The sequence below is a fragment of the Opisthocomus hoazin genome, chromosome Z (assembly GCF_030867145.1).
Source record: "Opisthocomus hoazin isolate bOpiHoa1 chromosome Z, bOpiHoa1.hap1, whole genome shotgun sequence".
In the NCBI taxonomy this organism is placed as follows: domain Eukaryota; kingdom Metazoa; phylum Chordata; class Aves; order Opisthocomiformes; family Opisthocomidae; genus Opisthocomus; species Opisthocomus hoazin.
In genome coordinates, this window is record NC_134454.1 from 48,322,325 (window position 1) to 48,610,682 (window position 288,358).

The 288,358-nt window shown below is 42.9% G+C and overlaps 2 protein-coding genes and 1 long non-coding RNA gene across 6 annotated transcripts; 1 reads left to right on the forward strand and 2 right to left on the reverse strand.

Moving 5' to 3' along the window:
• Nucleotides 1-2,093: 2,093 nt before the first annotated feature.
• CTSL (cathepsin L) lies at nucleotides 2,094-7,338 on the reverse strand. Its single transcript, XM_075410788.1, has 8 exons — nucleotides 7,250-7,338; nucleotides 6,798-6,933; nucleotides 6,329-6,451; nucleotides 6,094-6,249; nucleotides 5,522-5,746; nucleotides 3,794-3,962; nucleotides 3,332-3,449; nucleotides 2,094-2,508 (listed from the first exon to the last, which is right to left on the reverse strand). Exons 2-8 carry the CDS (start codon nucleotides 6,921-6,923, stop codon nucleotides 2,409-2,411), a joined length of 1,017 nt encoding a protein of 338 aa, XP_075266903.1. The 5' UTR covers nucleotides 6,924-6,933; nucleotides 7,250-7,338; the 3' UTR covers nucleotides 2,094-2,408.
• Nucleotides 7,339-11,017: 3,679 nt separating this feature from the next.
• Nucleotides 11,018-11,972, forward strand: LOC142358916 (uncharacterized). The gene is made up of 3 exons (XR_012761946.1): nucleotides 11,018-11,452; nucleotides 11,612-11,794; nucleotides 11,878-11,972. It is a non-coding gene; the product is annotated as an uncharacterized LOC142358916 (long non-coding RNA).
• A 22,660-nt stretch (nucleotides 11,973-34,632) lies between these two features.
• Nucleotides 34,633-134,526, reverse strand: DAPK1 (death associated protein kinase 1). Of its 4 annotated transcripts, none has more exons than XM_075410897.1 (26): nucleotides 134,476-134,526; nucleotides 133,471-133,627; nucleotides 94,209-94,430; nucleotides 74,891-75,029; nucleotides 72,863-72,992; nucleotides 72,538-72,586; nucleotides 72,367-72,393; nucleotides 71,786-71,938; nucleotides 71,594-71,639; nucleotides 69,896-69,985; nucleotides 68,514-68,606; nucleotides 66,813-66,932; nucleotides 65,290-65,388; nucleotides 64,384-64,482; nucleotides 63,114-63,212; nucleotides 61,410-61,607; nucleotides 60,184-60,381; nucleotides 56,688-56,786; nucleotides 51,329-51,406; nucleotides 47,773-47,995; nucleotides 45,194-45,382; nucleotides 43,187-43,384; nucleotides 40,726-40,864; nucleotides 39,290-39,410; nucleotides 37,619-37,807; nucleotides 34,633-37,007 (listed from the first exon to the last, which is right to left on the reverse strand). In XM_075410897.1, the coding sequence occupies exons 2-26, from the start codon at nucleotides 133,530-133,532 to the stop codon at nucleotides 35,775-35,777; spliced, it is 4,293 nt and encodes a 1,430-aa protein (XP_075267012.1). In that variant the 5' UTR covers nucleotides 133,533-133,627; nucleotides 134,476-134,526; the 3' UTR covers nucleotides 34,633-35,774. The 4 variants fall into 4 exon arrangements, with proteins under 4 accessions (XP_075267012.1, XP_075267011.1, XP_009934742.2 ...); XM_075410896.1 differs by lacking the exon at nucleotides 134,476-134,526 and adding an exon at nucleotides 133,898-133,955; XM_009936440.2 differs by lacking the exon at nucleotides 134,476-134,526 and having other exon boundaries at nucleotides 133,471-133,649.
• Between the last annotated feature and the right edge of the window lie 153,832 nt (nucleotides 134,527-288,358).

A 288,358-nucleotide genomic window follows, 5' to 3' on the forward strand; every position in this document is an offset into this window, starting at 1 on the left:
CACCTGCATTTGCTGTATCTTCAGAAAGGAACAACTCTGAAGAGAGACGCCACTTTCCCCAGCAGGACATATACCATTATGGAATCATTTGCTACTTTATAATAGTACTTCTAAAGTGAATGAAAGAAGAAAAAGAGAGCGCCACTGCAGTGGAATCACAGAACCAGATTTTATGTAATACTTGAAAGGTAACAGGTTTTACATTCTACCAGCATGCCTAACAGCAAATTAAACAAAATGTTAATGTTTACAGTGTCATGTATGGCAACTCTGGGTGAAGCTGTTACTTAAGAAAAACTGTGTAAATACTGCATTATCTGCATGATCTGACTAACCCTGTCCCGTTCTTGATTATTCCACTCAGAAGAGAGGATGTTGAGCCAGAGCAGTTAGCAAGTTTTAAAGCATACAAATAGCTGTATTATCACATTTTATTTCCAAAAAAGTCAGAGGCTGACGCCTCTTTTGTGAGCTACATTCCCATTCACGTGCACATGCTTTGGAAAGTTATTTCCTTTCCACTTCCCATCTGTTCATAAAAAACACCTTGTTTTTCCAGCAACTTTTATTAACCCTAGTTCTGGGGCAGCAACAATGAACAGCAACTCCCTGCACAGGGAGCTTACGCAGTCACTTCCCTGGCAGCATTTTGATCTTACCTCCCACTTTGAATGTACAGGCCATTGCCATTTCCTTCTGAACATGAGCTTTTTGAGCACCACCAGTTGAGCTCCATATAAATTTCCTCCATAGTTCCTGCCAAGCAGTGTGGATGCTCTCCATAACAGGCTTAGCTAGTCAGCTTAACAGCTAAATTCTAACTGGTATTTCTGCTCTGCAGCTTGTTCAAGTAGCCATTGGGACGAGTGAGACTTTTTTAAAAGTTTGTAAGGAGATTCAGGTTGAAGGAATTCATCTATAAGCAGCACACGGACAGACTCACAACTGAACAGCTGTTACATTTTAATTATTTGAGATACCTCATCTTGCTTTTCTTTCAAAAAGTATTTATGAAATGCAAGCTTAAGACTTGCTTTATCTGCAACAAGGAAATTCAGCTTCAGTAACTTTTAGTCCAAGTGCTCCCTTATGTGCATGGCTTTCAGACTCAGGAAAGATACTGTGCACAAAAACCTGCGGGTCCATGAAGTCTGAACTGGTGCGAGTTAAGCTGCAGAACTAGTCTCCTGCCCCTCCAGCCCAAATGCAAGACAGGATGAGTCAGCACCCAAAAACCAAAGCAAGTCTTCCCCCCCTACCCCTTTTTGGCATTACCGATCTATCCTCCTCTGCAGCAACTACTTGTACCCAAAACACATCTGAGCAGCAGTGTAACAGCTATTAATCATGTTTGTGCAGCACAGATACCCACAGAAGAGTCCTCTCACAAGAGGAGGTACAGGGCCCAGGCTAACTCACCACATCAAGTATCCAGGGATTAAGAGTGGCCCAGCTTCATTTTCCACAGAAACAGCATTCCTGTGTTCCTCCCCAGCCAGAGCAGGCACAGGGGGAGGACAGTGTTAAGTGTACTACACAGCCCATGAAACAAGCTTTCTTTTCAAACAGCTCAGGTGCTTTAGGTGCTCCTGCTATATCCTACAATACTCAAAAGGAGACAACAGCTCCAGCTATAGCTCTAGCTACACAAGTGTGGTACTGTGAGGTGGCACAGGAAAACACTAAGTGGAGTTAAGATGAGATCAGATGCTGCATACAGGTCCTGAAAACACTGAAGATCTTTGTTATGAAGTACAAAGAACCAGAGATGGTATAGTCTCTGGGTCACAGGACTAAGCCAGAATTCACTTGCAGACATTCTGGGGAGCAAGCAGTTTCAAAGAACAAGGGTCATATTTTCAGTCACTTCTGCTTCAGTTGATAAATACATTTTTCCACTTCCCACATTAAAATAAGTGGTGTCACAGATACTACAGTCCATTTTGTAACAGCTGTTAGCCCTTCCCAGGTAGGGCTGCATTTCAGTAACTGACAAAGCGGTATGCATACAGGCATCCTAAAACGTACTACTAACCAAAGCCTAGTTGATAAAAGTCCCCAGTGGAAAAAAAAAAACAGACTAAAAAGCCAAGTCATCTGTACACATTGGAATTTAAGTGTTTATTTAAAATGTAAACATTTGGGCACATTGCAATTTAAAAAAGGAAAAAATACAAAGAAGAATCTATTAGATTAAGCAGTCAAATGCTGGCAATATTACAAGCTGTTTACATATGAACATTTACATTAATTTAAAAGAAGTGGCATGACACCAACATGTAAAACATACTTCAAAAGTTTACAAAAAAATCAAGCTGACTTTTAGGATACAGGTCTACCACATGTGTGAACATGGGTTTGGTCATCAGCTTAAATCCCCTCTTGCACTGAAATGTTCAGTCTTCAAACTATACAAGTGGATAGCTAGCAGCTGTTGCTATTCCACAGTGGTTCTTCCTGTCCTTGGCCATGTAGATATATCCTTTGTCACCCCACTTCTCACCCCAGCTGAAAACAGAAGTAAAGGATTTGTTTTCCTATTCAGAACAGACTTATTTACCCTCTTCCCCCCCCCCAACCCCTCCCTGCCATTTAAGTATTTAAATTGAAAAGTGCTGCCTTCCACATTTGTGTATAAAAATCAAGATAGCTGCAGCCATACGAAAGTGCTTTCCAGCAATTAAATGCACATTACAGAAGAGGCACCCCAAGCTCACAGAAATAAAGGGTGCAACCATCCTCTCACTAGGTGGGGACCTCAATGTGCAATCCTGGATTACAGGTTCCTGAAGCTCAGACACTGCTCCCAAACAACTTTAAGCGAGTACCAAGCCTGCAAGCAGTATTTGAGGGTGGCACCCCTGAGAACCAGCAAGCTCATGTGATGTGCCCTTTGGCATTAATTTATTGTTTTCATTCCAACCTAGGAGGTAACTCCATCTTTAAAGTTCAAGCATTACCCTATTTCACACAAGTAAGCAGTGCTCTGCTTCCAAAGAATATGATTACACATCCACAACCTGTTTTTCTCCTGCTCCCCGCTGCCTTACCACTTTCACATCTACTAACTTTGTGGGCTATTCCACTACTGAGTACCCTTGAATTAACTGAAAATGCTGAAGGATGGAGTTTGCTCTTTGGGCCTACTTTATCAGGCTGCCAGCAGCAGCTGTCAAGTTCAACTTTTGCCATACAACACGATCTGAGAAGTCTCCAGATTTTCCACATGCAGATTTTAATTACTGTTGCCTCTCCACCCCGTAGTCAAAGCAACAAACTTCCTTGCCTTCTCCCCCATCCCTAAAAGGCACAAGGCACAGAGAGATCTTACCTGTTCTTAACAATCCAGTATTTCTTCCCATCTACATCTTCCCCCTCAAAGCCATAACCTACAACCAGAACACCATGGTCCAGGTCTTCACTGCTGCAGTCTGGTTCATAGTAGATACCTGCGGAGGCAGTAAGCTCACATGTGAACAAGCTCATCTGCAGGAAACCCCTCTCCCTCACCAGAAGCTTTATGTATTTCAAATTAAGTGTTGCATAGCTTCTTGACAGTCAGAGAAAGGAGTCTTAAGTGAAGCGTACCATGGCAGAAACTGAGGGGCAAGTACACACACATGCAAATGAAGTACATAGTATGGAGAACCTGGACTAGAATTAAAAGGTCTTCTGACTATGTCCTGTGTCACAAGACCATAGCTGGTTTCTTTGTACCTATTAAACTGCAGGGTAATGAATACTCAGTATTCATAAAGAGTTCTCTGCATACAAGTTGCTAACAAATCCCCACCTGACTGATAGAACTGGAATGAAGAGTGTCCTGCATCAATAGCAACAGACACTGGACCCACAGCTGCTACTGCTTTCATGAGAGCTCTTTCATGTCCTTGAGGGATGTCAACAAAGCCAGTGTCATTAGCAGCATTGTACTCTGCCTTGTAGCGACAGTCTTCATCATCCTAAATAAAGAAAGCCCCAGTTATTACATAGGTCTCCACTTAACACACCAGTGAGCACAGGAGCTACCAGACATTCTGTGACTGCATTGAAAACAAGGGACTGAAGAGGATCCAATTCTTCAGCAGTGCTTTGAAAAAAGAGCAGAGAGACAACACAGAAGCTGCTTTTGAGTTTCTCAAATGTACAGAAAAAGCAAAGGACAGTAGGGCCCAAAAGGAAAGTCTTACTGGGATGCAAAGGGCCATCACATCCTAGAACCCTGCCTTCTTTGGTGGGCACAACCAATCTCTTCCCAGGGAGGAATGAAGCCCAGAATGCAATAATGGGGAATGGAAGACAGCCATGCATTCATTAATCACAAAGCAATCCAGAAACTGCTCATTGAGCAAACTTAAAATGCATAATTTTAGTCCGTCATAGTTTGAGAAAAACTGTACAGAATGATTTGGAAGTTAGTCACTGGTATTATATGACCTTACATAGAGCATTCAGGTATTTTGTGCTTTTCCACATGCATCTCTTTTTAACAATGAAGCCTGAACTGCTGGCCCCACAGGCATTTACCTCGGGAGAGAGGCCTAGTTTGGAAGTCAGGCCACATAAAATTGAAACAGACTGAAGTAAGTACATCCCTCCCTCACCTGTGTGGCAAGATTAGTACTCAAGTTGCCTACTCGCAACTCCAGGAACACAGAGTATCCCTCAGTTGCTTACTTTTTGTACTCAGCAAGTTAGGCACTTCCTATAACCAACTGGGATCTCTGGAAGAGCCAAGATTAGGAAAAAAATTGAGGTTACAGGTATGCAGGCGAACAGGAACCCAAATCCAAAGGCTTCTATGTTGCTCACAAGTGGCATTGCTATTGCACATTCAGTCAAAATAAGCTGCAAGGAAAGATACTCTACAGTGAGCAAAATTCCAAGTGGTGAAAAGCCCAAGCCGTTGGTTCTCAAGTGATACCACAACTTACTACTGCTCTTTTTTTGTCCTCTCATGTCTGTAACTTTTGGCAGATCACTACATGGATTTTAGAAGTCTGCCCATTACCTGCATTTATGCACATTTAGTCCAGAAATAGTCCTTAAGGCATTGCCAACAAACTGTTATTAAAAACCAAATCACACTAGTTGCGAGGATTAGCTGGTCTATGGGTAGCAACACCGCAACAGCTCAGCTATGGGAAGCTGAATTGCACCCCTACGACTCAGTAGCACTGTTGACTAAGCAGCACTGTTGACAAGGGCTGGGTCCTGGTTTCGTGTGTCAATCAAGATAAGGCATGACGTCTGACTGGAAGGCAGCAATGAGGAGGAGGAATAAAAACATTTGCTCTAGTTTTTCCAACTGGTCTGGACATTGACCTCAAAGACCAGTGCAGTATTCAACTCCTACTGGGGCTAGCAGTCACTCTAGTTTTCTTAGCAAAGATGCAACACGAAAAACAGATGTACCAATTGCTACATAAACATTTCCTTTCTAGGTATCAGTTTCCCAACATGCAGTTTGTCCACACGGAAGACCTGACACCTGCAATACAAGTTCAGCTACTACACTCACCTTTGCAGTGTACGGGTAGGATTCCTCCGAATCAATTCCTCCATTGTCCTGCACATACTGGAAAGCCTGGTCCATGAGACCACCATTGCAGCCTTGATTCCCTTCAGGGCGAGAGCAGTCCACCAGGTTCTGTTCACTCAGCGAAACAAGTCTGCCAGTTTTTCTGAAGTGCTGCCCTTCAAGAGCTCCCGTTGTACTGAAAGCCCAGCAAGAGCCACACTGACCCTGAAGCAAGAAAAGAAATCGCGAGTCACAAATCCAGACAGATGAGGCAATAATAGTTCCCCTGCCACCAATATGAACATGAAAAATGCCAGGAGACCAGCTGCAGCTTCACACTCCTAGCATGTACAAGTGAAGATACTACAGGCTCTTCAGTTCTTAGACATTTAGTACTGAAATCCTAAAAATCCCCAAAGGAGTACAGCACTTTTACCAAAATAGCATTTTATTTAGTAAGTTTGCACTGGATTTGTTTAGTGAAGCCTAGAGTGGTTTTCGTGTATGGAAGCAGACATAGCATTCAGGAAACCGGACCTATAACTGGTTAAAAATCCACCATCAGAGAATACCTGGTCTTTAACTGGGGTTACATATCCCTTCTGTCTCCAGTCCACTGATCGTGGCGCCTCCAGGAAGCTGGGCTCAAGGAACTGGGATCCTCGGTATTTCCTTTCTGACTTCTTGTGCGCATAGCCATTCATCAGTTGTCTGAACTCCTCAGTCGTCTGAATAAAATTCGAGACATGCAGTCACCATCTCTTACACCGCTGTTTAGAACTGCACATTTCACGCCTCTATACGTACCATGTCACCAAACTGATTCATTCCCAGCTTGTAGCTGTGTTTTCCTAACGTGTGATCCAGGTTATGGAGTTCAATCATCTTCAGATTTTTCTCCCACACCACTCTCCTCCAGCCTTCCTCTCTCTGAGGGGCCAGAAAACAACACGCTTGGAGGAGGCAGTTCAAACAAAGTTCACTTGCGCGATAACGTGTCTTGTTATGGCTCGTACAGTCGGGCAAACGTGGACTGCTCCAGGGGGAAGACTGAACGCTGTTTCAAGGGACGGGTCACCCGCCACCCCCGTAAGGAAAAGCAGGGGTGCAGTGCACCCGGCACAAACGCAGGAGAGGGACACAGGCGGGGGGGGGGGTGGTGGTGGATATCCCTGCCAGGCGCAGCCCGGAGCCCGCCTCAGCACCAGGCAGACATGACTCAGCTGGCAGGGCCCGGCCGGGCCGGGCAGGGCGCGGACCCCCCCGGGGCGCTCACCTCGTGGTAGTCCTTGTTGTGCCACGACTTCCACAGCTGCCAGTGGCCGTCCAGGTCCGGGTCTGCCCTCGGAGCGCCGCGGGCCAGTCCCAGGCAGAGGTAGAGCGCGGTCACACGCAGGATCATGCTGGCGGATCTGCGGGGGGCGGCGGCGGTCAGGCCGGGCCAGGATAGGCCCGCACAGCTCATCCCCCCCGCTCCTCCGCCAGCCCACCGCAGGGGAGGAGAGCGGACCGCGCCCCCAGCGGAGCCCCGCAGGGAGGCTGACTGCCCCCGCCGCCGGGCCCTTCCCGCAGGCCCCGCACCGAACGGGGCCCTCCGCCGCGGCTGTAAACCAGCTCGGGCGGCGGGGCCGGAATGGCGGCCCCCTTCCCGGCGGGAGCCGCCGCGCCGCACGGCAAGGAGAGAGCCGAGGCCCGCCCGCCGCACAGCCCCCACCTGGCCCCTCTCACCTCTCCCGGTCCCGCCGACTCCCCGGCCCAGGCACGCTCGCCCCCCGCCGCCGCTCTTATAGCCGCCGCGGCCCTGCCCGCCCCGCCGCGGCGATTGGCGCCCGCGAAGGGCCTCGCCCCGCCGGGCCGCACCTCCCGCCGGGGCCCAGGCCGCGGACGGAGGCCTCGCCGGGGCGGGGGCCCAGCGGGGCGGTCCCCCTGTCCGGGAGCTGCTGACGACGGCGTGGGGTCGCGGCGGGGGCATCCCGCAGGGCCGCAGCCGCTGCGCCGGGCGGTGTGGGTCAGTTTTGTGGCCCCGTGGTATCTGAGAACTGCTTTTCCCTGCCTCTGGACCCCAGCCTGGTGGGAGCCGGGTGTCTTAGCGCCGGTGTGGCCGGCGTTTTTGTGCGTGGCGTCCGCTAACATCTACCGAGAAACACCGTTTGGGACACCGAGAGCGGCAGCACGGGCGAGGTGCCGAAAGACGGACACATGGACGTGGCCTGCGCCGCACCAGGGGTCGACAGGCTGTGGTTTTCAACAGGGAGCGTGGCCTTGGTAGAGCGGTAACCGCAGGAGCCACGCCAGGTTCCCCCTCAAGCTCCTGCAAAGCCAACGTCGCTGGCGGCTTTAGCTTGCAGACCCGAAAGTGAATATTTAGAGTGAAAAACAGGGTTTGTAGACTGTTGCACAACAGCGAAAAGGAAGAAATCATATGATGCATGCTTCTGCCTTTTTTTGATGTCTTAAGACGTTAAAACGAGCAATACGTGTTTCCTTACCCAGATTATCCCGGGAGCAGTCTTCTACCCCAAGGTAGCCCCGTGGAGCCAGATACAGAAAGAAAAGTTGGAGGGGTTGTCTCGTCTGTTGGAAGTACCTGTGCAAATCTCCTGCCACTGAACTGGTGTACCGATTCCACAAAAAAAACGTGTAAATACACCCAAAAATGATGCTTCTTGATTAGTCAGTAATTGCAAGCAAGCCTTGTAAAACCTGTCAGAAAAGAAGGTATTTTAAAGCTGAACTACTTACTGAAGTGAAAGCTTGCGTACGAAGACTGAAGACTGATCTGGCAGGATGATTTATACGTCTGCAGCCATGCCACTTTGAGCAGGAATGTAAAACATGAAAATGATTTCTTCAAAATACGACTGCAGCAAATGCACGCTGGCTGCATTACAATTTTTAGGAATTACTTGCTCATCATTTTAATATTTACTTGCTTTGCAAAGCTCTGTTATCAAATTTCTAGGGCTCTTTGTGGCTGAAATTTCTAAAAGTTCTTGTTTTGCCTTAAACTGTTACATGGCCAGTGGCCGACTGACTGTGCAGACACCACAGAAAAGTCTCCTGGAAGGAAGAAAAAGAGTGTGACATACACTGCCACAATTAGTGTTGCATGCTTGCACAAATTAGAATAGTTAATAGTGTATGTAGGTTCAAAAAATTAAGCTGGATATCCTTGTGCTTTCTGTTCAACCATTTGAATTTCCAGCTGTCAAAAAACAGTTTCAACAGGAAAATAACCTATTCCCTTATCTGCAAAGCAAAATGAAAATGCATGCACTAAGACTACGTGTTTGTCTCTTTCCAGCACAAAGCTTTTCACTACCTAACCAAGTCACATGTAAATACCTCATGAGTTAGATGAACTTCATACAGTTTGACTAACTTGTAGGTAGGGTTTTTTGTGGAGTTTTTTTGAGGTGTGCAGTATTTGAAAAGTTTTTACTTAACAGCTTTTTGCTGATACTTTCTGTCTAGCAGAGCTGCTCAGTCCTATTCATGTTAGCTTTGTTTCTGCAATTGTATCTGATATCAGCTGAGCACTGTAAGGCTACAATTAAGTTCTTAATGAACTATGGGCGAAGACTTCTTTTCTAAAAGGGCAAGATATTTAGCTGGCATGATGGGAGATAAGGTCAAAATTACAGAAGGTCTTGCACCATAAATCACATGTCTGCTGCTCTGTAATGTGCCCTGAGATGCACCAAGACGAACCAGTGCTTTTCCAGATGGTATGATGTCCTGTCTCCTTGGGGAAGTTACCATGTTGTCAGTTAGCATGTGATACCACTGTGCTACCTCTTCCTGTGAATTCTCTTGGTGCATGCACACACACACATATGCCAAATACCATTTTTATGAAGAAGGTAAGTTCACACTACAGGTTTATTTGACTACCGTACATAGGGAAATGTTAACTGAGAATTTGTAGAAATTCTTGAAGGAGACGGGAAGACTTTCACCTTTGGCACGTTGACTTGTGGCTTGTACTGAGTCATAACTGTTGTTTGGACATACCAGTTCCTGCGATATTTTGCGAAGGAAGCCTGAGAGCCCAGGTGCAGAAACATAAGCATATGCTAGAGAAATCAGCTGTGGTCAGAACATGGTCGTCACAAGAGTTCCATTTAGAAACCTGTGATAGGAAGCTGGACTAGGACTACCTCCAACATCGGGATGAACATTTCACCTCCGAGAGTTGCATTACATTGTCATCAGTGGGAAGACTGCCAGCCATGCTGCAGAGACTCTGCATGACTTCAGTCAAGGAAAAAACGCCATACTGCACAGCTGCTAGATATTGCACAGCTGCTAGACACTCCTCTGTCCTGGCACTGCTCCTGCTGCTTTGGTCTGTGCACTATGATGGATTCACAGCCTAAACAGACAAGCCCAGCATGCTGGTGGTCTGCTGAAGTGAACAGAGGATCAGTGGCAGCAGTTAGAGGTAATAACTGGGCAGATACTGTTGGAAGTCATTTTCCATCAAACTGTGCAATCTTGTGATGCCCTGCTGCAGTCGCACCAGCCACAGCAGTCTTTGCACTGTTGAAAACATCTCTGCCGGGACTAGCAACTGCCTGGGGGTCGTGTGTGCAAAAAAATTCCTTCCAGGTTAGCAGCGAGACGGGGTAAAATCAAGAGCTCCTTCAGTTCTGTTGCTCAAAAGCTCAACTGAGGACATGCCATCTACTGCAGAGGAGATCTAGGTAGCCCTGCTAATAACAGTAGTCACAGTCCTTTCTGCAATAACCTGAAGATCAAAACTTTGAAGGAAAAAGACCCTTGTCCATTGATTTACATTTCTCCTTTTAGAGGGTAACTTTCAAAACTGCTTTGAAAAAAACAGCTTTTGAGGAACTCTATATATGCAGAACTTCAACTGTTTTGCCAAAGGCATGCCACTCTTGTAAGACGCAGGAACAACATCTTCTAGTAACAGGTCATGTTCCCATTACAACAGCCAAAAGATTGCCAACCGCCATGTAGCTATCTGGCCCTGCAAGTTTGTGCATTTCTCAGTAGTTCCAAGACCTTGCGCAGCGGTGGTGTGTTGCCTCTGCAGCTGGAGGGGTGAACTCAGCGTTGATCTGCATTGATCAGCGTTGACCTGCAGTCTCATCAATATGACTCAGCTGCCCCTGCACATCTCTGGAACCACTCTGTGTATTGGAACTTGTTTTCTACTTGTAAATCCTTATTCTTCTTTGTTCTCCTGGTACAGATGCACAGAGGAAAGGTTCAGCCTGTATCTGCCAGAAAAAGATCCAGAAATCAGAAAAGCAAAGCCCATTTGTAATGGTTGTTGACTTACAAAGCTACTACAGGCTGGCAATGTGTGAAAAACATCTGTGCAATGTAAACAGAGTAAGCTATGTCACGCTCAACAGTGACTAGAGTGTGGCACAAGCAACTCCCACAGACCAGCTATCTCAAGGTAACTCATGTGCTGTGATCATTCCTGAAGTAAAAACAAGTGGTTTTTTGGATGCCATTTCTCCAGACAGCAAGGAACGACATTTTATTTAAGCAAATGTTGATTTCTGCATCGCTATGAAGACTACGTTCAGGATCTTTATTCCTGGAACACAAAAAGCTGAGCTGTCTTACTTAAAAGGTTATGATGCTGAACATGTTTATTTATACCATGTTGAAGGCCTCTGACTTAAATCTACCTATTCTATTCTTTATCTATTCTATCATTTTTTACCTACACAATGACTTAAGAATGGACTTCTACAGCAGCATAGTCTTAGTCAAGGTGTATCTTAAACTGTTCTTCTCAAATGCAGATTACTGTATTTCATTGGAAGCTTTCACTGACCAACTTTTATTAGATGCGACAAAGAAACAAACCCAAAACCAACCAACCAAATTCCAGTCAAATATGTACTTCTGTTCAGCCAAACATTGATCCAGTTTAGAAAAGCACAGGTATGTTTCAGAGACCACTGTGCTGTTTTTACATGCCAGAGTATGGTTTATGCGTAAGAAATGCCAGGGTCACGTTTGCATGTAGGAAGATGAAACTTTAAAAAAATAGGTCAACTTTCTTTACAGGAAAACTACTCATGTTTGTCTTCTATTTTACAGTAAAGATTCTTCTCACGGAAAAAAAGCACAGCAAATTTCCAACACCAGAGTGACTGTTTCTGAAAGCTAGCAGGATGTGAGAAGACAATTATAGAATGGATATCCCTATGCCATCTTAAGAAATGCTGCTCACTTTAATACTTCTTTTTAGTGCCAGTTTCAGAAGAGTTTTAGGAACTGCAGGTATTTTTTGCCTTGCTTGATTTGAACATGGCTGGTAAAAAGGCTACCAAAAAAGTATGAGCAGTTTCTCTTCTGTTTTGCAGCTCCATGGAAAGTAACCAGCCTTCCTCCCCTACCTAGGCATTCCTCACCAAAGATCTGAGGTGGCTCTCGAGTTTATAATGTCCCTCTGGCATTAACGACATTTGTAAGTACTCACTTAAGAATCTTTGTTTTGGATTCTCCCTAGTAAAAAATCAGACTCAAACTGTGCTTCAGCTGGAGCACCCATAGTGAAGTTAGTTGCATCATTATTAGGTTAGAAAAGGAAGCAGCATCTGCTTCGAGGGAACATAAATAGGGTTCTGAGAGTTTTCTGAAGACCTGGGAGATGGCTGGGGGGCAGTGACACAACTCTTCTGAAACACCTCTTTGTTTTCAGCAGTCTTGTGATCTCCCAGAACCATCAGTTCCTTACTCAAGTTCCAGATAAGAAACTGCATTCCAGCTTCTCTGCTGGCCCACAAGGCGAAGGCGACTTCGTTTGCTTCTCAGTGTCTTACCTGGTCACAGGAGCTGTGGAATGATGCAAGGGATTACCTGCCTTGCAAGAAAGGCCGGGGGGGGGGGGGGGGGGGGGCGGTCCTAGAATCACCACTACTTCAGGGTTAGGGTTTCTCAAAAGCAATATTATCTTCCTACGAGGTTTTCTGACAAAGTTATTTTTGTATGCGTGAAAAAAGTGAGTTGTTTTGATTTCTTTTTTCTTTTACCTTAACTTGTATTTTTTTAGAGAGGCTAAATACTGAGTCGTACCTGAAGTCATTTTTGAAGCTTTGACCATGGTGTAACTCACGTACTTAAAATGTCAAACCACAGTTTGATTGATTCCTTATTCTTTACTCGGTGTCTTCTCCTGATTTCTGGTGGATAGTAGTTTCTGAGTTTCGGGACTTGTGATTTTAAAAGCTAACCTGGGGAAATAGTGGGAGGATGTGGGGAAGTATCATATTGAATTGCTGATGTAGAAGTTCACAGGTACAGAGTAATTTCCAGGTTATATTGATGTTTCTTTAAAATTTAAAGGACACTGGTGTTTTTTGCACTCATACTAAAAAGATTTTTTTTCAGTTTTTACACAAAAGTAGTTACTATTTCCGGATCCTCTTAATTTAAAGTTTTATTCTAACAAGTTGGAAGTTCAAAATCCTGTCTGTATTGTAATGTTCCTCTGACCAAGGCCGATTTTTTGCTGCCCATCTCTACTCTAGACATCACAGTGAAGGCATTTTAACAGAATTCAGAGTAGGCTTTGGGGAGTATTTCGTATACTATTTAATATTTGAAATCACATTTTGATTTAAACAAACAACCATCCGCCATTTCTGTTTTGAAACGGAAGCAGTAATAAAGTTCAGAGAACTATAAATGTTTAAGTGCTTGAGTGCAATATTTGTGCTTCTGTTATAAACAGTTGCAGAGCATGAAAGAAATATCTGTTTGTCTGTCTCCTGTTATTCTTTGAGCAGTGGTGTCTAAAGGGCAAGCTGACATGCTGGAAAGCATTTCCCATGATAAGGTTAAAGACCGCGAGTGATGTGAGGAATTATTTTTAAACTTAAAAGTTACAGGCTGGGCTTCATTAACAGATCATGTGAGGGAAGTTTAAACAAAAGCTGCTTGCAAAAGGGGAGAGAGGCAATTGAAACAATCAAATACTGGTTTAAAGTTTGTTTTCCTGAAAATCAGGTAAGAGGAAGAAGAGACCGGTGCACAGGCTTTTTGGGTAAGAGCAGTGGTGAGTCACAGCTGCTATTATTCCTGCTTCACCAAGGGGAATACTGAGGCAAAAAGAAGCAGTACCACGCTGTTGTGGCCACTGAAATCAAATGAATGACCTGTGGATAGATCTCTGTAGGCTCTTCAGTACAGAGGTTAGCGATGGTAAATCATAATGCATCTTTTTTCCCTCTTCTGCTAATCGAAAGAAATGCAAAGGTTAGCTCGTTTTGGTATAGATCAGTGCAACATGCATTGCCTTGCCTGTCTCTGAGAGCCAGTTGAAGCATACTCAGCCCATTGAACACCAGGACGCTGGTGATTACTGTCAGATTTACATAATTGTTTCAAGTAATTTAATGACTGTTTAATCACTGTGGCAGACACACACTACACCAAGTCTTTTATAGGACCTTTCTGGCCACCAAGGACCTGCTTGATTGGAATCTTCTCACCATCAGTGGAGCAGAGTTTCTTTTGATGTCTCCCTCTTTGATCACCCTCAACCCATGGAGCACCCTCTATGTACACCCTCCACCTTCAGGACAGGACAGCAAAGGAAAAGGACTTCTGCACTGGTTCCTCATAGGCCACTGAAAGTGAGTACGCGCAAGGGGACATTCATCTGGGTGTGAGATGAAGCTGGCTTAGTGAGCGGGCAGTGCGAAACAAGATATTTTAGGGAACTGTTTCTCATGGCAGCGGTGTCTTGATGACTCCATGACAAACACACACACAGCGCGGCAGCTGCAGAGCTGCGAGCTGAGTGCTGCTTCTCTGGCTTGTCTCATGAGCAGCTACAAGCTTGTGCAATTTCCTCTTGCTCCACATGGGAACATCCATAGGGATTTTGCTAGACCTTACCCTTAGGCTTGCAGAAGAGCACAGTGTGTGACTGACACCACATTCATGCAATCGCTTCTCATCCCCATCACCAGAGTCTTCCTCTGCTCTTACAGCAGGCGATCTCCTGGTGTGTGGCCATGCCGTGCTAGAGAAGCAGGCTGGCGTGGGGTGATCACTGTGATGCCTGTGGTAGCATACAGATGTGGCCCAGCTGCCTGTTATTTGGGCCTGCTCAGGTCTGAGCCTCACCGTTCACACCATTTACTTGCAGATTCCTCCCTCCCTGAGCAGTATCGCTGCAAGTCAGAGACTCAGGTATCAGCCAAGTAAGCTATTTTACACCCCAGCTTGCAACCAACTCCTTACCTACAATGCCCATGATTTAATGCAAAAAATCTGACCTTTGCCTGTGGCTGGAGAGGCGGTGATGAAACCCCTTTGCCCAGGGGCTGTCCCGATGCTGCGTGCCTGGGTTGCCTTCTGCTCCCCTGCCCCGTGACAGCGGTCCCAAACGCCTCCCATTAGCATGCAGGGCAGACAGCCAAGCACACACAGCAAATCCAAACAGAGCGGTGGTGGCTGTTTCCTCTCCCTCAGCTCACTTTTTTTTTAAGGATTTTCTGTATGATTGAACAAACAGCTGTTCAATACACAGGCTGTGTTTGAGGGAGGACAGTTTGGACTCCTTTTGGCTTTCTTTAGTTGGTGAAGGCTGGGGCAGCCGTGCTGGGGGAGGACAGGAGCCACAGGCTGACGTGTCCCTCCTCTGTGCCGTGGGAATGAGTTTGCCCGAGTGAACACAGGCTGCTGCAGCTGCCATCTCTGCTGACAGAGGTTTTCCTTGCTGCGGGTTTCAATGCAAATTCGCACAGGCACTCAGTCCTGACACTGGGATCTAGAACTGGGTACACTCACAGTCTGGCTGCAAAGGGTTAATCTCCACATACTTTTATGGAGACAGACAGAAAGTAAGAAAGGGAGAAAGGAAGAAACATGCAAAAGATTCAACACAGTAGCAGTCTAGAGTTTGCCTATAAAACCTTACTTTGTGACTCTTTTAACTATATGTACAGTGGCAAATATCAACGTAAATATTGTAATATTTTTCTAATTACTCTTTTTTCCGAGCAAGAAGGGTATTTTTGGAAGTGGTTTTGGGTTGGGCTTTTTTTTTTTGCATTACCAATAATTGTTTCATGAAATAATACATTCGTAACTCAAATACAACATCACACACATTATTTTGTGTATTGTTCAGTGGGCTGAATTTGTACTGTCCTAAACCATTCATGGAAGGTACATGGAAATGACTAGAAAAAAGGGTAAACTGTTAATGGAAAAACATGTTTTAGTGTTCTTCTGCATTTAGTGTACTGCAGTCATTTAATTTAAAATGTTGCTTCACAGTAGTATTAAAAATTTCTCCCCTTAAAGCAGTAGCTGAAACTAAAACTACAGAATTCTCTGATCAAACACCAGGTTAGACTTGCTTGAACTGGCTAGAAAGATTTCTGATTCCACACAGAAAGCTGTTTTCCCTTCTACTTTATGGCTCACCGAAAGGCAAGCCAAGCAGAAGTGCCAAAATCCGACTGAGACTTGCCCATATTTCTTTCTGTATTTGGCTGCGTTTAAAAACTACATATAAAACATTGCTCATTGCCTGGTATTGAAGTCTTCAGTTGCCTGGTTTGTCTGAAAGGGGTGGAAAACCTTAAATCAACTTCTAAAGAGCTATCAAACAAAGGCTGGTTAGGTACAGATTTTCTTTCAAAAATAGTTCAGCAAACTCAGACTCAGATAAGTGACTGGCTTTCCATGTTTGCTTTTAAACAGCAACGGATATGCACATGTTTTTAAATGATACCAGAATGGCTAGCACGGATATGTCTGCACATCTTAGCTATGGCCGTAACATGCCCTTTTCACCCGGACTCAGGGAGAATTCTGTGCCTTGCAGATGATCCCGTGCAAACCCAGCGCCGCCGCGGTTGTTTGCTCCTCCTGCGGTAACCTCTGCGGGGTTGAAGTCCACTTCCTCGGCTGCGGGCCCCTCTGCCGCCAGTGGTCTTTCTCTTAACCTTTCCTCATGTGACAAAGCTTGCGTGCTGAGGGCTCTTCATGCAGAGTGAAAATGAAGACAAACAAAGGACAGAGTTGCCAGAAGCAACTGATATGTGGCTTAAGTAGAATATGTGGGATTTCTTAACATTTTCCCCTGGCTTTTTCTCTTCCACCCATCAGGTCAGTTCATAGTCCTTTATAGTGCTCTTTTATGCCTCACCTTCTTCAAAACAAAAAAGAGCAAAAGTAAGCTCTTCGTCCCTCCTGCCGCCAACCTTTATCAGCAAGACCATTCACTCTGTAAAATTCAGTTTCTTTAAGTGTCAGCCTTACCTTATCATTATGCATTGAGAAGCAGAGGGCAGCAGCCACCCTAGATAGTGTGTTAATGGACATTGTATGTTTTCAGCTAAATCCTGATTGAAGATAATCAGAATGAAATAAAAAGGACATAATAAAATACCTCACTGTAATGATATCACTTCTGCATGCAATGCTTTGCATTGATTGAATGCCTTCCTCTTCCATGACGGTTAACTAACAGTGCTTTGTTAATTAAACCCTGTGAGACAGTGAGGGATCAATCCTGAAAATAATTTGGGACTGGTGTCTCTATAAAACCTCCACGCAGCTGTCAGGGTGCTTTCCTACATATTTTCCTAGCTAAAGCCTGGCTGCAGAGACAAATTCCTCAGGCTGACAGATCAGCATATGTGTTGCTGCAGGGTTGTCTAAACTTTAGGGGCAGAAGATGAAAAACAATTCTGAAGCTGATTTTTCTTTGTTTTTTTCTTATTGTTTAAGGTAAAATGTTAATACACTCTTTGAAAAAGGCCCAGAACCATTTCTTTCACTGGAAAGAGTACAAGAATTCATCAACTGGGTTTGTAATTCATCAGCTCAGATGTAATGTTGCATCCTGAGTTCACTACAGGCCTGGAGGAGAAAACAGCAGGCTGGAAATATCATGGTCAGGTGGGGTCTTGGCTGAGTTGTTGCTGTTCTGGTCCTCAAGCAGAGGAGTTGAGGACAATGCTGGTTACTTGTTCTCACAGTACTACAGCAAAGGTACATTCACAGAAACCTGGCTGCAGTGTGCAGCGTGTTTTTTTTCTGATAAGACTGCAGATAGTGGGGCTGTGGGTGGCTGTTTATGAATGCTGAGTAGGTGAGATATAACAGAAGAGAACAGTTTTATCCTCAAGTCCCTGGACAACCTTCTCCTCACCTTCAGCTATGGATTTGCAGTTGTGTACCTGTGGAATTGCCTGTTGTTTCCCCCCATGTTCCTCCCTCCCACCGGCTCTAGGAACAGCCAGGGTACCTCACATTTCTCAAACAGCTTTCTGAAGTTACTAACCCCAGTGTTTTTCTCACTGAATTGCTGAGTGTATCACGGAGCAGGGTCTTCTTGTAACAGAGAGTGCAAGCAGAAATTCTGCACAACTAGTTTTTTCCATTTTCCTGTTTTGGAAAGACAAGAAAATACTCAGTTTCATGTGCATCATACCGAAGCGTGCAGCGCCTTATCCTGTGTCGTTATGTAGGCCGAGCTCAAAGAGCAGCAGTAAGAGTTTCGCTAGGTAGGCATGGCAGAAAAAATGGTGAGATTCATGCGTGTCCTTTCCTGCTCCCTTTGTCAGAACATCAGTACCTTCTGGGTTTTCCCCCCCTAGGAATGTGACACTGAGGGCATCACAACATCTGTGTGTCTGTTTCCCTCCTCCTGTATCTTTTAAGAACATTGGCCATTGTGAGTCAGGCATGACAGGGAGGAGAAGTCGCCAACTTGCCTAGAAGGCAGCAGTTTGGTGGGAGAGAAGAAAACCAAACCGGAGACTCCTCTGCCAGGGGAAGGCCAAGCAGATGGCAGCTGCCCCACGACCATGCTTGGCAGCTGCCGGTGCTCCCTGTCTGAGCAATGCTGCTGCAGACTATCTGTGGCACAGCTCTCTTGCTCAGTGGGGATGGGAAGAGATACGAGAGGAGAGGAGGAACAGGAGACAAATGACAGATCCAATGATAATGAGAGTTCATCACTTCTGCCCTTCCACCACTTTTTTTTTGCCATGCATGCTGCCCAGCTGCCTCACTTCTCTCATTTATTTGCAGAATATCCTACAGCTACCTCTGTGTCCCTGCTGAAGACGTACAGATTCCTGAAACGATGAGTCATAGTTGTGAAGAGCAAGAGGCAGCACATTCCTACCTGCACTTCTGTGAAGAAACTGAAGTGTGTTGCAGTAAAAGGGCAGTGCATTATCCTTGGCTAGGAAGATCAAGCCTTTGCACCGAAAGCAGGAAGACAGCAGACAAAGGAGGAGGCAAGGGCAGGATGAGTTTTGCTTTTCCTTTTGACTGTTTTTGATTACGTGAAGTCGTCTGGGGTAAGCGAAATCACTATAAAGATTGAACACCCTGTAGCTGCCAAGTATGATGTAACAATGTACTTCTCATCAGTAGCAGAAACGAACAATGATAATAAACATCAATAACTTTTCTAAGCAAACATCTTAGAAAAGCAATTAGACTGAAAGGATCAGAACTTAAAGCTCAGCATATTGCGTGAGGAGTCCATTATTTAACACAAATTTTAAAAATAGAATACTTTCCTGTTTCTATAGATGCCACTTCTAAAACACTTGGCAGGAGCCTCCAGCCATCTCAGTTCTGATGACAGTGAAAAACTGTGGCCTGTAATATTTTCCACAGAGGTGATTTCATATAATTCTGTGAATTCATTCACATGAATGAACTACACACACAATTCAATGTTTGCACTGCCAAGCCCTGAACACCTAAGCTGTCTGCTTCAGTGGGATGGCATAACTCTTTTTGCTCAGGGAACAGCTGATAATACTAAGTCTTTTGTCCACTTGCAATGCAGTGCCTCTATTTTTTTCTTCAGCACTGCAGCACTAAATTTCATGAAGACTGTAAAATGAAAAATAATTATAGGGTACACATACACAGTCTTACTGAAGAAAGTGTGTTTTGAACAGTGTATAATTTAAGATGGTATTTCTTGGAGGACTAAATGGAGAGTATACCTGACATTTTTGTTGTGCAAACACCTGATGAGAAATTAGCAACTTTTTAAGAGCTGTGTAAGTAAATAGTATGGTATGGAGGCCAAATAGAACTGGTGCGAAGAAATTTTCTCCTTGCCCCAAAGCTGCTGTGAAACTCATGCAGCAGTTTTTGCAGGTGTTATGCTATGCAATGCAGAGTGTAAGGATCATTACTGTTTTGTTCCAACCTGTGCAAATGTTACAGCAATATTTCATAGTTATATACATCCAGTATCCAAAGAGTCCAAACTGAGGGCTTGAATATCATGAATCAATGTTGGTAGTGTTGCTGTTTGTGCACAATATGTTTCATGCTAGAGGGATGCTTCTCATTCTCTTCCAAACCCTACTGGTTTTCTTCCCTCAGAGGTTATTTGCACTTGCATGTGAGGAGGAGAAGGCGCTGAGCATCATGAGCTGAGCATTTTCTTTAGGCAGAGTTCATGAAGCAACGCCACTCACAGATGAGATTAGCAGTCATTCACATTGCTTGTACATGGGAACTGGCGGGGTGAGGGCAGAAGATCAGAGCTCCTGTTTTACATAGTCCGTGTTACAGCCTTTGTTTCACTTGTCTTTTAGCCTTGTTTTATATGCTTGCTTTGTCTTCGTCAGGCTGGAAGAGATATGTTTTCTTCCCTCCCTCCTTTTACTAAAAAAGCCATCCCCTGTGCTGTAAACATCCCTGCAAACCCCTACTTTCCTTCTTCTCAAGTTGTTTCCACTGACAGAAAACCCCAGTTACCTGTCTACATCGAGAGGGTAACTGAAAGGACAGCATGAAGCTGAAAATGTGGAGGTGTGAAGGACATTCTCTTCTCTACAGGGCCTTCTTCAGCATGGACCCTAAGCAAAACAAGGTGAATTCACATCCACTAATGTGGATGGACGTGGCACCCAGAGCACTGGACAAAGAAAGGCATAATGCTTTCCCTGTGAAAGATGAAACAACTCCCAGACTTGTTTTGCTGCTGCAGAAGCAGCTTGTGCCCAGATACTTCCCATCCAGCCAAGCACTTACGGAGACATTCAGGTGTGTTGAGCAGAGGCCCTGCTAGCATGGTGACTTCGAACATGTGTGTCCACACATGACTTACTGGGCTAGCAGCTGTAGCAATTAAACAAGTTTTGCCAGTAGCTTGGGTCGACATAGTCTTTTTCCCATTAAATAGGTCACAACATTGTTTTTTGATTTGTGCTCTTGTTGACTGGATTCTTACCCCGGCTGACAGGTAGCCTGGAGGCACAACGTTGCGAAGGGGCAGTGGGATGGCTGTAGGTCCTCTGATGAGAGGTACATCCCTCCTGTTTGGGCACAGAGCTACTGCTGCGATGCCCTCTGTACCTCTCCAGGAGCACCTGGACAGATGGACGTGAGGTAAGGGAGGGAGGAGATGGGGTCAGGGCACCTTGTGCTCTGTATTTTGGTGGTTGTGCAATGCAGCGTCCCCCAGGCAGGGACTCGAGCCAATGCAGCGGTGCACTGGAGTGTCTCCCTGCACCAGACACCTCCCCTTATTTTACCAGAATGCGTTGCACCGAGGCTGTGCAGGAAATCGGATGAAATAGGTATGTGGTTATGTTGCAAAAAAACCTGACTATGTGAAATCACATTTGTTTATCTTACAGCAGGGTCAGATGAGAGACCCCTCACCTCCTTTCACAGGTGAATTGAACAGATTGTGCCTCCAAGAGTGTTGGGGGGGGGCAGGCGGGGGAGCTGTGAAACGAGACCATCTCTCTCACCTCCCAACGGCAAGTGTGCTGACAGGCGTCGAGGAAGGATTGTAAAACAGCCAAACAAAGCAGGAATGTTGCAATGGTCATTTTGAAATAAACCTGTTTGTGACAGGCAGTGACTGTGGCCATATTTATGGCATGATTCATACCAAAGGGCAGCACCTGCAGTTTTACCTGGATGACTTTTGGGATAGAAGCAGCAGCAAATACTGTTCTGATGTTTGAGAATGAGAAAGCAAGCATAACGCTGCTCTTGGCTCTGGGACTGCATTAATTCAGAGCAGGGGTCGTGCAAGAGGTGGCTGGAGCATCCTTCCACTACAAGGTGGAGCTTGCTTGTACCTGACTCACAATAAACAGGGGGTTCGCACAGTTGCATGTATCTCCATATTCACCTGCAGCCTCTCTTCTCTTTTATGTGGTTATGGCAATTCCAAGGAACTCTCAGCTGGCATGTATCGTATCACATCAGAGCTCCTCGAGGATGCCCTTACACCACCTCCCACCCCTCCTTGATGGCAAGTCTGAACTTTCTTATCTGTGTCTATGCTAGATTGCCGGCGACAGCGTCTGCCTCGGTGTCTGTAGGCTCCCAGCAGCCTCCTTAGAGCAGTCCTTCCAGAGAGACACACATGTTATTCTCTCACCACTACTGATAAGCAAACTGCTACAGCCAAGAAAAGGTCAGAGATGGTCACTGCTGTGTGTGTGTGGTTGTTGATGCCATCAGAAGGCAGCTTGGGTATCTGCTTTTAGAAACTCATCAAATTCCAGTGGGCACCTGGGGGAGCTGCACGTGATAACACTGGAAAAAATAGCTCTTCTCCGGGAATCAAAAAGTCAGGCTCACGTTTCTTTACAGAAGCACAGTGCAGAGGTTTTAGAATATGGGACCGCGCTCCCACTCCTGCCCTAAGACCATTGCTAAGTATCTAGTTAGTGAAAATGCCTGCTGTACTGCCTATCTTACCAGGGGAAAATGAGATCAGGAAAGGAAGTGTCCACGATTATTTCTGCCAAGAAGACCTTTGCTTCCATCAAAATCTTCAACGTAAGGACTTCTCAGTTCAGTCCTCAAGGGTAGTCAGTGTTTTTTCCTACAAGTGCTTAAAATACTTGAAAGTGCAGTGAAAAATCTTTATACAGGCTGGTTGGATGACTCCTCTGCTTCACACTACACGTTCTTTTGTTGGTTTTTCCATGTACTCAACCACTGGAGCTAGTTTTGAACAGTTTAAACAAAACACCCTTAAACACTTAGGAGGAAAAAAAAAGGAAAAGACAAAAGCAGTTTGTTCAAATAGACAAATGCCTATCAAAAAGCCTGGGAAGAACTGCTTCCTGTGGGGCACCTCCTCGCTGACATTTTGCCCTTCTCACCTGTCTTTAGTTTTTCACTGGAAGGAATTTTTGTTTCTTTTCCATTTCAGACAAGGAAGATGGCTTTCTATCTTCTGAGTCAATGCAAACATATTTCAGATACTAGCCAGTGCATTTTTTTTTACCGCTGGAAAGGTAAATGTTGTACCTCTGCACTTTGGAAGCACACCTCGGATGTGTGAAAGCCAGTGTTACCCATGCCTGAAGCAATGACTGATTCCCTGCCTGTCCTAAACCTAACAGCTTTTCATCACAGCACAGCCCAGTCCTCGCTACTTGTTTGTTTTGATGGGTCCTTACGTTTGCTTTGTACGTGAAGAGGAAAACAATTCACAAATACAGATTCCCAAAGTCCTGTTAAATCAATGGGGCTTTCCATACGTAGTAAATACAAGACAAAACCTACAGGTAAATAGAATTACAAATAGCTTTCTGTACTCCCTTTTATTACATATACGAGACACAGACACTCCAGAGGTTGTACAAAAGGATGTCCTCTTCCATTCACATGCAGCGTGACCTTCTCAATCTGTGAATCTTCCCCATCAGCTGAACCCAATGCAGGAGACATCACTGGGCAGGGACAGCCGGGAGGAGCCTGCATTGTTGATACACCTGCAGCTGATGCTGTTACCCAAGAAACACCCTCTTCCCTGAAGGCAGGGCCGAGGGGTGAAAGGAGAGATGCTGTAACTTCTTTAGTGACAAAATGTGGACCACTCAGAGAAAAGCTCACCCTAATCTACGCTTACGGTTTAGCTGTGATACTGTTCACAGCCTGGTATCCACTTGAAATACCTGGGAAATCCACCGTCCAGAAGCAATACCCTGATCCTCAGTCATACCTGACCTGGTGTCGGGGACCAGGCTGTCCTCTGCTGTAGCTCTTGGGGTGGTGCCTTCCTGGGACGGCCGGTCCTGCAGCACGGCCCCTGCGGGCAGCCAGGGCCATTGGTCATCCACAGCACGGCAATGCCTGCTGCTTTGGGCGTGCAGCATGAACAGGTTTTATGAACACTGGTCTTCAGAAGCAGGATCGCAGAGCATCCTTTAAATTCATTGCGGGTTGTTAAAATACTAGGGAAAGTGCTTTCCGATTCACTTACAGAATTGGCATGATTTGTTGGTTTGTTATTTTAATGCTTTCCCAGGCAGAATGATCTAGACTCAGGTCTTGAACTGACCAGTAATATTTGGTGTGCAAGAAATGGAAGATTGAGCCTTGCTTTGTAAAAGTATTTTGTTTTTAATTTAATTTGCTTATTGTGTTAGGTTTTTACACTGCATTTACAGCAGCTGCTACATATCTGTAAAATCAGGGGTTTTTCCCCTTCTTTTCTAACTGAAAGGAAAGCAACAAATCCAAATACCAATAGACCAAAAATATCTGCTGGGTATAATGAAAGGGATGAAAGGGGTCAGATGACACACAGATGAGCTTTACTCAGAAACGTTTAATGGCAAGTAGCACTGTGTTTCTTCTTCAAGTCCTGTGTCTTTCCATCCCCACCCCCAGCTAGCCTCTCTCCTCCCAGTGTCTGTTTTGTTGTGGCATGTAATGCCCGGGTCCTGCTGAGTCAGGGTCGTATGGCCCACATCTGCAGCTCTGCAACAGTGCCGTGGGACCACACCATGCCCTGTGCAGCTCTAAGGAGTTTAGCAAAAGCAGTGGTCATCTGGAGGCACAACGCTCCTGCGGCACGAAGGCTTCAACCAGTTTTAGAAACATTCCCTGTGCGGAGCCACAGCCCAGCCTTTGCAGGCAGGGCACCGCTTTTATCTGCTCGCACACCGCAGAGGGATGAGTCAAGGACGGACTCTTCGACTTCAGCAGTGCCACAGGAATCCCGTGGTGCAGGCAGGAGCACAGCAAACTCCCTGCTCCATGCCTCGCTGCTAACCTTGCCTTCGTCACCAGATGGACCAGAATTAGCTGTACCCAGAGAGAACTTGAGGAGAGAAGGGAAGGGCTGCGGCTGTCAGTCTCCAGTGGCTAACAGGAGTAAGCCAAATCACAGTTCCTAGTACCTCAAGGATGGCCATGAGCCAGGAGAACTCAATCCCACAGTGGTGCATTTGCTGTGCTGCCCTCTCTTCCGCAGCAGAGCAGATGTAACCGGTGCTCAGGGCTGGCTTTCCTGGTGGAACACCCCCCGGTGTGTACTATCTCACATTCTCCAGTGTTCCTGGCTTTGGGATAGTTGCTGATTCTCTAGAAGGGGCTAGAGGACTGTTTTAGTTTACTGCAATCTTTTTTAAGTGTCTTTTCTGCCAAGGGTCACTGACATCTGGACAGAGTTTTGTCAGAGCTTGTGGAAATGCTTTCAACTAAAACAAATATTGAAGTCAGACCTTTACAGGGTTTGAAACTATTTGTGGGTGTGGTTTCCCAAGCAGCTTAGGCTGATTTGAACCAGCATTACTGCTGAAGCAGTCTGGCCCTTCTCCCTCCTGTGACTTCTCATTCCTGCACTAAGCTGTAGCAGCAAGCTCCTCGGGCTGCAGACAAAGCCTCCAAAACAAAGCGATAGCTTCCTGCTGGATCAGTGAGCTGAACCAGCTGAGCATGCAGCCACACAGGTAATGGTGTGAGCCTAGAAGACAGCAAAGCAAGGGTGGAGCGGATGGAACTTCCCCTTTCAGTGCAACACAGCTTTAGATTAGCTTCATATACTTGGGGAAAATGGACCGTCAAACCTCACAGTGTTGAGACTTGTGCGCTGACCTGAGATACGGCAGAACTTGGTTGAAGTCTCTTCTGTGTCAAGCTGAGCAGTGACTCAGATCAGCCAGCATCAAATTCACCTACCCTTACATATACAAAGTCTCTGTTTATCTCTCTCCATTGTTGCAAACATATTCTGGATTAAAGATAAAAGGAAGAATAAGCAAAATGCCAGAAGCACAGAAGCTGCTGCAACAGGTACCTAACCCCCGTCAGCTGCCCTGAGCATAGTTACAAACACACATGCACGCACACCACCTGCCCTGCAAACAAGAGACGTCAGCCTTGGATGGATTTGCTGATCAGTTGCCAGCAGTCTCCTGACCAGAATATATGGACTAAGGTTTTGAACAGTGGCTATCAGCCAGAAGAGCACCTGCTCCACTCTCTCTGCCCCAAACACGTAGTTACATTAGCTGCTGCGTGCTTAGTTTTGTTTACTGTTTCCCACTAACCTCTGCCGTGCTTCTTTTCCAAGAAAGCTTAGATAAAGCTGAACACGGCACTTACTAAGCTGGCAGAATTGGACTCCCTCACGCAATTTATGCAAAGCGGCTCTACCAGAACTGGACGTACGGGGCTCTCCAGGAACCCATACCAGCAGACATGCTTGTTTTAGAAAGCGTAGTTAATCTTATTTCCCAGGTCCCTTGTTTACCAGGTCTATGTGTGCACTGGGGCCTCCCTCTCCTGAGTCCCTGGCTGCATCATGGGGAGTAATGCAGAGGATTTGTCACTGCCTCCTGTTGCCATTTAGAACCGTTTCTGCTCCCTACAGAAATCAGCATAGATGTTTCGCAAGTATGTGAATGCCATGAATATGTTTTCTAGTCTGTGTATTTCAACACTTGATTGTTCTATTCCCACTCTCCAAAGTGTTTTATTTGCTTGGCTCCTTGGAACTGACAGATAGGCTTCAGGTAGCAGAGGTTAGGAGGAGCATCTGGCTTCCTTGATTTCAATTTGTCCCTGAAATCTGGTGCCCCAATGGACTGTAAGTCAGAAGGAAGGATTATAGCTATTTGTGATATAGCAAAGCCAGATAGCTTGTGAAATTCATTCTTTGTGCAATAATACCAGCCTTTTTTTGACCCTAGTTTCAGTCCTCGGCATCTGAACAGGGCATCTTTGATCAACAGCTACTAGTATGTAACATTCCCAACCGTTCGGCAAGCTCAAGAAGCCACTGATTTCACACATTTCGTTATTTTTCACATTCCCATTCTACTTTCATCACCAGTCCCCTTTTGTATAGTTAATAGAATCCTAGAATCGTAGAACCATTAAGGTTGGAAAAGACCTCTAAGATCATCAGGTCCAACCGTCAACCCAGCAACACCATGTCCTGAAGTGCCATATCTACACGTTTTTTGAACACCTGTAGAAATAGCTTGAGATGACAGGGAACATTGGATGAAGTCTTTCTCTCACTTGTGGCTCACACTGCCATGGGGGGGTCCAGGACAGTCCCTTGGCCGTGTCAACTACTGCATCGCTGCCCATCAGGAATAAGATGGTGTCACTCCTGCATAATACTATGAAACATGAGGACACAACATGTCAAGAGTCTGAACTTGTCTCTACCATAATACTGCGGCTGCGGCTGTAAACAGTTTTTTCTGTGACATGATTTGGACAATGTCTCTCATCAACAGTTGGACTGATTCAAACACCAACAAGAGGAAGGACATCCTCATAATTAAGCATGTGTCAGATGAAAACTAAGTGGCAGAAGCAGGTTAATAACCTAGCACCACACCTTGCCTGATGGCAACAGAGCACGTCAAGAAGTCGCTGTTGTTGGCAGTGCTAATGGAGGCCTTGTCTTGAATTACAGAAATCTGCACCTGCATGGTATGTCTCCAGCTGGGGTTTGTAAGTGGTGGAAAGCACCCTAAAGCACCGATAGTGATCCAGAGACACATGTGATCATCATATTTGTGAGAAGATGTACGTATCTGCTGGTTATTCCATTCGCAAACAGTGGTCCACTGTGGAGAGTCTTCTGCTGGGCAAAGGCAGGAAACATCTCTGCCAAGTAGAGGACAGAGATGTCAGGTTCTCACTTGGCGTGAGAGACAGTGCACTTGGACAATGTTTCCAATGAGCAGTTCCAGCCCAATTTCTTAATAGCCATATTACAGAATATAGCCCAAATCACGTAGACTACAATCTTTCTAGTCTTCATGACATTTCCTAGATTTGAAAAAGACAAGTGACTTTACTTGGCATATTTTTTTTTTTTTTAAACTGGAAGCTGCAGAAAGACAATAAAAACAGCTTGTTGTTGTAAGTGAAATGACCTTACTTGCACCTGATCTTACGGCTTCTCAAAATCATCATTAGCACTGTTTGCACACTTTACTCTTTGAGGCTCAGCTCAACTGGATAAACATGTGGCGTGGGCAGATATCAGGAGTAAAAGCATAAGCAGAGAAACGTAAGCCCTTGGGTAGGACTGAGACCAGGTCTGCAGGTCAGTTCCTCCAAGCTACAAATGTGAATCTTGGCTTCAGCTTATGCAAAATGCGGCTCTGGGCTTGGTGGATATTAAGAATAAGGTTGCAGTGGCAATAGTGGTCCTTGTAGGTCTGACCACCTGCAGAAGGAACCACCATGCTTCATGCCCACTGCGTATGCATGGATCTGCAAGACTCTAAATACCTGTTTAGAAAGGGTAGTCTTCATCCATTGCTGGCCATTATATAGAGGCACACATAAGTCCTGACCCTGCTGTGGTCGCTGCTATGTAGATGCGTAACAAGCAGTTGTGGCTCCAGATTGATAGTGGATTAAAGGAGGTTCTTCTATCAGGTTTTGAAACGAATTCTTCTAATGACAGAAACAATTTGCATATTACTTCACTCACTGGTCAAAGTAACAGTCGGCAGAGTAACAGTTGGCAGCAGTCTCTATTAGTAGCTCATATTAGTAGAAAATTGCTGCTGAAGGTTGTGTTTCTCCTTTGGGGAAAACTTTTCTTTTAGAGATTTCATTGAAACCATATCCTAGAAACAATATGGAGCAGAGATGGAGATGATCAACACTTGCTGAAAACAAGTGGTTTCCAGCACTTGTGTAGAAACTGGCTTCACTTCTGGGAATGAAAAAGTGGAGCCCAATGAGCACTGAAGGAGGCAGGAATGTTCCCCTTACTGCTTCATGCAGTGGTACTGGGCTTTATACAAAGATGCACAGATGTCAAACCTGAGTTCAGTGAGATCGCTTGGTCCGTACGAAGCCCATTCCTGAGCTCACCGGTGGAATGTGAAAGATGCTTCAATCCATCACACCAAAAACCAAAGCATAAAACAGCCGCCCCTCTGTTCTCTTCGACGGGAGTGGCGTTTTGCATTTGCAGCTAAAGCTACAGGAAACCCAGAGAGCGCACACCCATGCTGCAGTGCTGAATTGTTCTGGAGTCAAGAGCGTGGCGGGACAGGCAGTCAGCCCCCGGGACCGTTGTGTTTATCAGCCACCAGGGCCATTCGCTTTGACCTGCGCTGCTCCTCCCTGCCACGGCCGACCCACCTGGTGCAGCCGACGGCATTTCGCACGGGTGACGCAGCACTCTTTCCTGCGGTGAGCAATTTGAAGCAGAAAGGCGGGTCCGGTAGGGGAGTTGTGAAACTACTGCACTAGCATGGAAGACTGGAACATGCAAATAACTGAAAAATCTTACTGGAGAAGAACACACTGAACAAGCCAGAATTTCTCCCTGACATGCTTTTCTTTGGTGGCTGTGGGAGTTCCTGCAGAGCTTTCGTAGCCATGATAGTAAGAAATGGGTAACTGCACGGTGCTAAGTGACAGCTAGGGAAGTGGTTCTTCCCGTAACACTCCCCAACCCTCCGCTGGAAGATACTGTCCCTGTTTTGTTAAGTACAAACAAACACTGGGCCTTGGAGAATGAATGGCAAATGGAGAGGTCACCTGGTGGCTTTGTGTTCATTCTTTGCAGCCGTCCTGTGCACCCAAACTGACACCAGCAGATCAGGTTTCTTTTCATATTTTCCTGAGAAGGCAGCAACAACCGCTTTGCAGAGCACTTCTCAGCCGGGTGGTATCACCTGGGATAAAAAGGTCCTCTTCCCAGTAGCACTTCCAGGCTCTGGGCTTTGATTCAGCTCTTGAATCATACATCGTATCTGTGTCAATCCACCCGTTCAAACATTCACACAGCTCCTTTCTGAACCTCTGTAAGCAGACTGATACTGCAGGTCACTGCCTCAAGCGTCCTCCGAAACCTCTGCTGGCACTTGACTGCCAGGTCTAACAGCTGCAAGCGGTATTTCCTTCTGACTGAGCAACCAAGGAAATTTTGCCCATCCTATGTAATGCTGGTTTGGTCACGGTGACTCACGCCCTTCCACGATTTCCAGGCTAATTGCTACAATGTTCTCCAGCTGCCAACACAGTCCCTTGGGGTCTGTTGAAAACTTTGATTCCAAGTGTTCTAGTCGTAAAGGATGGTGGTTTAACTGCTTGTGTACAACTGAATCAAAGTATCTAATCCTAGCCATCAAAGCCTTTAATGGGTGGAAACGCCTCCAGAATAATCTCTTTCCTGCTTCTGCAGATACGTACTTTAGGAATGATGCAATAATCTACACTACAGGCTCAGGAAGGTAGGATCTCCATGTGTCTTGCAACTCACCTGGGCTTGGGACTGGCCTTCCCGTGCACTGACACCTTGCCTTCAGCACACAATTCGAGACCTGTGCCCTCTGTTTTCCACAGCAGTAAAAGCTTCGGTTTAGCAGTAGTTGATTCCACCCAGCACTCTACAGAACAATTCTTTGTTCACATTTGCAACCAATAGCGAGAACTAAAAAGAAGATGCCAATGCTACAAAGTTGTAGTACTTTGTAGATAAATTTAGCGACAGTAAGATCTGCTGATGTTATCCCAGTGTTCCCAGTAGACGACCCCTCTCTCTGCACTCCCTTTGCTCAGCTGATTCACTCTGCTACATACGTTTTGGCTCGTAAGCGGTCCCGTGTAGGGGACGTGCAAGTGAGAGTGATTCATCTCCAGGGGGAAATGGACGACAGCGATCAAAGCAGACTTCTTTGTGGCCAGGCTAAAGTAACAGATTTTGCAACGCAACGAGCAGCTCTCTAAAAGTGAAGCAGAAAGTGAATCAGTCACACACACGCAATCTTTTAACAGCATCAGCAGTGTAACCCCCCGTAATGCCAGAGCCGTCCCTTCTCTCCAATGTTCCTCTGAGAACAGCTGTGAAAAGCACGACTTCATCCTCCCCTCCCCGTGGAACACGTGTGGGTGTCTCACCCAGCTCGTACTCACTCATGCAAATTCCACCCCCTTTGTCCGGTAACCCTCCCACCCCAGCCTCAGCTGCTGAGATGCAGCAGAATCCTGACTGTACTTCCAACACACACAGCCCAAAGATTCTCGAGGACAGGTGCACTCTACTGCGACCATGCCTGGGTCCACAGGGAAGATGCCTCTCCGAGTTGCACTCTTTGGATCCTGTGCAGACATGAGAGAGTGCATATTCCCAAACCTGGACACAGAGCCACTAGAAATGCCTGAAGTACTGCAGAAGGCACTACAATGTTTCAGCAGGAGGAGCAAGCATGGGCCCAGGCTGTCAACACCCCTTTGCCAGCAAGCCGCCATGAGCAAGATGCGGCGTGCCTAAGCATTTACTTCTGGTTGAAGTCAAGACCCCTTATCAACCTGCACAGGATTCTTCCTAGTCTTCCTCTCTGCCTAGGAGACGTGGGTGCCTATTGGTTGCATAGGTGTCCTACGCTTAGTAACAGCAGGACCCAGGGTTTGGGCAAGACAGTCCAGGTTTGCCTTGTCTCAAGGCAAGACCGTGGTCTTTAAGGTACATCCAACTGACTCAGCAACATGGTTGCACGCTGAAGAACGATCTTTAAATATGCATGTTTTGGATTTGGACCTCACCCAGGTTAGTCTAGCTGGTGCAGAAATGCTAGGTCAGTTTGGTCAATGCAAACCCGGACCAAGTCCACTGAGATCCTCACCTGGCTTTGAGGCAGCAACAGCTGCTGGGCCCTCTGTGCCAGTAAAGCTTGTTATGATAAATGGTGCAGCCACACAGAGGAATACCATCAGTCCTATCTACAGCTCACCTGACTTTGGGAGACCCAAACACTTCTACCTGCAAGTCTGAGGGGCTTGTCTGTGACCCTTTTGGAAACCAAGTACCTCAGGCATTGTTAAAAAATTATTTTCTTCCTCTTTTCTACCTGCCACATTGCCTTCCAAGTCAGACAAAGAATGAAAAGATATGGGACTGAATCTGTGGTCCTGTTTAAGGTTTTTTGTGACCCGCTGGACTGAATTTAACAAACAAAAAGTCAAATAGAAATAAATTTTAATGTTGTACATAGTGCTTTCAGGCCACCTTCAAAAAAGATACTGCACCGCTCCATCTCTTCTGACCTAAAGTGAGGTTTCAGCCAGCAGCACACTTCATTTGCTTTGTGTGGAGTTACAGCTTGGGCATTACTCCTCTGTTTCACTGGCAAAGCTGGAAGAGCGACTCAAGTCGAGGCACCGGTTTTAAATGACACTGCAACACAGCATCTGTAGAATACAAAGGTTGCAATGAACTGACAGGTAACTTCTCCTTGGAGAGGACAATGCAGCCAGCAGCAGTTTAGGACCTGGAACTGGCTCCAGCACAGCCACCTCTAATGTCTTCACCACTGCCGTCTCTAGATGCCTGACCATTTAGGAATCTGTGCGCTCTGGCTCCTTTCTGAGCCTCCCGGCTCTGTCAGTCTTAACGCTTGGGAGCTGCTAAAGCCCTGCAGTTTCATAAGTCTTTCTCAATCACTTGAATCACAAGGATCCTAAAACCTGTGTCTGCCTCCAGTTTAAGTCCTCTTAAGGCGAGACAAATCACATGTATCCACCTCCACCCAAGGTCACCTCTGGATGCCCTTCTTGTCCCACCCTCAAAGTCATTCGCATGTAGCCGCTGATCTCTTGTGGCTTTCCAAACTCACCAGTTGGGTCAGCAGCAAAACTCCCAGAGAGTAACACCAGTAAAACCTAATACAAATAGCAATACGAAGCACTTTCCTACTGCATGCATGCTGCTGCACGCCAGGGAGAAAAGACTCTACCTGGAAAAATGATTTGCAGCAAAATGCTTGCTTCCTCCCTTCTTCTTCAGAAAATTTCTTCAGAATTTGAGTCCAGATATCAGTAACATCCATTTCTAAACTGCAAGATTATCTGTCGTGCATCTTGGCCTTGAGCAATTCTGTTGCAAGCTCAAACAGTTTCTCTACATTACGGTTTCTGAAGACAGGAAATGAACATTGGGGCTAATATGCTTTATCCTCAAAATTGTGTTTCAGAAGCTCTGTTCTGAAGCTATGAAGAAGAGCAAGGAAGACACTCTCCTAACGGTTAGTATCCAGCTTCACTTCTTTCACCTGTGGGGGCTGAGCTTAGCATGCTCCCTGTACAAACTATATATAATTTACATTTAGGGCTAAATTTTTTTGATCTTGCAAAGACTTGCATTTCTTCCTTTTCTGGAGTGAGTCAGGCAGGATCAGCGCATTTTAAACGCAGTTCTAAAAACTGTGGAACGAAGCTCTGCTCCTAGTTGCATTCACAAAACAAAACAGCAAATCAATAGAAGTGAAGCAACTGAAGGGGTGCCCACTTGTATCACTTTGATAACCTTTTTTTGTCAAAATTGCCATTTAGTTCAACATTTCTTTTTTTTAATGTCAGTGGCTCATGATTTATAGGAAAGCAATCCAAAGCTACCCTATGACTGTGATTCACTTTCCTGAACCTATTACCATGAAAACTGTAAATGATGCAATAGGCTGTAACTGCCATTCAAAGATCCATCACAGCATCCGCTGAGTAATTTATACTCCCAGGGTTGCATTTTACAGTAAATGGAAGCAGAGAATTGTCAGGAACATGCTGTTGGGGAGGAAAAAAAAAAAAAAGACTCAGGAACATGCTGTTGGGGAGGAAAAAAAAAAAAGAGACGATGACTACTGCATCGATGTTGGTAAGTCGACCACTCATCTTGAGTGTGCACAAAGCATCCAGGGAGGCAGGTAGGGGAAGAGCTACCTGGTATCTCAAAATCTTGCCACTCCACCACAAGCAGTACGGCGGCGAATTGCATCCCAAACTAACAGACACCACTGGCAGTCCCGCACAGCAGAAGCACCTCACAATAATCTGTGGTCTCACAGGACTTGTGATACCAAGTCTCGCTCCTCTGCAGGCACACAGACTCGGTGAAGGTGACTCCCATGTCTGATGCCTGAGGAACAGGCCTAAAGAAACTAGCTAGAAAACCAGAGCATCTTACGAGATGAGAAAGACCAGAATATGACAGAAGTGCTGAACATGTCCACAGCTGGAAGGTGAAGCGTGGTGGTGGCCATGAAGGAACACAGAGGGAAACATGGGCTGCGGGAAGCTGGGGTCTTCCCTGAGCAACTCTGAGCTGCGATGGGCGATGCTGAACTCGGTTTGTCAGCGGCAGGGCAGTACCAGAGCACAGATGCCGCAGGGTAGGGCTGCTCTTTAACCATGCTTCTCACTGGGGACTAGACTTTTAAAAAATATTTAACACATGAGCCCAGCGATGCCCGGGGAAGGATTTGAGGAAGCAAGGGTAAAATCTGCAAGGGAAGGCAGTAGGAAACGGCAGCTAGCATTTTAAGAGGAGTCTGTTTAATTCCTTTGCAGCACACTCAGGGAGGAGGTACTGTGCAGAGCTGCCTGCACAGAGTGCCGTATAGAGACCGTGCAGCTGTTGGTGAGTGATGCTGGGAGTTTAAAACAGCAGCAGCACGAGGATCCCTAATGTAAAGGACCATTACCGCAGCACAGGCTCTAACGCAGTGTTCCTCCCCTTTGCAACAGAGCATAATCTGAAGGATTCCCGACAACAGACTCGCATCTGCTGTTTCGGTTCTCATTGTAAAAAAACAGAAAGGAAAAGCTACGTAGCAAACCGCTTTGGCTTGCCACTCGTCAAAACGAATGCAAATCCCTCTGCTGCAGAGGGACCACCTCTGCAGTAAACAAACAAATATTCCTCCAGCGTACTGAGAAATCCCCCTGAAGCGAAACAGGACGTTCCCAGAACTGCAGAAGCCAGGCACTGCCCCTCCAGGATCACGACGGTAAGGAAAAGAGAAGTTTCGGTCCCTTTCAGCTACAGAACATGAACGACAAGGATGCAACAAGCAACGGTTTATTTGTAGAAAAATCCTTTAAAATTTTACTACATTGTAAGATTAAGGAAAAAATAGTATTAATATATGTACATACAATATATATAAACAAACACACATCGCACCATTAAAATTACATGCTTTTTAGAACAGAGAATGGGTAATATTCCCTCATATCAATTTAAAAGTTATCACTGCAAGAAACCTTGCTTCCTTTTTGTTTTTATCCCCATCAAAGTTTTCAAGTACAGGAAGTAAGTAATGCAGGATCTAATAGTAGAAAACCTTTGTTATACACAAATTACAACTGACAGCTATACAATATTATTCTGCAGTATCCAACACTTGTGTTTTTTGAACTCTATAATGATATGAACTTTTACCTGAGGTGCATGGAAATAATGAAGCATGATAATTGGCAAGTTTAAGAGATTTTCACATTATGATTTGACTGTAATTGAAGTTGATTAGGTATCACACATCTATACCCATAGTACCGGCACAAGAATGCTCTGTGTGAGTCATCAGCAATGTCTTAGAAGTGCAGGAAGAATTAAAAGGCAAGCACCACTTGCAATGATAAGCATGCAGACAATTTAAGTGAAACAGAGGTAGCATGTTCTTGTAACTCCAGCAGGGTCATTCAAATCAACTGCACCCTCCCTTCTGCAAAAGGCACTCGCTTTTTCAGCTATAAACAATGTGGTTTTAAATTCAGTCAGATTGACCACAAATGGTGGATTTCTCTCCTTACGAATATAAAAACATGTTTAGCAGAGGACACATTTAGAAGGAAAAAAAATGGGTGTAAGAAATACACATTTCAGGTAATGTGTGCTATTCGTCTCCCCTTACCTTTTCTGGGGAGAACTGAAGTATTTTACAAAACAGTTGCAGTACATAATCCAAAAGTTAAAATGGCAGTATTAAGCAGCACATTATGTATCAGGAATAATTTTAAAACACCAGAAATACACCAGCCTTTTTTATAGATAAAGAGCAACAATTCACAGTTAGAAGTAGAAAGTTTAAGCACAAAAAGGTGGTTCTGGAGAAGGACACAGATCCTTTGATGTGAAACCTCAAAAACGAAAACGCACAGAAACTCTTGCACTATATCTTTTACCCTTTCAGCAGTTTGAAAAGATGTCCATGCAAAACACCTGCTCCTACCGTGACACTACAGAGCTAATCGAGTTATACGATGTGCCACTGTTGCAACTGGAAGCGTACGCCTCTTGACCATTAGCATCTAAATTAATTTTGAATACAGAAGATGCCTTCAGTAAAAAGTCTGCTGCATCTCTGCGACCTAATTCCCTCAGCTTAGACATTAGGATACCTACAGTGCTCTCAGGAGCATTACTCCACTCCTGCAGAAGGGCATGGACTGGGCTTGAGAGAAAGTCATTTTGTGTTCCATTATTTGTATTGTACTTTGCGACAAGGTCAGGGAGGCCCAGGTTCATGGCCAGAAGGCACCAGTCTTTGCCCATAGGATCAGGTGGATCCAAAAGTCGACTTAGTTTTCTCCTGGTAAGCAGATTCAGATCAGAAACATGAATATCCATTCCTAGGCTCCCCTGGGAGTAGACATCAAGACACCCAAAACACAGGATACTGCTAAAGCTCTCTTTATATCCCCCCATAGTGTTAGTTAGTGATGTCTCCTTTTGACTCTGCGCACGGAAAAAGTCCCTAGGCTGGTAGACCATTACTGGTTCATGATGCTCCCTCAGCTGCTGAGGGCTAAGGTAGTACTTCCCGGTCAGAAGGCCTGGTAAGGTTGTGGCCATTAAGTTATCAATGGTGCTGCATACAGAATCCAGAAGTAAACAGCATTTGATCTTCTCTGTTTCCAGTCCTCTAACTTGAACCTCTATACCCTGACCATGGTTGACTAGCAGCACTAAAAGCTCAGCTCCACGATTCATAATCTTTGATCCGTTTACCCACAGACGTATATCAGCATCTCCCTCTGTGCTTTGCTGATGAATCCACCTGCAGAGATTCACCTGAACTTTATGAAAAATTCCACAAGGAAATGGGGTAAGATGTTCCACAGGAACGATTCTAACACCACCATAAATCAGCACCTCATCCTCCTCGTCTGTCCAAGACCTGTGGAGATTGTCAGTCTTTATGAGAGCAGGAATATCCACCATTACTCCACTGCTAAGGTCCCTTGCACAAATATCCATGGCATCCAAAATCTGTATCAGTTCTTCCACATCACTATCTGTCACCAGACGCTGGATGTCCTCTATAGTGTACCGGCCTCTATAGTGATGGAGGGCTTTTGGGTTCTCCACTGACAGGATTTTTCCAAGGACATTTGAACAGAGCCAGCGAGGATCCAGAAGCACAACATCTTGGACAGTTTCACTCTGCATAATGTTAATCTGTTTATAAACATGAAAGTTAGTATTTGCATCTTTGAAGTACAAGATAGCCCAATGTTCTCTCCTTCCTAACCTACTGACCCAATCATCTAACTAACACTGCTGACAGAGAAAAACAAACAGCGCATTTTAATTTCTTGCAAGTATTCAGAAAAAAGAGCAGATCTTGTTCTTGATTTCCACTAGTAATGAAGCCGTTAGAGCCCAACAGCTGTAAAGCCTAGCTATGCTCTGCAAGCTATTTATGCAAAGGTGTTATCCTATGATTCAATTTCTAATGGACACACACAAATTTCTCATATGCAGCGAACACATTAGGGACTACCTCATTTAAGACGATAGCATAGTTCTCCTTTCTGGGTATTTTATATGCTTATAATTATAGCAATAAACCGTAACTCTTCCTGTCTCAAACAATAATGTTGAATTAAATAGAAACCACAAGACAGTAACGGTAACAAAAAGCATTACTAACCAGTCTCTACTTCTTGTGATGTCTTAAGAAGGAGAAAAAAACAACTACAGACATTTGCTTAAATCCCATTAAGCAATATTCTACCAGAACTGTATCTTGCTAATAAAGACATACAAATTTAGATAGAACCACTTACTTCTCCTATGCTATGCAACTGCTGTGCAATATGCCGCAGGTCATCTTCACTTGCTAGGGGATTCAGCTGTTCCTGTACATCGTATACAAACTGCTGCAAGGACATCAGCTGGTTGGGTCCATTCACTTTTCTCCACGAGGGCAGCGTGGAGATTATTTTTTCACACAGATGAGTCATAGGTGGGCAACTCTTACAAAGGCACAGAAAACATCCATTTGTAATTCTACTCTGCTGAGAATAACAGTACTGTTGTTGTTGGGTTTTTTTGTTTTAATGCAGGTTACAAGGTCTACTGTGTTCATGACTTACACTCACATCTAACGAGTTCCCTTTGTGATGGACCCTTACTCTTCCATCTGGCATTCACTTGCCATAAGATCTAACTTTTCTTACTAAAGTGAATTCCAGAAACAACTTTTTGCTGAAATAAGCGAACTTTCCAAACATCACCATGATTACAAAGGGACTCCTGACATGTAGAACAAAGTTTGGTTTGTATAGTCCTGCCTTGTCAAATGCGGTGACCACATGAAAAAGTGACTTCAAGATGTATCAATGGCCTTCATGTGTCTAGAAGTTAATCTTTATCTCAGTAACTGTCAACATTTAATTAAAATCTGTACTCATCAATATCTATACAGGACCAATTTACTTCAACAGGTGAGACAGGAGAGTACCAGATAAGAAGTAAAGATGGTACTTCTATCTTCATCCTACACTCTCAAGCCACAGCACTCATTTCTTATGCAGCAAAGCCCTTCAGATTTTCAGCCAGTGACCATGGCTATGATAAAGTTTTCTCAGAGAAGAAAAGCTTTTTAAATCAGGAGACCACTGGGAATGTAAAATAGGCTAAAACCAAGCATTTTCTTTGACCTACAGCATGAACTCAGCAATACATTCACTTTTAATTCATTTTTAAAAAAAGTACCTATCAGAAGTAGCTGCAGAAAGTCTTGTTGGTGTGTCACACAAGTAAGAGGGCCTTTGGAATGAAGAATTTTAAATCCATTTAGCACAGGCTACATAACAACTTGACTTGGTCACCCTCAGTATGGAAGTCTCTGTGGATTCATGGTGATGACATCAAACCACAGCTATTTTACCTTTAGTCTCATATACATATACCTACATGCATACATACAACTCTGAGCACATATTTTTCAGTAAAAAAAATGTGGTAAAAAGTTATCGCATATTCAGTTCACACATCTATATTGGGAATCATCTTTCTAACAGTTAAGGAAACTTCTATTCTGGTGTTTTTTTCAATGAAAAACTTGTTTGCCTGAAATACATACTGTTTCTCTGCAATACTATGCTGATAAAAATGATTAAAAGCAAACAAACAAAAGGAAGGGTCAATGTTGGAATCCAATCACTCTCAATTCAAAATACGAAACTACAATTTCAACAGAAATTCTCAGATTGTTTCCTTTCAAAAGAGATCATTTTGGTGACCTCTACAAAACACCTGCAATTTTGACAATGCTGACTGAATCTTTGATGTCAGGAGTATGTTTATCCCCAGGTCTGTCACGCATGCTGCCAAAAAGCTGAAACAGCCCTCGTTTCTTTAAGTTTCATAATGGAAGTACTAAATGCAGTAAATTATTACATAAGATTTTCACATTTTGGCTGGCCCAACCCAGATCATTAGACATTACTCACAGAAATTATCTGGCTTCTTGTTTCTTGCAAGTGACTTCGGAGGAGCTTCATATCTTTAGATCCAGATGCTCCAGCATCCAAGACAAATAACTTGTCCGAAATTTGCAGATCATTTCCAAATCTAAAAGGGAAAAGGTGAGCAATTATTTACTTAGTCCAAAGTCCAGTTTTATTTCTTAATCCATTTGTAGTTCAGTCTTAAATTACACAAGACTTATTTTTCGTCAAGGAATGATGAAAAAAGTTAAGTACTGATTATGTGAAGATATTTTGTAAGCACAAGACAGTATAGCTGCTCTCCAATTTTCTTGAAAATAAACAAAGATATTGAGAGAAAATTGTTGTCTTTCCTAAGGAAGGTGTCTGAAGATGCATAAGAAAATTACAACTGCATCACAGGACTTACAATTACAAACTCCAATGTTTTACTAGAGAAGGGACATCAGGAATTAATTCTTTTTAAGGTCTTTTTGTTGTTTTCTTTCTTCTAATTTTAAATAGTTCAGTTGTCATGCTATTGACACCAGCTCTCTTTCTCACTTCCTTTTGACTTTTCAACTGCACATACTTGTTTTCCTAGCTCTGGACTGATTTGCATTTAAAAGGATTCCAACACCAAAGATTATGAACAGGTATTTTCTGTTGATTTCAATTGATTAAGATAACTGCCCTGCTGCTGTTGTGCTGGAATTCCTACATCTGTTTCTTGTACAGCCCAGACAAATGTCTATACTGACAGGTATGGATGGTTCCTCGTACCACTTGATACCCACTTACATGCTTACTGTGAATATAAACTACTGTTACTTTACACCACAGTACATTCATGAAAAATTCCCTATTTCCATGTACAATTAGCATGCTCTCCAAACATTTGCTGAAGAAGGCTAGAAGTTTCCCTGTCTTCTTATCTCTTGGATGACCTTGTCACCTGTGTGCCAACAATGTCCAGCTCTTCACAAACTGTGTAGAAAGTACCTCTAGGCTTGGTTTAAGTTTTTTCCTATCCATCCTAAATCAATTCAGAACAAAGGATGGCTCTCGTGTAAGGCTCCTTCTCTTGCACACAGAGGTTGCAGCTGAGAACTGCCCATTCTGAGACTCGTGCAAAACCTGAGCACGAAGCTGTCAGACTGAATGGCTGATACAGGCCTTTGAATACATTCCAGTGTTCACAGGGTGGCACTTCCTGAGCCTCAACACATTTTTGCACCACTTGGCTCATTTTAGATCACTTAAGGCAGCTTGCTCACTGGCAATACTGGTAAATGTTTCAATTTTTTGCACAATATAAGCTTCCTGAACATACTCAAAATACCATAGTAACATAAAGCTTACACCACATAAAAAACTTTTACGTATTTCTATGCATTTTAGTATATCTTCTTTCCAACTGACATGTTTAAACACTACATATAACTACACTCTCCGCTCACCTGTTCCTGATTTCTTTCAACAATGACAAGTCTTTGTCATACCAAAACTCTCCCCCAGCAGGCCGAGGAAGATTCACTATGTCAGCATGTGTGGCGACCAAAACAACACGCAGGGGACTTTTCAGCTTCCCACCAAATGCTAGAAGAGAAACAAGAGTGCCCGCTCACTATGAAACATGCCTTTCCGAGCTGGGACAGCAGCAATACATTTTACGTTCTTCGTACCAATCACTTCCGCCGTGGAGTTACCAACAGCTATACTGCACTCATACCACTGGTGCTTTGGCTGTTGTCTGCCTAAAGCATTATCTATTCAATGTTCAATGTGAATAGCTAGACTCTTTGAGTAACATCAGATATGTTGATATGACACAAATTTATTGTTTCAACAAAAACATTAATCAGTAACACTAATGATATACATCTATTAACTACAAACTCTAATAGTGTGAGGAAAAACAATTAAAAATAACTGCTTCTTGAAAGGGTTTCTCATCATCTTTGGATGGTCCTTAATACTACATGTGCAGAGTAGAGTATTATAAGTAGAACACAAAATGTCTACAACATTCATACATTGGTATGAATGCTATTTTGCAGTACTTACACAAACAATGACCTCTCACTTAAATGAGAGTTAAGTAGGAAAGCCTGGCAGAAACCATGGAAAAGAATGAGAAAGAAAGAAAGAAAGATACAAATGGCATGAATGAGGTGACAGTACAGAACATACAGTTTTCAATCTTTTCTCAAACTAATCTTCCAGAAAAGAGCAGACATCATTAGACTATTTTTAAAAAAGATATTACACCCAATCTTGCTGTTCTAGTCTGACAAAACTTCACACGGAAGAAATATGCTTACATCACGGCTCAGCTTTCATCACCTAAGAGCTACAGAATCTTGATTCATTCATAAAAAGCCACATTTTCCCAAATCTCTGCATCACACTTCAAGATCAGTATTTTGTAATTGTAAATCTTCTTTTGTTTGTTTGTTTTTTTTGCGGCAGCTGAAGGACTTAATCAAAGTAACTGGAAAGTAATTTCGAAAGTTTAACTTCTCTGCTAACATCAGTTACTATGCATTACTTCAGAGATTTGTAATAGTACAAAAATGCATGGGTATCCAAACTGAGCTGACCAGTATAAGCGCTGATTTAAGCAAAGTATCTAAATAATGCCTGTAATTAGATCAGCAAGACAAAATGACTAACTCAAATTCTACCTTGGTCAAACCAAGAACTAGGTTTCCTCACGACACTGAGGAGCCACGAAAAGCTTTCAGCAATTGCAAATTGCCTGTATTTTCAGCTTTGATATTTTTCCACAAATTTCAGAGTTTTTACTTCCAGAAGTAATTTCAGTCAGTTAGATCCAAATGCTCATTTTGCTAACCTTGTGATTTCACCTAAAATGCAAAATGAAATAAATGCAGATGACTGAACTGAAAACTGATGATCTGCTTGGCTCATCATTATCTAGCTGAGGTAATGCACACAGAATCAAGCAGAAAATGAAAAGAGAGGGGAAATACTCTTTGCACTACGTAAGTATTTGATATGTTTGTCTGGTGAGTCCCTATCAATGTTACAAATGTCCACAAACGCTGAGGTAGATCTGCTGCCTGGAATAACATTTTGGTTCATCGAACCAAGACACATGTCAGAGCTTGGTTCGTCCATGGAGCTGTCACAGTCTGCAGACCAACACTCAGCTACAAACACGAACAAGTTATATGGTATATATACCTATATCTACAAAATTTTTGAGGAAAAAAAAAGAGTAGTTATGTAAGTTTATTTGTTTGTCTGCCAAGTAACTTTCAGTTTGTTAGAAAGCTTGAATATAAAATAAGTAAACTTCAAATGTGTGCAAAGTCTAAGAATACGTGAAGTAAAATTTAGAAATATTGGTTTCTGTATACCCTAATGCACCAAAGGTTAACATATTTCAGATCCAAATACAACTCTCATTAAACATGTTAAAGTGGCACGTACTGAGGGCTATGCCATTCCACAGTGTCATTCTGTCCTGTTCTCACTGACAAGACCAATTTATGCTGGAAACACTGTTAATTGGGGTTAGATATATGCAGAATTTAAGCAATACATCTAAAACTGGGTTTAAATGGCTCCAACCCTCTGAAAAACTTTTCCACACAGCTTATCTAATGCAAAACTTCACTGCCCATTTAGAGATATAAATCCCAGTGCCACAAGAGGCTGCACTGAACCTCATGATACTTTTTAGTTGGACTAAGTGGCATATAAAACTCTTTCGGCTTGTTCCACAGGTAAAATTCCCTTATTCTAAGAAACCTTGTGTAAAGTTTGTTTGAATACATGGGGATTAAGGCACATAACAGCACTATATACGGAGGATGTACAAAGCTGCGGAGAAACACAAGCCACTTTATATTACAGTCCCCTAATATTTCATTTGCAGGCAGACAAGCATACCTATTGGCTCCTCAACTGGGACTAACGATTTCAGGAAACTGAGCCAAAAGGTCACTTGGTTTAACTGGATTTCATAAGGCTCCTCAAGACTAAAAAGCACTATGTGAATTGCGGTGGGATCATTTGCAGCAAAATAATCGTAAGAGCAGAAATACACAGGATTCCCAGAGAATTCCCAGGTGCTGAAATCACCGACTCCTGAAAAACAAACAGATGAAGAGATCACACTTTGTCAGTAAGCACGAAGCATCTTTCCACCATGGAAAAACAAACAAAAGAGTTAATCTGATTTAAACTTTCATGACGATAAACTGTATGCATGTGAGAAAGCAAGGCTGCAAATGCAATCATGAACAAATGGAACGGGGTTTCGGTCAGTCTCAGAGGCTGAGAATTTGGGTCCTCACAACCTGTTCCTCTTTCATGTTCACTTCTCTAGGACATTCAGCTGGATGCCACGTGGAAGCACCTGTGTGATACATGCGTGCAGCCTTACGCATTACACTGGCCTTTGCCTTGCACAACAGCAACGGATCTTGTAATTCCCTTGAAAAACAAGAATAACTGCTCCCATTCTTTTCCTGCTCCCCCCAAAAAGCTCAACACTTTTATCAGTTTTTCTTCTTAACATGCCACAGCTGGTATTAAAAACATTTGAAGGACATTCTCAAAGAAGCCACTTTGCTTTACAGAACTGTACTATTCACATCACGTTGTTAGGTCAGGACTGAAGGATCACTATATTAAGGATCCCAGCAGCACCGTGCTTCTTTTTGCCATCTCCTTTCACTTCAGGTGAGAAAAGTATTAGCGTGCTGCACTGTATGGCACTTCCCACACTCACCATCTGATTAGGGTGAAGCCTGCCGCACTCGTACTACCTCTATTTAAGTAAACGCTGATTAAGATGCACCTCAAACTTCTAGAAGAAAAGAAGCTAGACATCTCAAATCTGGTGTTATGAGTACAGCTATTCAGAGTTCATCCACCTGCACACTTCTCTTCTACATCAAGGCAGCCCAGGTCAAAAAGAGAAATCCGTTCTGAGAGTCTGTTGCACAATTGTATCTCACTGCACAATTTGACTTGGTTTCAAATTACTCTGAAAGAGGAAATCCACCTGGACAAAGAACAAGCTTTAGCTCTCGGCATCTAGGACAAACATTCTGTCCTGCATGTGTTAGTGTGCATATACTGCATTCATAAATAGGTTTCTCTCTCCAAAATAAAATATTGACTAATACTACCTCAGCCTGAAAATTGCAGCTGCTAAGGTGTGCAAAACATTTTTATTACTAAGAAGAGATCCTATCAGGGGAGATCTTACCACTTATAGAATGATTAGTATAGCTGGTGGTGTACGTGCACCATTTGTATGGTCGTCACAGTCAAAAGCCATATATGTACTTATAACAACTTCTCTAACTGACCCCTCTTACTGCCAGCTGGTTTCAGCTGCAGAGCAGTTAGCTTCCTTCAAAAAAAAAAAAAATCAGAAGCTCTGCTCACCATGTTTGGTGAGCTCCAGGACTCACCAAACATGCTGCAGCCCTATCATGGGACACGAATAGCAAGTCCTTCACACAGGTGAGAACCACTTATATGGTGAGGACTCTTGGGTCTATGGGACCAGATTAAATCTGATAAAATCCCCAAACAACACACAGTATAGGTGAAGGAGCCCTTACAATAACAGCTGGTCTGCCAGCCCACTCCTATTATACCACGTCTCTCTTTCCTCCTGTGCCACTTACCACAAAAACATCTATATGTCATACTATAAGGATCTGACACATGACCACTATGTGTATTACAGGTACATAACCTTGTGCAGAATTACTTCCCCAGTGTCTTCCCAGAACCCACCAGCACTGGGTTTTCCACCACACTCATTACTATACCAAGCCAGGTGGTTTTTTTTTTTTTTCATTTGTATTTTTAAAAACAAGCAACATGGCATTAACCATCCCGCAGCATTCCGACACACCAGCCCAGGGCTCTGCTTACCATGCAAGCAGGCATTCTGAATGTCAATGGCCTTGGTGGACTGGTCATCCGCAGAGAAGTGAGAGTGATGAGCAGGTGAAACGAAAGCTTCTAATACCCCTTTGGTCAGGCCTGGTTCAAACATCATACTACGGCTTCTCACGCTGACGTTCTCACAACCAGGATAAAGATTCGTAATACTTACTGAAACTGGGTCAGGGAAAGGAAAATAAGATTACAAACCATGTGAAAATCACCACCAGATCACTTCAAAATAAGTATGCAAGGCATAAAAGCTGATTAAAAGAACCAAACTGCTCTTCAAAGAAAAGAGATGACTACCAAGCTGTGAGTGTACACAACTACATCCTTATTCTGAATGTCGAGGAGGAAAATCTTAGAATGATCCCATACAGCGCTTACTGCCCTTTAGCAGATATATGGTGGGAAATATAGAAAAAACCTGAATGATTTGGGAATGAAAGGTTTTAACAATTGAAGCTCTTCTAGGTGGCAAAGATATAGTGCTTTTTTAGCTAAGAGCTGCAATTTCATGGCATGGGCTATGTTTATTGTCATGGAAATGCTACATATTCATATAGTTGATTCCTGTCAGTAAGGACAAAAATACCACTGTGTAACAACTGTTTCTGGGGAGGTGGGGGAGAAAAGCAGGCCCTTAACCAAAATTATTTTATTGATAAGCAATTTATTTAGTTGATACTTAATTCAGATTGCCTGAGTAAACAAGAAATGAAAGTGCTTTTTAATTCCCTTGCACCATCTAGTGGAGAAAGTAAAGATTTCTTTCCTCCACCAGATGCTCACTTCTAGTATTTGGGTTTTAACATAGAAAGAAACGACCTGTCAGCTGTAAAACTAGACTTTCATGTTCGATCTTCTACTGTTATATTTAAATCTTTAGGCTCTTGTATAAAAATACATGGGGAATTCACATACTTATTTTTACAGAATGTAAACAAACCTAAGCACGTGATCAAGTATAGACCAAACTGTGTTAGTTTAAACATTTATCTAATTTTGTAACTTAACCCATAACTTTATTTACATATTACATAATGATTTTAATACAAAAAGAAGAACTGAAACAAGCAAAAACCAAAAATCCAAACATTAAAACAATGCCACAGCAGCTTTGTTTGCATATCATTGCACAACTTTCTGGTTTTATATCTAGGTAAGCTATTTTTGAGTGCATGCTTCAAATTCACCATTATTTCTATACTGATTTGCCAATGTGACTGGCAGTCTTGTGTGATTTTATGATGGTGTGAGCATATAACACCTATCCTCTGGTTCTGGTACCATCCAACATAAAACATCTGTCTGCAGTCAACATCATCTTGCACTGCCTCCAGAAGTGATATTCCTTAAGCGACTTCTCTCCCCTTGTACAACACAGTAAATTAAGATAAATCAATCAAGAACTTCTGATTGATTAATTTAACAAATTTCTTTACTGTGTTGTCACAGATGTGAGCCCCCTGCATTAAGTAAACAGCAAATGCAGTAGCAACCCCTGTGCCAGGTATCTTGTCTTGTTAAACCACTCTGTGAGTACCTTACAGCTTTCTCATCTGACTAGAAGGCAGAGATGAAATCTGCTACTAGCCCTGTTCTAACATTACTCAAAAATGATGAATGAAACCTAAACCTGCAAGTATTATACAAAGGTTTTTAAAGAAAAAGGCAAACTTGACCCCATCTAAAACTTCAGAAGTAAGACTACTTCTAAACGTCAATCTAAATCCGAGCTCCTCAGAGTGCCTGCTTAGCTCGATAACATTGTGCAGCCTCTCAGTGCTAGAAAAGGGACCCAGAGACAAACAGTTCATTACTCTTTCCATTGTCCTTCTGCCGCCACGGTAGGTTCTTCCAAAGCTGGGCACATGCTGAAGCGCAAACCTGGCTACTTCCTCCACATCCTGCAGCTCTTCCCATTCCATACAGGCCAAGTGGTGCTAGATGAGCAGTTTCCCTATTATTTGCACACATTTACTCCATTTTAGAAAACCTCCATTTTTACTTTGTTTGGAGACAATTTTAGACACCTTTAATGGGGCTAATCCACTCCTGTACCTTATGGAAAAGCACTCCAAGGCATCAGAGGCAGTTCTGAATCCTCTGTTGTTACTTAAAGATCACATAAAGATGCAGCAACTGTTTCAATTTTGTAGAGAGTTTATTGAAGCTGCTCAAACAAAAAGGCTGACCAAACATAATCCCCAAAGTCATGACCACGGAATCTGGACAAGACACTGGTGTTCATAGCCTAGGACTTTTTGTGAAAAATAAACATCAGTGTACACAAGTCCTGCGCTCCACTCTCCAAGTTCACTCATGTAGCATGTGAGTAAACAAAACCTCAACTACCCCCACACCCTCCACACCTGCTGCTCCTCTTTGCTCTTACTTCAGGCACAAGCCTGCGTACGGAGAAGTCAACACCCTCTTCGCTTTGCTTTGGTTTCTTATCCTGTCCTGTCTTTTGCAGTGCAGCCAACAACTCTTCTTTAGGAGATACATCGACTAAGAGGAAAATGTTTTCTCATCCAAATGTTGTATCTTTGAAGCCATACCTGAAGGTTTGGAAGACAAAGGAGATGGGGGGAATCTGGCTGAGTTTGTGGACGAGAGCCTAGGCCTACGTCTTCGGAAAAAGCTTCGTATGAGGCCGCACTTGAGAGACTCTATGAGGGTTGTTTTCCCCGTGCCAGAGTGTCCAAACAGCTTCAGTTTGATCCGGGGCTGCGGATTCTGTGTGTGCCGCAGCTGCTGGATAAAAAGCCCCCGGTGTGTATCCTAAAATTCAACATAAAGAAGAAATTATAATGTGCGGCACGGAACTTCTGTCTCCCAATAAAAAAACAAATCGCAAGGTTTAGATAACACTTTCTTGCCAGGCTGGTGCTCATCTGGATCAGTTCCTCCATCTGCTTCATCAGGGAAGTGACCAGTTACTGCCAGAAGGGCAGGGACAGGTAGACAAGGCACAGCTGGCTTCTTGCTCTCAAGCGACACTTTCAAGTCTTCACAAAAATCACACATGATGTCAGGCTCAGCATCAGTGAATGAGATCATTTTGACCTCTGATGGAGCGGGCAAAGGAGGAAAAACTAGCCTCTTTCCGTACCCATTCTCCTTACCTGTCAAGTCTCAGTGGCATAACCAATATCCATCATCTCACACAGTACACATGCAGCATTGAAGAATTTTGCAGTGACAGCTACCAACTGACCAATATGAAAAATCAATGTGCATTTCCCCTCTTCTTTACACAACTTTTCCTGTACTTCTCATATTTGGGAGAATTATCCTATTCTGGCTCCCTTGTCTACCCTGCCCAATTTTCTGTTTATATCCGCTTCAGTTCTTAGCACGGTAAATATTGCTTTTCCTAGACCACCCTTATCTCTCCTTTCCTATCACACACTCATTCTTCTTTACCTTAAAGGACCTCCTGCATACTGCTCACTTTCTGTTTTCCCACCCCTCTACTGCAACTGTACACCCTCCACGCTGGCTTCGTTCTTTACTCCCAGGCCTAAACAGATCAGTCTCCCTACTTAAATTCTCCTCTCACAGTCTGCCCTCTGTGCATTCACTGTCTCTTCCACAGCTGCAATCTCCTCCTCCTACACAGGCGTTCCTCAAACCCAATCACACCTCCTACAGAAGAGATTTCCACTTTGAGCTCCCCCATTACCCCTCTGTATCTTGTCTTGTAGTATCTGAAGGATACTCCTTCTGTTCCTGCCGAAGACAGAGTCTGGAACGAACAAATCCAATCTGTCTTTTCTCCTTGCTCAGCAAGAGGCAATCAGACACGTACGCCCTATTTCCCATGCAAGCTGGGCTTGAAAAGTCAACTCAACAAGGGTATGCAGTGCAGGGCAGCAAACTGTCCATAGAAAGACTTGTTTTAAGGAAACACGGAGATAGCAGAAAGGCGGAAGGGCAAAGGAACCAGCTTCGTACTCCCTTCCTGCATTGCCCCATCTGGAGCTGAGAGAGTGGCTCTGTTGTTCTGCATTTGTGCCGAGTTTAACATGTAGGATGAGTCATTAAATGAGCACATACAGCCCCCCAAAATTATAAGCATGCAGCAATTAAGGTGAGAAATTTGACAGAAATAGTAGTGCATATAATTTAGTTCCTTCCTCACTAACAGGCATTTATTAAATAAGTTAGTCACAATGCAAATACTGCACTCCCTCACAGCTAATACTGAATCCTCTGCAAGAACCACTACAACAGTAGGTTCTTCATGTGCTTGCTGTCAGGGACAAAACCCCCCACAGGCACTGAAAAAAAACCAGGCATCGGGTATGCACTCTGCTAGATGATATGGACCATTTTGAGTAGTACTAGAATATTTTCAGTGGTTTGATGTAGTTTATTAATTTCAATTAATCAGATTCTCTGTTGTAAAGTATACTGATAACTGTGAATGTAACCAATGTAACATGTAGGGGATGTTATCACTTCAGGTGGTCAGAATCATTGCACAACCAAAACAAGTCTTGGTTCTTTGTGAGTAATTGGGACAGGACGGTTGCAAGATAAGGGACTGCTGAATAATCCCTTTAGGCAGCTGGGCCTTGGGAGAACAGGTATACAAACTACAGAGATAAGGAGGCTGCAGGATAACCTGAAGACCCCACCGATCACCAAGAGACACCAAACAAACATGCGTGACGGACATTACCGTATACTAATGAGTTCTCGGTAAAACTATGAGAAGCATTTCTTGCAAACGTAATGAATGTGTACATTAACATAGCATAAATACCTATAAGTGTGTCCTTTCGGTGCACACGTTTGGAGGAGAGATCCCCTGTGTGCCCAGCGCCATAATAAAGAATACCTGCTTAACAGTCTGCCGACTATTGAGTTTTCCGCTCCGGCTTTTCACGGCCATCAATACTCTGATGAAGTATATAATTATCATACATTTTCCCCATATATACAAGCAGGCCTTCAACAATTAAGTAGACTTTGATATCAAGAAGAGAGTTACAGCTACGTAATCGATGGCCTTGCTGGACTTGTCAAATGCAAGATGAAAGACAAACTCGGACTGAAGTGTCTCTCGACTGAGGTGCCAAGAGCCAAGGGCTAACAAAGGGAGTAATTAACTGGTGCTTATCTTATCAGACAGAAGTAACGGGGGGCTAGCCCATCACTGTAAACCCAGTGATCTGTGGGGTGCAGCGGAGGCCGCACAGCCAGAGATTGCTTTGGATAAAGCACAGATGGCCCTTGGAAGCGCATACCAAGATGCCCGCTCTGAAGGCATCAGCTCAAACTGCTGAGTCCTGCTTCTGATGACACGACATTCCATGCCAAGAGCCAATCGATAAACAATAACTGACTTAGTCCCACCTCGCAAAAAGATTTCCAAACATATAAAAACTGGCACCTGAAAACTCTCTTTGGGAGGAGGAGCCAAGCGAGAACTTCACCTGATGGACGGGTCGACTTGCCTGAACCTCTCTCCCCCCCCAAGAAGGGACGCCTTTTTGGTAAGAGTTGCGCCTCTGACCTTGTCAGATGTATCCCCGGGAACACATTGTTAACTAAAGCGCTAAACTACTACCTTGAGCTCGACTTTTGTAGACAGAGCATTTATCAACGGCAATCCTGACTCTGTGATACCTGTCGCTTGAACAGATGACCTATTGTTTCAACTTTGCAAAACTGTTTCAGTGAAAGTCCTTGGAAGGGCTCTGGCAGGCAAGTTGGATCTGAGAAGTGGCTACACACTTAACCCTTTAGACATGAACCTTTGACCAAGTCTGGGACTAGGAGTGGATCCAGCCGCACCTAGACTCTCCTCTGAGAGAGAGTTTAGAACGCAAGGGGGTCTGCTCTGAACCTCGTGACTCAAGGGGAGGGCTCTCCTTTTGCCGCTTATCAGACTCCCCTTACCCCCACTTTAATGCAACACCGTTTCAAATGAAAAATGAAGTAGAAAAAAAAAAAAGACACCATACCAGTAAGAATTTTTGCAACAGCTTGTTAGAATGGCTTTGATGAATATCTTATTGTGTGTTTCCCCATGGTCAAACTTTTCTCGGTATCTTTACAACAGGAAAATGTCAGTTAAAAATCATGCATTCCCAAATGCCCAACCTTTTTAAGTCTTGCAAGCAGACTGGCTACATGTTCATGCTGCTCTGCTCTGGCGAGATCTTCTGCTGTTTTCCCATCCTGTTAAAACACAAATCATTAGCAGCAGTTACATCTTTTTGCTCACACTAAAAAAATCATGTGCAGCATAGCTCAGCTGCTCAAGGCAGTAACAAAATTGCTGTCAGATGCAAATGAATTAAGGAGAAGGAAAAAAAAACAACAAAGAAACAACCAGTAACAATCACCCTCCACCAGAATTCCTGGGGTTTTTTTAATTGTCAAAAAAAAAAAAAAGGTACACTGCAGAACAACTGCATTTCTTTTATAAATCAGCATCTGGATGCCACTGTAACAAGACACTTTGAATTCACAGCCTGAGAGCAAAGTCGTTTCTCCCTGTCTGAATTTCTCTTCTCACCAATTAAGAGGATGTAGATTTTACATACTGAACAGATCTAAAAGTTTTAACAGTTCACAAAGAGGGGACACATCAGCATATTCAGTCACATGAATAGCATGTGACTTTTGTTTACTAATGGATAAAGAATGACAGTGGCATACTGGTCACGGGAGGTTGCCAGAATGCAAGAACATTGTAAGGGATGTGGTTTAAATTGCATTAGCAAATTTAAAAGAAGGAGCAAAGCTGCCTTTAGCATTCTGCTCTTGTCATTTAATTACCCGTGTTTCACAGGTCAGTAGTTTAATATTAAATAGGCTGAAAGAAAAATTGCTCTCTTTCACTCTTACAACTACATTAATACTATTGTGGTGTTTTAGATTTTGGTTACAGGTAACTAATTTATGAGCATTCTCCTTCTTTCACTCTCTCAGATAAGAGCTTTCAATTATTAAGCAGTAGTACTGGAAAACTAAGATTTCTTTCTTTGGTTTCTATCTTTGCTTCTACCAGCTTTTCAGGTGAAACCTGCATTGTCTTACATAGTTCCTGAGGTTACTGTAATTATTACCCCTACATATGAAACAAATACTTTTGACAACTGACTGTCCAGCTACAGAATCCAATTTCAGGTTTCCATGTTATGTACTGCAGAACTTCAGATAATTCAGGGAGAACAGGAACAGAACATCAGCAAGAAACTGACAGAATTGTAGCTGATGGTGTGAACTGACTAATTTTGAACCAACACCTCACCCTTAAGTTCCTTCCACAGTTGATATGTAATTGCAACTTTATTAAAGAAACATCTGAATGTACTTTAAAAAACTAATTTTCCTGACAGAAGAGGTATCAAAGGGGAAAAATCTCTTTGTCTGTGCTGACCTCACTCTGCCAATCCCAGTTAACCCCGAATGCCTGCTGTATGAGAAGAGTGGTTTAGTGGCTGGGCAGCCAGCCTGCCATCAGGAGAACTGCTTCAATACTACTAGTGCTTCCCAAGTTTCCAGTCTTGGGCACGTCCAGGGGAATCCATAACCTTCAAATAAAGGGGAAGCCTTGATCCCCTGCCTGAGAATCCCTGTGGTAACAGGATGCGGACTTCACCAACCTAAAGTGTGAATTTTGTCTGGATCCTCAAATCTTTGGTCTCCTCTTAAATCTGAAGCAGGACTGCCACAGCCTGGTCCTGCACTCTTCCAGGGCGCAGTATGTTCCTGTTGCAACATGAGGCTGGAGATGGCCTGGCAAACTCCAGCAGCAAGCACGTATGCAGCGACAGATCCCTGCATGGGCACTGTCCCTTTGAATCAGAGCAGGTCCCACCGCTCTCAATGGATACTCCACAAATGCTGTGGCACGGCCTGGGTAACACGACGCCCTTACTTGCTGTGTCTCATTGCTCCATGGGGGTTTGCTCTGGCTTCAAGCCTGGTTTTGGCTGAACAGCTACACTCCGACATACCATTCATTTAGTTCAGTCACAGCTATTCGGGCACAAACACAAGGGAAATAACCATCTGGAGAGAATTTGGCACAGAGTGTGGATAGCATTGGTTCAGCCAGAGCCGGATCAGTAAGCATGGTTATAATGGGATGAAGGTGACCGCTCCCAAAGCTGGGGAAATGGCAACAGGAATGGTTCAAATTCCTAAAAGTCTACCCAGATGTGTGTACAGAGCAAATCTACTTGTAACAGTGGGATGGCACTGTCATGACCCAGACCTCCCTCCCCACTTCCTAACAGGTTCCTGAGCTCAGCCAGTTGTCTGATACAGCTGTCCAATCTTGGTTCAGATGTTGTGAAGGAAGGAGACCTGAAAACAAGTCTCATCAGGGGCTGTAGCACTACCTTTTGCTCAGGCATTGGTCTTAGGCTGAGGCTTTTGCGCTTGAGCAACAAACACTACAGCTGTGTGTGGCCATGTATGCCACTGACCCGGGCCCTGACTTTCAGGTTTGACCTTGAACCTGTTTCTTCACTATGGACTTGCCCGGTGGTCACTAGACCCTTTGTTGACCATGGTCACAAAGCCCAATTCCTGACGCTGACTTAACCTCAGACCTGCCTCACTGTTACAGATTTGTCTGGCGACCTGGACTCTTGGCTGAAGCTGGTTGCCATCACTGGACCTGCTCTGGTTGCCTTGCTTGGGTACTGTGGGACTGAATCCTTGTTGAGGAGGACACTGTCCCTGCTTGCCTTGGTGTTTACTCTTGGGTCCCTGCCTGCCTTGGTGTTTACTCTTGGCTCCTAACTCCTTTTCCCTTATGGAGCAATACTGGCCTTAGCAAGGGCATTGCCTGACAAGCATAATTTGTGAAGTCCATGGTCATCAGACCACACAGTAAACATGGCAGATAGAAAGGCTTGTACAGTAAGCGAAGGATATCCCAGAGCATTGGCAACAAGCACCAAGTGCAGCAGAAAGAACTCTTGGTCAAATTTACCCCAAAAAAGCATTTCAAGATGTTTACATTGACAGATGCTAGCAGTTCAGTTCACATGTGTGTTGAAAATTTAGACTCAGATCTGGAAGCTCAATTTATTGATTGAGGTAACAGGTGGAAAAAGCATTTGCTTCAATGAAAAAGAAATTAACAGAACAAAGTTCCCTTTTTTGTCCAAAACTGTGAGGAAGATGAGGCTGCTTAATTCTCTGGATGTCTACTGCAGGATGAACTGTAGAGCACAACAAGAATTATAAAATACATACACAAGCAAAACAGCAAATGGGTTTCAGCAAGTTATTTTCCTATTTAAGCTTTCTTGAAAAGTAGAGGGTATCTACACACTGGAACAACAATGTGTAAGCAAAGCTGGCATGTGGAAAGGGCTTGGTTACAGGATCCATGAAAGCATATTTCACACCTGATAATACTTCATCGCAATTGCTGGCTGGCTCCTTTGTTGCAAATCAGACCACTGCGCCTGCAAGAGCTGGTCCTAAGTTTAACTGGTCATTTGCAAGCATCATCATTCAAAGTTTTTAAGCAATCTGACAATTTTACTCTTGGTACAATTTTAGAAACTTTCATAACAAGAAATCAAGAACATGGTGCCAGCTAGCATGTGAGCACAACAGAATTTTGGGGGGAATATTCAAGCACTGGGAATGGTTGTATACTCCAAGAGCATAAAGTTTCCTAAGGTCACATAAGAACATTCATGCAATCGAATTAAAAATCAAACTAGTCCTAAAATGGGCTTTAGTCCTGGGAGGAGGCAGGGAAATCATACTGCAGCCCAGTTACTTAACAGTGGTGAGAAAGTTACCTCTTTAGAAATGGCATTGTAAGAGAAGAAAAAGGTAATTAATTCTACTGCACTGGATCAGAAAGAGCTGTTAATAAGATTTTTCAGAACAGTTTAACATCCACCTAGCAAACTAATTCAAAGCTGAAATGCTATTAAAATCACCACATGCAATTCCTCCCTTCCTCTCCTCCTTCTCCCTTCTCTCTGCCACAACACTGCTGGAATAATGGATAGTTATGTATATTCACTCTGCTTCTCCTGCCAGATTTAGTCTCAGCACGATTTACTTTGTCATCTCCTTCAAACTGATCTAAACTAAAGAGATAAAAAGTACTTTTATCTTGGAAGGACAGGGTCCACATAGGCAATTTTACCAGCTCAGCTGTCACGACATGAATAAAGTGATACAGCTCAAGAATTCCCCCATCCCCCTTTTGTTATATCTTACCTCTACAGCATGTAGTAGTGAAAGTATCGACACATAACGGGACATACCAAAAAAAAAGGGGGGGCGGGGACAAAACCAGGTGACAAACAAAAATCTGTAGAACACCCCACAAAGTCCATTGCATGCACATTTCATTGCCATAGATTAATAGGGGATATGGCAATCTACAATCTAGTAGTCTTCAAAAAGTCATTTTTAGATGCTAAATCTGTTCAAGCCGCAATTCCAAGTTCACTGGTTTTAATGACCGCTTTTTGAAGGCTTACTCCTGCCACGAGATACATGGTCAGAGGAAAAAACCACAGTGCTAAATGTACAGGAAAACAATAAAACCACTTGTACTTTCTACCAAATCGGTAAAGCAAATGGAATAGAACTTTTCCCCTTTTTCCGTCCATTTCAGCTGTCTCAGGGACACTTTGTAAGCAGAAGAAATTTGAAAAACACAGACTCAACTAAAATCTAATCACAACATGATTTCAACATACAGAGCAATGGTTATTTCTGAGCACAATGCATTGGTTAGGGCGAGCAGCAATGTAAACTCATCAAACGCATCTGAACATATAACATGTTAGTTTGTTCAAAACACAGCTAAAGGTTTATATGATGACTATAATGTATCATGTGCATATGACGTGTACATTACCAAGGACACTTGATTCCTGCTGTGGATATGTCAGCTAGGAGGAAGTTTCTCATCTTAGTGAGAATGAAAAATACCTTCAGTGCTGCTAACTGGAAGCAGTGGTGCTGACTGATTTGATGTATAAATGATTTGTTTTACAAGGATACTTGCATGCTAGTTCACTCATCCATGTACCCACACATCTCCCACCATGAAAATAAAACTTTTTAATCCCCTGAAAGCATGAAAAATACTTAGGATATATACATTTGAACAGTTACAGTACATGATGTGAAATGATGTACATCTTAATGACAGTGGCCCACTGCACTTACAGAAAACACAATATTGCAAATAATTCTTGGGTGAAGAAATTCTTAGGTGTAGATGAAGTGGTAGCTGTACTGTACCTTAATCAGTTTCAAATTTAGTTGTAAGAAGGGAACAAATGGAAAACACAGAATGCTTGTCAAGCTGCGGACATACAACAGCCTAACACTTTTTTTTAATTTTGAAGTGTAATTATATTAGACCATTGCCCTCCTCCCCACCCCCCTGAAGAGATGCATTTGTTTCATACTATCACACATAAAAAGAAGCATAACAGTATCTCTCAATACTTACAGAGGTTAAAGCCTCTACGTTGGCACCAGTTAGACACAGGAACCTGACAACATCAAGAATGCCATTGTTTGCTGCCAGATGTAAAGGTGTTCTTCCATACTAACATGGGCAAAAAAGTGTCATTATGTTAGTCAAAGAACTTCACTATAAACTATATGACTAATAATCAATCATATTGTACAATTATACATACTGATACACAGCAAAGGTCTTGCAGAAACCAGAAGAAGTACTTCTGATTGCAGCTTAAGCACAACTGCTTAAAGCTCAATTACCAAAAAAGGCTAGATTGACTACTTAAAAGATGGGAAACCATTTTATAGCTAAATTCCCCACAACTGTGGAGGAATCCTTTAGAGTTTTTTGGCTATATTTGAGAATGTTTTTCTAATTCCCAGTAAATTTAATGGCATTTTGCTTAATCAAATATGAACCAGTTAAGCAACACTAAGTACTTGACCTTTAAAGCACTTGATTCCATTTCTCTCTAAGAATTACTGAAGATTACGTATCTGCAGCTTCCCCACTTCCACCCAAAGGAACAAAAGGGATGAATGCAAGAAGTCAGCCTGAAGGAATTTGTGCTTTCAGCAACAGAGGGAAAGTGCTGTAAGTATCGCTTCCCCAATTTTTCCTTTTCCCCCAGAATCTCCCCACTGACAGCAAGTCCTCATGACATCCACTTCTGGTCTCCTGTGTTCAGACCTACTGTTATAAATATCACTACCATATATTCTCTGCTTGAAGCTCCTCATGCTATTACTTCACATATTTTCATGCTTTCAGTACTGTCCTCTCTGTTTCAACCCTACATTCAGAAACAAACTCACAAAATGACTTCATAACAGAGTATCTGAAAGTAAAGTTAACTTCCTGACCACTGAGAAGACACCTGGTGCCTCAAAACCTTACACCTCAACTCAAACAGCATCCTGGCTTGTATCAGGAATGGTGTGGCCAGCAGGAGAAGGGAGGTGATCGTCCCCCTGTACTCGGCACTGGTGAGGCCACACCTCGAATACTGTGTTCAGTTTTGGGCCCCTCACTACAAGAAGGACACTGAGCTGCTGGAGCACGTCCAAAGAAGGGCAACAAAGCTGGTGAAGGGTCTGGAAGACAAGTCCTGTGAGGAGTGGCTGAGGGAACTGAGGTTGTTTATCCTGGAGAAAGAAGGCTGAGGGGGGACCTCATTGCTCTCTACAGCTACCAGAGAGGAGGCTGTGGCGAGGTGGTGTTGGTCTCTTCTCCCAAGAACAAGCAATGGGATGAGAGGAAACAGCCTCAAGTTGTGCCAGGGGAGGTTTAGACTGGATATTAGGAAAAATTTCTTCACTGAAAGGGTTATCAAGCATTGGAACAGGCTGCCCAGGGAAGACGTTGAGTCACCATTGAGTTATTTAAATGCTGTGTAGATGTGGTGCTTAGGGAAATCATTTAATAGTGGACTTGGCAGTGTTAGGTTAATGGTTGGACTCGACAATCTTAAAGGTCTTTTCCAACCCAAATGATTCTGTGATTCGGTGATTCTAAATAAATGCACATGATGTTCAACTGCACATAGCCCATGGAAGAAACAAATGGTGCCTTCAATCCATACTACGTACAGTGTGGGAAAAGGCAAGATGTGAGGACCAAGGATAAACAGTTGTTATGTTAATGCACTCCCTTTACAGGGCTTGCTGCTGGAGAGGATCAGTAGAAATAAAGATTCTTTATTTGATAAGACCCAAACTCACCCCTTCAAAAATAAACAGCACTCTAAAAATCACTCCAGTATACATGACTCCCAAAAGAATAACAGGACACAAATTTCAACCACAGCTTTTGCAGCCATGATCCCACCCCCCACTGAACACTTGAAGACTGATTATTTTTTTCACAGCATGCTTGCAACCAGGCCATTGACCCCACCTCAGCATTCTCCATTTGGAGAACTGGTGCTAATCCAGTCTTGTGCTGTATTAACCTGCCTTCTCCAAAATGTGTTCTTAGCTGTGGATCTGAATTTAATTGCCTAGTCAATCAGGTTTAAGCTCAGCGACAGGACTGGGGAGCTTATTACTGTAAGTTTTTTCACTTGGCAGCTGATGATTTTAATTATTAAAACCAAAAGTGATTGTACTGGACAACTCTCAAGCCAAAAGCTCCCCAGCTTTCTTTAGCTGGCTACTACAGAAAAGGTCAGTGCTTCGGTAATAAATGGAAGGGTTAGCTACCAAAATGTTGTTGCCAGAACATGCGCTTTTCCAGAAAAACAAAGAAGCTACAACACCTGAACCAACAAATTGTGGATAGCAACATACAGACTCCTATGAATAACTTTTAAACTTTGTAGCATATAAAAATTAAATAGAGCAGAGAAAGACTCCCAGAACTAAATATCAAGCCCTAAGCCTCCTAGCCCGTCAGCAGAGTCCAATGGCTGACCTTAACCTATTCAAACTAAGCAAAGTTTCCTGACACACCTTAGTTTTCTCTTAAAGATCACTAGAGGGAAAGTCAGAATGTTAAACCTGTAACGCATTACATACAGTTATCCCATTCACTGCAGCACCAGCACAACAGAAGAAGCAAACAAGGCACTAGTATCTCAAAGTTTAGGGACAGGCTATTAAACATTCCATTTGGAAAGTGCTTACAACAATTATGGACAGTTCACTTTTTTAGCTGGTAGCAAGTCAGTGATATGCACTGGAATCAACAGTTTCAGGGTTATAATGTTTACTAAGCATTTCTGCAATTGTCACGTGTTATTGATCATTGTTTTACCAAGAAAGTTCCCCAAAAGCACCTTACACAGACTCTTGACTTCAACTGTTGAAAATAATTTTACATTTAAAACTTTAATTCTGAGATTTCCTGTACCCTGCCAGTGATGTTTTATTTAATAGACAAATTAAAGCTATTGTATTCTAAGGTAAATGTTTGTTTAGGATTTATTTTAATAAATCATGCAGAAAAACATAAACCAGCCAACGTGACACTGTTTTTATAACTGGGAATAGAATCTGCAGTTGAGTTAAATCCCTTGTTAGATGACAGTGCAGATGTTTTTGTGTAATTTGGAAGAATTCAAAGCAGATTTTTCATAAAAATGCATCAGTCTTCAATTCTGTATATGAATTACTGTTATTAAATCACATCAAATCAAGGCTAGCAGCAATGCATTTCATCTGTTCTCCAGCACCCAGATGCAATCTGCGCAAAGCAAAGCTATACAACTATGCTGGCATATACTACAACACTAGAGCTGAGTAGCAAAATACACAGTGATAATCCATTTGGACTCTTTCTCATGGATCTTTAATCATCTATTCAGCTGGAACAAATTTAGGTAAATTTGTAAGGTGAGTCATTTAATGCTTTGCATTTGGCCACTTTAAGAGATAAAAAAATAAAAGGAAAAACATTTTTCATATCAGAGAACTGGAAAAGGTCATCTAATGCAATAGGTGAGCTATTAAACAAAGCAGTTCAGAACCTGCATTCCATTTACCTTATTAGTGACATCCAAATTACAACTTGCTTCACAGAGTGCCATCACAATAGGAACGTTTCCATCTTTGCAGGCCACATGTAAAGGAGTGTTGCCATGTCTGTCTTGGAAATCTACAAAACATCCTTGACTGATGAGAGTTTTAACTACTTCTGTTTGACATCTTCTCACAGCAAGGTGTAGGGCTATATGACCATCCTGAAATCAGAAGACAGCTTTTAACTGAGATTTAACAATCGCAGCATTTTGCAGAGTCACAATCATTTCATGTAATTGGGTGTATCTCCTTGCATCAAGAATCACAATGTTTTTTATTGTTACTTTGGAGGTGGAGGCAGGGGAATGCACAGTATCTGCCAGAACAAATCAGCTACGCAATGAAAACAAATTTCCATGAAGTCACTGGGCTTTGCAGTGGAATGGATGAAACGCAAATACACATTCTCTACTGACGACTTCCCTAGTAGGTGGGAGAGTGACCAACTGTAACAACCAGTTGCATATTGTAAACCATTCCGGTGTTTACTGACAGAAGTTAGTGATGCAAAAGTCATGCAATCTGCTTAGTGATCAGTAAACTTCAGCGAAAGAGCTTTTCTGTGGAACAACTTAAAGAGACAATGTGACTGGAAAATACAACTTATTTCTTTTACAAGTGAAAGCATTTTTATGAACTTGCTTTAATAACTATTCAGTAACTACAAGCAATAGAGGTAGATAAAACAACAAGTACACCAAAAGTACAAACAATGAAATGCAAAATTTATTTCTTGGGATTACACCATGAAAGGCAAAAAATGATTCTGAATCAAACAGAGCTGTATTTTTAAATAGTCAGAATTTACCTTACTGGAAATAGCTGTGATTTATCCAACCCATAGGAACCAAAAGCAAACAGTAAATCTGCCTTTTTTTCTCTGAAATTAATAGTTTGTTGCCAATTAGAGAACCCAATGTTTCTGCCATTTTTCATAGAGTGTTACTCATAAGGTGGTAATTGATAACGTGATAACGAATCAGCAAAAACCCAACCGTGGAAAAATAATCATCAGGCAACTTTAAAGACTACTGCAGTCATCAACAGTCTTCATATGAACTGCTCAGAAAACCCACGTCATGGAAACGATGCTGGCTTGCAGCATTCAGACAAAGCAACTCAGAAATACGGCTCTGTGACACCTATGATCTCTGGATGTAATTCCTGACCAAGAGCAACTCAGACTAACCTTGTCTGTTGCATCAAGGTCAGCCCCGTGTTCCACCAAGCATTCCACAATATCATGGTAACCCCGAGCAGACGCTGTCAGGAGTGGAGTCTCCCCTTCTTTGTTTCTAATGTTCACATTGCAACCTGCTTCACAGAGTGCTTTGGCAACAGAGTAGTAGCCATGCCAAGCAGCACAATGCAGTGGGGTCTCTTCTTCCTATCAACACGGAAAATAAAAAAAAAAAAAGAGTTGAACCAAATACCAGGAGGAACAATTCCCCAGCTTAACTCAGAAAGACAGGAAGATGACATGGAAAAAAAAAAAAGTCTACTAAGTAAGCCCTATAGAAAGATGTAATTTCTAACGCTGACATTCTCCAAGCAAGAATAACTCCTGCTGACATACCAAGTGATAACAGTAATGCACTAGATTTTCATCATTGCCTGAAATCTGAGAGTCCATATTTCTCACTATAAAACATATATTGACAAAATATTGACAACAACTTGCATACCAGCAATCTTAAGTTTAGATGTTTCCATGCTCCTGAAGCTAACTATCTTGGTTCTCTCACTTGAAAACTGATCCTCATTCATAAGCAACTTCTACATCCTGTGTGTTGAGGGACTAATTCAGTGTTTAAAACAGAACACTCACCAAGGAGATGCAAATCCCATTAGACCTGCAGTTTGAGACAGATCACTCTGCTTACCATGTTCAAAAAGCACATCCTAATGATTTAGGAGTGTAGGCAGTAACTTTGGTACTTAAAAACCGGAGTCCTTTAAATGCACATCACGACAAGCCCTAGAAACTGCAGGCATTTTTAGTTCACTTGCGACTGAAGTTCTAATTTGCTTTTTGCTTCAAAATATTCACCTTGAATCTCCTTGTACTTTGTAACAATTACATGGAACTTCATTAAGAAACTAAAATGTTTTACAAAAACACTCTGTTGAAAGTAGTCCACTGAAAAGCAGGGAGGATTAAAACCCACCAAAAAAGCCACTCCATCAAATTCTAAGAAAGAGGATATCCTTTCTTCTCCTAGCAAATACCAATGAGGAGACAATCAATGCTGATAACATTAGAGGACTTGGACTGTATCCAAGGTTTCTGTTAAAATCTGAGGAAAAAGAAATAGTCAAACAGCACATCCTGTGGGGTCCCTTGGCCTGCTTCTGCTTAAACAACATAAAGGTAGTCCTAGAGGACGCAGCACTTAGGAAGGCTTGTGGAACTCCCCCACACAGGTAAATCTGGGTCAAATTGATGTTTTTTTCTATTAAGCCTTTTCTTTCCTGCTTTCTCACAAGAGTTCAGAGCTCTAAAGAAGCCCTTCTGAGCTGTCCTCTCATTTTCAAAAATGAGTGTTTGACACTTCAGAAAACTCCTATGATGGCTAAAACCAAGCTGTAGTCAAGGCAAAAACTAGTAAATACTTTAGCTGAACTCACAGAGCACACAGCACCACCAATACCTTTGTGACGTCGTTTCTCCATCTTTAAGCTTTCATTTTCGAGAGAACCTGTGTTTTATAACAGTAGTCGGTGCATGCACTGTTTTTGCATAGCCTTCATCTATTAGGAGGTACTGAAACCTCCATAATTCTGTTGTTTTTTTCAAATGCAAACATGCCAGAGGCTGCAAGGCAAGACTAAGAGTTCTGACCACTCATACTAAAGCCTTATTTGGTAAAATAAAACAGTGTCCACAACTCACCTTGTCTTGAAAGTTTGGATTGGATCCAATGCTACAGAGAAACTGAACCACATCCACATGCCCATACCGAGATGCGACGTGGAGAGCGGTCTCCCCAGACTGCAATTACAGAAGAATGTGCCAGAGTAATTTCATGTCACCCCTAGATACACGCTGCCGCGTACAGCCTGAACGCCTATCTGCTGCATGGGGTACTTCTGCCTCCCCATAACCCAGCGGCATGGCAGCTGTCAGCAGAGATCTTCTGCTGACAAACTGTAGCTGTACGTGACAGATACATCACCACCGCCTGACAGGTTACTTCTTCAAAGGCCTTCCTTTCTCAGAACTTATTTGCCTACTTAGTTTGTTCCAGGTCACAGCCACAATGGCATTTCTGAGCAATACAGGGAGGCAGCTGCATGCGCAACTGGTGTTGAAACAGATGTTCTATTTCTATCCATACTATTTCAACATGCCCCCTGCCCCCCCACCCTGTATATACAAATGTAAGGAGTTGGCCTAATGCCTTGGTATATCCTGGTGTATTTTGGTCACTACATGTAATTACTTTCAACCTTTTGTTGAAATTACACGAAAAAGAAATGGTAATTTTATTAAGAGAGTAAATTCTTTCATAGTGGCCCTGCCAGGAGTCAGACACCAATTTTGCCAACGTGGCTTGCCTTGTGCTAGTTCGCTCAACAAAGCAAACTGTGTTTCACAAGTATAATCGCCTCCATAATGGAGCTTTGGCTAGTATAAAAATGTCACTATGCTATAAGATTTTAACACCAACTAGTTTCTAGAGGAAATGTTGCTCAAGTAACACTGCTGGAGACAAGGTAAGTGCTCATCAGCTATAAATTGTTAGGCTTCATTATACTCAATAATAGTCAAATTTACTTGTCAGACAAAAGATATTTTCAATCAAGAGGAATGAAAAACCGAATCACGATTTTACCCTGAGTTCCAATGAGAAAGCTAGTCTTCAAGTGAAAATTAATTTAGGTTTGTACTTCCCCACCTACCCACTATGTACTCACCACATTTAATATGCACGCTTGGTTAACATTTCTCAGGAAAATCATCAGTACATCCAACTACATTAAAGCTGTGTTATCACAGCCCTATATGTCAGCTTATAAAGCCATACTTAAAAATCCAGTCACATTCTTGGAATTACAGCACAGCTGAAAATCATTCCAATTCAAAGACCTCTCCCTTTGCTCAGATGAAGTTATAAAAAAAGGATTCTCTGCACGAAAAACAAGAATAATTTTTATCTTACCTTATCCTTAACATCCAAAGGACATTTATTATCACTGAGAAACTTAAGCGTTTCTACATGACCATGTCGAGAAGCCCAATAGATTGCATTAGATCCAGCCTGTCAAAAGTATTTTATTATAGATGTTATCAAGTAATTTAGAACCGTAATTCTACATTTTCAGCTGAGGTATACATGCACTTAGATGTAGACAGATACACTGAACAGCTATTCAAGCTTACATGAACATATTAACTTTTTAAAAAACAAAATTCAAATGGGTCCAACAACCCCGTAAACCAACAATGACAACAAAAACCCCTCTGTGCAAGGATGATTAACAGGATCATTAGCTGTTCGCAAGGATAATCCTGTTCCCCCTTGTAAGGGAGTTCTTTGGAAACAACAGTCATGAGATAAAAACCTTTCTGCTGCTTACTTTACCATCTAGTAGATAGAGAAGCATATAATCCTTCAAGTTTGCTTAAAATGAATGCCGATCACTACAATACATTTTGCAAAAAACACCTTGTTGCAAAGCATACCATCCATCACATGCGAGCTTTAGTTTCGATATTCTCCATGGCTAAAATGGGCATTAATTGTTCAAAATTAAACAAAGTTTAACGTTCTGTCTTGGGGCAATCATTAATCTGAACTAATTGAGGCAATTAGTTAGCACGAACTACATTTTAAGATTAGTATCATTCAAACTACTTCAGCTAGTAAGTGATCAAAATCCGAGGATATGCACTACTAATAATAACATTATTAAAGATTTGCTTTTATCTTTTTGCTGTGGAAGAAAGAAAACGGGCTCTAGAGCCCAGATTTTTTCATTTCCAATACAACTTGTTCTGAACTGCTTATCCTCTGCTAACTGTACTGAAAAACTTATGCAAAACAGTGACAAAGCAGAACCCTTACCTTATCTTGAACATCAATACGTGATCCACGCTTTAAAAGCAACTGAAGCATCTGAATGTTTCCACAGCCAGCAGCAATCAGTAGTGGAGGTGTTCCATGCTAACAATGAAATACAAACAAGAATGATTTATTTGATTTCTGAAGGATCAAGTAAAGAGAGCGGAATAGAAGGCAGGTACTGAATGGCATCTGTGGATTTCCAGTTTAAAATTTAGTCTCCAGTGAATACTATATAGAAAATAATTTGTCTCTTTGTAAAAAAAAAAAATTATTGCATAGCAGTCTTCTATATCTTTGGGATGAATTCACATTTACTAAACAATACACCACACATTAAAGGCATGCTTTTCAAATCAGGAATATAAATGTTAAGCTCTCGTTAGCCCAACTTGGCAAGGACATTCGCCTTTGCAACTTCTTTCTATCTACATTTTACGCCAGATTACCTAAGGTATTTTCAGTGGTGCCCAGTGACAGGACAAGGGGCAATGGGCACAAACTGAGGCACAGGAAGTTCCATCTGAACATGAGGAAGAACTTCTTCCCTCTGAGGGGGACGGAGCACTGGAACAGGTTGCCCAGGGAGGTTGTGGAGTCTCCTTCTCTATTCAAGACCTGCCTGGACAAGGTCCTGTGCAGCCTGCTGTAGGTGACCCTGCTTCGGCAGGAGGGCTGGACTAGATGACCCACAGAGGTCCCTTCCAACCCCTACCATTCTGTGATTCTGTGATTCTGTGATTTACCACACCACATCGAAGACACAAGCCACCATATGGGAAAGTTAAACGGGACTGCACGATTAGAACGAAAAATACAGTGACTTCTTGAAAGGTTCAAGAACCCATCACAGTAAAATAACAGATGCTTTACTTTTATAGCGCTCATCATGAATATTTCTTGAAGTACTTTACAATCAAAGTCAGTATAACCATTAAAGCAAGTGAAGTTTGGAGCAGAGATAATTTATCCAAGGTTAAACAGAGGGGCCAGCAACAGAACTTTGGTCTCTTGGTCTCAGTTCCAACACTCTCGTTAGTACACCAGCAGTGCACTGAAATATTGTAGTAGGCAAGTCATTTCATTCCTGAAACTGAAAGACACCATCTAACATTATGTTCACATAACCAGTTTCTGCAGTGTGGGATTCTTGCTTCTAACAGCGCTTTGCAAAGTCAGTGTTGGCAGTCTAGTTATTCCTATACATTTTGCCGACTTCATCTGCCGCACTGCAAACAAAAACAAAGGCTGATATATGATATACCACAGCTTTTGACAACAGATATGATTAATACTTTTTCAAAGGCCTAGGCAAAAAAACCCATTTTGGGCTGCATTTTCAGGTGGTTTGAGAAGACTGAACAAAGAAGACATTAAAACTTCTCCTAAAGAAAAGCAGAATTATTTCACATCCACTTGTCTCTTCTGTTTCACTCCAGGTGTTACTTTTTTATTTTCCACCACGTTGCTCTATTCAACAGGGTGATAGCTAGTCCCCCACACACCTCAAATCAGACCCACACTACCTTGTTGGGCTGATTGACATCGTAATTTGTCAGAGATCCCAGAAGGTGCTGTAATCCAGGAACATTGTCATCATTGATGGCATGAATAATAGCTTTCATCACAAAAGAATCTTCCTCATCCTTGTAATTAAATGAGAAAGAAGAAAAAATGTTAGCTTCAAGGAAAAAAATCCCTATCTCAACAGCTGCCAAGAGACATCTAAAAAAATTTAAAAAGTAAAATTTTCAAAGCCTTTTAGAGTGCTTCAGCTGCAAGTTGTAATCCTTTGTGAAGCATATGGCTAACATATACGCAACTTTATTTGAAAACCCACACCAAACACCCCCACACTTTTGCTAGTACAATATGCTTCCCTTTTCTTCACAGATGAACCTGTTACTCACTGAGATTCCAAACAAGTTTATTTTATTAGGTGTATTTTCTTTTTACCCCTAGGACGTTCAATAGATGCAATACTTGCATGAGATGAAACTAATTCCATGCATATATGTGAACATCAAAAAAACGAAGAGGTACACAAATACAAACCGGAGTATCAAGTTTCATGCCATCCAGGAATACGACACAGGAGAGGTACTTTGGACCAAGCTTTCATCTATTCAAATGGACCATTTAAAAATCTAGAACGTAAGTAATGAGCCTAGATACTTTTGCAGGTGTAACTTTATTTTTCTCCCACGCACTAAAATGTCAAAGGACCAAAATTCACTGAGCCCAATATTTGGATCACTCTTACCTCCTCTCTCCTGAGGTTTCTGATTGTTTAGAACACTAACATTAGGCTACAATCCTTCCTACTGCAACACAGGTGTGAAATGCTGATCCAGTGTTAAAAGGCATACTGATAGCTGAGGTGGGGGAGGCAGGGAAAGGAGGGCAAGACCAAGAGAACAAAGAGCATGAAAGAAGAAAGAGGAGGAAAAGTGGAAACAAGAGTATGGAGTTGCACAGGATGGAGGCAGCGAAAATAATATGGATAAAAAGTGCTTTGCAGAATTTCTGAAGTTTGATCCTGTTAATGCACAGAAAAGATGCGGTTACCCAGCTCTAAACATTAACATACATGCTTTGCTGATCACAGGGAATTTGTGAAGCGTGTATTAAAGCCTGGAGAGTAAGCTAAGTAAGAATGCTTTTGGATTTACAAGCATTTGTAATCACAAAGCATACAGCAATTCCTCCTGACTACTTAAATCTAGCAGACCTATGTAACACCACAAACTGAATACCGTCCAACTCTGAAATTTCCTCCTTAAATAACTGCTTACTGTGATACTGCTGTCTAGTATTCATTGGATGTAACAGGGTCTCAATGAGTTTGAATAATCTGTTAAAAAATTGCAATATTATCTCACTCTACACAGCACCATGAAAAATTCAGATGCAACTTTTTCACACTGTAATTGCTACAGTACAAAAAATCCTCCTGAATCAAACATCAAAACCAAGACAGACGACTTTCTCGTACTAGCCATCAGCCTCACCATGGTAATTAATAAATTAAATTTCAAGGTTTGTGTCATGTGGAAGTTCAGAATACAGTAACTGACCTCTGTAGCCTTAAAATCTATTTCTTCCTTCTTAAGACATTAATTAATTATGCACATTTTCAATAGCCCAATATTTCTGCTAGAATAATTTCAGAAAATATGAAGTTTTAGATATAGCAAAGCATTCTAGGCATCTAAGTACACACTTACCAGAGTATCGTCACTCCTAGCAACACTCATGCTACTTCTGGACAAGAAAGATCTTGATAATCTTTGGCACAAGGATATCAAGCGCACTGATTGCTTTTTAAAAATAAGAAGAAAAAAGCTATATGTAAAAAAAATCAAAACAGAATACTTGTGATAAGATGCTACTGCAGACATTTTAAAGGAATACTGTCGTATTAGCAAAACAAACTGGAGTTTGACTTCAACTCCCTCCATCTCCTCTGTATGTTGCATTTGAACCTTCCATTTCTTTTGAGATTTATAATCCAAACAGGCTATTCATAGACACTAAGCAAAGCTACACAGTATTTTTGGATTGCTACTATTTCAACAAGCTGTTCAAAAACAAAGCAAAACAGATTTGTATTACATCATCTTGTTCACATTGAAAACATTTAGAGGTACATATGTTAAAGTATGTACACACAGAAAACCTAAACTGAATGTAAATTAGCTGACAGCATTCCTTTAAACACCATATTACAAAACAGTTCAAGGTATTCCTAGACCCACTATTTCCTTCTAGAGCAGCAGACTAGTACTAAAATTTTATAAATACCATCGATGTTCACCTAACACAGACACTAAACTGCAGCAAAAAAATCATACTGCATAGCTGGATATCCTGCACCTTTGGTCCATAGCTTAGCAAAATCATCCTATTTCTTGGCCTCTGTGACAAGGAAAAAAACTCCTTTTCTAATACTAGTGATCTCTGTTGTCTCATGTTTCATCTCTCCTCATGATAAACGGATTTCTCACACAACAGTAGTGCCCCAGCTTAGCATCAGTGTGAATTCCCTAATGCGCATGCATTAGGAGGAGGGATAACTGCCTTGATGAACGGCTCCTTGCACAGATCAATGCTTTCACCTAATACCTTGCCCCACTTCTGGAAAGACTAAGTGATGCCAACCTTCTAAACAGGTTGTCAGTCTCAGTCCAAAAATCCTTTTCAAAAAGAGACTGTTTTTTCCTTCATAGTCTGTTGCGTATTGGTGTAACTACTGGGATAATTAACTCTGTGAGGCCTGCTTAAGGGATGTTTGATCTACTGGGAATACTGTCACAAAAACCTGTACCTACACATGAGAAGTGCCTTTTCCCTGAAAACATTACCAAGACAGATGCTGACAGCATATAGCTAGATGCGTAAATCCAACAATCCACACACAAGCATCTGTATGTAGATCATTAACAAAGAAGTCTTCTTCCATACCACCATACCTAATTTATTCCAAATGTCAGAGGAATTGGTTTCTTCTTCCTTCTCCACTCTTAAAGCCACTGATGTTTCCCTGGAACAGGTAATGCTACTGCATTTGTATGTCACCAACATTCTGAAGATCTATTGAATGACTTACTTTCCATTTTCGTCGTGCTGCAAACTTTTTGAATTTCTCCATATTCACTGCAGATGCTTTTCTACTAAGTGCTTGCTGGGTGTCTTTAGGCTATGCGCAAAAGGAAAATACAGCCATTGTAAAATATCCCACAATCACAACCAGAACTTTCATAAAGTGCCTTCCAGTTTGTAAGACTCTGTCCTTCAGTGATGACTTCCACTTACATTATAATAATACTGTAACCATACTGTAACAATAAAGTAATTGTAAGCACATAATTTTAAAATCCATAGCCTAGAGGGGCAGGCAGATGTAATTTCTTGAGAAAATGCCGTAAAGGAAATCCAAACCTATGAATATTTCATGCAATACTAAAATTTATTCTTTCCTTTTAAATAAAAAAAGCCATCAGCCAACAGACCACTCAGCTTCATCCTTCACCTTCCTCTGTGACGGAGGCATTGGATATCCTCTCCTAGATAAATCTCCTCTTCTGGGAAGATTTCCTGGCTGATTTTAAATGCAGTCAAACTTTGTTCCAGTTTCAGTATACTCAGCTGGATGCTGCTGGGACCCAGAAAAATCACATCCCACCTACCTGTGCGGCAAGCTCTAAGGCTGCACCCTTTGAACTTTCTCATAAGCTACTACTAGGCACCAGTTACCAGCGCTTATCACACACAAAATTTTGCATTATATGATCCCATACCTGAAGTCATTTTTATGGAGAAATGCAGGTAAAGGTAGTGATGGGAAGGGGTAAAAGAGGATACGACCAGTGGCATGGGGGGAGAATGCCTGGAAAGATGAGATACAAAGGAACACAACAGGGTACAAAACAACACATCTTGTTGTAGGAGTACCTGAGAGAGAAACCTGGACAATGCTTGCTTCACCAGTTTACAAGATTCTTTCAACATGTTCCAACTGTTTAAGACTACCCCACCAAAGAGTCAGCAAAGCACAGTCAAATCTATAGTTTGGCAGATTGGTGTAGAAATGTCTGCCCTAGGATGCTGAACTGTGCACTGGAGTAGCGGTGCTACAGATATTATTCTGCTGTTTCTCTGGCAAGTGGAATGGGGTCAGATACCCACTGTACATCCCCAAGACCTGGGAAATCAATGGCATCAAAGAGGTCTACTACTCACAATCAGAATGTGATACAGAACTGAAAAAGTTAGGTGGCAGGTATTACTACACACATTAAGAAGACTGATAGGTCCTGTTTCCTCCCTCTCAACCTAACAGCATCACAAGGATCCAAACCAAACACTGTGGAACACTGAAAGGAAAAGTGGACCATCGCCCCACATCAACTGCTTTCTTTGGTCTAGAGAGGAAGAACAGAAGAGAGCTGATCCTTTTTTTCCCAATCTAAATAAGGAGATTAGAAGATAAAAAATGTGAGAGGAGATAGGACTGGATTCAGAGAATGTATCTTTGTCAATGCAGTTCTCCCTGAAGATTATCTTCTCTGTCTGAGCATGGTTTTAATCTCAATAGTGGGCTACGTCCTATTGCTAACTTACATATAGAGGATATGTTAATGAAGTTCACATTCTGCACATATTAGTTTTCACACAGACAGTTTTCCAAAACAGCCAGTTGTATTAAATTATTATGCAATATTCCTTCTTAAAGAATTCGAAAAAAGAAAGCATAAAATGAAGAATGATTAAAATCAGGACAACAGAGAATGAACTACATACTAACCTTGATCCAAGGATGCAGCAAACTATCTTGAATAGTCATTCTCTTCCTTTAACAGAATAAAAGACAGAACTTTTTCAGTTAGTAAAAAATACGTACTGCTATATGTTTATGAAACATATATATTTATATCATATAATTTGAAATACCAGAGACATAGGCTGCAACAATGAATACACAAGAGAAATAACTCACTTTGGATCTTTGACTAGAAGTCTTCGTATAAAATCTTTAGCCAGGGCACTGGTATTACTGAAGAACTCTTCTTCAAATTCATAATTCACAGCAGACACATTTGCTAACGTTTCCTGCTTGGTTTCTCCAAGAAATGGTGATGCACCACTTAGACTGCGAGAAAGACAGAACATTCCTCTCATTACATGTTATAAGATTGCTGCTTCAACCCTCTGAGACCAAGTAACATCAGAAATGTGAACATTTTTCTTTCCTGCTTTAAGACTGCGAACATACTTTCAGGAAGATGTGATCTAGCAGGGCAAATAACTCCACTACAATTTCAGAGAATATTGATTAACATAAAGCTGCTGTGGAAAATCACCTACAGACTTGAAGACAGCTTCCCATGCTATCTCAATGCTGATTAATGGCCATTCTTTAAATAATTATACTATTGCTTTTACAGTCATTCAACTTGAATCATGATGCGCAATCAAAATGTTTTAACTTGTATAGGCACCACCAAAACCCCATCAGAATAGAATCAGAATTAAAACCCCCAGCATTCACAAGAACCATCCATATATTTTGGTACTTACAGAATGTAAGTTATTACACCAATGCTCCTGGAGTGAAGGGGGGGGGGGGAAGAATGAGAGAGAGGGGAGAGAAACAGATGAAGGGAGAGAGAGGAGAGGAGAGAAAAAAAAAAGGTTAGAATCTAAGAATAATTGTGAGAGATTTATTTCAATTAAGATCCAATAACTTACCACATATCTGCTTCAAGACCAAGAGGCTCATAATTTACTATTTCAGGAGCTAAAGGAGAAAGCAAGAAGATCAGTACCTTGTCAAAGAAAGATCTATGTCACTCTGAGCCTATATATGTCAGAGATCATAAGTTAAGATGCCCACAGACAAAAACACCTTAACGCAAGTCTAAGTTGGAACTGAATGCTACAAAACTCTTCTTTAAATTTCAAAGTGTCATGAATTACACACAAATTACCTGTAACTCAGCAAAACCAAGCTAAGCCACATATACTGTTTCACAGACTGAGAAAGAATAGCTTGAAGAAACAACAGTTTTCTCACCAACAAACTCTGGTGTTCCGAAGATATTTTTGAATTCATTTCCAAAGTCGATTTTGTGCGCTAAACCAAAGTCGATAATCTTGATTCGAGGCTTTGGTACATTCCTGTCCAACAACATTATGTTTTCAGGCTTTGAGAAGGAGGAAGGGGAGAGAGAGAGAGTTTATACACAGGTACAAAATGTCTCACACATACCAGCGTTCTTCAGTACTGAACACTTCTCTTTACCTCCTTCAGCTTCTTGAATCGTGTCTTCAGTAGAAAAATCCCATCTTTTCCTATTATGAGCTAACATATGCTAAAATTAACTACAGTAAATTAGGATTTCATGTCGATGACAGAGTGCTGTGATTTCCACAGAGCCAGGATTTTACTTCTTGTAGATAAAACAATTGCAATTTTCATGTGGACTGACCCTAAGTGAAACACTCTATCTTCAGTAAAGACCACAGCCTCTGTGCTACGGTCTCTTGATCAGCGCAAGAAACAAAGTCCTATAAACTAGTATTTGGGCTTGATTAACATTACTTCCTGAAAGAGGTTTCTTTCACACTGCACAAGCAATCAGGTAGTTGTATCTTGCTGCCTTTGGATCTCCAGGAGAAACTTTAGGAGTGGTCCAGCTCCCAGATCTTCAGGCTCAACATTAAAAAAGGATTATGCACAGGTTCTCCCGTCTTTTCTAGCTATATTTTAAAATACAGACTTTGGATTATTTTACAACAAAGATTTGCAAAAACAGGACAAAGTTGGAAGATAAAATGTCAAGATTATTATCATCAAAGGAGCCTGCTTCTGCACTCCATCACTTTGAGTAGCACACAGAACCAGCTACTTTGTCTCCATATCCTGTCATGTCCATAAGGTGACATCCTCTGAAGAGTTCCTAGGGCAACATCCATTCTGCTCACATTGTTTAGGACTTCTGGAGTCACGAAGGACAGCTCTTCATCATCACCCTTCTTATACACCTCTTCTCCAGTTACAGAGGCTGAGATGTGCAAATGTGATTTTCTTCCTTCCCTTCCTACATTTCTATTGCATACTTTTATTGTTCTGCATACTTTCATTCTCGCTGTATACTTTAATTCACGTATTCTTGGTATCCAATGTAAGGATGTTTTGTTTTATTACAAGCACATTGGCAAAAATTTACATTTCATACCGTAAGAAATGTCTTAACAGATTCACAATTCTCTTCTCTTGCTGTCACACAAAGACCAAATATATTACTGTTGGTAATGAGGATGAGACTCGAAAAGGTATGCTTAGCCTCAAAAGCATTCCCTTCCCTACCTCATCCCCATAACACAGAATCCCTTTCAGAACTGCACTGCAACATAATAATTACGCCTCCTTTTCCTATTATAGTCATAGCTGCCGACTTCAGCAGACTTCAGGGAATGTTCACCTGCCTACCTCTGAAAAAAAACTTGAGGAAAACATTTTGAAATCGGAACATTAAAAAAGCAATAATTCAGTTTGGATACAAAAGCTCTCTTTTCATTACAAAAAGGATGCAGTTAACGCTTTTTCTAAAAACAAACAAAAAAGCCCCAAAAGCAAAAAAAGAAGTTATCTGCTTTTTCTGCTCCACAAGAATCTTTGTACTTACCTCTGTACTGTTTCAATTCAGTACCAATGAATAACATCCATGTGAACACAAAAAGTGTGTAACAGAAAAAAAAAAAGTTGAAAAAAGGCATCCTGTTCACAATGTTTCACCCAGATCCCACTCGCACTCCATAAAATCATAATCATAATTTTTATTTTAAGATTGCTTTCTAAGAGTGGTTTGATTTTGTTGGAAGCTGCCATTTTCCATGAATAATCTTACATTAAAAACAGATGGGAACTATTTACGGTTCAGTAATTTCTTTTAAAAGGCTGAGCTTTCCCCTGTCTACATCAGCTAGCAAAACAAAACTTCGGCCAGGATGTGCACGATGGCAGATTTGTGGCTGGTGTTACAAAGGACTTTAACAGATGGTGCTTACAGTTACCAAAATTTTTATCTGCTCAACGCACCTTAAGATCAAAGTGGGCAATCTGCAGAGAGTGGAGATACTGAACACCATTAAGTATCTGTTTGAGAAATTCTGTGGCTTCCTCCTCCGTGAGAGATTCTTTCTCAGCTAAGAAGTCGAAGAGCTCTCCACCTGCAACACTTGGAGAGCAGAAGCAGAGTTACTGACGAGCTTGCTTTAACCAACGGGTTCCTTAAAGTGTCCATAGCTATTCTCAGACCAGCCTTGAAAAGGATCCAGATGCTTTAAATGTTGTCAATACCAAAAAACAAGATGAAAATTATTTAATTCAATACCCAAAATACTAACTATCCCTCCTCCCCCTGAAAAGAATACAGTAAAAAGAGAGTTATTTTCAAACAAAAAAAGGTTTAAGAAAACAAACAAACATGGGTGGCTGTACTAAATTTAAATGAAGTAAAACCCACCTACTCTCTGTATGCACATTTAAAAGAATAAAATTAAATGTGAAGTAAGTATTCTCAAAACATACTAGTGTAATGGGATGTCTAGAAAATAAAATATGAATTGGCTCATACTACCAGTAAAACACCAGATTTCCACCCCTTCCACCGAAAACCACAAAATTTAAAGCTTACTTTGAAATAGTTACTGGTAGCTGTCCTACTATTCAGTTCCTAAACTCCTCAAAGCACTCAACTCTTTGAAAATATATGCTTTGAAATAGTGCATTACATTCAGCACATACGTGGTATTTGTACTGAGGTATTTGAACATTACCATACCTTTCCTACAAGCAAAAGCCACTACTGCCCTTAAGACTATTTCCAGCAAGTGTTTTAGCTGCACACACAGAAAGAAGAGACGTAAGAAGTGAGGATGGTACATAAGCACATCTAGACTTTCGTATTTGAGGGAGAGGAATAAACTGAAGATGGCCCTTTTCTCAGCTCAGTCAGCAGGCTGGTAGGAGTGATGATAACTGTCAACAGCAGAAGAGATACTGAAGTGACTAGCAAGCATGAACTACAACTATTCTTATGAAACAACCGATTTCTTTTCAGTTTAAGGACATACACTGAGATGACTGTCCACTGTGGCAAACTCTTTCTCCTGTTTACAAAAGCAGCATTATTACCTAGAAATGTCTTATGAGATTGCAATGATGGTCACATCACACCCTGTATTTTGATTTCTATTGGTATTAAAAAAAATTCAGAAAGTACGCCCTAACTTATGTTGCCTTTCTGTAGGGAAAAAAAATAATCTGTTCACAATTTAAAGTTCTGATTATGAAAAAAAAAAGGGATTAACATATAACAACAGCTAAAGCTTCTGGGCAAATTTCTGGAAATACATTTGACTTCTTTATAATGCCTACTTTTCAAGAGACTTAATCTGCATTAGCGTAATGCAAACTGCATGAAAAGTGTATTTTAATGAGTTCTTGGAGCTTTCACTGAGCTGCCTAGATGATAATGAGAGTATTGTTTTGGGTATTATTTGTGTTGTAGTATTTTCTTCCGTGAAAGCAATTATCAAAACCAAGTGTCATTAAATATAAGAATTATAGACTGGCTGGAAGAGAGGCTGTTTTAATAAATTTTTTCTTGTTGTTGTAGTGACATGAAATTCCTAAAAATTAAACACAGCTCATTATTTTACAGAGGCCGGTCAGAAACATCTTACAAACAGATACACATGCATAACCTCTCATTCTTTGCCTCTGGCTGGAAAAATAGTGAAAGGCAGGCTTTCAGGCTAAGGCCTGCACCTCTGCAGCACTTTGTGATGACAAACAGAAAACTGGACGGTGACACCACGCCGGCATTTCCCTTCGTTTCCTACTACTGGGCTAAGGGACTTGTTTCCACGTGTTTCCAAGGGGATGCTCACCGCAGCTGCCAGGAGGCTGCTGATCGGAGCACAGCCACGCCATGGGGAGCAACCGACTCGCCGCAGGCACCTCGCCAGCCGGGGCAGCGGCCGCAGCCCAGTCCAGCACCCTCAGGCACCCAGTGCTGCGAGGCACCGGGCTCGCCGTCACGCCGCCCCATGAGCCCGCTGAGCCAGACCCCCAGCTGAGCGAGAGGCTGGAAGACTGCACCGAATGGCCGGTTGTCTGGTCCGCTTCTCACTTGGAACAGTGAAAGCACCTGCTGATGCTCAGGGCGTTCCTCACCCGCCACAAATGCAACAGAAGTGCTCAGAGCACGCGTCTCCAGCAACGCCAGCTGGCCACATCGTGCTGCCCGCTCTGCAGTCTGAAACGGACTGTGACAGTGTCACACAGGTACAGGCATGTTTTACAGCTGTTACAGCTTGCTTTTATTCACATGGGCATTTTAAAGACATGCAGCCTCTGTGAAACTTACTACTCATCTAAGAACAGCAGCATTGATTATAACCTTTCCCTTTAGACCCAAAAGAAAGACTCAATTCCACAGGTTTACTTATTTTCGAGATACCTAACAAAGAAACCTAACTCTGTTTGAGTAAAATGGAAAGAGCCTCTTCATCTTCAGCTTCCTCTTAATCTGCAATCATTTTGTTTTGTGCAATTTCATATCCTCAAAGTTCAGACCACATGAAATTACAACTCTGATGTACATGCATTTTTATGCATCTCAAAGACATCACATCTGTGAATAGTTAATTGCACGAGATCACACACGGCTCTTCTCTAGCATTGCTGTGTACTGTCCCCTGTCTTTGCCACAAGGTAGTTGTAGTGGCATTTCTTTCACTATTATATCATAGGCTTTACAACAGCGTGAAATTTAAAAAAAAACAAAACTAAAAAATGTATTTCATAGGTAATGTACCTGGTGCTTGCAAATCTTGAAACTGAAGTCCAGAGAAGCTAACAGGCTTAATTTTTTTTTTAATATGGAAGTTAATCAGCAGAAGTGGTATGTTTTGCGAAAGTGTTGTGTGCTTCTTTTGATGCCTAAGTACTGTCACCCTACCTGACTTGCCGGCCCTTGCTTAAGGAGCGGGTGAGTGAGGAGGGTCTGCATATAATGCTTTCAAAGCTCGGCTCCGGAAGCAGCCGTACCTCTGGCCTGTGGGATTTCAGCATGCCCCTTCACGTTAGGCACCTCACCCTTAATGCCTAGGGCAAGATCCTATGTGGGTTCACCTCAGCAAATGGGCCATGGCAACTTCTCCTCTTGGTAACTCCTCAGCCACGTGCGGCGAGCTCAGTGCCCCAGGCTCTCCCCTCGGCCATTGCACAAGGCATGAGAGAAAGTGTTTTCTAGTGGAGATGAGATGACCCAGACGCTCAGAAAGCCCAGCATCTTGGAAGGGTCCCTCTGCTCACAGGGGCCCTTCCCATGCGTGAAGGGCATTGACCCACGTTCCCATGGGAGCACGCTAACGCACGCTGTGTTTCCTGCCTTCTTCCTCAAGCTCGTCAGAAGACTGCTTATTCCCTTACCTTCCTGCTGACTCTGACAGGTCTGATCCTAAGCTGTGCCACCACAGGTGTACAGAAAACCATGGTATCACTGCAAGGCAGTTACTTCAAGCAAGTCATAGAGGGTTAATACAGGTCCACACTCAACACACTTTCCAATTTTCACTTCCACGATTAATTCACTGGATTATAGTGCCTCCATGTCTACCAGCAGTCTGCTTTCACAAATTTCATAACCAGATAAGTTACCTAGAATTACTAGATGATCTTGACTGGACTTCCAGGTATCATAGATCAAGAAACGAATTAGAACACGGCAGTAAACACATGGGCTACGTGAGCTACTGCAGTCTTCACAAACCTAAAATGCTGTGGGTTCAAGTCTAGCCCTGTGCCTCAGGAGGATGACACAGCTCCACAGTAAATAAACACCATGCATTTTACCACCCCATGGTCACCTTCAGAGGTGGAGCCAGAAGCCAAGCAGAAAGCCCCACTCCACCAGTGTACCTGTGTACATCCCACCTCATGCACAGAGGCAGTCTCAATCTGCAGGGGCAGCCAACTCTATACATCAGCTCCTACACCTGATCTTTTTGAATGTCAGCTTCTCCCAAGAAGTTCCACCTCCATTACAATCCCCCAGACTTGTTTCTACATCAGCTTTGGGGCTCCTGGTGCACAAACACCCTGTTGAAATGTGGCTGAAGCCAGACCACTGCGTGGGTTTCCAGAGCCATGCAGACTCCCTCCCAGCCTGCCTCTAGGGCTCTGTGGAGGGGCCCACACAGCCAGCATCGAATGGACAGCTGCCAATCACCAGCTGGATCAAGAATGCTTCCTGAAGAGAGCAGAGGCAAGAGGTTTACCGAGCACCAGCATTCCCTCCCATAGAGCACTTTGGAGTACCTGTACCCAGCATCCTCTGGAAGCGCAGAGCTTCTCTCCTTTCCATTTCTCCATTTGCTGGTAGGAATTACCAGAGGGCTTTCTAAGCAGCTCAGCTGTGCTGTAATGCAATGCTGAACTCCAAAGTGCTGGCAAGTAACCGATGGGCAACCACCTATACCCCTTCAGATTAACAGAGGAACTTGATTATGGTCAAGTCACAGCCAAATTCCTTTAGGGCTGCAAAGCCTCTATGCCCACCTTCACATACCGTTTTCCTTTAAAGCATTAATTATTTAACGTTCCTGTACAAAACCTGCCTGTTTACCTTTAAACTAAGTAACAATTTTGCAGTCATAATAGGTTGTTCAAATCTTTTGCTCAATAAAACAAGAATTTGTGATTGATGGAGGTCACAGTTTAATTCTAAAGGTTGTATTACTGACCATGTTATAAGACAGAAAACCAAAAGGGCTAAGTAAATATATTTTCACTGTTATAACATTACTACATTTTATCTTGTTTCTGAGCAGCTGAGCACATGTCTTTAGTACTATTTTGTATAAACATTTTCACTAAGAGCAAAGCTGGTGTGTATTTCTTCCCTGATATTTCTACATAGAAGTGCTAGCTCTCCCAAACTAATGCAAGTGAAATGAAGCTTGGGGTCAACTGCATTCTTTCTCATAAAATGCAATAGTGGTAAAAGCATTTCCCAGCCTTCCTGAAGGAAGGCTGACAGATGCGTTTGCAACTGACATCTCCTCCCGGGAAAGAAAATACATCACACCTGTGGAGAAAGGATTTCCAAATAGTGCTTCTGCAAGTTGCAATGCTTTCTTAACTATGAAACCGAACCGATCACAAGATCTCAGAGGAAGTCATTACGGGAACTTAGAACTAATTAACCTTCAAAGTCAGTGTGGTCTCCTCGTAATGACTCAGTCACACGCCAGTTTGATCACATTGCTCATATTGCAGATAATTAATGATTATCTAAGGATTTCTGAGGAAGTTAAAAAAATCACAAACAAACCCCAAAACCTATGCTTAAACCTCAAAAAAGTCTGAACAAACTTAACCTAGTCAGTTGAATCTTATGAGGTTTAATTTACCTTGTTTAGATTTCAAAACAACATAAACTAGTAAAGTTAAAGAATTCCAGAACCAATTTACTCCCTTTTTTCAAAGCAAATTCCATTTGATAAATTACCTGTAATCCTCTCTAATCCAAAAATGTCTTCTGTCAACTTGCAGAAGAAATGTTTTCCCTAAGGATTCTGTGGTCGTATTTCTCTTGTATGACTCCTTGCATTATTTCAAAACAGAATTTGTCAGCCCAAGACTAGACTGAAATATTGCTACTTCTGTTATCTTTCAGAGTAAGGGGCATTATATCCACTTAATTTCACAGACTTTACGAATAGTGCAGTCACCAGTCCACTCCTCAGAAGTACAAAGTACCAAACATTTCGCAAGAGCAGAACAGGACTGCTAGCTCGTTTTGTTATCTACCTGCTGAACAACACTGTACTTAGCTTTTTATCTAGCTACTAGCAAAACCAAGGCATGTTGCTGCATCCCTATGCCTTGTCACTTTAATTTGTCCATCCTCTATCAGAGACACCAACTGTCATGAAATCCTCTCTTTAGTGTGCCCAAATTCTTCAATTATGTTGAACAAGAAGCATTGGCTTCAGCACGGCCAGCCACAACACAGGCACCAAAACCTTGACTAAGATTTAAGCAGTTGTCCTGGTTTTGGTTAAAACAGAACCAACTCTTTTTTAGTGAATCTTTCTTTCAGCTAAGTTCTTCGAAGTACCTGCATTTTTCTGAAGCTTGCTGCATATTTTACAGACACTGTCTGCTCCAAAGCTGGTAATGCCTAATGTTTACAGTTACACTGAGCTAATGGTAGGAATGGAATGCAGGAAAAGGCCTGTGTTTATAATTAACACTATAGCAGCCAAGGTCACCGACAGCTCTCTTGGGTCCTGCAAGTGAGGAGTCGTAAAGCGTCTTTCTTGCAGGGAGGGGTGGACAGGACAGGTGACCCGACATTGACCAGCGAGGCGTTCCATGCCATGCACGTCATACCCAGTTTAAAGCTGGGGGATCATGAGGGTGTCACTCTCTTCATCGAAGGCCAGCTTCTGAAGAGGACTCTGCTCATTCTCCTGCCTGTGACCCTGATCCTGATTCCAGTCTGTGCATCCCTGAGTCCAGTTCCTGCCTGCTGCCGAGGCCAGTCTGGGACTGCCTGGTGCTGCCCGGCAGCTGCTGGCGGAATGCCAGTGCCTGGCACCCACCTCCGGGAAACTCAGTATCGGTTGTGTACATTTTGCCTTATTTCTCATAAATAAATTTTTATTAGTAAAACTTTTTATATTCAATTTATAAGTCTCTCCCTTTTCCTCCTTTTTCCTTCCTCTGGTGGGAGGGTGGGGGTTAACAGAGAGCATCTGCCACTCAGTTTACTGACGCCCTGCTTTAACTCATGACAGCAGTGAAATCCCACTACAAGGGAGACCTGAACACTCCTGTGAATCTTTCCTGCAACCAAACACAGCTGGTATCGAGGCTTCCATCATTGAAGTTCCCTAAGTGCCCAGAGTCTGGATAACGGACACGGTTACCGACACTTCGGCCCAGCGCAGTGCCTTCGTAATTTGCTCCCACCTCAGACATTCAAATTTAATGTCTGAAGAGCATTCAGGTTCAACATGCAAGAACGCCATACATTTTGCTCAGGGACTGCAGAGCCCAGCAGCCAAGTGCTCTCCCTTCCAAGATGGGCTTGGCGTGTTGCAGAGTCACACTGGCTCCAGATCCTTTCTTTTCAGCCCTGTCAAACCTTCATTCTTACCAGTCTATAAGTCCTCTGCACATCTACCTGTGGGCCTACAATTCAGGATTCTTACAACTTACAGGTAAAATCAACAAACACCTCTGAACTATTTCTATCAAAAGACAACTAAAAAGTAAAGGAACTTTGTGCAGACTTTGAACTTCTCTGGAAGCCAAGCTATTCTAAACGTAACAAGTTAAATTAACTCTCCATTACAATAAAAGGGGAATTTAAAGAGTTCATTGTTATTTGCTCTTACACACTCTTCAATGAGCAACCCACGACATCATCAGAATTTTTACACATGGATCTATCATCCTCTCCTTCCTCTGTTCTGTTTTGGTTAACACCATGAAGGTACCAGTAAGGCGGCAACTCTTTCTGAGACAATGGGATGCACAGGACTAAACTTTAAAGAAAGTATACAGAAACTAACTTTAAAAAAAAGCATAAACACTAGTGAATAAGGCACAGTGACTTGTAAGTTAACGTCATTCCTCTCTTTCTGAGCTAAGACTTTCAAAGCTTTCTTCTTCCCCTTTTCTGAATTTTAAAAACAGATCCATCACTCAGAACTACGCTACAAGAACTAACAGCCTTAAATTAGGATTTCTCATTCAGAAATGAAGGTATGTTTTTTTGCAGAGAAAAGTATGAATACTTAACTTCATCCATAGCTTCCCAGTGAAAAGAGCTAGTTATTGCTCTCAAGCTATTTTAAAAGGCTAGACTATCTGTTACTTTTGAGCATTCTTAAGGAACTACTACACAAATGTACTGGACTTATGTGGCAAGTTTTTGGTAGCTGGACGGGGCTATGGGGGTGGCTTCTGTGAGAAGCTGCCGGAAGCGTCCCCTGTGTCTGACAGAGCCAATGCCACCCAGCTCCAAGATGGACTTGCTGCTGGCCAAGGCCGAGTCCATCAATGACAGTAGTAGTGCCTCTGTGATAACGTATTTAAGAAGGGGGAAAAAAACTCTGAGCAACAACAGACGGAGAGAGGAGTGAGACAATGTGAGAGAAACAGCCCTGCAGACACCAGGGTGAGTGAAGAAGGAGGGGGAGGAGGTGCTCCAGGCGTCAGAAAAGAGATTCCCCTCCAGCCAGAGGAGACCATGGTGAGGCAGGCTGTCCCCCTGCAGTCCATGGAGGCCCACAGTGGAGCAGATCTCCACCTTCAGCCTGTGCAGGACTCCACGCTGGAGCAGGTGGATGCCTGAAGGAGGCTGTGACCCCATGGGGAGCCCAAGCTGGAGCAGGCTCCTTGCAGGACCTGCGGACCCATGGAGAGAGGAGCCCACACCGGAGCAGGTCTGCTGGCAGGGCTTGTGACCCCGTGGGTGACACATGCTGGAGCAGTCTGTTCCTGAAGTACTATACCCCGTGGCAGGGACCCACGCTGGGGCAGGTCATGAAGAGCTGCAGGCCGTGGGAAGGACTCACGTTGGAGAAGTTCATAGAGGACTGTCTTCCATGGGACGACTCCACGCTGGAGGAGGGGCAGAGTGTGAGGAGTCCTCCCCTGAGGAGGTAGGAGTGGCAGAGACAACGTGTGATGAACTGACTGCAATCCCCATTCCCTGTCCCCCAGCGGTGGTGGGTAGGTGTGTCTAAGATTCACTTTTATTCCTCGTTATGCTACTTTGATTTGATTGGTAACAAACTAAACTAACATTCCCCAAGTTGAGTCTGTTTTGCCCATGACAGTAACTGTTCAGTGATCTCTCCCTGTCCTTGTCTTGACCTACACACCTTTTGTTGTATTTTCTCTCCCCTATCCAGATGAGGAGCGGGGTGACAGAGGGGCTTTGGTGATCACCTGGCGTCCAGCCAGGGTCAACCCATCACAATAATTCAGGATAAGATTACTTATTCTTTGCAGTCACACCCAGAAATCATAACCAAGGCTCTACAAAGCACCACACACCTATTTTGTAGGTCTACAGTCTAAACGAAGACAAGTGGAAGGAAACACGAAATGGAACGAACAGAGATTATGCATCCAAGGTTACCAGCAGGCCAGCAAAAGGGCAACCAAGTAGGTGCAAAACGTGCTTGAGAAAAGAAAATAATTGTCACTGTGCAACAGAGGCATCTCGGTTTTCTAGTCTGTGAAGTCTGATAAAATGATGGCTTCAGCAGAGCTTACTGGTAATAGCTTAGTATTGCTAGCATAAAACAGAGACTAGGTGCTGTAGCTGGACAGAGAAACGTATTATAAAATTCTAATTTAATAATTTGTGTGATATGAGAATAAAGAACTATTACAGCTTTAATTTAGATGAGGAAGATACAGTGTCTTCCAGTTCATATGCAATGTGCATAGCATTCTTTGCAAGACGATGAAACAGTCCACAAAGTGGACATTTCAGAGGTTATCTGCAAATCAAGGAGACACTTGCCACTAAGTAAGACCCAGAAATATGAAAATATGCACAATTTTTCTAAATATACCAGAAGCGTGTAATAAAGTAAGGCTCTTTAAGGACATCTCCTGCTTGTGTGTGACTGCTGAATCTTTTCAGGAAGCATTTAATTTTTAAAAGGTTCAGAAATTAAACATTTTCTAAATTTCTCTTTGTAGGTCAGTTTCGTGACATAAGGTAGTTGAGACAAAAACCTCCAAACACCCATGTGGATAAAGCTTTTGATACCTAGCTCTGTTTCATATTCCGTGTTGTGAGGACCTTGCCACTGCAATAATTAATAAACTGCCCACACAATTCTGCATACAAATCGCCATTTTGAATACTCTGCTGGCTGACGTAGTATTTGCTGTGAGGGAATGAAGCGAAAACTTCTACAGTCAGTCACTCACCTTTGAGAAACAGCCAGCTGATAATTCAGAAAAATGTTTTGGAGGCTGCATGCAATACTGCAAACCTCTTGCTGAACTAGGACATAAAAATCAATAGTGAACAGCCAACAGATGCTGTTGCCCTGAGACCGTGCACATTAACATCTACTGGCAGCCATCAGAAGGGCATCCTCATCACTGCTCACATTATTACACCTGCTTACTAATACGAAATCACTCTTCCTTCTGGGTTTTTGTTTTGTTATGAGTTTCTCACACATAGCTGGAATGTTGATTTTTGGTCTCTCTCTAAATTCTAGAAAAATTAAGTTACACAAAATCCTGTCTGTATGTAGTATACTGTTTCATCTTGTAGACATAAGCGAACACAAGTCCCAAGAAAAATGCGATGTTCTAATCAAAAGGGAAAATGGTCACTTAGGATGGATTCTGAGGACAGGGAAACAGGTTATTTAATGAGCTTTTGGCTTTATTTCTGTTTGAGATTGTTCTGCAAGAACAGAGAACATTGGGGGAGTAGGTCCCCAGGCAAAATGTGAATATTGGAAAATTAGAAGAAGGGGATTATGTACTTAGGTGTCTAAGCATACGACTAAAACAACAATCTTTTGCCTTTTCAATAGCTTCACATACTATCACAGTGATTTTGAGAATTACAAAACTTTACAGTAATTAGCATATTCATTTTACAAAGGGATCGCTAACATGTGATCTTTTCCTCTTCAACTCTGTAACTAAGTAAATGCGTTACCTTTGTGATACCCCAAACAGCAGTTCTCTGACTTGAAAGACTGTCCTGGGTTTGGCCAGGACAGGGTTAATTTTCACCGGACTCCAGGAAGGGGCACAGCCGGCGGGTGGGGGCTGACCCCACCTGGCCAAACAGAGCCCGGTATTCCATACCATGTGACGTCACGCTGGGTTCCGGTGGGGGGGGCAGCGCAGGGAAAAGGGACTCGCGGCTTGGGGGGACGCGGCGCCGGTGCTGTCTGGGTCCTGCGGTTCGTTGTTGTGTTTTCTCCTTATTTGTATCGTTGTTGTTCCTGTTTCCCTCTGTTTGCTGTTTCTGTTAAACTGCCCTTATCCCGACCCACCAGTTTCTGCCTGTTTTCTTTCCATTCTCCTCCGCACGCCGGCGGGGGGAGGGGCGGCCTCGTGGCGCTTTTGTTGCCGGCGGCAGCCGAAACCAAAACATTAAATTGGCGCCCAAGTGTGGGGCAGGGATAACGGCAGGGCTGAGCAGCCGGTGTTAAAACTGTTTTCTTAGTTTTTGTTAAATTTTGTTGTAGGCATTTTTTTTTTTTATGTGTTACTGAAATAGTCGCCCGTAAAAATGTTTCTGTCTTTGATCAGATGGCTGTGGTTTTTGAATCCGTACTTGCTGTACTTGTTCCCTGTGGTGCTATTCATCGTCACGGGGAAAAGGATCAGGATTATGATTTTACTGTACTGTACGATATCGACTTATGACATGATAACGTCAATGTACATGAAATTAGGCTTGTATTTGCATGCGGCACTGCGGTCATTTCCGTACCTCGGACCTTATGTCTTAGAATTTGTTAATAATCAAACTCAGTCTGTGGGGAAAACCGAAGGGGATACCTTCCCCCACTCTTTCGCCCCCCCTCTCTCCCTCAGGCTGGTCCTAACGGCTTTTGAGAATTTCGAGTACCCGTGGGAGGCTCAGGGCAGCACTCTCCTTTTGTTCTGCCTCCTGAACGGGTTCTGGGTTTTGTTTAGGGTTAGGCAAGTCGTTAAGAACATCCTGCAGAGACCTGCCCCGGGGCCGGATAGCTGTGAGTGGCTGGGTGTGTGGGACAGCATGGGCAGGTGTCTAGAGCAGTGGGCACCTGCGGTGTGTTTTAAACTCACCCGTGAACAAATACAGAATCCAGACAATCTGGTAAAATATCTGAAAAATTGTGCTGCCACCCTGGGAACTCCAGAGAGACACAGATCACCACAATGTGCTGGGGTCTGGCCAATGCCTACCGAGCCTTGTTCAACCTGATTCAGTGCCCTAAAGGGGAAAGGGGGGGAAGCGAAGCGGCAGGCGCTGCAACTGGCGCTGCCCCCCCAGCCGGCCCTGCAGCCCCTCCAGCCCAGCAGGCAGTCACAGCCCCCCAGACTGGCACCGCCACTGCCACAGCTGCAGGGTCTGCCTCGGTTTCCCTGGCAGGCACAGCAGCTGCTCCAGCCCCAGCTCCAGCTGCAGGCATCACGGCTGAGCCCAATGACCAACCTGTGCCGGTAGCAGTCGCCCCTGTAAAACTAAAGACGCAAAGAGAGCAGATCGCTCCGGGAGGGATGACCATGAGCCAGGGTCATCGCGGGAGATACAGACAGAGATCATCACCCGGTCCCTGTCCCTGAGTGAGCTGCGAGACATGCGGAAAGATTTCAGCCGCCACCCAGGAGAGCACGTTGCCACCTGGCTGCTGCAGTGCTGGGATAACGGGGCCAGCAGCTTGGAGTTAGAGGGCAAGGAAGCTAAGCAGCTGGGATCTCTGGCCAGGGACGGGGGCATTGACAAGGCCATTGGGAAAAAGGAACAAGTCCTCAGCCTCTGGAGGAGACTTCTCTCAGGGGTGAGGGAGAGGTACCCCTTCAGTGACGATTTTGTATGCTATCCTGGCAAGTGGACCAATATGGAAAAGGGTATTCAGTACCTGAGGGAATTAGCTGTGCGGGAGCTGGTTTATAATGAACCAGACGATGACCAGTTACCCACAGACCCAGATGAACTCCAGTGCACAACATCTATGTGGAGGAAGTTTGTGCGGAGCGCACCCTCCTCATATGCCAACTCACTGGCAGTTGTAAACTGGAAGGGTAAGGAGGCACCAACAGTGGATGAGGTGGCTGTCAGACTCCGCCAATATGAGGAAAGTCTCTCTTCCTCCCTTGTCTCAGCTGTGGAGAAACTGGCCCGGGAGGTGTGGCAAATCAAAGAGAACATGTCCTACTCCCCACCTGTGCGGGCCCGCATCTCAGCTATTAGGGGCAAGTGTTTCTCTGCTCAGGAGAGGGAATACAGAGGCTATACACCCCGGGGCACCCTGTGGTTTTACCTGCGTGACCACGGAGAGGACATGAGGAAGTGGGATGGAAAACCCACCTCAAGTCTAGAGGCACGAGTGCGTGAGCTGCGAGGTAAAACAATCACAAAAGGGGATTCTGTTAGGAAAAATGCTGCTCCAGTTTCCAGAAGCCAGCTCTCCAGACCAGGTAGACAGTTTGACCTTGATTCTGATCCTCTGGAGGGGACCTCCAAGTCATTCTTACAGCAGGTGAGCAGCAAATTTTCTGACCAGGATTAGAGGGGCCCTGCCTCCAGCCAGGTGGAGGAAAGGGACAACTGTGTTTATTGGATGATGTGGATTCGGTGGCCTGGCACGTCAGATCCACAAGAGTATCAAGCTCTAGTGGACACTGGTGCACAGTGTACTTTAATGCCATCAGAGTTCGAAGGGTCAGAGTCCATTTGCATTTCGGGAGTGACAGGGGGGTCCCAAGAGCTGAGTGTGCTGGAGGCTGAAGTGAGCCTCACTGGGCAGGAGTGGCAGAAGCACCCCATTGTAACTGGTCCCGAGGCTCCGTGCATCCTTGGGATAGACTATCTTAGGAGAGGCTATTTCAAGGACCCAAAGGGGTATCGGTGGGCTTTTGGCATAGCTGCTGTGGAGACGGAAGAAACTAAACAGCTGTCCATTTTGCCTGGTCTCTCAGAGGATCCTTCCGTTGTGGGGTTGCTGAGGGTTGAAGAACAACAGGTGCCAATCGCGACCACAACGGTGCACCGGCAACAGTATCGTACCAACCGAGACTCCCTTCTCCCCATTCATCAGCTGATCCACCAGCTGGAGAGTCAAGGAGTGATCAGCAAAACTCGCTCACCCTTTAATAGTCCCATATGGCCAGTGAGAAAATCTACTGGAGAGTGGAGACTGACAATAGACTACTGTGGCCTGAATGAAGTCACACCACAGCTGAGTGCTGCCGTGCCAGACATGCTAGAACTTCAGTATCAGCTGGAGTCAAAGGCAGCCAAGTGGTATGCTACAATTGACATGGCTAATGCATTCTTCTCCATCCCTTTGGAAGCAGAGTGCAGGCCACAGTTTGCTTTCACCTGGAGGGGCATCCAGTACACCTGGAATCGACTGCCCCAGGGGTGGAAACACAGTCCCACCATTTGCCATGGACTAATCCAGACTGCACTGGAAAAGGGTGAAGCCCCAGAACATCTGCAGTACATCGATGACATCATTATACGGGGCGACACAGCAGAGGAGGTTTTTGAGAAAGGGGAGAAAATAGCTCAGGTCCTTCTGAAAGCCGGTTTCGCCATTAAGCGAAGTAAAGTCAAGGGACCTGCACAAGAGATCCAGTTTTTGGGAATAAAATGGCAGGATGGGCGCCGTCAAATCCCGATGGATGTCATCAACAAAATAGCAGCTATGTCTCCACCAACCAGCAAAAAGGAAGCACAGGCCTTCCTGGGTGTTGTGGGTTTTTGGAGGATGCACATCCCAAATTGCAGCCAGATTGTGAGTCCTCTGTACCATGTGACCCGGAAGAAGAATGATTTTGAATGGGGCCCTGAGCAACGACAGGCATTTGAACAGATTAAACGGGAGATAGTTCATGCCGTAGCCCTTGGTCCAGTCCGGTCAGGGCAAGATGTTAAAAACGTGCTCTACACCGCAGCCGGGGAGAATGGCCCAACCTGGAGTCTCTGGCAGAAAGCACCAGGGGGGACTCGAGGTCGACCCCTGGGGTTCTGGAGCCGGGGATACAAAGCATCCGAGGCCCGCTATACTCCCACTGAAAAAGAGATTCTGGCAGCGTATGAAGGCGTTCGAGCTGCTTCAGAAGTGGTCGGCACTGAAGCACAGCTCCTCCTAGCTCCACGATTGCCGGTCCTGGGCTGGATGTTCAAAGAGAGGGTCCCCTCTACGCATCATGCCACCAATGCTACGTGGAGTAAGTGGGTCGCTCTGATCACCCAGCGCGCCCGAATGGGAAACCCCAGTCGCCCAGGAATTCTGGAGGTAATCATGGACTGGCCAGAAGGCAAAGATTTTGGAGCATCACCAGAGGAGGAGGTGACACGTGCTGAAGAGGCCCCACTGTATAACCAGCTGCCAGAAGATAAGAAACAGTATGCCCTGTTCACAGATGGGTCCTGTCGCATTGTGGGGAAGCAGCGGAGGTGGAAGGCTGCTGTATGGAGCCCTACACGACAAGTCGCGGAAACTGCCGAGGGAGAAGGTGAGTCCAGCCAGTTTGCAGAGGTGAAAGCCATCCAGCTGGCTTTAGACATTGCCAGTCGAGAGAAGTGGCCAGTGCTCTATCTTTACACCGACTCTTGGATGGTGGCCAGTGCCTTGTGGGGGTGGCTGCAGCAATGGAAGAAGAACAACTGGCAGCGCAGAGGCAAACCTATCTGGGCTGCCCCATTTGGCAAGATATTGCTGCCCAGCTGGAGCAGTTGGTTGTAAAAGTCCGTCACGTGGATGCCCACGTCCCTAACAGTCGGGCCACTGAAGAACATCAAAACAACCACCAGGTAGATCTGGCTGCTAAGATTGAAGTGGCTCAGGTGGATCTGGACTGGCAACATAAGGGTGAACTGTTTATAGCTCGGTGGGCCCATGACACCTCGGGCCACCAAGGAAGAGATGCGACATACAGATGGGCTCGTGACCGAGGGGTGGACTTGACCATGGACACTATTGCACAGGTTATCCATGAATGTGAGACATGCGCTGCAATCAAGCAAGCCAAGTGGGTAAAGCCTCAGTGGTATGGAGGACGATGGCTAAAATATAAATACGGGGAGGCTTGGCAGATTGACTACATCACACTGCCACAAACCCGCCAAGGCAAGCGCTATGTGCTCACAATGGTGGAGGCCACCACTGGATGGCTGGAAACCTACCCTGTGCCCCATGCCACCGCCCGGAATACCATCCTGGGCCTGGAAAAACAAGTCCTGTGGCGACATGGCACTCCCGAAAGAATTGAGTCGGACAACGGGACTCACTTTCGCAACAGCCTCGTAGACACCTGGGCCAAAGAACACGGTATCGAGTGGGTGTATCATATCCCCTACCATGCACCAGCCTCGGGAAAGATCGAACGTTACAATGGGCTGCTAAAAACCACTTTGAGGGCAATGGGGGGTGGGACTTTCAAAAATTGGGATACCCATTTAGCAAAGGCCACCTGGTTGGTTAACACCAGAGGGTCCACCAACCGGGCTGGTCCTGCCCAGTCAAAACCTCAGGATAAAGTCCCTGTAGTGCACATGCGGAACATGTTAGGGAAGACAGTTTGGGTTAGTCCTGCCTCGGGCAAAGGCAAGCCCGTCCAGGGGATTGCTTTTGCTCAAGGACCTGGGTGTACCTGGTGGGTAATGCGGAAGGATGGGGAAGTCCGATGTGTACCTCATGGGGATTTAATTTTGGGTGAGAATAGTCCATAAATAAATTGTATAAAGTTAATTGTTAAATAACCCTGTCACTGTCTGTTATCACTGTTATAATTGTTATGTGTTGTACCAGTAGTATCGTAGTAAGAATCATCCAGATTAAAGAAGGATGGACTTTTTCAATGAAAACCTAGCAGAGCACAGCGATGATGGAACTGGACCTGGTTTTCAACAACTGGCATCCAGCAACTTCATCAAGATCAACATCTCCTGCAGACTGTGGGCACGGGCCGCACCAGATACATCAGCTGTGAGCTCCGGATGCAGCAAGTGACCACCCACCACCACACATCACCTCCCCTGCCACGGAAGACCATTACGACAGATGGAGCCTGAAGTCATGGATTAAATGAACTCAACGGACACTTTAGAGTGATGATCCATAGACTAAGGGAATGATATCTGGAGACAGGAGAAGTGGTGGTGATCAACTGGACAATGGGGGACCTGTGCATGACGTAGATGGTATGGAATAAGGGGTGGATAATGTCCTGGGTTTGGCCAGGACAGGGTTAATTTTCACCGGACTCCAGGAAGGGGCACAGCCGGCGGGTGGGGGCTGACCCCACCTGGCCAAACAGAGCCCGGTATTCCATACCCTGTGCCGTCACGCTGGGTTCCGGTGGGGGGGGCAGTGCAGCGGAAGGGACTCGCGGCTTGGGGGGACGCGACGCCGGTGCTGTCTGGGTCCTGCGGTTCGTTGTTGTGTTTTCTCCTTATTTGTATCGTTGTTGTTCCTGTTTTCCCTCTGTTTGCTGTTCTGTTAAACTGCCCTTATCCCGACCCACCAGTTTCTGCCTCTTTCTTTCCATTCTCCTCCGCACGTCGGCGGGGGGAAGGGCGGCCGCGTGGTGCTTTTGTTGCCGGCGGCAGCCGAAACCAAAACAAAGACTCACATAGCAGTCTGAAAAAATGGAAAAAAGAAAGTCTTCTACTGAAACTATATGGGGATTGCTAACTAGGCAAAACAGTTAGCTAAACTGCAATGCAAAGTTTGCTGAGCTTCACACTATCAAGCTTACAAAATATTACCACACATTGTCAGAAGTAATATCTGCTTCCATTCATTGAACATTAGTGGGGGTACACACAGACACAGACAGGAATCTTGCTGCGAAAAGAGCTCCTATCCCATGTGGAAAGGGGAGGAGGGCAGAACGGCCCCATTCCTCCTACCACTGTCCATGATTACCAAGTCTTCCTCAGAGCTTTCCAGTCCAGACATTGGCCTGATTTCATATGGAAAGATTACAGAGCAGAAAGCAAGCAGTACACTGACAGTAAGGTTATAGACAGGAAGAATGTGAGAGCTGATATCAAGTGGTGAGAAGAAGAAACATCACAATAATTTGGCTGTGTATTCACGACACATTTCATAGAATCACAGAATGGTTTCAGTAGAAAGATGTCCCATGGGCAGGGACACCTTCCAGCAGACCAAGTTGCTCAAAGCCCCACCCAACCTGGCCTTGAACACTTCCAGGGAGGGGGAATCCACAGCTTCTCTGGGCAACCTGTGCCAGTGCCTCACCACCATCATGGTGAAGAATTTCTTCCTAATACCTAAGCTAAATCTACCCTCTTTCATTTTAAAGCCATTAACTCTTGTCCTATCACTACATTTAAAGAGTTCTGAGCAAAAACCACAAGTAGCAGATATTCTGACAGGAATATAAGGAAGTTTTACTTCATACAAAATGCTAATTTAGCTTAAAAGCTAAAAAAACCCCGACTCGCTTAAATGATCCAAAGTTGACAAACTAGTGCAAGGGTATAATTCTGGAATTGAAAAACCAGCCCAGACTACAGCAAGTATTACAGTAAACAATCACATGCTGGACCAGAAGCGTAGAAACATGTTCTAACATAACAAAGCAGCACCATGCATGTATATACCATAGAAAAGCTGAAACTCCAACAGATACCTCCTGGTTCTCTTTTTAAATCTATGCTATAAATCTACATGTATGTTACTGAAAGTATGCAATACTGACGTATTCTTACAAGGTAAGTGGAAATGCCACTTACCAAAGCTAGTAAACAAGAAGACATAACCTACATAAGAACAATCACATGAACAGCCAAGGAAGAGACACAAGTGCTGCCCAAGGTTCTGGTACCAAATCATCTGCTTGCCTGAAATACTTATTCTAAAGCACATTTAACTGATACAGAGCAAGTACGGCAATAACACAGAGTCAGGCATGCAAACAACGTAAAGACGTCCACGTCCCACCAGCAGACACTGCCAAACTGTAACGGGTGAGTAATGCTTGACTTCTGAACTTGCAATTATTGAGGAACTTGAAGCCAGACTTGAAACAATGCAGAAGTATTCTCCACCAACACATTTACCTCAATCCATTAGCAATAACCTAGGGTGAAAAATGGGAACTAGAACAAGGATACGAAAGTTCAGTTTACATTTCAACAGGACAGAACTGGGATATGTGGTTTAAAAAAAAAGAGAAAAAGTATTCAGTAATGTTACTTTACTTTATACCAACATCAACACAGTAAAATTTGCTAAAATAACCTGCACTTAGAATCTCTGTTTCCCTCTGCTCTTATCTTCAAATCAGTTTGTTTAGCTCCAGGCTATTCTTCCAGATCCATAACATCAACAATGATAAAAGTAATAAGCAGAAAAAGTTCCTAAAAATGCCGGATTTTTTTGTTAACCTCTGTAGTGCATTTACAGTGAAAAATGTGTGTAGAAATCAAGAACCTACAACTCTGACTTAAAAACAGAGAATTCTCTGGCTATTACCGATCTTCTCTTGGGGTGGTAAGGAACATCCATTAAATCACTGCATTTCTCAGAGAAAGTGTCCAAACAAACAAACAAATATTCCTACCTAGGTCTCTAAAGCTACTTACAGTTCCAGAATAAGAATGACATCTGTTTTGTTCTCATAAACATCATGCAGTGCGATCACATTAGGATGTCGAATCTCTTTTAGTATGCCGACTTCTCGCTCGATATCTTCCCGGCTCACTCCGCGTCGGCTGGATTTTGTTCTCCGTTTCTTAATGAATTTTGCTGCAAACTGCTGACCAGTGCTTTTCTCACGGCATTTTTTCACTACAGCAAACTGCCCGCTAAGAACAAAAAAAGAGTGAAAGAATGAAGATAAGTGTTTGGTTCAAGGAAGTTTAGAATTAAAGCAAGCCGCTATTTACTGCTGTGGCGGAAAACAGCCGTACCTCCAAATTACCAACTTGACTAAAGTACATTACTGCTTTTTCTGCAATGTAGAATAATAACTGAAAAAAAAGAAACAACTAACCGTAGAGGAGGCAGAAAAGGTAAGTTAAGATACCACTTTTACACCGCACAAACATACATACATACACATTTCAGCATATCCATAAGTAAAAGATAACCCCCGTGTAGACCATTGGGATTTTTGACGAATATGTGCATCAGAGATTACTGAGGAAAAATAATCGTTTCTGCATTTCTCCTTCCACATGCATGTTGAGGATATTTTTTTTTGTTCTGCAAGAGAGACAGTCCTTAGTTTCTGCCAATCTATATGATCTGTCAATATTCACTTTATTCTATCCTCCAGGTATTTTTTTTAAAGCTTTTAAAACTATACTGGGATTCAGGACATTGTTTTGTTTTTAAATTTCAAAAGCACTGACTAAATACAGTAATAGCAAGAATTAGTTATTGTATCATCTTGTTAAGTAAGGAGAGTTTGATGGCGAGAAAAGTACCGAGGTACTGAGGAACAAAAACATGTGATTGTGTTATGAACCAGAAGAAACTCTAGGAAGCTCTGCCTCCAGCACGTTATCACGGACGTATAAGCCTGTCGCTGCTAGATGTAGACAATGATTCAGATCAGAAACGTAAAGGAATCTAATGTTGAGTTAAAGCAAGAACAGGATTCCAAATACTGCTGAGTTTTCCTTTTACGTTTTCTTAATCTCTTGGATTCTCTAGCAATTCTGTTCTTGGTTTATTTCACGGTACGAAGAATTCATAGAATTACAGAATGACACCAGTGAGCAAATCTTCTCAGGTTAGCCTACCCTTTTAACTGAAGAAGTGGTGTCCCCTGAAAAAGACTTCGAACAGTGATTAAATCAAAGCTGAGCCTAGTAGGCTTAACCCATCATACACAGCAATGTAACATGTAGGCATGGATAACTCCACTCAGTATCTGGAAGAGGAGCTAACCTGCATTAGTGGTTAATTAATTATAACTGACAGAGAGATCTCTAGAAAGGTGCATCACTCGCAAAACGGGCATAACATAATGACAAAGTACCAAGCATGAATCATTCAAAGCTACAGATCTCACTCACGAACTTAATGTAAAATACTACTTTTATTATTGGAGAATGAACATGTACCGAACATGCCAACAAAGTAATCAAATAATTAAAGAATGCATGACAGAGAAAATAGAAGATGACAACTGACCAGCAACAAGAAACAAAGATAATATGATAATAAGATGTTGTAAGGGAAAAGCACACTCATGATTTTTGAATTTAGAGGGCTGATCAGCTGGGAATACTTTATGCAGCTGGGTCACCCCTACCACCATTACTATGCTGACCCACACAGAACCCCAAGTGACAAATTGTCTTGAACTGGGACATGCAGTTGGGCAAGGTTAAATGACTGTCACCTGCAGAAGGCAGGGCAGAGACAGATCCTCTCCTGTGAACTCCCAGAAAAGGACTGTAGAGTAGCCACGACCAGCTGGGAAGACTTTGAATGCAGCCATGGGCAGTGAGAGAAGTAAACGCCAAGAGCCACAGTCAACAGTCTTTCAAGTTTTGAGATTTGGTTTTATTTCAATGTTAGGATCACTACTCAAGTTTCATTCTTCATTATTTCATGAAATCAGTTTACAAACTTGTGTGATGACTTCATGTTGCATGAAAAATTGCACAAAAAAAATCCTTGCCCTAAATGCTCCCCCCCAGTTCTGCACAAAGTTGTCCAGGGCCAGGCTCACCAGACAGGGTCCAACATGTTCTTACTACAAACCGCAGACAGCAGCGCTCCAGACCACACCATATCCTCTTGTCCCGTACACATAGGCTGGAAGACCTGCTTCACTTGCCTTAACTCCGTCAGCTACTGCTACCTGAGGTGCTCTGGGACACCTAAGACATTCACATGGGACTGGCAGACAAGGCACAGGACCTCTGCAAGACCTGTGTCATCCTGAACTTGCAGCAGAGGGCTGGACAAGGTACGAGATGGTACATGAAGCCTCCCTGCTTCGGTCAGGTCAACGCCACAACAACTCTTCCTGCAACAGCGGCTCGGGGTTTGATCTCCAAGGCCTGAGCAGTTTTGCACTGTTGGACAGCCAGCCAGAGCAAAGCACGCACTCAGGTGTTTGCACCACTGCAAAGAAGTGCAAACAGAGTCTTCTGGTCCTTGCTTATGGAGGTGGGGGGGAAAGCAGCAATCCTCTCACACTCTCCCCCACAAGATGCACATCTCCACAGAGACACTCAGCTTTATTTAAAAAGCCGTCAGCTTTTCAGAAAGTTCACAGTTCCAGAGAAACTGCAAAGCTGGGCAGTAGACAGACATAGGCATCACCACAACTCTGAACAGATACTCAAGCTCACAGACCAGAAATAAGTAAAAAGCCACTGCTTGCCTTTTGGCCACCTCGCTGGCTTTCAGGCTAGAAGCCTAACTGCCTGATACAGAAAGAAAAATATTTCTGCTTATGATTCATCCATAGGCTTGAATGCTACATGGCTGACCACTTTCTTATTGATGCTCACCTCTTAAGTTTGGCAAAAGCTACTGCTTCATTAAAAAAAAAAAAAAAAGAAAAACAAACAACAAAACGCCCCCCACAATGCAAACCAAACAAAACCAAAAACAACAATAAAACCCTAAAGACTAAAAAACAAAATTGCTGCTAACATGAACTCTGAGAGGCTGGGATTGAAAAGTGACTCTGAAGTACATGGACATAAAATATTTCTTGACATCCATGAAGACTTAATTATAACAGTTGATTGGGATTAAGAGTTATCTATGCTTCACTGACAAAGCATGTATCATTGACTTTTGGAAAAATCTGGTATTTGAATTTCCAGTCTTTAGCCCATGATATAATTTTTCCTTTAGCGCTTCTTCACTGAAGAGAGTAATGCATTTTAGGGTTCCTTCTAAACAAAGAACATTCTGCAAGTGTTTTTAAACATGCACTGGCTATGGACCTGTAAGCTAAAGATAGATGATGTTTCCACAGTATTACTCGTATTTGAACCACACCATTGCCCAAAGCCACTTCATGCTTCCAATGCCTTTAAGGCTAAGGCTGTGGAATCTTCTTTTGGCAATGGGTCAGCTATGATGTTACAGCATGAGGCTGACCTACTGAAACAAAGGGGACCAGGTAAGACACGTAGATCTCCTCTCTCCTCCTCCTCTGAGGTATATAGCTTTATTTTTTCAGTCTTTTACTTTTTTCTCCAGTTACAACCACCTGTTTGAAGGATGTCATGATCTACCATAATTCAATGTAAAGTGTTATCGGAAGACCAATACAGTGTTTAACACCACCTGACTTTATAGATTAGTACCATCCATGGTTTATGAGGATGTCAGGCTCCAGAAATCTTTGACATTGCTCACGAGCACAACAAAGTTATCAACTAACCAGTATCTAGAGTAAGTGCCAGTTATGCACCAAGTAATCTTATTATTGTTGTTTTGGTATTCAGTAGCTAACACCACAATTAGTTGCTTGTTATTAAACATTGCACTTACAGATCACACTTAAGCTGCAATCAATGGGGCTACTTCATGCCTGGGATCACTAAGCCACACCATTTTACAGCTATCTCTAAATCCCATTTTAAAAGCAGAGGAGTAGTGTAAATCAAAGCGTATTTATTGGGCTTTAACCTGTAAAACTGCAATGACAAGCTGTCATAAGTCAGCTCTGTATGGGCTAACACATCTAGATCCAGTAATATTCTCCCATAGATCCCACATTTTCAGATCCAGCATTCATTCATGCAGTGCCTTCAAAGCCAGAAAAGCCCTTCAGTTTAAGTTCCCTCACTTTTGAAGCTTTGATTTAAAATGGGTGGGGTCAAAAAATGATTGCCATTTTAGGAGAGAATTGCACTGAAAAAAAAAAGTAGTAAATTACAAACTCACGCTTCATAAAGTATCTGGCATATTTTTTTTTTCCACATGGCAGAAACAGGTTAAACAGCGAAGCAGGATGACAACTTGATGTGAGAACAAATACTTCTGTTAATAACAGTAATTTATTTTGCAATCTTGTAATTCTTACTCAACCAGCAGTTAATTACTATCCTAAATCCACTCTTTTCGGGACACTTGGCATGATTATCTCCACATTCAGTGATTTTTCAGATCTGTTTCAGAACAAGTACTTATCCCATTACCTTATCATTTGCTTTCTCCATCTTTTTTACATCACAAGACGACACATGTTGCCCTCTACAATACACTCACACATATATACATATATGCAAAAGTTGTGCAGAAAGGTGATGGAATCACCAATAAAGCACCTATACTCCACCCTTTATTGGTCCTGCCTTAGCGGTATCACAACACTACCACTTATTAGCATCAATTATGGACAGTTTTAACTACAGAGACGGACATTTTAGAATCAAAGGGAAAAAGCAAAAAAGTCCTTTCATTTTCTCCAGAAGGATGATCACAGTGATTAGAGGTGGCAGACACCCTGTATTCTTCCCCACTCATAGCCTTCTCCACCAGCCCTTCCAAGCCAGCTCCTTCTGCGAGGACTGAAACTCTTGCTCCAAGAACCCTCTGAAAGAGGTCCAAGCTGGACACACAGATACTCAAGTAACCCCCAGGGACCAATTTTCTCATATTTATTGCCACATTAGGGCAACCACAGGGGAATTCTCCATGCCATCTTCCGAGGACAGCATTCAAAAGACAACAGGAGCAGAGGACAGGAATAAGTAAAAGGCATTAGGCTGACATCAGAGTAATAAGATGTCTGGACATGCTTCTGTCACTTCAGCACTTTTCGTTCTATTTTAAAAATTTGGTATTCACTACTCAACTCTGAAAATGCAATCTATTAAGATCCAGCTGTTTTTACTACTTCTTTGCTTTCCTTTTTAAAATTATGCTAATCCAACAGAGCGAGACTTACAAAATGTTATTAGATTAACCCTTGAAAGAAACTGCAAGTCAACCATAAAGCCATTAGTTCTCCCCAATATGACAGTTACTAGCAGGCTGTGGACACCTCCGCCTTTCCTTAGACATTGGCAGCAGGGAAGGCTGACTGAGCAGGTGATTTCCATCCCCAGCAGCGTGTCAGGGTCAGTCAGCTCTATCAGTCACCACTGCCACCCAGGTACTGCTGTCTGTCTTCAAGGGCACCTGAGCTGCTCCTGCTAATAAGGTTAACTCTCACAAAACTCTCCAGTGAGGCAGCAGTACCTAAATGAGTCTTCTCCAATGGAAAGAAAGACTTCTCCACACACTGTGAAGGGTTATAGCTACACGAAGTCCCTCTCCACCTTCTTAAACAAGCAAAACGTTTGCAGTTCAGGTGCAATGACAAAATAGAAGCAACCTCTCCCCCCTGCTTCCTCTCTCCCTCTTCATGGTCTTGCAAAAGATGGTAAACTTTATGAGGCACTTAAGAGCCTCTCTTGCGTGTATAATGCTTACAGTACCGCACCTGAGAGTCACTAGCACAAAGCGTTACCCCACTGAGAAGGTAACCTATTATCACCATCAGCAGGGTGGGGTAAGCCACGGTTAGCAGGTTAACAGAGCACTCCCAGCAGATGTGACTGGGAAGCGGTATCGTGCCATGTGCACCATGCTCAAAAGACAACCTGTTTCATGAACAGCAGCTTTGGCACTAGCTACCAGCATTACACCTGCAAGGAAAAATCTTCACTGATCTCAGCAGATAAAGAAACAGGGATACTCTAAAACAAGGTATCTTGCCAGGTAAGAGTTTCTCTAAGGGTACATGGCACATCTTTTCTTCCGCCCCCAGAGGGCAAGTTCAGGAATACAAGGGCCCTTTCTTCAAGTCACGTTTTTAATTTTGCAGCCAACCAAAGAGTACAGCCACATAGAGAATGAATGCAGCACTGACTGATAAGCTCATAACATATTTGCTTAGGCTCTGGAAGTCAGAAATACCTGTACAGCGCTCACAATTTTTGTGCTCCTTCCCTTGCCCTGCAATGTTTAGTTCTCTAGCACAGATGCTGAGAGAATGCCAAAGGCCTTCTTTAGCTGCAAGCCCTCTTGACTACTGTAGAGCTCTGAAAAGAAACGGCAAACAACACGGAGCTGAGAACATCGCAGGGCAGCTGCATCTGAAGGCTATGCAGGTGGATGATAAGGCTATTTATCTATCTCTTTCTCTTTTTTTTTTTTAACAGCTCTTGCAAAACAGTTTTCAAGGTAAGTAACAAGTTTACTCTTTCAAGTGCTGACACAGACACACACCTCTCAGTTGATGGTTGAGCTGTTTGCTTTGCCTCCCTGGCAGAGAAATACATTTTTGCCGTCCATAGTGAGTCTTAAGTGGCAGCACTCAAACTACTTCACCACTATGTAACATGAAGGAACAGCACCTAATTAGTCAGTAGCAGAAAGAGAAACAAGCACCTGAAGCCTGTGGATCACTGTAAGCATGTTTCAGCTGCACACAAACACTCCTTATAGCAAAGGGCACACTGGCCATAGCACAATGTAAGTAGTAACTTTGGCAGACACATGAAAAAAGCAGAACTAAAGAAAAGAGAGGAAAGAGGAGTTAAATGTGGTAACAGCATTTAAGCTAAACTACTCCTCAAGTGCTATATGAGTGACTGAGCAGGAGAATAAACCAGCTGAAATCTGGTGATGCACCACAGAGACCACTGCTAGGACTGACCTGTTCCAACTACTAATATAGAAAAGCAAATAGAAGGACTTCATTAAACTTCTCCATGAAACTAAATTACAGTAGAGTGTTGCAAGTACAAATGCAGAATAGTAACACACATTATCCACTTGTGCAGTACGTTTCCAGTGTGCACAGTGTTTAAATCAAGTTTTAATTCATACCCATCAGTAAAATGCATGCTGATACGCTTTCCTAAGAAATATTTTGGAAAAGCAGCAAAGCAAAAAAGAGCAAGGACAGCAAGGAAAGGGAAGCAGAGGGGAAAATCAGACAGATCTACAAAGCAAAGACACACAAATGTACTGACAACTGGTATTTCCTAAATTCTGCGTTCCTTGTTATGCACAGATGTGTTTACACACTTACAAACTCTGTGTCTCTTAAATTACTTTTCCTAATTTCTACTTAAGAGTATCTTTCATTGTCATATTACCAAGTTTCATAAGTACCCTGATCCCATTATAGTGACTCAATGTATGTGACGATAAAATAGTTTATCTTTCAGTATGAATACATCAAATATTTTACTTCAAGCTATTTTACCAAAACATCCAAATCATAAAAAGGACTTCTTCCCTTATGCAATATTTTAAGAAAAAAAAAAAAGCCACCTTTCAAATGATCTGTATTACTACTTCATGAAATATTTTCAATTAGAAAAAACATTGCATTATCAGATACCAATTTCGTCTGTCTAAATCAGCTGAAACCTCTGGTGTGCTACCTACTCAAATACAGTTTGAACTTATTAATGAAATTAACAGAAAGAAAAACACTCTGATGGTATCTACAACAGATGCTATCACAAGATGAAGCAGTCAGAATTTGAGGTTTCAAACACTGTAAGCAGAAGGTGGGCTAAGTTAACTTCTTAAGCATATCCATAGACTAAACCACCTAACATAACTTTATATAACTGAAGTCAGGTTGCAGGATGGACCAGAAAGTGAAGAATCACAGAAGCAAGGAATTTGTCCAATATGTTATTTTCTCCAGCATTTTTGTAAGCTCGTGTCTCCTCTTTTTGCGATTCGGTTATTCTAACAGCAACTCATCATGCATTTCAGCTACGCGTTTATCTCCTGCAGAAATCTTTTTGTGCTGTCAGCCTCAGCACATTATGCTGATGAAGCTGGAGGTCTTTGTTGCTCTGCTGCTTTCTGCAATTTCACTAGGCTGCTAATGGACTTCTCTAGATGTTTACTAAGCTTACAGAAAAGTGATTTTTTAGTCTCTTCATTGTTTTCTTAGAAACGCAGAGGAGCCACTAGTCCTAAGGGAGGACATAGCAACAGCATGACAAAGAACTTCGTCGGTGACAGAGCACAAGAAAGATGCCACATGCCAAAAAAAGAACATTATTCTTTATTTTTATTTCTTATGTGCTTTCTATTGCTCCGAGTAGTGAATGAAAAGTGTTAGAAGAACAATTACATGGGATGGTGGACTAAGAGAGAGAGATGGAAACAGAGAAGACTAGTCCTTCTTTGTCTGTGTACATGTGTGCATGTGTATCCAGTACTGAATGGAAGACTATGCTACCAAGTGTCTTCATGATACCAGTCTATCACCGTATTACACCACTTCCCAGGCCACGCATTAGAAAAGGCAAGTGATCACGGGTGTGACTGGCATTGCCAAGGCTCACTGTACAGACTGCTACCCATGCACAGGCGCGGTCAAGACGGCATCTCACTGAACACAGCTCCCCAGAACAGTAATTACTGTTAAGCACAAGTAGATTAATCAGATGGCTCTGGCTCGCTCAGAGAAAAGGGGATGAAGAAAGAGAGCTAGATTTGAAATATTTTTAGTGTAATGCACCCACATGTTGAAAGTAAGACCAAGCACACCTGCCCATGGCCCTTCCCCAACACACTCACCTAACGGAAAGGGGCTAATCTGCCTGGGATTTTCTCATTCTACTCAAACTACGACACAGTATTTCCAACATGGTTAATGCAAAACAAGTTAAACTGATGGAGCGTGCATGCATGCATACACCTGTGCATATATCTGCTGAGCTGAAAAGCACTTATTAACTAGTACAATCCATCACCCAGAGAGGATGGAAAGTGGATTCCAAGTATCAGCAACCTGACAGCAAACTTTGACTCCAGATGACTTAAAAATTGTTCGCATCTAGAAACAAGAAGTTTAGAAAAAGTATAATCTCATGATGATTAGGCTTAATTTTGTGAAGTGGAACAAAGGCTGAGTTAAAAGAAAAAAGTTCCAGCTCTTTTACTCCTGCTCACATGCAATACATGTAAATGCTTTCACCCACTCTCTGTGTACATGTAAATATGTCAGTATCTCTCTATACATCATGACAAGAGCACTGTAAAAACAGGATACAAAAATAAAATATGAATGCAGGACATTTTGTTTGTAGTTTATTTTATACACACTACACCGTCAACAGATATTTGATATAGTCTATCTTTGTAAGCAGTAACTGAGTTACTGTCTTTGAAAAGGGTTTTAGTTAGAAACATAGCACCTTGAAAAAGAAATTAAGAGAGTCAAAGCCTGCAATATTTGCATCCTGCTGATGTACTTTGCCTGAAGGCTAATGCACAGCCCTTGCCAAGTATGGCTGCTATGTAACCAAATGAGAGTGCAGTCCTCTTTTATCCAAGGAGAGTGCCTTCATATTTTTTCTTTTAAGGATCGCTTTGTTTCAAGTCAGGGCCCTAAGCTGAACAGGATTTCAGCATGCAAAATGTGTTCTGACCAAGTAACACCAGATCTCCCCATGAAGACGCACATACATCTGCTCTGCACGATTCCCGACTGTTGGCATACAACCTCGCAGTGGGAAGAAGAGTGGAAGGAATTACGAAAAGCAGAGTTAGTGAGGTTTTATCGTGTGATTCAATGTGAAAAGAGTTGTGAAAACAGTTATGAAAACACTTGAAAAAAATAGCAGGGCAGGTTCTGTTTGAAACAGAGGCCTTTTGTACTTTCTTTATGTAGTCTACCTCCTTGATACTTAATTAGATGTGACTGAACTACGGTTTACTTCACCATTGTAAAGGTATGTTTAAGTAGGTACTTGAGTCATGACGTATCACACACTACAGTATAGGAAAAAGTAAATGGTGTTCAAGAACATTTTAATTACCCCAAAAAAAGGCAAAGACATTAATTTACAACCACACATTAAAACAGAAAGGTGTATAGCAAATTTAATATAAAAAAATCACATGAAGGACACCACCTCTGAAGACTTCATCTGTACTGAACACAAACACGTCTCTATTTAAAGATACCACTGGTCTTGGTTCAAACTATTGAGGAAGAAGAACACGGGAGCTGCAACGAAGAACGGAAAGCTCTGTACAAACCAAATATGAGCCTTTTGTATATACAATACTTCAACAAATATTTATTATCTAAATTGAATGGCCACACAAAGCACGTAATTGTGAGACACAGCCAAGGTTTAACCAGGCTTTTCATGATTGTTTAAAAATATTAAATAACAAAGTTTACCTAGGACTTTAAATAAGAGTTAACATCCGTAAACTCACATTGGCAGATAACAACTCAATAGTATAAAAGAGATCTCAAAAGTCCTTCAAAAGCGACCTGCTCAGAAGAAAATGCTTTGCATGAAAGATGCATCTTGAAGCCTCTGCACGGCCCATAACCTTAACCTTTGAAGCTAAGTTACATGTTTCTATACACTACATCATTGAAAGTCAGCTTAACATTTTTATTGATTTTTCATCTTTTTTTAGGGAAATTAAAATTTCCTACAGCTCAATTTCCCTCAGTTCAGATAACTGTAAAATTAATTTAAGTTCTGTTTTCTCAGGTTGTCTTCATAATTCTTACAGCATTGAAAATAACTCTTGTAATTTTTCTCTCTCATGGCCAACAGAAGAGGGATTTATGCAATTCAGATGCAAAATAAGTGGAAAAAAACCACATATGAAATTATTACTTTATGATTGAGACATGACACAGAACAATCTCATACAAGATGTTATGTATATGTGTAAGACATAATACTGATGGATATTCTAGAAGATCTAAGCATTCACACAGAAGTCTTCAAACTATTTCTCTGGGTAGTATTTCTCTTTTCAGCACCAATACGATGGAATCATTTTGCTAAGCACTTGAAGATTCCTGGAAATAGCTCCCATCTGTTTAACATAATACTGCATCTGCTTTCCAGTGAAGACCTTTGAATAAAATGTTTTGTTGCTTCAAACAATCAGCTGCAACCATCTCATGAGTTTACTCCACCTCCTTATTACAAATAGCGGCAGGAGCAACAAAACTGACAAGTCCAAGATTTCAGAGAGGCTGGAGCAGAGCACCTCCTGCTACTTGCCCTCCTTTCCTTTCCTTCACCCCACCACGAATTGATCTCCTGGTTACAATACACCTGATTAACAAGACTTGCTGTCCCCAGGAGGCACACTGTGGCAACGTTATGAGACACTGTGCAACACGCACCACTCGTTTTGCTGTACTGCTAGTAGTCTTTCCTGGCCAAAGTTTTGCAATACAAATGAAACGGCACTTGCTGGCCTTTTGTCTTTTTTGAAGCACTAATTTTTGAATAAGCTGTTTGGTTTCATAGGCTGTTTATCTCTGGTGTTCACCACCTTCAGTCCTCTTCGCTGTGCTCTTTTAACACAGTTGAAAGGTTTCCTCCTCATTGTTTTCACAACTGTCAGATCACTATATTTATTTCCCTTGCTAAGCCCTCTTAATTCCAGATTTCTATGATCTACACCCTCGCCTCCAACCTCAGCACTATTGAGTCCACCTCTCCTGTACCTTGCTAGATCTAGGCATTCAAACCATGGTGTCCATAACTTGGAAAACAAATTTCTCCTCACTCTTTCCAAGTCTGCTCTATTCTTTATTGCTTTTCCCTGTGCTTACACGTTCACCTGACTCCAGTGGGATGGACAGGTAATCAGGTCTCTTCCCGAAGCACAGCTGAAGAAATAAACCAGTACTCCCCACAAAGCCTTTCCTAGGAGAGACGCCCTTTACAAATCACCCTCCTGCTGCATACACTCTGTCCTAGGCACAACATCTGCTTTCCTTCCAACTCGCCTAGCTTACCTTCACAAAAAAATGGCAAACCACATCAAATAAACATACCTGGCATAAAAAAAAACCATCAACCCTGACAATTATGCTTGCTTTCTGGATTAAACAGAGCGCTGCAGCCTAACTGTGGCATTCGCATTTTCCCAGCACCTTTAACACTCAGTAGAGCTTATTTATTATGTAGAGAGAAATAGTTAGTCAGAACCTATTAAGTTCTCAACTATGGAACAGCTCACCGGAAACAGGTGAACTCATAGCATGTTCAAGTTAAAACAGTTTTAAACAAATTCTTTACTATAATCTAAATAAAGGAATAAACAGTAAACAGTAAGTTAATAATTTAAAGCTTCTACACACCTCATACTAAAAAAAAAATACAATTCTACTACTTATAAACTTATTTACTCTCTTTTATTTAGATAGCTGAATAACACTTGTAACAAGTGTTTTAAGGCATAAACAAAAAATGAAAACATATACGCATGAAGTCTAAATTTAACTTAACAGCTAAGTGGCAGATGGCACATCATGTGGTTACTCATCAATCTGTAGCATTGGCAAAAAGATTAATCTACAAATCCTGCCGCCTAACCCGCATCCACATACAAAGTATCTGCCTTCTTCCCCCGAACCCTCACTGTATTCTCCCTTCCTCCCCATCTCACACACACACACAAAATTTCTCTTCCTTAGGCAATGGTATTTCAGTAGGAAATTCTTGGACATTTACCTATCCATTTGCTTTTGGGCCCAGACCAGTCCCATTTTTAAGTCCTGCCCCATTTAAAGTACAAACCGTCTGAAGTTCCTGTAATTGCCAAGATGTTTCACTTCCAGGAATTCCGTTGCGTATGAAGTCTCAGGTCCCCTTTCTAATTCCAATCCACTATTCTTTCAAAGATGTAAACACAATTTCTACTGGTTTGCTTTAGGTTTTTTTACCTTCTTTCTCTCCCATTCCCAATTATTCTAAGCATTGGAATCACCAGTCTCACCACAACTGAACTAAATGGACTAATTATCCAAAATCATAGGAAATTACTTGTTCTTTGGCTGTAATGCATATAGCTCTGATTTACAGCATCTGTATAATTTTTACAAAGTTACTCCAAAGACAGAAAGGGCTGGGGCATTCATATGCTCTCCAATCTGAGTGCATAGTACAGATTCAACAGCTGGAGGGAGGGGTGGGAGAAGACAGTGACAAGCTTTTACTTTATTTTTTTTTTTAAACCATTTCCACCCTAACTGCTGTAACTCTAACATAACACATACTCTCTAACCCCATTCCTTCCAGGCAAAACAGAGCCCGTGACCTAGCAACTCAATCTATGCTTTTTTATGTTGAAATATAAAGACGTTGAAACATTCTGAACTGAAGACTGCTGCTCTTTGTTACTCTGGCATTTGTTTTAACATGGAAAATATTTCGGTTCAGAACACTGTGCTACAACAACCACAGTGTACTTGTGAAAGTAATGGGTGAAAACCACTAGTGCCAGAGCCAGTTGGTTTGCTCCCTGCATTAAAAACACGGTGTTCTCTTCCCTTGGTAGGATTTGAAAGTGCTGTTGTGCAGTACTAGAGAGGCAGCAAATTTGGAGCACGACCGCTGGATAATTGCATGAGCTCAGGTTAAGCGTGCATTTTATTCACATGAGTGCTCCTTGCAGAACAAGAATGAGCTTTCCAGTTAGACTTCCAAATGGAATTTGCAAGAAGGGGAAAACGTCAAATCTTTGGAGGGCTGATTGGCTAACTTCTCCATAACCTAAAAATGAGAAACAACATCAGATCACTGAAAATCAAAAAGTTTGTATCAAACTAATAACAAGAATAGGTGCATCATCATTTTATTAATCTATTGGCTCTTTTTAACTGAAATAAAATCATAACACCACCACTATCCTTTGCAATTGCATCCATTTGTGTTCCAGATTCTTAATGATATCCACTTCCTCTCAAAAACCATCTTATTTTCCTCACACTGCTTTTAACATGCTTTCTGCCTACAAGCACTTACTTTGACTCATCATGAAAAAGATACCAATATGCATTCAGTTAAGAAAGAGCATTAAAAGCTTCATTTTCCAGTGTTAGTGCTTTAGTGCTGCTACAAAGAATGCCATAAACATTTTGGGTTTTTTTTTTTTAACACTTCTAGTCAGTTGAGTTGATGATCTTTTGAAGAAGAAAAATGGATTCAGTGATTTCTAGAGATGTCATCTTGTTCTAGGCTTATACTTCATATAAACCAGCTCATTGTTAAAAGTGCATTTTTCCAAACGCTCTAAATCTGTATTTTACTGAACGTAGTTAGAAAAATTACTGTGCCTTAAGAAAGATCAGGGATGATGTAGTGATCCAGACTTAAGGATCTCTTGAGACAGCAGCACTCTGCAACACCCAGAACTTACCTGAATTCCATGATCTGGCATTCAAACTTTCATACTTCCACTACTAATCGAGCCTAATTCAGGGGCAAGTTCCTCGAGTGGCAAGTGGTGCCTTATTTTCACTCCAAGCTGTACTTGAGATGAAAGATTAATTTACTGCATAACTCATAAGCTTAAACTTGCTAGAGAAAGCAACTTGCTTATGCACAGCAGGATTGGGGCTACACTGCAAGGCAGCATGTGTGCAGGCAGCCGTCTGTCCGTCCGTCCGAAGCAGCAGCTGTCTCTGCAATCCTCTGTGGGCATGGAATGCCTCCTCTACTCCAGCTGCACTTCTGCAAGTGGATGCTGTGTGCAGAAACTCTCTTCTATAAGCTTTGACCTAACAACACCTTGAAGCCTTTCTTAAACAGTAAGTATTTCAAAGCAGCCCAAAATCCCCAGGCATACTTCAATGACCTTTATGAAAGCTATGAAAACCATTACACATCGAAGGAAACATGCTCAATGAATATCAGTGAGAATAAATACAACTAAAAAAAAAGAAGAAAAAAAAAAAGAGTTGGAAGTCTCTATCAGCATTACTAAAAGGAGTTATTTCCTAAAAATCAGCTTTTGTGCCAAAACATAAAGCCTTTTTCTAAGTTCATTTCTGACTAACAGGATGCCAGGAGATTTGTCATTCAAAACAGTTATGTATTTATAACCACTAACGTCGAATCAGGAAAGTTTCACTTTCTACAGTAATTCAGCCAGTCTACAAAAGATTCACACACATCAATTCCAGCTTTCAGCGCTGCAGCTCTTTCTACTCAGATTAAGAGTCAGACATCAGAATAAAAATGCAGTCACATGGACATCAGTGTAACAGTCTCTGCAAGCTGCAACTGAAACCTCTCTTGCAAGGGCTGAGAGCAAAGAAGTGCACAAGCTATAGGAAACATTTTAGAAATTATGGTCTTAATCAAGGGGCACTTCTGTACACTTTTGCACTGCTGAACTGAAAATTGCCATCCATAATCTGGTCATGTGCCCCTCCACCCTCTTGCTTTATATATTCTGGATATGCAATACTACACCAGAGACGAAATAAGTGGGATAACTTGGGGACACTTGGTTAAGGAATGCACCATGTCTCAACACAGTTCCAAAATAAAGCAACGATTTTTGACCTCACAGATGACTTTGTAAATGGACCTTTAAGAAGAATCTTCTCCCAGAAAGCTTGTATTCTCCAGTTAGAGCTGGAAAATGAGAGGGTAGTACCCCTACAGAGAGTGGTATCCGAGTCCACCCCTCAGCCGTACTCTGCTCCAGAGAGTTAAGAACGAGCAAGCAGCAGATTTGTGATTCTTCCCCATTGCTACTACCAGCAGCGTGCTCTCTAGATTCAGTTCCTCATCTTCCTTCTACTCAGGACCTCCCTGCATCCCAAATGAAGTTGAGCAGGGGCCTGGAAAAAAGCAGAACCAGTCACCCAGCGGCATTTCACTTTCTTTGCACATCGCTTCCCCCTCCGCCCTTTGAGTGTTATTTTACTGCACCCCCTTTGCTGTCCTGACTTCCTCAAAGATAACATTAAGAAATTCAGTTCCTACAAGCGTTAACTCCTTATGTAATAGATTTCAGATGCTTAGTGAGGAATACTCTTGACATGTTGGAAGGGTACAGAAGGCTTTTGGTTGATTTTCACTCTGCATCGCAGCTTTCTTCGGAATGTTTTGGTCAGGTATTCCTGCATTAGACGGTATTCTAACAAAAAAAAAAAGTTGTCCACAAGTGACAGCCTGCCTTACGGAAGATATGTTTGTTCTAGTTACTATGTATTTTTGCACATGAAAATAAATGAGACACAATCCTGAAGCAATTCACTCTGCAAGCCACAGCCTACTTTGATCTTTGATTTTCTAGACACATACTTCTCAAGTGAAGACTTCAAATATTAAACAGCACTATTTCCTGAAATTTTCTTGTACCTATTGCCTTCTTGACAAAGGTGTGCTCCTCAAGGGAACAGACAAAAATGACTCCAGCTCCAGTAGTGCAAGCAAAGCTGTAACTAATTTTTGATGCATTTTTTGTTACCAGTCCAGTTCACAGCAGCATTCTGGCCTCAAGAACACAAATTCCATTTACGCATTTCCATCTTTTTTCTGTCATAAAGAAGCATTCATCTGCATGAGTTGCATCTAGTTGAAACATTACCTGGAGCGAGGTTTCTCTTAGCGGGGCCTGCTATTGTTTCTCTCACAGAAGTGTGCATCTCTAATGAAACCTGTTATGCTGGACAACCATGTGTCTCTCGACAGCTTTCCGCCCTCACCCCCTGTGCCAGCAGAACAGCAAGCAGCCTGCCTTTCCTACCGCCAGCCACCAGCTTTTCAGCTCAACACAAATTGTCTCGGGGAGGCCAGCACAATGTGCTCTCCCCCTGTGTGTCATGCTTCATTTTGTTCTTTTTCATGTTAAGAGTGTCAGACAAAGAAAAATCGCTCTGATGGGGGGTTTCTCTTGGCTCTTTACACAGGCAAAACACGTCAGTGAGGAATGACAAGAGAGCAAGAGATCAGCGTGGTAGTGCATTTGCCACAACTGACCTTGCAGAATAGTTTGAAGAACAACAGATTTTAACTGTCCCTTTGCATTCTGGGGAAAGAGGTCTTAAGACAGACTTATTGTACATGGTGAGCAAACCTGTGCTGCCAGAAGCAAGGTCTGGCAAGCATTATTTTCTTGTCGCGAGACTTGTCATAGAGGTCTCGCGCCCAGCCAGAGCAGGCAGCCGCGGCTGCTCCTTAGGAGGCCAGCACTCGAAGGCAGCCACGGACAGCCCGGCGTTTCACAGGATGGCTCCCTCCCGACTCATGGCATCTCAGTAACCTGACTCTAAGCCACTTCGTGCTTCTGCTCCTCAGCTGCTCAGCGTGCAAAACTCTCCCTTCCAAATCGGAGCCCAGCTATCCCTCAGAGGCCAGGTGCTCCTCCCACATCCATAGCGAGATGGATGGTGGGAGGTGCTCCTCCCACATGCCTCACAGCATCCTCATGGCCAAACGCCAGCAACACGCCAGAAGGAAAATGAGTTTTAGAGAAGAAAAAACACATACACCCAAAAAAAAGGGTTGCCAGAAGGGGAAAAAGCCCTAGGTCACCAAAAAAAGAAAGCTCCCTTCCTATTCCCTAGAGTGACACCAGTGAAATTTCTCTAGCAGTTAACGAGTTTTCACAGGTGTTACTCCAAGTGCAACTGTGGGCCTGCCTAACTGGCAGAAACACCACTGAAGTGATAGCGTGTTGGTGGCGACAGAGAAAGAGAGCAGAGCTCAGCTGCCACAGCACATCGTAACTGCTGCGGGGTTGGCAGTCAAAAATCAGCTTGTAGGCTTGACATGGAAATCTGTTAAATGGAATAGGGAATCCCCAAACACCTTCCTGTCTAAAAACCATACAATCACACCCAAAGAGCCAGAAAAGCTTCTGAATTACTTTTCATTATCTTAGCAACAACAGAGACGTCAGTAAGCCTTAGCTCTTTTATAACACCTCTTTTATAACACCTCTTAGGCTCAAACTCACTGCCATTTCTCAATACACTCACAACTTAAGATATTTATTGCTGTTTTTGAAAGCTTTTTCAAAGCATGGAAAAAGAAAAAAAAAAACCCTTTCAGTATCAGAGAAAGTTTATCTCAAGCTCCGTTTCAAAGAACATTAGAGTAAACAAGCTGAAGGAGTGTGGGCTCAGGCGCCCACCAGGCAGGGAACAGGGTGAGCACAGGCTCTGCTGCTAGCAGCCAGATCTGACCTCAGTCAGTGATGCAGATGTGGACTGTCTCCATAGTGAGCACGAACTCCTCCCAACCACCGTTCCTCACAAATCCACACCCTTTTGGAAGACATAGCAGTTGCACCGGAAAAAGAAAGTTACCACGCAGCTGTCAACAACGCTGCACGCAACCATTTCACCACGGTGCAGAAAGAAGACGGTTTATCAGAGATGGGAACGTGACGATAAGAGGAAACTAGATGACAGAACGGCTTGAAGCGGCACCCACATGAAAGACAACGTAATCTCTGCTGAGTGGGCTGCAGAGGCCACTGCTAGATCTACCTAAGCACAAACACAGCCTTCTGATGACCGCAAATACAGTGGGTACTGGAATTACAGTGAGCACAAGGGACACTGCTCTCCTCCAAAGACGTTGCAGAAAACCCATAACCACGTGGAAAACAGACTGCCACCAAGAAACAGTCACTCTTTTTCCGGCCTCACATGATTTTTCATGCTGTAATGCCACACAACTAGCAGAAGAAATAACCTTCAGCCAACTTCTCCAGGGTAGCATTAAAAAGGCCAACATTGGAAATCTAAAAATGAAAGCAGGGAAGGTAGAAGCTTTTTTGAATTCTAAAGCTCTGCTCCAAAGTTAGAGCCTATGTAGGCTACACGTTAAACAGACATCTTAAGTAAATCAGAAGAGAATGTAAAATTAGTATAAAAAGCAGCACTACTAAGAACAACAACAGGAGACTTGTCTATGCAATTTACTATCAATTTACAATTTTCTCCACTCAGTCTGCCCCAAACAGTATTTTTTTGTAATCCAGTTTAATTTTCACATTAATATCATACACTTTACACGTGGCTGTTGGGCTGGATGGCTAGTACAGTGGCAATTCCGCAGCACACGGAGCTGCAGAGAGGGTCTCTCAACATGTTCCTCCTCTGTCTCAAAGTGAAGCTGCTTCAGAAATGTCTGTGGACACCTTACCTACCTTCCCACACGCCCCACTACTTGCTCCTGTTGTCACAGCTCTTCAACTGATCTCACAAAATCAAAATATACTTCTAACCATTAACGCTCAACAGTCCAGTTTAAAGATACTTTAAAAAGTAAGTGTTCGCACAAGTCGTGTAGGAAAGTGCTACCGCACACCCTACAATGAAATGGCAAGGAGCTGAAATTCTTCAAGCCAGCATTGCCCTGTACCCTGCAACTAGACTTGGAAACACAGTACTCTAGAAGAGGCAGGAGAGACCTTAGAAAAGTAGACACACTAGAACATGAATAGATCAGAGACTTCCTCCAACTTCTTTTACATCACTTTTTTTTTTGAGTAAGAAAAGGTTGTTTGCAAATACTTACAGATTTCTTGTTTTCTACCCCCTTAAGTTTTCGTTCATGACAGCAAAATCTCTCACCCAAGTCTTCTGCTTGGCCAGCCATATCCCAATCATTAACATCAGCCAGAGAAGTCAGAGAACTATTCCGCAACTGGTATATGACAGCCTTTTCTTTTTTCTTTTTCCTTTTTTTGCTTCTCAGCAACTAGTAGTTACTCAGCATAGTTTTCTGAAATTTCAGTTCCTTTCAGATGCTCCACCAAAGACAAAGATGAGGTTATTTGTCACAAGATATGATGTGACTAAGGAGAGATATACTAGGACTCACGTGGGGTTCAGTCTAAAGCTCCAGTACTTTCCACCACAGTGCTCAGTGTCTTCCAAACACAGAAAATTAATTACTGTCAGGTTAAGAAACAAAGCTGAAATATATTATAGCTAGTTCACTACATTTGGGACACTACTTTGGAAACATCGAATTTTTTTTTTGTCAAATTTACAGTTACAGAGATGGATTACCTAAATGACATACAAGTTCACTCTTTTGAATTAATACAGACAAAAAAAGCAAAACAGGTCAAAAAATTTTCCCTGTAGATGATTTCCCACCTGAATTACAAAGTTGAGCAGACAGAATTGAGAAGATGACACTTCATTACACTAACTTTGGAGCAGCAGCACCAAACCACGTTTGTTAAAAAGCGCAAAGTTAACGCCAAACAATTTCAGCACTGCTGGCAAACTGCACCCAAATTGCACAGAAACCAAACAAACGGGTCACATTGCACAGTTGTGGAGGCCACTTTAAAGTGAGCAAAACAGTCAAATCCTGCAGTTGCCTCTGTAACCTAAAATCTAGTAGAAACGCACATTACAACAAATATACTCCATTACTACGTGGTCTTCTCATCCCAGAACAGTACTGGTGTGCAGTTTGGACACTGGAGATTTTCAGCAGGAAGGTTTGTACGGAAAACAGTAAGGTTGTATGCAGGACATACATGCAGCTCTGCTGAGAGGGACCTGGGTGTGTTGGTGGACGACAGGTTGACCATGAGCCAGCAGTGTGCCCTGGCTGCCAAGAACGCCAATGGCATCCTGAAATGCATCAGGAGGAGTGTGGCCAGCAGGACGAGGGAGGTCCTCCTCCCCCTCTACTCTGCCCTAGTGAGGCCCCATCTGGAGGACTGTGTCCATTTCTGAGCTCCCCAGTTCAAGAAAGATGAGGAGCTACTGGAGAGAGTCCAGCGGAGGGCTACGAGGATGATGAGGGGACTGGAGCATCTCTCCTGAGAGGAGATGCTGAGGGAGCTGGGCTTGTTCAGCCTGAAGAAGAGAAGGCTGAGAGGGGACCTAATATATACTTACAAATATCTCAGAGGTGGCTGTCAGGAAGATGGGGCCAAACTTTTCAGTGGTGCCCAGTGACAGGACAAGGGGCAATGGGCACAAACTGAAGCACAGGAAGTTCCGTCTGAACATGAGGAAGAACTTCTTCCCTCTGAGGGTGACGGAGCACTGGAACAGGCTGCCCAGGGAGGTGGTGGAGTCTCCTTCTCTGGAGATATTCAAGACCCGCCTGGACAAGGTCCTTTGCAGCCTTCTGTAGGCGACCCTGCTTCGGCAGAGGGGGTTGGATGAGATGACCCACAGAAGTCTCTTCCAACCCCTACCATTCTGTGATTCTGTGACCACCTTTGGTATCTCCAGAGAAAGAAAGTGATTAATTCAACTGTTGCTTCATTACAAGCAGATAAAAAGGCCATGTTATAGCTCCATCTCTGAAACAGTTCTTCATTCAGGTTCAGAGTAACCCCCTCCAAGCTAAAATACAAAAGCCTGCACATCCTAAACACCTAAAAAGAGAGCTTAAAAGCAATGCAGCTACTACAAATGACAAGCAATAGACAATAAACTGACCTTTAGAGTCCTCTCAAAAGCACCTGAGGGTGAAAAACATTAAGACATATATACTAATCTTTTTCTCAAGATCTTACTACCCTATGTAAAAACAAAGTTACAATTTTCAGAATAAAAACTCTAAATGGCTACAGAGAAGTGAAACTTCCCATCAACAGTTACATACGGATAAGCAAGATAAATATTAATAATTAGCAATGTTAATTAAAATGGATGCACGAAATCACTCTAAGATGTCTTCTAGTACCAACGATCCCAGCTTCACTGTTGTTTTATGACTGCTTTTTAAGCCGAAGTAACAGTATTCCAGTAACTTTTGGTCAAAACAGCTATGACTGCATAAAAAAACTCTGCAAAAATGAACTGACAAGCATTCACCATGTATCAAGGTAAGCTTGTTACCACACAAGACAACTTTCTGAGGCAGATGAGCTGGTCAGGATACTGGACAAAGATAGGCTAAGCATCATTCCCGAATGAGGGAGATGCTGTCAGACTAAAATTGAAGATGTTGTCATCCTTTCATGACGACAAACATCCTGAAAAACCCCAACTTCTAGGTGTTTATGAAGTGACTAAGGACAGCACGGTGCATTTAGACACTCAGAGATGAAGTCAAGGAGAAAATCCAGCTGGCAGCAGGAAGCAAATATAGTGTTGAGATTGCATAGCTGGTGAAGTGCAAAGGACAAAAAGCAAATGTAAACAAAGATAACACTCAAGACACAGACCAGAATGTAGTGACGTGTTGTTTCTGATAGCATATAGAAACAACTGAACCTTGATACAACAAGGAAGAAAGAGAAGGGAGAAGAAAGGGTAGAAAACAAATGATTTAAACAAAGCTACACATATAATAAACAAGCTGTCAAATGTACTTAACAACCTGGTCTGAGCTTTACAAAGATTAATCAGCCTCTCTCTGCGCAACCTTGAAACATGGGGAAGCTACTGAAAAGATAAGGTGAGCAGCACTACTCTGACATTTTTGTTAGAGTAAGCGCCCTGGTTCCACATTGCGGAAGCACAGAGCCGTTACAGATACCTCCTGTAAAACCACAGTAAACCTCCTCTCCCTCCAGCGTAAGGCTACATGATGCATTTGATAAACGTGCACCATCTACGACCTCCATGCAGGTACCTGCCACCCAAACACATGCATCCACATTTCACAACCACCAACCGGGTCATATTAACCATATCCACAAAGCTCACCCCTTTCCCTAAAGGATGGGTTCAATTCTCAGTTCAAGAAGCATCACATGACATTATCTTGCGTTTTTCAGTGTTTCAACTCTATCTGTAGCTGAGAAACTGTTCCTGTAAGATACCTTTTTTTCTCCACATCAGCGGAGTTTGTCATTCTTGAGAATGTACGAAAAACCACCACTACATAAACACTATAAAAGATAACATTACTTAGTAGGAATAAGAAAGATGTGTTCAAATGAGACAGCTTAAAAGGCTTCTAAAATTTCATAGTCCCCCAAAATGAGCAAAAGAATTGGGTGAGGGAACAGAACTTTATTATTAAGCCATTTTATGCAACTTACTGAACACAGGACCACTCAAAACATGCCAATTACAACGCAGTCTGTGTGTGTGGTAAAAAGGGAAGAAAAAACAAGCACAGAAACCCAAATACCATACATCCTGTATGACCCCACAAACAGGCACACAGCCTTTTTCCTCTTCCCCTCCACCCTTGTTTTTAAGAAAACAGCAAGTAAGCTCCCTCACAAATATATTCTTATTTGCCTTTACCTCTCATCACCTACAAAAGACCTACCACAGGAGGACTTGGGGCTGTACGGTCAAGGACCTTGGGCTGTAAAACTTTACAGTATAAGTTACAGACCCACAGAACTGCATAAAAAGAATAGTATTAATTTGAAAAGACACCCGTGACAACACATAGCGTAGAATACACACATGACATTTGAAGGGCAGTCACCTTTTTGTTCCTGACTTTTTTCTTAAAGAAGTTATGAAAAAAGACAGAAAAACGGGGTAACTATTACCGGAACACACAAACAAAAAATTCAGTGTAGTTTGCATTCTAATTTTCAACGGAAAGTGACAATCAGAAGGGCTCTCCCACCTCAGTGTATTGTCCCTTCAAAACACAGGGGCATGATGACACCACAAAGGGTACTATCGAAGTGCTACAACAGACCAGCTTTGAATTCAGCAGGAGTTGCAAAATGATAGAGAAGTTTCCTACAACAGCACAATCAGTCCTCCCGGAAAAGAGAAAAACTAGGAGCTCAGAACTAATTTATTTAGCTAGTAAATCCAATAGCAGCTAGGAAACACTGATGCTTTTCCCTCGAACCTGACTTTTCAGACCATTAACTTCAATAATCCTTAAAAAGTTTACACTTGACACTGAAGGTCTTTCTTATTTGCAAGTGGATTTTCCTATCACAAGGCTACTCCATAGGCTAGAAAAACTCCTACACCCTCACTTAATTTGGGCCTTATTTTAGTACAGGTAGACATACATAAGGAAGTCAGATATAATTTCCATCTGCCTCCCAAAGGAGCCAGAGAAAACGTTTCTTCATTTGACTCTCATTTATGTTACTATTATGCAGAGTTTAAACCAGAAGTGCATTATAAGAGAGTTTTCCCAGCGCAGCCCCATGTTCATCACCGTAACAAAGGGTGGCAGGAAACGCAGGTTTCAACAGATGGAGGACGCACTCTGCAGCAGCCTACAGCTTCAGGTTTTTGAGAGGTGGCCATGACGAGCTAGACAGAAAGCACCATATTGAAAAGAAGGCTGAAGGTTTGCAGCGAGGTGCAGAAAAGGAAGGCACTGCAGGCTCCTGGGGTGCGAGCACACAGGCAAGAACCAGCTCCGCTCCCTCTCTTCCCACCACTTTTGCTTGCTGCTGCGCGTTGAAGGTTTTCAGAACAAGGAGGCTAACAGCTATCATCGCATCTTCTGCACTACTTGTCTTCCGGTCTCTTATTATTTGTTTCCAAATCACCAGAGCGTTTAAAATTTACGGTATGCCTGCACGCCAGCCTTCAAAGGAACAACATGCAGAAACACACACACAGGTACTTTTCATTTGGATGGAAAAAGAAAGTACAGATTCATGATTCAATCAGGCGCAGATTCAAGAGTTTCTGTCTCTTTCTTAAATGCCACGCAGCATGAAGGATAAGGGTTTTCAAGAAGAAAAGGTGGCACTGACAATGGTATTTCAGACAATGGAAGAAAAAGAAAGGAGAGATCCTGCAGCTGCGAAATCCTCCACAGACAGCGCCAGCACACAGCCCTCCCTCCCATCAATGCGGTTGTCTTCTTTCAAAGGAGCACATGACTTTAAAGAAGTTATGACCACAGGGTGAGCAGACAATATACAGGATTTCTCCATGATCATACTCTACTAAGCAATTAGGTCAAACCGTGCTCTTGAAAATTAGTTTCGTGAAGCTGAAGGTCAAGGAATGAAAGCATGTGGGAGAGGAGATGAGGCAGAAAAGGAGTAGAAAAAATTATTTCAACTCTACACGTACAAAGCACTTCCAAAAACCCTTGCCAGAAAGAGGAGCTGCACTGTTGCTAGAACTTTATAGTATATGAAAGGAACATTCTTGGCACTGAAAAACTGGCATCTGCGTACAAACAGAAAAAGTGTTGTTCCAAATTACAAGCTGTACACAGAAACAAAAAGGAACTCCTCTACATCAATGTGCTCACCAGTGCTGTCTTGTTCATTCTAAATTACACTTTTGTCAACGGATTGATGTGGCTTAATACTCAGGTAAATAAGCAGATTTGTGTTGCTGTTAACCAGAACAAAGAGACATTAAATGCTTTTATGGAGTTCTGTAATTCTGTTTTTTAAAAACAGATTCTCTTGCATGAGGAGGAATTCTGATGTCAGATTTTTTTTTCTATTCACATTTGGGTTTTGGAATGCAAATTTGAATGAAGTACTCTGGGTCTACGTTGGCAGCAGATGTTCAGAAAAGAAAGCATGCTAAAAAAGTTGGAAGCATTACTGAAGGTTTGATGATTCTGTCCTCCTGGAAACCCACAAATTACTGCAAATACAAACCAAAGGCATACTAACAACGTTACAGATTGCTATAAGAAGTTCACTGAATTATTTAAGCCTGAAAATAGCCAAACAAAGACTACATTCTCTTTCCTGCTTTTTGTAGTGTTTTGAATGGTTAGAATAGGTGGGCGAGACGCAAACACCAGACAGGCACAGACAAAACCCTCCCTGCTTCCTGTATGTATATAAACAATTCAGCTCTTGTCTTCAAGTTTCATATTATCTATCCAACATTCACTTCTACAGCCTGGGTAACACCAGACACGAGTGCTTGTCACTGTGCCAGTAGACGAGGCAAAAAATGCAAGTTATCAACATCACTGAAACTTTATACAAGAGGCCAAGCAATGGCCAGACACCATTCTTCTTTCCTTCTCTCTGATCCAGTTATTGCCTAGTCAGGAATAGCAGCTACAACATTATCAAGAAACAAAAAGAAAAATCATGTTGTTGGCTCTTCCTTTGTCAGCAAAAGTGTAATATCTAAACACTATGACCTGCTCTCTTTAGGAGCTGTGAAACTTCTCACTGCTCAAGAGATACACAATTTTTCACAGTTCCTTGCTGAGAATTCATTTTACCATATGATTACTTTTTACTTTTAATCTTCATCTAATATAAATTCAATACGATTTGGCCTGAGAGCACAGGTATTATACATACAGTTTGAAAACTTCAGAGTTAATTTTTGAACAGTCTTCTCCATAATACGTTCAATCCCTTTTTTCTTAATTTTTAATATTAATATGAGACTAAGCCCATGAGCTCTTAACTTCCTAGTATACAGACGACAGCAATGCTAAACCATACTTTCACATTTTCACTGTCTCTCTCATTTGTACTCTACAGCTCACAAATCACAAGCACAGTGTCAGATTGACCGAATCTCGGTATTCTGTGGTCCTCTTTCAACAAACACTTCCAAGTCACTGACCTTTGACACATACGTGACAACACTGCAACAAAAGGGAAAAAGTATTGATCTATTCTAGAGGATTTTGGAGCTGGTCTTTTGTCAATATGCAGTGGGGGAAAAAAGTACCTGACACCTAAGTTAGTGAAATTATCTTGCACAACAAATACAAGGAGATGTATACAACCAGTACGAAAACGAACTCACCCTAAGCACACATCTATCATTCTGGTAAAACCTTGAGATGGTAAAAACAAAAAAAAAGTGAAAATGTGAGAAGATCCCATGCCTCAGGTCTCTTAACACAAGCACTTACACCTAAGTGATTGTGAAACTACAGAATGCGAAGAGCTACCTATTATCTTATTTGCCCAAGCAAGGACTCATGAAAATGTTTCAGACAGAAGTCCGCTCACAGATACGGTGTTTTAAAACACCAATGTGAAGTCCATGCCAAGATGTAGTGGTATTTAATGTAAAAGCTGGGGGAATATGTTTGGCTGTCAAACTTCCAAGGCAGCTGGATGTCAGCCATTGCCTATCAATGATGCTTGGGCTGGAGCTCGCTGAAACCCATTTGGCCTGAATACATGTGCATCTGCTAAAGCCTTTTCAGAAACCACAGTATAGTATGAAAAGCAGAACACTCACACTTGTAAACAGTTCATGTAATAACTACATCTACGATGGACAGGAAAAAGCCAGAAAGAAGGTGGGATAATGCAGAGAAATACACAGATTTTCAAGCAGAGTGCTACCCTTACTGCCATTTACAGTATTAAAAAGGCACTTGCACATACACAGACTTAACGGATCAATGCCTAAGCACATGCCCATGTATATAAAGAACACAATATACCATGCCAGTACTTAACGACAGAGTTTGAGTCTTAATTATTCTATTATTCTTTTCCCCTCCATTTGGACTTTTATTGAAATTTGAAAACCAGCTCAGCAACTAACATTATATCATAAGTTAGTCTTGCTAAATGTTAAAAGATATGTGACGTGCATTTGACTCAGAACTGAACTTAAAAGCTGAGTCATCACTTGCTCAGAAACTCTTAAACCAGGAGCCTGGGCTGAATACTAAAACATATGAGCTGAACAAATATTTGATTTTGGCGATGCTAAAGACTGATGTTGCTGCTATTTCATAAATAATAGGTTTTGAGTTTCCTGCTTCTCTTCTGCAGCAATGGGTTCTGCAGCACACCTGAGGTGGGAGTTTGTTCTTCACCTTGTGGAGGAAGACTCTGGTGATAGCGCTTATCAGATCTTGGTCATCCACTCTTTCACCACAATGAGCAGCTTCCCTTTATTTCACCTTTTCAGAACTGCCTTGTTTTATAGCATATGACCCGTGATCTTAATGAGCAGCAACAATGTGCCTCTAGGCAGTATTTTTATGCAGATTTTGACTCTGGAAGATATCTATGTTGAATGGCTGCAAATAAAAATGCACAAATGCATGACATTGGCAGCACAGCTGCACCTGTTAGATACACTAAACAATGCTATGTAAGAAAATGTCGCTTTTTCAGTATCTTTGAAAAATCATTTGATATGATGATAAGGCATGGATCATTCACCAAATGCTAGAAAAAGGGTAAAATCTAATCACTGAAAGCAGAAGTGAGGATGGACTGCAAATCCCCAAACAGGTGTCAAGTCAGCTTTCCCAAGAAACAACAGAGTTAAAGGTGTGGAATGGATTTCAACACATTTCACTGCTTCCCATCAGGTACTAAGGATCACTGTAAAATCCTCAGGTATCTTACTAATCTTTCAATACCAGAGCACAAACAAGAAACATACAATCTCCAGCTTATACTCCAACAGAAGATGACAGAGTAACTTTTCATGTGGGAAAATTTCTGAGTTTTCTCTTCCAATTATTAATTTGATGTCAGCTAAATACTTAAGAAACTCACCAAACAATACAACCTATAAACGTATCATTTAAGCCAAAAAATTAAGGGCAGTGATGAAAATCCTGCTTTTCCCTGACTGAAGACAGCTTTTTAGGAAGACATGGCATTACAAACAAAGCAGTTTGTCACAGACACAAATCTCATACCAAGTGCCTTAGTAACTGTCCATATACATTATGGTTTTATGAGCTGCTATTTAGAGCCAAATAATTGTCTGCTTCCCCAGCTCTTCAGCCTTTGTTCGCAACTACTCACTCTCACAGACAAGCTCGGCCACTTAGGAATTCAGAACATTTTAAAAAAATATTCCAAGTTGCCCCCTCTGACCTCCACGCAAAGCAGGGTTTGTCTAGCTACCCTACGGCTGCTGCCACGGGGACACATACCCAGGCTGTGCAGTCACCGGCCTTGTTGTCCAGGGTTAATCAGCAGTCAGGTTCTGCTTCCCAGCTCAGACCAGCTCTTCCCAGTGGCCCAAGCCGGCCACACATGCATGGCACCGATGCCGAGCACGCGGGGTCCACGCTGCCTGTCAGCATGTTGAGCACACATCCGTCACAGCCAGAGGATTCCCCATCCCTCTGACCACGCATTCCTATGCCATGCCAGCGGCTGGTGCGGATAGTTGTCCGACGTGGCCATGGTGACCCAGTTCAGAGAGCTCAATCCGTGATCTGCTCCCACTTGCAGGCTGCACTCGGAACAGTGCCAGTGCCAGGACGGGAGACACCGGAGGAGAACGCAGGACAGTCAGTGAGGAGCAGGATCGCCCGCTCGCTGGCCCTCTCACTGGGCTGGTTTAGCCACCCTGCAGAAACAGCCCAGCAGGGCAGCAGGCAGGTACAGCAGCGCTGGCAGGGAATGGACACACCCTCCGGAGGGACAGCAACGTAAAAGCTTCTTTTTAAAGGAAACAAATGGGTAGCAGAATCGGACCAGCTTTATAAGGTATGATCTGGAATGGTTTGTTCTCCAGCTAATGTTATAACTGGCAACAAAAGGAGAAAAAGCTATCTTTCTTTTAGACAGGAATGTGAAGTAAATGGTATCCGAAGGCCCTTCCAAATAAGCAATGAGAAAAGATGAGACATAAGGAACTAAGCCATTCCTGATGTGCTTTATTTTTTGCATGGAATCAACAGCAGTTCTGCGCAGATAGCCCTGATCATGGAGATAAGAAAATTCCACCAGACAGAAAATATACCAAAAAAGTCCTGACTCCAATACCATAATGTTTGAAGTCTATGCTTGCCGAAAAAAACCCCAAACTAACACAAAAAACAAAGAAAAAAAACAGAAAGATGAAGAAAGCAGAAAGAGACAAGGTGAAATATCCATCTCTGGGATCACATCTGCATCATTTTTGTTACAGGCAACGGGAGCCAAGAGTCCCCATAAAGGAATTAGATTTAGCAAGAAGAAAGGTATCAAAAGCAAGCTAAAATTTATTACCATTCAAGACTCCCCTGTACTGTTTTTTCTTACAAAATAATAAACTGCCAGTTTTGTTGAAGAAGCTGTTGAAAGTGCTGAGTTCTTGGCCACAGAGTTGTTAGACCTAAGTAAAACACCCGCTAATACTAATTTCCTCTGTGGATAAAGGGGAAGAAGCCCACACCTGAAGTCTCCATTAAACCGGGCAGAATAATTTATTTGTAAACCATGCCAGAACAGAATACAATCTTATCAATTAACACAAAAGTTGCTCCACCTAGTTACACCTACATAACTAAGTAAAGTGTGCACTACCAGATAACACACACACCACACAGAGTACGTGATTGTAAATTTTAAGCATTGTTTTTCTTAGTCTAATTTAGAAACACAGGATTACAAAGGACCATCTCAGCAATGAAGTTCAATCCTCTTGAGCTGCAGACAACCCTGCAATAGTCAACAAGATTAAAAATCTCAGAAAACAGAGACTAGAAGAGACAAGAGACCGCTTCTCTCTAATCACAAGACAGTTAAAAATCACCAAACACTCCAGAAAACAAACACCCTTTCTCTGTCCGGTAAGGGTAACAACTTCAAAACACCACAGCTTCAGGAGCCCGTGTGACCTGGGGAAGATGTCCCTCTGCTGTCAGTTCCCATGCCACATGAGCAGGTACTCAAAGTGAGCGCTTCCACAGGCACACCCACCCAGTAACTCAAGCCTTAGGACGACTACTTACAGATACTTCTTTGGGAAAAAACTGAGAAAGGGGACAAGAGTGCAGAAGCCAATTTACACACCAGGCGGAAAGCAGGGTTTCTCTAATAACTTGTGAAAGCTTAGAAACACGGTACTAACTGCTCATTAATAACTAACTGCTCACAAATAAAGATACAGTCGAAATAAAATACTGCCAGTACACCAGTTCAGTTACAGGCTAACTTCGTATCCTGTTCAAGCAAGAAGTGCACAGACAGAACACTACTGCCCAAAGCACTTTTTTTTTTGCTTTCCAAAGGCTCACTCCTCCAGTTCGGTTGAAAATTCCATTAAACTATACTTTTCATTCAGGTTGTACACACAGTTACAATTCACACTGTGACCTCTTCCAAGCTTTGGATATGTCCCCTCATGTTTCTGACCATCCACTATGAGACATTTTTCTTTATGAACACACAGGCAAGACCATCTAAGCTTCCTAACAAACAAACAGGCTATACTGGGCAAGACTTGCCCTAGTAAAGAGGGGTACGCTGCTGCACTGCAAGGTCCCCGCTGCTGGCGGTCCACACACCCGCGTGGTCTGGGCAGCTGTGCAGTGATGCTTCCTCCTCAATTGTATTGCCTCTTGAAGCAGAAACTGTCTGTCACATCCACTCGTGTAATCAGGAGGGAGGAATGGGAAGGAAACAAAACAACAAAATCAAGAGTATAAAGTTGCAGACCATCATGTACGTGATTCTGTGATGTGGATTAGTCAGTGTGGTGTTTTACAGCAACCCTAATCGATATTAACTATTCTGGATTTTGATGAAAAGCACCTATTACAAGACGTTCTCCCTGCCATCAGTGTGTCACAACTGAAAAAAAATGACCACACTAAAAACAGAATACCTTCAGTACAAAAGCACAACATTCTTAAGGACTACAATATGCCTGGAAACTTTGAAAGAGAGAGTTAAAACTGATTTAAGGTATCTACAATGACTGTATCCTTAGCAGGTGCCTCCTTTTGCAGGGTAGTATCATGCAGTCCTCTCCTTTAATCTTACAAACTCTATCTTGATACAATTTAGGTTCCCTGTTCACACTGGTTTCGTTTCAAAGACAAGTCCCAAAGTTCACTCTCCTGGAGTCAAGCAGCCTATAAATTTCCAGCCTTCAGATTCATCTGTGGACGCTGTAAATGTAAATCTAGTTTTGAAATGTTTGTTTCCACAAGCATTTTCTTTCCTCCAGTGTATTTAGAAATTATACCACTCCAAGCTTTGTGGTGCAAGGCTTAATGTGTCAAAGCCTTAAGTCTCCCCTCTTAAAAAAGCCTCTTCCCAGAGCTTCACCACCTTAACATGTCTTCTTCACTGTACAACAGAACAGTAGCAAATGGAACCATGGAACTGAGGGTGTTGCAACGTATTGTACAGGGATACGGGGAGATAGCTGCCCCTGCAATTGAGCTCTGGTATCAGCCTGTTCTGTAACCGCACGAAAACCAGCAGGAATGTCACCTAACCACTGACCAAAACATGCAGGGTCCACTCATGCCGTGTCACCCCCTAAGTGATGAGATCTAAGAGTTTAACAACATTACCTGTATTAGACTCCTTGGCATAGGCCCTTGTACCCTGTTCTACTAAATTTCACATCATTTATGTTACTCCAAAACTCACTGCGTAGCGAAGACAAGTAACGAAACAGTTTAGCCTTGAAGATCTTTACGGTTTGTCCACACTTCTCTCACCTTCCCCTTAGCTCAGCCACGAAGCAGTGATGGTTAAGCAGGATCTACTACGCTGCATAGTAAGTCGACAAATGCTTTTCAGGTTTGTTGGATAACTCTCCTTTGCGCCACCTACCTTCCTGCAACAGGGTCAAAATGCAGTTTGAGAAACAACAGTCTTTGAGATAGAGCTCCTACGCAAGCAACTACCATGCAGGAAACAGAAACTACTGAGCCACTTCCGTAACTGCACATTTCCTTCAGAATATAAAATCTTACCCACAAGTTGCACAGGTTCACCAGCCAAGCCAGTTAAAACCAGAAGGACGCCCGGCCACTAAGCCCAGCTGTGGATCTCACAGGAAACACGCAATTTCCTCCAAGAACTGATATACCTTTGAATACCCGTGACCGACTGCAACAACCATTTGTCAAGCTTACTCCAGAACCACTGCACCATCTGTCATTCCCCTAATTTCCACCTTAACTTCCTTGTTGTCAGTTTATGTTCTGCCTTTGTAGTAACACGACTCTATCCCTGTCCCTCCTACATATTTAACTTGAGGCAGATTTATGGAGGCAATCACAACTCCACACAGGCAGAGATTTCACAGTGCTTTCAGCTGATCTGAGTGTGCACTGCTGCCACAAATTAGATATAAGGTGGTTTTCTTCCCCTTTGACAGCACCGCTGCATCAAAAAAAACACAAAACCCCACACAGAAACACACAGCAGGAGAAAGTGATACCGCTCCTTTCAGCCACTGACAGCGTGGACTGAGCTTGGCACACAGCTCTCATGAAAACACGGCCTCAGCCTCCCTTTTCCTAAGCTAAAGGGGCCAATTTCTGTTCAGTACACACAGTTCCAGCAGAGGAAGCGACATACTCAAACATCTGTAAAGGGAGATAACAGGAAGGAAAAAAAAAAAAAAAAGAAACACCAAAAGGCCCCCACAAACACAGAAGGACAAAAAAGCAAAGCCCGGAAAGACGGAATGAAAGTTTCAGCACACCCCTCACATACCAGCTCCGGTACTGATAGTGCCTCCCTGAGCCTGGCTAGAAGAGAAATCAAAGACAAGCATTTTTATCTGCTTCCTGATTAGTTTAGATTTACACAGATTTGTGCATTTAAACTGAAGGCACAGAATAATCAGCAAGCTCTAGTTTTAATTACACTTCGTTTTAAAAGACCTACAAAGCAGGCATTATTCTCCTGCAGAGCAAGGAATAAAGTAAGCAGGACCAAGCAGTTCTACCCCAAAAGCATCTGCGCCTCTTGTGCTTTTCATGCAGCGAACCTCTCAGCACATAAGGCATTAATTGTCACCAGTAACACTGTATGGTGACAGCCTCACGCAGCCTGTGCAATCAGCAGCTCGCAGGTTATTATGCATTTGCGAAAAGGAGGCATTCTGAGGCACTGCTGGGAGGTAAAGTGACTCGAGATGCAGAACAATTCTTCCCACCACGCTTTCCAGTTAAAAGGCCGCCTTTTTCAGTACCCACACATCCATCAGGGCCAGGCCTTGCAGACAAGTGTGGAATAACCAACTTCTCCTCTGAGAGCTGACAAGACTGATACAACATTTATGTGGTTCACAAACAGCACAGAAATATTTCTTTCCTGTAATCTGAATTTCACAATTTTCAACTACTCAAAAAAAAAAAAAATAAAAGCAGCACGCAAAGACACCAATCAACCAACCGGATTTCTTGCTCAAACAGCGGCTTTGTTGCAAATGTTTTCAGGGTTCCTCCCCAGGTCCTTGTCCCTGAAAAAGTCATACAGTCCACTCAATTGACTGCAATTAATTATCGTTTTCTACTGGAATTGGCACACATGTAGTTATAGAAGCATGTGAATAAATACTGCAAGTGAATTCCACCCTTGCAGTATTTATTATTGTGCCCGTACAAATAACACAGGAAACGGTACCGTAGAGGTTTGCACCTTCTGCATCTGCAATACTTAACCACTGTAGCTCTGTATGGAAAGCACGGTTAACCCATGCCTTTTAATGGAGAAATGGAGATGAGCTTACAGCAAGAAAATCCAAGAAAACAGAAATCGGAAATTTCAGTGTAACACAGTTCAAAATTTTACACCTTACTTGCAATACTTCTAGCCTCACCAGACCATCTTTTACATTGCTCCCCATGTGACTTTGTAATCTGACAATTCATAGAAAAAAAGTGTTACACCACTTAAAGACTGTTGGCACGGGTATTAGACATGACCATTCTGAAAGGAAGTATCACCTCAAAGGAATTTCACATCCTATACATCTCACAGTGGAGCTTGACAATACTCACACAATTTTCATACATCGGCTAGTTAGCAAGATTAGTTTAGGTTGTGAAGCCTGAAAAGCACCATGAAGCTCAAATTCTAGTTGCCATCCAAGTATTTTTTGTTTGGTGTTTCTACTTTCCTCCCAACACAGGAGCGCAATGTAGTTACAGTTACGGTGTTTGGATAGATGACAGACAGCCTCTGCAGTTCTAAAAAGCAGTGTTTCTGAAAACTGGTATGTGAATAACCAAAAATACATACATGCACATATCGCATATTTTTATATATATACGTATATTTATATATATATATATTTATATACGTATATATATATGTATGTACTGCCTACATACTCCTTGCTTACTACAGAAATCAGTTTCCAGCATCCAGGGGGAAAAAAAGGGAAGAACAAAACTCTTTTCACTCAACACTCAAAGGTAAGAGAATGTTTTTTAGATTGTAAACACACATTTGCCCAACTCCCTGTTCTCTCTTACCGGTACCTTCAGCATGTTACTGTATGCACTTTTCTCTCACAACTGATAAAGCAATCAGATACCTTAGACAGCAGTGTTAGCTCACTGCATTTTACTGTTAGCGTCTCTGCTTAGCGAGCTACCAAGCAGAAACAGACAAGTTTCGAAAACTGCTGAGATTCATCACAGCTTTTCTTCAACGAGTTGCAAGTGTTTCCCTAGTGAGTGCTTGTTTGTAAGTCCAAACAAGCTTAAGTTTAAAATTGTTAGACACCTGTACCTGCATTTTTAATCAACAAGAACCCAAAATTTGCAAAGCACAGTGCAATGCAAATACCATTCTTCAATTCCAAACCTTTATTTCAACAATCTGCATCTCTCTTAGGAAACACATGAATGTTTAAAGAAAAGTAAAAAAAACAACAAAAACCCAAAAAACAGGAGGGTAGGGGGTGAAGGAGGAGGGAGCTGTTTGTAAGATCAGGAGCTAAATTCCTTCAATTCACATAACCAGACAGCGTACATATCCATACCACAGCTACACCATACCTCTCCCTATAATTACTCAAGCAACGCTGCATTTCTCACAGTACTGTAGCAACTCCCAAAGTAAGGCCAGTCACAGCAGGGTAAAAAAAAAAAAAAAAAACACGTTTTGATTAGTCTGATCCGGTCTCAAGGTCCTTACTCGCGTGCTCAGCGTGGTGAGGTTTTTAACACTGATGGACTTGAATTCCTGTCTTCTGGGTGAGCTGAAGTAAAAGCACTGCAGCAGGGTATTTAAGATGCACAGTCACACCGCCTGCAACAGCGGGCAGAATTAAAATGAAAAAAACAGCTTTACTAAATTTGTTGCTCTTTCCTGATGCCTACCAGCCCTTGAAATTTCATGGTTGGATGACTACTTAACACATCTGTAGGCAGCCTGCATCCGAACAATGCAAGTAATATGCATCACTTCAAATCTGTAAGATGGGAGAAACAGTGTACGCAATGCCCACGTACACAACGATCAAGAGCACAACCTTCTTGCATGTTCTGTGCTAAAGACAACATTTGACCCACAAGTCTCAGAACACTGTTTCGGTACAAAAGCTTAAGATAAACCAACTTGAACAGCCACGAACTTCTTGGAAGAAATCACACAGGCAAGACAAACAAGGGTGATCCTGTCAGTATTCACAACCCCAAGTTCCTTCTTTCTTATTCTCCCCGGGCATAAATCAAAACAAACCAAAGGATGAAATAAAACTCAAAATATTTCAGTAAAAGGACGAGGACTGTTACTGCTTTTTATGCAAAGGCACTGTGAAATACCAGAAAATGAGAACATGCATTTTTTTCAGTCCAGGCACACACCCCTTCTTTTGTTTCCAACAACTCTAGGTTTTATGTCAAGCAATATTTAAAACTCCTTTATCAGTTTCAATCAATATTTTAACTTACACAACCCATTCACTTTCTTCAAGACACCTTCCTTAGATCACTTTCTTATTCAAATGACTTTTTATTCTAGTCACTAACAGAAGTATTATAAGGTAGTAAAGACTGCTAAATAATTTACAAGGGAAAGTAGTGAAGATTATTAAAATTCCAGAGTATTTCCATCTTCACTGAGCTTTCTCAAAAGGCAGGATGGCCTAGGAACTTCAGGATCCATTCATTCAAACACACCTCTGTCAATAAAAAAATCATCTGTTCATTTACTCACCTTGTTTGCTGCATGACTGCAGCTAAGTAAGAGGAAATAAAAGAATTATTCCCTAAGAAGGGGGAAAATAGGTTGATTTTGCAAAATGCAACCTTCCATCATTGCTTAGCTCAAGTATTAAATCACAATTTGGGTTCCCAAATGAACACAAGAAATTTCAAAGTCAAAGATGTTTTTAATATTCACTGCTTTCTGAGTTTCGAGCCTCAGGGTTGAAATTTGCAACTCCATTTAAATGCAAACATAAGGGTGAGAAACCTACCTAAGGGGTAACACGGGAACGGAGAGCGATGGGATTTACAAGAGGGTATTTCAAGCAACTCTAGAAATTTAAAAAGAACCTAAAAATTCCACTGAACTAAACCATACAACAACTGTCCCGAGATATGCTTACTCTTACGGTTTTACGGCAACACTTCGCAGTGGAATAATCCCAGTTTCTCAAAGTGATACTTACATGAAAGCTTTGGCCCTCTTAAATAACCACGTTCCATTTTTAAAGCAAAAGTCCTGACAAACATTTAACAATGTTTTACCATCCGCTGGTATTTTCTCACAAAAGTAGATAAAATTGATGAGGTTCTTTCCAAGGAAAAACGAGAGCAGAGTGTAACATCCTTCTAAATTCTTAAAATATTATGGATTTAGACTGCATGACAAGCTTACACAGCTTCAATATTAATAAAAACAGCCTCGGTAGTGTAATACCTGGTCTATAACTGATCACAATATACCAGTTTTATACTGAACTCCATTACATACTATTCTGCTCATCTGAAAAACTCAGTTTGGGGTTTTTTTTTTGTTTGTTTGTTTGCACTTCCCCGTACTGTAAAAATGAAACACTGCTGCGTTCTGGAGCTAACACATGACTTCCAAAGCATGTTTGTTCAGAAAAATCCCCGTATATTTAAACATTTCTTATGTGTCTGGCCTAAGGGCAATTGTTATATTTCACAAATATGTATTGGGGACTAAACATTCTGTTGACACTTTCCCTTTAAGATAAATACAAGGGGGGTTATGTAAACCTTAGCAATTTCAACACCAGTATACTGATTTCATCTTGTCACTGAAGAACCCCGAGAAAACATGACAGATAATTTCTAGATCCATGTCTTTATTTTCTTCTATAAATTAAACTAAATATCACTGTCTGTACGCACAAACACAGTTTTATTTTTAAGAGTTCAGAAACCTAAACCTGAATTTCAGAACACTTCTGTGCTCTTGCCAAAAAGGATGGAAATCATACCAAACAATTTTCTGTGTCCAAACAAAATATTTAGACCACACAATCTAAACTTACAGTTTAGCACACCCTATCCACACAAGCTGCGTGTTTAGCACAAGATATCCAATAAGCTGATATGACTTTGCTGTCCAGCACAGCCTGTCATTCTAGATGTAGGAAAAACCCAACCCAGAACACTCAGTGAAAATAAAAGCACGCATTCATCACGTACCTGTGCAAGTCGCAGCAACAAGCTCGTACATAAGCGGGGTGAAGTTTATTTTGAATACAGTCCAATGAACTCTCTGATAATGCGGAGGCTTTTTGCTTGCTTGGTTGGTTTTCTTTAGGCAGCAGTGGTGTTTTTCTACTGCCTTTCCAGTGAAGGGTCCCACGAGCAGACACGGGACCTTCTGCCCCACATATGCTGCCCTGTGGTAATTAAACACCGATCCCAAGCTTTGAAAGCACCCTGACCAACACTAGAAGAGGATTCTGCCACAGCAGCATGCTAGAACGCCACTGGATTCTCCCTTCAAGAAGGGGGAAGGAAAACGAGCAGGACTCGCACGGAACAGAATCCAGGGTTAAACCAACAGCTTTAAAACACAGAAAGCACTGAGAAAACGAGGCAAGACTACCAGCTCGAGCTCTTCACAGCGCGGCAAGCAGCAGTCACCGCTCGGCACCGGAGAGCCCAGGTTCAGGAGGGCAGAGCTTCACCCGCAGCGCTCTGCCACGCACCCCCGGTCCCACCGCGGCGCCTGGAAAGCCACCTCCACCGCGGCACCATGGGTTCAACACCACCGCAGAGTTCACCCCGGTTCTTCAGCCGCGTCACTGGAGAGCGAAATACGGACGGAGGAGTCCTTCGCCACCGACGTAACGTGACCTTCTCTCCCGCAAGTCCACCGCCCTTCCAGCCGCCCGGCCGGCCACCAGCGCACCCCACCGCTGCCAGGGCCACCACCAAGCCGAGAAGGCACCAACCGGGAACCGCCCCAAGCCCCAGATCCCATCTCACCCGCATTAACACAGCGAGCGCGCCGCAGCTCCGGACCGAACCCCCTTCCCCCGCCTTCGGAAGCCCTGGAGGGGTCCGCAAGGCAACGCGGGGCCGTTCCCAGCGGGTCCCCCCCGTCCCGGCCCGCACCCACCTGCCCAGGTCTTCGCCCGTCTCGTAGTGCTCCTCCAGGTTCTCCTGCCTGAACACCGTCATGGTCGCCACCTCGCCGCCGCCTTCAGCCCCTCCTCGGTGCCCGCATCACCAGCGCCCCGGAGCCGCCGGGGTCGCCCCGCGCTCGGCTGCGCGCCCTGCGGAGGAGCGCGGAGCTGAACCGCCCGCCGCCGGGGCCCGACCCCGCCCCGCCCGCCCCCGAGGGACGCGGCGCCCGGCGGCCGGAGGCCGCCCGCCTGCCCCCGCCCGGGCGCCGGGAGAAGAAAGCGGCGCCCCCCCACCTCCCACACCCCCGCCCCTTCCTCCGCAGCGGCGGCCGCGCCGCTGTATTCCTCCGCGGCTCCGTTGCCTGGTCAACCGCGACGTGCCGCCGGGCCTGCGGCGGGCGGCCCCGGGCATCCCCGCACCTGACCCCGGCTGAGGCGGGGGATCCCCTTCCCGCCGCCGGGCAGCGGCTGGCGGGGCGGGCGGGGCCGGTCCGTCCGTCCGTCCATCGTTCGTTCGTCCCTCCCTGCCTTCCTCCCTCCTTCCCTCGCCGCCCCGCTCGCCTCTCACCCGCCGCGCGGCCCCGGCCGCTCCGCGACCCGTGAGGCGGCGACACCGCCGCGGCCGCTCCCGGCCGGCGCGCAGGCACGGCGCAACGCCGCCGCCGCGGGGCGACGCCGCCCGGCCAATCGGAAGCCGCCTGCCGCCCCCCGCCCCGCCCCGGCCCAGCCCGGCCCGGCCCGGCCCGGTCGCCGCGGCCAGGTGCCGCCCGCCCCGCCCCCCCCCCCGCGCCCCGGCCCGTCCCGTCCCGTCGCGGGGAACCGGCGGCGGCCTCCCCCGTCCCCGCCCGGCGCGGCCATTGTGTGCGCTCCCGCCCCTCCCGCAGCCCGCGCCTTCCCCCGGCCCCGGGCAGGGCGGAGCGGGGCCGGGGGCAGCCGAGGTGCCGCCGGCCCCCTGCCCTCCTCCCACCCCCGCCGACAGCGACGCGCGGTTTTTTTACCGCGAAATAGGTGAAGTCGTCTCCGGGGAGCGCTGCGCCTGGCGCTGGCTGTCGGCTGGCCTTTCCCGTTCTCGCGTGTGTCGCCGCTGCCCGGGTTCAGCTTTCCCGGCGCACGGCGCTCCCCGCAGGGTGCCGGTCCCTCGCCGAGCCGGGGCTGCGGCCGCCGCTCGCCTTTCGGGGCAGAGATTTCTCCCCGCCGCTCTGTTTTCCTCCCGCCCGTGCCGTTCAGCCCGGAGCGAGCAGGTGATGGCGAGTAACTGAGCAGCCTCCAGCTCCCACCTGAACGCTCGAGATCTCTCGGGAAGAGAACTGCTCGATGTCAGGTGAAAAGAAGTTCGGTCCTACGGTTTTTCGCTTACTTGTCTGAGCAATTGGGAGAGCCTGGTTCAGGGCAGCAATGACAGCAGCCCTGAAATTCTCTGAGTGAGTCACGGCGTGACCTTGGGCAAGCATGAAACATTTTTGTGCCTCCAGTGATGTGAAACGAAGGGAGGGCGTTTGAACGATCGTTGGTCGTGAAGTTACACAAATCGGTCTCCAAAGAGGGCACCAAGGTGGAGTCTCCTCACGCCTGAGGAGACCGGGTTACGTTCAGAGCCGCGCACCCCCCACGATTCGATTTACAGCCTGACACGCAGGAGTACGATGCTGCGCCTTGTCTTCAGCCCGTCTCCTGCGTATTTATCTCCAACAGGTTTTCAAAGTCGTGGCTCACACACTGCAGGTTGTTGGGTTTTCAACACAGCTCAAGGTTTTTAACAAACACTGGATGCAGGCTCAAAAGTTCATTCTGGTTTCAGAGATTCTTCGTTTGCTGGAGATGAGGACGGTCACTGGAGCCAGACCGTGAAGTCTGAAGCACTGTGACCTAGTTTTATCTTCTGATGCTTTTCACTTCTTTCTTTTGGGATTTTTATAATGGTCTCGAGCTCATACAAGTGTAACGTTTGTTGTAGCTTGTATGTATTTTGCATCGCCAGCACTACTCAAACACGCAATTCAGTGTTACTCCTTACGATCCAGCCCCGCTTTGAACGGAGCAGTTGAAATTTCACTGTTGATTCCAGTAAGAGCAGGCACGCGTTGGAATCAATACACCATCACTGAGATAGTTACCAAGATGCACAGGATCAACAGAAAACTGGATTACTTAAAATCTTGTCCCTTTCTTTTGAACAGGGAAGTCTCGCTCCTGTCGCCAGTCCATCTGGGTCTGGGATGCCTGGATTTTGTTGCTCGGGCCCCTCACTGGGCCTGGGAGTTGTGTTTAGGTATCGTTGTGGCAGCAGCAACAGCACATGTCACCTTGTCGTCTGCATGAGGAGCAGTCACGCTCCACTCGAGCGAAGGCAGCCACGGCAGCCTGTCCATGCCGTGGTACGCACGGCGACAAAAGCAGACGTTTGCCACCTGAAGCACTGTTTCTTCGGAGAAATATGCAGCTAGCTTGTTTGATGCAGCCCCCTTTGAAAGGGCTCGCCTGTTCCTGGTGGCGCTCGGCTTGCGGTCTGGGGACTCTTAATCCAGGTGAAAACCCAGCCCCACCGCTACACTTTCAAAGTGCTCGTTGACTTCCGTGAGGATGAGATTGGATTGCACACAAAGGGGAAAAATGATTTTAAATTGCTGTCAGATGTAATTCAGCGATTGTGATTGTGGTTTACACTTAAAGATTCAATCACATATTGGATGAAATCCAACCCTAATAAACTCAGTAGCAAAATCTCTATGATTTCACTGTTCCATGATTTCAAGCCAATGTGTATTTTTTGTTTATTATAACATAACAGAAAATGATACTTCTACTGTTGTAAATCAGGAGCAATACTGATGTAAGATTATTTCACTGTGAAAGAGGATCAGGAGCAAGATCAGTAACAACAAACGTGTTTTCAAAGGAGTGATATCTGCCTGCCAGCTTACTATGTCAAGCGGTTCACGTATATTTTGCTATATAGAGAAACTCATGTTCAGTTTCTCGATAAATACTACAAAGAACTTGAATTTGCAGAAAGCCTCTGTCTCCCCAAGCAGCGTTAAGCGAAAGGAAAGCTAGACTGTTTCTGCAAGTCAAGTGATCTACAGCACTCTTCACCCTCTTTGCTGCTGAAGGTACACAGCCATTCCTCCTTAAAGCTAACAGACAAGGAGGCATAGCAAGTGTGTTGTTTCAGCATACACCTTTTCAAGATCACTGTCTGATTTGTTTCTGTCATTTGGGTGAGATATCTGTTCTAATATTGTAAGATAATAATTATGGCAAAGAAGATAAAGTACTTAGGCTGGCTACTATTTCTTCTGTGTATGCTTTTTTTTTTAAGAGATCAGCATTTATTTTTTATATGACTATAAAAGCAATTCCTTGTGTTGTGTGTGATGTTTTCTGCTCTGATTCATAGGTTTTCTATATCTATTTTAATTTCTCACAAGGCAACCTAGTTAGTGCCCCTGAAAATTGCTCCTCTGCATCCATCAGAGACCCCAGCGATGACACCAGAATGGGAGGGTGACCATTAGTCTCACAGAGCCACTCAGTTTTGGTAAACCCAAAGCATTTTTCCTACAAAAGGAGCTCCAGATGTGACAGTGACTTTTGTGATTAGGGCTCACATCACTCAGAAAGTAGACTGAATCCATCGATTCCTTGTGCAAAGGCCTGAAGCTGCTGACAAAGAAGGTAGGATCTGTAGCTTCACAAGGCAATACTTTCAGCACTGTAACTGGACTCAACTAAGTGATACATAGAAAATTTTGCAGGCTGGAAAAATCATTCCTTAGCATTTCAATCAATAAACAAAACACTGTTTTGTTAAAAATGGCTGAAATTAATTTAATTACTGTATTTTGGAAGCCGCACATAAGTCAAGTTTGTAGAAAATTATCATCATCGCTCTTCTGAAAGCCCCACAGAAGGATTAGCACCTCTCATATTCTCTAGGTATTTATGTCAGTTCCTCATGAAAAAAAAGAAATGTGTTTCGTCTCCCAAGAGAGTTACAGCTAATCTAGGATCTGCTAATACATGTGTTTGTTCATCGGGGGCCCATATTATGTACACCCCCCAGTGAAGACTTCGTTTGGCAGGGCAATGAATCGAATGCCTGACTCGGAACAGCAAATAGCAGATTATCTGAACTACTTGAGGGCTCAAATGCATATGTTTCAGCATCTCCCTGAATCAAAGCCCAAACCCAGAGTCATGGGCAAAGGACTTCTGGACTCTGGGTGACAAAGCTGTATGCCTTTCCTTCTGTGGCAATGGCCTCACAGGGCAGCTCTTCCCCACTGGAAAAGTCACACTGTCGATCAAAATCAGAAGACTCACATCTATGGTGGATGGGTCTTTCCCTGAAGACGAATTAAGATTACGAAAGCCTCCGACAAATGACCCAAGAATAACCACTAACTGCAATCAGAACTAAATAGCAATTACATCTTCCTGACTTACCTTTGCTATAATTGTTCTCCTATGTAGGTTCGGTCTTTGTCCTATTGTATATTTATTTACTAAAAAACAAACTGCAAACGATTAATTTTTTGGCAAAGAGTTTCTTTCTGAAAAGAAGGTTTACTCCAAGTCAAAACATTTTGACAGATTTTGTTAACATGCAATTTCAGTAAGGTAAATATGTAATTTGTTACATTTAGTTAAAACATTACTTTTAATAGTATAATGTATCTTTATGTTGCATATAGGGTTACATATTCCGTGAGAAAACATATATACTCTAAAGTAGCATGAGAAAGTCCTTTGGACTTTCAGCTTTTTAATTATGAGCTCAGAGAACTTGATTTCCTACAAAAACAAAACCAGTCAAATATGTAACAGTGTGTTAGGCAAATGTTCTTCAGTCAGACCAAAGAATACTCCAAACCTACACTTGAAAGAAGAAATCAAGAAAGCACCTGCTGGAAGTCCTTGGTAATTCTCAAACTACTTCAAGAATTTTACAGGGAAATTGAAGGCTTTATTTGTACAGTATATTGAGCTATAAACCTTGAACTTGACTGACATCTCTGTATTGCGATATGTGTGTTTAATAAGAGTCATTCACAATATTTGCTATCGTAAAACAATAGGGTTTGCATCAGCTTCTTGCACAATATGCTTGAGAATTCCTGCCGCTCTGCTTTGAAATATAAAAAGTTCAGCAGACCTATCAGTAATATATGATACCATGAAAACATAACTACTTTGATCAGTAAGCTTCCAGAGGTAGTGGGTGATGGGATGAGGTAGTATTTGCTGTGCTGTCTTTATGTCTATTTCTTTTTTCTTTTCCTAAGGGAGGCACTACAATCCGAGTTACGAGACAAACAAAAAAATCAAAGTATATATATAACAGGAAAAAAAATTGATAAGGGTAACTAAATTTATATACTTTCATTCAGTGCTCCCCAAATGCTTTGCAAACAGCTTTTGTTTTAATTGCCCTCTGCTACACACCTGTAGCAGTGAGGGCTGTTAAGCAATCACGCTTGTAGATGATGAACAGGCACTCCCTGCATTTGCCGGGGTGAGAACGAGCTGTAGGAAAGCCATGTGGAGGCCAGAAGAGGTGGGTGGGATAGTGCCTGCGGCGGTATCTTTTGGTGCTGTAGTCAGCCAAACCTCTCACACCACTTTCCTGCCGATGTCAGCTGATAGAAGGGAAATGTGCTTGCTAACACTTGGCCTTGGCTCGCTGCCTGGCAAAGCCACTTGTGGGTTCAAGTTCCTTTGGCAAAGTACAATAATGCAGTGGTCATAGCCTTATCCTTAGAAATAAATGCTGAGTAGTATTTAACGTAACTGTTTTACAGATAAGGCATTGGAAGTGGAGGCTGGATATGGGGTTTAACCCCAAAACCACGGATGAGTATTTAGCTGCTGGAAGTAGTTTTTCTTTTTTTTTTCTAGCTAAATGTAACTAAACTGCACATGCAGAATGTCTGTAGGATCAGTCTGACTGGCACAATATTGCACTTAAAGTGAGCGATGACGACTGAAAAAAGACGCTACCCTAACACTTAACTCCTTATTCCAGTCAGTTGCTAAGACTGCCTCTGTCAGCTCCCGTGAGCCGAGACAGCTATGTGATGGTGTTCCCTCTGAGGACGCACTGTGAAAATCTGGATGTAAAGTCATTAATGCTTCTAACTGCTGCCCCAGATTTTTCCTGTCTGGCATGACAGACATGCTGCTGTGGAGTCAGCACTAAATACCTCATTACTACCACTAGCATGATTGTGTCTTTTGTTCTGAAAGAACATTTACCAAGGGAATCTCAGAATCGGTACACTATGCTTATAAAACTCTTGTCTTCACACTGGTGCTTGCATGTGCCTATCAGAATTTTTCCAGAAGAGATCATAAGGCAAGACTTGACTGGTGCTAAACCAGAACAGATACAGCAGGTGGTATTTAAAGGTGAAGGCGTGGGAGATTTCTTTTGTTGGATTAGTGCATGACACAGGTTTCTCAAAACACTGAGGAACCAAGGGCAGCAGCCTGAAAATCATGGGATGGGATGAACTTAGCAGCTGCCTGGCACGCTGGCTAGCTACAGGGAGAGTGTTAAGAAAGTAGCACTCTCCAGCTGTTGGTGAAATGCCTATGTGTGAAATTACTAGCATAAAAAAATTGTTTGACTCTTTTGCAGCATTTGCTCAGTGTATTTGGGCATTTCTGAAAGCAACACATCTCTGAGTATGAATCTGCAACAAGCATGTCTGCATGGAGTTGTCATCTAGGTGTTTGGGTGATCGAGTAATCATGTTTGGCATGTTTCATGCCCATACATTCCATCTGACTGTCTCGTCTACAAGTACAGCAGGTATTGAAACATTTGTGCTGTAATCTCTGCAGAGAGAAATTTAAAGTTTGTGCTCAGCTTCCTTCGCGTGTGATTCCTTTGCCTAGGTACAGCCCGTGACGTACCCCGATCCCTCAGAGTGCTTTTGTGTGCGTGCCATGCACGTAGCCAGGTGGGAGCACAACTAAGCTTTTGCACACTGGTGGATTCAACAAGCAAAAGGTTATGGAAAAAAGTACAAGAGGCTTCTGTTGTGTAAGTGACACTTAATCTTGGCTGGCTGATTAAGAGATACTGTAAATTGTTTCAGTACTGTAATCTAGTCAGTTGAAGTTCCCTGTGGTATAGAAAAAACCTGTCCTGATGAAATGCCAGTTTCTGAGGTCGATCCCTCACTCCACCTGGTGTAAAGAGTAATGGTTGTGATGCCCAGCCACTGCCTGCTCAATCTGGGGCCCTCCCCATGCCCGTTATTTCCCCTAGTTGCATTGCTAGCTCAAGGTAAGGCAACCTAAGTGTGTTCCAACTTGCTATGGATGGCTATGACAGCCTGCTGAGGATCAGGGAGTCACGACAGTTTCCCTGATAGCACTTCTTTGCTGGGAGTAAGCTGGGTGTAAACACGGTGGAGGAAGGGCTCTGAGCCAAAATAATAGTTTCCAAAGCAAGGCTGGATGCAACTGTGGCGCAGAGGGCCAGCAGTGAGTACCTCCCGTGTCGTGTGATGCAGAGTGTGTTAGAATTGGGGTAGAATCTGTTCTCCCCAGCTGAATTAATCCCTCCCAGCATGCCTTCAATTCATTTAGTATTGTATGCCTTTAATTGATTTATTATTGTATCACAGATAAAGCTGAACAAGTTACTTGATCAGTTCAGCCACTAGGATGGATAGATTATTTGTTCTATGTTTTGGTCATTATTTTCTTTCTGTGCAATTTTCAAAGAAAAAGCAGCTGCCGTATACCCACCACTGTCACAGCAGGATTTTACATCCTGAGTCAAGGACCTTCCTTCTCCAAACACCCTAGAGGCTCGTCAGCCACAAATAGCACAGGTGCAACAAGTGGTGTTACTGCTGTCATTGCCAAAACCAATACATTTTTTCTAAGTGATTACCACAGTCACCCATTAGGACAGAAAATTCTTGCAGGAATCTGTAGCCAAGATTCCGCAAAGCAGATCTGGAGGTGTAGGTGCTAGATAAAGCATTGTGAACTCTGAATCTGGTGGAGTAAACCACTGCTCGCACAGGTACAGGCTGGAGAGTTTGTAATCACTCTGTGGGGTGAGCATCCGAGTGTGCAGCACCCTGCAGAACAAAGAAAGAGTGAGATTCTTACTTACGTGCTTCAATACAGGGATTGCTTTTCAAATCCAGAGTCTTGTCCTGAATTCAAGACATAGGGAGAAGCATGGGTTTGTCCACCATTAAAATACAGAATGTTATTTTAGTATTCTCAGCATAAAAGTAGCATCATGACTAATTCATAATCACATTACAAAAATGATACATTATTTATATTCATATTGCTTACATAGATAGTATTGTATCCTTAAAGAATTACTAAATGGGCAGTAAGCATTCAAAACGCCTTGTTCCTGAATTAACAACGGCATGCATTAACAATGATGTCTTGTACCTGAAACCTTATTTAGCAGCTACTTTAACCGACAAGCAAGGAGAGGGTTCTGTCATGCCATTTTTTTCTTTTGACTTTCAGCTACCATGCTGTTGCAAAGAATTAATGCATGGTACTCTGCAAAGCGCTTTTTATTTTACCAGTACATTCTATTTAGCCAAGTAGAAACTTTGATTTTTACTAAAAAAAATCTTTTAATCTGCAAAAGAACATCAATATTTAGAAAACATAAATATTTTACAAGCTGGGCAATGAGAGAAATATCTAGTTCGGATGCATGAAACAAGAAAGGCATATCACGAAATTCAGATTAAAAACTCAAAATTACTGTTGAAAACCTGGTGAATGTTGCTCAAGTGGAGACTCAGCCCTGAATCCGAGCAAGAGAGGTGGGTGGGTTGGTGGGTCAGCCGTATGATCAGGACCTCTGACTCTGGAGCGAAATCAGTGCTAATGGAAAAGGACTGGGGTGGAGGAGAAGAAAGGACAACGCTCATGTTCCTTCAATGCTCTTGGTAAATCTGCGGTTTCATTCCTTTTTCTGAGTAGTGAGAAACACTAGAGAACACTAGCCTCTATTTCAAATAAAGTGAAAAGTGTTCAGTGATGTTAAATGCCAGAAAGTTATCCAGGGCTAGTTCTTCAGCTAGTGTAAATCAACACAGTAAATTGAATTGGTCCTCTAAAGCAATGGGACCAGGACAACTTACACAAGGGCAGTGTCTAACACGAATTCACGGTTTAACTTAACCACATGCTCTGATTTGGGGGATCTAGAGTGAAAAAGCATGTGTGAATCCAACCTTGGAGAAATACCCATACAGCTAAATGCAGGGCTTCTAGCCTACTCTGTGAGAGAGTGGCAACTGTGCATTGTTTCAGAGTAATTATATCGAGGCCAGGATTTCTTTCCTTTTGCTTTTTTCCCCCTCCCCTGGTACAAGCCTATTCAATTACATTACATTGTATTCTGATCTTCAGACCGTGGTGAGTGTTCTGCAAGCTCTGCTCGGCCTGTCGATCTGCTACAGAGGTGTTAATTTAGAAGTTGTGGTGCAAGGGTGAGGTGGCACACTGAGTTAATGCAACAGCATTTTACCTCAGGAAATCAGGGTTCCAGTTCAAACTTGACACTGCTCTGGCAATACCAGGCTAGCGTAGGTGCTTGCTCCCGGCCTTCCCAGCAGATCAGAGTGCCGTGTTGTAGAGCTGACACCAGCACTCCCTGCGTGTGCAGGAGAGGTACGGGACTGAGGATGGACGGGCGATCACAGGCATCGTCGGAGGGGACCGGACTGGAGACATTGCAGACAGCACACCCAGTGCTGCCTCAGCATGCCGAGAATTCACTCGGCTTCCCTACACCTGTCAAAACAATAACCGTTACGTCCTCCACCCCAAAACATGCAGATGAATAGAGGCTGGGGGTGGGATTGCTGATTATTGACGGTAATGAAGGAGAGTGGGTGGTGACTGCACATTGCAGAAACCTACAATAAAGGCAGTATGATATAATTTCACCCTGGGAATCTATTGCTATCTTTGTTGCTATGGCAACAAAGAACAGATTTTATTTTTTGAAAAATAGGGTTCAATACAAAAGTGTCACAAAAGCAGAAACAATATTTTTAACAAACCTTTTCTCCTCTTTGCTTGTATTTTATTCATTTGTATTATTACTGAAATGTTTGTAAGCATGAAAAATAACTGTTTGTGGCTCACAGACATTTCCCCTAAATAAAATAAAGTATTGTTATGTTAGCTTTATTGACTTGGTGTGAAGTCACAGTAAAAATCCTTCTGCTGTTCTTGATGTTCAGTCTGCAGACCACTTTTAGAGATTACATTCCACTTACAGCTATTAAACTGTTCCTCCAGGTTTAACGAGATGTGACTGAGGTCAGCATTTGGCCTGCACCATTTTCTATCCCATATAGATAAAGAATTAATGAAAAGAATTACTTTTACTTAAAGCCACTGAAGTAGGTTTTGATGGCCATTACAAGACACTCTGCCAGCAGCGTTTCACTTCAGGAATCACAGTGGCTTGGGCTGGTGAAAAGGTGCTCAGGGAGGCAAACTTCTGCATTTTCTGTGTGAGAAAGGTCTAACCTCTGCAGCAACATTAAATGAAGAGGCAGTGCTAATCGCCCCTCTGCAGGAAGAAGTAAGGTCTTTTGTCAGAAGGCCAAAAAAGAAATCCAGAAACTAGATGAAAACTGTGTGGCTCTGTGCCAGCATCACCGGCCAGACCCCTGGGATCACCAGTTTGAGTCTGCTGGAGACAAGCTGCTGGTAATAGGAATAGTGACCAGTTCTTAGTTTTTTTCCCACCCTAGGGTTTAAATAAGAATTATGAGTTACTAGCTAGATGAGCCAAGGATTAGCCTGTACCCAAGATCTGGTCCTCTGTTTCCCCTCGGGACATCTTCACTTCGTTCTTTAGGCTTCATCCCACCCTGTTTTCCTAATGCTTGCACTGTGGTAATCACATTTGCTGTTTCTCTGCTCAGACATGATGTTAATTCCAATCAAACACTCATGTTTGCTCTATTTTAGCTCTACAGCAGGGATAATTACATTTTTTTCATTATATTGATCATGTGTTTTACAATATCTGTAGGCTTTTTGTATGATAATAAAATGAATATTTTCATACCTTGGTTCTAACATAGAACTTGCCAAAGAGATCTTTGCTGCTGTGAGATACCCCGAGCTCTGTGTGCAAAAACCTCTGGGAACATCAATAACATCGATAGTCAAATTAGAAAGTTAGTGAAGAAAGGCAGCATGCCTAAAGCAAGAGGCACTGAATCAAACAAAGCAATTTCTCTCTGTACAACTAGTTTGCACAAAACACAAACAAACCAAACTCAAAATTAAAACAAGAAACAGAGAGGAGAACCAGGGACTCATTTTGACAGAAGACAAGATTAAACACAGAGATGGGATCCTGAGGGCTTTTCCCTCCAACGTGCAGACAGGACGAGACAAGGATGCTGTTCTGTTTCAAAGTCAGTTTAGAAGCACCTTCCAGGCTGGTAGGTGCTGAAATACTAGTGTCATATACTTGCACTGTGTTTAGCATACATGTATAGGAAATTAGATTGCCAGGCATTGCTCACCTTTGGAACATTTTGGGAAGCTGGACAGGGACCTCTGTTGCATATGGGAGTCTGTGGCTGGCATTGACCTTACTCAGCTCTGAAGCACCCACTTCCTCATCTTTGCTGTCAAACAAGGCTGCAAACGAACCTTAGCATGTGTTGGGTGTACTGAGACGAGAAGATAGGGGAAGTCTTAGGGCACATTGACATGTGGCAGTCTTTGGCTGGCAAAACTGTCTGTAAGGAGCAGTGGTGCTGAAAAATTTTCTGAGACCAATTTTTGCTTCTCTCCTAACGTGTCTTGTCTATAAATTATGAATTTGCAATCAAAGGACTCTGTCCAGCAGACAAGGCTTCCACCACACAATTACTGCTCACAGAAACTGCAACACTTGTATCTGGATGGCAAGTGACTGAATTATATTTTCATGAAACCGAAGAAGTGAAAATTGGTCTCAGAGCTCTTTCTGTTTAAAGAATAAGGGCAATCTTATGCGCCCTTTTGGCCTGGCATCTGCTTCTAATACTAATTTGCTTTACTTGTTCTCACAAAAACACTACCTGTTTTCCTGTCGGCAGGCCCTCTGGCAGGAGCCCCCACCCCTCTGAAGCGATCTGGAGCCTTGGCACTGCTGGAAGTGGCAGCGGGGTGTCAGTTTCTTCTGTCTCTTTGTACTGCTAATGGAGCTTAAAAAGAACACAGATTTTCTGTGTTTGGACAGTAACTTCACACTGTTAGGTTTCTTTTTTTTCTGTTTTGGGGTTTTATTTTGTTTTTAATATGAATCACCAGAAGCTAAATTCACCTGTGGCATTACTCCACCCTAAGCAATAATTTTATGGCAGGCATAAATCCACCCTCTGTGTTCTTCTAAGGCTGACAGCTATTGGACACATATCACAGAATCACAGAATGGTCGGGGTTGGAAGGGACCTCTGCGGGTCATCTAGTCCAACCCTCCTGCCGAAGCAGGGTCACCTACAGCAGGCTGCACAGGACCTTGTCCAGGCGGATCTTGAATATCTCCAGAGAAGGAGACTCCACAACCTCCCTGGGCAGCCTGTTCCAGTGCTCTGTCACCCTCAGAGGGAAGAAATTCTTCCTCACGTTCAGATGGAACTTCCTGTGCTTCAGTTTGTGATCGTTGCCCCTTGTCCTGTCGCTGGGCACCACTGAAAAGAGTCTGGCCCCATCTTCCTGACACCCACCCTTCAGATATTTGTAAGTATATATTACGTGCCCCCGCAGCCTTGTCTTCTTCAGGCTGAACAAGCTCAGCTCCCTCAGCGTCTCCTCGTAGGAGAGATGTTCCTGTCCCCTCACCATCCTCGTAGCCCTCCGTTGGACTCTTTCCAGTAGCTCCTCGTCTTTCTTGAACTGGGAAACCCAGAACTGGACAGAGTACTATAGATGAGGCCTCACTAGGGCAGAGTAGAGGGGAAGAAGAACCTCCCTCGACCTGCTGGCCACACTCCTCCTGATGCACCCCAGGATGCCATTGGCCTTCTTGGCAACCAGGGCACACTGCTGGCTCATGGTTAACCTGTTGCCCACCAGGACACCCAGGTCCCTCTCCGCAGAGCTGCTCTCCAGCAGGTCCACCCCAAGCCTGTACTGATGCCTGGGGTTGTTCTTCCCCAGGTGCAGGACCCTGCATTTGCCTTTGTTGAACCTCATCAGGTTCCTCTCTGCCCAACTTTCCAGCCTGTCCAGGTCACGCTGAATGGCAGCACAGCCTTCTGGTGTATCTACCACACCTTCCAGCTTGGTGTCATCAGCAAACTTGCTGAGGCTACATTCTAACTCTTCATCCAGGTCGTTGATGAAGAAGTTAAACAAGGCTGGGCCCAGTACTGACCCCTGAGGGACATCACTAGTTACAGGCCTCCAACCAGACTCAGCGCCGCTGATGACAACCCTGTGAGTTCTGCCATTCAGCCAGTTCTCAATCCATCTCACCGACCACTCATGCAGCCCACACTTCCTGAGCTTTCCTAGGAGGATGTTATGGGAGACTGTGTCGAAAGCCTTTCTGAAGTCAAGGTAGACAACATCCACGGCTCTCCCTTCATCTACCCAGCTAGTCATGCCATCATAGAAAGCTATCAAATTGGTCAGGCATGATTTCCCCTTGGTGAATCCATGCTGACTACTCCTGATAACCTTCTTTTCCTCCACTTGCTTGTTGACTACCTCCAGGATAAGCTGCTCCATCACCTTTCCTGGGATGGAGGTGAGGTTGACCGGCTTGTAGTTCCCTGGGTCCTCCTTCTTGCCCTTTTTGAAGACTGGAGTGACATTTGCCTTTCTCCAGTCCTCGGGCACCTCTCCTGTCCTCCAGGACCTCTCAAAGATGATGGAGAGTGGCTCAGCAATGACATCCGCCAACTCCCTCAGCACTCATGGGTGCATTCCATATCTCTGAATACTGTGGAGTACTTTTAGTTTGCTTTTAGTTAAGCATAACTTACAATGATAGCTTTTTGAAACAAGCTCTGTTTAGTATGAGGTGGTTTTTGTTGCATATCAAATGCTTGGAATTTATGCAGCAGAGACTTCCCACCTTGTGTATAATAGAAAAGAAAAGTAGCAATTTTACCTCCTGTTAAACAATAGAGATTTATGCTGCCTTGTATCTACGTAGGCTGCAGTAAAGGTACAGGTTTTTTTCTGTGGAAAAGCCTTATTGAACTGAAAAGGGAAGAAATCAGTAAGATTCCATTGAAATTTAGCAGCTGGTAGGTTTGAATGGAGAATTATATCCCTGTTGCAGCATTCCTTGTGTTGTTCTAAGCATTCTATAGAAAGCTTGTCATTCCCTATTAAAGTCCATAGGAACTTCATATAAATGCTGGGTTTTGAGCTATTGGGACTGGAAGTAGACCCTAAGGGTCAGGAAGCACCATCCATTTCTCTACTAAAAGTTGTCATTTAGTCTGCCTTGCATAGCTGTCATTCCTCTGTGACCACAAAGCAATCCAAAACGTAAATTTCATTATGGTGGTGCGCTTACTCAGCACCAGCAATGTAAGGGGGGGGAGATGTGTTGCATCTTTACCCTGGTAGAAAGGAGAAGAGAAATGAAATTCTCATTCTTATTTTTAACTCCAAATCAGCAATATAATCCACAAGATACAGTGTAGCTACACTACCGCAGCACTGGATACTCTTTAGGGGTCAGCAAGTGAACATATTATTAGATTGGTGGGTTTTAATACATACTGCGGTGTCAGTGCTGGAGTTGTGTCTGTCTGTGGGTTGCAGAAGGAAATCCTATCGTACATTCAGGGATTGCACTCCCATGAATGACACTGAGTCTATACGCGATTCAGGTATCATAGCAACCTCCATGAATCACAATCTTTGTTTCTCTGTGACTTGTTTATATAAAAAACACTGCTAGCGTGGGGCCTGCCCTTCCGCTCTTCACCGCAGTGAAAAGAAGGACCACAGAAGTGGTCCAGGTTCTCCGTGGTGGGAATGGCCTTGTTCTAGGTGCCTGTACAGGCATTAGCACCCAGTGAATTTTCTGACAACCATGCAGTTTTAATAATGAAAAGGCTTAGTTTTGCAACAGCACAGAAAATAAGGAAATATCACTTAAAACAAACCTTCCCAAATGTGCTTTTCTAAGAAAAAGAAAGAATTCAAGGAGCTATTGTGCTCACACACAGTAATGCTGTGTGGCTGGCTTTTGTCTTAGTGCTCCCCAGGTCACGCTGCATGCACTGCTGCAAAGAGGGTGGCTCAGGAGAAAGGGAATTCCTTCAGTGTCTGGTAGTAAGCAATGTGCTTTGCTTATGCTCACTGCCACCTTCTCAGGTTGGGGAAGGGAACCTCAGGTCTACATACTCCTCACCGGGCTCCACTTCTTCCCTCCCTCCCTCCCTCCCTCCCTCCCTCCCTCCCTCCCTCCCTCCCTCCCTCCCTCCCTCCCTCCCATTTGCAGTAGGATTAGGGAACAGAGACTTGGCTCGAAACCAGGCCCACCAAGCTAGCAACAGGATGAGAGTGATGCAGTGAGGATTTTTTTACCCTCTGCTTTGGCAGGTAAACACAAAGAAAGTGGTTCTGGAATTTGGTCTTATATAGGAACACAGAAAGACAATGCTGTGTAGAAGGATAACTGCAGTGTGAGCCTTTGGTCAAGCTATTGTTTCCATTTGGCCCTGAAGCTTTCATTAACAGCTTCCCTATGAAAAGATACCACAGTGTCAAGTATTGCACAGAGAAGAGAGCAAGAAAAGAAAGTGAATCATCACTGTGACCAGCAGAACAAGACTGGCTAGCCATAGATTTCTACTTACTTCTTTTTCTCAGCTGTCATTGGTATTAGTTCATGCATTTGTTCAAAATGGAAAATAACCAGTTCTTAAAGCCACTGCAGTTTGATGGTATTGGCCTGAAAAGGAAGAACATCCATTAAACTCTTGAAGTTCTGTACAGGGCAATAAAAACATACTGACTTCTGTAACATAAAACAGAGGGGTTGAATGACTATCTTGAGTATCACATTAAATATCTTATAAAATCTCATAAGCCAGTAACTTAGATTACTGATTCTGATATAAGGCAACAGAGATACTGCTGCAAAGACAAAGCTAGTGCTAACTTAAAAGATCATAATCTGACTGGGCAAAAAGTGCTGAAGTTATCAAAAGCCTCAGAAAAACTTGTACATCCTTCTCTGGGTGAAGAGTATTTTGCGGTTGCTGGGAACTTCAACATTTGTAATCTTGATTCAAAATGCAGCCTTTTGACAATAACCTAAATCTGATACTGCAGACAGCAGAGTTAAGTCACAGGAGTTCAGAAATGAACGGTAAAGATGAAAACGTAAAACACCATTCTAGCTGAAATAAAAAAAATTCAGATCAGAACTACAGAACATGAAAAGAAATGTAAATGTTCTTGTGAGTGCTACAGGAAAGATTCCCCTGTGCACTCTTGTGCAGAGATAGGTTGTGGCTCCATGAATGCGTGCATCAACCTCAGTTCCAGGATTTCAGGCCACTTGGCCTATGGGAAGCTAAACATTAGTCCTGGCATTACACAGCATGCAAGCCACCTCCACACTCTACACTTTCCTTTGTGGTGTTAACAGAGAGGCGAAAGATGTGAGTAATGCGGTGATTGTACCCGAACCAACTGTTTTGCTTCCAGGAAAATACTAACATGCTTTGTTGCTGAGCACTCTGCTGTTGTCACAGCTCTGTTTTTTAACAGTTCTTTCCCCCTCATCCCAGCATGAAACTGGTAAAAGAAACATTTTGTTGGTGCAATTTTATCTATGTGGGGATGTCTGTTGTACCTCCTGCATCAGTTATGTTACTAAATATTGTAGGTAGCTGTGGCAGGTAAGCTTCAGTTCCTTACATTCTAAACTACCTTTCTTGTTTCTCAACAAGGTAGGGGCATCCTGAGGAACTAGTAGAGGTGGCGGAAGTCTTCAAGAGTGGAACATGTGCCCCTTCTGACTCCACTGGGATTTCTTCACTCTGGAATCACAGGGGTACTATCTAGAAGGGCTTAATGCTGTGTAACTCTCCTTCATTTTTAAATTTGTTCCCTTATTTTTATAGTGTATTTCTTCCTATCTCCCTTGTGCCCTGCTTGGCTGACCCCCCTCATATCTCTTCATCTTGCTCGGCATCCTATACCCTACTATCTTAGGTTGCTAGAGGCTCTGTCTGCCTCTGCAGCTACCCGGTGCCTGGGCTCTGTGTGGGCAGCTGAGGCTCAATGGGCTGCCCAATCCCACGGACCCTGGTACAATCCCCAGCCTGGTACAGCCCTGCGGTTCCATCCTCTGGCCCTAGATCATCAGCTGCAGACTGCCCTTGGTCTGTCACATCTGGGATCAAGGAACTCGGAGCCTTGGCCTGCGATCTTCTTCCTCTTTTCAGTGATCCTAGAATTAACAAAAAACACTGAGGGCATCTGTCCGGATTTTCTGTAAAATTCCTAATACAAAGCATCTTGACCCCTTTCCTGTTTTTATTCTGCTGTTCCAGTCATTATTTCCAGAAGACAGTGATGAATTCCTAATCTCTGATTTTCTCTGTTAACAAGGCTCATTAGAGTGACTTTGCACTGCTTGGCTGTACCAGATACGTGGCCTCTTTCTTTCCTGACATTTAACAGTCATTCTGAAGGTATAATCTGTTTACAGCTCTTGAAGACCTATTTGCCTCACGTGAAGCTGGTGTCCTCGACCACAGATTGAGGGCACGCTGTTGCAGCTGGTTCTTTATGAATCTGAAGGGAAACACAGGAGAAACACCACTGACAGATAAACGGAAATCAGGCAAAGAGGAGCTTCTAAATGGTAATGTTCAACAAGCTGGGACCATGGAAAAAATGTTACCTTATGAACAAAGTAGATAGTATCTAAGAAGCTGGTAACAAAAAGAAACCCATCAAATGAGGCAGATTTCCATAGTGGTTACATATGCTTTGACAGCTAAAGAGTTTTTGGGGTATCCCTTGCCTCAGATGTAGTTCTAAAGAGTAATCTTTGTTCAGCATTCACAGACTGATTAGAACATGGAGCCTCATGTTATCATGTGACCATTCATGTAAGAACAAAGTTGGCACCTCCAACATAAGAAAACAAAAGATCAATGACTAACACGATGTTCTTGACATAAGGGATATCTTCTGGTGTTTCTACAACACGGCCCCAGTTTCCAGACCACAGAAGAGAGAGCACCTTCCCATATAGATTTTGGATAAAAGAACATGATAACAGAAGTAATACCCACGATTGTCAGTGTTCAACTCTGGCTCCTTTAGATATCATGACCTTCAGCAGAGGCTCCTACATAGGTCTCAAAAGGTCCCAGTGGATATTCTGTAAGGAAAAGAGCACAATAATGTCCACTTCCAGTTCTTTCTAATTCAGACATTTGCCGTTTTTGATTGTTGTGAGTGGTTGCTCGTGGAGAGTGTAGCTAATGGCTGCAGTAACAGCAATAACTAGTCTTGTTTCAACACTTAAGAAAAGAGCTGACAAGCCTTTCCTCCCCAGGACAGATATCTGCTTTCATTCATTAGGTAAAGTAAGGGAGCAGAAAGGATGGAGTTGGAAAGGGCTTTCTTTTCCAGGATGAGACTATGGTTGCCTGTTTCCAGACCTGGAAGACCATGAAATCTTTTTAGTCTGTAGAAGAAGTTTTGGTAACAGGCCAGAAGTCTGGTAACAGACCCCTGACGCCTGTTCACAGGGCTGTTGGAACAGAGCACTTTTCCTTGTAGTTAGTCTTGATAAGTAAAGTCTTTTCATCATTTGATTCAGGGTACTTTGAAGTCAGAGGGAACCACCACCGCAGCTAGCTTAGTTATACAGCTTAGACCCCTTCGTCCAACACACAGCTCCTGCTTTTTTCTCCCTTGAACTAGACTACACTTTTTACATTGTATTCTTTTCTACTTACTGTACAGTTCAGACTGGGAGATGCAATCCGCTTCCAGATGAGGTAGACTATGCTAGAGTCTATACTTCTCTCCCAGCAGGAGAGAACATGGCTCACTGATGAAGCTGCATTTCAGGGCTGCTAAAGTTATCTTTGATTAGTACCTTTGCCTCTCAGTGGTGAGTCACCCTGTTCTTTCCTCCAGTGAAAGCTAATCTTAGTTGTTGTTTTGGGACAAATACTTTACAACTGCAGAGTTATTCACTAGCAGTGAACTCAGTGACTTTCTATTTACAGCAAACTTCCCACGCTCTGTTGTCTTATGATAGATATGAACTTCACAGAATCGCAGGGGATGGCACTGTACCCTTCTGTGCTGAAAAGAGCTTGAGAGGAAAACTGTGTGACACAAGAAGCAGAAGAGTGGGAAAGGGCATCAGAACAGGCTTCCACAGAGATGCTTTGAGACATACGTATTTGCTTCTGAGGAGGTGGAGAGGAAGCTGAAGCCCTGAGAAACTGTGGGCCGTTCATTAGCCTCTCACTATCCAAGCTCAAGAAGGTCTGTGTCCCAGGTTGGCAGAGGACCTGTTAACACACAGCATAACACCATCCTGCTGGAGAAGGGAAATCCATGAAAGAAACGTAATTACTTGAAAGAAATGCTGTTGTGATCAATAATTAAGTTGTGTGACTGTGTAAACACAGATAACTCTCTCTGCCGCAAAGGCTTTGCTTCCTGCTGGGGAAATTATCAGTGACCAAGGAGTGCCTACATCTCTGCTACAGGGAAGTGTAAGACCTATTTAAATGTGTGCAATGGAAAATAAGACAAGGAACCAGAACACAACTGGCTGTCCAGGCTGTAGTAACAGTGGGCTCTATCAGCTTCATTTAGAGGTTTGTTCAAACCCCTGCATATGTCTGAGTATTGCTAGATGCTGCTTTGTTGTATGTCTGAGTTATTTATATATTTTTCCAGATTTAATGCAGGAAGGTGGCAATACAATCTGAAGATCTAATAGCAGAGGAAGGAGAGATCCCCAGTGAAGCATTTGTGCATGGCATCAGTCTCCGGACTAACAAAGGCTTGGTGATGGTGGTTTGGGGCACATGACTCTCCATGGAGCTCCCCCACGGGACTATCATGAGCAGTAGTTTGTTTGACTTCCAAGAAACTATACCCCCAGATGTCTCTTGATGAGATTGTGCAATATGAAAAGGGTAGTGGTTTCTCCAGAAACTGGGTCATCCTTCTCCCATCTGTTGTTTCTGAGTCAATCCTAGTGTTACGCCATCAGATTCATTTACTTGGTTCAGGATAACAGACTTAAAAGAAAATATTTAGAATATTCTCTCTTCACCATTAGCTATTGACACAAGATGCAATCCTGCAGTTGCTTTGCATTTTTACAGAAAAGAGAGACAAGTGGTAGCTATGGGGAAAGGTACAGCACGGTTTTCATACTTGTTCATGTTACGTTACTAAGAGATTTTACATTCTGAACCTGAGGAACTCTTTTACTCTCACTCACCATTGTATACCATTCCAGTAGCAACACCAGTCATTACTTACAAGGAAATATAATGCTAAAAAGGAATGAAATGTATTTCTAGCAGCCTTCAAACCACCTTGGCAGGTCAGGAGTAAGGAGAAGAGCCATTTCTACAAGCTCAGCCTGTTCTCCACTGACAAGTGTAAGATTCTGAGCAGGAAAGTTTTGGTGGTGGGCAGATGACCAAAAATTGCTTATTGTGGCACTTTTTTCTTCCCTCTGAAATTCCCATCAAATACCATTTAGTCCTTACAAAACAGCATTTACTCCTCATCAGAACTATTCTGCTCTTGTGGGCTCCAGTTTCCGATTCCAACGTATTTCAGGTGCATAACCAATATCAGCGAGGAATGGGAACCTGAAAAGGTTTAAGTATTTGACCTAACAGTTACATGTATATTCTTCAGTTTCAATCTTTCCAGAAAATGAAACCAAGAGTCAAATAAATTGTAGAATGCAGAATCTAGCAGCTTTTCTCACTTATCTTCTTAAAATGCTGCAGTCACTTATGAAGCAGCGAGCATCCAACCTGATGCACGCGTAGATTCTGGGTGGCCAGACACGAGCCCTAATCCTATAGTTTGTGCATGACATAAGGAACCAAGGCAAAGCACAGATGCCCTCAGGCAAACTGCTAACAAGTTTTGTTTAGTGTCCAGATGCAGAATGGTCACATGACTTCAAGTTTGCAGTAGTTAAATGCTACCAGGCAGAATTTGAAAGGAGATTCTATGTAATTTCTGTAATCCAAAACAGTTTGGAGTATTTACTGCCAGCACAAATTGTTCAGGCTTGGATGTTGACTGAAGGTTTAGAAAATACAACCTATGTGGAATTGGTTATTTGCTGGTGAAAAGGACTAAACATTTGCTATGGAATGCACAGAACAAGCAATTGCTTTCTACATACCTCCCACTGTACCTCCACCCTCCTTGCCCACTTACTTTTTCTTCCCAAGGACATTTCACTACAGCTGCATCCCACCCTTTACAAACTGCCCTTCTTTTCCGGCATTTGGTTCCTTTAACAGAAGTTGCAAGTCATGCTGGTTTGCAACAGCTCCGCGATGTATGCAAAAGAGGAAAAACACGATCAGAGCCCCATGTTCATGTTTGCTTGTAGCCTAGGGAAAGATTTGAACTCATGATTGCAGGAGGAAAAGGCATCACCTTTTTTGTTGTTACCACTCACAGTATGTTTCAATAATTGTCATGGCCTAAAGCCCACAGCTTAAAACCTGGTGCTGAATTTGTGTTTCCTTTGATAAGGCAAAAACCCCACTGTGTCTGTGCGGGTCTGAAAGAATGTAAAGCATAACACCGAGTGCAGGTCTTTCATGTAGGCAGGCAGAAATAAACTGCTCACTTACTGTTTTCTAAGATCCTCTGACATATTGAGGCACGCCTTTTATGAAAAACTGTTCCCTGTTTCTAAAAGAACTCTACATGGGTTCTTGTTCGGTAGCTCAGGGCACACACGAAGGTTGAACAAGACTCGCTCTTTGCAAATTACTATGCATTTGATCATCCAGGGTTGACGAACCTTGACCAGCAGAGCTGCACTGCTAGGTCAGTGAGGCCTCCTGTGAAAGGTTTGGCATGCGCGTTTCCTTGATGTATGCACACAGGCACTCCTGAGCCTCCCTGGAGGAAGGGATGGGAGCGACTGCCTCAGGCAGCAAGTCCGCTGCCCTGCATGCCCAGCTGGCTGCATGCTAGGAGACATCTGTTACCCCAAAAGCACCCAAGAAGTAAAGCATGGCAGTGTAACAAACACTCCCCTTCCTCAAAGGTCCTGCCAGTGACAAAGGGACAATCTTCTCTCACGAGTTTGAATCTGACAGCTGATTTAAGGCTGACTAACTGAGCAGGTCTCAGAAAGTGTCAGATTTCTTAGCAAATGATCTCTGCAGTGCAAGGTAACCATGCGTGGATCCCACTGTAGACTTAACAGGCGGAAAAAGGATAGCTGGAAAGCAAAGTACATGGACAAACTGTCCAGGACAAGTCCCAGATGTTCCTGAGTGAGGATTTTCCTTGGAGATTCAGAGCTGTTGTTTTCTTCTCTGGCTTGCTGTGCAGGATTATGAAAGCGAACACATTAATGATGTTCGGCTGTTCTCAAAGTACATGAAATATACCAGAAATAGATGTAAATCCAAAACATTTCCTACTACCATTAATGCAAAGGTTAGAAAACAGCGGTTGGACTATTATGAAGTGGCAACTTTTCTGTGATTATTTCATGCTATAATTCCACGCTGAATATTTATATTCAAAATCTAAAGCAAGGGTTGGGGTATATGACAGAAACAGTTCACAATGAAACAGGATTCTATTCAGGTATGGCTTCAGTCATACTCTTATATTATATATTGAAAATAAAATGGATGCAAGAGTCTGTCTACTGTCAGGATAGAATGACTATTTAGTAGATTAATGCCATAGTCTAGGCTGTTACTATCAGTCATTATGTGCTTACCTGGGATCTTCCTAAAGGTGAAGTGAGTGTTATTTACGAGTAACTAAGTTTTCAAATACTGTATTTCTAAGCATTTCATTACATAAATACTTAATTTGAAGAAAATAGGTACATGAAATGAGAAAGTTTTTACACTTTTTCATGAGTGGAAGTCAGAGTAAATGAATAGAAAGGAAACGTAAGGACAAAGGCAGGTTGATCTAAGTGGTGGATTATTGCCCTATAATTGCTATATTTGGTAAATAGAGCATTTCATTAACAAGCCTAATGTAAAACTGGAAAACTCACATATAAGTACAGATTTATTTTGCACTGTTTGAGTTCAGAAAATCCTTTTAGTAGTAAGATTCTGTGACTTTGCCTGAACCAGAGTTCACTGGAGATGGAGCTTTGCTTTCATAAAAATGGTGCTCTGACCTCCATGCACTAAAAAGTGAGCAGGATGCAAAAGACCAGGGGTCCTCATCCCATGTTTTAAAGTATTTATTCAACCAAGGAAGAGCTATTTCTGTCTAGACTTGCTGTATTTTCTACTCACTCTGCCTCCTTCTGTCTGCTCCAAATAAGCAGTTCTTGCTGCCTCCTTCCAGTATGATGAATGGAGAGAGTGAGCCCCTTGGTCCTTTGGTCCCTACCAGTCTTGTGGAACCTGTCTGTTTGTCAGGGGGAAGAATGTGGAGCATCAACCCCCCCGCATGTTCTATTTTGGGGTCCAAAGAGCCTGCAACCATCAGCCTTACGGCTTCTCTTTGAAAGCATGGTGACTAGAAAGACACCAGGTAGCTTTTCTGCAGTTTCAGGACCCTCTCCTGCAGACGGAGGTTATCTGATTCCCTGCCATTCAGTTTGGTTGCTACTGTAAGGTACCAGCTGTGCAGTTCTGTCTCTGTATATAACCCTGCCAATAAAGATGGTAGGATTATCAGTTTCTATCAGAGAAAATGCTTTGAATTCCATTAGTGTTCATTGACATGCATTCCTTCAACTCCCTTCACAAGTCCTTGCTCTGGAGTGTGAATATTTAATTAATTGTGTCATACTTGCTTCTAAAACTAAAAGAGACTGAAGCTGAGTTAATTTGCATTTAAAGAATTGATATTCTCTTCTGAGTTATTGATTAATCCTTTTTTTCAGAAGATATTTGAGGGAGTTACACAGCCAAATGCTGCCTCTGTTTCCTGTGTTGTGCACTCTATATTGGTACTCAATACTCCTATCAAATTAAGTAAATGCTTTGATTCCCACATTCTAATTGTCACACTAGAAACAGAATAGTATTGTATCTGAGCTGGTATTTAGGCATACTAATTTATTTCTTTTTTTTGAGAAGATTAGTGGCACATAAATCTCTACAGGGAAGCACAAGTTACAGTTTTAAAAAAAATTGTTAGTAGGGGCATTTTCCATAGGTTCAAATACTGCCCACTGAGATTTCTCAGCACAGTTTGATAGCAAAAAGTTAAATATTTGAGAGAAAATATTTTTTTTCCTGTTGAGGTAAGATAACTTTGCAAGAAAAGTGAAGCTGGTAGAATCTTTTAACACTAAACCATGGGTATTTTTTAACTTGTAAGTACATACAATGCACCTGCTGTAAGGAAAAAAAGTCTCCCTCAATTAAAATGATGGTGAATTTCCTACATAGCTGTTTTTTAAAAAATGTAATAGTGCATTACATCTCACTTAGAGCTGTTTGCATTTCCTTATTATCACAGATACTCAGTTTTAAAATAGGTAAGACTTTTTATTTTCTTCCTCCTGAAAACAGTATCCTGTACCATAACCAAAGAGATCAGCTTATTTTAAGATGCATAATTAATGCAGACAGAGAAATTTTTCTCTCACAGAATTTCAAGAGCCAAGTTTATTCTCTGTGTGAGCTCAAGAAGAGAAGTATGTCAGCAGCTGTATGGACAGCACTGGTCCAGCAATGTATGCCGACAAGTGTTGCAAGCTATTGTGTAGGACAGCACCAGCGCTCCTGCCATTGCCATCCTTCTCTTCCAAGAATTCTTGCTGCATTTGTCATTGTCCCATGTCCTGCTTCCTGAGCCAACACCCTGCAGCCTGCAGACTTATTACCAGAGGACACTGAGTAATATATTCTTTAACCCATTTTCCTCATCTTTAAGCGAGGAGGTAATGACCATTGTAACCACCATGTTGGGAACTGTATTTGTCACAATAAAATCACAATAAAATTGTAGAGAAACACTTCCTTTCTGGATCTCATTTTATAGTGGAGTATCTGTTTTTATAGTGCAGTATCTGTTTTGTCACCCAAGATGCTAGGGAAATTTATTTTGCCTCCAGGATGCTGTTTGCTTATACTGAGCAAAATAAGACTGGAAAATTGTAAATGAGCATTTTGTGGGTTAAAAAAAAAAAAGTTGCCTTGCAATGAACCTACTCAACTTTACATGCTAATATCATATGAGAAAAGGGTCCCCTATTTCCTGCTATTCTTTAGAAATAGCCATGAAAGAGACTCTGCGGTTCCTTCCCACCTATTTCTACAGATGCAGCAGCATTAGGGATCTGACCGGCTGATCTCCATCTGCCTACCCACCTGAATTCTCCTCATAAACTTCTCAGTCTTGTACTTGCATCCAAAGAAGCGTTTGCATGTGGCTTGCTAATGAACACTTTCATTGAAGTATACCATTAAATAAAAGGTGCCATACTACAAATTAATTCTGTTATGTGGTGCCCACTCTGCATAGTATCCAGGAAGCAGTCCCACATGAATCGAAGTTTGGGAACCCTGGCTCTAAAAACTGGTCTGACTCCCATCGCTGTAACTTGTGTTTGCTAACAGCTTGCATCCTGGAAGGCATCTGCCTGTAGCAAGGTTGTATTTTGAAGTCAGACCTTGGTAAGATGTGGGAGGAGAAATGTGTTCACCCTGTTAATACTGCCAGGAACTGCTGACTCCAGAAGAAAAACAGTAAGTAAGAATAAACTTCTCTCAAAAACTCAAAGTGACTGAATAAATTTGCAACACCTCAGACCTTCCAGGCTTTTCTCCGGAAGGCCAGATAGCCAAAATCACCAATAGACAAACCTAGAACTCAGCCCAGCAAAAAAATTTGTCTGTGCAAGTATCAGGGAGTGGAGGAGCACGGCAGAGGAGCCACAATCTGCTCCCACCTTCCCGAGCCATGGGAAGGGAAGGGCAGTGCTGAGAGATCCGAGCAGGCTGCCTACAAACCCGGCTGGATGGCCAGCTTCCCGCATGCCACGCTGAGAGCACCGGCAAACAAGGCAGCTTTTGCAAGGCACTTCTCAAGCCTGTTAAAAGCACTTGGCTGGGTGGGTGTGCCTCCATGGGTCTCTGCTAGCAAAGGGAACCCTCGACAGGCTCTGTCCCCACTCACCCAGGTCACTAAGCAGGGGTTAAGCTTTACATTAGTAGTTAAACCCTGGTCTATGCCTTTTTATCCCAGAGGACTAGATGAGGTCTGGTCTCGTCTTTTAATCCCGTCCGTCCTTTAGAGGCTGTTGTATGCTGGCACGGGTTGCTACTGCTGTAGGAATCATTTAGCTCTATTTCCTAAGCTGTGCGCAGAAGACGCACATAAAACAATGACAGAAGGCAAAACGCATTGTCAGCCATCACGTGGCACTTCTGAGGATGGTATTTCTTCTGTCCTAATGATATCAACACCAGCAGCAACAGCAGCAGGCCTTAAGAAATGTGTCATTTCACAAGATGGGAGACACAGGGCAGAAACCAAGGTGGCAGAAGCTTCCGACTGGCAGCTTCCCAGGAGTTGTAGCAGTTTCCTGACCATCCTGACACAGCATGCCTGGAGGTGTGAAAGCCTTGTGTGTGCTTGCTGTGAGAGTTGAGCAGAAACCATGGCAACAGTAACTACGGCTGTGCCTTACCACCACTTCACTTCGCATTCTGGCCCAGTTTTAACTTTACCGCTTTTAGAGTGACCACTTGGCTCAGGCACACATCTGCCTGTGTCTTGGCTAGGAATTTTGGCCTAATTGATTAAAAAAATCATTTATGGCATTACAGGCTCCTGTATTTTACCTGGATGTTTCTGCATAACATTCTACAGGAGGTGTTCTACATATAATTGCAACCACAAGCTACCACTCATGTTGTAATTCATTGTTTACTAGATAGATGCAAGGATTAAGATGTTCACTGGGTTAGGGATTTTGCCCTTAAAGACCTATCAGTCTCATACTTTCCCCTAGCATTTTATCCATTGCTCAAAAATGCAGGCAAATGGGAAAAAACACCCCAGCATTATGTGTGCTTTGCCTTTGAGAGATATTATCGCAAAACCTGAATTCTTTGTACACGTCAAGACAAAATGTTATCATGGCAGATCTGCTCTGGAAAAAAACCCTGCTGGACTGAAAGTAATTCAGAAGAGTAAGGTGATACAAGTGCAAGAAAGGTCTGATGTTGCAGACAGATGAAAGCCATACAAATAATTTGCTTTCATCACAAGTGCTTCTGCTTTATGTGGTACAAATTGGTTTTTCTGCTGAACATGTAGCTTGAGCGTGAAGTGGTATCCAGACAGATTAAAGGACACGGCTTTACTTTCTACTTGTACTGTCACTGTTCTATTTTTGCATTTCGCAGACTACTTTCTCATAAAATAGCCGTGATTTTACAGGGCTTCATGCTGCAGTGTTCGTCATCTCTCCTCCTGATTTGGGTCACTGGCCACAACAATGGGAGAAAGGTTAGACAAAATCTCATGGGAGCAAAATCCTTTCAAGGGGTACTTCCCTGCTGTCAAGCAAGTCTTGCTGCTAAGCCATGCAGCTTGCACAGATACTTGTGAAAAAAAGCAAAGGCTATGTATCAGCCCTAGCTACATATGCTGTATGTCCAAAGTAAGGCTTTGGTCTCAGACCACATGCCCTTGCACACACTCTGCTGCCTTGTTCTAGACCATGACTCCAATACCATGCATGCTCCTCTTTCTCCATTCCCTGTATTTCCTGTTCCATATTCTGTACTTCTGAAGCTGGACCCATCATATATGTTGTCTCCATTTCCAGAACCTTGCCTTTTTCGATTTACAAGGTTCGCTGTACCCCACGCGAATACCAGGTAATTTCTTGAAAGCTGCAGGCAGACAGAAATATTTGCAGTCTTTCACAGAGTCATCCTGGTACTTGCAGAGTCACATCCTCTTTTCTGTTTTGTGGATGCTGCCAAATGCAGTAGACCATCAAAAGGGCAGCCTGGCCAACAGAGGACCACAACATGCTCTGCCTTGCAGCTGTGCAAGCCTACCAGGAGCTATGTGGACATGGATCCCACCAGAAAGTGCTGGGCCAGAGTTGCTGTGTTGCTCTTCCTCTCCAGGCATGTGGCATACCTCACAACAGGGAACTCAAACATCAGAAGAACTCAGGTTAAAAAGTTAAAGCTGAGGAGAAACTAGTAAAGAACAGTACTTCAAACATTCTTGAGCTTCTATTAGACCAGTCCTAGCAAAGAGGGAAAACAGACCAGCAACATACCAAAATAAGGTAATGCCTTATTTTAACTACATTGCACAGTTTCTTGGATCGCAGATGCAGAGTTGTCATTATCTTCTGTATCAACACTGAGCTTGACCTCAGGTTCTCTTTCTCAAGGTTTTACTGGCCCTATTTAGCATAATCCTTGCAATGGGAGTCTGCAGCAGACCCCAAAGGCATTGAAAAATGCCTTGAACTTCTTTTCTAAAACAAATTTTTGTCTGCCGGCTTCACTGTGGAGAATCATGGCTCTTTTAAATATAATGGAATATACCAGGTGCTATGGTATGTTATTGAAATTTATATTGCCAGAATCTTCTGGTATGTCGGTCAGAGTGCCATAACAAAAGCTGCTATTTATGCTTTTAAGCCCGTCTTTCACCAGTAGCTTAATCGTCTCCTATCTTCAATCATGGAATTTGTTTTGCAGATGAGGAGTATGTAGTAGAACCGGAATCTTCTTCTGAAGGGAAAATGTAAAAGAAACCTGCTGGTTTCTGACAACTTGATCAGAAATGCAAAAGAAGCGTGGAGAACAGTGCTGATGAAGGAAGTCCACTGCTAATGTTGAAAAGCCATTTCTACTCTGTCATGGGTAAAGACTTTATTATTTTCTACAGACATGTGTTCTAGAGTCTTGTGTTTGAGCAGTTCTCACAGTGTCTTTGTTAATGCCTGAGATCAAATCAGCTCCTGTCCATTCTTGAATCCTTGTCTCCCCTCTCAGTATCAACAGCAACAAAAAGAACTTTCTAGGAGTGTTTAGATTGTCTGAAAGCATCTGTTTGGCCAGTGATATAGATGAAAAACAAGAAAGGACAGTCAAATATTCAATAGCTCCTTGAGAAAAAGACACATGAAAGCTAAACACCTTGGGAAAAATATTGCCAGTCCCTCCCTCCAGCACAATGTCAGAAAAAACCCTAACAAAACATGATGGGTGATGATTTCATGAGGGGTTCTTTGTTTTGCGAATTCTGAAAAATGTGTTTGAAAAGTCAGTCCAGTGTAGTCACACATTCCTAACCCTCTAGATGGTTTGATTATAAGTGTTTGATCATAACTGGTGGATGCAGTTTTTCTGGATTTTAGTAAGGCTTTTGATGTTGTCCCTCACAGCATCCTTCTGGAAAGTTGTCCAGCTGTGAGATGAGCAGGTACACATTGTGCTGGGTGAAGAACTGGCTGCAGTGCAGAGCTCAAAAGGTTGTGGTGAATGGAGCTACGTCTGGCTGGTGACCAGTCACTAGCAGTGTTCCTCAGGGCTCAGTTCTTGGGCCAGTTCTCTTCAACACATTTATCAACAAGCTGGATGGAGGAGTTGAATGCACCATTAGCAAGTCTGCTAATGATACCAACCTGGGAGCTGCTGTTGACTCTCCTGAGGGACAAGAGGCCTTGCGGAGGGTTCTAGATAGGTTGGAGAACTGGGCAGTAATCAGTGGGATGAAATCTAACAAGCCCAAATGCCAGATTCTGCACCTGGGAAGCAGTAATGCTACGTATAAGTACAAACTGGGAGAGGAGTCCAGCCCTGCAGCGAGCGCCCTGGGGGTGCTGGCTGACAGCAGGCTCAGTGTGAGCCAGCAGCGTGCCCTGGCAGCCCGGAGGGTGCATCAAACACAGCATGGCCAGACGGCCAACAGAGGGGATCATCCCACGGTGTTCAGCGTTGTGTGACCTCACCTGGAGCACTGTCTGCAGTTCTGGGCCCCATGATTTAAGCAGCGCATGAAGGTTCCTGAATGCATCCAGAGGAAGGCAACAAAGCTGGTGGAAGGGCTGGAAGGCATGAGGACTCTGGGTTTGGAAAGAAGGAGGCCGAGGGGCGACCTCATTGCTTTCTACAGCTTCCCAAGGAGGGGAAGTGGAGAGGGAGGTGCTGAGCTTTTCTCCCTGGGATCCAGCGACAGGGCATGTGGGAATGGTTTGAAGCTCTGCCAGGGGAGGTTTAGACTGGACATCAGGAAGCATTTCTTTACCAAGAGGGTGGTCAAACACTGGAACAGGCTTTCCAGAGAGGTGGGCGATGCCCAAAGCCTGTCAGCGTTTAAGAGGCATTTGGAAAATGCCTTTAATAATTTGCTTTAACTTTTGGTCAGCCCTCATTTGGTCAGGCAGTTGGACTGGATGACCGTTGCAGGTCACTTCCAACTGAAATTATTCTATTCTATTCTATTCTATTCTATTCTATTCTATTCTATTCTATTCTATTCTATTCTATTCTATTCTATCCTATCCTATGACTATTTCAACCTTGAAGATCTAGGGACTATTTCTAAGGATATGAAAAAGGGAAGGGAAACATGTCCAGACATGTCAGAGGGCTGGAATTTATAATGCAGAAACCCGTATCCCGATCTAAAAACTTGTATATGTACAAAAGATTCTTGTTTAATACATCAAAATTGTGCAAGATTGCCTTGAGGTTTTTTTAACTGGGAAAGTTATCCAATTTTGCTTTTTAAAGCCAAATAGCTCCTACCCTGGGGAAATATTTTGAAAAGGTCTTGTTGCCAGTTTCATGATGTTCAGTCTGACCATAAAGGTTATGAATGGAAAGATTAGTAGGTGCAGGTCCTTCTTAGTCACAGTGTTTTAGCTTACACTTTAAAAAAATATCAAAAAACTATAAGGATAAAACACCTCCAAACTATATGGTATATTCACTACATACACTACATCCACTCTATATACTATGTTCACTTAAAGAGTGGCTTCTGGGTCAAAAAGGTTATTCCAAATTTAGTACACAGAGCAAGGCTGGGGCATGCATGTCTGGACATTGGCAGGAGATCCAGAGCACTGTTCTGGCCACCACCAGCTAGCTCTCTCCAAAGCAGTATCTTGGCATGCCTTTGAATAACCATAGGACATGAACTGTTCTCAAGAGGCTTTGCAGATGAAGATAAACTTCTCCAGAGGATAAGAGGGCTTAGCTGTAAGGATTTAAGCCAAGCCATGCCTTTTGTCCTCAAAGCCAGAGAACGGTCCCTGGCCAATTTGATATACCACTATAGGTGTAAACAAGGATTGGTTTGACAAAACCCAACTCAGCTTTGAAACAGGTACCAAATGGTAAATGGCTCTCCCAGGGTTGGCCATAATTTAATCCTGCTGCCCAGCTCCATGTAAAAATTTTCTGCAAGTCCTTCAACAGGATCTCTACAGTAGACTTCAGTCCTGTTCCGCAGCTGACAAAAGCTATTGAATCTGTTCTGTGTGTCACATGGTGGCTTTTTTTTAATATTCCAGATGGCTAGCTGACAGCCTTGGGGAACCTTACTGCAAATTTCCTGAAATATAAGATAAAGGTACTTTTGTTTATCCTATCCACTTCACATGACAGAGCACAGGGAAGGTTAAAAGAAGAGCTGTGTGTGCTGACGATAAGGGTTACAACTGAAGGTGAAGAGCATGTTAGACTATTTATAGCTGATACTTTTCCTCTTTTAGAAACACCGCACATAATTGCCATTTATTGGAGGGAAAGAGCTCTTTTGGCTGTCTGCAAAATACGGGTTAAAATGCTTGTCAGCTCAGAAAGATAATGAAATACACACAAGAATGCTATAGGAATGCTGGGGTTCGTATCTTGGTTTTCATAATCCAGAATTAAAGGAAGTCATAGGCAGCCTTGCACACTCATTTGGTGCTCCACATGCAAAATTTCTTAAGTTTCTGATCTTTAGTGTGTCAAATTCTTGTATGAGCTTCTCTAGCCTTAATAAATTGGATACACAACTCTGAATCTGCAAACTGGAGACGAAAGTCCTCAGCTAGGAATTAAAATGTCCTGCTCACATTCTACAAATTCTTGAATAAAAAATGATGCAGGAAATTACTTGCCTCTGAAGTGTGCTGTGTGGGTTAATCAAAGAATATGTGTGCAACATTTACAAAGTGCATTGTGCTATTATACGGGCCAAAGTTTTTGTGTTTGATTTTATAATGAAAGCCCCTTAAATGGCCAAAAGGCAATAAGAGAATAAAAAAGGAATGTCATGGAAATATATCTTTGCCATTGGCAATGGTGGCTGATAATATGTGAATAGTTTTTAAGCCATGAGATTCCTGGAGGGGCAGGCTTCTATTATGTCAGTCTTTTCAATGGGCCTGCACTCCTCAATAAATGCGTATTTTTAGATAGCATTGTTGTTTTCTCTGGCTTCATGTTATAGCCTTTCTTTATATGCTTCATTGTAAGGTATGCTAGTAGTGCTGTTACAGTGTGAAAGTGGGTGGTACAAAATTCTTTAGCTGAACTGCAAATCAGATCATGTAGGTTTTTAAACAGTAAATTGTGCCTCTCTCCTCATAGGACTTCAAGGAATCTTCAATGTAAGTGGAGCATCAAAGGCCGAGGTCTTGCTTTATTAATTACAACTTCTTTAAAGTGAAAAGCATGGCAATTCTGGCAAGGAAGATCCAGGTTACTGGATTAGTTAGCTGTCTTCAGCTGTAGCTACGCAAAATTGAGAATTGGTTTCAAAATACAAACTTTGCTGCAAATATCTAAGACTGTATCCTTCCCCTGGAAATGAGTTAGCCATGCCTTAGTGCATTTGATTTGTTAGTCACAGTGACAATGACACTTCTGCCCAGGCAAGAACATCAAAGTATGTTTTCTAAACTGTCACCTTTTTTAGTCATTAATATGTATTAGTCTGTACAGGATCTCCCATAGTTATTCTGCTCTCAGAGTGATCACTGAGTTGAGTCACTGCATCTCTAACTGTGGGCAGCTGGCAAGGTTATATGGCCCAGAATCTGCTTTCAGATAATTAATATCATATAATATGAAAACATGTGTGATGTGATATATATACACATTTTTTCTTACTGTCTCCAGGGGTTTTATAGTATTTTTTCTTATTATTTTGCTGGTTCCTTGCTGATATATAATTTTTGTTTCTATCAATCACACCTGGAAAAAGCTGTTTCCATATTTCATGATGATTCTTTAGAAGAACTTCAGTGAAACTAGAAATTCCTATTACAGTTCGACCTAAATATGTAGCACAGATACTCGCATGGCAGAGCTGCTTTTGAAACACACTTGTGCATTTTGCTCCTAATGGTCTCTGTAAGTGGATTTCTCAGTGCATGGATTACTGGAAATTTACATGTTCTAGCACTGGAAGAGAAAAAAACAGTATCCTTGTTTAATGCCTTCTGAAACAACCTTGAGAAATGAGTGTTGGGTAAAAGTCACTTAGCATTACTGAAATTATTTTACTAAGACATGTTTTCACTAATGATTTATGTTGACAAATGAAATTTCTGTACCATTTTCCACTTGCACCTGGGCAGTCTTGCTTTGAGAGCTGCAGCCTGTGTACCACAATTGTCTACTGGGCTAGTGTAAAATAAAGACACTGTTCTTCATGGGCATTTTTGCACAGAAACATCTTACGAAGTCATTTTTGAAGTGTACAGGACAACGTCAGAACTCCACCCCACAGAAACATAGCTCTGTTCCTTCCTTAAATACTGATCTCCTTTCAAAACAAAGAATAGACTTCTCAGTCAAATGATCTTTTTTATTTATGGAAATACAAGGTGCTTTTTCTCACTTCCTTAAAAAGCATTGTAGACTGCTACATGCATCCAGTTCAGTCCTACTGAACTTCTTCCTCTCTGCTACTAAAACACCCTGCCGGGTACCACATATCTCAGGACAAAGAAGAGTACGAAGAACAACTAAAAATTTTCTAAGCAAGAGAAGGAAAGGAAAAGACAGAGAATATGATGCAACATTATCTTTTCCATAGAAATTGGGAAGTGCAGAAAGTCAGCTGCCTGTGGTAAAGATATGGAAGAACCTCTTATATTTTAAGGTTCAAAGCTACAGCAGGTATTTTTTTATACCAACGAAAAATGTGGATTTCCACTAAAGATATTCCTCCTGCGGGTATATAGATGAGTGTCTAAAACCTAGTATTTTCAGTTTTTAACACAAAAAATTTATTTCAGGGAAATCAGTGCTTAGTTTAATATCTAATGCTCCAGTGACAGAAAACATCCATGAAAACCTTCAGTCCACTCTGCTCAGCACATAAAACCAAGACTCTCCCAGTGACGGGGCTTCATGCTATGCCGTATACAACAACTCCTCAGAAGGTACAGCCTAAGCAGTATTGCACAGTGTTCTTCTGCCTTAGACTCTCAGGAAACCTACTATTACACCTATCTTTTTGCCTCATTAAGCAGGTAAGATGCAGAAGGAAGAAATGATTTTAAAATCACAAGTTATTTTTAAAAAATGTAAATTTACTTAAAACTAAGGCGGTTAATTCAGAATAATGATGAAACAAACTGGATGCTCAGTGCTAAGTACCTTTTTCTCTGAATCCCGAGCACACAGATGCATTTAAGGATCATGTTTCATGTGGGACTTTCTGCCTCAGGCTGAGCTCGCCCATTTGTCGTCCATGCAGCTCGATTCCTGCCCTGCGACGTGCTGCTCTGCCACCCACCAGCCTCTTTACTCCTGGTAGAAACAGTGTAATGGAAGAATAAAATTATTTTCCTACATACATCAAAACGGTTATTTGAAACAGGCCCACCTGAAGTATCTTTAGAGCAAATGAAGCGTCATCTCAATACTGTACCTGTACTTCTCCAAAATGAAGAAGTCTGTGTAAACAAAGCATTGGTCAAGGAGTGGGACAAAGGCCATCCAGCACTTAGCCTACCTGGATCACATCTATCCCTGGTACCACTGGGTTGTTGAACTTGCCACACATTTGGACTCTTCCTTAAGAGAGATGAGTATCTTCCACTGGCGTTAAAAGGGAGCCATGAACCTGTGCCTCAGAAAGCAAGACTGTTGTTTAGGTATTTAATTGTGGATTGACCTCATAGATATCTAAGTGCAGCTCCATACACTAAAATCAAAACTTAGAGGCGAGAGAGGCCTTCAGTTCTACTTGCCCGTCTGTATGAGTTAATATCAAACGTGTGAAAAGGAATTCCCACAGACTGGAAAGGTCTCTCTTGCCTTTGCAATCTTTGTGTTAATGTCGTATGGCTGTGTTTTGCATGTTGCAGACTATGTTTTCTTGTCCATGGGAGCGCTAGCATTAAGTAGCAAAGCCCATTTTTGCTCTTCCAACTCTTCACAAGTTATTTTTATGTTTTGAAAAATAAAATGATACCACTGAAACAGAACTATTATGTAATTAAAATGTTTTGGAAAGCTTCTATACTTTTCATAAAAATGTAAAACCTTTCCTCCAGTAATAAATGCAATTAACAGATTGAAAGAATGGGAAAGAACATGATCATCATTGACGTTGATTTAGCATAAGGCATAAATGTGTTATCCCGTACTTCTATCCTTACCTGAAAGCATAGCTTCTTATGCAGGACATCCAATATGCTGCTATGATTAACACCTTTTGTGTGCCACACATCCAGATAGCTCATGGACATCAGATGCTCCCTTACAACTTAAGCTCATTCCTGAATTCATGTTCTGGTCATTATATGAACAATAGTACGAAATAGCAACAAAAGTACTGCTGCTTTGTCTTATTAGATAACCTGTCCTTTGAAGAAACTCTTCCAAAGTACATCGCCCTACATATGGCTTACACTTCTGTTCCGCTTTCATTAATGTAGTATGGTAAGTCTTCGCATGCAGTCATCCAGCCAACTCGATAGCCTGGTATATCCCTTTTATTAGAGGGTAGTATGATTACAGTTTCCATAGCAAACAATCTGACCCTTATTTTAAGTGTTTTAAATTCTCCAGAGCTAACAGATAGATCTGTGTTTCCGTCTTGGAATAATGAAGAGGATGTTCCTTTTAATGATGTTCAGATTAGACATTCTCCCATTCATTGTGTTACTTGGAAGCAATTACATTGAGTCAGTTTCCATGAGGTAGAGGGAAAGGGAAGAAAAAGATCAAGATGTTGCCACACTCTGATACTATGAACAGGCTATTCATGAACATAGAAAAAGAAGGTGGGAAAAAAATGTAAGACAGATTCTCAGCTAAAACGTATTAGCAGTGATGAGATCCCAAGTGCAGCTTCAACTACCACCAGCTGAGGTACCTTCGTGAATGGAGTATCCTTGCACATTAGCAACTGAGGCACCCACCTGAGTGTCAGGACCTGCAGCTGTGAACTGTTGCATCAGAGCAGCAGGAAGAGAAAGCCTGTACACCCTCCTCTCCTATAGTGCCACTGATTAGAGCAGACAACGATTCAGAAATGACATCATCTTAGTCTCTGAAGTATTATTCAGGATGGAGGCTTGCAGCTAATGTCTACCAAAGCAGGATACATATAATAGGGCACAACTGGTATTAAATATGCCGAAGGCAGATTTCTGCTAACACACCCGAGGAAACAGTAAGATACTGAAATACTTCAAAACCCAGGGATTTTATCACAACAGACCAAAACCAGGGAGAAAATCCCATATCATGACATCACCAGAAACAGATCAGCAGAGATTTGTGAAGTTTATCTTCACTGACGTCTGCTCTCAAGCAGAACCCTTTTTAGCTCATTTGCATTCAGCAGTTATCTTACCATTCCTTAGCTAGACTTAGAGGTTATGCAAATCAGGGTAGAGATGATACGAAATTTCATTGCGTGCTAATTAAGTCACCTAGGGTTCACTTTATGGGAATCTTGCCATTAGTGCAGAAAGAAGAGAATCAGACTCACTGGTTTTAGTGGTGATTGTCTGTGCTGAACCGCTTGCGCTGAAGACCTGCACTTGGGTACAATACATAATACTCTAGATGATCTTTTTGGATCAAATGTTCATCAGAATAAAATATTGTATTATGTTTCTTCATTATATTTTTAACATAGGATAGGATACTATACTAGCTAATACTTTTGTATGAGACAATGTTCTAGTTGTACCAACACTGGGAGAAGCCTAACCTCAACTAGGGTTCCTGATCCCTGTTTTGCCCTACCTGGCCCCTCAGACAGGTCTGGAACTGGTGCTGCGTGACTGGGCTCTCGCTCAGTTACCCACAAACATTAGCTCTTCAGGTCTGAAGTAAAAGCATCCTTCTGGCCAGTGTTAACAACGACCTATGTCAGCTCATAATCACAGATGTGGTTACAACACATGTTAAGCATTCACATTTCCAGTTCAGCACAAAGAACAATTACGGGACTTTACACAATGACAGGGACAGAGCTGAAACAATAGGACCACCATCTAAGGCAACAGGCGGAAGGGCTTTCTCATTGTAAACAGGCATTAGAGGATTATTTGGCAAGCTGTGCATGTGTAGCAAAAAATGCAGGGGAAGAAGCCAGCAGGCAGAAGGGAACAGTTTGGTCCAAGAACAGGGAAAGCGTAAGTGTGCTCCCCAGGGAAAAAAAATCATGTGGGTGTAGTGAACCACCTACTGATGTTTGTTCCTCCTGTGTTGGAGGGAATTGGGACTCTTGTTTGATCTAGACACTGGATATATAGCTGTTCCCCTGTGTCCACCCAGGACTGATCACACTTGTATAGACATTGAGCTCCAGAATCTCCGCAGAAGAGAAAAGGAACTAAATTTCAGTATTTCTGTGCTCTCCAAACTGAATCCACTCATGCCTTCAGTCATCGAGCCTTGCAAAATCATTTTATCATTATAGTTCAGATTATTAGCATCTTGGGGAAGGAGCTGTCAGAGGTATTTTTTTAACAAGCATCATGCCTGCCCATATCACCATGCCAATAATTATAGTTCTGGATTGCTGTCTGTGGATTGTGTGTCTGTGGATTGTGCGTCTCAGGCAAAAGTGAAAAGAAATAAATTAGAGGTATTACAGTAGCCGAGATCACAGATTTTGAATGAAGCGGTTGGGCACAGTAATTTAGATTTACATTTGTTAAAAATAGCTGTCAAAGTTACATGTCAGTCTGTTAGCACAATGTTTAATTTATCTTTCTCCTCAGCAAGGTTGCCTGGAAACAGGGAAATAGTCTGAGAAATCCCTTTGTGAAAGCGTGGTATCACTTGAGAAACCAATACGGCCACTTTATGACTGCTATTTTTATTCAAACATTTAGAACTTCTGAGTTTAAAAAAAAAAAAACAACACAACCAACTTGTAGTAATTTTAAATACACCTGGTACAACTAGCAGTTTGGAGGTAGGACTTCGTTCAGCACACAGCAATCTGCCACTTTCACAATTATAGCATACACTGGTATAGTGTCTCCTGGTGCAAGTAACAGTCACATTCAAGGCAGAGTTTCTCTTGCAATATTGCAGACTTAGGACTGAGGGCTGACTGGCTTCACAGAGAGAAAGGAAAGGAAATTGTTTTTAACCTCAGGCCATGAAATTGCAGCAAGAAGTGCAGCAAGAGCATAGAAGTGTCTAAACTTACAGTGCCTGTCCCTGGCAGACAAAACAGAAGTCTCATGGACAGAGTAGCTCATCCAAATGATGTCACAGAAGAGACATCCGTCTAGGTTTGCTGTTGCCTCTTATACCGTTCCACATCGTGCATGGCTGAGAAGGGCAAGGAGGCAAGGACAGACAGCAACAGAGAGACGACTGGGTCAGTTATATTAACTGGTTGAGGGAAGAAAAAATGACGCAAGAATTTTCAGAAATACAGCTGAGAGTCTCTCATCTGCCTGTGCTGAACTCTCTGCTGATGAATAATGGCCTTTAGGGAACGCTTACGAAACATGAGCATCAGTCACTGCAAAGAGCTTTTTCAGCCAAACAGCTAGGTTGCAGGATTTCATCTAATGCTGGAGATTTATCAAAGCTTTTTGATTTCTTTATGGGATTATACAGAGGTTTAAGAACCCAGTAGACCCTTAATTGTGTGAAAAAACATCACCACACAAGTTATTCCTCTGAAGTTCTTGGGACACATGTATGGGTTTAAATGAACTGCTTGATCAGGCTCCATGATTCTTTGCCAGCTGCGTGTTGCTACAGGTTTTGCAGACCTACGAGTGACCTTGCTCCTTGCACCCCCCCAAACCCAGCGGCTGCGCTCTTCTATTTTCCACATTTCTCAGCATCCTGCCTTTGTAGACACCAAGGAAGCACAAAAATTGCTTAACTATGACTACCCTGAATATTAAGCCACGAATGCAATAAACAGAGGTGGCTGGAAAAGGTTTCAGTGGAGTCAGTTGCATCGTTGTGCAGTCAGGACTCGAGGCAGATGCAGGCAGAGCAAAAAAGAGTAGCAGAAGACAGTGCCTGCTGGAAGAGCAGGGTGAACAGTTTATATTGAATAATTAATATGATGTGCTTCACCATTCTCATTCTTCACAGATTGTCTGTCAGCAGGCTTGTGATTTTCCCGTTAATTTTCTGCAGGGAAAAAAAATCCAGGTTGATTTCTGCCAGTGATGTTTGTTATCAGTGGGGACAGAGTGAGTGTTCAGTATGCAGACTCATGCGTTGCACTGGTTGCTTATGGCTGAATAAACATACCTTTTCTCCGCCGCCTTACCTGGAGAGTGATATTCTTCGAAGCCTGGTCCTGCTACAGTTGAATTTACTCTAGGATCCCCGTTGACTTGAATGATATGAAAAAATATCCTGCAGTCATATGCTCAAATCAAATCTGCACGAGTACTCACTGAAAAAAAAACAAAGCCTCAGAGCTTATACTCCACATGTATGAATTTTCCTGTCCAAAAGGTTGCTTCTACATGGAGGACACAACAATAAAATGCATAGGTCAATTCCTGTTCTTTGTTAGATCTGAGTATGAGAAGTATAATTCACTTGTAGCCAAAAGTTGTTTTACATTGAGATATTTAACAGCAATATTTGACACAAGGCAGGAAGGCCGAGAGCTGATATCAAGTAACCTTTTGAGTTTTGTGGCCTTCAGCTAGAGCTACAATGACTCAAATAACATAACATGCAGATCCAATAACCCTACAGGGATGCTGTTAAAGAGCAAACGTAAATTGTGATGAACTTATGCATCCCTGGAGAAACGTCTCTCTCAAAGAGAGTACAGACATGATTGCCTTTGGGACGAATGAAGGCTGCAGTACTCACTGTGCTATAACCGCATTAGCTTCTCTGAGCAAGACATGAAGAATGATGGCAACAGAAAGCAGAGAATTGTTCTCAGGAGGGTTCCGAAAGAGCCGCTCCACGGGTGAACGCTCGTCAGAGAAGCTGGGGTATCTCCAGGGCAACTTGTTTCTATGATGCTCCTGCCACAAGCATGAAGTATTGATCCATACAACCCTATAGATGTAGGCCTTGGATTTCAGCAGTCTTTCAGAATAGTCTCTGACTGTACACTGCGGTAGCACTGTTTTCAAGAGCAGTTCATTCATGAAGAAAACTCAGCAGGTCTCATATGGACACTAGCACATGCACCCAGATGGATGTGGCCTCTCTGCTACTGAGGCAGATGTTCGCATGCTAAGGTGTCCAAGCATACAGGGGAAAGTTTAAGCATAGACAGGACAAGAAACCGTTACCAGGAAATGATTATCAGGTCATCAAAACACATGGATTAGAATGTGGGGGTTTTCAGGCAAAATAACCTTAAGCGTATTTGATTTACAATTTACCAATGGGAGGATCGCTCTGTTTCTTAATAGTATGTAACAGAAATGCTTCAAGAGGTTGGGAGGGCATGGGAGAGGGATTATAGTCCCACTCACCTGAGTTCCACCTCACCCCAATCAGCTAGAACCTCTTAGGAGCACTCTTTAAAAAGTCTGCTCCAATGCTAAAGACTGGTGTGAGGGTGGGCTGTAGTTCTACTCCCTGCCAGCTCCATTCACCACACCAGTGGGTTACGCTTGGAAACCAAGGAGTGCTAAAGTAATCTATTTGCATAATTTGAGACAGAGACAAGCAAAGTGGCTACAAAGTAAAACTGAGTATTTTTTCTGCAGTGCCTTTTCTTTGCTGTGGTCCACAAGAAGATGGTGACCCACAAAAGGGGCCTTTCATCAGAGGGGCACTCTTGACTGTTCAAGCAGGTGGCTTTATTCAGAGGGGTCTTTAATTAGCAGCCATAAACAAACAGTGGTGTGGAAACTTGCATAAAATAGGCTTGGGGTTATGATACTGAAGTAAGGGAGAAACTTGAACACTAGGGCAAGATAAAGGAAGAGGGATATGAGTAGGAAATTACAGATGAGTTTTCAAGATGACTTGGTTGAGCCATTCACTGAAACTGATCTCTGTACAGCCTGCTTAAGCTTTCTAGCCCAGGCACTGTGAGTTGTACACTAACAGAAAATTGTTTTCCGATTTGTCTTGCATTTGCAGGTATTCGTCAAGTAGCTCAACAGGTGCTTTGCTAACGGCTAAGAATTGCTAAGCTTTAATGGCAGCATTAAGTTCAGAACTCACGATTTGTTAAGTTTGTAACTCAGATGATGTCTAAGACCTTGCTGTGAATTTTCACTGGGCGGATGTTTGCTTGGCCACATGGGTTCTGCATCCATGTATGTCATATAGACTTCAGAGGCTAAAACTCCCTGGAAGAAAAAGTCTTACGCAGAGGTAAGATGGATTTCGCTGACTTACTAGCCCTGCTTCCTTAGATATCTAAGAACAACTAGCCATGTTATTTAGAGTAATTATAGTTTGCCAGGCTAATGAACAATTTCTTGTGCACATGAGGAGGCCGCGTTAAAAAACCCACTTCTCTCAGGAGTGCAGGAGGGGTCTTCTCCCTCATCGTGCTTCACAGATCTCCGCATATCTAACTCAATACACGGCTGCAATGCAACAAATCTGCAGAAACATCAACTGATCAGTTTTGAGCTGTGCATTTCACAGAAGGAGGGGGAAAACAACTACATTTGTAGAATTTTCTTCTCGTCTTTATCCTTAGAACAGGAGGGAGATCAGAGGAGATCTATAAAATAACGTGCAGGGTGATTTACATGGAGAAGTTCAGAAAGCTGGTACCTCCCTGTGCTCTTTTTCCCATGCCGCCTGTTTCATTAGGAAACTGAGAAAACCGGAGGGAATGCCGAAGATGACAGCAGCACTTGTGGGGGACGTGCTGCCCTCCTCAGGCAGCCTGCCTTGAAAACCCCACTGCTACCTGCAGACCAACCATTAAAGCGGGAGAGGCGCCGCGCCAAGAAACAACGCGATTTTATTTCAGCTGGACAACCAAGACCCAGCTCGGGACTGAAAAAAGGGCCATCACAGCCACCAAACCGGTAACGGTTCTTCATCCCCCTGCGACGACGCTTCTGCCACAGGGCGGCGGCCTCCCCCGCATCACCCTGCCGGCTTTAAAATGGCGGCGGGCGAGCTGCGAGGGGGAAGCTGTTTCTGCCTGGGCGCCCTGACTCATCCCTTCTTGACAGGGCCATAGTGGGCTCTAAGACGAAGGGGGAGCTGAGGGAGGGTTGGGTAGCTGCCTGCACCTGCCCCGCTAAGAAAGGCGCTCCGGCCCGCGCTGGCGGGGGCGAGCAGGGGAGCGGTTGCAGCCCCTCCGCTCGCCCCCCGCCAGCGTCGGCCGGAGCTGCGGCTCCGTCCCTGTGGTGCCGCACACGCAGCCGGGGAATCTGTGTGTCAGGGGAACAGCCCGTCCGAGGCAGTGGTAATTTACGATTTAAACGAAGTAGCGGTTGAGAATCGGTGGCTGAGTGTGCTCTCAAACCGCTCCCCTTGGCAGCAGTGAGGGGGTTTCGGGCCTGGCCTCAAGCAGGGCTTTGGGAGTCCGGTAAAGCAGTTCAGGGATGTGGCTGGTGAAGGAGATGGGAAGTATGAGGTGAAAGTCATGTTGGGATGACTAAAGCGAGCGGGGAGGTTGGTAACGGTCCTGAGCCCCCTCACCTTTTTTTTTTTTTTACAGCTGGTGGCATGGCGGGTTTTGCTTTTTTGCGCTTGAACGCAAATCAGGTAGAGCCGCTGGTAACGAAGTGCGTCACAGGCAAAGACATGCATTGCCTTTGCACAGTAGCGCATCTCAGAGCCTAGAGAAGTCCACTGTGTTCCCATGTAAAAGATGCTACCTTCAGGTTTTCCTGAGAGGTACAGGTGAGCTTTGTATTTGTGCTTGGGAAAATAGTAAATAGACCAGGGAGCACAATAATCTGCTTGGCTGATAAAGATGGCAAAAAAATTTCACTGTGTTTCATCTCCCCCCATAGATATTTATCCCCACGGCCCTTCATTACTCTTAATTGTTCTGGACTAGAAAAATTCTTAGCAACTTCTACTTCAAAGTGCTTTTTACTTCATAGTCCTAATTCCTTGGACAAAAATTGGATCAAATGCTAACCTTGATAAGAGCTATCCATATTCCATACATATCCTCAGTCAAAGCAAGGCATTTTGTCTGCTTGATATAACCTCCAAGCCAGCAGTTATATTGGGTCAGGAGAGATGCTTATGGGGTATGAGAGCTTGTGTAACTTCATTTTTTGTTTCAGAGGAGCAGAGACAACGTGAAACAGGTGTCTAGTCTCCTCCAAACTGAAACCAGATTCAAACATAGTTTGGGGTTTTTTTTGTTATTGTTTTGATTTTTTGCCTATTTCCTTCCATCATGGTTTAACCTGGCAACTGGCAACTACGCACCAGACAGCTGCTCGCTCACCCCTCCCCTTCCTCCCCAGCAGGATAAGGAGGAGAATGGACAAAAAGTAAAACTTGTGGGTAGAGATAAAGACAGTTTAATAAGATAATAAAGGAAATACTACTACTACTACTACTACTACTACTGAATGTGCAAAACAAACTATACACAACACAATTTTCTCATCATCTGATGACCAATTCACAGCCAGTCCCCAAGCAGCGAATGCAGAACCTGGAGCTTGTGAATTTCACAAGTTCCATGAAACTCCCCAGAAAGACCAAACTCCCAGAAAATTTTGAACTCCCAGACAAGAGAGGATTCGAACTCATGGAAAGGAGCAGATTCCTGCCCTGCAGCCAATCCCCATTCATAAACTCAGAATGATGCGTATGGTATGGAATATTTCCACTGGCCAGCTTGGGCTAGCTGCCTGGCTACACTCCCTCCCAGGTCCTGCACACATGCTCATTAGCTGAATATATGAGACTGGAAAGAGTCCTTGATTTCTTAGCAACAACTGAAAACATCAGTGTTACCCACATTCTTCTGGTACTAAATCCAAAAAACAGCAGCTACAGGGGGGAAAATTATCCCTGCTGAAGCCAGGGCACCTTCTAACTTGTGGGCAGAAACTAATATGCCATCTATGATCCAGTTTGCAATGGCTTTCCTTTGCTGTCATATTTACCTGTGCTCTTGGGACCTCAGAAGGTAACAGTGCATGTCAAATGGCGCATGACTATATCCTGCATGTGACAGACAGACAGAATCTTGAGACAGAGAAGAACCCTTATTTTGGACCTGGATTATCAAGCCTTCTGAACTGGAGTTGTGCATGGCACAAGTGGTGGGATTTATCTGCAAAAGCACAGCCTTACATTGCCTGTAGCCACCTACTCTTTTCTGGGTGAAAGGCCCTGTGGGATTCACAGAGACTGCAGCATGCCAGCACACAGCCCTGCACTCCTTTCTGATGCACTCACCACTTGAAGCTGCTGTGGCAAGTGATGGGGAAGTAGGAAATATTTCTTATATTCCACTGAGCTCTAACAGGTGGAATCACTGGTTGGCATCTGCAGCCCAACTCAACTGAGTCCAGCCAGCAGGCTGTCAAGCTGAGGTGTCTGACATGGGGGACAGTCAGTCTGCACAGAAGATTTTGCAGTTGCTCATGTTGTTGCAGTTTTATCTCCAGGCCTCATCCCTGATTTCTTGCCAGAGCAGAAAGCAAAGCTCTTTCTCCCCCAGTTTTGCAGACCCAAGGAACTGAGGTGAAGATTAGCTCAAGTATTTAATATTTCTGATTTCCTCCAGAACTTTGAAGTGCCTGTCATGGATTCTGCTGCAGCTACCACTAATGAAAGCTACAGGTATAAATCTAAGTTGTGATTCAGAGAGTGAAGTTCCCATTTTGATGCATTGTGAAGCATCTGTTCTGAATTCAGCACATGTAACCTCTCTCACTGATGCTAAAGGAAATTACACATGTGAAATGAATAAAGGGCAAGCCACATACACGAACTGAGCAAGCCAATTTATAGTGTAAAGGTAAGATAGTTGATTGACTTCTAGTGGTGCTAGGTTCAGACCACTCATATACTCATTTAGCCTAATAATATATATAAAAATGTATATGCATTTCTGTCTTTAGCATGGTTGATCTGAGGCTTGGGAAGCCTCCTTGTGAGTTTGCAGAGCAATCGCTATTAATCCACAGAGTGGTGCTGTTGGCATATTCTGGATGTACTGCAGCAGAATATGGACGTTTCTTTAGCCTGTTTAATTTAGCTAAACTTTTGTCCAGGTGGCATTGTAACTAAGGGCAGAATTTAAAGAAAATGTTTTACATTTCTTTTCCAGGCAGTCAGCCTCTCTGAACATAAGGGTTATGTTCTAATTGCAATTTCATGTATCTGGATTAGTTTTCATGTTTTTCAACTGTGCTCATGTCATGTTACTGTTGTTCATAAGTGAATGTTAGTGTTCTTTGACCCAGTACAGGACTGGAGAGGGCTGTCAGTCCTTCTCAGGTCTTTTGTCCCTCAGTGTGTGTGGTAGTGTGAGCTCAGGGACACTCTGACCTGGTTTCCAACCAGTGCTCACCTAGATGACCTCTGTGGACTATTGCCATCTAGAAAGGCTTCCTTCAGTGTGAGGCTCTGGGTATAGCAGAGCCTAGTGCAGAGGTCAGGGTAACACCTTGCTCACCAAGTGGTGTGTGATAGTCACTGTGTCTTCTACTTTATGACTGAGCAGAAACAACGGAGTTAATACTGGGTCAAACTTCTCTACATTATGCCACCACATGCTCTTGTCTACATTATGCCATAACAGTTTAACTCTCTGGGAAGATGAGAGTATTTTGATTCCCATGCCCATGAACTCCTGGCCTCTCTGAGGTGATTGGCAGTGACTCCTATCTATACCATTCTGTACCACCCTAAATAAGTTACTGTTACTCCTCTAGAATTTACTGCTGTCCTGGTTATTGTGGAGAATTACGCTACCTTTATCTGAATCGTTGGTTCATCAGCTGCAGGTCACAAGTGTCAAATTCTTCTTAGCTTAGGTAAATCAGCCCTTGCAGGCTGTTCTGCCGTTTCCTGAATTCTCTATTCTATCTGCTTTCACTCCTTGACTGTCATCCCAAAAGGAGAGAAGTAACTGCTGCTTCACAAAACAATAAGTGTCTTGATTTTTCTTGAGCCTCACTGGTGAATCTAGCTTGAATCTCCCCTAATTACAAAATAACAGAGGAAATCCAGTCTTTTTGTCACACCTAGAAGGTAGGATTTCAGATAGTTTGGGTTTGAGATCTCAGTTGATGTGGCCAGTCCTGAGAATCACTCTGACCTGGTTTCCAACCAGCGCTCACCTAGCTAGTTTAGAATAATTACTACATATTTGTGTAAATGTACTCTGAGGGATGCATAATGTGTTTTATCAGGAAAGTTAACTGTGATTCTCCAATGGACAAAAGATTTCTAATGGCTTTAAAAATTATACTAGGTGAAATGAAGACTAGATCTGCTGAGAACAGCGTTAGTTAATCCTCATTTGAGAAACAGAGCAAATTCTGCACAGAGAATATATGTTGCTTTACAGGAGAAATGTCTTGTTTCATATCTGTGTGAAAGACTGTTATGTATGAAAGCTGCACAGAGTGTGCTGCAAAACACTGACGGAAATAGAGCACATTGCCCGTGGAACACTTGGTTAATGTGCACAATGAGCCTGGTGAACCCTTATATCTGCATTCAGCACATACAAGGTTTAATTTTGTAAAGGCTGAGTCTGTCATTCTTTCACTATCTAAAATTATTCTAATATATACTCAGATATCCAATTCTTGACTGCTTTACCTATGGATTTTAAAGTGTGTGTCACAAATTCCATTAAAATATGGATTACACAAACTTTGTCTGTGGCAAATTGTAACAAAGCTTTATTTTGAACAGTAGTTTCTTCAGCTACATCATACTTCCAAGATGCCCAGCACAGTTCTATTAGACATTGTTTTCAGTTGCCAAAAACTTCACAGCTTTCAGAGGAGATATTTTCCATGTTACATATCTGCTTTGGGCTGATATGTATCTACAGTTTGAGCTCAAATAGTTCTGCCATTTCTGGGAATACGTACAGGAGGATAAACAAATTCTTTGTTGTTGCTGAGAAGACCTGCATGCTTTATAGATAAATTTTTGATGTGGTGAGGAGGTTGCTCTTTTGCCAGCTGGTGCTTTCTCTAGCCTGCACAAATGTACCTCCATCTGGCCAGGCTGGAACTTCTGAAAAACTTGGTTTATATGTGCTCAGTCAAAGTTTTTTCAGAGCACAGAGCTAAATTTAGCCTAGACGTCTCACTTGCGCTGAGTGTGCTGCATCCTTGCTCACTCCTTTACAGCTTCCCTGTACACCAATACCAGGCCTACAGAACAGGAGAGCGTATTTTCCAGGATGGACGTTTTTCAGTACTTGTTCCCACTGTGTATGTGGAGGGCCTCTTCCAGATTACATACTAGAAGAGGTGGTAGACTGGGGCAGGGAAACCCTCACTGCTGTTGGTAAAAGGGAGTGCATCAGGGCAAAGCATCATGAAGAGCTTGTTCAAGGAACATTCCCCCAGGTAGTAAACACTTCCTGCTAGAACTTGGAGTTAAATGTGAGATTTCCAGTAAGTATCTTCCTCCATGGCCAGAAAACAGCTTTGAAATCCACTGGCAAAATAGGTTTCATATTTTTCTTCACTGGCTAAGGTTAACAATCCACATGCATAGGCAAGTGCTCTGTTAGCGCAAAATGAGAATCCGTATGGCCTGGAATTTCTATTTTTTGCAGTAAAAGAGCAAAGTTAATAACATGAAAAGAAATTTAACACTCTGAAGTTAAGCACTCCAGATTTGTGATGTGCGGTCATTCCTCCCCTTGCTTTATTTCCTATGAGTCCTCCAGATTCTACAACAGGTAGTTCAGAGGTTCTGCAGACAGCAGCCATATTTACTGCGTAGTTTCCTACAGTCCCATACTGTTTGTCCTCCACTAGAATTTTGCAGAGCCTGTTTGGAATAATAGGATGTACTCATGTACTTAAGACCATCAGGATAGCATATGCACAAAGGGTCCAAGTTTCAACAACCTTAGTATTCTTAGCTCCTAACTGAAGTTTTGAGGTTGCAGAGTGTTTGATTTTGCTTAGTTTAATACAGATTTGGGGAGGGAGAAGAGGTTGTAAGATCAACTGAAGAAAACCAAAACACTGATACAGGATAAATCTTACCTTGTTTGAAGAGGAAGTGAACCAGGTATCAGAGCTTTTGTAGCTGGGGGAATGGTGAGGCTCAAACAGATTTCTACCTTTAAATGTTTATTCAATTTCCTGTAAGTTCCATTTTGTTTCCTTTTCCCCCTGGTTATAATTAATTAATAACTGAAAGGTGAGCTGCAATTTTTACAGAAAGGTAGGGACCTAATTGTAAGTACTTAAGTTCAGAAAATGCCCAGTGCAAAAAAGTGTGCATCTGTTTCAAGTGACAAGGCATTTGGCACTGGCCAGCTCCTGGAGGTCTGGGGCTACGGTCTTTGCAGACACAACTCCATTGACTCCCCTGAATAAGCCAAATGCACTCTAACTGTTTTTACTTTCTTTCATTTCAAAATGGAATTTGGCATGGCTGCGTCTCTGGTCCTGTGGGGCTCTGATACATACTGGTGCAAAGCCCAAGGACTGCAGGTGTGGAGTGTTGTACTTAACTGTGCTGGGTTAAGCAGCGACAGCAATTCTCTGCAAGCAGTTCTGATGTATAGATTTCTTAATTTTGTGGTCATCTCTGGAACTGGGTTAAATATATCTGTGACTGTGTTCCGTGTAGCCTTGTAACAAAGACGTAAAGGAAAGGATCTGTTTTCTGGCGTTTGAAATATTCTCTTTCCCATTCCTAAACACTAGCTAGAATCAATGAGAGTATCTTTGGAAACATTTATTTACAACAATCTATTCAGAAATTAAGCTTTGTTATTAGTGAATGGCTGAATTTACATGCTCATCAGTACCCTTTTTGGCACTAATAGTCTGAATTAGAGGCAGTCGGAAGTTCTGCAATGTGAAACTCATTGTTTAATGTCCCCTTTCTAAAGTGAAGGGCCCCATGAACTCTTCTTCCTGATATGTCTTTTCTGTCTCTCTTAGGTGCCTCTGAGGTAGTGTTAACACTGAGTGTTAGCCAGATAACATTTAGTTGAAAACAGAGTCCTTTTGGGAAAATTCCCCGTTTTGCATAGGATGAGACAGAGAGTAGGGAATTGGCTGGAGATCAGTCTGTTTTGCTTCACTGTTTATTACAAATTGTTAATTCTTTTTTGGATGACCTTGTGTAAGTATTAACATTTGCTTTGGAAATTTAGTGAGCTTTTGTGAGTATAAGGGGCAATACTCCAAATGTTCTGCTTTGGTGTTTTCAAAAGAAAGTGACTAGTTATATGTCAGGCTAGATTCACCTACAGGACTGCCTCAGAGTACCTGTTGCATTTCCTTGTGGTAGTCTGGACCTTCTCTACTCTGGGCTTGTGCGATACTGTTGTAAAGGCATGCAGCACCACTGTCACACACACCTTCTCAGGTCTCTTCTGGGATGGGAGAAGTAACCTTGGAGGTACACTAGTGAAACATTGATGCAGTATGATTCAGATCACACTTTCTTGAAGCCAGAGGCCTTTTATTTTAGTGAAAGTAGAAAGAGCTCTGAAAATGTCCAAAGAGGAATTGAGACAGAATTTATTTCCTGAAGAATGCATGAAGATGTGTGGTTGTCTTCAGAGGGTGATAGGCTTTCTGAGAAACAGCAATATTTCACATTGTGTTTGTCTTGGCTGCCTGGGGTGAGGAAAGAGGTTGATGCCTAAAAAGGGGAAAAGGAAAGAGTGTTCAACAGGAGGTCAGCTGAAGGATGTGGTATGGCAAGAAGATAAAGGAGGTCACGTAGAGGAGATGCAATCAAGAACAGGTTTTTTTTTTGTGTGACAAATTAATACACTCTTACACTCACTGGGATCCCACCTTCTACTTTCCAGTTGCCAAGACTTGTGTGAAGGCTCTTTCAATGCTGTCAGTTGCCAGACATCATAATTGACCCTTAAGGGGCTAACATTAACACCTGTTTGTACTTGTTTCCTGTTACTGTTTGCTCTCCCAGATGGTACAAGTACAATATGCCCAGTGTGTTAGGCATTTGTCAGTAATACACTCTTTGCCAGCTAAATGCCATTCATGTTAAATTTGGCAGCCTTTTCATAGCCTGAAGAATCTGTACTCTTAAGTCAAAAGCAGAATCTGCAGACAAATGTTAGATTCTCAAAATAAAGAGGAAAGAAATAGCTCAGTTGTTTGTCTTTTATCTTATAGTTTGTTTTCTTGTACCAAAAGGGTAGAAGTGAGGAGAAGAAGCAACCTAAAATCTAAAGGAACTTAAAATGGAAGACTGAGACGGTTGACTCCAGTGCAGTTGGATAAGGTGTACTCATGTGATACTGAACCTATTATTTCATGACCAGAAGATATGTGGCTTTGTTCTGATGACTGAAAGCAACAGATATTAGAAGACTTTGTGTGAGAGAATAATATTGTCTCCGGGTCTTGAATGGAGTCTTGCTGTTGTCTTGGGGAGATATTTAAAGAAGTAACCAGAAGGCTGATAAACAGTGTTTCTGGAGTGACCTGGGAAGTCATCCAGTACTGGCCAAAATGTTTTGTGTGTGTGTCATGCATGACCTCAATTTCCAACTCTCCCAGAGCAGGGGACATGTTTTTTTTCTAGGACTGTAATGTACCATGTCCATTTCCAGTTGTAGGGAAAGGTTTTATATTGATAGTAATAAGAAAAACACCATATTAATGCCAACTATCTTGGCTTTGTCAGAGATAAAAAAGTTACTGGCATATGGATTTAGGAATTTCTAGCCCAACATGAAGAAGTCTGAAAGATGAGTAAGTGAATACCTCTGCTAACCCTTAGACCAGCTGTTCACTAAAATCATTACTATATAAATTGCTGCATTCTGCACAGGAAAGGTCAAATGGGGTGCTTATGCCAACAGTGGGCCTATAGATGCATTCTTCTGCATCAAATGGTGTTATTTAGAGGCTGAATCCCTGACAGCTGTACCTTGATGACAGAGATGATGCTAAAGCCTTTGTCTCTTGATTCCACATAGGCAAATATCCAAAGCTGATTATGTTACTAGACCAAGCAAAGCAAAGATCTTGTGGTGTTGTGAATGCAATCAGTTATTGCTGAGGTCCTCAAAATGGTGCATGTCTGTCTGTTGCACATGTGTATAAATGTTAAAGTCAATTAAGAATGCAAACAAGTTTTTAGCTAAATAATCAGGACCATTTAAATTACAGATTTTGAATACTGTTTCTTCACTCATAAGATCTCATACATCTCAGTGAATATGGTCTTACTCACTCATCCCAGCTCCTTCCAGCATGATGGATAATTTGTCAATAATTCCATTGAACCTGGACACTGGGTTCTTGTAAGTAAAAGTTTCTGAGAGAGGAGATAAAGAGCAAGGCAAAAGCTGCAGCTGGAGAAAAGCCACTGAATAGTGGGCTGGAGGATCAATGAGAGGTTGTCTTCCCCCAGGCTAGCAGAGCGGAGTAGGTTTTTAATACAAGGAAACTGTATCACAAAGAGCTGATAGGTCCATTTTACATTCTGGTGCTGCACCAACATCATCGCCAACATGCAGGACAGGGTATTTCATGGGTAAGAGGGCGCAACTGAGCAACCATTGCCTTTGTTCTCCTCATCATTTTGAAGTCTCATCTATTTGAAGCAATCTTTAGGCTTTTGTGGATGTGGGATGTGGCTGCAGTATGCCACAGAACAAATCTACTTATGGTTAAAGCTTTTTCTGTAGGTCTTAGCAATCTTGATATCCAAAGCTTTGATCAGTTTGTATCAAAAGCAACCCCCTTCTTTTTTTTCTTTTTCAAGCCTCCTTCAGCAAAATTGTTTGACAACAACTATTAGAACATATTTAAAGCTCTGAAAGTCTTGTTCATCATGGAACTTAAAAACTTCCAGCAATGGCTGGGACACAGGTTTTCTCAACAGTTCAAGAACAGTTCTCCTGTACTGGCAGTCCTGCAAACTCAAGTAGGGGCTGGAGAGCCTGTTGTGTTCTTTCTCCTTTATCACTATCAGGCATAGTAACCAGGTAACTAGGAATTGGATGACAGTTTAAGTGCAGATAAATATTAAGAGAGAATGGAATCCGTCGGACTCCTCAGACAACGGTGATGAGATGGCTGTGATGATAGGATTAAGCGTGCATGTGCATGTGTGTGTGTGTATGTTTACTGACAAAACAACAAGGCTAAGATGCTACTTAAAAAAATGAGGCAGAAGTGACTGCATACGTGAGAGTTATTTACCTTTTTCAACTTGGATTAGCATTGAGAAGTGCTTGCACAAATCACCTTTACACATCCACTAGATCCATCTGTTCTCTAGCTCAGACAAATCTCTTACCTGACTTTGAAAAAAAGTGAACTGTATCTCAAAGAGGCACAAAGCCTGAGCAGGAAAAGATGGGACCATGTCTTCTATTCATTCCCTTGAGGAATATCCATAGAGAGCTATGGAAGCTGTGTGGGATTCGAAATCTTTCCCTACAAGTTGACTAACAGATAATAAATGAGACATCCTTGTGTCATGAGTGGAGAGTTCTCTCTGTCTCTCAGGCATGCCATTGCCAGTGTCAGCTCAGGGCAGTCTGCATGGCAGTCGTTAATATTAGGAAGAGAGCTGAGAGCACTGTATGCAGTCTTGGGCAGATGGAGCATCCGAAAAGATGCTTTACTTCAGTCCAGGCACTGTTTAGCCTGGACATTAGTTTGTGAGCTCAGTTAAAGGATCATTTTTCAGTATGGAACTGAGTTTTCCAGAACTCAAAGCCTATTTGACTCAGTTTTGGGTCCAGTCTTGTTTAACATCTTTATCAATGATCTGGATGAGGGGATTGAGTGCTCCCTCAGTAAGTCTGCAGATGACAGCAAGCTGGGTGGGAGTGTCAGTCGGCTCAAGGGTAGGAAGGCTCTGCAGAGGGTTCTGGACAGACTGGATTGATGGGCTGAGGCCAACTGTATGAGGTTCAACAAGGCCAAATGCCAAGTCCTGCATTTTGATCACAACAACCCCATGCAACGCTATGGGCTTGGGGAAGAGTGGCTGGAAAGCTGCCCAGCAGAAAAAGATCTTGGGGTGTTGCTCAATAGCTGGCTGAACGTGAGTCAGCAGTGTGCCCAGGTGGCCAAGAAGGCCAACGGCATCCTGACTTGTATCAGGAATAGTGTGGCCAGCAGGAGCAGGGAGGTGATCGTGCCCCTGTACTTGGCACTGGTGAGGCTACACCTGGAGTACTGTGTTCAGTTTTGGGCCCCTCACTAGAACAAGGACATTGAGGTGCTGGGGCATGTTCAGAGAAGAGCAACAAGGCAGGTGAAGGGTCTAGAGAAGAAGTCTTATGAGGAGCGACTGAGGGAACTGGAGCTGTTTAGTCTGGAGAAGAGGAGGCTGAGGGGAAACCTTATTGTTCTCTACAACAACCTGAAAGGAGGTTGTAGTGAGGCAGGTGTTAGTGTCTTCTCCCAAGTAATTAGTGAAAGGACAAGAAGCAATGGTCTCAAGTTGTGTCAGGGGATGTTTAGATTAGATATTAGGAAAAATTTCTTTACTGAAAGAGTGGTCAGACATTGGAATAGGCTGTCCAGGGAGGTGGTTGAGTCACCATCTCTGGAGGTGTTCAGAAAACGTGTGGATATTGCACTTCGGGATATGGTTTAGTAGGCATGGTGGTATTGGGTTGATGATTGGACTTGATGATCTTAGAGGTCTTTTCCAACCTATGATTCTATGATTCTGTTATTTGCACAAGCTTGAATCCTTTTTAATTTTAATCACTGCTACTCTCTGCTTTCTCACTCCATCTAACACACATTTTTCATCAGCAGCAAATGGGATCACTTTGAATACGCTGTTATTTCTAGTTTTAATGATGTCTTTGTACTTTCACTGATGTGGATAATATGTTCAGCATGATCCTGTGCCACAGATGATCATCAAAACAGATTTCCCTCTGGACAGAGTTTGGCTTGGCTATAACACCAGACATTTTTTCTCAAAAGTATTAAGAAGATTCATTAAGGACAAAGCTGGAAGGGTGAGAGAAGTTCCTCAATTTTAAGTTCAGGGAGACCACTAAAGTGTCCGGAGCAGGTTTCTCTTGTTACTGGTGAAGGTGAACAAGAATTACCATTCTGCCTGACTCTAACAGAACTTGCATTACTGTTCCTGAGCCACAGGCTGTCTTTACAGCCTATATGCGCTTTTGTGTCCATGTACACCTGCCGTTACCAAATTGCACTACCCCAAGAGCAGCCTAGACAGACTCTGTAACTGTGTCTATGCTATGAAATTCAGGCGTGCCTGGAACATTCCGAGCTACTGGGAGGTTGCTTGTGGTCAGAGAGTGTTAGAGCCTGCCTTGCCATAAATTTGGCCCAGTGCAGCTAGCATTCTTCCTGGACACAGCCTGGTGGCTCAAAAGGCCCAGGGACCATTTCCAACAGACTGGTCATGTGGGCTTGACTGTCGCAGTAGTGGGCTGTTCCTTTCCCATTCAGTGCCTGGGAATGCCACTGGGTGTGTATAGTTAGCTAAGAGTGATACATCCACAATCAGGTTCAATACAACTGTCTGCCCCAGTGTGCTGTACTAGCAGTGCTCGCTGTGATGTTTGAAAGTTGAGGACCTATTCTCTGCTTCATCTCCCACCTGTATGTGAAGAGGTAACAGCCTTATGACTGCTGTTATTTGCAATCGTGGTGGATAACTTTATCTGCCATGATAAGTCCCTGATACTCCTTTTTCTTTTGTTCAAATGCACAAACCAGGGGAAGACTCACAAGGAAGACTAAAGTTCATTTTGCTTGTGCTGGAAGTGTTGTCCTGTTGCTTGGCTGTTCACAGTGCATTTCCAAGGGCAAGCAGCATGTTCAGGTGCAGGTTCCATGCTGTACTTATGCATTTGGAATTAACCCAACCTGCCTATTCTGGCAATGTGGTATGGAAGCAAGAAAGGACAACCAGTATCCTTGCACAGAACTATTGCCAGCCTTTAGGGTCAGCTGAGTATCCATCATTGATCAGGTTTCTGAAGGGCTGAAAACCCATCATGTGCTTTTATATAGATGCCTACCAGTGGATGTTCAGCCCTTTTAAAAATCAGGATATATATTTGGGTCCTCAGACATGTTCTTTATACATCTGTTTTTGAAAATATTGGTGTTACTAGGTATGCTTTGTTTAAAACAAAACCCTTTTCTTCCTTAAGATGCTTCCTAGACCTCTGGAGTAACCCTCCTTCTTTTTATGCTATCTCCCTGGAATTTATCTGGGATTACAGCCTAGAGAAGGTCTGTAATAGGGCTGCTCGTGCCAGTGAGACTATTAATAAAAAGATGATAGGTTCCTTACAAAGACCTGTTCCCTGCAGTAGGGTGACTGTCTTCATAGGCATGATGGTATACTAAGAGTCTTTACGGTAGAGACAACTGCCTGCTTTATCCATAGTTTTTTTCTGCCAGATCTTCAAGAGTTCATACTGCTCTACTTCACCTCTTGTTAGTGAGAGTGATAACTTTCAAGTTCTTCCTGCCCTTGGCGAAATCTTCCCAGGCTCTACTGAACTGGGTGTTGGGGTGGACAAGGAGATAAGCACTGGCATGTTGCCTACATCTCCATTTTAGCACACTCTGTAGAGTCCTAGTGCATGAAGTTAGCCAGTGTACCCATCACATCTCCAAAACCTTCTCCCCTACACTACACAAGTTTCTTCACTGGTGAATCTCAGATATTTCACATATGACTGAGACTGAAAAAAACATTAATCAATAAAGCCTTATAAAGGGATTAATCACCTGAAGTATGAAAGAACTAGTGCCTCCTTATACCAATTACAAGTTTTTCAGTGCCAAAACTCCATGAAGATTTCAAATAAAAGAGAAACAGAGCTGTTTCAGAAAGACGTCTTCTGTGTTCCAAAAAACAAGTTAAACAATGAGACCCTTTAAAATGAATTGGTATTCACTGAAATTAATTTCTTCCCCAGAGAGAAAGGCCAATCAACCAAAGGAATTTTTTGTCTGTGTGTAGAAATCAAGGTAGTAAAGTCTAATATGATTTGCAGGAATGTTGGTGGCTTGAAACTCTGATGTGCCCTTAACTGTCCCTGTGTGTATTTTTTTTCTGTTATTTTGTCAGTAGAGCTTTTCAACTGGCATGTTTTTTTTCTCCTTCCTCCCCTGAAAAATAATCTGAGATATGGAAACTGTGGTATGAATTATTCTTCAGTTTCACACAACTGAATTGAATGATTTTTACTATGGTTTTGGTCTTTGTTCTGCCTTCTCTTCTATTAAAACTCAATGTTAAACAGCTGTTTAACTTGCATGAGTCGTGCTTCTACTTTGCTTCACTTAACCTGTGTTTAGTTATTCCTAGGGAAGTGAGGCATTCTTTCATGAAATCTGTAGGAACAGACCATTTTTTAATGTAAGACAATTTATACAAGTAGTGGATTTCCTATAGGGTGAAGGGTTTTGTTATTATGATATCTGGTCCCATGGCTTGTTTTTGGGTTATCCAGCATTCTGTGCTCTTTATTTTTTAGTGGTAGGGCTGGTGCGTTTTTGAGGCATTTCTTCATACTGTGCTTTGTACATTTTGTCTTGAATGAAATTTCTCATTCCACCCCAGTATTCTGATTTCCTTCTTCATTGATGTTTTGGCTCTGATAGCACTGGGACAGTTTTTTTGCTCTCTCTTTTTAGGTTTCTCTGTCTTTCTTCAAAATTCCAGCTTCGCATTCAGTATGCTTTAAGATTTCTCTGTTTCACTCCCTCTGTGTGCTGCTCTGTGTTTTTTATTGGTTTTATTTAAATGTAACAACTCTAAAAAATGTTTAAGCTGTTAGACATCTTTTGTCCATTTTGCAGATAGTTTGTAGTGACTCTGAAAGTTATTTTGGAGTTAATACATGCCCTGCAAAATCAGCCATTTTAAGCATGTTCATTTCTGTTTAGATGGAGCATCTTTCACTGGCTATTTTTATTGTTCAGTTTACTTTATGTTTGTGTTCACGAACTCACAGTTTCTGTTTAAAGTTCAGTGGTTCATCCTGCAAGACATGCTAGAAGTATTTAATCTCTTATCACAAAAGCTGCATGTAATTATTTCATATTTTTTATAGAAAATACAAGTTTTTACTTTTTTTGTGTGTTGCAGTAGGGAGTAAGGTAAATGACAGACACATGACACATGGTTCATGGGACAAAGTCTTTTGTGTTCCTTCTGGACTGATAATCCATCATGAGTAATATTTAGTTTCCTCTCTGCAAAGATGTAAGTGGTTCCACCATCCGAAATGCAGGCTTGGGAGTACTGTGGTTCTGATGAAAGCTATTTTGGACTCAGTTTGACCCGTTTGGACTGTTTAATGGTGACGGGGGTGTGTTAGTTGCAAAAATACATACAGTATGTTCTGTGAAGTGTCTTTTCTTTCCACATGACCTGCTCATCTATAAATAAGAAGATTAAAGAAATGACAGGGAAGGGAATTTTTTGAGATCTGTAGGATTAGAAGAAGATTGGCCATAGACTTCAAAGAGAACTAAGTGCTTTTGAATGTCTTGCCTTTGACAAGGGCATTATTTTTGTGAATGTTTGCATAGCTGGACAATGGTCAATGTGCTACAAATCTCTGACAACAGAGATTGACCCAAATTCTCTGCCTTTGTGAGGGGAGGTTTACAGCTTTTATTTGCTTTATCAGCAGAGAAGCAAGGTTCTCTTCTCTGAAATAAGGGTATCAAGATTTGAAAAAACTTGTGAAATGTGTGTCATTTTCCAGAAGAAGTTTTAGAAAGCTACATGGGAAACCATTATAAACTATTAAAAAAAAAAAAAAAGATGATTCAGAGCTGTCTATTTGTTGTGGCTTAACCCAGAACTATTTGAGACACCACAGCTCCAATGAGTAAGTTTTGTGCAAACTTTTGTGCTGTTTAGTGGCTGATGGCTCCACTTGGCTTGTGTTTGACTTCATTTTTAACCTCTACACAACACTGGCAAAGGGAATGGTTATTCAGCATTAATCATTCCATGACAGCAATAACTCAGTCTGGACATTTGGAAATGTCTCAGTAAATGCTTGATCCTCACAGCAAAGCTCCCAGGGACTTTAGAGGTGCCATGGCCATGCAGGTGAGTCAACTCCTATACTGTAGGGCAGCATCTTGCTGCGTACTTAACACCTACAGCACCCAAGATGACTGTCATTGTGCTGTGACTGTCAGCGTCTGCTCTATGTTTGCTACCCAAACCCTGTCTCCAGATAAAAGTTCTTCCTTCTGCTGTGGCCCTTTTTACCCAGTACAGATGGTACATCATTAGAGCTTCTCCCTGTTCTCTTCGTCCCACAGAAACCATCCACATGACAATGAATTTCTGCCTTCTGGAGCACAAGGAAAGCTCCAGATGAACAGAAAAATCTTCCTCTTCCTTCATCTGAGGCCTGAGAAGCACCTAGCACTGAGACCATGCTCAAGAATGGGGATTAGGACTCAGGCAATTTGCTGCAGGCTGCTGAGTATTTTATTGATGTGACTTAGTGTCAGCAAGGTTACTATGTCCACTCCTGACATAGTAACCGCACGTGTGCAGAGGCCCAGCAGCCAAAGCATTTGGAGCAAATCGACTGGAGAGGCCTGGTGAGGGGAGCTTTTGCTGAGCAGACAAGCAGCTTCTGGTGTGGAAGGGGGGACAGGAAGCTCTTACCGACTAGATGTTCAGTTCTCTGTTCGCTGAGGCATCATGCCTGACAATTCCCTCTCTCATACCTGTTTTGCAGATTGTGCCATTACTTTCTGGAAGTCTAGAGCTACTTGATTTTCATGTGATGTTTACATACTCTTCTTATCACCTTGAGTATTACTTCACTTCCTTATCTTGGATGTGCTTGGTACATGAAGGTATCTGACCTCCCTTCTGCTTCCCTCCTCCTGCCTTTCTTTGCTGGTAGCTGCAGCTGTAATTTCTACACTTTCTTTCTGTAAGGAACTCTTCTCATTTAATTCTTCTTTTTCAGTCCTATTGTAGTTTGTACAGGTTTCTGCTTGCCTGAGAAGTTGTTCCTAAAATCTCGGTTGTCCTTACACATAGTGCGGATCTTGGCCTATATATCCAGCCACGATTATGTATAATCAACATTTACATGTGATGTAATTATTCATAGGATCATATAATAGAGAAACTGGTGGGGAGGGAAGGTTGTAGTCCCTTGTCTATTTTTTAATAACTTGTGACTGTTTGTTTCCATGTATTCCCTCATGTCTAGTTTTAAAAGTCTCTTTCATGTGATCACCATATAACCTAATTTAATGACTTTCACTCTTTGGAAAAGGTTTTTTTTTCCTGCTAAGAAGCTTGACTTTTCCTTTCTCACTATTTCTTTTTACCTATTTTTGCATTCTCCAAAATAAGGTTTCTACTATTGCACTCTTCCAATGTTTTTGTAGATGGCTGTATGTCCTGCTGCCCATGTAATCTCTTAGCCAAGATACTCATATTTCATTCTTTTACTGCTTCCTTACATGTCAATTTGTTCATCCCAGATCCTTGCTGTAGTCTTTTATGATGTCCCTGCAACCTGTAAATCATTTCTGGTGTATGGAAAGAGTGCAGTAATGGAGATGTGAACCAGCCACTCAACTTGTGTAAGTAGTATCATGAGACTGAAAAACCAGTGTCAATTTAAGAGCTCTGCAGATAGGGCTGTATGTTTTCAGTATTCATTTTATGTCAAAATTTCCCTGTGTTCATTTGGATTTTTGTGTCAAAAAAAGAGGCTCGATTTACCTTTAGTGTTGGATGTTACATATATTACAGAGCCAGAAGAGACTGCTCTGATTCTTCTCAAAATCCCCTCATTTAGTGTATCTAAGGATCACTCTTGTTGACCACAGTGCTGAACTGGAAAGTCACATTCACTTGATTAGCCATCAGGAGCTCAAATCTTTTTCAGCTGCTGCTTCCAGAGTAGACTGCCCCGCCTCTCAGTGTGGCCTCTGCTTCATTTTATTCCTAGATGGATAAACCTACAGCTGTCTGTCTTGAATTAAAGATTGTACTTGCATGTTCTTTCCAAAATGATCCAAATTCTGTGGCAGCCTGATCTTGTCATTATGTTGTTTTAGTCCAAATTTTATTTCAGTGCCGTATTTTACTGCTAGATTTCTTTATATTTTTTTCCCCATTACTGTTACTAGTTTGTGCAAAAACCTCACTTCCAATTATGCTGACACTTTACTACATGCTTCCTAATTTGGCTGTTCCATGATAAGTATAGTATAAATTTGGTATCGTCTTCGGTGCCAGCAAAGTAGTATGTCCCTGGAGGCTAGCAACACCAGTGGCTCACTTTTCTTCATAATCAGATGGTGGGAAATCACCAACCCACTGCAATGTAGGTGCTGCCTCCCACCACTCCTCCACCCTGCTGTCCCAGTCCAGCACTCACTGACATTTCTTTGGCTACCCAGGACACCCATTTGTCGGTCCTCTCTTGCAGCATTTTATTTTTGTCTAGTCCTCTAGTCATATTCTAAAACATCTCAATACTTGAGCATGAAAACTGAATCTAAACCTTTTGTATAGCTTTTGGATGTAAGTTTTCCATACCTGTTTCTGGGTTTGTTTTTCAAAAATTACTTGTTTTAGTAGCTGTTTAACCTCCCCTTAATACTTTTTTTTCGGGGGGGTGAAATGGAAAATATTTCCTTGTGACAGAAGAGAAGTTTGTCTCTGGCTTTTTTTCAGCCATAAGATGAAGTTATACTGCATATTTCTGGGTTTTGTATGTTATTGACAAGAACTGGATTTTTGTCTGGATCTGGAATGCCTCTGTTACGGGAATTTCTTTCACTCTTATCACTGTTAGAAATCTCCTTACTTTCATGAACTCTCCTCCATGCCACTGATTTATTTTATGTCTTTTTGTCATACTAGGTAATTTCTATAAACCTGCCTTGTAATTTAGTTTCCTACCTATCAACCTCCTACTTATTTACAGTAGAATTTGTGCATTTTATTTTGAACATAAAGAAGGAAGACTTTTTTAGGTAAAATTATTTAATGCTGTTGCCCTTAACCTTCTAACTTCCCTTCTCTGTGAGCTTCCTCTGCCCACGAGGAACAATTCTGACAGGATGTATTTGGGTAGAGTAATCTTATTCATTTCTGGCACCAGATCTTCATTTTTTTTTTCCTTTCCTTCCAGTTATCTGCTGTTCCTTTTACGCTTGAACCTCAGATAACAAACAGACCACTAAGTGGGATCACTCCGGTTTTCGTGCCTTTTTTTCCTCCTTGTTTTAGGTTCATTATTTCCCCCAACTTCTTGTCAGCATGAGCGTCAGCAAGGAGACAGGCACCGCGGGAAGCAGGAGCTATGCCATAGGGATTATGCTCCAGGGGATGCTGCATGCTGATTTCTGATACGATTAATCAGGTGAAATGCACAGAGCTTTGTAGTCTGAAGAAATTCATTTTGAAAGGGGGTCTGTTTGGTTATGACTGAGTTAGGAAGGTGAGGATTTCTCCCTTCCCCCACAGGCAGAGATTTCAACAATTGTAGGACAAGGGGGAAATATTTGTAAGTAATACTAAGGCATGAAAGTGGGAGAGGTAGGCAGGCTCAACAGTCAGGCTTTGATCTGTTTGCCACAGATCTGTGAGTGGAGTGTGTCAGGGCTCTTGTAGCCTGAGGCAAATGCAGGCTGTGAATGGCCTTGCACAGAGCTCCGGGGTGGGAGGACTTGGCTTTTGGAGGGGAGTGGTGTTGCCCCCAAGCCCCACTGTACTCAGAAACCTCCTGGGCAAATGCGGCATGGGGAGCCATGGCCAGGGCATGTGGGAGGAGGGGTGCATGGGTCACACTCCACACGAGAAGGTCTCAGCATAGGGTTTAGGTTGGTTGGCTGGGTTTCAAAGATGAAGAGAATGAAAAAAACAAGCTGTGGTGCTGTGATGGCATGAAGCTTGCAAAACCCACACTGTGGCAGCAGTGGCCACACCCCTGGTGGATTAGGATTTCATTTAGAGGGTCTTCATGTAGTTAAGCAATATAGTCTAGTGGCACTTTGCAGGGCTGAAGTAATTACAAGGAGAAATCAAAACATTGGGAGCCCTGCTGGGAAACAGGGCCTCAAGAAGCCCTGCAGGAGATGCAGACATGCCTGGCCCCAGTTATCTTTCTGGTATGCTGATCTTGGAGGGTTTGTATGTACGGAGAACCCATGCTGGGGTCAGGATATGTGATTTACCCAGGAGGCGACCCTGGTGCTTTCATTCTCAGTGCCACTGAACAACACCATAGGCTATCCTGGGAGCCATCCTTCAAAGAGGTTTGTTATTAAATACGGGTTAATTTCTTGTTTATTCGAAGGACTAGAATAGGGGCACTTCCAAGAGTTAGGAACAGCTCAACAAGACGGGTTAATAGTGTCCTATCATTACTTGTTTTGGCATATGTGGAAGTGAAAAATAAAAATTCTTGAATGTAGCCCAGTTTAATTTTAGGTCAGGGAAAGCGCTATATTCTTCCGACCTGGCTATTACAATTGTATTATGAAAATAACCCTGCAGGTTTGGCCATGCTATGACCAGACCAACTTCACTGTAAAATATGTCATCCACTTATGGTTTTTTTTCAAGGGAGAAATATGGAAATGAACAGCTCTGCTTTCTTTAGCTCTCTAAACTACAAAACCATCTTTATTTTAAATTTGCAAAAATAATTCTTTCTTTCACTTGGGACCCTCTCTGCCAAACCAGGCACCTCAGCACGGTTAAAGACATAAACCTTTCCAAATGCTTCTAGGTAGCTTGAAATGAGGTTGCATGGGTCGCATGGGTGCTGTGTCTTTTATCGTAAAATGTTGTGGAAAAGCACTGATGGGAAAGAAAAAATCTTCTGTTTTGAGAGGAACACTGGCAGGAGTAGAAGATGCCAATGAGAAAATAAAATGATTAATAGTTTTTAATAAATATTTACATCATGTGTTTTAGCAGGACTGTATAAACATAAACCAGTTCCTTTCCCACCTGCTAAGGAATTGTCTGGTTTTACTTTTAATACTTATGGGTAGGTAGTACAGGAAATTTTTGCTACTGATGTGAATCCCAACACATGGAAATATATTCTTTGCTGTATTCTTTTGGAAAGTCTGTAATTGTGCTGGAAAAAAAAGAAATATTGGGTAGACTGAGGTAATGCTTGTGTGATTATTTCTAACATGCCTAAACTTTTTTGGTTCCCTGTTCCTAAAGATATCATTGGACTTGCTGGGTTCTGTCTGAGTTTCTTGGGGTTTTGTTTGTTTGTTTATTTATAGGGGACTGGGAGGTGTAGTGGGTATAAAACATCAATGCAAGTAGTTCTTCAGGAAACATTTCCATTAGTTTGACAAAAAAGTTCATGGTTTTGTAGTGGTATGATTTTTAGAAGATTTGGTTCTGTTCAGTGGTTGATGTAGAACAGTCGGTCCTTTCTTGTCTTAGTCTTTGAAAGTTCTCATAGGTAAGAAAGTGACAGTAAATCACAGCATCCATTGAGTGCAAAGAGAAGTTCTTTGTCAGATTTGTACACCTACTCCCAGACTTTCTACTGCAAAGAGGATCTTGGCTCTCAGTGATACCTGCAGAAGATTTGCCTAAGTGAAGCAGTACACTACAAAGTGAGAAATCTTACTTCGGGGTAGGTAATGGTCCAGCAATACAGAATGAAAAACTGCTGAATCTGTTCCCTCCATAGCAAACTGGTGGGTAACACATTACTCAATGCAGCCTGCAATGACCATGTAGTACTACTGAAAAAAAAATCCATAATTTTTCTTTTTTGTGAGAGAGGTCCAGTGCTTGTGCACAGCTATGAGCAAGAAACTGTGTCCACAAAAACAAAGGAGATGTCTGTACTGTTGGATCCAAGAGAGCTTGCATCTGGCCTTCAGTGTCTGTTGATGTCAGGTAACGGTGTGTGCACAAGGAACACAACTGTGCCTACAGGATTTAATACATGGTTTGTTTCAAGTACAAATCACAAGTGGCTCCAAAGCAAAGAGGAGGACATCAGAAAAGCAAGTAATACATCAAGATATACAAATATCAAGACCGATGTAAGTGTTCCTGAGTCTTGATGGCTGCATTTGTGCTTATTTGACATTGACATAAAAGACAAATGTACAGTCAGACCAGGGGAAAATAGAGAGTCGGACAATTTCATAGGCCAAGTCAATTCATTTTGAGAAGTCGGTAGTCATTGGGGCCTAACTCATCCCAAATGCTTCCTGTTTTAACTATGAATCGATATAGTGTTCTCCAAGTGTTCTACATAGCACTTGGGAGGGAGAATTACCATGCACATTCTGAATGGGAAACAGAAAATATAGTTATTTAAATCAGGCATAAACAATGTTGTGGATGGCTTCAGTTTTGCAGCCGTATCATGCCAGGGATTTTGCATTTCATTTTAGTTCATATGGCAGCTTCTCCGCTGGTGGACATCAAAAGTATTCCATTGTGATCAGTGGACAGATCACAGGTTTCACCAGCTCATGATGTCAGCTTGAACATCTGCTAAGGAGATAGTTTGGCCCAACACTGTTTGAAACAGACACAGGTAAATACATTTTCCAAAAGCGACTTTTATTTGCACAAGTGAGAAAGGGGTATTTTGAGTTCTTCTTAGCATTTATGGGCCTAAAGTGTAAAAAATCCTGGGTCACTGGTTCTGATTTTAACCTTTCCAGTCATAAGAGAGATTGAGCTCTCTGAGGATATACTACCACATGGAGACCAGTTATTTGCTCTCATTTTAGCTCTACAGGCTACCAAAACATAAAATAACACAACACACTCTGGCTTCAAGGCATGTAAAATAAAACATGTGCCCAGCACTGTATACACAGAGTGAAGAAAATGTTTCAGGAGAAAGGCAGCACTTCAGTATTTGACATTGGTAAATAAACATTGTGGTAACTTTGACCAGGAAAGACTGTGATTTTTTCATTCACATGTGACGAATATTATTCTTTATGCCACTGTTTCACTAACACCACACCACGTATGATAGTCCAGGATAATCAGCCAATGAGGCATGTTTTAATTGAGATGAAAGAAAGGCAGCATGGCAGTGTAAATACCCGAGCTTGTAAGTGAGCTGCGTGCTTTATGTGCAATGGCTACTTCTGTGGTCCAAGGTCAACAGCTCTTGCTGTGAGCAGAGGACTCTGCATGCTGGCGGAACTGCAGGCAAAACTGCTGTCTCCTAGCTTTGCTACCTGTGTCTGAGAGGAGGGCTGGGGCAGCTGGATTGCGCAAAGCTGAAAGGAGACTTTCCTGCATTCCTGGAAACTTCTCTGCCCCACCTCCATCTGGGCATGGGGAAACTTAGAGGTCCAGGATGAGATTCCAGAGGGATTTGAGAAGAACTAGGCAGGCCTGCGGTTGGGATGCATCCATAGCCTACACTGGTGTCCATGAGCTGGTACTTGGGGTTTGGAAGTAGGAACGGTAGCCAACGATCCCAGACATCAGGAAGCTGCAGAAACGTGCCTGTGTTGCCACATCACTCTGACGGGCACACAACTGGGTTTGGAGAATCTAGACAAGCTGCTCTCACCCCTGTAGCTCTCTTTGATGTGCAGAGAATTAGCTGCCCGTGGTTCAACAGAATTTTCAAGCAGCCTTATCATGAGGTGCGGCTCTAATGCTAGGCCAGGGTTGTCTGCCTCTTCCAGGCTTCCTGCTCACTTGTGCAAGGTCTGTCAATGAGGCGGTGCAGCTGCTGGCAGCTCTGGTGCCTGGGGACAAAAGATTTGGGGCTTCAACTTTGAATGCCCAGCACTGTCATTCAGGTTTTCCTGTGTTCTGCTAGCTCCAGTAACACTGCCGTGTAGAAAGTGATCAGCCCTGCGAGTTTTAATAATATGTGGAGCTTTGCTTTGCTTTGCTAGTGGATGGGATTATAATAGCATCTGCTGAAACTATTCCTGCCAAAACAAACACCAGGAGAGATTTCTTTTCTGTGTACCAAAGTCTCACTTTAGCATTTGCCAGGGAACACATGTTATTTCTCCTGTTTTCTCTTCTGCCTGTGCTGAACAAATAAAAAAGGCACTGCAGATAGGTAGCTATCAGTCAGCATCTTGGTACTGGAGGACTGCCTGACAAGCTGTGGGCCGCAGTCGTTTATACAGTTTTCTCTGTATGTTTGGGAACGGCTTTACTCTTTCATTTCAGCGCTTTTATAAGAGCTCAGGGCTGGGGCCTGCATTTTTCTGCGGTAAGCTCACAAAGCTAGATTCCCCTTGGACTTGCAAACCTTGGCCACATTCTTATTTTACATGAGCCACTCCGTGCAGCTGATTCTTTTGGTGTTTATTTTTCTTGATTTGAAATAATTCTTATTTCCCTCTGAGGAAACCTTGCCTGTTAGTGGCTGCTAGCTGTAATATGCCGGCAACTATCCTCAGGTCTTCTCCCATGGCTCTGTCTCACCTCATCCATCACCCCCAGACATGAGGTCAGAGGTTGCCATGAAGTGGGGGAAAAAACCATGCTTTTGAGGAATCAAATTGTTTTGCTTAAAAATTTTGTCCTGAGGTTAGCTATGCAGGTCTCCTTGGCTCAAGTGGTCTTCTCTCCTGTAGCAACGGAGACCAAAAATTTCCCAGAGGTGAGGTCATAGCTTTGAGCGTACTGATACCAAAAACATATGCTACCATACTGATTGATGATAATTAGCAGATGCTCTGTGCAGTTGTGCCACTGTATTTATCCTTGTGTCTTTGTGTGTGTGTTTGAATCTCTCTGTGTGTGTAGTTACAAATGTCTGTGGAAGTGAGATGAGAAACCTGGATCCAGATCTGTCCCTCATAGCCACATGGGTCTGCCCCTCCAAAGCTGCAGCCAGAGTATCAAAGCCCGAGGAGGAACTGGAGAGGAGTCAGTTCTTTGCCCCACCAAGATGGGGGAGCAGCCGGGAGTGGCAGCGAGATAATAGTGGTTTTCATAGTTACAGGTGATTGAGACAGACTATTCCCATAAACTGAAGCAGGTTCAGGCTGTTTTGGAGACTCACTGGATGGTTAGAAGTGGCAGTAGGGAACATCTGGGATGTCATGAAAAAACTCAGACTTGTGAAATTTGCATTTCAGTGTGGTGAAGCAAAGCATTTTGATTACTTTTGGCTAAAATTGACTTATTTTGCTGGTTTGCCTAGGCTAGCTGGCCTTCTCAACTTCCAGATATCATCAGCCACAGGAAGTGTAAAATACCTCCACAATACATCATATTTAGCTGTTTCACTTATTAGTCATTCCCAGAAAATACTGACATCCATGGAGATGGATACGTATAGCATGAGTCTAGGGCATATTCTCTGATGTTCCCCAGATCCTTTACCTTATCAGGAATAGGAAATATCTGGGGTTACTTTTCAACCATAACATAAAATTTCAAAATGCTTTAACCAGTTGCAAATTTGAAGTACGCTTCTCATTTGACTGAAATTTGCACCTGAAACTTACTTTCAGCCCACTTGCCCTATGTTTCAAGAAATTTACCTTCAGACAAAGCTCCCAGTCTTTCTGGGAGATGAAGGTCAGAGAGAGCATTTTGCATCCATGCAAAACAGCAGGTTATTCTGGACCATCAACCTTTGCCTGAGTAACCACTGCTCCTAAGGTGATGAATGGTCACTTGTCTTAGACTGGACTTGCCAGTAATGACTTTGGTGATGATCCTGTATTATTTGAGAATATACACATGAGCCTTCTTGAAACATAAGGGACTCCTGTGTCCTTTCCAAGTCTTCAGTAAGAATTCAGATTTACCATACCCTGCCTTAATGGAAAAAGATACTTCTGTTGCCTGATGGGATAAGAGAAATCCCACCATGATCTGGTATTGTTCAATATGACTGTAAAGGTGAGCCCTTCATTCCCACTTCTGCCTTCTCCTCTCACTTTTTCCTCCATGTGATTTGGCAATTATTTTTCCTTCTCCATTTTCTTACCATGCAGCTAGACAAAGTACTTCTTGATCAGTGCTAAGCTGCTTGTTTCCAACCTAGGTACTTATTTATATTTAGTATTATCTGTTTTCAGTTACATGTTGGAAGGCAATGTGAATCAAAGTAAACACTGACATCAGCTAAACATCAAACTGTTTACCTGCTGTAGTCTGCTCACATCAAGAGATGCTTTCTTTTGTTGTAAGTCATGCTGCTCTCTCTGATGGCTCAGTGCTTGATTTATGAATATCAACACAGTTCAAAAGTGTTACAAAGGAAACATCATGTCAATAGCTAGGTGCAATGCAGCAAACACTTGGAAGTTAAGCATGTACTAACAGATGGCATATATGCATGTGGAACACTCAGCAGATGGTGGCCAGCTTCTGGTTCCACTGAAGTTTCTGTTATGTTCACTAAAATTGGAATTTGACACAAATAACCTTTTAAGTTTTCAAAGGAAGTGAAGGTTCTCTGAAGCCGAAATGCCGGTAACAGAGAACAGAGACTGACAGTACTTATTTGAGCTGTCGAGTTAAAGGAATTTTTGACACACCCCCCCTTTTTTTTTTTTCCAAATGAGCAGGGCAATTTTTGTCTTCCTTTGAACTGACAGAGTGGCCTGGAGAAACTGAAGAACTATTAGGTTTCCCACAGATAACCACTTGCTGAAACATCTTTATAAAAAAGAAATTCCTTCAGGATATGAGGTAGAAATTACAATACATTATTTTTGTTGACCCAAATTACCTCTTGAATTAGCTCCTTTTCAAAAGAGAAGTTTGAAGAAGCTCTGTTATTGGAAATCTCATTGTATGAGGACAGTGCTGGAGTATTTCCATGATACTTTGACACATTATCATCCTAGTAAGTGATCCAAGTGTTGAAATTCAGCTTGGAGTGATGACTTTTGCAAAACTTTGCCATGTGTTTCAACCCTCCTGGCAAGCATAGCATTATCTGATGGTATGTCGCTTGGAGTGGAGTGGAAGGAGACAAGAGAATGGAAGGAGAAAAGAGAATGCGGGCTTTGTATGAGCTATGATATTTGAGCTAAAGCTGTAGCTGAATAGAAGCTTGCATGTAAGTATACAAACACATGATTAAGACTCTTACTGTTATCTAAGTCCATTTTCTTGCCTTGTAATTTAATGGTAAATAGCATTACTGTTGTTTTTGGACTTTTATAACTCTAGTAGCCACAGACAGAACCAAATGTTGTTTATTTATTTGTGAAACAAATTATGCCTCTCTGAAAACTGTGTAATTTGCACTGGCTTTGCAGTTTACAAGAATGCACCCACTGGTTTAAGTACTCCTCTCTCCCTGGAATTGGAAGATGAAGTAGTGGAATTGCCATGCAAGTGGCTATAATTTTAGTGCACCAGTTGCAGCTCATTATATCTCCCAAAGTCAGAAATAATTTGTCACAACTGAGTCCTCCATTCTAATCAGCAGTCTGTGCCTGTAATGAACAAAACATGGCTGTCAGAATTGAAAGGGGTAGAGTTACAGTAAAACACTTTGAGTACTGTTGAGTGCGATTCAATAAAATTATGGATTTCTCCCCATTTATCACTTGTGGTTCATTTTGTTTAACAAATACAGTAGTCAGTTTTTGGTTACACTGGTTGTCTACCCAGAGCAGATGGCCTTTGAAATGTACCTCTCACATTTTCGTTTGGTTTCTGTGTGTTTGCATGCTGGTTTTACATGTATTTTCCTGGTTGCACAGTACAGATACCATTCAGCAGCACAGCCGCAGTTGCCACTGGACATCTTCATCATTTCTGCTTACATTTGCATTTGCCTCAGCCTCACCCAGCTGAAAAATGCACTCTGTGTCTCCAAATGATGGTGTTTGGAATCTAGCTGGGGCTCTCTACAGGGCCAGGCAACCCTGAAAATTTACCCTGAAAATGTGCTGAGTTATCAGTTCATATCAGATGAAAACAACCCAGCTTTGCCCTAATTAATTGCTGTGTGTGCTGATGGTGAGATTTAAGAAGATATATGCAACTATTTTGTGTTGATCGTACCAGTATCATCTCAATCAAGCATGAAGGGGGAGGTCTTATCTGGAATGAAATCGTGTCCATTAAGACCAGCAAAGTGGAGTTTTGACATCAAAGGAAATCTACCTCACAGTAGGTGGAAGTCCACCTCATTCCACAAGAGGATGCAATGGGGTGATGGTGTCCCCTTCCTGCTCCTGGTGCAGCACTGGCTCTTGTCCCTGAGGGTTCCCAGCTAACCTGGGGAGTCAGGCTGCGTAGGAGAAAAGACCCGATCTGCCCCTCACACTCCTGTCCTCGCAAACTCATCTGGGCACTTGCACTGGAGGTGTTTTGACTTGGATCCTGCACCAGGGTCCATGGGTTATAGGGACAGACCTGGCCTCAGGAGCAGACTGAACCACTAGGGCCTCAAATACCTGCATTAGCTTTGCTTTCTTCCTGCCTTCTTCCTCACTGCTTGGCTGCATACATGTGCCTCCAGGATCCCAACTTCTGGGCTGCTGCGTGGATTCCTGTGGCTCGGAAAAGCCACCTCTGCTAAAAATCTTCATCCCTGGGGATTTGGCTTGTTGTGAAGGACTGTATAGGATGGACACTACGGTTTTTATGCAAGAGTAGTAAACAAGTTGTCCTGGTTTTGCATATGTGTAGGAAAGAGAAAAAGCGTCGATTCTGGCATCCCTCATTTGTAGTATTGCCATGTCCTCAGTTCGGCTGATGCTCAGAAGTGCCTTCCCATTGACCTCAAGCATTAATGCCAGCTGAGGATCCAGCCCAGCTCTCAAACCTTTTGCGCGTTTCCACCATCAGTGCACAAAATAACTTTTCTGTAAACACTGGCACAGGCACACGGCATAGAGGCTGTATGGGCAGTCTAGTTTTCAGCATGCACCGATGCGCGCTGCTGACAACTGCATCACATGTGGAAAAGGGGGCTGAAAGAGAGAGACAGAGAGGTTTCTCAGACACTAACTAGGACTTTCTGGTGTTTTGCCTTCTGCCCTTGTTTAGTTTACACTTGCTGTCAGTGAAAGAGCTGACATTGCTCCAGGAGAGCTTGTTCCCAGTTGTGCCTGTGTTGAAGGATGAGATCGAAGCAGGTTGGCTCAGCTTTATCATGTCCTTCAACAGTGCCTGTAATGAGGCAGGGAGGAACATGCTGGGAATTCAAGGAGCAGAGGTTTTTATCTGTGCTTTTTGATGCTGGTTGACAATACCACAGGAAAATAAGAAGCTATATAAACAGAAAGCACTTTTGAGTGTGTTATACCACACCTTAATGCTGCTTCTATCTGCTTGTGCTACAGACCTTCAAGAGGCACTTATGGCATTAAAACCAAAACTCACGGGAGCAAACATGGAGGGGAGCGTTTGTAACGTGCTTCATGTTCTAAGAAAGCAAATGGTAAGCAAGCAAAACCGTTCCTGACAGGATTAAAGACATGCTGGTAGCAGCATCTGAGTTGTTTTGAAACCCTTGGGGAATCAGGCATATGAAATGAAACTTGTGTCATCCCAGGTCATCTTCTCTTTAGGACTGCTTCTCTCTTTCAGACTTACTGTGCTCGCGACAGCCAGCCAGTCCTGCTGCGGCTTTTTGGTCTGTCAGTCTGTCTGCTCTCTCTTTTTCTTCTAGGTGCTGCTGTCTGCTGTGGTTCCCTTTTTTTTTTTATTTAGTTCTGAGGACTCTGTACACTCCTATAGAGGAACAGGCCAGCTCTGAAAACAAAAGTGTGTGGTATTTGTTCTTCAGGGTTACAGACATCGTTTTCTGCATCGTGCATGTGGGTGGCATCACTGTTTGCACATGTCCTTTGTCACTTTTTTTGTATACTTAATTATCCATCCTCCCTTTGTGAATTTACAGGGGAAAACTTGGTTTTATGGTATAAAAGAAAAATAGTCAAAAAATCTCACCATTCTGGTTTGATACATACTAGAATAGTTTTGTTAGGGATCCTGTGAGTCCCCTATTTTATAAATTTCTTTTTTATGTACAGGTAGTGTGAATACCTCTGAAATGAATTTCAAAGAAAGCCAGCTATACTGTGGCTAATTTTCCTCCCCACTATATCGGTGTGACCATGGGTAAATGGGTGTCAGTTGTTTTAAAGAAAAATGCTTCAGAATTCAAGGGGAGGATGGCAGGGGAAAAAATTTTCAAGGTCTTTTCACCGTAAGCCTGGGCATGTGTGCAGAAAATGCTGTGTAATGTAATCACTGTATCTTAAAATACTCAGTAATCAGTAGCTGGAGTAGAGAATGTAGTCCAAATGCTCTTCAAATGCAAGTGGAGGAATAGCTAAAAACCAGTGTGCTTCCTTACAATTACATTTAGGAAAATGCTTTGCCATATCTGAGCGACCAAGTTCTAAAATAGGGAACCACAAGTTCCTAACATTTCCGCTCACACAGTTGGGATCAGCACCTGGCTGTGGGCAGCAGTGGAGAAAGGAAGGTAATCCAGATGGAAAAAGGAGAACACTGTGAAGACGTGCCAGATGCAATGACCTTATTTATTTTTTTCCACCAATTTTTTCTTTGGGCCACAGTCACCACCTGCAATCTGCTGCTAAAAAACTCAGGACAGCAACAGCAGGAAATTCCTCCAGGCTTTCCTCCAGCTGTCGTTACTGGTGTTCACTTTTACCCAGAGACTGGAGCTGTGCACCAGGTCTGTGCCCCCAGGTAGCAATATGAATTACACCTAGAAATAGGCATTGCCACATGGAGAAAGCATGGAGCAGCCCTCCATTTGGGCAACATCAGTTGCCAAGTCAGTGTCATCACGATTTGTTACTCATTACATTGGCTCCCTGTGAAATATGAAGTTGTATTCAGTGTCTCAGTGTTAATCTCCAGGATCCTCAAAGGACTTGGCAGAGCTGGCCAAGGCACTGCCTCCCTTGTGAGAGTGATGTCCTGCAACAGCTGCTTTCCCCAGAAACTATGAAGAAGTCACTTTTGAGGCTGATGGTGGAAGTGAGGGGGAGAGGGGTGCCTTTGTGTCTTTTGAGTTGTCCTGGCTCCCAGGTGGGAAGATCTGAAAGGCTGGGACCTTGCGATGCACAGCACAGCATGGACCTTCTGGTTCATGGACACAGCTCACTGTGGGAAGAGGAAGGGACGTGATGGAGGCAGAGGTGAAAGGAAGAGTGGTGTAGAGAATTCAAGAAAAAAGAAGGGAATTTAAATATTTGTGAAAGATGGGTATCCCATGTAACCAGTTTGGAAGGCAGGCATCTACATTTTATGTTACTGCTCTGAGTTTTGATATTTGGAAAAACATTGATTTTCAGAAGTGTGGAAAGGGCAGGATTGATTCAATGGCCCCAAACATTCAAAGTTTAACATCAGGCACACCCTTTGGAAAGGCTCAATTTTACTCTAATTCTGTAGCTCAGCCAGTGTCAGAATATGCTCTTTGGAGCAGTTTGCCTCTTTGGAGCAGTTTGCCTCTTTGGAGGCGTTCAGCTACCCCGGTGTTTTTTTATTAATAGGTAGATTCAGTGAAGAAATCCTCAAGTTGGTGGAGTCGGGGCTCAGCTTTCATTTGTTTTCCTTGTACCCACTGTTCTTCCACTGACAGAAAATATTTGCTTGTTGCTATGTGAAGAGCTATTACACAGAAATTTGAGCTTTGTCCTGTTAGAGTTGGAAAGCTGATGCATTGCAGATACAGCTTCATGAAGCCAAGTGTGCTACTGAAGAGTTAAATCCTTGTTTTGTGTGCTTCAGCTGAAAAAAAGGATGGAGTGGCTTTTATTAATAATGTGGATTTAATTATGGATCTGAGAGTTGGGAAAACAGCAATAAAGGAAAAAATTTTGGATAAAAACCAAACACACCTAAAAAGTTTTATGTCATTAAGATCCTGAAGGAAAATAGAGACGTGCGATATTTTCATGAGTAGAAACACTTGTGGCAAGTTAGGAACAAATATGAAAACACAGTACATAACATATCTCTCAGAGACATGAAGTAAATGTGTCTCCATGGTAAGCAGGTATTTGAGCTCTTCAAAGCAAGGACTATCTCTTACTCTGCTTTCGACCAGGAGCGAAAATGATGGGGACCTGATTTTCGATTTCTGGATGGGGTCTTAAAGACAGTCATAAAGTAAGTAATGAGTAATATTAATAACTCCTGAACGTGGATCTACAGCCCCTGATCATAGCAGAAAAATTGGTGACTTCTGAGAAGGTTTGCGGGCCATATGTGGACAATCTAGACAGCTAGCTGTGCTCCAAGAAGATGAAGTAAAAAGCCAGGTCCCATGTTTTGCACTTAATTACTACTAACAAATTATAACATGTGCATTGGGGTGCAACCTTTTCAAGTGTCGCTGGTGATCAGACTATTTCAATACTATTTCCATATGCAATACTATTTCAATAATGCAATATGAGGCTATGTCTTAGATTTGTCTGGAAAGTACCAATACAGAATTTGGCAACTTTGTTTTCGTTTTACTTCCAGGATGCATTTCTGAAGGAGCTCATAATGTAATTTCTTTGCTGTTCATTCTGCAAGTTGCTGGGAAGCGTTTACCGTTTAAACAGCCTGGGACCTATCTCTTGACCAGCCACCCTTACTTTCTGTGCTGAACTGCCATGGCAGAGATAGGAAGGATTTAGACTCACCTGGAAGTACAGAAGAGGTTAAACCAAGAGGACTTTCCCATGAGGATATGAGCCTTGGCCCTTGTTCCCAGCTCTGGATTTGGAAAGCTCTAATTTATTGAACTTGAATGTATGTTCAAAGGCCTATTGACTGCTTAGCCTTTCAAGAACGTAGAAAGACTTGCCAGCGGGGCACACTGAATAAAACTGGTGGATGCTTGAGTAATCCCTGGTTTGGGGAGGGTCAACGTGGCCATTGTAAAAGGAAGCTTGGCCGTACATACCCCATAGCATCTCGAAAGAGGCTTAGAGGCACGTGGATAAGAGTCATCCCATTGGCTGGTTATTGTTAACTTTCCAGAGGCTTTGACAGGCTTTCACCAAAAACTTTTAAGGAACCTAACATAAGACAGAAGATCCTTACATGGGTAAATGCTTGGTAAAGGGTAAGAAATGGGATGTATGAATAAATCACCAATTCTCAGAGCAGAGTGAGGTCAGCAGGGGGATTAAATGGTGATCTGTGTTGTGACCTTTTATGTTCAGTGAGCAGCAACATAAAAAAAATTGCCTATGAAACTAAATTACTCAAACCAGCAAAGATGAAGGACATCTGTGAAGAGCTGTAGAAGGATCTGCTGGATGGCATTCAAGGTAGATAAAAAATAAAGCAATACAAATTGGGGGAAAACCTGTCTTAAATAAGCCTGTTAAATGGAGATTTCTGAGCTGACCATCACATCTCAGTATTAAGATCGTGGGTACAAAACAGATCCATGAAAATGTCGGCTCAAGACTCAACAGAGGTTGAGGGACCCTGCAAAATAGTAGGGTTATTAGGGGGGAAAATAAAACAGCATCATTTTGCCATTCACTTGAATCTGCAAGTCTCTCAATTGTTTTAATTCTTTCACATTGTGAAGGGTGCAGCAGAACTGGAAAAGAGCCAGAGAAGGTCAGCAGGGGTACAGAACATCTTTCTGATGAGTTGTCACTAATGATGCTAGGGACACCCCATGAGGCCAGTGGAGCGGGTCTGCCCCAGCATGCCAGGCCTCTCCCAGGCTCAGCTGAGGCTACAGCTGTGTCTAACTCCTGCCTATTTGTTTTAGACTTGTCCCAGAGCGCTGCTGTGAAAGGCACCAGCTTTTAGTAGATGTGAGGATAAGGCTGTAAAAATAAACAGAAGCAATTTTGTTGAAAGTGTCCACTCCACTACATAGTGACAGAATCAACACTCCTGTAAACAGATCCAGTTTCTTTTTTTCAAAATTTTCTTCTTAAAAGCTAGTTTTCCATGTCACTTCTCAGCCACAATCTCACTACTGTAAACGAATAGCATGTAAAGCCCAGGAAGAGTGCATGAACCAGATTTTACACTAGACTGCATCTCTTCCTTACAAACCAGCAAGCTGCAGTTGCAGAAGTAAAATTTTATGTCTCTTCTTGTAGTAGAAAAAGGGAAAATCTCAGTTCAATCAACCATGTCTGGTGGACAGGAGAGACAGAGGAGGGAGAGCCATTTTCAAGGTAAAATGCCATCAGTTATACTGCCAAGACCTAAGGTCCCAGATGCAGAGGGAATGCATTTCCCCCTCCTCCGTTTTTTTCAGCTCGCAGGCTTTCTCTTTTTTTTTTTTTTTTTTTTTTTAAATTAATGTTTGGCAGTAACATAACCCCTGGAATCCTGCCATTTACTGCTTTAAAAATTTCTCTTGAAAAGAGGGAGGGAAGCAGGGAGAAAGCAAGGGGTAAAGGGAGTATGAAAACCTAATGGAGCTGATTGCAAGGGTACATAACTAACATTTTTTCTGCAAAAATAATCTGTAATTTGTTTTTATGATGATTGCATTTTTATGTCAGGCCCTGTGGGAGAGAAGATGATGGCTGTTGAGTAGAGATTAATGGCTGTTTCAAAGTAGCAACAAGACAGCTAGGCAGAACTAAACATATTGCTATTTTATGGGGTTTCCTTAAAAGAAGGCTGTCAGTGTAACATGGTCATTCCTTGAATCTTTAAATCATGGAATGTTTATAGTTAAAAAGATGCAACCATGCAAACACAGATATATTAAAGTTAAGTAAAGTTTCTTCTGGTTTTAGGCTAAATGGTTTCACAGACGCTGAGGAAAATGCACAGCATCCTCATCCTGCTCCAGCAAGATGCACCATCTGGTCTGTGCTTGTCCATGACAGCGATTTGGGCCAGGTCTCTACCTGCTTTTCATTATTGTCCGCTGTGCCTTGGGTCAGCTGGGATTGGGATAGCCTCTCCCTGCCCACTTCCTTGGCATCCCATGAACCTGACTTCAGCCCTGTGCAGGCTGGGTGACCATTTGCAGCAAGATGGGGACTGGTGCAGGCTCTCATGACACTCTTCCCTGCAGGATGCAGAGTAAAGAACAAATTGCAGGACCCCCTCTGAAAGCCTGTGACTCACTGCAAGTTTGAAAAGGATTGATATAAAGCAATCCACGTGCAGTAGAGTTATTTCTGGTCATTGTTTCTGCTTCAGGGGGGAAACCTTGGAAGGGAAGGTGTGTGTTGGCACCTTACAGATAAAAGCCAGGGGTGAATATGCCAGCTGTTGGGATATAGTGTGGTGGTGGGCTACAGTATTAACCGTTGGGAATGAATATTAGTGCCGTCATCAGTCACTGCACTGTGCTTACCCAGAGGCAGAGTCCATCCTTCTCCATGCTCTGCTTTCCCATCGTAGGGCTTTGCTGACTACTGGCCAGGGTCTTGGCAGCTGCCTGCGCCGCCATGCTGCTCTTTGTCCAGCTCATCGGTTTCCTCTCCTAAAATCAACCCCATTGCAATTAATACTGATAGATGTGGGCTTCCTCTTTATTATTTCCTGTTGTAATTGGTTCATTCAGCTTTTCCCCATTTGGTTTCAGCTGAAGCCCCAGTTGGCCTGGCCAGCTTCCAGGTGCTTGGTGAGGAAATGCAGAGTTTACCTTTGTGTAGCACTGAGTAACAAGATATGCACCCTTTGGTCCATATTTTGGGAGGGAATAGGAAGAGGGAGGGAAAAAAGGAGGCCAAAAATTATTCTTGTGTAAAGGATATGAATGTTTTTTGTCTAAATACACTGCGCGATGCACATCCTGATATTCTCAGGCAGGATATCTTTAAATGGATACTGACAGCTGATTTATGCTTGGTACTGAGTTGTTTTTGAAGGGACATATGTGTAGAAGACAATGTGAAAGATATTATGGCAAAATATAAAAGGAACTGTTGTTTTCATAAATGACCACATGGTTTTAAAATTTAAACATTTCCCTGCAATGTTGGAAAACTGTATCAACAACATCATGCTGTTGCACAAGCCCGACTAAAATGACGCCAGGGAGAAACAGAAGTAAAACTTACTCTTTGCATTATCCTGCAGAAGAGGGGGAAGGAGACCGCAGGTTGTCATGCAGTGCAGCCTCTGCTCAAAGCAAGCTCCATCACATTCATCTGGTTCAATCACACTGTCTATCTGAAAGAGCCAAAGGGTGCTTTTGTGAGTTGATGGCTAAAATGCACTTTTAAGCTGCATCACACTGCAGGCTGTGAAGCAGCTCTAGCCTCCCTTGGACATGAAGTCAGTGGGCAGGTACGGGCCACTTGTAAGTAGCAAATATATGTCATCCCTCATCTTTCTTGTGTCTCTGTTGCTGATGCTACCGAAGATGTAGCAATCAGTGCTAATAATGGTGAATAAGGACGAGCCTTTTGTCCGCTGAAGTCCTCTGTAAATTCACATTACATGCCTGAACTGTTGCCCGGTGAAAAGCTTCCAGCAACTGCAAGTAGAGCAACATGGGAAGCAGAACAGCAGAGCGAAACTGCTGGTGCAGAGACCCACTAACTATGTGCTTGGAGGATTTTACTTTGGCCAAGATGTAGAGGAGTGACTGGAGTGCTTTAGGTGACCTCCTGGGATGCATGTGCCAGTCTAGTTTTATCCCAGAAGAAACCAGTTAATGCCCTCTGGAACTACTCTTGCCATGGTGAATCAAGGGGTGGGAAGTGGCAGTGCTCTCTTGGCCCTACCTAAAGCACTAATGTAAAAGACACAAAAATGTTCAACTTAACGTGAGCTGAGCCAACAATCCTGAGGGCAGATTGGTTCCTGCATCGCAGCAATCCCCACACCACCCTCTCCCCTATCAGCCCCCAGAATTCATGTGTTGTGGAGCCCATCCGCACAGCGCAGCGGAGAGCTATCTTGCCCTTGGTAAAAAATAGTGACATTTACTTCACAACCACCTGTTTCTTTATGTGTGCAGCCTTATCTCCCAGGCATTTTTTAAATTCCCAGCATTGTAGCATGCTCTCTTGCTCTCCCAGGCATCTCACATAACGGCGTGCCTCCCTGCCATGCAGTGCTAAGGAACTTGTTACTGTATGTCTGAGGGAAAGTATGGAATAACCTTAATTTTCTATTTAAAAAGCAGCTGCTGGTCGCAGCAATTGTCCTAAGGAATGCTTTATAGTTGATCTACATCCTGATGTGTGTAGTATTACTGAAGACAGGATAAGCCAGATCTGGAGGTCTGTGAATAATATTGTATTGTGAGACACTTCCACCTTTTCTTTTGTGGCAGAAAGAAAGTGCTTGTCACTGGAAAAGGCAAAGCTTTCAATTAAGTTTGCCAAGTGTGTATTTAAACTTTAGGATCATACCAGATGTGCTTCAGAAAATTGAATGTTTAGGGTTTTTTTTACAGAGTTCTATTAAGGGATTAGGAAATATTGGTATCATTAAAACAGGCAAGGAAACATTTGTTAGGCTGTCAAAAAGCATTGCAGCCTCAGATAAATCCACTGTTGCTCTGTCCCAGACGCTGCTTTCCTGCAGCTCAAGGACCATGAAGCAACAGAAGAGTCACCAAGACAGCTGGCATGTGAGGGGGAAATCACAGGCTGGTGCTTCACTTTTTAAAAGATCTTAGACAAGCACATGTTGGGAATGGTGTCCTGCCTTCATTCTTACAATTCAGGTGGGACAGGGGACCAGACGCCTTTGGAGTTTTCCACTGAACCTTTGAGTTTGGCTCTACCTCAGCTGAAAAACGAGGCCTACAGTCTAGAAATTGGTATTGGGTTAAAATGCTGATTATAAAATGTTTGGTATTTGAAAAAAAAGAAAAGAAAAGATTGCTTGTGAGAGAACTTTTGCTGCAAGCAGAGATTCCAGGAGTAAGATCTCTAGAAAATAATTTCATTTTTCTATTCTTTTTAACATAGTCTTGGTGAATAAAACTTGATTAAATAACCCTTGCTTTTCACAACTGCTTTTCATGATGAGAATCTCTTTTAAAGAAGAAAAGTGTATAAAGGGTATAGCAATTGACTTAACTGATAGTATTGCACCTGTGTGCTTGATAATGTTATACTTGTTAAAATCTGCTTTGTCTTGTATCTGTTGTGAGACAGGGCAGTGCAGAAGGTTGTCAGGGAAAATTTTACATTCTGCATGGAAGAGAAAAAGCCCTAGTAGTCTCTATACAGTGAAACTGGAATGTGGAGACTGTTACGCTGGATTATGTATGGTATCCATTTAGTCTAGCATCCCACATCTGAGAGCTGTCAGTGCCAGATGCTTCAGATGAAAGTGTAAGAAACTTGCAGAAAGGGATCGTCTTGATTACTGATACTTACAGTTTTGCTTTAGCTCTGGAGAGTATTGTCTTCCAAAATGCTTGTCCTTGATGTTTTCAAAGTTTGTATAAGCATCTGTTGCTTTCTGAAAGTTGTTACATTTTGTATTTTAAGGTCTGTTGATGGAAATAGATCCCGTGGTTTAATCCCATTTTGTGTGAACATCTCTTTTCAGTACTGTTCTGATCATTCAATTTAATATAAACCTTCTTGTGAGGGAAGAGAAAGAACAGAAGCTCTTTACATAATTTCTTCCTATGAGATAGTGTTCCCTGTGTTTTTTATAATGCCCTGCTTTTTGTCACCACTGAGACGATAGCTATGAATCTTAAGCCTAGAAGAGTAAAAAAAAGATTCAGGAGGGGAAAAGTGCTCATATTTTTACTGGGTTGAACTATTCAAAATGCACCTACAAATATTTAAGTATTTTTCTGGAATAGAGCTTAAATCAGTAAAAGAGAATTATGAAAAAAAGTGAGTCTTGGCTTAAAATCATATAACTTGGCTTGGAATTTTTGTTTTTCCATTTGAAAAACTGACAATACAGTAAACTTCTTGTTCATTGAAACATAATAGCAACAACAACATTTGTGTCGGCTTTGCTTCATATGTTAAAAATGCAAGAGAAATTGACTTTGGAGGGGAGAAAAATTACTGCAGACCAGAATCTTTGATGTTTCATTAAAAAAGAATGTTAGAATCAGGTCTTTCACATTTTTTCAGAATGAAAAAAAGAAGTCTAGGTGTGGGAGCCAAAATCAGTGCAAATGTTATTTATACACTTGGAAGTTGCTGAACCTGCTTTACACAAATACACATATGAGAGACAGTGGGGAAGAGTGAAGAGAGAATGAGATGTGTATGAAAGATGTTGTGTAGCAGAAGTGCTCTTGATATACTTGCAGATTATATCTAGAGTATTGAGAAGTTTAAAACATCCATTTGAAGAGTTGCCACTGCCACGTACAGTTGAACTGTAATGCTTCCTCCTACTGTGGCTTGAAAATGGGGGAAGAAAGGGAGGTTGGAGATTTTAATTTTTGGCAGGGTTCCTTTGCAGTGAATAGAAGTACAAAGAAATTAGGAAAAATAATAAAGCAAAAGCAGTCAACAAGATAGAACTGAATAACTAAGAACTTAGATGCCTCTATTTTTTATCTCCTACGTTTCTTGAAATCGTGAAGTATTGTAAACTGCTTTTTCACTAGTTTTGCAAGCAACTCAATAAAACTCAACCTGCTTAGACTGGATCTGAAGATGTTCTGGAAGCCAACCTCTCAACATTTTGCTGTTAACATTCTAGTGAATATTAAGGTTCATTTGAAACATACGTACACCAATGACACTGGCTGCACCAGGGGTATTCTGGAGTTGCAGTGAAGCCATACAGGCAGATGCCAACACTGCTTCTGGAACCAGAAGAGTTAGATCTCTGAAGGTGCTGAGTGTCTGATCTGTCCCAACAAGGACATGCGAAATCCAGGAAATGAATTATGCTCCTAGAAGCATGTAATTGGTTTTCTGCATGTTGTTTGTACTGGTGTGAACTAAAATTCAACACATTTTTATTGCCTGTATTCCAACTTAGGCTGCACTTGATCAAAGGTAGCTCAGTTTTGATTCAAGTATGGGTGATTCCAGGGAATAAAACCATATTTGTTGTCCAGACTCTATTAACCCATGCAATATTCAGTAGTGCTCTTGTAAGTGTATAACAGATGCAGACCAAGAAAGAAAGTGTCCTGACTTCAGTGTTAAAAAACCAGCTCTGTTCACTAACAATGCAGGCAGAAAAAGTGTTTACTTCATACCTGTTCCCTCAAGTTATTGTTCTGTTAAACAAACTTTGGCTGCTGGGAGCTTTCATATTAGAAAGTGGAAAGGTTTACAATATAGTAAATAATAGCTTCGTTGGGGTATGAAGAATATTTAAAATGAAGTGAATAGTTAACTTCATTTTTGCACACTCTGGAAAGGATATTTAAACTGTTTTGACGTGTCCAGACACTCATTTTAGAATGATAGTCTTTCCAGACATTACTCAATCCACCTGACACTGGAGAAGTAGGATTTGTCACCGGTTCCTGATCTAATGTGTTTTCATGCTGAATTCAGAAATTTTCAGCTCTGTTAATGTTGAGTCGTTCATACTAAAAATATATTTTTTTTCCAGAGCCCAGTCTATGCCAGTAGACTTTTCTCAAGGGAGAATGTGCAACCTGATACAAATGGGAGAGGTTGGGAGTGGAGCCATTAGGGGATCCCTCCATCAGTAACTTCTAAACATTCTGCTGTGAGTATAACCTTATTGTTTCAGATATTTACAGTTCTGTCCTTGGGAAGAAGCATTTTACCATTGTATGGGAATTCATTAGAGGTTGTTAGTGAGCAAAGACTGCCTTCCTGCTATCCTGCAAAACTGCACAACAGTGCTCTTTTAACAAATTATATTTAAAATTATTGAAATCAGGTCCATTTAAGGCAACTTTAGATTTATGGGAAGTCAGATATTGTCTTACTATGAAAAGATTTCTTTGGGTGTGCTACAGAGTCACAGAGCAGCTGAGGCTGGCAGACGCTTCTGGAGGTTGTCTTGTCCAACCCTCTGTGCTCATGCGGGGTCAGCCAAAGCAGGCTGCTTGTGGCCTCCTCCAGGTGGATTTTGATATTTCCAAGACTGAGATGTCACAGCCTCCCTAGAAAACCTGTGCCAGTGTTTGATCACCCCCTACATTTTGGTTTGCACCCATGGCCTCTTGTCCTGTCACTGGGCACCACTGAGATCCATCTCCTTTAATATCTTACCTCGGGTGTTTATATGTGTTGCTACATTCCCCCGACCCATCACTTGTCCAGGCTTTTTGTGAAGCTTCCTCCTCTCAGGATCCTGCACTCCACCCAGACCATCTCATGATTGCTGCTGCTGACCTTCACATTCCCAGTCAGCTCTTCCTTTCTGTAAGTATGAGGTTCAGTAGAGCATCTGCAGCTATCAGTATCTCAATCACCTGTGCAAGGAAGTTGACATCAACGCACTCCAGAAACCTCCTGGTTTGCTTGTGCCCCACTGCATTACTCTTCTGAATATTATTGGGGTGGTTGAGATTCCCCCTGAGGAAGATGGCCTTCAGACAAAAGGCTTCTTTCAGTTGACCAAAGAAGGTCTCATCTACCTCTTCATGATGAGGTGGTCCATAGCAGACATCCACCACAACATTGCCTGTATTTATTTACTCTCTAATCCAAATCTATGAACTCTCTGCTGGTGATTGTGTGTTACCACCTTTCTCTGTTGTCATTCCCTGTTAAAACCTCTCTGCTTCGGGTTGGTCTGCCTGTGTTACGTAACTTGTAGGTAACACAAATTGCATTTTAATGTTGCAATCGTAGTTTTAACATGTGTTATCAGGTCGAGGTAAGCCCTAGATTTCCTTTTAGCTCCTAACATGAAACTTCAGACGACTTTATATTTGTTTATGCTCCTTTGGGCCTATTATACTCATTTCTTAACAAAGGTGGATGTAAAAAAACATTACATTTGTAAAAAAACATTACTTGATCAACAAAAAATGTGTGGGCCCCTCTGAGATGGTTCAGCGGGATTGTTATTTCGAACAGCCGTTTTGCTGTAAAATCCTAACACTTGGGTGGATTTTGCCTCGGTTCTACTGCTTGAAGAAAACACTGTGTGAATGTACAGGCATATGTAGGAAGAGGTATAGGATTTCCCTTAACTAACTATATCAATGTGAAAATGATTTATGCCCTACTTCCATTCAGCATGGGGGTTTTGGCTTCTTCAGACGTATGACTTTACAAAGTCTGTTTCCCACCATCACACAGATTTTGTTATTTGTCCTTTTTGTCCCCTGATTGAAGAGACTTTAGACTCATAAATGGTGAAATAAATTTGTCTGAGGAACTGACTTCCTTACCTTCTGCTCTTTGTGGAACAAAATGTTGCAGGGGCATTCTTAAGTATTTCATATTTTCATGGCTTTGATAAGTCACCTCCAGTTTATTCTCCTTAATCTTCACTTACTTTTGCAACCAATTCCTGCTAAGGCAAAGAAAAGATCTCGTCCCTCTCCAACAAAGAAAATAGTTCAATTATTTTTATTTAATGATTTTTTTAAACAGGAAATCAGAATAACTGTGCTCTTGTAGACCTAGGTGCTGTGCTCAGCTTGGTCTGGCCATGGCTACCATGAACCATCTGCTCTGCTGCTGGTGGAGCGAGACCCATTCGCGCTACTCCAGGGCAGGGATGAGCATAAGGCCAACAGCAACAGCAAAAAATCAGAGAAACCTCAGATGGAACGCTTCTCGAGATCACCATTTCTCCGTGACATGGGGGAGCGTTATCAGGCTTATTACAGGACATCTGTATGGTAGGCTGGCGGCCGCCCCGCTTCATCTTTAATATGAATTTGGGTCTGGCTGGTGCACCCTGTGCCCAGCTGAGGTTTCAGCCCTGAACATGGGGGCTTAGAGGGACCTCTGTGAGGACATGATGGGTAAGGAGGGCTGCACAAAGCAGAGCCCTATGTGAATGGCAAAATGATTGCAAATGTGTGTGTGACTGTTCATCATTGTTTTAATTTGGCTTTTGTTACTGCAATTTCTTTTCATTCACTGCGCTTTTCCACAGTCAGCACTGTGGCTGCCAGCACTCGTTCCTGTGAAATGCTTCTGATTATGGTCGGTGTCAGCAAATACAGTGTCTACAGCCCCTCTGTAGTGTTTCCAAAAATGTGTTAGTGTGGACAGAGGACTAATGGGTCAAAAGTGGTCTGAATGTCAGTCTGAAAAACAAAAGGCTTTGCAACCTGCTATTTTGTTCAGCTCAGCAAAAGCTGCTCACAGTAAGGGACTGAATCCTTTCCCTGCATAAGGTGTGTTATTACTTTGCTTTAAAAACACATACTTAGCAAGGGATCACACTCCTGCAGCTGGTGGTAGGGAGGGCTTCAGGTGGTGTATCACAAGATGTTGAAATGAATCATTTGCGGAGTGGGGCAAAAGGAGGGTCTGGTAGAGGTGATGCTGGCAAGGAGAGCTTGTGTTTTTTGAACAGGCAGGTGGTACTAGTCCCTGCTGTGTCAGCAGAGATCAGGGACTGGGGAAGACAGGCAAGGGAGCACTGGTCCCATCCACATCCTTGGGGGGTTTGGGCTCAGGTCCTTGCTCTACCAAAGGCACCTCTTCTTCAGCAGAGATTCTCCAGCTCAGCAAATCCTGAGAAACAGTGGGTAAGAGGACAGGCAGGAACAAAAATAAACTCACACAGTTACATTAGCTACTGCCTAGTCTTTTTTCAGATATCACACACGAAAAAGCAGGCTGTAATCAGGACACCTCGGTGTCTCCGGCAGGTACTGACAGACAGTCTGCCAGGACAGCGGTCACTGATGTAGGAGGGAAGCAAGACAGCTGGGGATGAGCAGGCTTCAGCAAGCAGGGAGGAGACAGGGAGTGGACACAGGGCCAGGGGCTTGATGGTGAGGAAGGGGCTGGGAGGCGTCGATCAGCATCTGTGGGAGCAGGGGTGCAGGCTTGCACGCGAGTGGTGGTAGGTGACGCCATGCCTGGTTTCACCTGGGAGACCTGAACTGGTCTGAAGCCAGGCCCTGAGCTTTGCGTCCTTCTACTGTTGTAAACGGTGATATACACTGATGTTCAGCCCCTATGTGGCATTTAACCTGTGGATCTCAAAGCACGCACCTGACGAAGGCCAAATTATTCCAATTATCAAAAAAAGGATGAAGAGGGGCAAAACATCTCACCTCTGTGGGCAGAGCTCGGGTTCAAACTCCAGCCACCTGCTGCATGAGCCACAGCAAGGCACAGCTCTGTGGCCGTGGTTGCTCAGCAGCCCAGGATCAACCCTCAGAGGCATAACCACTTGTTTCTCCTACTCATGTCCTGTTCCTCCACTCCTCTGCTAACATCTGCTCTTGGTAAGGGCTGGAGGCTAGTTCAGCACACATCCAGGACATGTGTCCTTGGGTCCTTGTACTCTGAGTTTCAGTGATTTTGCACTCGCAGAGGAGACGTATGTACAGCTGCTGTCAGCTTGGGCAGGTCTACTGCTTTCTGTGTTCATCTCCAGAAGTCCTGCTCTGGTGCAGTCCCTGAGGCTGGGGGATGCCAGGCACAAGGATTCACACTCAGTGCATCCAAGTGACACTGGGACAGTGGAACCCCTGTTTCCAGTGCTGTATCCATCTCTAGCTAAATTATTTGCCACGAAATAACTGTTTCTCCCCATCAAGGAAAACCAGGATGTGAAGCAAAACATGGCATCCTGCATCCCATTACTGTCATGGGCAGGGCCTTCAGATACACATGAGAAACCACCTTCAGTCCACCCACTGCAGTTAGTCGAACATATCACATTTGTACACTTCTTTCTCCTATCTCCTATCCAGTTATATTTATTTTTGCTGCATGATATGCTGCTGTGCCTTCTAGGTGTGCTGCAAGATGGGGACAGCAAAAAAAAGGAATGAGATTCAGTGAAAAGAGATGTCCTCCCACCCATGAACACCCTTTCCTTCTCATCTGGTCCTCACATGGTTTAAAAAAAGCCCCTGGCTTCCTCCATCATCTTTGCTTCATTTGAGTACCTCCTGGAGATTCAAACAGACAAACTCTGATGATCATCAGCATAGGTCAGCATAGGAAAGGTAACACTCACAGAATGACTGTGAATTTTTTTATTAATGGAAAATAAGGTACCTAATCCACCTTACCTTTATTTGTCCCATTTGTATAATGGAAACGTGTTACAGTATGTTTCACTATTCTCCTTTTCATCAGATACTCTTCCGGTGCTTGTGAACACAGTTGTGATCAGTGCCTTTTTACCATTACACTGCTTAATATATCAACATGTACTAGAAAGGGGTCCTCCACTCAAGGAGCTTGCACCACAAATGTGGGAGAAGGTGAAGGGCAGCAGCTTTGTTATCCTTCAGTTATGAATGGGGAGCTGAGACAGTGAGATTCATCCAAGAAAGGGCTTTCATCCTGTTGTCTTAAGGTCCTGTGCCAGCAGCTCCAACAAAGGATCACCCTGTCTCCCATGCCAGCCATTGCCTTTCTTCCCTGGGCCAGGGTTTCCTCCATGCCCCTGGGCTATAAATATCCAGTGGCCTCAACAGCTGTGTAAAAAGGAGCTCTGCGACTGCACTGAATTACAAGTTACTGCCTCAAGGAGGGACAAGAGCCCCAGGACCATGAATAAATGTCGCCCTGATGGCTCCACATCCACGTACATCTCCATGTTCAAGATCTTTGAGACTTGTGGCCGTTTAATACCCTCTGATAGTCATTCCACTTCTCCACTGCCTGTGGTGTCTGCTCCCACCCAAGCAAAATTAACCTCCCCAGTAGCAGGAACCTGCATGATTATCACTGTGAGAGCAGTTAAGACATTCTGTTGCCTTTGGTAGAGTAAACCCCTCAGAGACATGAGTAAGTAGAAGACAGCTACATGGCAGATGTTTATATATATGCACACACGCACATATACACACACTCTCCCTCTCTAATTTCTTGACACATGGAGAGCAGCTACACATGCAGCACACTTTGTATTGTACGTCAACTTCAAACATAGCCCAAATCAGCCGTGGAAATGGCAGCAATTATGGTAAGCTGAAACCAAACAAACTGCAGCAACTTAATAGTTTCAATGGCAGAAAAAAAATCCCACATCGCCCAGCTGCAGGAGCTGATAGGAAGACAAGCTTCAAGGCAGCTTATGGTTTCCTGGCTGTCATCAGCTAGCAGCTAGGATACCTGATATAATGAATAATCAGTGTTTGAACTGATGGAAGTGACCTTAAAACATGCTGGGGAGGGGGAATTTTTCGCAATGTGCGTTGGGCAGTGGAAATTGAGGTTTGAATACATTTACATGGTAAATGTTTGTACTATGGGGTGGAATTAAAGCTGGGCGAGAATAAAGGCTGTAGTCACTAGACGGCCAAAGTGTGGAGATATACATATCTGAAACTAGGCAAGGAGCTGTCCAGATGACAATAGCAGTTAAAGTAGATGAACACTGCAAGCTGTCCTTCTCCTGAGGCCTGTATTTGTTACGCAGATGGCAAAACAAGCTGGTGAGAAGCAGGAGCAAAGGTCTTCAGCAGGCAACTGAGTAAAGGCATTAAAGTTGTCTTCTTAGCAGCGCATTAACAGCACACACAGCAACGCTCTTCCTTCCTGTCTCCTCTCCCAGAGGGGACATCAGAGACCTGCCTGACGTGGTGATAGCGGGCAGGAGCTGTCTGCCTCTGCCTGCCTCCTCATTCACGCTGCTTGGTGGTTTCTCAGGGAAGGTAGGCAGCTATCACTAACTGCTCTCGAGGTGCTGAGTGGGGTTAGGGCTGCGGGCAGAAAGCCCAGGAGGAGCCCAGGGGTGCCTTTATGTGAGGCTGAAAGGAGGGAGCTGGCTGCCTTTCCAGGCTCCCTGTGCATCTGCTGCAGTCATCCAGCCTGTGAAGAACCTGGCAGAACTGCGCTCACGTTCTGCCAAGATTTCTGTGATATCATATTCCTGAGATGCTTCCTTTTTAGATGGCCTGGTCACCCTCCAAAAGCCAGGCTTTAGAGAAAAAAACTACGGTGCAGATGTTACAGCCAGGACAGTTAGCATGCATCAGAGTCTTCTCTAGAATTGCAGAGGCATAAAGAGGCGAAAGAAATGAGGTACTGGCTTGGGGAAGGGCTTTTGTCATGCACGTCTGCTCTCCTCCTGGCAACTGCTGCCTTTTAATTAAAAAATGACCTCTTGAGAAATTTGGACCATGGACAGCTTTTTTGCTAAGAGACCACCTCTCACTTTTCCCTTTTCTGCCTCCTTAATTTAGGTTAAATTTAAAGGAAATAACTTGAAGTTTGGAAACTATCTCTAGAGAGAAGCTCAGTAGCATAGCATGGAATGAAGCCAACAGCTATAGAGACCATCTAATTTGAAGTGAGGCAGGTAAAGAAAAGCCATGCAAAGTGAACCAAACCTTTTCTACACACATTGCTAGTGGCCTGTTCTTCTATTGCATTGTGCTTTACAATGCAGTGTACACCCACATCAAAGGGATCTAATGTTAGCAGATAAATGTAGCTGAGTTTTTAGGGTACTCTGCACTCAGTCTGCCAGCTGACGGACACAGCTACCTGCTGTATGCCCTGCTACCTGCTACAAGTTTTACTGCTCAGGCAAAAAGGGAGGATGTACCTCACATTTACCATGAGGCTTGCAAGCTGGTAAGGCTTTTACTAAGATACCTTGAAGCAGCCGGTGCGGTATAAAGTTCATACTTCTGCTTGCCCAAATGTAGCTTGTTCATGTGCTTGGCTGCTCTTGCAAGAGCATCACTTTACAGGGACAAAAAGGTCTCCCTCCTCAGGGCTGGTGAGGAGTAATGAAGATAGCGGAGGTCTGTACTGGTACTCGGAGACTCTGTGCTCTGCGGAGACATAGAACTGCAGAGTTTCTTCTTCCCTTTCTGCTCTCACCACAGATGCACTGCATCATCATTGAAATGTTTCCTGTCCTGACCTAGTGGTAACATCAGAGTCTGTGATGTGGGGCCAGGAGGGTTTGACATCAAAACCCTGTTTAAATTCCCAAACCACAGCAGAAGTCACTGCGCCAGCAGAGAGTCGTGCTGCTCCATTTCTCCACTTCCAGTTTGGTCAGTCTTGGTTGGGTTAAAAATACAGCCTGGACTCTGGACTCTGCAGAAACAGCCCTCTTTCAAGCAGAAGTGTCTTCACATTGCCAGCAGTGGTGGTGATGGATTTGATGAGGACCACAGACCCTTGGCAAATGGGCTGCATCTGCACTTGCCAAACCTTCTGCTGTCCAGTTAGGCTGAAGTGAGGTTTCTGCACTGTGGTCGGGAGGAACCTGATTTACTGAGAGGCTCTGAACTGACCTATCTGCAAAGCCGATCTGACTGGTAATTTTAAAGGATTAAAAAATGTTTGGAACAGGAAATGAAGAATATGCCCAAGTAAAGCTCCTCTCCACTCCCCTGGATTGCCTTAATGGCCCTGTTTTACCTCTGTATGGCTGCCCTTGACTTTCTCTGTAAGTGATGTTATTCTGTCAGAAAGAAGATGACGTGTTCGCTCAGACAATTGCAAAGGGATAAAAAACATAAATCTGTGTTTTCTTCACTTCCTTAAGCCCATTCGTCCAACATAGCACTTCCCTGATGTAAAGGAGCTCAGTCATTCTGTGGCTAGCAGGTAAAAGTCATAAAACACAAGAAGTCCCAAAACAGATCCCCCCCAGCAATGTGTGTAAAGAGTAAATAAAGCAGAAGGATGCAAAGTCCTGTGCGTGTTTATGGTGAACAAGTGTGAAAAGAACAGCACCTCTCTTGTTGGCCCAGACTCCTTATTCAGAGGAACAAGGCTTCAGATGCTTCTTCAGGGAGAAATTATGCCAGAGCGGGCAGGGACAGATGCTGGGGAAGCTGAGCACTCGTTATCTTAGTGATGCACCAAGCCTAGAACATTTAAAAAATAGATGTAGTCTTTGGAAAAACCACAGAACAGACAAAAATGTATGTGCTCATCTTCCAATCTGGTCAAAAGAGACAAGTCATTCCAAGCACTTCTTCAAAAGCACTCTTTTTTTCTGTAAAATGGAATGCTGCAGTTCTGGTGGAAAGCGCCCTTGAAAACCAAGTGTTACCAGGATGCTATTTTTGTGAAAGAAAGCCTGTTACTTACTTTACTAAAATCTCATGTTTTCATAGAAATCATGAGCTTGGCAGTCCTTCTGTGGAATAAATATTTACCTTTCTTACCACAAAGTGTCAACACTGCTTTGGGTCTAACTGTGTTACCTGGATGTTAGTTCATTTTTATTATCTCAGTCAATTTCAATAAGTAAGAAATGACCACAATTTAAAATTAAATCTGGTAATAAAGATGAATTAATTGACATATATGTCCATGCAGCACACACAGAGAACTAAGTCTTCAACACTGAGTTACTAGTAGACTCATAACTCTGTCATTTAGTCCCTAAGTGTATACACAGGCATCTAAATATTTCTTTCAATTCCAAAGCACAGGATAAGGCACTAATTTTAAGTGTCCACATTTGTCAATGAAGACTTTATCTGACCCTCAGTCAAGTGGAGCAACCAACAGTAAAAGAAAAGTGTCTGGCAAATACTCCTGTGGATAAGTGTGCAGTAGCCGTGATTTGTGGTGACAGGGTGTATATTAGATGCAAAGACATGGAAGCCACAAATATGCCGAGGTCAGCTATGAGTTTAGTGAAATTTAACAGGAATAACTATTATGCTCAAATTCACATCAGCGGTGAATCACCTGGGTTGTGCTGCTTATTGCCTTTGATGTTCGTAATTCTCCTGGTAAAAATGTTTAGGGAGCCAGTGAGAAGACAGAAATCATAACGTGATTTAGGTGCCTGGCTGCCCACGTGAATAAAAAAAGGGAGCAGATTAAATTAACATTTTCCAAGTAGCGGGAAGCATGAACATAGTTCTGCCAAAGGATTTGGTACATACTTGTAAGTAATACATTCAGGGAAAGGCAGGACTGGTTTGTAGGTAATTTGCTAAAAGGAGGGAAAAAAAGCCTTAACAACCAGTTTGCAATGTCATTTAGGGCCTTAATGATGCAGATAAGTATCTAGTGGGAGATTTATGCCTGTGTCCTTTTGAGAAATCCAGAAGGATGTCCAATTTACAACTTCAGGTTGCTAAATACCTTTAAGCTTTGGTCTTACTTTCGGAATAAGTATACATTTGCTACAAAGATCCTGACCCGGATGAGTGTTTAGCTACATACTTCTTGCCAATCGATACAGGTGTGGGCTACAATGTGACACACATTTTGCAGCAGATAGGTTCATATCTGTACAATTATAGAAACAACACAGTAAATGATTAAAAATGTCTTGTCAGAAAAAAATTAATCAGTCCCTCCAAAATGGCACTGAGGATATGAATTGAAGGGGGAACCAATATCCCTTTATGCCTTGTAGTATTCACAGAATCACAGAATCACAGAATGGTAGGGGTTGGAAGGGACCTCTGTGGGTCATCTAGTCCAACCCTCCTGCCGAAGCAGGGTCACCTACAGCAGGCTGTAGAGGACCTTGTCCAGGCGGGTCTTGAATTTCTCCAGAGAAGGAGACTCCACAACCTCGCTGGGCAGCCTGTTCCAGTGCTCCGTATTCCAGTATTGCCTGGAAGAGGCTTGAAATTATTGCATGGCTATATATTAGGGGAAAACAAAGGAAAAGGTTTTGTGTACAGTTTATATTAAAAAAACAGGCGAGAAATTTCAGGTTTTGCAAGAGAAAGGAGATAAATAGATTCATTTGTACAGATGTGCTCAAAAACTGAAGGGGTGCAAGGAACTAGCTGAATAAATTGTTTCCTTCAGTAGGAAGAGCCTGAACATGCAGTTGAAAGAAAGCAGTCTTTCTCACAGAAAATCCGTTCCAGTCTTTATTCTAAATGTTCCTGTTCAAAAGTTCACAAAAAGAAAGAAGACCTCAAGAACAAAATTTCTACTAAAATTCCTACATAATTCTTAGCAGGAGTTGTCTGCGCATGGAAGCAGTTGTTTGGTGGCACAGATCCTGATTATTTCAGCTTTGCTTCAGCTAATCTTTGACGTGCAGTTGAGCTAACCTGAGCCATGCCATATAAAATCAGTATGTCTATGCAGACTTTTATATCTCTGCTGGCTGGACCATCATAAAGAAGGTGACATTTCCTTTCTTTGACAGTTAACCCTTTAACAGCAGTTTCTGTCATAAAGGCACTTATGTAAAACAGATTTTGTGTAAGGGCTTCAAGGTAGATCACGTGCACTTTTCTAGCCTCCTGGGTGTTGGGGTGGTTTTTTTTCTTTTGTGTGGTTAATTTTTTAATTATAGGAAACCTGCAGCAGAAATAAAGTTTTTCCACAACCAGCTTCCCTGGAGAGCTTGTCCTTGTCCTGATGAAACCTACCAACACCCTCTGGGCCAAATGAGCCACCGCTTCCCCATGCTCGGTGCCAGTATTGTCCAGTGTGATAGATAACGGGCCGGTCTGCGGGCTGGAGGCACGTTTGCAGCACATCGACATCTGGAAATCATTCCCATGAATGCACTCGGCAGACAGGATCCTGTAATGTTTCTCCTGTCTCAGCCTTAGCTGCCTCCGATAGCCAGATAACGAGAGCACTACTGTGAGTGAAAGTGTTTATGTGTTTATGTGACCACAGGTATGTGCTTTTTTGTCGCTGATTTGTTGCGTGCATGGCAGACAGTGAGCAGTGACATCGTGGGGACAGGGCAGAGATGGAGCAGCGTGCTGGGGTGGTGTGATAACCGCCAGCTCCAGGGCCTTGACGACCTCCTTTTCTTCTGTCTGTTGCAGCAACGTGTTGCCTGTTTTCATTAGGGCTTTCTGCTTGGGAAACAACTTTGACCCAGAGCATGTTTACAAGAAGAGGAGTGTCAGCTAACACCGTCTTGCCAAGTGGAGTTATTTTCTAAATGTTTTTCTTTTCCAATTACGTTTTGAATCAGAGCAGCATCTCTTGCGTTAACTCACCAAACAGTGTGAAGTCATTACACCAATTTAAAATCCACACATCATTAGAAACCCTTGCCAAGGTTCATATAAATATGTATTTTTCCCTGTCTGTGCTGTCCCACTGGACCAGAGCGGTGAACACGGGAAGTACATTCGCCGCAGCAGCTAGAGTCCCGCTGTGTATGCAGTGGAGCTGCCTGACGAGCCAACAGTATTCCTGAAAAACAAAAACAGTGAAACATTTTTCTTGTAATTCCTCGGGGGGGTGCGGGGTGGAGAGGGGGTTTGGGATAAGCCTTCTGGCTGTCATCACTGAGCAGTGACAGTCTTGAGAGCAGCAGTGAAAAAAATATTACCCAGCAGGTTCTGTAGGCTGCAATTTGGTGGCACGCCAAGAAATCATAGTATCTTAGATACGTTCATGACACTTCTGACCACAGCCACTGAGCACATCACCAACTTCAACATCCTTGTCCCCTCAAATAGCCTGCAGGAATCCCTGCCACTGCTCCTTCTGTCCCATGCAATGACTCCACAGTTGTGCCTATGAGGGTGTGCAAGTGCAGCCCTGGAGCCAGGGTCAGGGCCCATCACCTCACAGGCCCGCTGCAGCAGCTTTTGGGGATACCTCTGAGTCATCCCAGCAAACCCCAGGAGGAGCAACAGGGACAGAAACCAGGCACTTCCTGCTATGGCAATATGTGTGCTTGGCACGGACAGGTTAGATGCCTTGTACCAGGTACCTGGGTCACACCTGGAGGTGTGAGACTCAGGTCTCCACTGGAGCTTGTGCAATGACGCCGGTGCACTGCACGACCATGTAACCCAGCTGCAAAGTAGAGAAAATGCAGCCCCAAAGGCACAGTGCTGGAGAAAGGAGTGAGAGGGTCCAGCTGGAATCATTGCACGGAGCTTAGAAACTGGCCTGGTTTATTTTCATACACCTTTTATATGTGCCGTTATTAAAAAAACCTGTATCCAAATTTCCCTGAAAATGAATGTGTGCATATTCTGTTAGCTTTTTAAATGATTACAACTTTTTTTACACTCAATAATTCACCTATTTCTTTTGGTTAACTAGTTAAATATTTACTGATATTTCCAAGAGAAGTGGCTGGGTTGTAATAGGTTGAATGAGATGGTGCTAATGGTTTGAAATGCAGAAATTAAAATGTACACAGCTATACCTGCTAGAAGCCATGTGAGAATAAATTAAAATATCTTATGTTTCCGATCTAAATGTCTATCTGTCAGTATTAGCATACATAATTTTTCCTTTCTACTCAGAGAAAAAATGGAAAGGTAATCTTAGACTGAAACTGCTCTAGTATCTGTTTTGTCAGACATTAAACAGATCATTATTCCAGATTCATTATTTTCTGTTCCTTCTGAACTTTCATTATACATGAATAATAGAAGAGTAACTTTCTCATTCCAAAAAAGACTCTGGCATGAAACTCTCATAAACTTGCTATAGTGTGCATGAGCAAGAACAGATAACAGTTACTAAAAGAAATATTTTAAACTTTTTATACATTCTGTTAAACAATTTCATTGGCAATAGAAATGGGAAAATGCTTTTTAATGATCTACTTTATCTAGTAATGCAGAAATCAAAGGTGTAAATCAAAATAATATGTCTCGCTATGGTGTGTTGACATATGCTGTTATTTTAGATATGCTGTTATTTTAGATGTCTACTTCAGCCACTTTGCTTATTAGGATAAGGCTTTTATGACATTTTTTGAACTAAATTCCGATAATCCTTAGTTTACTAGTGTTAAGAGCCTAAATAAACCTGTTTAGTTATGGTTTAAAGGAGATATTTTTTTTCTTTCCTGACAAAGCAAAGGTTTGTATGTGTTATTCTCTTTTGATGCTTCCTCCTGGAAGAATATCTGATTGATACAGGCCTACACCTATGGATGTGTTTCTGCTGTTTTAGATGCTAAATATGTCTAAAACCAGATGCTCAACTTGATTTATTTAAATAATGTAAGTAGTTATAAAAACAATTTCATAACATATGATTTAATGTTGTTGACCGGTTACAGGATTCTTAGGTCTAAGCTGTTAAATAGTTTGTTGAACTGGTTCTCCAAGATTTTATTTAAGATGGCCAGCAGGCAAGAAGTTTCATTTCAGCATTTCAAGGTTTCAGAAGATTGGAATATATTTTTTAGCCTGAAGCATATTTATTTAGAGCACATTGGAAATAAAGTCAGTAAAAATGTGCTAGTATAATCCACTGAATTCAATGGCTACATCTTGGATCCAGCACGGAAATTGTGGCTTGATACTTTGAAACTACTCCTTTAACATTCCTACTTTTTTAAAAGGAGAAATTCTAACATTCGGATTATTCAGAAGAAAAGGACGACTATGGGAGAATAAGTGAGAAAGGAAACAAAATTCGGGTATAGAAACAGGCTGCCCAGGGAAGCAGCTGAGTCAGCATCCCTAGAGATCTGTAAAAGACATGTAGATGTGGCACTTATGGACATGGTTGTGGTGAACTTGGCAGTGTTAGGTTTGTGGCTGGACTCAATGATCTTAAAAGTCTTTTCCAACCTAAATGATTCTATGATTCTATAATTCACAGGATTCAGAAGTTTCTAGAAAATCAGCATCAAAAAAGATGAGACAGTGAAAGAAAGTTTTGTTCTTTCTATGCACATCATGGCAATGTGCTGGTTTTCTCATGGATCCTCTCGAATTATCAGTGTTTTACAAGCCAGCAGAGTATTTGAACTAGTGTTAGAAGTACATTACTCATGCTCATTTGACCTGCACAGTGAAGGGTCCTCCTGAAAAATGGTATGTGATTATGATGTAACTGAAGACTATCACAATGTGATAGGGACATAAAGGATGAAGCAGTGCCTCAGTGAAAGCTTCAAGCCAGTGGCCCTGTTGCAGGCATTCAGGGGACAGGCCTTGTGTCAACTCCTTTATCCTCAAGTGGACGTTGTAAGATCCGTTCACCGGGTAAGCTCTGAGCAAGTGGTGGCTCCTTCAGTCACGTCTTGCTGGGTGTCACCATCTGAAAGGTCAGAGAGAACTCCCACTGGAAAACATTCATAAGTGTTCATCATTTCCTTTTGACTCCAGGCCACAAAGTCTCTCTGCTACCCACCGAGGGAGGCTTAGGAAGGTGAGGAAAGGATGCTGAATGCCTGGGACAGCTGGATTCATTACCTGAAACCACTACACACGAACAGGCAGAAAAGGACTTGAGATTGTGGAGGGAGAGATATCAAGTGCCTATGAAACAGAGAAGGTAGAGTCACAAGTAAAGAAATAAGTAGGAGAAAGGTCTGCTTAGCTTGGGCTGCAGCTCCTGTTTGGCCGATGTGACCAAGCAAGGACAAGGACATGGATGGAGTAGCAACAGCAGCTGTACCCTCATAGCATTTTGGTACAGCTGATCTCTGCAAACAGCTTTGAGGCTTGCTTGTGTACCATACAAGCACTGCAAGGATCGCATCACATTTGAAAACATCTGGTTCTCCACTGCACCTTTTTGCCTGGTACAAACAAGCCCTTAAAATTCAGCAGCTGTCTCAACATATTTTCACAAACTACTTTTCCAGTCTGTTTGTCAGTCCTCACATGTTCTGTCTAATGTCCACAGCAGCAGCTGATGAAAGAATGTTTAAGAGCAGAAACAAAGGCATAGACTGTTGCATGAAGCCAAGCAATTATTAGAACTATTGTGGATGAGGGCGCTGAGCTACCTTGTGTTTGAAAAAGACTTAAGGGAGTGTTAATGCTGAACCTTCAGGCAAAAAGGGCTTGTTTGACAAAGATATTACCTCTAATACATTGAATAAGCGGAGATTTAGTGTTAAACTACTATTTTCTGAGGTCTTTGGTTTACAGAATGACATATTTTCACTCCTATAATCCTTCCTTCAAATTTAACTCAACCGCAGAATGGTATTATGGAATTAAAATCAATTTGTATTTTTCAGATCTAGTATAAAGCCAGCAAATTTCTCTACTGTCCGTTTGAGTGGCTGCAGATTACATTCCACAGAAAGTGCATCAGCCTTAAGGAGGTGTTGTGAATTTTGATACTTCTTCATCCTCATGCTGAAAATTTGTCTTTGAATCTTGAGTTACCTGAATCCCTTTCAGCTGATTCCACTGTGAAGTGAAAGGCATCATAAGAAGACAGGGATTCAAATTCTTCAGAGAAACGGTGTGTTTGCAGATATTATCAACTGAGGTGAGGGAGGATGGGCCTGTCCCTAAAGTGGCACAATGAGCATTATTGCTCTGCATTTCACTGTCAATAATATATTGAGGTAGTTGTTACAGGCTAAGCTAAGTCCCAAAGATGGGCAAACATTTTAGCCATCTGAGCAAGTGGCTAAACCTTCTGTAGTTTCCCAAGATTTAATGTGCCATCCTCAGCAGCTAATACCTTGCTAGCATTTCCAGCACACTGGGTGAGTTGAGCATGCTCTGTATAGGGTGATAAAGCTCTATCAAATGATCAACCCAGTCAAGAGGATAAAAACACCCTCAGGATAGATGTGTGCTTGAAGATGACTGGATGTTTTTAACTTTCTCTTTTTTTGGAGAATCGGGAAGAAGGTTGCTTTTCTCCCTGTGCAGATTTGGGAATATGTGAAGATGTTTTAGTTATCACGTCACGGATGATGAGCAGTATTTGAGCTGCAGCGGAAGGGTCACAAAACAAGGCTGTGTTATAACACACAGTTCAGTTAACTTGGGAGTTGTTAGCACCTGCGTAGTTTTTTAAAGAAACTGAAACTTCTCATGGGGAAATGTATATTTATGGTAATGTAAATTTTATGCTAATGTTATGTATATTATAAGCTATACAAAAAAGATAATGGCTGAATCTTTCAAGACCTACTCTGACTCCCCCAAGTCTGTTGTCATTGATCTTATTTGCAAACTGTTCCTGACCTCACGAAGAGGAGAAGGAGGAAATAGCTCTGCTCAGCAGAGGAGCTACCCAAGTCCTCCTTGTCATGCTCCTCCTGCCCCTCTCCAACCATTACAAATGCCATGTGGAATAGTTTTTGCAGATGGGATTTTCCCTGGCTGATCACACAGTTTCTGTGGTTAGTACTGCTAGGAGCCCTCCTCCGCCTCGGCAGCTGACTGTCCCTACCCCTTTCAGAGCTAGCCTGCCTGTTTAAGCAGGTTCAATTTTGCCTGCACTGTGCTGGTGGCAGCCAATGTTCTGCCTGCAGAAATTCAAACTTTTGCTTACGGTGCTGGAGCCTGCCCTGTGTTTGCACTGATTAGAAATTTCCAGGCTGTAGATAGACCTTTACAGGCCCCAAACAGCTGCTGCTCATAACTGTAGCTACAGTTGTTGCTGGTCTGGCTTGTAGCTGGCAAGGATGAGGATATTAAAATTCCATAAAGATACTATCAAATTAGAAAATATTGTAGAGTGTGCTTTTGTTTCTTTTAAGGATGAAGAATCCAGATGAGAGTGGACTTAAGCTCCCTCTGTGCATATATGCAGAGTGGAAAGAAATTACATTTAACTGACCCCTTGGTGATAGGACTTGATATTTAGCTATATTTAATCATGTATGAAAAAGACAGTTGCACTTTTCAACAGCTGCTCTTACTCTGAGCTTCAAGGGGCTAATGAAAAGATTGGGTCTGGGCTGGGATTTACTCCCTCTCTCTCCCTCCCCCACAAAACCTGCTTTTTTCATGACTTTTGGAGTTCCAGGGGGAAAACAAAACAAAGCACGTTCTTTACTGCATTCAGAACTTTACTGCCTTTTCAATAATGTCATGGCAGTATAGGTGGATGCAGATGGCTGAGAAAGAAAGCAGGCCCTCCAGGTGTGAGTGCATAGCCCACTGGCTTTGGCATCCCCCATCAGTGGTGCTCATCTTTGCGCAGCCATGGAGGAAAGGTCTTACTGACTTCCCAGGTTAGACTCTGAACAGCAGTGTCTTTTTTTACTCTGTTTCAAAGAGTTTCAGCCCATTTTCATGGAGACAACTGACCATAGCGTTGTCATTGCCGATACCTGGCAAAGCTTTTAGCGGTCGCAGTGCACAGAGGGCACAGAGTAGGATGACTAATGGACTGAACTCCCTCCAGCCCATAAAGGAGGCTCTCTCTGAACGAGGTCACATCACGATGTCAGAGTGATATTATCTGCCCAGATGTGCCAAAACTCAGGTGGGATTTTCAGGATGTAGTAAGTGCAGGAACTCCCTTTCCAATCTACACATGCTGGGGGATAATTTCTGATTTCAGCTTGATCTTCTTTATGTCCCTGATAATTTCCCTAAACAAGTCCACTTCAGAATGTGCCTGACAGACTTAGAAATGTAAAACAAATTTTGAGGTATGAACTTTATCACAGTATGTTTGATGCTGCTATCAGTATTTTAATTAAAATATAAATTAAATAATTACTTCTCTTGGTCCTGCTTCAGCAGTAACCTTCAATATGCATTAAACATAACTGAATGCTATCATTTAAAAATGATTAAAGTTGAAAAAACAGTCTTCTGGAGGGGAAAGAGGTAGAGTATTCTAACAACTGCTTCTACACTTTGCACATATGTGAATTTTAAATGTCCACGTTAGAAGGTGTTGTATTACATGACCCAATATTAACGAAAATAACCGTCTACACACATGAGTTATTCAGACTCACTTATTCTTATTACAAATGGGAGTCCTAATTGTGTGAAGGCATAGGCATAAGAGGCTTTGCTCATTTGAACAATAAACTTTCTGATTTAAATAGTGCTTATAGTTATGCATGTAAAACAAATGCAGTTGCCTACTTCACATCCATGTAGATATTGGAATGCAGTGAAAGGACCTGATATGAAAAGTGTAGTGAAGAAGCCTCCCAGTGATATTTCCATGCAAATATTTTTGTGTATAGCCACATGTACTCACATAGACACTGGGATTTTGTCCCAGACTGAATAATTACCTCTGTGATTAGGTTTTTGTGTAAACCGTGACTCATTCTTCGTGCTTTCACAAATGCACTTTCATTTCTACTTTTATAATTATGAGTTCTTTGTAGTTATAAATAAAGTTCAGGGATATCAGGAGTAAAAGAATATTTAATGATCTTAAAACAAACAGGCAAAATGGTATTGGTTAAAGAAATACCTTTATAACTTTTGACAGCAATGCGTAATTCAGTTCTGGTGCTGATTATCACAGGAAGTTCTTGAGGCCAAAAGCATGCCAAGGCCATTTAAAAAGGCTAGATATTAATGCAGACAAAAAATACCCTAACTCATTATAGTTGGTTATTGTCAAAATGGTGGAAGAGTGTTTGACCTCACGTTACTCAGCTCAAAACAGCCTCTCTTGTAAGAGCAGAAAGTGGGCCCTACGTCAAGAAGATGTAGTCTAAAGCCAACCCGTGTTTGGTTACTTTCCACATCATCTGCTAGGAAAACACATTTGTTGTCCTTTGAACAGCTTCCCCTGACCGCCCCTCTAATGTCACTTTTTCTGCTGCTTTTCTTTCAAACACAGATATTCTGTTCCTGAAGGAAAGGCCTTTCCAAGGAGAAGCAATGAAGGATATTGTTATCTGTTTCATAGAATACTCCACTACAGTACATTGTAAAGCACAAGTTTCTTTCGGTAATTCGTTGGAATATTAGGGGCATATTGAGTTTCTATTTATGCAAAACCTACACAAATCAGTTATGAAGGTAAATGTTTAAGCTGAGAAAAAACACTCGTTTTGGTTTCTTTGTTTTTTGTGGAGAAAGTTTTTTAAAATCTACAGAGTTTTGGATAAACTGGAATAAATATGGACAATGTTTGGAGCTAGATCCAAGTATTTGTTGCAGTCCAGGTAGTTTTGAGAGGGAGGTGAAAACATTCACAGCACTTCACTGTAGATGCCGAATCTAGATACCTGATCACATATCTAAACTTACCTTTCCTCTAGGGCTGGTGGGAAGAAAGAGGGGCTACGAGCCGTCAGATGTCGGAGGCCTGGCTACACACTTGGCAAACTTTGGGGGTGCCGAAGTCTGATGACGAGTCTTCACTCACTGCTCTCTGCCTTCACTGCATGTCAACCTAAACAAAATATCCCCACATGTGGTTTACATGAGAAAAGAAACGTTGTCATTGAGTCTCTGGGAATCTCCCTGAGGTCTTCTCCCTGAAGGGAGAATCTCGAGGGACTTCACTGGAGCACAAGGACTCTTCTTTCTGTTTGCACGCATCAGGGCTGCTTGTTTTGCAGATCAGTTCACTCAAAATTCATCGAAGTTACGCAAAACCAATATGAAATTATGCAAATCTCTCACCAAATCACACTACAGCACCGTTCTGCCATGTTGTTAGAAGTACTGTGAAAAACAGAGACACGTACTGCTATTTCGTGAATGATTTTTTTCTGTGGTGAATAACTGTATTGTGTGAGTAATACTTTCAGTGAAAAATATGCAACCAGCTTTACAAGTTTTAATGACTGATCTCTGCTGCCACACTAAAGTTTATTTTACATATTTTTGCTGCCCTCTTCATCACACAGAATTCTTCTTATAAGCAAAAGGATGATGGATGTGCTTGGACTGGGAGTACGCAAAAAGGCAAAAAGGTATCTAATAACTCAAGCAGAATTAAAGATAACATAAAGCTTACTGAATTTCCAAGAATTCAGTGAAGATCCAATCGACATTCCAAAACTTATTTTACTTTTGTCACCTCCTTTTTCATGTTGCTACTAGCTATTTTACAGAATCACAGAATGGTAGGGGTTGGAAGGGACCTCTGTGGGTCATCTAGTCCAACCCTCCTGCCGAAGCAGGGTCACCTACAGCAGGCTGTAGAGGACCTTGTCCAGGCGGGTCTTGAATTTCTCCAGAGAAGGAGACTTCACAACCTCCCTGGGCAGCCTGTTCCAGGGCTCCATCACCCTCAGAGGGAAGAAGTTCTTCCTCATGTTCAGATGGAACTTCTTAAGCTTTAGTTTGTGCCCATTGCCCCTTGTCCTGTCTCTGGGCACCACTGGAAAGAGTCTGGCCCCATCCCCTTGCCACCCACCCCTAAGATATTTGTAAGCATTTATAAGGTCCCCCCGCAGCCTTCTCTTCTTCAAGCTAAAGAAGCCCAGCTCCCTCAGCCTTTCCTTGTAGGAGAGATGCTCCAGTCAGCTCATCATCCTCGTAGCCCTCCGCTGCATTCTCTCGAGTAGCTCCTCATCTTTCTTGAAATGGGGAGCCCAGAACTGGACGCAGTACTTCAGATGGGGCCTCACTAGGGCAAAGTAGAGGGGGAGGAGAACCTCCCTCGACCTGCTGCCCGCACTCTTCTTTATGCACCCCAGGATGCCATTGGCCTTCTTGGCAACCAGGGCACATTGCTGGCTCATGATTAACTTGTCGTCCACCAGCACACCCAGGTCCCTCTCCACAGAGCTGCTCTCCAGCAGGTCCGCCCTGAGCCTATACCGATGCTTTGTGTTGTTCCTCCCCAGGAGCAGGACCCTGCGCTTGCCCTTGTTGAACTTCATCAGGTTCCTCTCTGCCCAACTCTCCAGCCTGTCCAGGACTCGCTGAAAGGCAGTACAGCCTTCTGGTGTATCCACCACTCCTCCCAGTTTGGTGTCATCTGCAAACTTGCTGAGGGTACACTCTATCTCTTCATCCAAGTCATGATGAAGAAGTTGAACAAGACTGGGCCGAGTACTGACCCCTGAGGAACACCACTAGTTACAGGCCTCCAACTAGACTCAGCGCCGCTGATGACAACCCTGTGAGTTCTGACATTCAGCCAGTTCTCAATCCACTTCACCGACCACTCATCTAGCCCACACTTCCTGAGCTTCCCAGGAGGATGTTATGGGAGACAGTGTTGAAAGCCTTACTAAAGTCAAGGAAGACAACATCCACGGCTCTCCCCTCATCTACACAGCCAGTCACACCATCGTAGAAAGCTGTCAGATTGGTCAAGCATGATTTCCCCTTGGTGAATACATGTTGACTACTGTTGATAACCTTCTTTTCCATGACTTGCTTAATGATGACTTCCAGAATGAGCTGCTCCATCATCTTTCCTGGGATGGAGGTGAGACTGACTGGCCTGTAGTTCCCTGGGTCCTCCTTCTTGCCCTTTTTGAAAACTGGCATGACATTGGCTCTTCTTCAGTCCTTGGGCACCTCTCCTGTCCTCCAGGACCTCTCAAAGATGATGGAGAGTGGCTCAGCAATGACATCTGCCAGCTCACTCAGCACTCAGGTGCATTCCATCAGGGCCCATGGATTTGAGGGCATCCAGATTGCTTAAGTGATCTCTAAACAATCTCTATTAGATTAGATTTAGATCCAGGAGGTCAGTCTCTGGCGAGCAGAAATTCCCAGTGTTAGCAGCTCTATGTTTATTGGGGTTCTTACATTCATATCTTCACAAAGGAGCCCTAGTCTTGGTTTAAAAAATGGACTGTCTCACTTCTATCTACATGACTGAACTAGAACACAGAGGAACAAAAAATCGAGCATAGATTTTATGGTTTCCATCCCTGGTTCTGTCCCCGGAAGGCTGCAGTTATTCTAGCTTCATGCTACTCACGTGATGATCTAAAACACAACCCAAGTATATGTGAACCTATAGGTAAGTATTGCCCATGGAGGGCTGTGTGATCACAGCCTGCTGTAAGCACAGCACAGAGGAAAAATGGAAGCACCACTGTCTGAGATGGGTTCTCTCTGGCATTTGGTGTTTTCTACAAGCATTCTTTTCTGATCTGCTGTTTCACAGGGAAGCAGTGCTAGAGGACAGACCCCTTCTGCAGCAGAGTGTCTTGGATGCTCACAGAAAGCATAAAAAAGCACCAGAATATATTCAACTTCCTTATGGGAGGTCGCAGCCTCAGACCAGAAGACATCACATGGTGGAGGATGGGTGGTGCTGCCTGCATCCACACAAGCTGAGCAATGTTTTTACTGATAAATGAGGCTTTTGAGCCATTTCATTCCTGTTTCTTCCCACCTCAGGTATTAACATGCAGGCTAAAGATCTCACTGCTGTGAGAAAAGTTGCAAAGCTGCAGGGTCACATTGGTGCTGTGTACTAGGATCACTAGAAAAAAACATGACATGACACTAAAATATGAGGCTGTGAAAGCCGGTCATTTGCAAGGCTGTAATATGCACTAATGTAGTGAAAGAGAGAGCAACTTAGATGTCATGGTGATAATGTGCGCTTACTGCATTTCTCTGGGCTGGAAAGAGACCACAACTCTTTATTTAGACAAGGGATAATACACATCTTAGAGAGTGACTATGAAGGAGAATTTAGCTTGAGATATCAAGTAGTCCAGCATGCAGCAGAATGCTGCCAACATCTGCTGAGATGTCATGTTTTCTTGTGTGAAAAATACAATTCAGATGTAGCAGCAATCTTTGCAAGGGTCACACCACTTCAGCAGAGAAACATCACCTAAGGTAGAACACTGTCTGTTTATTTAAAACAAAATTAGGGACCAACAATGTATTACTCATGGTCTTCAGTGTATCCAGAGCATCTTGTGTGTTTCTTTAACTGGTATAAATACAGATTCAGCCTGCCACACACAGAGCACTTCATCTGAATCTCGTCAAATGAGTACATTATTTACATTTCACCCCATCTTAAAATGTGGCTTTCTCTTTTACGCTTGTAAGTGCTGCAGCAATGCCACACCAACGCAAGAGCGGGTTCCTAGCATTGTGGTCCAGATCCTTTTCGGGCTACCATGGTGCAAACAGGAATGCCTTCCTTCTTATCACAAGTGATATCTGGACTTTCCGTCTTCAAAACGAAAATCAGCGTCAATCTTTTCATAAAAAAATCAGGGTACCAACTTGAATCAGTAAACCATGTTTCCCCATTTGTCTTGTCTTCTCCTGCCTCCTTCTTCTTTTTCTCCATGAGCAATCACTTAAAGTCATGCATGTAATTATCTGACAGTTATTTCAATGATACAGAAATAAATTAAGTAATCCTTCTCCCTTTTTATGACTGGAATCTTGTGCTGAGTATACGGCTTCTTCCAGGAGTGTGGAGCACAGATATTATTACCATTTTTAGCTACACTCAGTGGCTTTTATTCCTTTTCACAGATACACAAAATGCAAAAGACTGTTTGTTTCCATCTCTCTTTATTTTTTTCCAAGCATAAACTAAACAACTCCTTTTACATCTCTTGCTGGTTAGCAGCCAATGTAAATGCTTATGCTAGGAGAACAAGCCCATTTCCTGCCGTTAAGGCTTTTTTGTTTATCCTAGGGCTACTCACTGCCACTGCCTGCCCCTGACAGACTATTAACCCCTGTTTCTAGCAGGCATACCAGATGTGGGTTTCTTAAGCAAATTATTGGTTATTTCACCACATGTCGTTTTTGCAGTTAAGTGTTTCCAGCCTCTCAGAACATTCCACAGAAATAACATCACATTTTCCTGCAACCTGTTAATTAGCATAATTATTTATCAGCCTGAAAACCACAGCTTGAGTTCGTTAAGCAGCAGACAGATATGCACTGGACAGTGGCCCAAGAGACTTGAAAGAGTGATGAGAGGAGGGAGGCTGTGGAAGCTGACTGAGAGGCTGTGGGAAGGCATGCTGTTTGCATTTCCCTCCACCACCTTCTCTGCAGAACCTTCCAGCTGATAAGACACATCCCTTTTTCATGCTGCAGGCAGAGGGGGTTTCAGAATTACTTCTCTGCCAAGATCTACCCAGCTGTAACAGGGAGATCTGTCTCCAGATTATCACCCCAAAAAAGAGGTGATATGAGAAATATGCACCCTCTGCTCTCCCTGGCAAATAGTCCAATCCTCTGTTTGCACCAGATTGCTCTTTGTGCATACATCTGATGTCCCTCACTGACAGGAAGGACAAGATTGCAACACTTGCAAGGCTTCTAGGATGTAATTTCTTCAGACAGCATGTGAGATAGCCAGGAAGGTCTTTGCCCAGCATTGTGCATGTAATATTCATCCTTAGATCAAAAACGGTAGCTTCTTGCAAAATACATTGCAAGCAGCAGGTCCAAACTACTCATTAGATACCAATGAGAGATTAAATAAAAAATTGGTTGATACACCTGAAATGCTCAGGTGACCCCATTTTTTCAACCTACAAACACAGATGCAGAAGGTATGTCTTGGCCCTGAGCAGATTCAGCCTCTCTCGCCCCTGGGCTCGATGTGAGTCTAGTGCTAGAAGTGTTTGCGCAGGTCTCCGTATGGAGTGGATTGCACTCCACTTTTGAAAGGTAATTTTCTACCTGAATGTGTCTAGGCTGCTTTTATAGCTGCAGCAAGTCCTGTACTTCTGCCAGCAGCTGCACTGTGGTTTACGCATACCTAGTAATGGAGGGGATTTCATGTAAAGATTAATAGCAGCAGTGTGGAACAGGGTTGGATATGTTTCTAAGTGGCTGCATTCAGGCTTAGCGCTGCAATGGATTATTTTTTTTTTTCAGTTAGACTTCAGAAAAACGTGACATGGACAAATGAACTAGAACATCCTGTGACCACAGTTCAAACATGCCGGTTTTCCTAAAAAATGTTCAGGACATCCAATTATATTCCCAAGACTTCCAGTTTATTTTCAGGCCTATAGACATAGTAGGAAGCATCCAAGACTAGAAATCCACACAGGGCAGTGATCTCCTAAGTAGCCTCTTTGCTTCAGAATTGTTAAGGTTGGTGGTGGCTCTCAGATATGCCTAAAGTTACTGTAAAATAAATGTCAGTGAACACAGTTTGGACCAACTGTCCACATGACACATTAGTTGTCTTTAATTACCTATCAGACATTAAAACATAGTTCATTAAAACGCTCTACTTAATAAATGAGAAGACAACACTTTGACTTCAGGGACCATGCGTATTAATGGTAGCAGTTAATCATAATGTTCCAAACTCTGTTTTGTTACTTTACCTCAGATAACAGATACTAATCTGGGAAAACTCTATGAAAGTTTCAAGTCATGATGAAATGGGAGGAGCTGTGCATGCTAGTGTCATATCCACAGTTGGTTTTGCTTTATCATGTTAGTTCCTCTTATATGCTGCAGACCAGATGGCAGCAGGTTGACATGAGTTTGAATAAGCGGACGAAGAGATGCATAGTCCTATGAACGATGACCACAAGGCCTGTTTCTCCCAGATGCTTGGGTAGGTGCTTGATACAGCGGAACATACTGGCAGACTGACATTTTAAGTGAGCAGCACGGGGTCTTCTCTGATGCTTGAGCAAATAACAAATTCAATGTAGACAATGTTGATGAAACACATTCAGGTCTTAATATAACACCTTCCAATCCTGGGCTCATGGAGCAAACATAGGTATGCCCATCTACAAAAGATGAGAGAGATGCTGTGAAGAGAATTTAGAGAAGTGAAAAATCTTACCAAACTGAGGGCCAACCGGTCTTCGGCAACTGTATTTCTGAAATCTTCACTCGTGCCTGTTTTCAAAGGAATTGAAGCATTTTTAAAAATGATTATAACTATTTACTTACTTAGGCGAGAAGTAGTTGTCTGTCAACAAATAGGAAAGATCATAAATACCATTTTCATAACAGCCAGCTTCAAATTATCAAGCAAATTATGTTTTGTTGCTGACATTCAGTCATTCCATTTTCTTTTATTATATTTCTTTTTTCCCTCCTGGACAACAAAAAATATGATTTTTCCTTAAATACCTTAGTTGCTTCTATTAATTGTTCACTCTCATTCTGTTAACTGTCACAGGAAGGTAAGGATATCAGTGAGAACACATTCATTTAGGGACAGATTGACGACAGTTCCTCTTTTTGCTATTTGTAGCATGAAATACGTGGGCCATAGTTTCTCACAGGAAGGAAGAAATATTGATTTAAGCTGAGTGCACAAATACCTGCAGAAATGTAAAATTCTCTGGATCAATGGCTAAACCCAAAGAAAAATCCTACTGATTTCGAATGAAACCACTTGTGGCTGAAAAATGAATTTTCAGTAAATCATGACAGCTTTGGGCTCTGCTAGATCACCTTGCCAAAATTCCCCAGATCAAGCAATGCATGCTTGCTATATACTGCAATTGCATCTGCAGTGACTCACATGTACCAACGGATATCTGGAGTCCAGATGTTGTGTGAAAGGGTGAAAATATCACACTGGCTCGGGGTCTATTCTTTCACATTGCTCCCTTGATGATTCCTGCTCTACCTCTCCCCACAATGTAATTTAAAGAGAGAAGAGCTGATAAGGTTTCCACATTTCTCCTCAGGAATCTGTGGCATTCACTTGTGGCTGCAATAAATAGGTCCATGAATGCCATCATCAGCTCAAAAGAATTTTGAACGCATACTGAAGTACAATCTCTTCACCATTTTCTGTCGTTTTAAATTCGGCCATTTGTTCTGCATAAGTTTTAGTTTTTTTCATGGTAATTTTCACTGGATGATTCAGTAACCCTAGGTACTATAAGGCAAGATCAAGATACGTGTTTGCTTTACCATACAGATAAACACATATTCCCTTTAGTAACATTATTGACAACAGCTCATCCAAAGAAGGATTTTTACCCTTTTCTCCACTTAGAAGGCATTCTGTTTCTTCACTTAAACTTTGCTTCCTCAGGGGTTAGATAGGGAAGGATGATGTAGTCAATACAGTTAATTTACCTATAGGCTTGCAGTGGAAATTGTCTTTTCAGAATCTGCAGGCACCAGGATGAGACAGATGAGATTTACAACTTCAGCAGCTATTGACTTCATAAATGAAAGTGAAGCAGTGAGGGTGAGCACTCTGTGTGTGCCCTCAGCACTGTTTGGATTTCTTTTTGTGGTTTTCCTAATGCAAATATACTTTCATACTCCCTGCTTGTGAGCAAGGTAGCAGGAGCATCATCTTACACACCTACGTTATCCACTGCCTTCCTGAGCGGTCGCTGGATGACCACTAGATGACAGAAGGCAAAACACCTTCCAGAAGAGCCATCTTTCTGAGGAGATTCAGAGCTGCTGTCCAGTGACCTGCCTTAGTGAAAACTCTCAAGTGAGACTCGCCGCCTGCATGGGTTCCCCAGATCTCCCTGGTCACTCAGGGTTCTCTCAGACCACTGTCAGCCAGCAGGAAGCCGAGCCAGCGCAGGCTGTGAGGCAGCTGCTCAGCTCCTCGAGAAGCGCACAACAGTGCACAGGACAAGAGATCTGACCTTAGAGAGAGGTGGCAGAAGGAAGCATGCACCCTGCTCACACCATTGCTTCACACAGAGAGGGAAAGAAAGAAACCTCAAGCTGCAGAGTGGCAGAAAGCTGGAGGAGAAGACAGAAGATCCAGTCAGCAGCCTCCCAGCTGCCTCCTCCGGCTAGCCCACAGTCCTGACTCTGGAAGCACCCTGCAAGGGTCAGCTGTCATAGGTCAACCCCTCTATCTGCCTGGTGCCCTCACAAGGACCCTAGCAGCAAGGCACTCTGAGGAACACAAAAGCCACCTAAGCACCTAATATCTGCCTACCAACCAACCAACCACAGAGAGGGCTCTGGCTGTGCTTTATAGTTACCACCCGCTGTTGCTCTGATCATATGCTGCCATGGAGAGACCTGTTAAACACAATTCACCTTGGCGCACAGTAGATTCTGGCACAGTTTTAGCCAGTCTTTATTCCATAATGACACCTTCCTAGCTATTTTATTATGTCTTGTATTTTAGCTTTGAATGAAAAAGAATAGAAGGATTTTTTCCCAGACAAAACCCTACATCTTTGGTATCATTAGTCATCATGGGTACAAAGCTCTCTAGCCTTATGCTCTTTAGTATACTTAAATAAAACAATAAAACACTCGTAATGTTTGTTATTTAAGATTTGTTAAGTGAACATTGGCATTCATTGTTGTATTACAACCAGAGGGGCCCATTAACTTTAATTTTCTTTCTCTTTTTTCCTCTACACTGACCAAAGAATTTTAAAAAATCTAAAAATATTAAAATTATACTCCAGAAATCTCCTCTCAAGCCTTTCAAAACTAGTAGAAGAATATCTACCTTGATTGTAAGCCCTCCCACTCATATGCCTGTTTTTTCTGAGGTGGTGTTTTTTTTTATAGACTACGGAAAGTGGGAAGCCAAAGCAAGTTTAGCATAGAAGCTCCATAGAACAGCAGCTGGTGGCAAACGCTGAGACCTTGACTGCTGTTGCTCCAGTAAGATGTTTGAATAGTAGGGTTGAAAAATTTGAAGGAGCCACTGTGTTATTTGATACAGTACAAATAATCTTACTATTTAATACTCTTCCTATTTATTTGTGAAAGCTCCTAAAACATAGTTCATAATGTTTAAACCTTGTTTCTCACCAAGAAATCAGACATGCAGCCTGAGAAGCCTGCAGCAGGCTGGGTAGCTGGGTAAGCAAGCTCCCTGAGACCACACCACTAACCCAGCTCTCTGCTGCTGATGTTAACCCCACTTCTTCCCCAGCGGCACAAGTGGAGATCGGGGCTTACCAGCCCTAATTCCCATGTGCTGGCTTGTGCTGTTTTCCATCTGACTCTTAAAGTTATTTAAATTTCTTTTTGTGTGTGTGTGTGCTTAATTCAATATAGGTCTGAATCTCCACTGGAATGCCAGAGCCCGGCATTGCTGCAGCAACTGTAATGAAAAACAGTGGTTGCACACACCAGTTTGTGGCTGTGCCGGCTGCGGCACCTTCCCCTTCCCGGCCTTTCACTGGGACAGGGACATGCCAGGGGCTATGCTCTGTGGGCTGCTACGCAGTCAAATGCTTGCCGGGGGGGTTTGCACCTGAAGCAAAGGCTTTGCTCTTGAGAAGCCTGAACTGCTGCTTGGTTAAAGTCACCAGCAGTTTTCAGTGGTGTTTGTCTGCGAGATCTCGAGTGAGATCTCACATCTAATATTCTTTTACATTTCTTTCTGCAGCACCTTCCCAGTGGGTGAGAGCAAAGTGGCAAGGCTGGATGTGCGACACACCCTGGCTATCGGCATTGCGGAATGCTGATGGCAAAGGTAATCATTTATTTGTGAGCCCACAAAAGACCCGATTTTAGCATTGCACAACAATTTCCAATGTATCCAGGAAAGCACCAATTAAATTGTATGAATATTTTATTTAGCCTTATTTTAAAATTCAGATCTACAGAGGCTTAAAGAAGTAGAGAAAACAGATACAGCCATAAACATGGTTGTACGTCTACTGCTTTTGTGATCATTTGACACTTGCAAATTCTGCACTACTCGGCAATCACTAGTGTCTGTAAAAGAGAGTGAAAAATTTCCTTCTGTGATATTCATCATCACAGCTGTACCAAAATAACTGTGTCAGTGAGGGCACAGGGAGGTGTGACGTTGGGGTGCAAGCTCCGACTGGCAGCAGTTTGCTGGTCAAAGCCCTTAGGGGTAGAGCACTCATGCCAGCAAACTGATGCTTCTGCCAGAACTGTTGCTTTACACAAAATAAGTTTTTGCCACTTCTTTACAAGCACAGTAATTGGCTTTATGTTTGGCATGTTCTAGTATACTTCTGCCCATGCTGGTAATGAATTCCTAATGTCATTTTCCCTAAAACTTCTTTAAGCATTTGCTGTAAACCTGTGCAGGTACAGTAGAGGGTGCTCGGAGTGACACATAAGAGTGGGACATTCTTATCTATAAGGTCATCTGTATTTATCTTATTATATTTTGTTATATTATACTATATTTTCTCTTCTGTCCAGAAACAGGAAGTATAGCTCAGACAACAAGGGCAAAAACTGCCCAGGTTGAGAAGCATGGCTGCGCTATGTTATGTCATGGCTCTGTATGGAGAGATCTAGAAGAAACTGAAGACGTGTATGGTATGTTGACAAAAAGCATTCCAGTGAAAGCTACTTGGGTAAGTTGGATCTCTGGAACAACAGTTTCCTGATCTCAGTCTATGGATCCCTGGTAGTCTGCTCAGAGGGATAATACTATCTTTGTAGTATTTCAATGCAAAGTTAAATAAAGATTAAGACCTCCTTAGAGCAAACATCAGGATCAGTTTGAACTCCTTCATCGGAAGTTTTGCAAAAAAGGCTTCAGTTTGTAACCCTACTTAGAAGAATGGCTGAGTGACCCAAAAATGCCACAATGACATTTCATTTTATCTCCCCTGGTGACATGATGCCAAGCAGTGAGGCATTTTGTATTATTGGTAATGATTTCAAAAATCGTAGTTTTATGACTCATGTGAAGAAAACACGTGGTCTCATAATTAACGATGAGTCACACTTAAAAGCTGGGTTTTCACACCTTTGCTTTATTTGATTTTAGTCAGCTGTATTACTGAAAAGATCATATGCTTATACAGGAAATGACAGGAAATCTCATCTGAATTTTGTTAGACCTCTTCACCTTCTTCACAGCATTTCAGAAGCTCTGTTGCTAGCCAAATCCAGATAGTACAGAAGAAATGGAAATCAGAAATAAGTTCACTGTAGCCAGTTTCAATGGCGTTACTTTGATTTTTGGGTTGGATCAGGGCTGGTTCTTACATTCTTCTAAATATGTTACTCAATCCTACCAAGGGCTAACAGGAAATTTGATGCCATTCCACACAAAGATTCAAAACCAAAATGAGTTTCCCATGCAAAGAACAATTTAGTGGCATCTCCATCCAGAATTCTAAGGAAAATACAAGTTTGTTGGCTGAAGACTAGAGATGTGAGAGACTTCTGCCAGAAAAAAATAACAAAAAAGTGCTTTTCAGTCAATCACAAGTCTAAACTCATCTGAAGTTCAGAAATCCTTTAGAAAATTGGTGGTGTATCTGAGAAAGCCAGAAAAAAGTCAGAACAGATGTTAGGACATGGTAAAAAGGCTTTGTGGATTTTAAGGAGTAGTATAAATATATTTGCTATCTTTCTTACAGTACAGTAATATTTTCTAGGATAAACACATGTGTTATGCTTAATTACATTTTCTTACAAAGGTAAAACTGCCCAAATTCTGCATCTGGCTGTGCTGGGGTAAATGCAGAGCAAAGCCTGTAAACACGGTAGAATAGCCTATAAAATCAGCTGAATTGATTCAGATTTGCCTACTGGTAATTTAGAGCAGAGGCTGAGCACAGTTGGCTCCAATCTATGCAAAGTGACAGTGTGGAAAAATGGGAAAACAAAATCTTGCCAAATCAATGGAGTGACTCAGAAAATATTGCTATTGAATTACGGTCCTCTGAGCAGACTACTCATTGCAAAAGAAAAGCTCTCTAGCCTTGCATCAAGACAGAAACAGCATTTTTGCTTGATTTCTCGCAATGACCTCAATGTTAAATCAGGTTTCTGAGGCAGAAACCCAGCATATTTCCAGAGGTCATTTTTCTGTAGAACTTGGACAGCCTCTGCTTTGTGTATATACGTTTTTTTTAAAATTCCATGTATTTTCAGGAAGTGATATCATATGAACATGCTGGTAAAATTAGCCTGAGGCTTTTACTCCATTTATATACAACAAAAGAAATCTTTGTCACTAATTACTTACAAACTTATTGGTCCCTTGCAACTGCATAGCCAATGATTACAGCAGAAAAACAATAATTTTATGTAGTTATGACTAAATACCAGCACAGCCCCCATATTATCAATAATCACTGTAATAAAGCTGGCTTATTGTTCTAGCATTAAAAGGTCCCAGTATATACTTGATGCGTATGTTAACCGGAGCTGTGTTTCAGTTTAATATAATTTCTGGGAATACTGAGATAATCAAAAATCACTGGCTTTCATATGATACACATATGCCAGAAGGGACAGTCTCTGGTTTTCAGGCTGTCTCATTAGTAAAGTTGGCCTCTTCAAAATGGACTCACATTTTAATAAACCTCAGTACCTGTGCCCATTTTTTTCTCCAGAGAGCTTTCAAAAGATACCAGGCACATACAGTGTATCACCATTTTTTTTCCTATTAGTGTACAATGGTTTCTTATTACAGAACAGTACAAATGAGGTTTCTTTGAAATGTACATATGCCCTATATGAGACAAATAATGTCGGTTAAAAAAAAGTTCAATTGCTTGTGGAACTTCAACCCCTGAGCTTGCACTTTATACTCGCATATCTCCTCTTCTGCAAAACTGGAACATCTTCTGTAGTGGATAAACTCTATTTTGATAAATTCTGCCCTACACTGAAATTTTCTCCTAATCCCTGGGGAAAATCTAGATTTTTTTGGGGGGGGGAAGGAAGCAGATGGTTTTACTTACACTTGCCTTGCTTTGCAATGCTCAGACAGGACTGACGGTGAGTATTGTAGTGCAGAGCAGCTTTCCCAGAGAGGTCAGTGCCCAAGCGCACCTGCCCAGGCGCTGAAGCCTTTCATATGCCCAGAGCTGCTGGCATGAGCACCGCTACATGGCAGCCCCCTGGGATCCCAAGCACAAAAGCTGCTGGGAGTCAGGCAGCCCCCATCTGCAGTGCCCACCAAATGCTCACAACAGAGAAGACAGGCATCTCCTGTAAATGGAGATGAGCCCATACAGCTGCAGTCCCTTTCCTTACTGAGTGCCTATCAGATCCCATAAGGTGCAACACTGCCTAATGGCTTGGGCATAAGCCCACCAGTCCACACCTGCTTAATTTTAAATTTTGCCTCTGCCACCACATTGGTGTATGGCCGTGGTGCTAAACTGTCTGTGTTGGTTCTTTCACAGATAAAGTAGGCATAATAACATACTTGTATCAGCTTGAGAAGGAGGCATACAAAAAAACACCCCCTGTCATTTCTTAATGACACTGAAGGAGGAGTGAAAATGAGATAAAGTTTAATTCAGCCTGTGTTTTGCCACTTCATTGCAACTGGGAGTTCACTTTGCGTTTCTCCCCACAGGACTCACAATAGGGCAACTTGCAAGCAGAGACACAGGGGATAGTAACATCTGCAGGTCTCCTCGCTGAGGCTGTTGCAGAGGAAGCTCTCAAAATAAGCAATTCAGCCTCAGCAAGGCTGTTCCTTCCTGTCAGATCCATACCAAATGGGGAGAGGGGAGATGCATGCCTGAAGGCAGCCATGTGCGCATCAGGGTGGAAGTTGAACCAGACTATATTGCTATAACATTGCTATAACTTTAAGGAAGAATAACTTCTTTACAGCTGCAGCATAGGTACATAGTCTGGTTGGAGTGAGAACAGTATACATAATTTGCTGAAAATACTCCAGTTAGTTTTTCCCTTCTTCCCATGCCACCCAATTTAGTAGCATGAATCAATACACATGCAAACAGATAGAAGTTTGCCTGACAAAGCTCATTCAAAGTACAGTATTCAGGCAGGGATATCATGTCAATCAGAAAAATGTTACTGTCTTGCTATTCTGATATGCAGTGGGAAGGTTTCAGCATGCATTTATGTTCCCTCCAAAACATTCTCAACCCCTAAAAGCCACTGCTGCCTTTTATATTAAATAATAGAACCAAAAGCAGCAATGAGGAAAGCATATAAGCATGTGCTTGCAGTTAATGACTCTACACACATGCTGAAAATTAAATGTATACTTTGTGCTTTCCTGGATGCGGGCCAGAGAAGGCAGCTCAGAGGACGAAGTCACTAACGAGTGTAGTGTACAGCTCACAGCACACTGCAGGGAACTTTTTCTTCTATGTTCTGCAGCAGTTTTAAAGGAAAAGACTGCAGTCTTCCTTCAGTGCACTAGTGTTTCGCACAGAAGGAAAGTGTGATCTTAGGGGGGGTTTATGTCATGACTCTTGAAATCAGAGTCACATGGGCACAGTTCTGATAATGGCAGTGCGTTGCCCTACCCTATTCTCATGGACAAACACAGGTAAATCCTATAACCCATATCAAAACAGAACAAACTGGGGTCCAGCTCTGCTTTTTGCCATTGTACCATTTTTCAATGTTTCTGCATTTCTTTTGTTTGGTTGTGCATGTGTAATGACATACAAATTACCAATCACAACAACTGGTGCCCTTTCCTGTGCTCCCCTTATCTCTCATGCGGTTGGGGAATAAGAGCAGAAGGAATTTGCCCACCCTTTCCTGAAACACTGCAAATCATTAATGAGTAAGTGTGGGTATTTCTTGCTCAAAATAGAAAACCAGTTGGTTTGGAGGTTCTTTCTGGTGGATAAGGAAGATAAAAATTGTTTTGCTTCTTTCATTTCTCCTCCACCCATCCAAAACAGAAAATTGCAGCATTTTTGCTTTTGGTTTAATTGGCTTTCCCTGGATTATTATTTCAGTGCAATATGGATTACATGAAGGATGAAAGCGTGAGAATTCAAGAACTCGTGTTTATGAGAAAAGGCCAGCATCTCTCTTGCCCAATGCTTCTCTGGGTTATTTCTTTGTGCACAGTCATTCACATTTACTGCAGACTCTAGTCCCACAGAATGTAATGCATGACAACAGAATTGGAGATCTAGTGCTTTTGTGCATGGGGAGAAAACAGCACATAAGGTAAAGATATGCGGTTTATATAAATTTTTGGATCGATCTGTTGACTTCAGCGGCATTAATCAATTCAGCCAAATCCTAACCGGGATCAAGCAGTGGGAAGGACACACTGATCAGCTTCAGGCCTGATACTAGCCTTGAGTTCAGGCAGCTGTGCAATGTACAGAAAATACAATGCACAAAAGCAAGATCAATGGAAAAACAGGAAGGGAAGGGAAGCATGCCTATGATTTCTAATTTAAGCAAATACAACTGTACCATGTCACATACAGTAAGTGATCACTTCCATCTCTATTTACAGTACCTGTGTGTGCCTATGTACGGAAATTGCCTCTGAAAACATCAGTCCCAGAAGCAGAGGAGCAGCCACAATACAGAGCAAAACCCTTAGGACAGGAAAAATCCAAGTGCTGCCCTGTGGGCTTGACAAGCACCAAGGGCTACCCTTCCCTGTCTTCATTCAACCCCAACCGTCTCTTCTCTGCCTCAAGGAAAAACAACTTTTGTCTCTTCAACCCAACTTCCTTCTGCTGTGATGCTAAGGACTCAGAGAAGAAGCGGTTAGTCTCACAAAAATCAAAGGTATTCAGACTACTGACAATTCTTTATATCAAAAAATACCCCGAAGACAAATCTCTGTGATTAACAGGAAGAGGCTGCAGAGCAGGTGATGTTCCCATTTTTATCTTAGTCTGATCCATCAGACTGAGAATCAGCACAAATACAAACAAATCAAGCATCTCAGTCTGTAGCTGCAACACCAGGGCAACGCACTTTTACTTCTGCTGTCTGAATAGTCCTCATATGTTACTTTCCCTCCTTTCTCTATCCAACTGCTTGCAAGTTTCTCATTTTGCAAAAAATCTGCAGGTTGTCTTAAAATCCAGTGCTTTAATTCACATGTTTCTTTGTCCTCCTCCTGCGCTATACCATTTACAGCAGGGACCAGCCTGGGGAAGGTGACCACCTCTGGTGGCTGGGGGCTTTGTCCAGAGAAGAGCTGACGCAGTTGCAAGACTGAGGTGCTACAGTGGTGGTGCAATTGCTGAGGGGGGAAAGACAGAAGGAGTATGTTTCATTATCTAATCTTCCCTTTGCATATGGCTTTCACCATGTTTAATTCTCTAATCTTATTTTTTTCTGGCTTTAAATACTTTAAAATCATAAACAAATAAAGATTAGAAAAGTCAAACAGTCTGAGTCTGCCTCTGTGCTAATATAGTGGATAGTTTCATAATATAAAAGTTTACTTCTAAATAAGGCAAAGATGAGTTCTTCCCACATGAGCTGGAGCAACAAAAAGAAATAATCGTTGCTGTTGTTGCCACTGGTATGTACTAGTGAACTTTATCACCGTCTAGCAAGGTTTTGAGGCAGGGGACAGTTTCTGAGACACGCAAGTAAAATAGGTCATTGGCATAAGGTCATTAGGCCCCTGTGAATTGCCATTGTAAGAATGAGTCAAAGCTCTTCGCCCCATGTCAGGCAGAAGAAGTCTGCCCTTCCCTCTGAATATGGGCACAGGCATTTCAGTTGAACTCTCTGGTACTTACACACCAACATGCAGAACCAAATCACACGTACTGAACATTACACTGTTCTGAATACCCTTGCGTTATTTTTCACAAATGAAACAGAAATACTTTCCATTAACATTAATTTGCAAAGCATCATTGCTTTGCTTGGATGACATGAGAAAAGTCTTTTCCACAGATGGTAGACGAGGAAAGAAGAAATCAGATCCTGCTTCGCAAATGCGTACAGCCCTGAACCCACAGGGGGATGGAGCAGCGGCGTTTGTGACAGCTGAAGGAGACTGTGGAGATCCCTTGTCTGAATGCTGGCAACACATTATTGATTAGCACCTGCTCCCCAGGTTCAATTGGGACATTGTGAGTTTATAGATCATATAAAATGTTTCCTCAGGTGCAAGGACCGAGGTGGTGTGTTTGCGTAGTTATTGTTAAGCTGGGAGTGAAATTAATTCAAATGACTTGTGAATCTCCGGGGAGGCAGGAAATGGGAAGTACCAATTTCCATGAGGTAGGACGCACTTGGCCAGAATGGGTTCTTGGTTACACCTCAGACTTTTCATCAGTTCCAGGATCCTGCAGAGACAGGAGTGGAGCCAGGATCTGCCCTGGAGTCGCTGTGCCTCAGCCTGTGTCTCGATCTGAAACGTCAGCAGGTTCCCTCGCTGTTCTCCCCCCACAAGCGTTCTCCTCTCTGTTTTAATTCCAGCTAACTTATTTTTGGCTGGCGTGCAGTGGGAAGTTATCCAAACTTTTTCCACAGACTTTATTCTCCACACCAGCAATCACAGCTGTCATGACTTCATAACTATGAAACAGTACTGCAGGCGGGGGTAACAGGCCCTGGATTGTATTCGTCTGGCAGGAGATATAAACTGGCAAATGCAACCTGTGTAATGCTTGACCTCATGCTGTGTTATAGCAGAAAAACACTTTTATCATGCACAGAAATCACTTTACCTCTTTTTTATTTCTTTTTCCTTTTTTCACTTTTCTTTAGCTCAGAAGGTCAGTATTTTCAACACACTCTAACCACTGAAGAAAAAAGTATGTTCATAGATAAAGTCCATAAATAAGAGTGGGTTATACTGACCTAGACTGAATACCTGTGGTAACAAGTTGGTCCCCTAAAGGGCATGGCAAACCTCCCACCGACTTTATTTGGGCCAAGAGTTCACTCTTAACCTTCATTTTCTCTGTACTAAATGTGATGCTGGTACTATAATCTGATGAAGAACACAAGTAGGTCTACTTCTGTGGCAATTTTATTATATTTTGTCTTTTCAGTGGAAGCTGTCAGAAAAAATAATATGAAGATATTGCAGTTAAATGTACCGCTGAATTTTTTGCTCTGCTAACCCAGTCCTGCTGGGTAGCTGCTCTGTACTGTTTCCAGCCATTTTGATTGCAGCTGAAATCCTCCAGCGCTGTGTATCTTCCTGAGATGGGGTAACAAGCCTTGGGCTGTATTGTTCAGCAGAGTTTGCTTGTCCCTCTTTCTATGCATGCTTTCCACAGCAGTGACATGGTGAATAGCTGTGACATTTAAGGTAATGACGAAGCATTTCTCTGTGAAGAATCAGACAATTTACCCCTTTTTGAGTATTTCGGTCTCTCTGGAGACTTTAACAGACATCAAGGCATTTGTTTCCATGTTGGGTTAATTTAGAAGAAGTATCTGCTTTGTCACACAGGTTAGCAGTTTATAACACAGAAAGATCATGCTCTGCAGCATATTTGAAGGAGCTCAGATACGTGTCTTCTTTTAGCTGTTTATTTCATTTTACCAGTTTTATTCAAGCAGTTTTAGCCATCAGCTACAAACCTGCTACTGAGTGTGGATGAATACACCTGCAGCTACATACAAGAGACTGAGTCTGTGTCCATGTGTCAGGTAGCAGTAACTAGCATTCACTGGGGCAAGAATTTTCTGCAGCTCTTACTGTATTCTGCTGGCTGTGTTGCAGCACTATGCATTCTCATGACAATTTAAGGGATTTTGGCACATGTGTGTATATATATGTGGCACATATATATACACAACATGTATCGTGTTTGTACAGAGAAGTTTTATATTCGTACATGACTTTTCTTCCTGCCCCACATAGTGCAAAAAGTATATCCACATGGAATACGCACATGATCTTACATAAACAGGGACATACTATTTAAAAGTGTTTGTTGGTTTGTTTTTTAGCCGCCCCCCCCCCCCCCCCCCCCCCGCCCCCCCCCCCCCCCCCCCCCCCCCCCGTCTTAACTACTTGCTATTGACTTGGCAATCGCATTTTGCTGGGGGTAAGATAGTATTTTTGTTGATTTTGCATCAAGTTGACAGGTACAATATCAGTTTGGTTTTGCTCAACTACAGGTCTCCCTAGTCTGCTGGTAGATTGCACCCATGCAACCAGGAAACTTTTCTAGGGTTTACAGATTTTCCATTAATATGTAAATCATGCAGTTGTGATGAAAAAACATAATCTCTGCTCCTCCAGAAGGGAAGTTTGCCAGGCGAAATCTTATGCAAAGCACAGCTAAAATATGGTGCACTTCTGTAGTTACTTTTGTTTTCAATTTAGAGTAGAAAGGGTCATGAACTAAGGCCAAAATTAATTATTTGTAATCTACTTACAAATTCGTGGACGTAACCTATGGTCAAAATCATGCCAACCACGAATTGCAAATGGGTCATCAGGACTCCACCCACAATAATTAACTGTAGCATCACAAAGGGCCAGGTTAACACTGAAATGCTTCTCCTTTGCTGACATGCTACAGCTCTGAGCTATATACGAATGAAAAATTTTCAAATTATTAAAGTGAATGCATCTATCAAAAGTCAGTATTTTTGCTTTGTCATTTGTATCACTATAGGTAGCCATCCAAAAATACTCCAATGAAAGCAATTTTACTACTGCAATGACACACGTGAACATCTGTAGACAAAAGTCCTTCATAATACTTCTTTTAAATATTTAGCTGAGATTACAGCTCCCTTGACTGAGAAAAACATTTTGCAACTATAATGTGCTGATTGTACAGTTGCTGAAGAACCCACATAACAGCAGGGGTGGGGTTTTACCGGCTCCACAATAATGTCCAAGCTATTAAACATCAACCAATAGGACTTTTTTTTCCTAACCTGAGAGTTCCCCAGGGAGAAGCCATAAAATACAGCCCTGTACAAGATGTCACCCACAGGGGCCACACTTAAAGTGATAAGCATTGATGTTTAATATCTGCTAACAGTATGAGTGCAGATGTAACCAGCATAAGAAAATGTGGTCTGTTCCTTTGTTACAAATGTAGGGTGGATCAGACCGAGAGAGCAATGCTTGTGAAGCCAGATGCAAGATCATTTACTAACAGTGAAATGAATTAGTCCCAAGTTTGGGTGTTTTTTAAGTACTTATTAACAAGAATCATCAAAAACAGAGGGCACCTTGGAAAAATCCCTTGTTAACAGGAGCAACAGAGGTGAAGCTCAACGAGCAGTGGGAGACTTCAGGACTCGGAGAGGCTGCCAAAGATGCTTTGGTACAGGTCATAGTTGGGAAATCCAGCCACCAGGGCAAAAACCAGAAGACTGAAGAAGTGGATGGATAGAGTCAGTGGTTCACTTTATCTTCAGCTGATAAATTGCTCAGCTAGGATGGGTAAACAAACTCTTGAGCCAAATCACACACTATCTATGCCTTACAGTCTTGGGGGTGGCAAGTACAGTAAGATACACTCACACACAGGACAGACTACCCCCATGTTCTGCAGTACAGCATGTGAAAAAGAGCTAGTTTGGGAGTCTTCCTCTCAACTGAGCCTTGGATACTGTGCACAATTCTCTGGATTCAGGGCCATGCACATTTTCTATAAAAACAAACTTTGTCAACGTGTAAGTTTTTTATTAAGTTAGAAGTGTTGGGTCATGAAAAAGAGAGTTTTATGATACCAGTCCTATTTTCAGTTATTCAGTCCTGATAAAAAACCCAAGCTAGGCTGATGGCCTTGTCAAAAGCAAGTCTTAACAGTTGCATAGACACTATTCCAAGCTAGCAACGTTTCACGTTTCTGTACATTGCCCAACTGACCTCCTTCCTTTCCATAGACTGCAATATGTTTTAAGAAATGTTATCAGGACATTGTATCCACAGCACTGATGCCTGCAGCTGCAGCTGCTGGGCTTAGAAATGTGTAATCCAAGCAACCAGATACCTCAACCTATACACATACCTATGCAGCACAGACCCCATGGCATCTGGTGCTGCTGCTTCCTTTGATAGCAGCACCCAAGCAAACAAGACATGGAGATCCCTGTTTTAACAGATGCCAAATTTTATCAATGAATGTCACTTAGTCCTACTCCAGAAATGAGAACGAACAAACTAGAAAGGGTATGTCAACCTTGTGCTATACAGAAGGCAGGGACATGATTACCGCCAGCCAGCATGGCTTCACCAGGGGCAAATGGTGCCTCACTAAGCTAGGGGCCTTCCATGATGGAGTGACTGCATCGCATCAATAGACAAAGGAAGAGCTATGGACGTCATCAATCTAGACTTCTGTGAGGCCTTTGATGCAGTCCCCCACAAAATTCTCACAGCCAAATTGGAGAGATATGGGTTTAAGAGGTCATCTCTTAGACGGATAACCAACTGGCTGCCTGACTGCATCCAAAGAGTTACAGTCAATGGCTCAATATCCAAGTGGAAATCAGTAATGAGTGGTGTCCCTCAGGGGTCTGTACTGAGACCAATACCATTCAATATCTTCATCAGTGACATAGACAGTGGGATTTGGTGCAGTCTTAGCAAGTTTGTAGGTGACACCAACCTGAATGGTACACTTAATTAACCACAGAGAGGGATGCTATCCAGAGGGACCTTGACAGGCTTGAGGAGAGAGCCCAGGTGAACCTTATGAATTTCAGCAAGGTCAGATGCAATGTTCTGCTGGGTCAGGTCAATTCCTAGTATCAGTACTGGAGAGATTCACCATATCAGTTATGGAATGAGTCATCCTGAGTGCACTCACTGGGCATGTGAAGGACAACCGGGGGATCAGGCCCAGCCACGATGCATTCATGAAAGGCAGGTCCTGCTTGACCAACCTTATCTCCTTCTATGACCAGGTAACTTGCCTAGTGGATGAGGGAAAGGCTGTGGATGTTATCTACCTGGACTTTAGTAAGGCCTTTGACACTGTTTCCCACAACCTCCTCCTGGAGAAACGGGTGGCTCATGGTTTGGATGGGTGCACTTTTTGTTGAATAAAGAACTGGCTGAATGGCTGAGCGCAGAGAGTGGTGGTGAATGGAGTTAAATTTAGTTGGCAGCTGGTCACAAGTGGTGTTCCCCAAGGCTCAGTTTTGGGTCCAGTCTTGTTTAATATCTTTATCAGTGATCTGGATGAGGGCGTTGAGTGCTCCCTCAGTAAGTTTGCAGATGACACCAAGCTGGGTGGGAGTATTGATCTGCTTGAGGATAGGAAGGCTCTGCAGAGGGATCTGGACAGGCTGGATGGATGGGCTGAGGCCAACTGTATGAGGTTCAACAAGGCCAAATTCCAGGTCCGGCACTTGGGTCACAACAAACCCATGCAATGCTACAGGCTTGGGGAGGAGTGGCTGGAAAGCTGCCTGGTGGAATAGGACCTGGGGGTGCTCGTCGACAGCCGGCTGAACATGAGCCAGCAGTGTGCCTAGGTGGCCAAAAAGGCCAACGGCATCCTGACTTGTATCAGGAATAGTGTGGCCAGCTGGAGTAAGGAGGTGATTGTGCCCTGTACTCGGCACTGGTGAGGCGGCGCCTTGAGTACTTTGTTCAGTTTTGGGCCCCTCACTACAAGAAAGATGTTGAGTTGCTGGAGCGTGTCCAGATGAGTAATGAGGCAGGTGAAGGGCCTAGAGATCAAGTCTTCTGAGGAGCAGCTGAGGGAACTGGGGCTGTATAGTCTGGAGAAGAGGAGGCTGAGAGCGAACCTTATTGCTCTCTACAACTACATGAAAGGAGGTTGTAGTGAGATGGGTGCTGGTCTCTTTTCCCAACTAACTAGCAATAGGTCAAAAGCAAATAGCCTCAAGTTGCATCAGGGGAGGTTTAGATTGGATATTAGGAAAAATTTCTTCACTGAAAGAGTGGTCAGACATTGGAACAGGCTGCTGAGAGAAGTGGTGGGGTCACCACCCCTGGAGGTGTTCAAAAAATGTGTAGATGTGGCACTTCGGGACATGGTTTAACAGGCATGGTGGTGTTGGTTTGACAGTTTGACTTGATAATCTTAGAGATCTTCTCCGACCTTAATGATTCTATGACTCTATGATTCTATGATAATACAGTCTGGGGGATGAATGGATTGAGAGCAGACCAGAGGAAAAGGACTCAGGAATACTGGTGGATGAGAATTGGACATGAGCCAGCAATGTGTGCTTACAGCCGAGAAAGCCAACTGTATCCTGGGCTGCATCAAAGGCAGCATGACCAGCATGTCCAGGGAGGTGATTCTGCCCTTCTACTCCGCTCTGGTGAGACCTCACCAGTGTTCAACTCTGGGGCCCTGAATACAAGAAAGACACAGACCTGTTGGAGCAGGTCCAGAGGAGGACCACAGAAACAGGGGGCTGTGATGAAGGGCTGAGAGAATTGGGGTTGTTCAGCCTGGAGAAAAGAAGTCTCCAGGGAAACCTTATTGTGGCCTTTCAATATCTCAAGGGGGCTTATGAGAAAAATGGAGAAAAACATTTTAGTAAGGCCTGTAGTGATAGGACAAGGGGCAACAGTCTTTTAAACTGAAAGAGGTTAGGTTTAGATTGGACATAAGCAAGACATTGTTTTGAGGCAGGTTGCCTAGAGAAGTTGTAAATGCTCCATCACTGAAAGTGTTTAAAGTCAGGTTGGATGGGGCTTTAAACAACCTGATCTAATGAAGGACAACCCTGCCCATGGCAGGGGCTTGGACTATATGATCTTCAAAGGTCTTTTCCAACTCAAAACATACTGTAATTCTATGTTTCTGTGTTATTTATTATGGGTAACACTACTGGCGCTGAAATTGTCATCATTACATGTAGTGAGCTGCACTCCCAGGGAACATCCTTATTCCAATTACTTAAAAAAAATACAGGAAATAAAGAGCAGAATTAGGATTGAAAGAGTCTTCTTGGCTCACTGAGTCCTGCGTGAGCCTTCTGAGTTTTAGTGTTGTTTGGGGTACTGAGCAGGTAATTTTGTGCTGTGTCACTCATTTTTCTTGTGAAAAGCAGTATATGTCTGTGTGGTGGCAATGATTTGCTGTACAGCCAGTCTTCATCAAGCATTAGCTTTCTGTGCATTAGCTCAAATAATAGTAAAACTATTTGAATAATGTGAAACAACTTACAAAGCAATTACAGTCACCCTGTCTGAGACAGTAGACAGGGGGGTAGAGTTAATACATAATTTTAAAGTTATGAACTAAGCCTGAGGCAAAATCACATATCAGTCCAGGGTTCCTAAAGAATTAATTTCCATCTCCAACTACTAGACAACCATCCCTACATTTATTTGCATTCAGGTAGCCATGCTATAGTTAATATATGTCTATTTATTATGGCTACATAATGCAGCACTTCTGTAGGAAATCATACAGTGGGGCACTTAGATCATGGGAACAGCTTTGAGAAACCTGGTCTACAGGGGGCCCATGGGGTCCATCTAGCAGAGAAAGGGAAGAGCATCTTCGGTCAGAGGCTTGCCAAGATGGTAAAGAGGGCTTTAAACTAAATATGCTGGGGGAGGGGAACCTCAATCCATCCCACTGTTACCAGTTTTATACCATTGCCAGCAGTAGTTGCCCAGAGCCTGGAGAAGCATCACAGGTCAGCAGGAGAGCACCTGAAGGGCAGCACAAAGGAACTCCAGCCAGTAAGTCAGCTTCACTGAGGACCCAACTTAAATGCCTCCATGCAAACGCATGCAGCACGGGGAATAAACAAGAGAAGTTAGAGACGTTCACACACCTGCAGGGCTATGATCTCATCGGCATCACAGAGATGTGGTGGGATGGCTCCTATGACTGGAGTGTTGGAATGGAAGCATACACGATTTTTAGCAAGAACAGGCAGGGACACAAGGAGGAGGTGTCACCCTGGATGTCAGTGACCAGCTGGAGTGCATGGAGCTCCGCTTGGAGATGGATAAGGAGCCAACCCAGAGCTTATGGGTCAGGAATAAAGGCAGGGCAGGGACTGGCGACATCATAGTGGGGGTCTGCTACAGGACTCTCGACCAAAAGAAGGAGTGGAAGAGGCCCTCTATAGACAGATAGGAGCAGCCTCATATTCACAGCCCTGGTCCTCATGGGGGACTTCAACAAAGCCTGAGAACTGTTGGAGGGAAAACATAGCAGGGCATAAGCAATCCAGGCACTTACTGGACTGCGTTGATGACAACTTCCTTCTCCAAGTGATAGAGAAGCCCACGAGGAGAAGTGCAATGCTGGATGTTGTTCTCACCAACAAGGAGGAGGTGGTGGGGAATGTGAAGCTCAAGGCTAGCCTTGGCTGCAGTGACCACGAAATGGTAGAGTTCAGAATCCTTAGGGCAGTGAGGAGGGTGCATAGCTAGCTCACTATTGTGGACTTCAGGAGAGCAAACTTTGGCTGTTTCAGGGACCTGCTCAGCAGAGTGCCATGGGGTAAAGCCCTGGAGGGAAGAGGGACCCAAGAAAATCGGTTAATATTCAAGGATCAACTCATCCAAGCTCAGGAGTGATGCATCCCAACAAAGAGGAAATCGGGGAAAAATACCAGGTGCCCTGCATGGATGAACAAGGAGCTCCTGGACAAAGTCAAGCACAAAAATGAAGCCTACAGAGGGTGGAAGCAAGGACAGGTAACCTGGGAGGAATACACATAAATTGTCTGAGCAGCCAGGGACAGGGTAGGAAAGCTGAAGCCCTGAAGCCCTGATAGAATTAAATCTGGCCAGTGACACCAAGGGCAACAAGAAAAGCTCCTGTAGGTATGTTAGTGATAAAAGGAAGGCTAGCGAATATGTGGGCCCTCTCTGGAAGGAAATGGGAGACCTGGTTACCTGGGTCATGGAGAAGGCTGAGGAACTCAACCACTTTTTTGCCTCAGTCTTCACCAGCCAGTGCTCCAGCTACACCGCCCAAGTCACAGAAGGTAAAGGCAGGGACTGGGAGAATGAAGAGCGTCCCACTGTAGGAGAAGATCAGGTCTAAGATCATCTAAGGGACCTGAAGGTGCACAGGTCCATGGGACCTGATGAGATATATCCACGAGTCCTGAGCGAACTGGTAGAGGAAGTTGTTAATCTGCTATCCATCAAATTTGAGAAGTCATGGCAGCCTGGTCAAGTTCTCACTGACTGGAAAAGGGGAAACATAACCCTCATTTTTAGAAAGGGTGAAAAGGAAGACGTCGGGAACTACAGGCCAGTCAGTCTCACCTCTGTGCCCAGCAAGACCATGGAGCAGAACCTCCTGGAAACAATGCTAAAGCATGTGGAAAATTAGGAGGTGATTTGTGACAGACAGCATGGCTTCACTAAGAGAAAATCATGCCTGACAAATTTGGTGGACTTCTACGGAGTTACTGCATTGGTAGATAAGGGAAGAACAGCTGATGTCATCTACCTGGACTTGTGCAAAGCATTTGACACTGTCCCGCACAACAACCTTGTCTCTAAGTTGGAGTGACATGGATTTCATGGATGGACCACTCGATAGATAAGGAATTGCCTGGATGGTCACTTTGAAAGCATTGCAGTCAATGGCTCAATGTCTGAGTGGAGAACAATGACATGTGACATTCCTCAGGGGTTAGTACTGGGACTGGTGCTGTTTAACATCTTTGTCGGTGACATGGGCACTGGGACTGAGTGCAGCCTCAGTAAGTTTGCTGATGCCACCAAGCTGTGTGGTGTGGTTGACACGCTGGAGGTAAGGGATGCCATTCAGAGGGACCTTGACAGGCTTGAGAGGTGGGCCTGTGTGAACTTCATGAAGTTCAACAAGGCCAAGTGCAAGGTCCTGCACGTGGGTCATGGCAACCCCAAGCACAAATACAGGCTGAGCAGGGAACGGATTGAGAGCAGCCCTGTGGAAAAAGACTTGGGGGTACTGGTTGATGAGAAGCTCAACATGACCTGGCAGTGTGCGCTCGTAGCTCAGAAGACCAACTGTATACCGGGCTGCATCAAAAGAAGTGTGGGCAGCAGGTTGAGGGAGGTGACTCTGTTCCTCTACTCTGCTCTGGTGAGACCCCACCTGGAGTCCTGCATCCAGCTCTGAAGCCCTCAGCAGAGCAAAGACAAGGACCTGCTGGAGCGGGTCCAGAGCAGGGCCACAAAAGTGATCCGAGGGCTGGACCATCTCTTCTATGAGGAAGGGCTGAGGGAGTTGGGGTTGTTCAGCCTGGAGAAGAGCAGAGTCTGGGGAGACTTTATAGCAGCCTTCCAGCAGCCCTACCTGAAGGGGCCTACAAGGAAGCTGAAGAAGGACTCTTGACGAAGGCGTGTAGGGATAGGACAACTAGTAATGGCTTCAAGCTGAAAGAAGATAGATTTAGATTAGGTATAAGGAAGAAATTCTTTACTGCGAGGGTTGTGAGGCACCGGAACAAGTTGCCCAGAGAGGCTGCAGATGTTCCCTCCCCGGAAGTGTTCAAGGCCAGGTTGGATATGCTTTGAGCAACGTGGTCTAGTGGAAGGTGTCCCTGCGCATGGCAGGGGAGTTGGAACAGCATGATCTATAAGGTACCTTCCAACCCAAACTATTCTATGATTCTATGATTTCCATGGCGTATCTTCGTTCTCCATAACATATAATGTTGAAACCTGGATTGGCAAAAATTGCATGAGGGAGACACACTGATTGTCTGAAAGAAAATCCAACAGACACATTGCATTCAGAGTGAAGGAAGAAGGAGTTTATCCTTTTAGCAAACAGCAGTGATGACCCTTTTCTGGCTGCAGATGGGGTAAAATTCATCATTTGGGTATTTTCAAAATTCTTTTTATATAAGGTAACTGTGCTGTCCATTTGTGTTTGTATAGCAGAGAGTCAAATAAATTAAATGTGGAAAAATGTCTTCCTTGTCTTCCCAACCACCTGACTATTCCTGAACCTTATTCTCCTTTGTCTGCAATCCAGGCTTTATTCCAGCCTTTTACATTTAATGCATATTCTCCGATAAGTCAAAAACCAGACATGTCCAGCCTCCAGTTTATTTCCTCCTCCTAATGTACCAGTTGATTGCTGGTAGTTAAAATCTCCCGTTACTGCCACTTGGCCTCTTTTACATGCTTTTTTTTTATTTGTACAGTCATTTCACAGAAGATAAATCACAAATTACTAATTCCACAGTACTGATATCACGGTGTACTTTCCTGGATCTTCAGCATGAGAAATGAGATATGTGCCTGTAGGTCTGTCCCTGGGCTGCTTGTGCTGCCTTTTAGCGAACAGCCTTGCTAGCTGAGGGGCAAAGCAGTGGCAGGAAGCCATTCAAAGCCTGCCTAAATGTGTTGCTTATCTATTTGTTTAATATTACTTTACATTTAATGGCATATATCTTTAAAGGTATGAAAGGTATTAAAACCCCATATTTTTGATATGCTTTCATATATTTTCAGTTACATTTTATTGTATTTAAAGGTAATGTAATGTATATGTAGTGTAATTGTGAGCCCTGCAAGTACAAGCAGGGATTGTATTTTACAGATTTATTGCTGCTTGTAGTTGGAGGCCTGTTTCCAAAGTGAAGTTTTGCAGCATTGACTTCTGCAAAGTCAACTTTTATCATACTCGTGTGAAGGACGTACTAATGTGTCTGTTCCACTAAGAAAACTGTCTAAGAAATCTAGGGTTTGTTTTGAATAACGCATTAACAGCATCTCCAGATTGTTCACTTAACTAGTGTCACTGCTCAAAGCGTGCTTGCAACCTGGCCAGTGGCCAGCCTTTGAGGAGGTGAGTTGGTGTGCATTTATCCTCTGATCAGTCAGCTTTCTGACAGCTCCTTGCAGAATAGGGGAATGCGACATTTGATGTGCCCCAGAGATGTCAGAGGATTAACAAAATACTCAAGTGACAATGTGGCAATTAAATAGGCACACTGTCTACTGCGGTAACATTTAAAGTAGGTTTAAAATCTTTCAGAGTGTTTTATGGATTTTATTACTTGGGTCTGTGAGAGCTGATAGTCTGACATTTGATGTGAATTGGGTAGGTCATACATACAATGAATTGTAAGTGTAATAAGTGACAAAGAGTCCCAAGCCTGTTGCCTTTCAATGAGCTCTAGCCTCATAAGTCATTGTGAACATCGGACACTTGAAAACACTGCCCAGTGGCTCTCTTCCCGCTTTGTCTGCCTTGTCAACTTAGACTATAAACCGCATGGGACTAGGACTGTAACTTATTATGTATAACACCTCACACAATGGAATTTAGACCAATGTAGACTCCAGGGACTCTAAATGAGGCACCAACATATATAATTTGAAAAGCAACGATTTTATGATACTGAATACAAAAAGGAATGGGCATCAGCAGAAGAAAGGAAATGCATCAGTATATCAATAGTAACTGCCAGAGGACCACTGGGTTGCAATTTGATTATAATGAGAAACCCTATGCTGCTAGGAATTTCTAGGTAATGACAAATATTTACGCAATAAACTAACCTGTATTTCGTACTCAGAAGGCCTGATTTCATCTCCCATACAGCATGGCTAATTTGGGATACCTCAGAAGAAGGAATCCTACCAAAGCTAGGGTAAGTAGGCATGGGATCGACTCCTGAACATTTAAATTTGATACAGTAGAATCAAGGATAATGTGTAAAAAAATAAAATATCCAGGAATAAATAGAACTGTGTGTTCTGCCAAGTATTATTTTCTGGTATTTGCAGTGTATAGCTCTGTGCTAGAAAAGGACAGGTTCCCAGCAGCATTAAAGCTGTCAGAAAAATTGTTTGTCTTCACGTTTCTCTTAATTTCATTATTTTTCAAATTTCTCAGTCATTATGCCATTTGGCTTTTCCTTTTTCTCCCATCAGCTTTCAGAGGACCCAGACCTACACATTACCAAGGTGCTGTTCCCAGAAAATACTGGGTTCCCTTAAATGCAGCTGCTTTCTGTGCTGATCAAGAGCATTCTGCAAAAGATGGCGAGCAAGTTTGAAGCCAAATATTTTCACTTTGTGAGGGGTTTGGTAGGTATTACAGGATTATCGATTTGGCAATGTTCGCCGGCGTTATGTACATGACTGGAGTCCTCATCCAGAGGAGCCCAGACATATGGGCAAGTTTTCCTATACATATGGGCAAGTTTTTCTATACATACGGGCTTGCTCTAACCCAAAAGTGGCTCGTCTGGAGTTAATTTCTTGTATCAACCAGCTTCAGAGAGCAGAAAAACAAATCAAACCACAGCATCTTTGCAGAGAAAGTAAACAGGCCCATTACCACTCAATGGAAAGAACACAGGGTCCCTGGGATGGGCTAACACAAAAATAATTTAGGGAAAATATGATGGCTTAGAAATGATTCTAATTATACTGTCTTCAGATTTGCAATTCTTTCCTGACTTTTGACAGGTCTTAATGTAAGGGCCTGGAAAGACACATAAGACTAAACTCCAGGCCCCCAAATTTCTGTGGTTTTAGCCCTGCAGAGCCTCTGTGAATACTGAGAGGTGGGAGAAGGCACTGTACGCACGCACCATCTTTTTACTCTCAAAAGTTTTCCTTAGGGAGGCAGAAGGCATTACTGATTACTAGCATAGCATGGATATTTATTCTGCAACAACACTACATAAAAATTGCTTGCTAGATACTGCACAAGCAAGTAGATGAACTCTCTCTACATATACTTATCTTGAATTTAGGCTAGGCAGGGTGGAGAGCAAGAGGAGAAGGACAGGACAGGGAGGCTGACATTAGGAAGAGGAAAGCACCTGTACTTAGCTCTGCGATATGCATTTTCACTCTTGTATATCCCAGAATACTGAGAATCAGGTGAAATTAAAATCTGGCAGCAGAGCCCATAATCACTGGGCTTTACATACGAAGTCTGTGTTGCTGGCCTGATCTGTTATTGCTGCCCTTGGGACTGGGGGAGTTGCACGGGTGTTAAAGTGGACCAAGTCCTGCTGGGCACCAGCACTCCTGTGTCTGGGGCACCGTCGCAAACACAGGGCTGTCCTTCCTTCAGTCCGGTCAGTAACTTCAGAGGAAGACACAGACATGGAGAGTACAGCTGGGCTTTATATGACTACTTGTTCCTCATTTCATCCCGGGGTGCAGAAACTTAGCAGAAACCAGCTTCACAGGATCAGTGATTGCTAGGTACATGAAACACCTATAGAACTAATTCATATTGTAATAAAAGGTGATATATTTCTTATGCTGTCATGCATAACATAAGAGCTACATGATATTGTACCCATGGATGTAAAGCAACTGCTTCCTCTCCAAGGCTGGTGTCCTGGGTTGCTCTGAATGGTCTGATCAGGAATGCCTGTGTGGTAACGCAGGGATATAATAGGTCCTCTCTGAGGCAGCCCTCAAATATTTCTCTTAAAAGCTCATCTCACCATGGTCATAATCACCTAATAATCATAACACATAGTACTTTGAGAATGTAGAGTATGTTTTATCATATTTGCTTCAGCATACACATTTCTTAGTGGAGCTAGTTTGTGACCACACATCCAAAAGAAAAAGAAATTCCTATCCACAACTATAGGGTAGATAACTTCCTAATGTTATATTTTTGTTTTCATTTAAAACTGCTCTAAGTAGGAGAAAGGTTACATGAATAAGTGGGAAAGAGGTGGCTCAGTGGGAGAGTTGGAACAATTTTGAAGTCTAAGTTATTTTCCATGTCTAGATTCTTTTCCACAATATCATTTTGATTTTTTTCCAAGAGCTCGTTAAAAGAACGACAATTTTGTGGTCAGAGTATAAGATCATGAACAAATTCTCAACGGGAATCTGTGGATAGACTGTAAGTTGGGAAAGAAACATATATATCCCTGGGCAAACAGGTGTAATCCCCAAAAGCTCTTTGCGCTTAGCAGCACTGTTTGGTATTCAGGTACATACACAGTGTGTACGCCCTGCACAAATGTGTTTATATAATGAGTTCATACATGTATAAAGCATACCACATAGTGCATATGTACGCAATGGATTATGTAGTATCTGTGTACCTCAGTGTGCTCAGTGACTAACTGAGTATAGACTAGCTAAACACTGATTTGTATGGGTATTTGGAGACTTGGTTTGCTCTTAATAACCTAAAAATTACAAGCCCAGTTCACGTAGGAGTCAAAGGATGCCTGTGATGGGTGTAGCTGTATCTTATGATTCCTGATATTACATAAATTTACAACATTTTACACCCTGCCACATACCAATCCTCACAAATCCATATCATTCACAAAGCTCCTTACCTGAACTAACCCATTTCATGGTTTACAGATACACAAGGATCATGGATAATAACCCAGTTAATAAGAATGGAGAAGAATGACATTGCACGGAGCCAATTCTGCCTTTTCTTTCTAACCCAGACCAGCTGCCACTCCACCATTCCTGTGACCACCCTTGCCATGCTATTGTCACCAGCAACCACCTGCCACCCAGGTGAGGAATAACTGCACGTGAGCAGACCAGGACACATGCTGCCCAGCTGCTCCTCTCATTTCACAGTCTAGCAACTCCAGCATCCTTGCTGCGCCCCAGGTCCTGCCTCTCCCCCGTGCCCTGCTGGCCCTGTTGCTGCCATATTCGCATTTCCCCGGTCTTAGGAAGGTTACCTTCTTGAGGTTGCTCTGCCTCCTCCCCCAGCTTCTACTTGTTCTTCAACACAGATGCTTCTTTCGTTCCAACTGTATGAGCACTGGTCAAGGATGCTTGTTGGCCCTTGCTGGTGTGCTTAGAGGTGCTGGGGTGGCTGGAGAGTGCAGCTGGTGCCAGCTTGCCAGCGCTTGAGCTCAGATGTCAGCACGAGACAGTCTCTCCATGGCTGACCTCTCTCACTCAGTGAAAGGGGAACAAACCTCTGCTTTGGACACCATCCATTCAAGAAATGCCAGTGAATTTCCATCACCCTATGGGAGACCATGTGACCACCTTTCTTGGTGTTTGGGGAAAACAGTGGTGGACTGAGTAAAGCAATGAACTTATCAGTTCACCTTGCTCCTGGGAAACGTCAACTCGGCTGTCTACTTCCAAGTTTCTGAATCAGGTGGCAGAAAAGCGATATCACAAGCTACAACATTGTGTGTATATCTCTAGGAATGCTGTCTGATACTTTACCTTCACTGCTCCATGCTTCTGTGCTTTGATACCAATGCCTTTTTAAAACTTCTGTGAATGTTTTATTGATTTTTACTGCATGTGTTTCTCAAATCACTCCCTTTTTCTTCCCTCTGGACTATTCCAATACAAATACAACAAACATCAGATTTGGATGGTCACTGATGCTTGACATATAACAGCACATAGGAGGGAGGGGAGTGGTCTGAAATGGACATCAAAGCGAAACAATCTTTGGGAAGGAGATGGGTAGCCCTGCTCATGTCACACCTTCCTCAGAGCGAAATTCATCACCCTTGAGGAACTGTTTCTGTTACAAGAGATACACTACAGGGTCTGTTGAGCTGTGAAGCCCCTAAAACCTAACATAACCAGATTTAAGGGCAGGGGCTTATATCAGGATCAGGAACTTGTCCACCAACTTGTAAAATGGAGACAGACAGCACTTACTGACCTCCAAGTCCTGGCTCCACACAGCCTGCCATTCTCCTCCTCTTCATGAAAGTAAACAAAATAAGTGTCCTCTCTTCCTCTACATGCAAACCTTCTCATCCGGTAGTACTGAAGGTCAGACACATGTTTTGACAGGGTTTGCTGTAAGCGTTAGCAGTAGTGAAAATGGGAGTTTTGAGTGTAACACTAAGGGCGTGATTTGTCAGGCTTTAGTCTTCTCTCACATCTGCTCTCCCTGGGTGCAGTTCACCCATGCTACCCCTGTGCTTCCACCTGGCATTTCAGCAGCTGATTAAACTGAATGTAATTATAATATAGCTACAATAGGTAGGGTACAACTGTCCAATTCTGGGCTCCCCAGTTCAAGAAAGATAAAGAGCTACTGGAGATTCCAGCAGAGGGCTATGAAGATGATTAGGGGACTGGAGCATCTCTCCTATGAGGAAAGGCTGAGGGAGCTGGGCTTGTTCAGCCTGAAGAAGAGAAGGCTGAGAGAAGACCTTCTGAATGCCTATAAATATCTTAAAGCTGGGTGTCAAGAGGATGGGGCCAGACTCTTTTCAGTGGTGCCCAGAGACAGGACAAGGGGCAATGGGCACAAACCGAAGCACAGGAAGTTCCGTCTGAACATGAGGAAGAACTTCTTCCCTCTGAGGGTGACAGAGCCCTGGAACAGGCTGCCCAGGGAGGTTGTGGAGTCTGCTTCTCTGGAGGTATTCAAGACCCGCCTGGACAAGGTCCTGTGCAGCCTGCTGTAGGTGACCCTGCTTCGGCAGGGGGGTTGGACTAGATGACCCACAGAGGTCCCTTCCAACCCCTACCATTCTGTGATTCTGTGATTCTATGTCACTGCGGCTGTGTTGCAGTCCCAAATATTTTCTAGGTGTCCCCTCCTGTCTGTGGCAGTTTAAATGTAAAGATGAATGGCCTCTAACAAGATGAAATACTAGTAGGTTCCTTAGAGAAAATTACTGCCTAAACCCTGCTGTGAAAAACCATTTGGTTGCTGGAAGTAGTCAGGATGTTGTCACTAAGGAGGCTGTTGTTTGAGATGAAATAATTTGCCAGCATCTGTAAACAAAAGGGCTCTGTATCCCTTTGACTCTTTGTGGAATTGTCCTTTACAGCCCAGGAATGTACATGTTTTGAGGCTGAAAATTCTGTCCTAAATCCAACTTCTCCAATGGCTGCACAATAACTTCCCGTACACCATAAAAACTGAAAATACCAAACATATATGCTGACTTTGGACTAAACTCAGCTCCCCTCCTACGTGTGGATATCAGCCTAACACCCCAGAAATCCCACTCACTGGGATAAAGAAGATGCCAAAAGAGACGGTACCCCTGATTTTGGACTTTTACTGCTGATTTTTTTTAAGAAGCATTTACTTCAGATGGCCACTACAGTAGTACTAGCATCTGGCTGCAAGTCTTGCTCACATGGAACCTCCAGTGGCTCATCTTAATTATGAGGGAGAAACAATAAAAAAAAAAATTATTCAAAATCTACATATAGACTGAGATGTGGATATTTACGGATATTTCATTAAATCAATAGATCATAGTTCCTGTTTGCTGAAGCATCCTTTCGCTACTCTTAGCTGTTAGGGCTGTACCCCTTGCTGTGGCTGGCTGCAGTGCTGCTCATGTGGCTGTCTGGGTTGAGTGCTGCAGGTAGAGGCATCAAGACCTTGTAGCATTGTATGCGATGGCTGGCTGCATAAATCACATTTCTCTGTGGAACTGACCTGAAGTGACTGCCATTCACCATGTGTAATGTCATTCTTGGGAATGATTCCACTATCTGGGTTTTAATAGTATGAGAAATGGCAAAAGGGTTAGGAAATTGCTGGTATTCTTCCCTCCTCCCCCCAAATGTCGTATGCTAGTAGAGAAACTCTAAAATCCCTCATGACAGCAGTTCCTGGGTTTCATTGCTTTTCAGTTCCAGTTGTTCAGTGGAAACAAGAGAAATGAAAATTAATTCACAAACGAGAACGAATTTGAGAAGTCTATTTTTTTTCTGAGGTTTTCATGTTTCTTGTAATTGCATGTGTTCTGGAATTTAATACTGAATTGTTTTGAATTGCACAGACAGCACATCATAGACTTGGTTTTGTGCTCTTTGGGTATTATGCCTATGTGTTTGTATCTGCAGGCCACTGTAATTTGCTCTTCAAAAAAAGTACAGAAAAAAAATCTCACAATATTTAGAGCCAAATTTTGCAAACTGTTTTGTAGGTGGTTTTGGTCTAGCTTCTACTATTGCACTCCCTGTTTTGCTTGCCCACAAACTCATGTGCAAACAGTTTTTTTTTTTTGCTCCGTGGCCTCAGATTTGTGCATGTTAGCTACATTAGCACATATTTACATGATTAAGCAGATATGTTGTTTAACCACTTGATTCCAGCACAAACGCAATCTGAAGGCACAAATCAAAGATGTGGTTCCAAATATCATGTGATAAAGTCTTTCCCACAAAATTCTGTCATAGTAAAACTAACAATGTGGTTTGAGAGATCTTATGTTTAAAGTACGCTGACCATAGTTGTCTTTCTGAAAAGTACTTATCTGAGGGACATGCACATTACTGGCTATAATATAAATGAAGGATATCCACAGAAGATTAGGATGACAATGCTGCATTCAGCTTCAAGTTTTTTCTCTACTTATAATATCTACTCCTGACCTACACATCATGCAACCCTATTTTAAGATCTTGAGAGAGGCTTAAGCAATGTATACATTCTCTGCACAAGAGAAAAGTTCTCTTTTAGGAAATGATAATAACTGTTCCTCAGAATACACTGTTCTGGAATAATGTGACTGGCTAAAATTTTCAGCAGGTTTCTAAAAGGTGATGTGGACAGAAAGGAGTGTTTTCTTAAGAAGTATAAAAAGAGAATGTGAGACCAGATTTCTCAAGACTTACAGTCTCTCTGACTGCTTTAATTTGAGAGGGGAATGAGAAATGAAAACTAATATTTCACTTGAGAAAAGAGTGCAAAAGATGTCCTGAAATGAACCATCTAAAAGGCTTTCTTTCTATTACCCGTCGATTGGAAACTAATCTCAGAAACTATCTTCCTTATATTCGGTAATTAAAGCCAAGTTTGTGTGCTTCAGAGAGAGCTGCATCTCCATGTGAAATGTCAGGCCTTTTCCAGAGACATTTGTGGGTGTGATCTTTGAAATATTAAATTTTTATTTCTTCTTCCTTTGCTCCTTGTGTAGTAAGCAGCACTGATGCCTTTGACTTCCATTACGGAGAAGATCCAAGAACATTCTTGTATCAACTTGGCATATTTTCAAGAATTAAATATTTTTTGGTCTACTATGGGATCTAGGTTCCCCTGAAAAAAAACATATTGTTTAGAATCCAGTGTTCAGTAGCCTGATGCTGGAGCATTATATATTGTAATTCAAGAAAATTTATGATGGATGAGAACAGTAAAGGGAGTATCCGTCAAAGCCACATGGACATGTGCATCCTTCCAAATATAATTCCTTTCCAAACTAAGCAAGGATTAACTAAAGATGTTTTGGAACCACAAAATGTTATTTTTAAAAGGTAGCTAGTGATTGAGATAGATTAAGACTAAACATGTCTGGGATCGGCCAAAACCACGAAGAGCTTAACTTGTTCACATATTTACGGCTGGAGCCGAATTTGAGGACCTTCAGCAATCCAGCCCCTGTAATCCTCTGGCACATTTCGCAGGATGATAGGCTGTTGGTTTTGCTTTGCTTTGTTGTTTTTTTAACAGACTTGTCCTTTGTAAAACTTGCCCCTTCCTCCCACGCACATAAGCAAATCAGTTCAAACAGTGTCCCTGTAGGTCATTGAATCCCAAAGCACTGCCCAATGCTTTTTAAAAAGCAAGAATGGTTCAACAGAGAGATGCTCCACAGCCTTGTGACCAAGGTCACATTCAGCAAGTGGCGTCTCTCTCACGCTGCCTCCTGTTCCCAGGGGCACAGGGCACCAGAGCAGTCTTTGCACAGGCATTTATTAGCACGATGGAGGAAGGCAGGTGCGAATGAGAATTAGCACACAAATACGAAGATGTGTGTCAATGATGGATTTTATGGGAACAGGCAATAATTATTTCCTCTTAAGGCAAAGGAGAGAGTCTCTCAGTTCATCCCAGTGGGAGCTACTCTGTATTTATTTGACTAGCTTTCCAATTATACCTATTTTAAGCGGGCTATAATGTGAGCTTTTCACATTAAAAGCAGCAGACCCCAAAGATGTTTATTCCATTTATCTCCATTACTTGCTGAATCAACACCATTCATTATTTCATCAACAGACCTGAGAAAGTTAGCAATGCTTATAAATAAATCTGAAATCATCAAACCCAAACTTTTGTTAAATATAAACCATCTTGCAGTATGAGGCTGCATCTATTTCAAGAAATTCTTCTGCTGTTCCTCTGGTTTCACTTCAGTGGGACAACATTGATTCACTTGGGCTGTCATCTTTGTAGGACCAGTCACTCAAAAGCCCTAACATCACTTACTGTCTTAAAATGTTTAAAAATTTTGACTGTGGTTTTCTGCGTAGTTTTAAAAGTCACTCAAGAACCTCAACACAAACCCTCTGTATGCATACATACATATACGTACGCATGTATGTATACATATGCATACATATATACATACACAGATTTATATGGGGAGAGAGAGAGAAAGTGTGTGACAGAGCGAAAGAGTCAGTAATCATGCCTTGCCACACCCTTTGCTGGCTAAAACAGAGAGATCCAAGTCTCAGCATTTACTCAGTGACAAAGAATGAGACCTAGATCCAGCTTCACTAGTAAAAGCAGTAATAAAAAAAAACAAACACAACTTTGGACATTTTATTTGGCCTGTGATGTTAAAGGATAAGTGTCTTTGTAAAGGCAAGGGCAATACATGATAGAAGAGATATTTATATGTGTTCTCTAACCACAATACGGGAGTTGCTTTAGATTTAGCTTTCCTCGTTCTTTGTTCGTGTGTGCTGAGTGCATGTTATGATAACTCTAAGACGGTTTCTCAGGGGACTGGAGCAGTTCCAGCACAGAGAGTTCTGCTGATGTGGTGAGTATCATTCTACCAATAACAAGGCAGAAAGTATATGCTGTAACTGCAGCTAATTTATTTGACTTCCAAGGACACTGAAAGAAAAGTTTAATTACAGCAAATGAAATATTAAGGCAAAAATCTGAAAAAAGAAAATTCTTTGCTCTGTGCTAATGGAAGGAGAGATTGTGACTAAACATCCCTGGCTAATCTAGAGGAAGGTGAGGCATACAACTTTTTTTACAGCTTGCAAAGAAGTAACAGCTGAAATCAAAGTTCACATGTCCTGTGAAAGGTTAGATGCTTCCAAGGAAGGCAGAAGAAGCATAAGGGAAGTAGGAAGCTATTAACCTCATTCCTGAGTCTCACTACACACCAGCAGTGAAATGAGAGGACATCCAAGGTCTTCTTTACAAGATTGCCTCAGCCCACATCCCTCAAGTTCAGCAAACTGGCGCCAGATCTTCAGTTCATGCAGACTGAGAAGATGGCAGACAGAGTTTATAAAAAATGCTGCACCTTAGAGGGAAAAATAAGTTTAGAAACTTGCTGGGATTATGAGATGAACCACTGAGTTGTATCCTTTGCACACAGGTTGAAAACACTGTCATTAGGAGCAATTAGGTGTGACGTACTCCCTGTAGCACATATAATATGTGAAATTGAAGTTACGTATCATGTGTACTATATCCCATCTTTTGAGGGAAAACAGTTTGATAGTTTTGGGATTATTGCAGGTTGCCACAAAGGAATAAGGTATTGGGGAAGACTCCAGCAAGGCTTCACCTTTTCCCTGTGGTCTGCACCATATCACTTCCCTCACACCTGGCCAGGCTCTATCCCACAACCCTGTGCCCATCTGCCCTCAGCCCTCACTTTCCATTGGAAGGTTTTTCCAGAGCCTTGTGTCACCAGGGTGAGAAGCCTTCATCTAACTTCTGGCTTAAATATATCCATGCCTACTACCTGCCCATGAATTCTTCTGCTGGCATTATTCTATACCTTAAACCACTCTTTGAGAGTCATGTGCAGCCGTTCTCCAGAGTTTTTTATGGCCCCAGCTACCACTCAGCCTTCCTATACCTTGTCACACTTCAGACTTCTTTTGTGAGGCCACAGTCTGTCCATTTTCTCTCTTGGGAATGGTATGCCACCACCCTATCCTTCTGTTAGCATTCCCCTGCCTCATGTCCCATCTGAGGTCACCTCGCTTGATCTGGTGTGGGCACAAGTATAGCCAGCTCTACTGGATACCTAGCTCTGAGTGGTCCTAGACCACTAAAATCTAGACCCACAATTGCCTTTCTTGTATTTCTCATCTAATTATGTCTGGCAGGCAGCAAAGTTTTGTTTCTCCTCCAAGTACATTTTCCAATGATCATTAAAGCAGCTTTGTTCCAGCCAACATATCTATTGTGCGTGTCAGCCTTTCCTTAGGCCAGGCACTGCCCACTTTCATGCTTTGAAAAACACCAAATGTACTTTGGCATGAAACAAAGACTTTAATAATGATGTATAAATTCAGATGCTCTAATTAGTTTGTGAGTAACGCATACCATCATCAGTGCATGAGCTGAAGGAACACAGCCAGGAAATCCAGATTATGGTCACAAGGAGGAGTTCCAATTATTCTAGTCTTAGTATGTGCAATTATAACAGCATTAAGCACAGTACTATCCAACTCTTTTTAAAAGTCATTGTGAAAATTGAAGAAAACTGAAAATACTTCCACATTTAGAAGAAAACATGTGTTTCAGATCTACTATTTGGGGTTCTTGGGAGTTACTGAGTTCCCCAAAAGCCTTCACCACCCCCATTTTAATAAGATGCTTTGCCTGTGATGGCAAACCTGTGTGTACCAAGCCTGAAGGAAGGGAATCTTCCCTTTTTATTTTGCTGAAGCTTTGCAGCAAGGCTGAAGAAGTAATTGACATTTAACCAGTGCCCTAAATATTCTAGTAATAAATGCCTTGGCAATACCACAGCTAGACAAACAGATTAAAATAATGAGTGGTGCAGAGACTGCTGTGCAACACTTTTTCCCAGTAAAAAGTATTGCTTTCAGTTTCTTATCACTTTGCCAAACAATTCAAGCTGAAATGCTGAGTGTCTGCTATGAGGTTGATTTTTCTGGGAAAAATTTCTACTAGAATGGAAATATTTGTGAGAATGAAATTGAGAGATGGGATAGAGAGGGAGAATCAGCTGCTTGCCCACATTAAAAAAAAGCCACTCCCGACATTTCACTGACTTGTTGTTGTGCTGTGGAACTGGGTTTTATGGTCAGGCCGAAATGGAGCTATTTGATACTAAAGGTGTGCAATGTGGAATTCCAAGATTATGCCTTTAGACCAAATCCAAAGCAACAATCCCCATATGCTGCCTTGGTCAGATCCTTTATACTCCGGAAGAGATTTGGATACACCTGAAGTTTTGAGACAATAACTACTTTGAGATTAAATCTGTGACAGCTGTTGCTTCCACAAAGCCTGAATTTCAGTCTCAACTTGTTCTCAGATGTGAACCTGTCCAAAACCATTCCCGAAAAAGCAAATCTGAACACCTTTGTTGTCTCTGTTTAGTCGAAATGAAGAGTTACTTCAAGAAATGTTATACACTGAGAACAAAAATAAACTGCAATGTTTACTCCAATTAGAAATGAAAGATCTGTAGAGCTGAAGCTTAAAGATCCAGATCGATACTGTGCTGTTACTGATGGATACATCCATCAACACAACACCTTGGGAGGAAAATGCACTCCTTGCTCAAGCGATGCAGAATGCAGGAATTTGTTGTAACGGTCTGAACATTCATCATGTACAGCATAGCCAGAACTCTCAAATGAAAGCCACAGAGGACAGGGGAGCATTGCTTGCTAGCTCAGAAGACAGAAACTGAGAAGCTCAGCGCTCCCTGGAGACATCACGTCTGCTCTGCTGCAACATGACATGCTGAGCATTACAGTGTGTTCATTTTTGACCATTTCTTATCCTTCCCAAGCTAATCAGCTTGAGCATCAAGTGCTTCTTTTTTGTTTTTTTCCTTTTAAAAGATAATTGAACTGATTCCTGATAGGGATTCCCATGAAGTTGTGTTTGGGCAGGCACTACAACTTTTGGGGCAAATTGCATTACTATTATTGCTGTTTATGAGCATAAATTATTTTCACAGTGATATTCATGGCCCAATATGTGTTGCCAGTTCCACTGTTCCAGGCAACGCAGATGACTACAAGCCTGATGCTACAGGGCACTACACTGTGCTGGCTGGCATCTTTGCTTGGGGTCCCACGATAGCCCCAGTCTCGTTGGACTGGGCTGCAAAGCACAGACAAGCAGGGACAGTCCATGGCCCAGCATAGCAGGCAGGGCTTTAGGAAAGTAACCTGCTCTAGGTGACCCTGCTTTGGCAGGGGAGTTGGACCAGATGATCCACAGAGGTCCCTTCCAACCCCTACCATTCTGTGATTCTGTGATTCTGTGATTCTGTAATTCTGTGATTCTGTGAAATTCCAAAATGCATCAAGGAAGAAAGGAAGTGGGTGAGAAGAGGGGGCTATGGAGGTAACCAGCACAACCGCCCAGCAAAGAGACAGCCCCTGCCCTGGGAAAACTGAGCAGACAGCAGCTGAGAGGAAGAGGAGGTCATCCCTGTGGCAGAGAGAGGAGGGCATAAAAGTGGCCTAAGACTCACAGAAGCCAGAAATGGGATTGACATCTTCCATGTCCCAGCCAGCTGCTGGCTTGTTCCTCCTCCCCAGACACACTCGGGTGTCTCCCCACCGCTCAATCCCTCCCTGACCCTTTCCAAACTGCCACTGGCTCCAGCCCCACTCCACGAGCCCCTGCAATTCCTGCCAGGTGTTCTGAGGGATCTGCGCCGTTTTGAAGAATTTTAGGGTGTTTCCACTGAGGGCAGTGGGGCTGGTGCACCCCCTGCCAGATGCAGCAGCAGGTGGGGCCCAGGGGCAGTGCTGGGCAGCTGGGCACATGCTGGTGGGGAGCACGGGGGGAGGCTACCGGCAGGGATGAATATCTGCTTTGTTTTCAGCAGCTGCTGGAGGCAGGAAATGGGGATGTCTGTTAGTGAGGTCTGCCGTCAGGTTTCCAGTCAACATTTTTTGTTTCTTGTTCAAGTCCCAGGCCACTGTCGGGGCGTTTCCTCAGCGTGAATCAAAGAAACGAGGCCTTCTGTTTTCTTGTAAGTGAAAGCACAGCCATTTTTGTTTTACTATGTCTTTTCATTAATCCTTCATTGGAAAAACGATAAAAATGAACTCTTCTCACAGCTGTCAGCTAAAAATTGAAATCTCTGCCCTCTTTCTGGAAGGCTTTTGGCTCAGCCAGTAGGTTGTTTAGCTTTCCTTAGGCTAACGTGTTCTTGAAGGTTTCAGTTTTGTGGTGAAAGTTGTCATTTTCTTCCTACAACAGGAGTTTTAGTGACATTTAATAACAGTTGAGTGGGCTAAATGGATCTTGAGCCTCCAATGAAAGACAGGGAGGAAAGTAACATTATTGGGTTTAAAAGTTGGTGCTAGCATTCCAGTGGCAAATACTACCTCAGGAAACATTCTGAAACAAACATCTTAAATGATGGCAGTTCATTTCTTCCAGTCTTCATTTATTCTTTTGCCATTTTCAAAATATTTAGAAGATACAGGCTGAACTGCTATAATACCTAAACATATATCCCATGAGTCAGAGTACCAGAGGCTTCCCACCAATGCTTAAAACACCAGGAGAGGCTTGCTTTCCTGAAGAAATAAATTGTGCGCTCCAGCTGGAAGCCTCTTCTGAGACAGAAACTGAGTGAGAGGAACTCAGAAGAACATGGTGAAACACAGACATCCTAAAGGAGAGAAGACTTTCCTAAAACTATTGAAGTGGGAAGTGGTTTCCAAATCGAGATGATTGTAGTGAGATGTGTATACAATTATAAGCATTAGTGTGTTGTCCGTTCTAATGACAGAAAGAAAGACCTCTTGAGCTGCGGTGTCTCTTCACTTTGAGCTGATGGCAAAACTGCTGAAAATACCCAAGAAATGTTATCCAAGCCTGAAAGAATTGGAAAGAAATTACATTACCAGCTCAGGTGTAGCTTTCATGAAAGGGCAAAATTCAAAATTTGGGGTAATGCACTGTTAATATGAGAAGCTTTTGAGCTGGGGGGGGCGTGGAAGATAAATGTGAGTTAGGTTTAAGGACAGAATGTTTCTCAATCTCCAACTCCTCAGCTCAAGATTCAGAGCACGTATTTTCCATAACACTTACCCAGATGTTCCACTCAATGTCTGGCCAAGCCCAAGAAATTAGCCATCATAAATCATTTTCTTATTTGAGAAAGTTGGAAGGTCATTTCCAGGAGATGGAGACTTTATTGGTGAAACTCTGGATTTACAGCATATTTATTTCCTTGAAGGTTCCTCTTGAGCAAACATTTGGAACCAACAGCATGAGGTCAACTGAGAGGGGAGAAGTGTAGAAAGAAACCACAGATTCTTTCATAAGAAGTTTAACAAGTGTGTGCCACTTGAAGTGCACTGCTTTAGCTGCTGTTGCTTTCCTGTCTAAAAGAAGGGACTCTTAAATTTGAAATAGTCAGTGAGAGCTACATATATCCATTGAAATTGGTGTCTTCTTATGCTGCCTTGCCTTGCCTTGCCTTGCCTTGCCTTTCCTTCCCTTCCCTCCCCTTCTCTTCCCTTCCCTCCCATACTCCTCAAGACTGGGATGCTGTGCTGCTCCAGACTAGGCTGATTCAACCATCTAGGCCGATATTTGAACAGTGATTGTGTATTGCAGTTGCTCATGGTTTCCACACCTTTATTTGGGCCCAGTGATCAGGCATGGCAGATGACAGACGCACACTGTTGAACAGCAGGAGCTGGACCACGTGTTTGCAGGATGCACATGGTGTTTATGCTAGGACAAGCAGGAAAAGTTTTCATATATTTATGTGTTTCCTAACCAGAAACTGTGCAGGCACAGAGAAACACATATAAACATCTTGTATAATGCAGCAGTGAAGGATGGGAAAACGAAAAAAGATAAATTCTGTGGGAAGACAGCATAAGTAATGGAGCTGTTTTGAGAGAGTCAGGGAAAGGATGAAGAAAGAAAAAACAGATGAGACAGTTAAAGAAACAGGGGAAAACAAAAGAAAATTACACAAGATGTCAGAGGTGAAATATAAACTGATAAATAGCACAATTCTTATTTTTATGAAAAATGGGCTGATAAAGATTATCCATTAATGTATACACATAGATACGCATATGCATACCCTGTCTCAACATGCAACGAACACATAGGATTTAGCTGAGTTTTATGCATATCAGGAATTAAAATTAAATGCATTTATCAAGCACATAACTGAGCAGCATCTGCTCATTTTTAAAGCTGTCTGAAAGGCAGAAGAGAATGACCTTCTCCATCTGTATGTCATGGAGGGATCTTGGGGAGTATTACCATATGAATTTAATAAAAAGTTGCTGTCATTGGCATTTTTATAAATAAAATAGAGACTTTGTTATCTAGGCAAGAGGTGTTTTTCTGCTATCCTGACTCAGTCCGGCTCTATTTAAGTGAAGCCTGAAACCATACTCCTCAGTTTTTCCACTTGAGCACATACATGGCACTGAACATATGCGATGACGAAGGATGGCTTGCTGAGTTGGAACTTTGAAAATCATGCCTGTATTATTTACCCATGAGAATAATCCTTTTTGCTTGTCTATTTAAACCTATATACTGATTACAACTTAAAAGCATGACATTCAGTCCTGTTTTGCCTGAGGAAGTAAACCTTGCATGCAGCAGTAATAATTGCAGGGGCAGTTCTTTACAACAGAAGTGAACAACTGTTCTCTGGAGCTTGCAGAACACTTCCAGCTCCCTGTTGCACAGGATCTGTTGTCCCTGTTGTCCCTTGTAGATAGCCTAAGTTCTGCTTGATCCACAAATTCGAGCTGCTTTTACAGGACACAGTAAGAGAAACCTTCTGTGAAGAACCCTGAGTTCTCATATTTGCTACAAACTGTCAAAGTATGTTTCATGTGACACCTAAATATGTCACCTAGGATTCTGGTTAAACCCAGGTAGCCTGTTGTTTCCTAAACTAGCCTTGTTCATAAGGAGGAGACACTTGGGACACACTCCTGAGGTTAGTATAATGCCTAGTGACATGCAGCTACCCCCAGGACAGAAACAGGTGGAGACTATTTTGGGCTTGATTTTATGCACAGCGGCCATTGTCATCAGCTGTGGTGCACTGTATCGGTTTTATACATGGGCTTCCTGCACCCTTTGACAGAGGCCCCTTTCACACAGGGGCCTCCTTTCCTCAGAAGATTTTGCCTTGGACCCTGTTGGCCCTGACTACATGCTCAGTTTCCCTGCGTAGATAGATCCATATCTGTGTCACAAGCATCTTCCATGACAATGCCGCAGTGGGCTGCTCTCACCAACAACAAGTGTTTTGTCTCCAGCCGTCTCTTCTTTCTACCTTTCAAGTCAGGTATTTCCTTGAGAAAGGCCATGCCACAGATGACGAAGGTTAGCTGCTGGGCTTGGGCTGTTGTCTCAAGTTTGGTCTCACCTTCCTCTCAATGGATCAAGTCCAAACAGAGGAGGGGCTCAAAGCCTGGGTAAATGAGAGATCTAGTCAAAAGGCACGTTTCATTCTCAGCTGACCGGAAATTTACAGTCAAAGACTAGGTGATGTGATTGGAATATATAGCTTATGTCCCACCAGAACTTTCTGTTATTGGGAACACCAGAATACAAACTCTGGAAAGGGACCAGCAGTCCCAGTATTTCAGTCCAATACTGTCTACATTCTCAGTAGGACAGGGAGAAAATCAGCTCCTAGGCATCCAGAACAAGGAAACTGTTGAAATACAAAGGAAGAAGCTGTTTATTAGGCATGTATTTTAAGTATCCAAAAAGCTGTGAACATTCATAGGTATCATTTCGCTAGTGCTAATTCTCATATTATTTTTGATATAATTAATTGTACTACGTGGTCACCTTCTGCTGCTCAGCTGCATTTGCCTTCTGGTTGCTATCAGCCCCCTGCCCTCCAGCTCCAGCATCCCACTCCTGCTTCTGTCCTCTCTTTTTCCCACTACTTTTCCTCCCAGATCCCAGAGGTCTGCTGCAGTGCTGCTCTTTTGTGAGAGAAGGACTATGTGGCCATTCAATGCTTGCCTGGTTGCACCTGGACCAACACAAGCCATTTTTCCAATGATATCTCTAGGCTGCGTGTTTGGTTTTAAGCCACCTGAATCAGTGATGTCTGTGCTACTACACTTAGGAGCTGAAGTCTATGCCTCTGGCAGCGCTCCTTTTGCTCTGAAGACATTATGTAAACAAGAAGCATACTGTAGCTTGGTCATTGAGCATTTTAAGTGTTGTATTTCTACAGTCATTTCATAACACTGGGTTGTGGGTTTGCGTGGCAAGATTTTGGTAGTGGGGGGGCTATAGGAGTGGCTTCTGTGAGAAGCTGCCAGAAGCTTCCCTCATGTCTGACAGAGCCAGTGCCAGCCAGCTCCAAGACAGACCTGCTGCTAGCCAAGGCCAAGCCAACCAGCAATGGTGATAGCGCCTCTGCGATAACATATTTAAGAAGGGGAAGAAAAAACTCTGCGGTGAAATGGCAGTGAAGAGAGAGGGAGAGACTATGTGAAAGAAACAGCCCTGCAGACACCAAGGTCAGTGAAGAATGAGGGGGGAGGAGTTGCTCCGAGCACCGGAGGAGAGATTCGCCTGCAGCCCACAATGAAGACCATGGTGAAGCAGGCTCTCTTTGCAGCCCATGGAGGTCCACCATGGAGCAGATCTCCACCTGCAGCCTGCGGAAGACCCCATGCCAGAGCAGATGGATGCCTGAAGGAAGCTGTGACCCCATGGGGAGCCCGTGCTGGAGCAGGTTCCTGCCAGGACCTGTGGACCCGTGGAGACAGAGAAGCTCATGCTGGAGCAGGTTTGCTGGTGGGGCTTATGACTACATGGGGGGACCCAAGCTGGAGCAGCCTGTTCCTGAAGGACTGCACCCCGTGAAAGGGACCCATGCTGGGGCAGTTTGTGAAGAGCTGCAGCCTGTGGGAAGGACTCACGTTGGAGAATTTCACAGGGAACTGTCTCCCATGGGAGGGACCTCATGCTGGAGCAGGGGCAGAGTGTGAGGAGTCCTCCCATGAGGAGGAAGGAGCAGGAGAGCCAGCGTGTGACTAACTGACCACAGCCCCCATTCCCTGTCCCCCAGCACCACTTGGGGGGAGGAGGTAGAAAAACGGAAGTTGAGCCCAGGAAGAAGAGAGAGGTGGGACAAAGGTGTTATACGATGTGGCTTTATTTCTCATTATCCTACTCCAATTGGATTGGTGATAAATTAAACTTTTTTTTCCCCTCCCCAAGTTCAATCTAGTTTGCCTGTGACGGTAACTGGTGAGTGACCTCTCCCTGTGCTTGTCTCAACACATGAGCCTTTCATCATATTTCATCTCCTCTGTCCAGCTGAGGAGGGGGAGTGATAGAGCGGTTTTGGTGGGAACCTGGCATTTATCCAGGCCAATCTGAAACATTTTTTGGCATCTAAGGTGGGGCACCAAAAGCTGTTGTGATTTGGCCTCAATTGGCAACAAAGGACAATGCAGTTGCTTTCTCCTTCCTCCTCCCTGGTGGGATGGGGAGGAGAAATAGAAGAAAAAAGGCAAAAACTCGTGGGCTGGGATGAGAACAGAATGGCAAAAGGAGTTAAACAAAAATGGTTTAACAGAATGGCAAAGGGAGAAGAAACTAACAATCAATAATACTGATAAAAAGAATACACAACATGAAATGTTCTCACCACCCGATGCTCAGCTTGCTCCTGAGTAGCAAATCCCCCTCCTTCAGCCAGCTTCCCACTTAAATACCGAGCATGACTTCACGTGGTATAGAATATCCCATGTGATCTACCGTTTGAGTCAGCCCAACCAGCTTCTTGAGAAAATTAACTCTATCCCAGCTGAACCCAGGACACAAAGTTAGAAATGGAGACAAAATATTAGGGGCAAAGAAAGCAGTAAATACTGCTTTGGCCTTTATTTTCAGACATCTGTGCCAGGTCTTTAAAAGCACACTGATCCTCTCCAGTTGCAAAAAAGTTTGCCTGCATGAGATGGATATGCCAATCTTGCTCTGCCTTCTGCCCAACAGTATCTGGGCAACAGAGAAGAAATTAGGACCCAGCTTGTTCCAGCCCTCTCTATCTTCATCCGGTCCCAGGAAACAGAAGACATTTTTCACCTTTAAGAGGTACTGCCTTGCAACTGAGCTGCTTGTGCTCCATAGCTGTTTAGTGTTTGGGAAAACCTGTGTGAAAGAGATGGCAAGAGCCATTGCAGCAAGAATTTTGTGCAGGACTAATCATTGCTTGTATCCCCAGGGACGTTTTCTTCCTGATTCAGCATGACTGTTTCCTGTAATCCCTTTCAGTCCTTCCCTTAGTGCTTATTCCACATACATTCTTCCTTCAGTCTTTATTAATCTTTTTTATTTTGGTTTTAATCTCCGACAGGCAGATGCTTCCTCCTATTCTGTCTTTGCAAGGTATCTAGCACAAGGACATACTGTTTTCCATGGGCCTAAGTATCTCTAGCTGTTGTAAACACACAGTAAATTTTATTTGCTCCAGGGGCATGCTAGATTTATGGCTGTGAAGAATTTCAGCGTGGACTGCTCAATATCTGAAAATCCTGGACATGGACCACAGCGCATGCTCTACCATAATAATAATAATTTGTAGCACAAGTATGGTTTTCCTTTCCCAAAAGCCACAGAGAAGAGTTCACAGTGTGGCTTCACGCTGCATTTGAGATGGTATTGCCATGCTCTTAACCCGAAGAAAATATTTTCTTTAATCGTCAAAAATGTGTTCCCGGCCTATACTTTGCCTTCTTTTGGAACTCTTTCCTTTCAAATATGGAATTGAAAGGGACAGATTTTTCAAAATACAGCACAACTCAAAAAGTAAGAAATTTCTTTTCCCCTGCATCTACTTGCCAGCACTGTGTGGTTAATCATTATTATCAGAGTGCAAAAGTGCAAGTTGGTAACAATACAGGCATATGCAAATTGCACTGTAACAACAAACTAATAAGGACCAGATTTTAAAAGACATTCCCTAGCAGGCCATGAAGTATGCCCTGACCTGTATTGTTTGCACAGTTATCCAATGTTTGTCCATACAAACTCAGACCGGTGCCTGACCTAAAACTCTAGGTACAGCTTCCACTGCCACTTTGGAAGAATGAGCATAGAACTTATTAATATCTATTGGATTCTGTGCCCCACAGAAGCAGTGGTTTAGGTTGCAAATGTTGGAAATAATTGCTTGTCACTCAGGGTAAAATGATGACAGGTTTTGCCTCCTTGCTTAGCTACTTTTTCCACAGTTTTCCTTCTTTAAAGTGAAAGACAATGCATCATCTCTTTCAGACAACAGGTATTCCCTTGCTAAAACAGCCCTGTTTTACAAAAAGCACCACCAATACTTCTTGCTGAGGTGTGAAGACAATGCCAAGCAGGCAAGGTTTGAGAGACAGGGCCTGACTGAGAAAGGAAAGGTCCTGGAATGGCTTTGGTGTCTACCAGCAGAGCTGAGCATATCTAGATTAAAGTATTTAACAAGAGTTGTGATGTTGGAATTTGCCCCTGTCTTTATATTTTTAGTGACCTTGCTCTAGTGATCATCCTGGGGCCCCTTGCTTGGCAAAAAGTTGGATTTTCGTCCCCATCAGGGCTGCAAGGGAGTGGGAAGGCTGGCAGGCATCTTTGAGGAGCACGGCTGTATCGATGCTGGCAACAAGATCCTCTCTCCTGTGCCTAAATTATGACTTTCTAAGAAAGGACATGAAGGCTGTGCAAAGCATAATAATGAATAACTGCATTGCTGCCTCCCCTCTTCTTCCACTCTCTCAGGTCATTCCTCTCACAAACCCAGACAGTTTCTCCTTGACAGCAGCCTGAAATACAGACTCACACAGCTTCTATCTTGTCTGTCACTGGGATTTAAGTATTTCAGGTCCTGGCAGCACAGCCGGTTCCTCACTGATTAAAGCCTGACGAAGCTGGTTTCCTAACAGGGACTTTTTTTTTCATGGCCCTTCAGGTTCTCCATTTCCCATCTTTAAGCCCTTTCATCGCTCTGGGTAATAGCTGACTTTCTTAACTGCCTTGAGAAGCGCTGCAAGAAGAGCCCCATTGTGCACAATCAATGGAGCCCTGGGCTCTCCCGTCCCCTGGTTATTATGGGAAGGGAAGCCTCTTTAGTCCCTAGACAGACAAGAGGGATATTATCTTTCTAAAATTATTATTACTTGAAAAGATGATAATGGAGCTGCAGAAGTCCCTCACTGACTTTTATATTCATCTACGAAAACCTGTTCTCTGTGGAACTTACTCCCTGTCCATCTGCTGACAAAGAAAGAAAGTAAAACTGGAAAAATACTTGCAATCTGCTGGGAAGAAATCCTGTGGGCAGCCGGATTTGTTGCTTGACTGAACACTTTGGCACTTGAAGGGTCAGTAAATAACTCAGATGCAGAACTGAGCTAATGGATCAACGGGTAGAAGACTTACACAGATGCAAACAGAGCAAAAGAAGTTGTACTTTTTCCATGTGGGTATATTCAAGAGGATGCTTTCTACCAGAAATAAACTTTCTGGAAACCATGATGTGGCAGTAAGGGTACACCTTACTGCACTGAATTATAGGCAGCCCCCCAAACCGGAAAGTACCTGCCAGTCATCAAAGGAAATTAAAACACTCCTGCTGGATCATTTGGGCCATTTTTCATCATCTAAGTAAGAATTTAAACCCTGCTGAAGGATTTCACCAGGTGATCAAAAAAGGCTACCTCCCCACCCCACCATTTTGGAGTCAGTTTGATGGAGCAGGACTGAAATTCTGGGGTATTGCAGGACTCTCCAGCCCTGGAGGCGGCAGCTCCTCTGAGGAGATAAATCTCATCCTCCAGCCATACTCAGATGTGTGCCATCCATGGTACTGACCAGCAGTGAACTTGCCAGGTGGGATCACAATAAATCCCAAGCCTCTCCTATCTTCCCAAAGGTAGGGGAGGCATGGGAGGACAAGGGTCCCTTGCAAGACTGATGCAGTGGGCACTTTGGGATACTAACGCGGCTGACCATTAAGCTGATAGACAGTGATAAATACAAGCCTTTACCTTAATTCAGAGCTGTCTTCAGGTTCAGAAACAATGTATAGGTAGAGCACAACCCCAGAACATCCACATAAAAGTAGTCTGTTCATAACATGACACATAACGCAGTGGGTGATTATAAATGGTATGTCTCTTTAACTACATTTCAGTGGTGCAGTAACTGCTCTTAATAAACATTGCCTGGCTTATCTCCTGGAAACTAAAAAAAAGTGATTGATGAGCTTCTGAAC

Bases quoted from the DNA above. Each gene is read 5' to 3' on its own strand.
- CTSL (XM_075410788.1), bottom strand. From the start codon at position 6,923: ATGATCCTGCGTGTGACCGCGCTCTACCTCTGCCTGGGACTGGCCCGC. The intron at 5,747-6,093 runs GTATTCTCTGAT...TTCTTGCTTCAG, and splicing joins TAACCCCAGTTAAAGACCAG to GGTCAGTGTGGCTCTTGCTG. The intron at 3,450-3,793 runs GTGGGGATTTGT...CTGCCTCCGCAG, and splicing joins ATTCCAGTTCTATCAGTCAG to GTATCTACTATGAACCAGAC.
- DAPK1 (XM_075410897.1), bottom strand. From the start codon at position 133,532: ATGACGGTGTTCAGGCAGGAGAACCTGGAGGAGCACTACGAGACGGGC. The intron at 72,993-74,890 runs GTGCGTTGAGCA...TCCTTCTCAAAG, and splicing joins TTGCCCACTTTGATCTTAAG to CCTGAAAACATAATGTTGTT. The intron at 37,008-37,618 runs GTAAGTGGTTCT...GTTTATAAACAG, and splicing joins AGTTGCATAGCATAGGAGAA to ATTAACATTATGCAGAGTGA.